At 40.2% G+C, this 288,358-nt stretch overlaps 9 protein-coding genes across 17 annotated transcripts; 5 read left to right on the top strand and 4 right to left on the bottom strand.

Annotated features, from left to right (window-relative positions):
- Positions 1-4,860: 4,860 nt before the first annotated feature.
- On the bottom strand, positions 4,861-13,487 carry LOC119489565 (dnaJ homolog subfamily C member 16-like). Of its 4 annotated transcripts, none has more exons than XM_037772190.1 (15): positions 13,236-13,487; positions 11,548-11,732; positions 11,402-11,468; positions 10,979-11,303; positions 10,693-10,877; positions 9,591-9,695; positions 9,324-9,482; positions 9,094-9,224; positions 8,761-8,944; positions 8,285-8,464; positions 8,118-8,194; positions 7,877-7,957; positions 7,601-7,690; positions 7,335-7,505; positions 4,861-7,209 (listed from the first exon to the last, which is right to left on the bottom strand). In XM_037772190.1, the coding sequence occupies exons 2-15, from the start codon at positions 11,718-11,720 to the stop codon at positions 6,762-6,764; spliced, it is 2,376 nt and encodes a 791-aa protein (XP_037628118.1). In that variant the 5' UTR covers positions 11,721-11,732; positions 13,236-13,487; the 3' UTR covers positions 4,861-6,761. The 4 variants fall into 4 exon arrangements, with proteins under 4 accessions (XP_037628118.1, XP_037628121.1, XP_037628120.1 ...); XM_037772193.1 differs by having other exon boundaries at positions 13,329-13,479; XM_037772192.1 differs by lacking the exon at positions 13,236-13,487 and adding an exon at positions 11,890-11,940.
- A 91-nt stretch (positions 13,488-13,578) lies between these two features.
- casp9 (caspase 9, apoptosis-related cysteine peptidase) lies at positions 13,579-18,010 on the top strand. Of its 2 annotated transcripts, XM_037772197.1 has the most exons (11): positions 13,579-13,731; positions 13,880-14,013; positions 15,154-15,364; positions 15,505-15,588; positions 15,673-15,734; positions 15,878-16,054; positions 16,138-16,227; positions 16,336-16,483; positions 17,096-17,287; positions 17,398-17,507; positions 17,617-18,010. In XM_037772197.1, the coding sequence occupies exons 2-11, from the start codon at positions 13,882-13,884 to the stop codon at positions 17,719-17,721; spliced, it is 1,311 nt and encodes a 436-aa protein (XP_037628125.1). In that variant the 5' UTR covers positions 13,579-13,731; positions 13,880-13,881; the 3' UTR covers positions 17,722-18,010. The 2 variants fall into 2 exon arrangements, with proteins under 2 accessions (XP_037628125.1, XP_037628124.1); XM_037772196.1 differs by lacking the exon at positions 13,579-13,731 and having other exon boundaries at positions 13,738-14,013.
- Positions 18,011-22,280: 4,270 nt separating this feature from the next.
- LOC119489194 (rhamnose-binding lectin-like) lies at positions 22,281-37,727 on the top strand. Its single transcript, XM_037771358.1, has 18 exons — positions 22,281-22,405; positions 22,515-22,547; positions 22,634-22,693; positions 24,051-24,186; positions 26,060-26,169; positions 27,048-27,092; positions 27,233-27,365; positions 27,498-27,601; positions 28,472-28,499; positions 31,280-31,398; positions 33,385-33,417; positions 33,527-33,589; positions 33,688-33,823; positions 35,002-35,111; positions 35,209-35,253; positions 35,367-35,502; positions 36,065-36,171; positions 37,101-37,727. Exons 1-18 carry the CDS (start codon positions 22,381-22,383, stop codon positions 37,112-37,114), a joined length of 1,437 nt encoding a protein of 478 aa, XP_037627286.1. The 5' UTR covers positions 22,281-22,380; the 3' UTR covers positions 37,115-37,727.
- A 204-nt stretch (positions 37,728-37,931) lies between these two features.
- Positions 37,932-44,075, bottom strand: lrrc47 (leucine rich repeat containing 47). The gene is made up of 7 exons (XM_037772194.1): positions 43,435-44,075; positions 42,092-42,547; positions 41,892-42,008; positions 41,679-41,794; positions 40,693-40,795; positions 40,396-40,485; positions 37,932-38,430 (listed from the first exon to the last, which is right to left on the bottom strand). The coding sequence occupies exons 1-7, from the start codon at positions 44,002-44,004 to the stop codon at positions 38,209-38,211; spliced, it is 1,674 nt and encodes a 557-aa protein (XP_037628122.1). The 5' UTR covers positions 44,005-44,075; the 3' UTR covers positions 37,932-38,208.
- A 3,185-nt stretch (positions 44,076-47,260) lies between these two features.
- Positions 47,261-88,255, top strand: cep104 (centrosomal protein 104). 5 transcript variants are annotated; one of them, XM_037772225.1, is made up of 23 exons: positions 47,262-47,387; positions 49,453-49,579; positions 49,713-49,886; positions 50,422-50,560; positions 52,126-52,188; positions 56,395-56,471; positions 57,703-57,871; positions 59,781-59,936; positions 60,648-60,875; positions 62,277-62,492; positions 63,205-63,372; positions 65,196-65,363; positions 70,919-71,095; positions 75,538-75,738; positions 77,704-77,799; positions 78,093-78,174; positions 78,506-78,578; positions 78,748-78,856; positions 78,958-79,096; positions 81,664-81,731; positions 84,765-84,852; positions 85,722-85,857; positions 87,114-88,255. In XM_037772225.1, the coding sequence occupies exons 2-22, from the start codon at positions 49,467-49,469 to the stop codon at positions 85,850-85,852; spliced, it is 2,835 nt and encodes a 944-aa protein (XP_037628153.1). In that variant the 5' UTR covers positions 47,262-47,387; positions 49,453-49,466; the 3' UTR covers positions 85,853-85,857; positions 87,114-88,255. The 5 variants fall into 5 exon arrangements, with proteins under 5 accessions (XP_037628155.1, XP_037628153.1, XP_037628152.1 ...); XM_037772224.1 differs by having other exon boundaries at positions 86,712-88,255; XM_037772223.1 differs by having other exon boundaries at positions 85,722-88,255.
- Positions 88,256-89,664: 1,409 nt separating this feature from the next.
- On the bottom strand, positions 89,665-91,535 carry b3gnt7l (UDP-GlcNAc:betaGal beta-1,3-N-acetylglucosaminyltransferase 7, like). The gene has a single exon (XM_037772228.1). The coding sequence runs from the start codon at positions 91,110-91,112 to the stop codon at positions 89,868-89,870; it is 1,245 nt and encodes a 414-aa protein (XP_037628156.1). The 5' UTR covers positions 91,113-91,535; the 3' UTR covers positions 89,665-89,867.
- Positions 91,536-96,459: 4,924 nt separating this feature from the next.
- On the top strand, positions 96,460-100,772 carry c6h1orf174 (chromosome 6 C1orf174 homolog). The gene is made up of 4 exons (XM_037772230.1): positions 96,460-96,714; positions 97,912-97,968; positions 98,299-98,664; positions 98,931-100,772. Exons 1-4 carry the CDS (start codon positions 96,703-96,705, stop codon positions 99,066-99,068), a joined length of 573 nt encoding a protein of 190 aa, XP_037628158.1. The 5' UTR covers positions 96,460-96,702; the 3' UTR covers positions 99,069-100,772.
- dffb (DNA fragmentation factor, beta polypeptide (caspase-activated DNase)) lies at positions 99,898-105,605 on the bottom strand. Its single transcript, XM_037772229.1, has 7 exons — positions 105,356-105,605; positions 103,592-103,718; positions 103,297-103,482; positions 102,590-102,669; positions 101,943-102,116; positions 101,677-101,777; positions 99,898-101,296 (listed from the first exon to the last, which is right to left on the bottom strand). Exons 1-7 carry the CDS (start codon positions 105,476-105,478, stop codon positions 101,047-101,049), a joined length of 1,041 nt encoding a protein of 346 aa, XP_037628157.1. The 5' UTR covers positions 105,479-105,605; the 3' UTR covers positions 99,898-101,046.
- A 2,228-nt stretch (positions 105,606-107,833) lies between these two features.
- Positions 107,834-286,195, top strand: nphp4 (nephronophthisis 4). The gene is made up of 30 exons (XM_037773417.1): positions 107,834-107,887; positions 107,981-108,160; positions 109,285-109,422; positions 131,449-131,618; positions 132,409-132,473; positions 146,125-146,274; positions 149,702-149,838; positions 168,472-168,656; positions 173,428-173,563; positions 199,000-199,218; positions 199,751-199,880; positions 204,416-204,468; positions 216,185-216,322; positions 222,523-222,680; positions 226,471-226,662; positions 231,180-231,367; positions 243,695-243,855; positions 244,753-244,936; positions 257,416-257,550; positions 260,895-261,094; positions 262,614-262,828; positions 269,783-269,972; positions 270,567-270,650; positions 275,098-275,254; positions 275,869-275,945; positions 276,202-276,287; positions 277,788-277,959; positions 280,202-280,381; positions 281,995-282,138; positions 285,890-286,195. The coding sequence occupies exons 2-30, from the start codon at positions 107,984-107,986 to the stop codon at positions 286,028-286,030; spliced, it is 4,362 nt and encodes a 1,453-aa protein (XP_037629345.1). The 5' UTR covers positions 107,834-107,887; positions 107,981-107,983; the 3' UTR covers positions 286,031-286,195.
- The last annotated feature ends 2,163 nt before the right edge of the window (positions 286,196-288,358 follow it).

Below are 288,358 nucleotides of genomic sequence, written 5' to 3'. Positions count from 1 at the left end.
ATTCCAAATCACATACTAGTTGATTGTGTACCATGCATACAATGTGCGCTTCAATTGCTGTGCGGCCTCAGACAACTCTGTTAATCGTGAAGACGTAAATCTACGAGAAAAAAGTCAGAATATTACGAGAATAAAGTTGTAATATTAAGAGAATAAAATCTTAATTTTACGAGAAAAAAAGTCTTAATTTTACCAGAAAAAAGACCTAATATTACGAGAATAAAGTCGTAATTTTACGAGAAAAAAGTCGTAATATTACAAGAATAAAGTTTTAATTTTATGGAAAAAAAGTCGGAATATTACGAGAATAAAGTCGTAATTTTACAAGAATAAAGTCGTAATTTTACGAGAAAAAAGTCGTAATATTACAAGAATAAAGTTTTAATTTTATGGAAAAAAAGTCGGAATATTACGAGAATAAAGTCGTAATTTTACGAGAAAAAAGTCGTAAATGCTTAAAAAAAATCATCTGCTGTTGCATAGTGTAAGTGCAGTTGGATTCTCTGAATACTGCGGTTGTCTTTTCCTAAATCCTTATGAATTCTCCTTTTCCTTGACCTCATGACGTTTTTCATCGAGGTCAAGAAAATGTGTTGCATGCTGCTTTCTTTGCCACTTTTCTCTTCTTCCTGGTCGATTTGCTCCCGCGCTCTCCTTCTACCTCAACATGTCCTAATTATAAGAGTACAAACAAGCTGGAGAAGGACGCCAGCAGCCCTGATGGACAGACAGGAAGTGACCTCACCATAGCAACCTTTGAAAACAAAAGAACCACTTCCTGTTTTGACTGAACTAACACATCAGAGAGAGGGAATGGTAGTGCTGGGTAGTTTGAGTATGCTGGTGACTCGTCTGTTTCTCAAGGTTAATTTGTTTTGGGGAATTGTGAAATTGTTAGGTTGATTATTTGTTTTATCCAAATTGATGAGTCTTTTGATTTGTAATGTTTTACTTTTTAAATTTCTATACTTGGACCTACATACATAAATGAGTATTATATTATTGGGTTTCATGCAGTGGGCAACCTCCGGGTATGAAAAGTGACGCCAATGCTGAAGTGCCTTAAACTTGCATTCTCTCTAACAGCCAGCAGGGGGCGACTCCTCTGGTTGCAAAAAGAAGTCTGATTGTATAGAAGTCTATGAGAAAATGACCCTACTTCTCACCTGATTTATTACCTCAGTAAACATTATAAACATGAGTTTATGGTCTCAATCACTAGTTTCAAGTCTTCTTCAATACAACATGATGTTCATTTAGTAAATTATGGTCCCATTTAGAGTCAAATAGACCTTAAAGCAGGGGATGCTTTTGGGCGTGGCTACCTTGTGATTGACAGGTCGCTACCACTGAGTTGTCTGTGTTTACGTCTTACAACTTTAACCCTTTCACAGCGTGTTTTCAGTTCACTGAAAACTTCTTATATACAGTCTATGGTTTCATGACATCCAAAATGCACAGTGCATCCTGCTTGTTTGGTTTGGTTACAGGCTCACTGGCTGATATCTATGGGTGGGCGTTTACTGCAAACTATCCAATGTATAGCTTTAAAATCAATTTGATCAATACAGCTATTGAAATGATTTTTTTTTGAGGGTTGTTAGCTGATCAAAGATCTTAAACAAATAAACCACATTTGTAGTGTCTATTAATCAAACTGAAAAAAACCCTACTTAATCAGGGCACATACATATTTCAGCGAGTATAGATTTACTTGTTTCTTGACTTACAGCTTCGGTTAATTCCATGGATTTTCTTCAGTAGGCAATTTGACTGAGCTCAAATCTCACGGCAGGAGTCAAACTAAGGTGTAGATTTAACTCCAGGGCTGTGATTCACTGTTAATTCAACCATCTCAGGGTGTGGGATTTACAGGAGGGGGAGATACTGAAGAACATTACGCCAACGCACCTCTAACTTTGTCTTAACTTTTACTTGTTTTTATCATTTCTAGACTTCTGCCTCAAAACCTAAGCTTTAAATCCCACAGTGAAATACTGAATGGATTTAACTAAAGTCTGGGAGCACAGCATGTCAGGCTAACTGCAGAGTCAGACTCAGGAGGCACTGAGGTTAAAGATATAGATCTGTGCATGTGTGTGTGTGCAGTCTAAACCTAGCTAAAATAGGTCAGTATTAGAGGAAGCTTGAGGAGGTATTATGTCAGAGCAGCCATTTAAGACCCAGCTGTATTCTTTTGCATGGTGGTGTAAGATAAGTAGAGCGAGGCAAAACACTAAGAGTAAGAAGTATCCATCATAGGAGTAAGCATGACCCTTTTTTTCTTTCATTTCGAAAAGATTTGAGTTGCTGTAATGAATATTTCCTGAATCTGTCTTACTCTCTTACCGTCAATAAATCCCATAAAAACATCAAAAACAACCAACCTAATAAGAATTGCCCGTGTCGCTAAAGCCTGATATATGTTGTTCCTATAGACTGTACATAAGAAGTGGACGTAGTCACCGTGACACCGTGGTTATAATTAACTTTCATGAACTGAAAACACACAAAGGGTTAAAGTTGTAAGAGGGACAACGCTGTGGTAGTGTCCTGTCAATCATAAGGTAGCCACGCCCTTAAAGCATACCCTGCTAACACACACACACACACACACACGCACACACACACAGGATACAGTCAATGAGGCTCCAGTAATTAAAGCTGAGTTCAAGGAGAGGAACTGAAGCTCTTCACTTGAGACTAAATGCAGAAAACACACACAGATACCGTCTCTCTCACACACTCACAGTTAAATGTGAGAGGAAGGGAGTGACTTTCCTTTCACAAAACACTCACTGCACATCGTCAAGTCGCTATTAACTTAAAATAAAAACACAAACACCCGACCTCATAACAAAAGACAGTTTAAAGTAACCATTGATTTTTGCAGCGACAAGAAAAACTATTGAAATATCAACTCATTTGCTTTTCCACTACTATTTGACCTTTCCTCACTCTGTCCCCGCTCCTTATTTCTCTATCAGATAAGTAAATTCACATGGGAGCCCTTCAAGGTTGTATTGACAGCATAGGTTCAATACAGAGGGGTCAGTGAGTGCAAAAAGCAAGAGAGAGGAAACCGACCGAGGCCAGTACAAAGCATGTCTATACAATAAGTCCCGCACCCTTAGTTACTGTCGCTACGCCGGTCAAAACTTCAATAATACAATAAATAAAGAAAATATGCAGTTAGTATGTTTCCATCCACCTGAGATGGAAACGTTAGTGTATCAATAAAAGCAAAATGCAACTTAAGAACACCAGAAACATCATATGAAGCACGGGACTTAGACATTCACTGAAGCTTCTGCTCCACTGAAGAGGCTAAAAATAACATCAAAACATCAGATATGTGTAGGACAATAAGCCAAACCTACTCCTGATGGTACGGTGCCCTCTTGTGGCGATACAACGTAGTAGAAGATATAGAAAACATTATGTGCTACAGTGGTTCCCAAACTGGGGGGGCAGAGTTATAAAAGGGAGGATGCAGCGAGACTAAATATCAATGATGCATGGTTCTGCACTGGCTTATTTTTTAGTTACAAAAGGGGGGCCTTGCAGAAAAAGGTGTGGGAACCACTGGGCTATAACACAATGATTACATTTTGGTGGTCAGAGGTCAAAGGTCAAGGTCACTGTGACCTCACAACCGTCCCATTCCCATTATATCTTCAGATTTTGCACAAATATCCTCTTGGACTCAAGGATGAACTGATTAGATTTTGGATGTCAAAGGTCAAGGTCACTGTGACCCCACAAAAACCCGTTTTTGGCCATAACTCAAGAATTCATATGCTAATTATTACAATTTCAACCAAAATGTCTAACAGGATCAAATGATGAAGTAATGACATTTTGGACAGACATGGATGTAAGCTGTGACTTGACTGGTTGGCGGAGGCATACAGTACATCCGCGAGGCGGTAATGCTAGTTGGTGGTGTATACATTATTCTTCTACGCTGAATGAAGATTGCACTTTGAGGCGTTTGGTAAAGTGGCTGGGAACAGAACTATTGCTAAAGTGGCAGTAGGCAGTATATTTTCAGCATCATTGGGCAAAAATTCCATAATAACCTTTCAGCATATTGTAATTCAAGTGTTCTGAGAGAAAACTAGACACCCGCACCTCCTCATGGCTCTGTTTTCAGGCTTTAGAAAATCTAGCCCAGCACGGGAGACTTTGATCAATCACAGGTCATTTCATTGAGAGAGCGCTCCTTTTGAATGACAACGGTGTCACAAAGTTTCGCATTTTACAGCTAAACCGTGCACTGCAAGATGATTCTGAAAACATTTGAGGCGAGAAATAGGCATTAACGTAACAGAATATTGATTCATATTTGATCAGCGCTGCCTAGTTTGACCGTTTGGTCGGAGTTCGCGAGTGATTGACAGCCGACTCTCAAAGACGGCAGCGTGAAAGCGGACCTCAGATCAGCTCTGACTGGTTGTTTCCTTCGGTCTGTGAAATCTTGCAGATGCTGTTAGGAGCACTGGAGGACACTGGAGGACACAGAGGCACCATGTTTTTTTTCAGGTTACCTTTTTCATATACTACTGTCACAATATAGCAACCATTTTATAAAAATAACTTTTTTTAATCATATTTGCTCCAATCTCGCCTACTTCAGCTTTAATGTTATTAGTAGCACTTGTGTTTTTCCTACTATGACAAGTCAAAATGTCGGATACACAGATGGTTACATGAAAATTTTGAAATGTACATATTACATTTTTTGTACTTGTCTTGATCTACTGTCTTCTCTGCTGTATAAATAGTAATATTTTTTGTTATTTTTAGTTAGCTAGGATCATGTTAATCTGGTAAGAAGAGAAAATTCTGCAAACATAATTAACAAACATAAAGCATTTTATTACAACCAACAAGAGGATAAATGCACTACAGAAGACCAACTGAAACATCTGACATTAGGAGACATCATTTTTTTTACACTAACTTGTAAAAGAAACTCTCAGTGGGAAACAAACAGAAACATAACTACAGCATTTTCATAAATCCATGTAAAACATTCACCTTATCTTTCAAGTTACATACTCTTTATAATAACATGATTATGTACAATATTTACATCACATTGTACCAACAAAGTTATATCAATGACGTTTTTACACTTAGTGTTGACAAAATAAATTAATAATAACCCAAGCAAGCGCACACTAAAGTCTGACTTTATGTCTACGTAATTCAAGATGACAAAATGATAATGTATCAGTCAATCGTGGCCATTTTGGGAAACATTCAGAAAATGAAATGGGAAGCCTGTTCATTATGTTTGCTACATGAAGCTACTGGCTAACGAGACCAAGGCTTTGTTGTTACAGCAGTGCGCTATATTGCACAAGCGAGTCGGCATTCAGGAGATCTATAAAGGAAAAGTAATTGGGCTGAGATGCATGAAAAGGCAAGACATTTAGTGTTGGAGACATGCACCTCTATTCACAGTATTCATCAACGAAGTCTAAAGTAGTCATCCTGCCTCCTTCAGTGTGTGAATATGACTGATGGTCATGGAGGCAGGAGAGTACAGGTGGCCACAGTGATATAGTTTTCTCTTCACAAGGTTGTAGCAGCAGCATTTCTCTGAATAAAATATGACTACCAGCAACAGTTGAAAACAGCATGCGATGAGTGTAAGAGGGGTGCGTTAAAGAACCGGTCCCACAGCAGTTGCACTGAAGCCAAGTTTGTAATATTGACCCAACTTTTAAAGGACCAGTGTGTAACATTTAGGGGGATCTATTGGCAGAAATGGAATATAATATTAGCAAGTATGTTTTCTTTAGTGTATAAACACCCGAGAATAAGAATCGTTGTGTTTTCGTTAGCTTAGAATGAGCCGTTTATATCTACATACGGAGCGGGTCCTCTTCACGGAGTCCACTATGTTTCTACAGTAGCCCAGAATGGACAAACAAAACTTGAGATAGGGCTATTCGCAGGTTGGCCACACACAGGAGTTTCAGTTGGTTGCAATCTGCAACCTCACCGCTATACGCCACCTAGGGGTGTAATGGACCGTAGTTGATCCGTACAGATCTATTGGTATGTTTATCACTGCAGACATGAGGCCATACTCCATTGTGGAAAACCAAGGATTTAAAAATATCTGATCTTTCTGAAAAAAGCTAGCTCAGGTCTGCTTTGCTTTCTTTTTTTTTGTTAACTTTTTTGATGATTTTGATGAATTTTCATTTATTTTTTTATTGTTCAAAGGAAGAACTATCATCATGCCTCATATTTAACTTTTATTTAACAGAATTGAGTATTATTGAGTAATTTAAGATTTGATTTAAACAATTGAGTATTCAATATTTTATTTATTTATGTTGTTGTTTTCATGCAAAACCATAGCCAAATGTTCCTTGCGTTCAGTGTAATTAATTTAGTGCAAGTAATTTTTATATTTTCCAATCCGTGACTCAAAACCGTGATACAATCCGAACCGTGAGTTTTGTGATCCGCTGCACGCCTAATGCCGCCAAAATCCTACACACTGCATCTTTAAGTAGTGTGTGTGTTTAAGTAGTAGTAGTAAGTTTTACACTCTGCTGCTCACGTTCCCACAGATTCACAAGCGTTTCAGGTGATTATACACTAATGAAAACATAGTTATGAATATTATATTCCATCTCTGCTAATACATCCCCCAAAATGTTCCGCACTGTTCCTTTAAAGACACCTGTAACTATCAAATATATCAAGTGCAAAAATAGGACAGAACGCGCCTCGATCTATTTACTGGGGGTGATTTTGTCTAGTCCTGGCCACGTGGGGATGTAGTAACGAGGCAAAGTGCCTTCCATGAGCCTTTCCATCCACAACCCCAGACGGTCCAGTTTGTGGTGGATCTGCAGGGTGGATAAGCTGCGGGACCGGTTGGATTTGCGCGGCGGGTGGTCGTCACGGGAACTGGATCTCGACCTCCCCCCTGAGGTGCCCCCTTCATCCTCAGATGACTTGCTGTCGACGTCTTCCCCAGTGTAGACGGGCTTAAACAGACAAAGGTACTTTTTGTGGCCGTTGAGTGCCAGAACGTAGCCGGTGTAGTCCATCTTGCGGTTTCCCCCGTCGTCCTCGTCCGCGTCGATATGCATGGCGTCCTGGGCATATTCCAGCAGCGTGTTCATCCACTCGCCGTGCTTGTCGATATTCAGGAAGGAGAAATGCAGTGTCAGGCTCCTAGGAGAGTGTTGAAAGAATGAATGTGATGATCTATAAACAGGATTGTTTTATACGCAACAATAACGTAACATATAATGGACTTTATTCGTTCCACACGAGGAAAAGTGAAATGTTTAATTTACCCTGTGAAGGAGTAGACCTCTTTGGCAAACTTGCTAAGGAGGATGTTCTTGGAGGCGTCAGTGAGCACTAGCACTATGTTCATGTGTCCTGGCCTCAGCTTCACCAGATTGCTTATGTAAGTGATATCCGTCAGCTCCGTCACTTCTACAAAATTCTTCTTCGGAGGCCGACTAAAATCAACGGCAAAAGTGAAAAGCTTAAAAACATGATGATAAATCCTGCACTTTATAAAGCCTTAATATGGAAATTATGAATATATTCTTGCCTTGAAGCACTACCAGTCCCTGGTGACCCATTTTCTGCTTTTGTTCCATCTTTAGCCTTCGGTTTAGTCTGCTTATCTTCACTTGAGTCACTGAAAACACACGGAAAAATGTTTTTTCCTAAAGGGGATGCGCAGGCGTAGAAGAGTAAAGATGAAAAGCATTATTACTTTCTTTTCTCTGGCTTGTCTTTAAGCTTTTAGGGATCAGGAAAGGCTGATGTTGCTATAGTTACAGTTTTGGTGGTCTAGATGTACTGAATGGTTAGAGCGACCGACCTGAAGGCCTGGATGACCACGGTTCCAAACAAGATGAACAAGGCGGAGAAGATGAGGGACAGAAGAGGCATCATCTCGCGCCTGCAAATAGTCACAGATGTCTCAGTGCAACTAGACGCACTGTATTCACATCTCAAGAGCTAACGGGTGGGAAGTAAGCTTGTTTGCAAAATTATATATTGTTACATATAAATGGAATTGCTTAAGAGTATCTAAAATGAAACTAAAGATTTCAACCTACCAGTTGTTGTGCAGAATGTCATCGATGACTTCAGCGAGGTAATCGTAAGATGCATAGATCCATCGGATTACAAACATCTACAGAGTGAGATTAGTACATTTAGTAACAGAACTGGTGGTTTGACACGCATTGTTCAAACCCACTATTTTTACTCAAAGAGAACGCACGGAGGCAAACTCGTTGTTGAGCTCGGGCAGCATGGCGTCATGGACTAGGATGGACGGGTCCTTCTGTAGTCGGTCCAGCTCCTCCAGAAGACGCTGTTTGTCTTCCTCGCTGCCGTTCCAGGCGGTCACCGGCTTGTACAAGGCCTTCCCTGCAGCATTACGCCTCTCCAGGATCACCACCTGAGTTTAAAAAAGCACTCAGTTCGTTATATGTATAGAAAAGTAACAAATTGAGATATTTGTATATACAGTATTTATGTTTGTTACATATTTCCACGCTGTTTTGGCAGTAAGCAATAACCCTTGATATTATTATTTTGTCTCAGATCCTTGCAGTAATACATTATTCACCTGATTATTAGTAGTTTCATTCATTCCATGTCCTTAAGCGATACCAATTCTCAAATCCCCATGTGCATATATTGTGGATGAACAATGGAACTGGCAGCTGCAGTGTTGGAGATATGTGAGTGTACCTGTGCTGGCGACTGTGCACTGTCCTTGTTCTGCATGAGGATGTCACAAAGAGGCTGCTGTAGCCGTTGGTACACATACGCAAACCTCACGACTTCCTTGGTATTGGTAGAGGCAAATGAGAGAAACGCCTGGTTCCCAAAAGAAAAGGTCTCTTCATCACCTGTGATCAGCAGGACGCAGTATCTGAGGGGAGGAAAGACACAACAGTAACTTTAGTAAACGCTAACTACATATCTTAAAATACCTCAAATGAAATGAGTAAATTACAACAAAAATGAATTCAGTCTCTGATTTATCATGTTTTTAAAAAAGAAAATATTAGGCTGTCTTACTTTCTGCGTCGATGGAACTGTTTGACAGGACAGAGCTCATCAAAGAGCTTCTGATTGACCAGCCGTGGCACGAGGAGGAATCTGTTGTTTGACATGAACTCATCGATAATTTGCTTTTTCATTCCTTTGGCCTGCAGAGAACAAACGAAACCATATAGAAAAAAAAGAGTGAGCTAACATTTCAGTGTATAGATAACCGTGAATAATAGCTCCCTGCTGCTGTGATTTACCTGAATAATGTCAGCGGGCTTGTCAGTGTTCTCTTTGAAGACCAACATGGTCGGAGCGTACGTGTTAATATTGAAATCTTTCTGCAGATTAGCGGTCTCTGAAAGGCCCTGGTCCACATAGCCAAACTGCAAGTAGTCCTTATAAGCAAAAGCTGTCAGCTATGGAGATGCAGAGATAAAGGATTGACATGTTTTGTGTTAGTTATGTGATTACTGTCATTGGAACCTGAGATATATGTAAAAAAAACCTGCAAGGTGAGAGCCTACTTTGTAAAGCAGAGGAACTACAGGCACTTGGTCGAACAGAAGCACATGGGGCTTGTTGAGCTCATGCCAGCTGCTCAGGAACTGCGGGTCATTCTTGTCGGTGACCTTGAGGTATAGAAAATACAAAATGTTTAATTCATTTTGAATTGTATATGTACTGTAGGGCTGTCCACGAATATTCTAAATTTTAATATGTATTTGAATAGTAAAAAAAAAGCCAGGTATTTGAATATGGAAATGAATATTCGATTGTGGAAAAAAAAAGCAGCACTACCGCGGCTGGCAGTGAATGCACCACATGACAGAGTCACACGTCACTTTCATTAACTGAAAAATTAAATGTAACATTAGGTCAAGTTGAAAGAGAAATATTTCAGCAACAACCGTAATGATGGAGAGAGAACTCGGCCGCAGAGAGAGCGACGCCGTGTCCTAACAACAAGCGTTACGTTACCTCATGTAAACAAACCACTTACCTGTCAGCTGTAGGCTCCAGATCACACTGGAGACGTAACCACTCAAAAGATGAGTGAGTAGTGCTTGCTATCCTTCGTTGTTTGTACTTGTTAAACAGAAAACTCATGTTTTATATTGTGATATTTACTGGAAATTACATACAATATAGCCAAAAGCAGGTAGGAAACTTTCAGGCGATATCCTGGTGATCTCCCTCCAGCCAGCAGTCACCTTATTTAGGTTTTTGTAGTGAAATGAGGAGGATCATTATAGATAACTCCTCATACTTCATCTTCATGAATCAGCCGTTCCTCGTCCGTTCTTTCAAACCGAGCGACAGGAATAAATAGAAACAGGGCATCCGACAAAAGTTCAGCTAAAAAAAAAAAAACACACTGCACAGTGCTGCGTCCTTCACGGCCAGTTAGGACACGGTGTCATGGACATACTCTAATGCGCAAAAATATTCTACATTCAAATAGTTTAAAGCTATGTGTTTTTTTAGATTGATTGTTCAAACATCATTTTTGGCCAAATTTGACAGCCCTAATATACAGTACTGTTTATCCTTTACAAATCTGTTCACCTACATTTTACATATAAATCCATATTTTAGTCCTCCTCCCTGTAATGCACAGATACTTACCCACTCCACTAGTCTCTGAGGAAGAAGGTCTTCTACAAACTGTCTCAGGTGCTCCTTTGCTACAGCGTAATGGAAAAACGTCACTTTGCCATTTATGACTCCAAGTATTGACGGGGTGCGATGAGCGCCGAGGTGATTGGCTAACCGTCTCTCATAGCCAACATCTACCACACCTATCCCGACACCTGCAAAGACATACACAAACACCTTCAAACTCGGCGTATACAATTTCATAGACGACAGGGCTGCTGGATAATTCTGGATGACTTAGAGGTTAATTCCAAACCTAGAGTCTCCATCTCCTGCACCACCTCTTTCCACACGGGCTCGATGTGGATGCAGCTGAAGCACCAGTCAGAGGTGATCTTTATCAGGTATGGTCTCTTGTAGCTGTCGGGCACCACGTCATTGACGTACTGGTTAAAGTGCAACGTGTACTTGCTGTCAGCAAAGTCCCTGTGGTTCTTGCTGTTGAAGGGAAAGTTGAAGAAGGACTCGTCGAAGTAAAAGCTGTCGTGGCGCTGACCGTAGCGAGCGCCGCCGTATGGCTGGGTGTCATCAGTTTGCCCGTAACGGTCATAGTTGGCTCGTTTGTCTTCACTGGACAGGATCTAGATTTGGGATAGAACAAATGTCAATATGGCAGACCTCTTCCTCTCATGCATATGTTTGTTACTGGCACAATATATTGATGGGAAAAATAACTAACCTCGTAAGATTTGGTAATCTTGATAAACATGTCCTCAGCACCTGGATTTTTGTTTTTGTCAGGATGCCTTGAGAAGAAGATGCTTATTAGTTAAGAATTGAATGAGGTTCATAAAAACAGGTCAGCGTCATGTGAAACATATTTACCATTCTTTTGCGAGACGCTTGTAGACCTTCTTGATCTCAGCCTGGCTTGCACTCCTGGTTACGCCCAAGATCTTGTATGGGTCCATCTCAGGCCCAGCAGGGGTTGCTCCTGTCAGCAGCACTGAGAGGACAACCACTACAGCCAGTGGCACGGTCATCTTTGACCCTGCCATCACCACAGTAACCTTTAATAGATCACAAGACGCATCAGCATCAAGTTAAAGAGCCAATATTGCGGTCATTTTCAGGTTCATACTTGTATTTTATGTTTCTACTAGAACATGTTTACATGCTGTAATGTAATTTTCCTCATACTGTCTGCCTGAATATACCTGTATTTACCTTCTGTCTGAAACGCTCTGTTTTAGTGCATTTCAACGGAGCTGCAACGGAATTGCGTTGCTAGGCAACAGCTTGGGTCCAGGTGTACTTCCTGTCAGCTGATGTCATTCATACACTGCAATAGGAAATAAACTGGGACACACATTTTGAATGTTTGGTTGTGTCCGAAATTCCATACTAACATACTATTTATACGCTAAAACAGTATGTGAAACCTTAGTATGGAACCAATGGTACTCTAATTGCATACTATTTCCGGTGAAATATTACAGTATGCAACGCTGGACACTACGGCGGCATAAATATCCCACATTGCAATGCGGTAGTGACGACAACGTTCATAACAGACGTTGACGGACAGCTCTGTAACATCAATAAGGCTTCAATTTAAGTGTAAGAATAAGATTTCATTTTGCTAGACGTGATATATAATTAAAATTAAATCAGTCTTTGATTCTCGCAAACCGTTGCTTTGCTCACATGAGGTTGGCATGGGTTACCATGGTTACGAGTCTCCAACCGGCAAGGACGCTCTCAGGGAGTGACGACGTTAATTACTGTTTAGTGCGTCCGAAAAGATACATACTACCGTTTAACACAAAAGTATGTTGAACGATAGTACACATATTGAGTATGTAGTGCATAGCATGTGATTTCGGAAGAAGCCGTACACTTCAACAGGAAATAAACTGGGACATTTTGAATTTCTGTGTTTAAAGGGACTGTTTTTAACTTCTTACACGTATAAATCACCCGGGTCGGTGTCCCATGCACGCTCGCGTGTGGCTACGCTGTTCAGACAAGACTCCAACACAAACTACACGGACGCACCAAAAACCGCATGTCTATGTAGAGCGAGCACAAGCGCGAGCCCGACGCTGAGTTTCTTTAACTTAACGGCCACAGGTGTCGCTGTTAACAAGCATTTCTGAATCTCACAAAACAGTCCCTTTAAACCTGCTTTTTAATCTAAAAAAGACATGGAAACCTCACTTTTTTTTTTTACAACATGGGACCTTTAAGTGGATTAATTCTGAGGATGTTCAGAGCTGAAATCATGACACAGCCTTTAGCTGACGTCAGCATATTATGATGATAAAAAACGATGAAGATAGCTAAATGAAAATGGTATTATAGCATGCAAACTACAGCTAGCATATGTCAGCTTACTAACTAATACAGCAAAGAGACATTGCAATAGAGCAATCCTGCAGACATGTCTCACTGGGCTGTCACATTAACATTAAAGATAAAAAAGAGGATAAAACGTTTTTCTCATTGGATTTAACGTTAGTTGTGTTGCTACAGAGGCTAGCAATCTCAAACAGCACCAGCTCTACATTCACCTCAAGCAGCAGCAGCAGTCAACCGGTGCAACACCACATATCTGATGAAGGTTTCTGATGCTCTTCTTCAGCTGTTGTTGGTTTCACACCTACATTGATGTGCAAAGATGCTCAGGGTGTGTTCGGCAGCATCCAGCAGCTCCTCCAGGGGCGAAGCTCACAACCTGCTGGAGGAGAAGAGGAGGAGGAGGAGGAGGAGGAGAAGAGGATGAGGAGGAGGTTCCACAGTGTCGAAATTCATTTTGGGAGATTGAGTATTTAGTGACACCCTTTTCAATGTTTGTGTGTGCTCGGTTTATTGCTCGTCGCACCGCGGGGTTTTTGGTAGTGTGAGCGTGTTGTGGTACGCTGGCCGTGTGGCGGCGCCGCGCGGTAAACAAAATCAAGCGCACCCTGTTTTTTTTTCAGTTGACCAATCACAGACGGCGAATGATGTAAACACGGAAGTGGCTAACGCAACAAACACAAGAAACGAGAAGGTGATATATTTATACAGGTACAAGGTTTACTTTCTCTTTCACAAACGAGTAGGGAACATTGCAGCACATTTTAGGACAGTTTTAACACAAAATACAGCTTTTATGACACTCCTCTGTCACTGTGGTCGTTATTATTATTGATTGATTGGATGTTATTGATTGGAGTTATGGAGAAAAGCCACAAGCAGATTCTTCAACGCAACAGGACCAATCTGGTGACAGACCTGGACCCAGAAAACCTCTATGATGGTCTGTTGGAGAAAGGAGTTTTTACCCAGGACATGATTGATGAGATAAAGGTAAGACAGCTGTGTCGATCAGGGCTTAACAGTTCAGGTTAATTCTTTGTGTGTGTTGCATTACCTTGTCAAATGGCTAGGAACAGTTAATAGAAATATGTGTAGCTAGTTAATGATGATGTAGTTTGTTGTAAATAAGGTGGGTTCCCTGCTGCATAGGGCATCAATTGTTGTATTTTGTTGTTTTAAAGCTGCAGTAGGCAGAATGTTTTTGGCATCATTGGGCAAAAAAATCCATAATAACCTTTCAGCATATTGTAATTCAAGTGTTCTGAGAGAAGACTTCTGCACCTCCTCATGGCTCTGTTTTCAGGCTTTAGAAAATATAGCCCGTGACGGGAGACTTTGGCCAATCACAGGTCATTTCAGAGAGAGAGAGAGAGAGAGCGAAGGAAAACAACCAATCAGAGCCGAGCTGGAGCCTTTCCATCTCTGAGCAGCTGTCAATCACTCGCGAACTCGGATCCATCGCTGATCAAATATGAATTAATATATAATATGATATAATGTAATATATAATATGAGAAAGTGTGCTCCGGCTGGTGGGCGGTGCTTGGTATTTCCTCAACTGATCTCAACATGGCTGCCGGGTCACACATTTTCTAATTTTACAGCTAAACAGTACACTACAAGATGTTTCTGAAAACATTTGAGGCGAGAAATAGGTATTACAGTACCAGAATATTGATTCATAGTTGATCAGCGCTGCCTAGTTTGACCGTTCGATCCGAGTTCGCGAGTGATTGACAGCTGCTCATGGACAGCAGACTCCAGCTCGGCTCTGATTGGTTGTTTTCCTCCGGTCTGTGAAATCTCGCAGATGCCATTAGGAGCACCGGAGGACACAGAGTAACATGATTTTTTTCAGATTACCTGTCTCATGCACTACTGTCAGGATATAGTGACCGTTTTATAAATATAACTTTTTTTAATCATATTTGCTCCATTTCTATTTACTGTAGCTTTAATGTTATTTTGTGTGCTGTACAATGTATTGTGGGTTTTAAGTGTTTAACTTGCATAAATGTTGTTTGTTTCTGTTTGTATCTAGTAAAGTGATATATAGAATAGCCCCCAACTGGGCTAAAAGAGATCCTAAAAAAAATCAAAAAACACTTCTGTTACTGTTTCTCCTGTCAGAGCTCTGGGACCAGACGTAACCAGGCCAGGAAGTTAGTCCAGGACTTGGAGACCCGTGGGAGTCGGGCCTTTCCATTATTTCTGGAGTGCCTTCGGGAGACAGGACAGCACAGTTTGGCAGAGCTTCTCCAGAATGGAGCTCCAGCAGTTCAGCTACAGCCTGCAACACCCACTGAGGTTGTCCCCCTTGTTGTCCAGCCTCTCCCGATTCGTAAGTGTGAGACATTAATGAGTGTACTGTCTTTAAAAAATAGTCTTTGTGGGCAAATTATTACAATAATTTGTAACCCTCTGGTCTTGTAATATCAACACTTTGGTGGCTCATATATGTGCGCTTTCTTTCTTTAATAGGCTCTCCTATGGATGTTGATAAGCAAAGAATAGACATTGTCCCTGTCTATCCAATACGGAGGCCCAGTCCTACTCCAAGTCCATGTAAGTAACGCAATTAATATACATGCTGGTAACAGTCTGGTAAGTTTCTTGATGCTTTAACACATATTGATGCTCATGTCACAGCACCTGAAAGGGAGTACATAAAACCAGTGCAACAAGGCAGAATTCGACGGGATAGTATTCAGGTAAGCATCATTTATTTATCATGCACTTAACAACCGACAGAAAGACAAAAGTTGTTGTAGAAGCAAGCTTTGCTAAATCTCAGATAATGTATTTACATCATGCCTCTTTCTCCACTTCCTTTTTCTGTGTATGTGTGTGTCAGAGCTATAAAATGGATGCCAGCCCATGTGGACATTGCCTCATCATAAACAACGTAGACTTTAAACCAGAGAGCCAGCTGAGTAATCGCAAAGGGTCCAACATAGATTCTGACAAGCTGGAGAGGAGATTCAAGGCACTCAACTTTATTGTGAACGTTAAGACAAACCTGAAACAAAAGGTAAGAGTAATTTCTTCTGCTCCCGTGTCATGTAAAACTTTAAGCTCATGGTTGTAAAGCTAACACTCATCTCTGCATTTCAGCAAATCAGACATGAACTGTCGGCTTTATCTAAGACAGACCACTCACAATATGACTGCTGTGTGGTTATCATGCTGTCCCATGGGACTGAGGTGAGCCATGTCCTGTTTTTGTGTTTCCTCAGAAAACATTTTTCTCTCCGACCTTCTCAATTTCAGATCCAGGTGACTTGTAATGTGTGCTTGTATTTATGTTTGTAGGTGAGTCACAGCCGCTTCCCTGGTTCCGTGTATGGTGTGGACGGACAGGATGTCCCAGTTCAGAACATCACAAACTACCTCAATGGCCAGCATTGTCCATCTTTACAGGGAAAACCCAAACTTTTCTTCATACAGGCCTGCGGAGGAGGTAGCTAACATTAAGCATACTATCGAACAACTTAAAGGGATAGTTTGGGTGTTTTGAAGTGGGGTTGTATGAAGTACTTATCTATAGTCAGTGTATTACCAACAGTAGATGATGGTCGGCACGCTCCCAGTTTGGAGAAGCAGACAGACGAAAGCAAAGCGATATACTGCTGTGGACGGGGCCGACAGCAAAACATTTTAGCCACCTAAAAGAAAGGCCCACCTAAAGAAATCAATATTAGTTTATGTGTACGCCATATTTTCGCTGGTTCACCTTGCCGTCAGACAGCCTTCTTCCGGAAGGGAACTGAAACCGTTGTATCCATCTATGCTCTCGCCAAAGCCACCAGACTCCATTGAAGAAACCTGCAATTGAAGAACACAGCAGTTGCTGGTCTACTGCTGCCTTGATCGGTTCGTTTTTTCATATCTATTGTGAGACTTTGTGCCGACCGTTATCTGCTGTAGGTAATACACTGACTATGGATAAGTACCTCATAGAACCCCACTTCAAAACACCCAAGCTATCCCTTTCAAGTAACAGAGCATGTAAAAAATCCATAATGATAGTAGTAATAATAATAATTGTGTCACATTTGTTTTTGTCCTTAAGGTCAAAAAGACACAGGCTTTGAGGTGTCCCCTGATGATGATGTTAAACCGTCCATCGGTGGAGCAGATGATCAGACGGACGCCATTCCGATGTCATCCAGCAGCGACTCTCTGAGCACGTCCGACGAACCGGACGCCAGAGCCACGCTGCCCACCCCGAGTGACATTCTGGTGTCCTACTCTACTTTTCCTGGTGTGTTTTTGTCTCAGTGTGTGTGTGTGTGTTGCATTCATACATCTGTTTATCTTGATGCACTTGACTTGTTATGTATGTCTTAATAATACCTGATGTGACAAACACAGGTTACGTTTCTTGGAGAGACACCCAGGCAGGCTCCTGGTACGTGGAGACGCTAGACCGTATCCTTGAGGAAAATGCCGCTACCGATGACTTGATCACAATGTTGACGATGGTGAGCTTCTCTTATTATACCAGCAAAATGAATTTACTTTTGATCCCCTTGACCATTTAGAGCTTTTTAATTTAAACATGATCTGATTATTGTTTGTGCTTATTTCCAGGTTAACAATGAAGTCTCTCAAAACTCTGCAAAAGGTCTCTACAAGCAAATGCCTGGTTCCTTTAACTTCCTCCGCAAATCGTTCCACTTTCAAACCCAAGCATAGCGGCAAAGTTCGGCTTCACACTTCTCAGTTTCACTTTCAGGGAATGTTGGTCTTTTTCAATGCCATAACGCTTGAAGGTAATTTCTTGCGATTGTATGAATTTGAATTTGCTAAATAGTGGTTGTACTTTTACAGACAAAATCATGTTATACTGTACGTTTCTACTGTTTGTCATGTCTTGTTGGGTTTTTAAATCGTTGGCTTTGGGTGTAGGTGTCATCTTGGAAAGAAAATATTTCCGTACTGTGAAAATATGGTTCTGGTTATTTTTTTTTTTAAATATTCTTGTTGTCTTATCGACAATTTTCAATCAAAAAATCGAAAATCAATCAATTTTCAAGAGCAGACAATCAACATAATGTTCCATTTGTAATATTTAAATTGATATAAAAGACTTTGCTGACTCTTATTTCAAGTCTCTTTGATATACAGATTTTTATGCTTCTGTGCCGGGCGACCGCCACGGCCGAAGGTATTATGTTTTCAGGTTGTCCGTCCGTCTGCATCATTCTCGTGAACGTGATATCTCAGGAATGCCTGGAGGGAATTTCTTCAAATCTGGCACAAGCTTCTCAAGGATGAACGGACTGATCAATGGTCAATTCATATGCTAATTATGACCCTTTATGACCCTTTAACTCACGTCTAACAGGATAAAATGATGAAGTAATAACATTTTGGACGGTCATGGATGTAAACGGCAACTTGACTTTACATCCATGCCTCCATCCATCCAACTTTACTTTGAGAAAATGAGGCTGGAGGCAAAGAAATTACTTTTTTCATTGACTAGATATGAGTCACATATGAGAGTTAAATGTGTCCTCCCATTTCTTCCAGCATAAATAAATATTAGAGCTGTCAAAGTTAATACGATAACGCGTTAACGCAAATTCGTTTTAATGCCACTGATTTCTTTAAGGCATTAACGCAACATGCGATTTTTAGGCTGTAGCGGGCTCAGTTTTAAAGCTAGAGTGAAGATACTAGCCTGACCATTTTCAAAGGGGTCCCTTGATCTCTGACCTCAAGATATGTGAATGAAAATGGGTTCTATGAGTACCCACGAGTCTCCCATTTACCGACATGCCCACTTTATGATAATCACATGCAGTTTTGGGCAAGTCCTAGTAAAGTCAGCACACTGACACACAATTAACCTGTTGGGCTTGAGTTTGCCATGTTATGATTTGAGCATATTTTGTAATGCTAAATGCAGTACCTGTGAGGGTTTCTGGGCAATATTTGTCATTGTTTTGTGTTGTTAGTTGATTTTGAATAATAAATATATACATACATTTGCATAAAGCTAGAATATTTGCCCACTTGCATGTTAATAAGAGTATTAAATACTTGACAAATCTCCCTTTAAGGTACATTTTGAACAGAAATGTGCTATTAATTTTGTGGTTAATTGAAATTAAATATTTGAATTGATTGACAACCCTACTAAATATGTATCAAATTCCAAGACTGTGCTACAGTCACTTTAATGCACAGAGTTGACCAGTGATTGAGTGAGTTCTCTGACTAGACTCCAAACACCACTAGGTGGTGTTTTTGACTCTCAGAAAGCTCGATCTGTGAGTCTTTTACTTCCCTTCCCTGCCACCAGGGGTCTCCATGAAATTAGAAATGGTCCCATTTCATTTGTATGTTCAAACATAATGTTTATCTCTCATATCCTAAACAGCCTCACAGAGCTGTTACCTTGGCTGTAGACTCTTAGCCTTGCTTTCTCTCTTAAAGTTGCTCAATGGTTTCACCAGAAATTTAATTAAAATTCATACAATAGATATTCCCCCTCCCCCCCCTATTCCTCACTACAGTATGATATATTTTGCTGTAATTAGATCATTCTTTAGCCTTAATTTGTTTTCGTAAAAATTGAGCAAAGTGACAACATAGGAAAGTTGTTGAAATAGGAAGTTGTTAGATTTACAAGCCCAATGTGGCATTATACTTGCCCCCGTGTTGAGTCCTGAGGAACCTGCTCAATAGAATCACGTTTTGCTCAAATCAAACCATGTCACTAATCTTTCTGACTTAATGTAATCAACAACGTAGAGTGTGAAGAATTCACATCAAAACCAATAAATAACACAGACAATAAGTTTGTCTTTACAGTCTCTTTTTTCCATGAGTGACAATGGGACACACCCAAACTCTGACGCTCACGTCGATTAGATCACTCACCCAGTAACGTTGTTGTTTTTCGCTCTTAACTTTGTCACCAGTAGCTGCAGTTTTGACTTCATGAATGTAATGGGGTGCCAAATGACATACTGATATGCTTTTAGTCATATTTATAGGTGATGATAATATAATATCTGAAATTACAGGCACCAGAAGCTAATAAAAAAAGTGCAGTGCATTTCTTTTACCTGTAGTCTCTACACCGCAAATGCCTACACCTCAGTCTAGGTGTAGGAATGACAATAACAACAGAAAGGTGACAATGGAGGAGGTTCAGAGGGTTCTGCACCCTGCGTTAAAAGCTATGAACACCCACACACGTGTTTTCAGTTTATCTGGTTGATTAGATCTCTGCTCACTGTAATGTATGGACATATTCCTGAGTCTCCTGTCAGCTTTCATTGCACCTGTTTGGGCATTCTTATCATTCGTGTTGGTCGATGGAGATTTGCTGAATTCCACCTTCAACCTATAATCAGCCAGAATAATGAAAACACCAGTGTGGGTACTCAGAGGACAAACAGGTTCAGCTTATTCAGAGTTTGAACAAAGTGTTCAGATGTACAACAAAAAGCAAAGGGGCGAGGGCCCGTTCGATGCTGCTTGCAGCTTTAATTTATATTCTGTCTAACAGTCAAACCTTTTAGCGCCGAAGGGCACTGCACACTCTTAAGAACATGTAATTTGTTTAAATAATGCTAGCCTTTGTCTATTTCAGTCCTTCTGAAGCACAGATCCTGCTCTAAAACCAACATTGATCCAGGGGAAGAACCCTGTATCGATGTTGATATTCACTATATGGCTGCACAATTTTGAAAAACTATCTAATTGCAATTATATTGACTGATATTGCAATTGTTATATGATTGGTGATATTAGAGCAAATGATCATTTTTACATTATTCTCATTTTCGTTGAAAAACATATTAAAATGATTATGGTGGGATTTTTTGCGGGAATCTGTACCAAACAAAGATGTTTTCTTAAGCCTGTAGAATATGATGTGTAGGCCAGGACATCTCTGGAGAACGACTATATTTAAAGGGACTATTTGTAACTTTGTACGCGCATAAATGTAGCGGGTCGTCACACATGCGCGCTTGCATATGCGCGTTCGTGTGTAGCCGCTTTACCCTCCTCCTCTGCCTGCTCGCGGTATGAGCGCCTGCTCTACCGGGTGAACTATAACACACAGTGGACGCAAAGATAGGAAGAAGGATTTATTCATTCAAGCTGAAGACCGTGGTGACGGTCAGAGTGAGGTCGAAATAGATCTTAATTTTTTAAATAAGGGCTATTAGAGTGTTCGTACTGGGGAGTGGGATCAACTGAAACACCGGGTATTGCAGGAAAAAGGCAAAATGAATGCGGTCTTTACTATAATTTGGACAATTTTGTACCAATATTCGACGGGCCGGATTAAAAAACCCAACCGGCCTTATACGGCCCGCGGGCCGTAGTTTGCCCATACCTGCTTTAGAGGAAGGCCTGAAGGGACAGAAACTAGTTTTAGGGGCTTGTGGAGCTCGTGCTGCCAGCTACTTTAATTAGAAAAGAGTTGGCAACACATGGGCTGGGTTTGCCAGTTGGATAATTTTTAATATCTGGCGTTCTCTTGCTAGTTTCTTTAGATTACCAACCCTAGCTTTAATAACATTGCCACACATTGCCTCTTCTTATCCAGGGATTTGTATCCTCACATCCCAACAATTGTAACAGACTGTATTCTTGTTTCTCTTGCAGTTGAAAGCACCTCTAGCATAGTTTGTTTTGAAGTGCAATATGAATACATTTTTATTAACATACAGTACTTACTGATGGGTCGTTTTCACCTCATTTTGACTTGTCATGGTAGGAAAATAGTCCTATATTTAACCAAAATCACAATTCTTTTCTTGAATGTAGTGTTTTTGTAGCCTAAACCCAACCACAAACTGGACACAGGATGCAAACTCTGTTCTCCGGTGTCAAAGAACTGGAAAGAATGTACCAATCACATTTCGTCCAAAACATGACCATGTAGTACAACATGTATGCCATTTTTTAGGAGACAGGCTTGTGCTCTGTGCACAAAAAGTGGCCAGATAGAATAGTTATTGTTAAACATTTAGCTTTGTCAACTCCATATAACACATACACACAAGTATAACCAGAATATGGCAATCATTACAATAAAGCATTCAATGTATTGTGTTAATGTTATTCCAAATGCCTAAGAGAAAGTAGAATAGCCAATATTTTCTCAGACTGCTGCTCCCCTCAATCTTGCTCTGAGACTGGATGTCTGCCGTCATGTTATTCTCATTTTGGAAATTGCAGCCAGTTGAATCGGAGCCACTGGAGTCAGGTTCATGTTTGTTTTGCAGGATAGACGTAGGCTGTAGCCTTGATCAACATGAATAAATACTGAGTGTGTCTGGACCCACCATCAGTCTCACTGGTACCACTGGGTCCTGCAAAACCATGCTTCGCCTCAGCACCACACTCTGTGAGTATACTGATGACCATAATGATAAATAATCAAAATGATATCTCTTAGTTATTTTAGGTAAGACACAGTATATAAATATACTGTCCATTTAATGTTTCTTTTTCAGTGCTGGCAGCGACCTGTCTGCTTGTACGTCCAGGTAAATATCTGTGTGTATGGTGTGAGGATGCTTGAATACATTTTTATGCCTTTATGTTAAACTAATACTTCCATATCTGTTTGTAGGCGTTGCCATAGAGACAACTACCACCTGTGAACCCAGAACTGTCCATCGCCTGAGCTGTGGTATGCCTCTATTTCCTAAAACTTTCTGTCCACAATAGTGCTTATATTTATTTTGGCAGCACTAAAGATCTGGTTGGATCATTTCTTTTTTCTTTTTTTTTACCTTTATCATCTGACTCAACCAGTGTTAAGGTATAAAAAAAGTTTTCGGGTGTTGAATCTTTTCTGGATTATGAAGGAAACATTTTGATATGTACGCTAGGAGGGAACATGTTGCAGTGTTGCACCCTCGAATCACACCGGACTCAGGATAGACATATTTAATTCTGCAAGAATAAATAAAAATACAAGAAATTATCAGCTGGACTTCAGTGGCTTTTCTGATGTCAACGACAAACTGAAGAACACAGCAAGATCACAGCTTACTGTATATAGCGTACTCACAGTTGCTCTCGTGCCTTTAACAAATAGGAAATCAATTAAATGGGGGTATCTATAAAGATACAAAATAAAGTGTATACTAAAAATAACAATTGTCATATACCCTATATCCCTTACCAAAAATAAGTTTATTCAAGTGTGCTATTAGTATACTTCTTTTAAACTTAAAATAATAGACTATACTTTCAGTTTACTTTTTATAAAATTATCAGATATACTTAACAAAATTATACTTGTCAGTAAACTTGGCTTATACTGACAAGTATACAAAAAAGTTAAAGTATATTTAACGTGTGTTTTGATATTAATTTACTTTAAATTTTCCAAGGATTTTCTACGTTTTTGCATTCTCCGTTCACCATGGAGGCATGTGAGAAAAACTTTTTTTTTTCTTTTATCTCATCATAAAATATCAAGTCAAAAAGCAAAAGTCTCTTTATGTAATGCATAAATCATTGGCTAAGTACTATAAGTTAAAGAAAACTTACAGCTATACTTGCAATTAAAACTAATAAAAATTGTAGTTTACTGAGAGTATACTTTAAAATGAACTTTCATAAACTAAAAAGTGGGCTACAAGTATATAACTAGTAAACTAACAGCATTAGTTCACGTGTAGTATAGTTCACTTCATAATATAGTTGCAGTACAAAATACAACCTAGATGTAAACTAGTTGTGTACTCAAAGATTAATATTCTTACAGTTAAAGTACACTTAAAAGTATACTTTTATTAACTAAAAAATGGGCCAATTTAGTCCCAAGAAATATTGAAGTAGTACACTTAAAAGTATAAACTGATATTAGTATACTTACTACATAAAGTATACTTAGTAAATATACTTGAACGTAATTTTACTTCATACAATAAACTTAAAGTATACTACTTTTTTTGTAAGGGATACCACACAAGCAGACAAAAACGGTACTGATTTTACTAATTTTCTAATTTCTTTCCGTCTTTTCTGTGTAACAGATTCCGGAGTGGTCATTGTGGAGGAAGTGCTGTACGGACGTGCAGACAGTCTGACCTGCGGCGCGGGAAGACCTCCGGGGCAGCTTGCCAACACACAGTGCTCTCTCGAGGGAGCACTGAGCGCCGTCAAGACAAGGTACACATTACATGTACAATTAAATACACTTAGTGCATCCTAAATCACATACCATGCACTACATACTCAATATGTGTACTATCGATCAACACTCTTTTGTGTAAATAAACAGTAGTATGTATCTTTTCGGAGGCACTGAGCAGTAATTTACGTCGTCACTTCCTGAAAGCCTCCTTGCCGGACAGAGACGTGTAACCATGGTAAGCAGCCGTGGCAACCTCATGTGTCCAAAATGATTTTGCAGGCAGGCAATCACAGAATTGAACTGTAAGTTTCTGTAAAATATTAACAGATTGGGACAAATCTTTCCCTTGAGCCATGTCCAGAGTGCATGTGGACAGTGGTTAGATAAATAATGTATTGTCCTCCGTTAGAGGAAATATGTTTCCACAGCCTTTACACACCTTAAAGAACATGAATCACAAAAGAAAAACACGGCCATAAGGAACACAATACAGTCACACGTCACAAGAACATGAGTTCATTGAGTGTTATTGCTACAGCGATGACAGAGGGCTTGGAGCTTTTTTTTTTTTACAGATCAGAGATCTGTGTCTGCGGCCAGAGGGGAGTACAGTGAGGCGTGAGTTCAGGGGCGTTGCTGGAGTCATATGCTATGGTGAGAGCTTTGCGTGTGATGGCAGTGTCAGTGAGGGCTTGAAGGTTGGGAGTAGATAAGGCAACTATGCTTGCAGAGTATACAAGCTAAACAAGTACATTGATTTGATCTCACTTGTTGATACGACGAGCAAATAACTGTGCAAGGTGTATTGCATAGCTTGCATAGCTTGCATAATGCAGCTGTACTCCCGCTGCACTTCCTGTAGTTAAGAACATTTGCTTTTCCCGTAATAACGTATGTATGTCACATGACTTGAACCGCGCCTCTTCGTGGAAGATACCTGCTACAGTTACATAACATAATGCTGGATTCAGCACAGCCGGGAACATTCAGCGCAAACTGTGATTGGTGATGCTGAGACAATCCCAGCCAAAGCTGCTTAAAAGTAAATAAATACATTCATCATAGATCTTGATATTTGAGCTTATTGTACTCTGTGTTTGTAGCACTGTATTTCCTCAATGCATCAATATACTCACATTCTGTTTCCTCACACATGTAGAGGAACCCCCTGCTCACTATCGCACCAAATTTGGGATCAATCAGAGCTTTATTGCATTATGAAATTACATGAGTTTGAGTGTATCATCTCCTATTCGGCCTGGCTTTATTTCCACTTCTTTTACTTATGGGGTGTGTCACAATATCTGTCAATTGAAACACTTTTGCAGTAAAATATTTTTATACAGGAATCAATTTTGTATGTAGGAGACCTAAGAGAATATGAAAAACAGTGTTGTGCTTTGTTCTAGCTCCAGTAGGGGTATCTCAAGATTTTGGGTGTCTTCCCACTAGCCTAATTGCATTGTGGGATGTAATATTTCACCAGAAATAGTTTTAAATTTGCGTACTATTGGTTTCATATTGAAACATATTGGCTTATTGAAGAATCTCTCATACTGTTTTAGCGTACTAAATAGCATGTTAGTATGGAATTTCGGACACAAGCACTGTTTTTATTGCATGTAGACTATTGTGGCAACTAAAAGACTTCTAATAAAAAACATTCAATCAGACAACAAAAACAATACAAACATTGTATTACAATTAAAAATTACAAGCCGCTACAGTGCCATTAATTGCTTTCATATCCAGTGCTTAACCTTCACAGGATCTAAAACACAATAGGTGCCATAACATTGAGTGTTTTCTTCAGCTTCCTCATAGAAACAGTGACTAATTCATCGCAGAATGAGGAAGGTGTCCTGCATGCATTGTTGTGAATCTGTTTGATTTATGTTCACTCCGTAGGTGTGATGGAAAAAGGGTGTGTGAAATAAACCGGGATGTCTTCGGAGCAACTGATCCCTGCGTCGGCACCTTTAAATATCTCCAGACCAAGTACAACTGCCTGCCAGCAAGTCAGTCACATGTCTGCATGAAACTTAACTGATTTTGCTTGGTTTTTACTTGCTTTATTTACAGGCTGATATTTTTTATGTTTTTTGTTGCCAGTATTTCTAAAGGTTTTCAAACACGCAGGAAATGTATGTACATATACTATATGCATGGCTTGTTGCATTGCTGGGACATTATGTACCTCACTGCTAACAAAACATGTATTGGGTGTTAAAGGTGCAGTCACGTTTATGATCCAATACACTTTTTGACAGGGGAAAGGCCCATTAATGTATAAAGAGAAAGGCAGTGGGAGCGAGACGGTAAATCTGGAGAGGGGTGTTGAGTTCAAACATCAACAATCTCTCTGTAGAATCGCTGACTCCAAAAAAAGAAAAGAAATTGAGTTTCCAGTGATTTTTCTTTTACTTATTTCCACTTGTCAATGTTTTAAAGGTGCCATATTGTAAAAAGTGAGATTTTCATGTTTTTTTTTTATTATTTTAAAACAGGTTTAAATGCTATATAAATACTGTGAAAGTATCGAAACGCTCAATTCACGGAGAAATAAACACTGTACACGTATTCAGAAACTGTGCCTTTGAAACAAGCTGTCAGGATTTCTGTGATTTTGTGATGTCACAAATACACAATATTTTGACCATTTCACAGTTTAAAACGCAAACAAATTTGACCCATTTTCTGTTCCAGTGTATGTGAATAGCTTCGTCCGAAATATGTGTATTATCGTTCAACATACTTTTGTGTGAATAATCAGTAGTATATACTGTATCTTTTCGGATGCACTGAGCAGTAAGTTCTGTTTTATTAGTGTGACTTTTGACACAAAATGCATCGACTTGGTGTTAATAACACATGTTTAATGTGGTTATTTTGACAGTTCACCTTGTAACATGTGAGCACTCTTTGGCCCACCTGCACTGTGGTAAGATCTCTTCTTTGTGTGCATTAAGATGAAAAAACACATGAGCTTTATTGTCACTTCAGCACTTAATGTCACTTTGTATTCTGAAAGCTACATTTTTTTCCCTCTTTGCTTCCAACTCTTCCTCCTCTTCTTGCCAGATGTCGGACAGGTTATATCTGTCTTTGGTGCTGATTATGGACGCCGCGACCAGACCACATGCATCTACAAACGGCCTGCCTCTCAATTTCTAAAGGTCGACTGCTCAAACCCCACCAGCAGCGTTTCTGACAGGTGCAGTTGCCCACTCTTTGTTCTTCAGGTTGAAGGCTATGGAAATCAAAATCATGGTGTATTTAACTTTATAACTGCAGTAGAGTGATAGCTGCAAATTTATGATCAACTCATGTCACTCTGTCTCCACAGCTGCGGTGGGAAAAACAGCTGTAGTTTCAGCGCAAGCAACTCAGTGTTTGGAGACCCCTGTCCCGGCACTTTCAAGTACCTGGAGATTGCTTACGTCTGTGAATGTAAGTAGCTCGAAGGGCAGTTGGCACTTTTGATCAAATATGAATCAATATTCCGTTACTGTAATGCCTATTTTTCTCCTCAAATGTTTCCAGAAACACATCTTGTAGTGTACTGTTTAGCTGTAAAATTATAAAGTTTGTGACCCGGAAGCCATGTTGAGATCTGTTGAGGAAATACCAAGCACCGCCCACCAGCCGGAGCAAACTTTCTCACGTTACAGCTAAACAGTACACTACAAGATACTTCTGAAAACATTTAAGGCGAGAAATAGACATTACAGTAACAGAATATTGATTCATATTTGTCAGCGCTGCCTAGTTTAGTGTTTGATCAGAGTTTGCTAGTGACTGACAACTGCCTCCGTTGAATGAACAGCCAATAGGAACGCTCTCTCTCAATGAAATTACCTGTGATCAAAGTCTCCCATCACAGGCTACATTTTTTAAAGCCTGAAAACAGAGCCATGAGGAGGTGCAGAAGTCTAGTTATCTCTCAGAACACTTGGGTTACAATAAGCTGAAAGGAATTCTTGCCCAATGAATTCTTGCCCAATGAACCAAAAACATTCAGGCTACTGCAGGATTAAGGCTCCTGTCTAGGATAAGATAGTTTTCTCTTTAGCACAATGCATCCTACTGAGTTCCATACTTACAACATCGAGATGGTGGGAAATAACTGCTTAAACAACTATCTTTGCAGCGATAAAAATCAGAAAATTCAGGCTGTATTAATCCAAAAGTATTCTGTTCTTAGTGCGATTAGATTCGTTCTTGATTTTAGGAACATTGTGCTGTGATGATGAAGTGTAAAATGCAGTTTTGCACAACCAGTCACTTAAGTATTTATCTTTTACCTGTTTTTTTTTCCAGATCCTACGACCATTCAAGAGGATACCAAGTAAACATCCTGAAACCACAATAAGATCACAATAATCATGTATTAATTAAAACATGTTAAATCAGCAGCAGATGTCTTGTCAGTTTGTGATTAGGTTTGCCAAAATCTTACAATCTTTACAAATCTAAAGAAATGTGGTAAAACCAACTCCACTACAGAGTCTGATGTTTTCTGTGTCTACCAGGAAGTCTAGAGACAAAAAATGTGCAAACAATAGGTGCTTCAGATTGTTCGAGGAAGTCCGCAGATACAATTAACAATACAAACACTCATCAGTACGTCAGTTTGCAGGAACCTGGATTCATTTATTGTAAAATAAAAGCAACTTGAAAACCTGTTTAGACTAAAAGATGAACACTCTGAGCAAAACTGTATGGCCTGTTCAACAGGAGGCCCATGGGCTAAATCTGGGCCTTTAATGACCTCAATCCAGCCCTTTGATCATTTATATATATATATATATATATATATATATATATACTGGAAAAACAAAGTTCGGAAACTTGTGTTTGGTGGATTATTTCTCTGTTGTTACAATGCTAATGGTCATTGTATTTTACATGGTTGGAAAGCCTGTTTATTTACCTTCGCAATGATGTCCAACTTGTAAGGATCATGCATTTGTGGGATGAGCAGCACAGCTGATTATGTGGGGAGTGCCCAAGAAAAATTTGGCAAAATGCTCTGCCAATGGTAAACCGTGTATTCTCATAAGGCTACCAGGAAGCCTGCAATGACTGCCCTTCACTTTCAGGCCCGTTTGCGCTGGTGTCAACAACACAGACAATGAAACCTGAACATGTGGGGGAATGTCATGTTCAGTGATGAGTCCAGGTTCTGTCTGCCAAAGTTGGATGGCAGGTCAAAGTATGGAGACGACGCGGAGAACGCTATGCTGATTGTTGCACCGATGGAGTAACAGCTTTTGGTGGGGGAAGTGTCATGGTGTGGGGCGGCATCTCCCTCACTGGAAAAACAAGGCTTGTCATCATTGAAGGCCATCTCAATGCAGTGAGATATCGGATGAGATTCTGCAGCCAGTGGCGATCCCATATCTCCACAATCTGGGACCTAACTTCATCCTCCAAGATGACAACGCTCGCCCCCACAGAGCCAGGGTTATCACAGACTACCTCCACAATGTGGGAGTAGAGAGAATGGAACGGCCTGCCAAGAGTCCAGACCTCAACCCAACTGAACACTTGTGAGATCAGCTTGGGCGTGCTGTAAGTGTTAGAGTGACCAACACAAACTCGTTGGCTGACCTGCAACGAATCCTGGTTGAGGAATGGAACGCCATCCCACAGCAACGTGTGACCAGGTTGGTGACCAGCATGAGGAGGAGGTGCCAGGCTGTTGTGGCTGCGTATGGATCTTCCACCCGCTAATGAGGCTCCTGACATATTGTATTAAATGAATAAAGTGTAAAATTGCCAATATGTCTTGTTTGTTCCTTGTTACTGATAGAGAGTTCAATCATCCAATCCACCAAACAACTCAAAACAAGAGTCAACACCAACAGGAGTATACACGGTTTACCATTGAAGGAGCATTTTGGCAAATTTTTCTTGGGCGCTCCCCACATAATCAGCTGTGCTGCTCATCCCACAAATGCATGATCCTTACAAGTTGGACATCATTGTGAAGGTAAATAAACAGGCTTTCCAACGATGTAAAATACAATGCCAATTAGCGTTGTAACAACAGAGAAATAATCCATCAAACACAAGTTTCCGAACTTTTTTTTCCCAGTTTTACTATTAAAAGCAATATCATTGTGTCTTTATTTAAATAACCTGTGAACATAAGTTTATGGGTGTTTACATTGTTTGATAGAGATAAATTCTAATTTTATTAGTAGATTAATTAGCCCATTCATTAGTTATGTCTTGTTTAGCACAAGTCTAGCCCCTTGGCACTTCACCGTAGGGCTGCAGCTAACGATTATTTTCATTGTCGATTAATCTGTTAATAATTTTCTCGATTAATCGATTAGTTGTTCGGTCTATAAAATGGTGAAAAATGAAGTAAAAAAGGCCAAGACGACGTCCTCAAATGTCAAAGATATTCAGTTTACCGTCAGAGAGGAGGAAAGAAACTAGAAAATATTCACATTTAAGAAGCTGGGATCACAGAATTTAGACTTCTTGTTTTATTTTATTTTTTTAAATAAACCCATTATCAAAATAGTTGGCATTTAATTTAATAGTTGACAACTAATTGTTGCAGCTCTACTTCACTGTTATTCAAAACTGGTCCTTCTAATATAAGTAATTGAATAGATATGTTATTATGTCATACGGTGCAGTGAGGAATGTAGAGGCATTAAAAAGACTTAATAATCACACAGGCATGTGACCTAACCTAACCGAACCTAACCATTAAACTACTCATGCTGTTTACATCTCAACAACAATGTGCTCTCCTTCAAGGAAGAACATGTGTGAAATGTCAGAGGGACGTCTGAGGATGTGACCGAGACGGGAATTAGTGTCTTTGTTGTCAGGCTGGAAAAAACATCTCTGACTTAATCACCACACAACAAGTAAAATGAGAGCTAAACAAAACAGATGGGTATTTCCATGTGACCTTCCTGTAATGGGAGTCGGCATTTTGAGAAATCTTTTGCTCATGCTTGTGGTCCTTTGTCTTCTTATATCCGTGTTACAACCTTTCTAAAGAATACATTCTTGTTTTAGTTGCGTGTTCACATTTTTTGCCAGAGCTGGATAGGAGCCAATTGCACAAGGTCATGCTATGGTTTTGTATAAAAGGTGAAGAGAACTCTTCACCTGGCAGATGAATACAGGTGTCTCAGCCATCAATCAACCCACTGCTCACCTCAGACCGCATCTATCTTCTGAAACCATGCCTTGCTTCAGACTCAGCACCACACTTTGTGAGTACACAACTGACTACAATAATTATGTGGGTTTGTGTAAAATTAGGAGCAGAGATTTCAGTTTATTTGCCATAATAACAAGTTTAAACCTGCTCAATTAGATGCTGTATTTTCTCTTTTGTGAGTACGTTTTTCATTACCAGTTGGTAACCACGTTTTGTTAAGCAGTGTCTTTTTTACCCTTCCAACATTTCTGTGATTGCATTTGTGAACATCTGATATCACAGTTTGTAAATCTTTTTAGTCAGCCCTCCTCCTCTAACCTTATTACTGTAGTAAGGGGAGTGATTCTGAGATATCTGATTAGCTTTGAGATGGAGAGGATCTTCAGCTTGTACAGTTTAAGGGTTATGCATCGCATAAAAAAGACCAGACTTAATAGCATCTTCTCATCAATTTTAGCTACTTGTATGTTAATCAGTTTAGAGGACTCTGACTCATCTTTTGTGTTTTTTCCGTTAAGTTAAGAAAATGATTTACTCAGTTTAGTCATTGAGGGAAGATTGTTCCAGACAGTGTGTAACAATTTAGTGAACACATGTCTGAACCCAAAAGCAGGACTCAAAGACCCAGCAGATACTAATTTAGGATGCATTTATCCGGCTTTACAGTCCCGATACTGATAGCAATACCTGGGCTTTGGGTATCGGCCGATACAGAGTACCGATCCGATACCAGTGTTTGATTAATAAGATGTATGCCTCACTGTTTGGAAGAGACTGGGATCATTATTTTATGTACAAGGTAACATCAAGCTTGACTTAAACATTTTTTTCCTATAACTTTATAAAACAAAATGTAACAAATAAATACATAGAAATACATTTACTGAATTATTTATCATTACAATTATTTTTGAAAAATCTTCAAAATTAACAGAAATTACAATTCAAGCGTAAACCTTTTTTAATGCAGCAACAAATTGGTCAAAACTTAAACAGGAATTAAAATTCCAGTATATAATATATATATCGTATATAAACATAGAACTGAATTTATTAGATCGGCCCCATTGTCACCAGGGTTGGAAATTGGCAGCAGCCACCAGCCGAATGCTGGTAAAATATGCAAGTAGCTGCTAGATTTGCTTCACTCACCAGCCAAAAAAGAAAATGATAATCTATTGAGCGGCAATTGGACAAAAAAGTTAATTTCCAACCCTGATTGTCACCAATGCCCGATCCAACTATTTGAGTCAGTATCGGCCCGATATCCCATCCAATCCGGTATCAGTATCGGTGCATCTCTAGTACTAATCTCTAGTAATAATCTTTACTGAAACCAGACGGGCAAACAAAGGAAGGCAAACATAACCAGGCTGCGAGTAGGCAAACTAGGCAGGAGTCCAAAGTTAAGGCAATATCCCTTACGAAAAAGTAGTATACTTCAAGTTTCTTTTATGAAGTAAAATTAAGTTCAAGTATATTTTCCAAGTATACTTTATTTAGTAAGTATACTAATATCAGTTTATACTTTTAAGTGTACTACTTCAATACTTCATGGGACTAAATTGGCCCACTTTTTAGTTTATAAAAGTATACTTTTAAGTGTAAGAATATTAATCTTTGAGTACACAACTAGTTTACATCTAAGTTGTATTTTGTACTGCAACTATATTATGAAGTGAACAATACTACATGTGAACTAATGCTGTTAGTTTACTAGTTATAAACTTGTATCCTACTTTTTAGTTTATGAAAGCTCACTTTAAAGTATATTCTCAGTAAAATACTATTTTTTTTTGTTTTTACTGGAAGTATAGTTGTAAGTTTTCTTTAACTTATTGTACTTAGCTAATGATTTATGCATTACATAAAGAGACTTTTGCTATTTGACTTTTTTAACGAGATAAAAAAAAAAGAGTTTTTCCTCACTTGCCTCCATGGTGAACGGAGAATGCAAAAATGTAGAAAATTCAAGTACAAGTGGAAATGTTTGCTTATGTTTGGCTGACACAGTTTGACAGTGATGTTTCTTTTCCAGTGCTGGCAGCAGTATGTTCGCTCATGGCAGCAGGTAAAATATCTGAGCGAATGTGATAATGATGATGCTGGCATTTATTTTCTGCATACACTATGTGGCTTGAACACACTTCAACTTATGCTGTCATATCTGTTTTTTTCAGTTGCTTCCAAAGAGAGAGTTGTCACCTGTGGCAGCCTGAGAAACGTCCATCACCTGACCTGTGGTACGACTGAGTCTTTGTGTCCACTGTGAGAGTATTTTATTCCCACACAAACAAATACAATGAACTTGTTTCTTAACTTCTCCCTTGGTGTGTAGCAGGTCACGGAGTGATCAGAGTGCAGGCGGCAGAGTATGGACGTAAAGACAATATGACCTGCAGTGTGAGAAGACCTCGGAGACAGCTGGCCAATACAAAGTGCTCTCAAGCTGGCACAGTGAACGTCCTCAAGAGCAGGTACACATTACATGTACAATAATAAAATAAAAATACAGTTTTTTAATTGCATGTATTCTAAATGGGGCTATACTGCTGGCAATGACTCTCCTAGTTTGGTTAAGGATTCAATGTCACTGACTTTTGAAAACTGTGTCACTCAAATGTAGTACGTCGATGGAGCTATAATAGAAAAAGCATGCACCCTACCAACGACAGCAGATCTCCACTATACTTAGTTACTAATGCTACTATGTGCAGCACAGATCTCAGTTGCATACAGGTAGAAATAAAAACCATAAAGTTCTTAAACCCATTTGTGCCCGCAACTGAAATTTTTAATTTCCTTTGGTGGAAGTGTTCTCTGGGCTTGTCTATAAGCACAAATGTGGAAAAATGCAATAGATTATATTTTAGGAAAAAACAGTAGTCCCATGTGCCCAAAGACTAAAAATAGTATGATAAGAAAATGTCTGTATATCAGAAACTATAAGGATCAGAACCAAGTATTTGGTATTTATGAACTCATAACAAGTTCAAAGATATCCACACATATGCAGTGTAAAAAAAAAAATTTCGTATGGAAAACATTTAATAAACACAATGTTGTCCTCATTTTACAAAATTCCTGACTTTGGCTATTAATAAAAAAATGTTTTTTTCATATGATCTATCAAAGTATTTCCGCACCAAAACCAAAGATTTTGACCGATCAGAACAAATGTGTCATTTTTCCTATCAAACTAAATAGTCTCTGGGCACAAATGGGTTAAACAACTGAATGAAGTAGATAATCTCAACTAACCTCCTTTCATTCTGTGTTAACTCTTCAACACCTGGACACATATTCTTAAAGTTTCATTGAAGGCTACACTCTGACGGCATTGTATCTGGATTCTTGAGCATTCTTTGTAAAACTGACCAAAAGACCAAAATGACCAGAGTCAAATCGATAGATGCATACAATCCCCAGCCCACAATATTTTCTAAGGGTCATCAAATACAAATGAACAATGACTTTATACTCTATATTAAAAATGAAATCTCACATACTCAAGTCTACTTCTAACACTATATATTTCACCTAAAGTATGAGGATTAAATAGTAACGTCTCTGGCAAAGCTACTACAGTATTTATTTTAGTTTCAGTGTGCTTTTACTTTGTGTTGAATACACACTGTTAATGTGTTTCCTCCAGGTGTGATGGCAAGAAGGAGTGTGATCTAAACATAAACGTTGTGCGCAACCCTGATCCCTGCCGTGGCATCTACAAGTACCTGGAAACCATCTTCGCCTGCTTCCCAGCAAGTCAGTCACATGTCTGCATGAAACTAAGAGTGAAAAAAAAACCCTGCAAGTTTTATCGTGTGATGTCTAATGTGATTTATTCATGTTACTTTGACAGTTCACTTTTCTACATGTGAGGGCTCTGTGGCAAACCTCCAGTGTGGTAATATATATATTTCTTTTTTTTTTGCATTAAACATAATTACATTACTCTCTAAATCTTAACTACATTTCTGTCTTCTCCACCTTGACAATTGTTCCTCCTCTTTTTGACAGCTGAAGGACAGATTATATCTGTGTACGGTGCTCACTATGGACGCACTGACCAGACCACCTGCACGTACAAACTGCCCAGTTCTCAGATTCAAAAAATCAACTGCGCACGCTCAGTCACTGGCCCTGTTTCTAAAAGGTACAGCTGCACACCTTTTGCTAAATATAAGGAATAAATCAAGACTTCAAGAAACTATTTCCTATTGGCACAGATAGATATGTCTAAATAAAGTGGTATTCTTGAAAGGCTTCATTTAGAAAGAAAGTGAAATTGTGAAAGAAAGAGATCAAAGAAGGGAAGCATTTCACATGCACAAAGGACATCAAAAAGGCCAAGAGCAAACCACACATTATGTAGGAAAAATCACATGGACATACAGTATGGTGTGTGTGTGTAGGGCATGCAGACTGGTGAAGCACTGTGGTAGCTTAGTTCACATTGTATGTTGTACTGCACTAAGAAGGAAATGCGATTGGTAAAAATAACAGCTACGACACACACAGACCTTGTGTGTCGTAGCTGTTATTTTTACCGATGCATTTACCGTATGCATGCATGGGTGGAGATTGTCCTTGCTGATGGAAAGGCCTTGATTTTATACCATGTATATAAAAAATTACCACCTCTATAATGCAGACCAGATTTCATATGCTCCAAGGTGTATTCAAGCCTGTTTTCATTCGTCACTCTGCATCCACAGCTGTAATGGGAAGAACAGCTGTGCCATCGAGGTGGGAAACTCAAAATTGGGAGGAGACCCCTGTGGAGGCATTTACAAGTACCTGGAGGTGGCTTACATTTGTGAATGTAAGTATCTTAAAGGCCCATTTGGTTGATATGTCGAAAATAGTCATAGTATAGTACGTTGAAAAAAGTCATAAAAGTCATAGTATAGTACGTTGAAAAAAGTCATGGTATAGTATGTTGAAAAACAAAAAACAAATCATAATATAATATTTCAAAAAAAGTCATAAAAAAGTCATAGTACGTTGAAGAAAAGTCACACTAGTATGTTGAAAAACGTAAAAAAAAATGTTGTATAGTATGTTGAAAATAGTCATACTACGTCAAAAAGTCATAGTATCGTATGTTAAAAAAGTTGAAAATCATAGATATGTTGAAAATAGTCATAGAAATCATAGTATAGTATGTCGAAAATTGTCATACTAAATGGGAAAAAGAGTCATAGTATAGTGTGTTGAAAAAAGTAAAAAAAAAGTCATAGTATAGTATGTTGAAAAGTAAAAAAATCATAGTATAGTATATCGAAAAATATAAAGAAAAAAAAGTCAAACTATAGTATGTTGAAAAACGTAAAAAAATGTTGTATAGTATGTCGAAAATAGTCATAAAAAAGTCATAGTATGTTGAAAAAAGTCATAGTATAGTATGTCAAAACTAATCATAGAAATCATAATGTAGTATGTCGAAAATTGTCATAGTAAATCGGAAGAGTCATAGTACAGTATGTCGAAAAGTCAAAAAATCATAGTATAGTATATTGAAAATTGTCACAGTACGTCGAAAGAGTCATAGTATAGTTTGTTGAAAAAAGTAAAAAAAGTCATAGTATAGTATTTTGAAAATAGTCATAAGTCATAGTTTTTTCAATATTCTATACTATGACTTTTTTATAACTTGTTTCAAAATACTTTACAATGACTGAAGCCATCCTAGTTATGCAATCAGTTGCTAAAATGATTTGTCTGAATTTAATATTTTCTATTCTTTTGCAGATCCTATTTCTTGAAAAGTTGACTCCAGAGTAACCTGTGTCACAACATACAGAAATATACCTATATATCATATACCTATAAACATGCATTTAATCAAACACATTTGTCAGTTTTTAATCAGCTAGAGAAATGACACAATAACCTTAGAATCATCTTCCAGAAACATAACTATACTATCTGTAGCTACAATGGCTGAACAAAGAAAAACAACAAACCTACAGACACAATGAAAAAAAATATTTTACAGGAAAGTTTTTTTTAATCTTTTTTTTCCCATAAAACAATGAATGTCTGTAGATTAACAGATATGTGCAGATATAAAAGTTTACCTTTAAAATTACAAGTAATTGAAATTGTTTTATAATGACAATGTATTTTTTTATTTGCATACATTGTAAGTGTAATTTTACATTAAATGTGAGGTCATATTTTACAGATTTTTCCTGTTCCTGATAATGAAGAAATGCATGTAAAATTTACAGAAATCAGTAGTCAAAGTGTTTTTTCTTTAAAATCAAGGTATGTGGTTAAAAAGTGATTTTATGTGTTAAGGGGTAATTAATAGTAATTGTACAAGCTAAATAGTAAACATTGTGTGTGGCATATGAAATAAAATGACTGAAAACAGGAGTACATTTTATTAAGTCTCATTATTTGCTGCTGCTTAAAGGGAAAATGCCAATACTTTGAGTTGATAAAGTCACACAAATCTTCCAGGACTACAACAAGTGACCAGGCCAAGTTAAAGTCAATGTAAGTTGAACAAAATTAATTTTACCGACAGACAACTTGTCTTCAGTTTGTGAATACTACAAAAATAAGGATATCGCATTGATCGTGCTTTCAGGAAGCGGCAAAAAGGATTTATTAACATATTATTACATGTGGTTCAAAAAGCTGTACATTAATCAGAAATGTAAACATTCGTCAACAGGCAACACTTCAGATCACACGGGATCAGATTCCCTGTGCTCCCTAAAGTAATAGGATATCATTTTGTTGCATGTTGTCAAACCTTAGCCTTAATGTCCCACAATGTTAATCTGTTAAATTGACTTCATGTAGCACGTGAGTGAGTGTAAACATCAGAAGTTATCCACAGCGACGACTACCAAATGACAGTCAGGTTGCTGATGTCGTTGGAGAAGTCGGTCTTCGACGGGTAGACGACCTTCAGGTTCCCGTCCTGGTCCACTGTACGGACCTGCTGCACGATCAGTTCGCTTGAGGACTCGATGCTGGCGGGCGGCTCTTGTGGGCCGTCCGCTTCTCCGTCTGACCCCGCTTCCTCCCGATGCTCCGCCGTGAACTTGTTCAACTCTGCCATTTTCTGTGATGAAACAAAGAGGGTTAAAAGAGGAGATGCCACGCGTCATCAACGCGTTATGTCATATCTTCAGGGTACAATACATGCGTAGTAAAATCTGATCTGCACTCGCCGGAATTGAGCCAATTGCGACGCGCGACCGCAGCTCCAGTTACACTGCGCATGTGTTATACTCCAAAACCTGTGTCCCAGCCTCTTTCAATAGGCCTTGTGATGAAACAGGAAATGCACTTTAAATGCCCGTATGTGATTAGTTGTTGCATGAGATGAACTTAAAGGGACTGTTGGTAAGAATCAGAAATGCTTGTTAACAGCGACACCTGTGGCCGTTAAGTCAACGAAAGTCAGCATCAGGCTCGCGCTTGTGCTCGCTCTAAATAGATATGAACGAGCATCGCTCAAAACAGTGAGGCGACACACGTCAGCTAAAACCACAATATCACTCTATATTTCAGCTGCTTGGCAGTAATGTTAGCTGACCAGACGGAGGTCTCTCCATGAATCACTGCTGATCCTAGTGTTGGCTTTTCCTGCTGGCTGAAGCAGGAAGAGAAACGTTATCGTCTTCGAGCGCAATTATTTGCTATGTAAAGATATAGAGGAGTATGGCGTCCTCTCCCTCTGTGTGTGTCGTAATCTACGCTTTTCCGTGCTTTGTTTACGTAGCCGGTCCGGTCCCAGTGTGCGCCCCACTGGCTAGCTAATCACCGCCGCTCTGCACTGCGCTCATACGGTGGTTTCCACTGATAACGCTGTCCCGGAAGCGCAACGCCTACCCTCTGGTTCCCCCCCCCAGGTTAACACTGTTATCTCTGTCAGCAGCGTTCGTTCTGTTAGCACCATTAGCTGCTAGCTGCCGGCTCACCGTCGCCATGTTGAGAACCGTGTGGAGGCAATCCCTCAATCAAAGATATGATATGAATTTTTAATTTAGCACCTTTAAGATTAGGGAAGGACTTCTGTTTTTGGGTAAATGTTAGTCATATAATACAAGTCATATAATATAAGTCATACAATATAAGTCCATGCGTTCTGTCTTGGATGTGCCAGCAACAGTTATGTGTATGTGTTAGCTCTGTCAGCACTGTTAGTACCGTTACCTGCTAGCTTGGTCGCCATGTTGAGAGCCGTGTGGAGGCAATCCCTCAATCAAAGATATGCTCAAAGTTTTTAATTTAGCACCTTTAAACAGTATTTCAAAAACAGATAAAAAACTACAGCAAAGACACTGAAAAAAAAAAATCAACCACTTAATTTCTTAGATTGTCTCCGTTTTCTTTGATGCATTTCATTCAACAATGAGATGAAAACTCAAACACTTAAGATCAAACACACCCAAAACAGGAAAACAGGAGTGGAGAAAGGGCGAGGCAGTGGATCTAAAGACACAAGATATGTCCCAAATCCATACTATTTACTAATTCTGCACAGTATTGAATACAGACTAATTGTTATGTATTGTTTTAGCAGTTTGTAAAAGAAGAAAAATGGGGACTAAACGTTGTAATATCAGTCCCTCTGTTCAAATGTTATGTCCAGATGACACATTTTCATGAAGGCACCTGTGAAACTTCATGATCAACTTTATCCAAATATTTTTAGTCACCTAAAAGTGATGTTTTTTCTCGAGCCTCCGTCAGGCCAAAATTGCCACTTGTCCGCAGGAAATATTACCCTGAACTTTCCATGAGTTTTCCTCTAGCGCTACAAATCTTCTACATAAAGTTATCTTAAAACTACTGATTAATCCAGATTATCTACAAGTGACAAGAGCATCTAACACAGGTGGTGTCTTTGAGTTTTCACATGAATAGCGATGACAAAGGTCTGAGTCTTGGACACAGACTCATTTAGAGGAAGATAATGATGTTATAACAAAAAAAAAAAAAACAATGTCCAAATCTATGAAAATAAACTTGTCTCATTCGTTAATGACAGAGAAAAGAGGGAGAGAAAAGTGAAGCTTACTACAATCAGAGCGTCCATAACATCTTTACAGGTCTGCAGGCTGGCTGCACTCGTCACCTCCAAGAACAACTCTTTGGTCGTCTTCTTGATCTGTAAAGTGCAATCAGCCGATCATGTAATTATTCTATTATATCATGAGAAGACAGGGACAAACTGTGGGCAACAATAGGCATGTCAGATGTGTTATTAGTTTTCTATGTCAAAATAATTTCCACCGTATGACGGTATTTAATGTGAAATCCTCTCTTATGGGAGAACACAATTATGATAACCAGGAAGAAAATAAGACATACACACCTTGGTTTTCTCACTGTTGGTAATAGGTGGGAATGAGATCACATGTCCCTCTGCATCCACTAGGCAGGGATACATTGCTTTTCCCTGCAGAAGCTGCAGATATCTGTGAAAAAAAACAAAAAAACAGTTGGAGGACAACATTACAAAAGGGGGATAAAGCAAACAACAGATGCACAGCAGGTTATATTCTTTCTATGATAAACTTGGTGATGCATTAACCACAGATTGAAAAAAAACATTAGTGGTTTAGATGATGTTATAAATCAGTCATGTCTATTATCATACTCAAGATCAATAGATCAACAATATCTTTAAATCCTAATTTTCATGCATTTTCTTTTAATTATTACACACTGATTACAACTACCTGCAGAAATGTGCGCTTAATAAGCTTGTGATGCCTTATAATACGTTAAACTTTGCACATTCAACATGGAAGGTTGAAATAAATCAGACTAAAGCTGTGGTTCAACATACTAACACTGCCCTCATGTGTTCAAACTAGGGCTCTCAATTGATTCAAATATTTAATCATGAGTAATCATTTTTTGTATCTGTTCAGAAATGGAGCTTAAAAAAATTTAAATGGCCATGCCAGTTTTTCCTCGCCAAGATTTAGCACAAGTTTGGAGCATAATTTAACCTCCTTCACAACAAGCTAGTATGACACGGTTGGTACCGAAGGATTCCTTAGGTTCTCTTGTTTCATATGATACCAGTTTCTTCACTGTAGCTTTTAAACTGAGCAGGCTACAACGTTGCGTTCCAACAAATTTGCTTTAACGTGTTATTATTGCGTTAACTTCGACAGCCCTAAGTTCAAACACAGCTGCAAGCGATACAGATTTTTCATATAAGTTGTCTTTTATTTTGAAAATCAGTTTGTGTGTCTTCTTAAAAACTTTCCTCCCTCGACTCCAATCCTAACGAGGATTTTTACATTTTCCCCAAACAGAGCTCATGTTGTACAGAAGAATCATACTGACTTGTGGAGGCCAGTGACGTTCTGCCTCTTCTTCTGCTTCCTCAGCTCGTCAGCCTCCAGCTGAAGGTGTCTTATCAGCTCGACGGCCGACATCTCCTTCCGACCCAGCGCCACAACCTAACAAACATTGGGAAATTCAGACGTTTTTTTTTGAGAGCTTTACACAACAATTGGATTGAAATTTTAAAATAATGTGTCAACCAATCTGCGTTACCTTCAGCTCGGTGGGTGGTTTGACACCATACGTCAGGGGGGCTTTGAGAAGCTGCACATCATGAGTTGCGATGGTTGCCGTGGTCCTTTTACCACACAAGTCATCATGAAGCTTTGTCTAGAAAAACACAATTATTTTATTAGTCATGCACTATTAAAATGGTCCAATGTATACCATCTTGAGAAGGGGTCTGACCTTACCTGAGCCACCAGGAACCGCTTGAGAGAGTTCCCAGACTTTAGGTTCATGCCTCTGACCACGCAGCACACCAAGTACGGTCGAACATCTTTCACCTCCGCACTCACTGTGACGGTGAGCGCCGTAGGATTGTCCGAAACATGGAGAACCCTCACCACCATCTTGTTCAGTTCCTCCACCTCATCCTGTCCGTCTGCCGCCACCTTCTTCTTCCTCTGCTGCCTTTTCCCCTTGTCCGCCTTGCGACCCCCGTCCGCGTCGCCTCCGTCCTCTCCCTGTCTCCCTTTTCCTTTTCCTCTGATGTATTCGAGGATGGACTTGGTCTGGCAGCCGTTGACCATCTTCTCCAAACGTTTGTCGCTCAACTTGTTGCCTTTGAAGTTGATCTCCTTTAGCTTGGCGCAGTCGCTCAGATCAGAGGGGATCTCACTCAGCTTGTTGTTGGAGAGGTCCAGCACCTGGGAAGACATGGTGTGAGGTAGGGCTGCTCAATTAATCCAATATTAATCGCGATCACGATTTTGGCATCCTGCAATTAAATGAACATGATCTCCTGCGATATTGACCTCTAAAATATGTGTTCTGCTCATAGAAATCAAATCAAGGGCTTCCTAAACTAACAGCCAGCCAACAGCCGGTGATCCAGATGTGTTGGCTTCATTTTTGGGTATAGATATCATCTTAATGTTGCTAATTTTGCTCTGGAAGTGCACCACATTGAAGCATTTAACTTCAAAATGTAGCTAACAAAATGATATTCCTGTATTTTTTCATATTGCAATATATATAGCAGAAAAATATATGTGTATATATGTATATATATTACATATAACATATTATATATATATAACATACTGTATATACACACACACACATATATATATATATATATATATATATATATATATGTGTGTGTGTGTGTGTGTGTGTGTGTGTGTGTGTGTATATATGTGTATGCACATACACACATATACATATATATATATATATATATATATATACATATAAATATATATACATATATACACACACACACATATACATATATATATATATATATATATATACACACACACAAGAGAATACTGCATTTAAACTGTGCCAGTATTCTCTTGTGTGGAGGTTACCCGCCAAACTCTGTTTAAAAATGTACCATTTTTGTACTGAATTGCATATTAGACAAATTTTAAACCTCGTTAGCTATAATTTCAGATGAACACCAGACACAGTGACATCTTCTTTTGAATTCGGCGTACATTTGATCCACACATGAGCACTTTTTCTTAAAGAAAATCATCACTTTAAAAAGATGACTTGAGGTGCTTGGTGGTCCAAACCAACCCACCTTTAGAGCAGCTAGCTTGTGCACATCTCCACTCAGCTGTTGAATGGAGTTGTCAGAGGCCTCCAGGGTGCTGAGGAGATCCAGTCTCTCGGAGTAGAAGTCAGCAGGGAAACCGGTGATGCGGTTCTTGGAGATGCTGAGGGTGGAGAGCTTGGTGCACTGACTCAGTCCCTCTGGCAGCACCTCCAGCTTGTTACAGCTCACATTGAGGGTTTTCAGCTCCTTTAGGTGAGTGATTCCCTCTGGTAGCACGCTGAGGTTGTTGACTGAGAGGTCCAGCACCTTCAGGGACTTGAGTTTACCGAGGACATCTGGGACGGAGGAGAGCTTGTTCCTGCACAGGATGAGGCTCTGGAGGTTGGTCAGATTCTGGATGTCGCCGTGGATCTCAGTCAAACTCGGGCACTGGCTAACCTCCAGATAATTGAGCAGTGTGAGGGAGTAAAGAGCAGAGCAGAGCCCTCCGTTAGAGGAGATCCTCTCGTCCGCAGATGGACCCTGGAAGACCAGCTCACGTCTCTTCTCTGTGGCTACTTTCTCTATCTCTGGCCAGGTCTCCATGTCATCCATTACTACTCTTCTTCTTTTTCTTCTTCGTTGGTGTTTATTGGGCGGTTTTTAGACACACAGTTGTCAGGAGAACCGAGGAATACATCACATCCGTTTTGATATTTCAAAATAAATTAGCATGTTTTTTTTTTTATATACAGGTTTGTGGATGAGTATTAGGGCCAAATTGAGGATAAAACATAAATCAGAGATTTAAAGAATTTTTTTTTTTTAATATTACGAGAATAAAGTCATAATTTGACGAGAAAAAAAGTTGTATTATTACGAGAATAAAGTCATAATATGACGAGGATAAAGTCATAATATTACAAGAATAAAGTCATAATATTACGAGATTAAAGTCGTAATTATTACGAGAATAAAGTCATAATATTACGAGAATAAAGTCGTAGGTTTACGAGAAAAAATAAATAATATTATGAGAATAAAGTCATAGGTTTACGAGAAAAAATAAATAATATTATGAGAATAAAGTCATAGGTTTACGAGAAAAAACAAGTAATATTATGAGAATAAATTCATAGGTTTACGAGAAAAAGGTAGTAATATTATGAGAATAAAGTCATAGGTTTATGAGAAAAAAGTAGTAATATTATGAGAATAAAGTCTGAATATTACGAGAAAAAAGTCATAATATTACGAGATTAAAGTCGTAATTATTACGAGAATAAAGTCATAATATTACGAGAATAAAGTCGTAGGTTTACAGGAAAAAAGTAGTAATATTATGAGAATAAAGTCATAATATTATGAGAATAAAGTCATAGGTTTACGAGAAAAAATAAATAATATTATGAGAATAAAGTCATAGGTTTACGAGAAAAAATAAATAATATTATGAGAATAAAGTCATAGGTTTACGAGAAAAAACAAGTAATATTATGAGAATAAATTCATAGGTTTACGAGAAAAAGGTAGTAATATTATGAGAATAAAGTCATAGGTTTATGAGAAAATAGTAGTAATATTATGAGAATAAAGTCTGAATATTACGAGAAAAAAGTCATAATATTACGAGATTAAAGTCGTAATTATTACGAGAATAAAGTCATAATATTACGAGAATAAAGTCGTAGGTTTACAGGAAAAAAGTAGTAATATTATGAGAATAAAGTCATAATATTATGAGAATAAAGTCATAGGTTTACGAGAAAAAATAAATAATATTATGAGAATAAAGTCATAGGTTTACGAGAAAAAATAAATAATATTATGAGAATAAAGTCATAGGTTTACGAGAAAAAACAAGTAATATTATGAGAATAAATTCATAGGTTTACGAGAAAAAGGTAGTAATATTATGAGAATAAAGTCATAGGTTTATGAGAAAAAAGTAGTAATATTATGAGAATAAAGTCTGAATATTACGAGAAAAAAGTCATAGGTTAACGAGAAAAAGTAGTAATATTATGAGAATAAAGTCTGAAGTTTACGAGAAAAATAAGTCGTAGTATTATGAGAATTAAGTCATGATATTATAAAGTAGTAATTTTACGTGTTATTTTATTTTTTCCCCCCGTGAAGTTATGACTTTATTCTCGTAATATTAAAAAAAAAAATCTCGTCAAATTATGACTTTATTCTCGTAATATTAAGATTTTTTTCTCGTAAAGTTATGACTTTAATCTCACAATATTACGACCTTTTTTCTTGTTAAATTATGACTTTATTCTCGTAATATTACAACTTTTTTTCTCGTCAAATTATGACTTTATTCTCGTAATATTACAAAAAAAATTCTCGTCAAATTATGACTTTTTTTCTCATAATATTACGACTTTTTTCTGTAAATCTCTGATGTTTTTCCCTCAATGTGGCCCTAATACTCCATAGTACATTTGCTCTTTGGCCCTCACTGCATTAGACTTATATACTATATACTTAGACTATAAACTGTGTTGCCTTCATCACAATGCTCAAATCTTTTGCGGCTCCAGACAGATTTCTTTTCTTTTTTTTGCCTAAAATGGCTCTTTTGATAGTAAAGGTTGCTGACCCCTGGGCTGGCTGACTATACCAATTAATTATTATAGAAACGTAACTCGGAAGGATGAGTACTACTTTGAAAACTTCAATTAATACAGAATTGTGAGCTCTCGTAATGCGTTGTTTTGTTAATTTGTGGCATATTTTATTTTTTATTTTTGTGTAATATTTATATCACAAATATTAGATTTGCTTGCCCCTGCATATTTACCGCAATTATTGTACGAGCCTTTATTTTGAAAAAGAAATGTTTGACTTCCTGTAGTGACCGGTATGGAAGAACAGAAGGGGAGCCCGCAAACTGGGTAAACTCTCGCGAGATTGTTAAGGCTAGGCATCGATCTCGAATAGTTAAGGTTACGGCATTGATTTGGAATAGTTAAGGTTAGGCATTAAACCTCGAATTGTTAAGGTTAGGCATTGATTGACCTCGAATGGTTAAGGTTAGGATAGGTGGTTCCGGTAGCGAGTCTCGCGAGAAGTTGTGCAGATCTCAGATCAGATTTCGCAGTTTGCGCTCTCCCTTCTAGAACCACGAGGTAGTGACTGGCAAAATATATCCATGGAGACTGGCACGAGGGCACGAGGACCAGGAAGAAGTTGTGAAAACGCATTATTAAATGTATTTTTAATGTGTATCGATATGACAGTTATCTCAAGCGTATAAAACTACATTTAAAAAAAAAAAAAAATGTTTTTATTGTGTTATTAAGTGATTACAAAACAAGTGAAGACATGCAGGGACATGTATAAAAAATACCAAAATATATTATACAGAGAAAGACAAATAACTAAGTACAAAAACAAAACAAAAACATCACAAGGGAATAAAAGCAGGTTGAAGAATGTGTGTGTGTGTGTGTTTGGCATTGAATGAGGCTAGATGGTCATATATGACATATCTACTCTTAAACACATACTGTACACATGCACACATATCTACACACACACACACACACACATACAGATATCCTTCCTTTTATGTGTAGAGCATAGGGGGAACAAAAATAAATTAGTAAAATATATATATAATACAGTATATACACATACACATATATATTAATAATATGAATAATAATAAAGATGATGATGATGAGGTCATGATAATAACATCAATAATAATACCAACACTTACAATAATAAGTGAGATAAATAAATAAATAAATAATAACAATAATAATAAAGAAAAAGTGTTTTAAGTTAATTCGAAGGTCATATATAATTATAACTGTGTATTTGTGTTTTGCGTTATGTGCGGTATAAAACTACATTGACCACAATCCATTGCGAACGACCAGACAATCCTACTACTGCGCATGCGCGTTCTGGTTGTTGTCAGCGGTGGTTATGGAGATGAGATGGGACTACAAGCTGTCAACATTACAGTGATGTTCGTGGTAAGATATCTGAGAAATACACGCTAGAAAACTCTAAAATGTACACCAACAAAAGGTAGGATATAACCAATTACAGTTGTCAGGACATTTATTGGATTTTAGCTTTTTAAAATGACCTTAAAGAGTACAGCTACTGTAAGTTAGCTAATGTGAGCTGATTGTGTAGTTAACAGTTGGCTAGCAAGTCAGCATGAAGGACTTCTCTGTGCTATAACGTTACTCCTATCCAAGGGGCTTGTGTATGCCAATATTCAGAATAGTTTATTTTAACCTGAGGAGAACCATACGCCAAACTTAGTGCAGTAAACTGGACATTTAATATGTATTATGTCTTCTGTAGCTCAAGTAAACCCTTCAACAAAACTTTAAGCCTCTTGTATTCAACATACAGCAACTGACATACATTCAGTACACATACATGATGAATAAAGTGCAATTTAAGTGCAAATTCAAGATTCAAGATTCAAGCCCTTTATTGTCATTGTGTATTACAACGAAATTAGATTGTGACAATCCCATAGGTGCTAATGAAAAGATAATACAATACAAAAAAGAGATAGTGCAATATAAATATAAAAAATATAAAAGATAATACAATACAAAAAAGAAATAGTGCAATATAAATATAAAAAATATAAAAGATAATACAATACAAAAAAGAAATAGTGCAATATAAATATAAAAAATATAAAAGATAATACAATACAAAAAAGAAATAGTGCAATATAAATATAAAAAATATAAAAGATAATACAATACAAAAAAGAAATAGTGCAATATAAATGTAAAAAATATAAAAGATAATACAATACAAAAAAGAAATAGTGCAATATAAATATAAAAAATATAAAAGATAATACAATACAAAAAAGAAATAGTGCAATATAAATATAAAAAATATAAAAGATAATACAATACAAAAAAGAAATAGTGCAATATAAATATAAAAAATATAAAAGATAATACAATATAAAATATAAAAATACAATATGTATATTGATGAGATGACAGTTTTGCCAGATTATTGCACAAAGTGTCCGTCAGATAATGATATAATTATTGCACAGCATCATATAATTATTGCATAGAGTGATCAGCATGTCATTGCACATATCCATAACAGTAGATTTACAGTATTTACATTGCACAAAAGTGACCAACGTGTTATTGCACATGTCCGTAAACAGGAGATTTACATTGCACGTGTTCAACTCAGACAGAGGAGATGTCAGAGTTCAGGAGGTTTATGGCAATTGGGAAAAAAATATTGTCTAATATTGTCAAAGTTATGGACTGAAATAAATATATTGTTGCCAGTCATTGCTGTTTAGTTGCTGACAACTTTGTTGAGCATCATTTGGTTAAGTCTAGTGACATTAAACAGGCTGTTAGCAGTCCTTTAGAATATTATTTAAACATGTTCCGGTAAATGTGTCAGTACTAGTGCTGATAAAATACCTGAGTTTGGTTACTGATAACTTTTTTTCAACACTTTACCTTGAGAAATATACACTTTGTACTACTACAAAACCATTATTTCATTCAGAAAAAAAGAAGCCACAGTTCTCAAATGTTGAACGCAAACACCAGTACAAGAACAGTTTGTAAATTAAATGCAGTCTAAAATTGGCTAAATTTAAATCTGGAACTATTCAGTCGAAGAATTAGTAAGCTGGACTGAATATCTGACCAGACATTAAATGCTAGTTTTCAGTACTTAACAGTACTTGGTGCTATGGACACATTTCAGTCCGTACTAAAAGAGAGGTTTGATAACCAGACATCAAGAGGATGTAGTTTCTTGGTCTAAACTAGACATTCAATATAGAATTAATTCGTCAATCATTGTCAGTAGAGCAGCTCCAGGTGTTATGTCAGTGTAATGTAAGATACACACGTTCATAAACACAAATTCCAGGCCTGTAGAATAAATAAATACATTGTGGAATTACCATTAATATCATATTTGCATCCATCATTGACACTAATTGAATTTCTTTGCTCTTTCAGATATTAAATATCAGATATAAAAAAACAACAATATTTCTTATTTGTGTTGTATCAGTGTCCATCAGAGGGATGCCCAGAAAGATAGGATTCATTGTGGTCAACTCTTCAAGTCATGAAGACAACTTCAGTGCCAAGGAACTCATGGTGCATGCACCCACAGTCAATGGCTGGAGATCTAACAGGTACATCATCAACACAGCACTTTACTTTCAAAAACACCACATTCATTTCATGGCAGCTTTATGTCTTCCTAAGTAGCAAAAGCAATAAAAACAGCAGCATTTTGTTAATTCTTGTGAATTTAATATTCGGCAGGCTGTGCTCGTACCCTCAACACGTCACCCTCCAGCTGGTGGAGAGAAGTAGGGTGAGGAAACTGCAGCTGCTGGCCCACCAGTACCTGATCCCAGCCAAGGTGGAGTTCCACATTGGAGACACCCTCCCTGAAACCGGCACCTCAGGGTTTCCCGGGCAGCTTCGCAGACTCGGGTGAGACACATTTGGACATTTGCACATTTGGTTATTACAAGGTGGTTTAAGAGATTTGGATGATGCAGCATACGCAAACATAGGTTGTTTTTATGTGCTCAAGTGAACAAATGACGTCTTGTGCGACGCGGCGCAAATACGCTGGTGCTGCGCCGTTATAAATCGCCATTATGAACCTCCTAGAGATCCTGATATGGAGAGGGCAGAAAATAGTACCAGCAGCTTGTGAGAATGCTGGTGCGCAAGAAAAAGTCACAGTACACCAAGGAGTAAAATGTAGAAGTGCTGGTACTGCGGTGAGTACCGACCCACTTCGAGCACTGAATATGTTTGCCATCACCCTTGCCCAAGGCACTGGCTCACAATTGAATTGATCTCCTACTAGATATCTAGTATGAATTACCCCACAGGGATAAACACAGTATCTGTACAGTATATCATCCGATCACAGAATTAAAATGCAGCCATGCATTTTAGTCTTGTATATCTCAGCAGAGGAGCCGAAATGAAAAGCAACACTGTACTCTCGCCACAGGTACGTGTCTTTGTCGGACAATGAGAAGACAGGCTTCAAAGCTCGGGAGCTGAAGTCGGTCCATGTAGACGCCGTCGGAACGTACCTGAGAATAACCCTCCATAGGAACCACACCAACCATTACAATCACCACAATCAGGTAGTGTTTTTATACGGTAACGATGCACCTACACCACTATTTCACTGCCTTAAACTTTTGTCTGATGCCGAAGACTGATCCAAACTGTGAGCAACGTGGTTTATGTGTTGTTCTACTGTGTTTGTGAGTTGTAAAAAAGTCTTTTGGTTGATGTTGCCTTCCAGAATTAATAAGGTTACATTAATGGAGGAATAAAATGCAAAATCTTGTTTAAAAGAAGCTCAACAATAAGAACGGAGTTTTTCAAACATTAGTATTTTAGATCCACTGTTATAAATACGATGACGTTATTTTGTCTTGATTTCTGCTGCATGAGTCTCTCAGTAGCATCACTTAGCCTGCCATCAGCCTGGTATCCCATAGCAACACAGACCATTATAGTCTCATTATAATCATGATGTGTTGTGGTGACATGAGAACATTTAAAGACTACTGTAAATGTGGCTGATAGATAGACAGTATGTTGAAAAAAATGTTCAGGAACATTTTAGCTTAATTAAGTCTGTGGTTTTGAACACAGCCAAAGACTAAGCTATTAATCAAAAGAATAGCTAATAGTTTAATCAGTAATGAATAGCAGCAGCTCTAACTTTTAAACATTTTATAGGCTGCATTTTCTAGATTTGTGTCTTGAATTTGATTTTGAAATTAGTCTTGAATTTCATAAATTCAGTTCCAGGTAGCAATGTCAAGGTTTTTGAAACCCCGTTAATACAATTTTTACTCAAATGATAAGGCTGGTGTTCTTTTGTATTCTTCTTACTGTTAACAAATCCCATGAAAAGACCAAACCCACAATGTGTTAGTCCGTCCCTCAGTACTTCCCTCCCCAGTCTGTGGGGCTCAGTCCCAAGCCCCATTTCTTCCCGCTGAAACTTCTAAAACAACTTACTCAAACAGAAGTGAATTGTGCATTTGTTGGGGACTACATTCAGCAGCAGATTAATACACATTTAGTGCTTTAATCAGTATTTACAGTAGGACCGCAACTAACGATTATTTTCATTATCGGTTAATCTGCTGATTATTTTCTAGATTAATCGATTAATAGTTTGGTCTATAAAATGTCAGACAATAGTGAAAAATGTCCATCCCAGTTTCTCAAAGTCCATGGGGATTTCTTAAAATGTCTTGTTTTAGATAAAGATATTCAATTTCATATGATAAAAAAACAGAGAAAAGTAGGAAATCTCCATATTTGAGAGGCTGAAAACAGCATTTTCTGCCATTTTTGCATGAAAAATTACTGTAACGATTAGTCGATCATCAAAATATTTACCAATTATTTTTCTGTCGAATGACTAATCAATAAGTCGACTAATCAGCAGCAGGACGGTGTATGTGAGTACAGACAGTACTTGTCAGTAGGATCGATTATTTCTTGGTATTGGGCATTTCATGTGATTTGTTGATAATAATAATAATATAGAATATCACCAGCCTTATCCTTTAAACTGTAGTATAATAGTTCCCTCACAACACAACCATTTATCACATGCATTGATTTTTGATTTTCTCTCGCAGTTCTGTTCAACCACCTCACCAACATCTGTTTATGATTTCAGGTTGCTTTGGTTGCCATTAATGTTCTGGGGGATTCTTTGGATGGCAATGCTTTTAACACTATTGTAAGTGAGCACTCTCTTCACCCGTTCACCCATCACTGAACTTACATCTGCACAGCAATAGGTGGGGCTGTTGTGCTGTGGTTTTGTGAGACAACGCTCTGTCATCAGTCACTTAATAATAGGGCTGATGGATGTTTCCTCATCCATCCACTGACATTGCAGGCACTATGACAGCTTGAACTTTTGGCTTGTGAAAATGGGAAACAGGTATGTTAAACCCCCTGAGACCCCGACTTTTCAGAGGCCGTAGCCAGTTCAGTTTTAGAGCTAGAGTGAGGGTACAGATATCATTTTGGTGAGGAAGGGGTCCCTTGACCTCTGACCTCAAGATATGTGAATGAAAATGGGTTAAATGGGTACCCACAACTCTCCCCTTTACAGACATACCCACTTTATGATAATCACATGCATTTTTCGAATGCAGTATAAATGTGTTATTTTCGCCTAATCTAAAAATTATGTGTTTGAATATTTCTGCACACAGGTCTAGGAATTGCATAAATTGTGTATCACTGTAAAGCTGAGACTCCTGTGGATCCAATGAGCTCCCGTAGATAGCTCCCTAGTTCCCATAGTAGCCATTTCATGTAGTGAGACCATTTTTTAAAACTTGACCTCACTATATAAAATGACCTGTGGTGACCTCTAGGATAATCACAGCCTCATGAAACTTTACAACCACAAACTAGAGACCTAGAGCATTCAGAGAATGGATGGCTTTCCTAGGTAGATTGACAATAAGGGGGTTTCTGAGCAGTTTCCAGAACAGAAGTGCTCGCCATCCAATCGCCGAAAAATGCAATTCTTGCAGAAATCTCCAGATGTCAAAAGTTTTTGATACCAAATCACAGCAAGGCTTTTTCTATGGTGTTCCTCAAGGTCTAGGGAGTCTTAATGTGGTATTTTGGAAGGATTATTGATAATTTTTGTCAATTCTCGAGTGGTAAAAATAGTTAAATTTAGCACCAAATCTGTGTAACAAATGGTATCAACCCAAAAATTGCTGCAACAAGTTATGAGACATAATAAAGCATTGAAATAGCCATCATATTCTTCTACTAAAAACCCCATGTAACCCCCAAAAAAGACACAAACGGGTCTATTGTGGGTCTCAGAGGGTTAAACAAAACAGGTGAATCATTCATTTATTTTTCATAAAACTTCATAAAACAAGAAACTGCATTCTGAACATCTGTTTTTTTCCTTATATGATGCTATTTGCTCTGGGCAAAGTTGTGCATTTTAAATTTTTGTTTGTTAGAATACAAAGTAGCAATACTAATGGGGATGGACAAAGAAAACCTACAGTACATAATATATTGCAAATTCAGTAAAATAGCATTGTATAGATGAAATATACAGTAGATAACATATAACAGATACAGTATATTGCATAGGTGTTTTATGTAGTATTTATTTGCATTGACTGATCCAAAGACACTGTACAGTATAAGCGCATAAGTCTGTATGCACACGTGTTTACCTGCATGGTGTGTGAGTGTATATGTGTCAGGAATGTAGTAATGAGACACAAAGGGAGGGCAGTATGTAATCACACAGGAGGCCTTTAGTTAGCCAGCGTAATCAGATAGTCCTGCAGACAGACAGGTCCTGGAGGAGAGAGAGCACCTTAAAACACACACAGAGACATGGAAAGACACCGACACACACTCGCACAGATTCCAGTGAACAAGCTGTGCATTGTTGCTTCACTAATCCACCTCCACCGCAGCAGTGATCTCGCTCGGAGGGTCGGCTGGATCTTGTTCTCTTATATCTGTTCTGTGACTGGAAGTTGTGTTTGTCCTGTGGAGGGACGCTGTGGTGTGGATGAAGGGAGAAAGCTACGTGCCTCTTTAAAAGTGTCGGTTCATCCAATTTATGGAGAAAAAAAAAACATCTTCTCCCCTACCTCTAGGGGGTATCTAGCCACGCAGATCTGTCTTTGAGGTTTCTGCCTCCACTCAAATACAATGGAGGTAAATGGAGTTATGGTCATCAGGGCTGCAACTAACGATTATTGTCATTGTTGAATAATCCGTGGATTATTTTCTCGATTAATCGATTAGTTGTTTGGTCTATAAAATGTCGGAAAATGGTGTCGATCAGTGTTTCCCAAAGCCCGAGATGACGTCCTCAAATGTCTTGTTTCGTCCACAACTCAAAGATATTCAGTTTACTGTCATAGAGGAGTAAAGAAACCAGAAAAATTCACATTTAAGAAGCTGAAATCAGAAAATATTTACTTATTTTCCTTAAAAAATTACTCAAACCGATTAGTCGATTATCAAAATAGTTGACGATTGATTTAATACTTGGCAGCTCTACTGTTCATGATGCTCAGAGCATTGAAAAGGTGTGATGGTTGATGGTAAACAGAAGCTTTTTTGCTGTCACAGAGATGCTGAAGCTGCCTTCATGGCCTCCATTAACTCTCCATCAAACTACAAATCTGCTCTGTAGAGGTCAAAGGGTTTCTTTTACTCTGTCCTTTCTGTCAATCTCCAAATCAGTAATGCCAACCTCCAGGCTTTAAGCGATGCTGATCTGAGTTTTCATTTTGATGTTACTTTTACATTACTCCAACGTGGTTTATTTATTTTCCAGGCGTTTACGTGTTACTGCCCTAAATGGCAGCGTAATAGGCCTTTGTCACAGCAGATATGTTGACTTATCATAGTTACTAATAACATTAACAATGGCTCTGTTGTGGTATGGCAGTGAGCCAGCATACACAATACCAGGAACCTGAAGCAGCTAAATGGAATTCAGCCGTCTTTCATTTCATTATTTGAACCAGGACTTTTCCTTTTCCAACATGTCAAATGTGCTCTTGGAAAAAGGCCTAGACCTGACCGTCGTTAATGGCTTTGTTAATACTCTTTATGATTTTGATCCCTTACAGTAATAACTTCTCAGAAAAGAAAGAGAAAAAGAGAAGTAATACTTTATAATAGCGACTGTATATCCCTCCCACCCCATGATCCATCCATCCAACATCTCAAAAAAACAAATTCTCTCTCTACTATTTAAAATGTTCTTCTTCAGTCTTGTTCTTAATGGATTGCGCAAATTAAGGTATTATAGGTATGGTGGTATAAGGTATTATAGGGGTCTCTTTCATAGAGATGTGTTGATCCGTGAATGTTGCCCTGCCCTGTTACGCTGGATTATTTACACAACACGCCTTCACCATTTTTCATAGAGGAGATTTCTTCGGTGCAAAGTAGTTCCAGAAAATTGTAGATTTGTGCAGAGTAACAAGGTATATTGTTTCTGGAAACACACGTTGCTGTTGAATCTTTAAATTACATTTTTGTCAATGCTTTGCGTAATGCACATTAAATTCCATTCGCCTCTGTTATATTGGAGTGGAGGCAGAAAATATTGGGACAATTGTTTGTTGTTGTTCTACTTTGGGTGAACTGACCCTTTAAGACGTAGTTCCTTAGCATGACATAAAGAATGTGCTTACGGCCAGTGCAAAAACATCAGATCTTACTTTGTCAATGACTAATGAAGATAATGTGACATTAAAATATCATCATGAAAATAGGTCAGTAACATATTAAACCATCAGTTAACCATTAAACTAGATTAATGAAGGGACTATCCATCACAGCTTTTTTATTTCCTCTTGCTAACGTTCCACTATCTGAAAAAGTGACATATTAAAGCATCGTATCATGTTTTTTGTCCTCTTGTGATATATTACAGTTTCTCATTTCAGGCACAGTATCTACATACAGCGTGATTAGATAAGTGTACAGTATTGTTCGTGTTCCTACTTATTACTGGCTAACAGGAAGTTTGTCCTTCACCATATCAAATGACGTACTTCAAGAATGATGTCATCAGTAGACACAGTTTCCTGTTCTCATAATGATTATCCAATCAACCCTTCAGGTGATAGCAGTGTAGGCAATGGATTACAGAAGTCTCCGTATATGACTGTAGCCTTTATTTGCTGATTAATGATTAGGTTTGGATTTATGTGTGACTTGTATTACTGCCATTATCTGGCTGATCCTCCCTTTTGAAAGGGCAATGTTTTGGTTAGTTTAGGTTAAGGTAAGGGTTTAAATTGAGGGTCACCTTATACTGTCGCTAATGGGATTAGACAACAATTATCAGGTCTTCCTGAGCGCAGTAATACAAGAGTATACATGCACGTGTGTGTAATTTGTCCCATCTGTTTACCCCCAGCCAAGCAGAGAGCAGCTGATCGAACACTACCTCAACAGTACCCAGCTGGAAGCCGCCTTGGACACGACCTTCATGGGGTGAGGCTAGGCCATTGAACCCTGGTTTCTTTGTCTTGTGACAATAACACTGTTCAACAAAGCCATTTAGTCTGGAAGCCAACCAATAAGGCATTAAAGGTCACACGCATTTGAAGACAATGCAGGTGGCGGCCCGTGCAAAGAGGAAAACACATTTCGAAAGATTTCTTCTTCTCTTTTTTCTCTTATATCAACCCCCAAGGGACGATTCACCTCAGGGTCTCACTCGTTGGGGGTCGGTCAGTGTTTTTCCCCTTTGGTAATACTGAGCCCATTTAACGGATAATGATGCATGTATTCTACATGGCATTATCTCAAGTGAATTTAGACACTAAATCAGCTATTCTGTTTTCTATATTCAACATGTTTCACAAGTGTAACAAGCTCAGACCTGACAGAGTGGTGTTGTAAGAAAGAAAGAAATGTATTAAAGGGTAACTTCGGTATTTTTCAAACTAGACCCTATTTTGACTAATGGGGACAACGATTTTTGCAATTGGTCCAGTATTGAGGGATAACACTGTAACCGACAGCTGCTAAATGAGCTGCGAGAGCAAGTGAGCAGACTCAATATAACGTTACGTCCACTGAGAAACAGATAAATAAAACATTTTTCTTACGTTTTGCTTAATCCAGTCTGTTTGTTATTGTGTCCAAGTCCTGCTCAAGGAGAAGTCTCGTGAAATCTGAATATCCGTATACTCTGGCTCAAATAAATACGGACGGCCATCGAATTCAAAGACCTCATCCACGTTGAGTTTTTTTAAGATAACACTAAGCTACGCTTTCTGTACTCCAACGCAACAAACTCTGTCCGACTGGCTCTCGCGTTCCCACCATGGATGTATTCCACTATTCCACCGTTGTCTCCCGGCAACACGTCACCTCACCAGATTTCAGAACGAGACTTCTTCTTGAGCAAACTCTTTCCATAATATCAGACACTTATGATAACAATCAGAGCCTGTCATGGCAGAAAAAAGCCCTTTTAGTGGACGTAAACGACGTTGCCATCTTGTCCCATAAGCCCCAAATTGCAGCCCGTGAGCAGCTTCCGTCTACAGCACTCTCCCTCAATACTGGACTAATTTCAGAAAGTATCCCTGTTAGTCAGTAAGACATAAAAACATGTGAAAATAGGGTCCAGGTTGATAAGTACCAAAGTTACCCTTTAATGTTTCAGTTTGTTCAATGTTTCAAATGTCCTTTTTGTGTCCTGTCTTGCACCCAGTAAATGTGAATCCATCTCGCCCTTGGACGACCTGGCCTTCGACATGTACCAGGACCCCGAAGTGGCCCACATCATCCGTGTCCTGGACCAAAAGAAGCAGGACATGGTCCGGCAGGAGAAATACGAGCAGGCCAAGAATCTGAAGCAGGCTGTTGCAGACCTGCAGAAGGTACTGTAGCTGCTGGGAGGCAGACTGGGTGGCTACAACACATTGATACCAAATATTTGTTCACATGGTTGAGCAGTACGCACCACAAATACCAGGATGTGTTTTCTCTTAAAGCTTCAGTAGGCAGAAAGATTCCATAATAACCTTTCATCATATTGTAATTCAAGTGTTCTGAGAGAAAACTACACTTCTGCTCCTCCTCATGGCTCTGTTTTCAGGCTTTAAAAAAATCTAGCCCGTGACGGGAGACTTTGGCCAATCACAGGTCATTTCAGAGAGAGCGTTCCTATTGGCTGTTCATTCTACAGAGGCAGCTGTCAATCACTTGTAAACAAGTTAATTTAGCTGATATTACATCTTTATTTTTACATTTTGAATGCAGAATTTTTACTTCTTGTTACTTTTACTTAACTGAATAATCTGTGTGAGGCTTGTCTTCCTTTAACAGATACCCAGTGTAATTTCACCACTGTTTGTAACAGTAGTTGTTAAACATTCTTCAGATTCCTGTTCCTGACCTCCTTTGTATACAGCGTTACCATGCTGACCATGAATTCTTAATAAGCTCAACAGCTGCAGTGATGGTCCTCGGGTAGTGTCTCTCCCAGGCCCAACCACAAACCTTCCTGTAACTAGATAACACAAAACACACACTAGCACCTTGTTAGCATGGCATATTAACATTGCAGAAAGAGCAGTTGCCAAGGTAGTCATGCTGAAAATCCCTTGTCATCGCACCCTCAGGATGTCAGAGGATTGTTTTTTTTGCGTTATATGATATCTTAAAACAGATGACAGAAAGAAGACAGGACAATAGAAGGCACAGAATTGACCTGGTGTGTTTCTTCAACTTTATTTGCCCAACTTTACTTAGACTGGAAGAAGCAGAGGTGCTTATCGAGTGGGAAGAACTGCATGCTGGAGATCCTGAATATAAATTGGGTCACTTGGTTTTGTCCAAAAGAGAGTAAAGAATCTCAAAACGTTGATGTTCAGACTGTGTCGCTTGGCACCTGGTCAGCAACTTATTACAGCTTTATGGAATTTCCTGACTTACTGGAAGTTGTTGTCTAATTTCCAGCCTGTAAATCTTAATGATTCACCATGTGGCACGCTTACTGTTATGCGGCACCAGGGCTAGATTATTGTGCAGGGCAGAACCGCCCGTGTCAAGTCCGAGTCCATTTCCAAACCAGCTGCAGTTAGGTCTAAAGGGATAGCCCGGGTGTTTTAAAGTGGGGTTGTATGATGGTACTAATCTACCTACAGTAGATGACGGTCGGCAAGATTCAGCTTGTGAGCGCACCTGAAATGTTGGTAATAATCCCTCATTGCATAGGAAACTAGAGAAAATACCGTAGGTCAAAGTTGAACCAGGAAGTTGGCGAGTAGACTGTGATGGGTGTTTACAACTCACAGTTTGGGTAATCATTTTACTATTCTCCTTTATTTCTCTTCCAAGTATGTATGACGAACCTGTTTTGTTTTTTTTACAACCTGTGTGATCGCATGACTGCTCATGTTTCTTGCCCCATTGAACTTCCTTTTAGTAATGTCAAAATAAACTTGGTGAATACAATGTTATCATTACCAACAAGCGTGAAAATAAGATCAAAGTTGTAATAAACTGGAGTAATGCTTTAAGCAAACACCACGCCCAGAACAACACCTGAGCAGGTGAAATTGTATTTATGATCAAAGCGCATGAACAGTGTACAAACTGTATCTTTCTAAATGGCTTCTACTGTCGTACGTCAAAGTGTCCTTTAGCGATACACTGAATCCCACTGCTCCTAAATGCATAGGATGGGTTAAATACAGAGGTCAAATTTCATGTTTGTACCTGTAAGTGTATGATGATTCTAATAAAGTTTAAGTCTTTACCTCTCCTTGTCCCGGGCTCTTCCAGGTGGGGGAGCGTTTGGCTCGGTATGATGTGGAGAAACGGTGCGCGATCGAAAAGGAAGACTATGACCTGGCCAAGAAGAAGAAGGAGCTGATGGAGGAGTACAGGAGGAGCGTCTACCAGCAGCTGGAAGTCCACAACCTGTTGGACATGACAGTGGTCAGTCACCAACCAATGATGGCGGGGCTGTAGTGTGTAGTAACAGCAGAGGGACTGTTTGTGTGATGGGAAAGATTTTGTCCAGCTTGCGCCATCATCCACGTGTATTTTTGTTTATATTGAGATCAGCTGTACGTAGCAGAGCATCGTAAAACACGTCATTCAAACTGGACAAAAACCAATCACCAAGTGTGCTTTGGTCGAACTCAACTGTAATTTCACAGAGTTTAATGTGAAAAAACGCAGATTCTACAGGTCTCCCCCCTCCGTCCACCCCCCGCTCTCTCTCTCTATCCCTCTCTCTGCAGGCAGAAGGGAAGAGGCAGGGTGACGCGTCATGAATGTGTCATCAGTTATACTGGGCATGTCCTAAAGCCTGTGGTGTTAATGCACAGGCTGAGTGGAGCTATTAAAAAATATCCTGAAGCCGGATCATGATCCAGATCGCCACCAAAATCTAATGGATTGTTCATTGTGCCACAACCCACCCCTCCAAAAAAATTAATTAAAATCCATTTCGGACTTTTGGAGTAATCATCCAAACAGACTAACCAACAAACTAACAAACCAACAAACAAACCAACGCCGGTGAAAACATAACCTCCTTCCTAGGCCTTCGGCCTTGGCGGAGGTAATTATGGGATATGGGACGAAATCACGACTCATTCTGCCAAAACTGAATTCTGTTCTGTCCTCCCACCATGTCACCAGATCACACGGACCGCAGATTCATCCCCAGCCCAGGATCCTCCCTCCCTTCTGCCTTCTCCAGGTCACCGTTCAGTCCCCACCAAGCCTCTTATGTCCACAGACACATTCAGGAAGGGGAAAAAAACGAACGCTCCTCAGAACCAACAGTCGGACGCAGAAGCGGTTGTGCCCAAACTAAGCAGCCAAGCTGACACACCGTGCACCCCCGCTGCTGTACCCAAGATAGACGTAAGTGACACTTGATGATGCAACACATCACAACATCTTTACACAGCGTGAAACATGTCCAACACCTGCAGACACGTAAAAACTTGTCCAACTCATTTGTTGAAGACGATATGGTCAGTGATGACAGTGTTTCCTCATTAATGATCCAGCAGTAGTCTAGACAGCTGTGCCTGACCTGTCGCTTGTTCTGCTTGCATGAATTCTTTATTGTTATAAAAATAACCTACTACGGCACCTTGGGAATACATCTCCTGTCTTAAGCCTCTATAGTGTTGGAACACGGAGCACACAGGGAGATTATAACCAGCAGGGGCTTTTATGCTTTACTCACCACCTACTAAGACCGGCCCTACTGCAGGTCGGGTTTCACTATTTAATTAAAAGCGTGCAACAGTTGGCTGACTCCAGCGGCTGCCAACCTGGCCTGAAGGCAGGGCTTTGAGCCTTGTACGAGGCAGCAGGGTGCCAGTTGGCCCTGGGGCACGGGAGACAGTGCTGTCTGGATGGAGCTACGGTTTGTATAGATGGGGTTAAACATTCATTGTCATTATGACGTTGAATGATCGACCTATTCAGTGATCAAACGCTAGTGAGAGTTAGTGAAAAGAACATGGGTGGAGATGATCAATTTTTCAAAAGGATGGACAGACTTGAAAGTGTAGGTCGGTTTTCTTTGAGCCTTTGAACAAAAGGATCGCTAGAAAATGTATTATTTTGTGTGATGAGAAATGTATACACAGTACCTATAACTAAATTGGCAAAAAACTATAGCGATCACACCAACAGCGACACCAAATTGGGCCAGGGACCTAAAGTGGGGGGCTAATGGCCCCTTCCCCAATCCCTACCTCCCTCCTTTCGGCACCCTTCCTCGGACCACACCCATCTTCAAACTCAGCCTTCATTTTGATCTCAACTACACACCTGTAAAGTTTCATGACTGAATATTGCACCGTTGTGACGCTCAGTGGTGGAATGTAACTAAGTGCATTTACTCAAGTACTGTACTTAAGTACAATTATGAGGTATTTGCTTGAAAGCAAATATTGTAATTTTTTCTCCACTACATTTATTTGACAGCTTTAGCTACTAGTTGCTTTGCATATTCAGATTATTAATAGAAATCAAAAAATAAATACATTATGATGTATCAAAATCTGTTCACAGACAGACAGACAGACAGACAGACAGACATATTAACACCTGGCAAAGTACTCAAAACTGCTTCCGTGGTCGTTCCCGCTATAGTAGGTGTCTCCAGGACCACATTTTTGCCATGATGACTCACACAGGTGAAAAGAATGCCAGCGTCGCTGTCACGGATGGCAAAAATGTGAAAGTTGTGTAAGGTAAATATCATATTCCAAGCTTTAAATATATGTTGTTGTCTTGTGCTGACAGGTTACCAGTGTGCCTTATGATGAGAAGCCGCTGCCAACCCTTCAGAGGAAAGACCGGCCTGTGGAGGCCATCCCGAGCCCTGCAGAGCAGCACTCCCCCCAACCTGACGCCCAACAGACTCCAGACAGCCCAGAGATGAGTGGAGAGCCAGAGCCCCTGACGGAAAAGGCCCAGAGAGAGGCCGGCCTTCCAATAGAGGTCTATGGAGAAAGCCTGGTAAGCCATATAGTTTATAGTGTATCGTTTTTATTTCTACGTATGTACTCCGAAAAATACTTTTTGTTAACCCTTCAGGATATTCTTATACACAAGCCAGATGTCATTGCCCTATTTTAGCCATCCCATGACTGAAATGAGAAAGTTTGCTCAGGCTGGTGGGCGGTGCTTGGTATTTCTTCAATTGGTCTCAACATGGCTGCCGGGTCACAAACTTTCTTTCGTTTTCCAGCTAAACAGTACACTACAAGATGTTTCTGAAAACATTTGAGGCGAGAAATAGGCATTACAGTAACAGAGTATTGATTCATATTTGATCAGCGCTGCCTAGTTTGACCGTTTGATCGGAGTTCGCGAAAGATTGACAGCTGCTCAGAGACGGCAAGGCTCCAGCTCGGCTCTGATTGGTTGTTTTCTTCCAGTCTGTGAAATCCTGCATGCCGTTAGAAACAGGATATAGTGACCGTTTTCATAAAAATAACTTGTTTTAATCATATTTGCTCCAATTCTACCCACTGCTGCTTTAAGGGATCCTTATCAAAAATGTTTATGTAAATAAATGTATATTGGCAGATATATGAGTTTGTAATATATGATCTCTATACCGTACACAGCAAATCTCTATCCACATCTGCTGGAATACCCACACAAAGGATATTTGTGACATTGTTCCTGCCCCTTAGCTAATCTTTTGCCCTCTCCTCTTTTCCAGGTGGCTGGTGCGTATTCCAAAACCTGGTCCTACAGAGAGGATGCTCTCCTGAACACGTACAAGAAGCTTTTGGAGCTGTCACCCACCACCCCCAAGGAGGAGCTGAGAAACATGATAAGAGCTGCAGTCTTCCTGGTCAAGAAGTCCCTGCTGGATAAAGTGTCATCTGTGAGTCCACAAAAAGACAATTATTGTGGTGTGGATGCCGTGAATGTCCACGTTAATTGAACAGAAACTGCTGCCATTAAAGCAGCTCTTAAAGCAGCGTTATGGATATGTTTACTTTGTCACTGTCAAAGCCTTCTATAAATCACGTCCTCTGGATTCCTGTTACAAACAGAACTAACGGTCATGTAGTTAAATCATAAGCACGCCCGTCCCCACTCTTAACACTGCCCCCCCTGTCCCATATGCAACCCCTAGTTCTCGCTCCCAGAGCTGGTTTCCTTAAACAAACAGCTTTGACAAGGATGGCCTTGTAACCTCTCTCTGGAAGTCTTCTACAGTCTTGTATGGTAATGAAAAGAGTAGTGCCGCAATAATTCTAGTGATTTATTTTCCTAGGCACAGTGATACACAGAATGTTCCATTAAGAAGTCAATTGCTCAATTTGCTGCTCCACAAATGTGCTTCACTTTAGTTCATGTTGAATACACCTTTCTCCGGCAACTCAGTCAGTAGTCTTAAGGCTCAGACACACCAAGCCGACATCAAAGAACTAGCGGCGATGAAGGCCGACTGTTGCGTCGTCTCACGTCGCCTTTGTTTTGGCTGACAAGTTGTATTTGAACACACTTAGCTTCATTCCAGATTGTTGTTGTGAAAATGTATTGGAATGATCAGATGAAATGAAGATGAAAAATGAGAAGAGCCTTCTGTGTTTTGCCTCTTGATTTTACTCGTTAGCTTGTTTTCCTCACTTCCGTTTCTCTTCTCGTGCACTGATTCGCTTAAGTTGAACAGCCAATCAGACTGATTTCTCTCACCGACAAGCTCTGACGAGCTCGATTCAACATGCTGAATCGGCCGAAAAGCCTCCCGACATGGGCGGACTAGAGCCGACGGTGCGGGACACACCTTAAGAACTAGACTGACAGACGCTCACCGACGGCCCCAAACTGTCCGATGGCCAACCTTCGGCTTGTGTCAGGGCCTTAAGCTGCATGTCATGTCATTACATACTACGGGTGTCACAATTTCGATTCTAAATCGAAAATCGATCGCAATGAGCTTTCGATCTCGACCTTTGAAGTCAAAAGCAGGACTCTCCCAGTATTTGTTTTTTTTCTCTCCACCCCCGCATAATGTTACTGAGCATCCGAAGAAAAAAAAAAAAGAAAGAAAAACACTTCAACGCAGTGTACAGGTATCTTACCGGTAGTCTGCAGCTCCACTTTTGGAGACACCATGGCCACTGCCGGAGTCGGAGATGACGGAGAAACAACTGAACTGTGAAATCCTCCTGCTTCCTGAAGTCACTGTTTTGGCATCATTTTTCCTTGCTCCTGATGAGATATGTAAACAACAAACGCGTCGTTGACAGCAAAACTACAGATGGTAGGCTGTAGAAGATTTAGAGACTGCAGCAACCAAAGAAAGCATCACTGATCGAACTGTTTGGCGATTCCAGCCACAGTCCATCGATTGCATGTCTAAAATCAAATCGAATTGTGACACCCCTATTATATACTGTGACTGAATGAAACCCAGCGTTTGTTATATGTTTTTCCAGTTTAAATCTACCTTGTAAACACAAAATTCCATAATATATCCAACATTGATAATGCGCTGGTAATTCAATTGACCTGTAAAAAACAGGTTAGTTGGCATCTTTGCTTTACTGATTGTCACTCTCCATCTGCATCCTCTCACCCACTCAAAGTACACATTGCCACGTCTAGCCTCTCTGCTAATTGACATCACCCTGGTGCTAACATTTCTTGGAAAGTCCACTAAGTTTGGAGCTAAACGTCCACTGGCTCTCTCCTTAGGTTTTCCACGCCTCCCTGAAGTTGCTGCGGCTCCTGCTGAGCAAGCTGATCCCAGGGCTGGGCCGGGCCGAGGTGACCCACTGCATGGATCAGACTTGGCCCAACCTGCTGGCCAGGACTGGAGACTCAGCCAGCCGCCTCCGGGGAACAGCCACTGCCTTCATACAGGTATTGTTAACACGCCGGACTGACTAGAGTGGCACCGGTTGATTTCTATTAACCTTTTACTTCTCGTCATCTGCCCTCTGGCTCCATAGCAACAATGCAATCTGCCTTTACTCCCTCCACCATCTTCCCTGAAAACTTTTGTCTGATCATGTAAAAACAATATAAAATGTACTAAAGAGGCTACTTATGCCCTTGGTGCTAATCTCATTTATGTTTATGGTTATATCTCTAGTTTGAAGCTGTAGTGATTTCTTGATATTAAATTTCCACACACACAACAATAGTGTGGAAGTTATGTCATCTTGTAACAAAAACAAAAGGACTTTATTAACCTCCCTATCCCATGAGGCAGGCCTTTACAAGACTCACAAGGGTGGAACAGCATGACAGGCAAAGCCAAAATACTTTAGAAATCAAACCAAAACAACTGTGCACCGATAAAACCCACAAACACATGAAGACATACAATAAAGTATTTACCATATTAAAGGCAAGTAGGAGGAGTGAGATTATAGTATATAGTATATGTCCTTCTCTGAGAAACTAAGAAAGATTACCTCAAAATAATAACACATCATTTTATAACATTTCATAATAAAAAGATGAATTATGAAAAGAATTTACAAATGAAATATTAACCAATCAATAAATACTTCAAATTAAAAAAGGATTTACAAAAACACCATAAAACCGTCAATAAGTACATCATTTAAAAAATACATCAATGAATTCATGAATAAATAATGGAATTTAAAATTCTATTTGAAAATGCAGTTTAAAAAGAGAAATAAATAACTGGATTCACAAAGTGAATTATGAATACTGGTTTTAATCAAGCATTTAAAAGGGCAACTTCTTTTCCCATTTGCTATTGCTATTCCTTAACATTTTTACGAAATGTATTAGCTATTGGATTTGCTGACTCATTTAGCTTCTCCTGTAATAACGCGGCAGCAATAATGCGGGTCTCTCTCTCTGTTCATCAAGTAGGCCTTGACCATCATTACCACATACAAGCAGATGGTTGAACAAGATACTGTAATCATTGAAGTAGAGTGACATGTTTTGTAAACTCCGAATCCATCAGAGAAGAGAAAATATGTCATGATTCATATAAGGGTGGACCTGTTCTGGCTAGGGATTTTGAGCAGTGTGAGAAAGTCATTAGATCACAGCTAAATGGTGAGTTAATTTCAAGCCCTAAGATCAGGTCAAAGCAGAAAATGATTCCTTTACTGAACCGTCTTTTCAAGAGGTTAGATTTCTGAAAAAAAACACTGTATAAAATTCACCTCTTGGGCCGATCTCTTTTCTCATATTGGTATTGGTGAAAATACTGTAGATTCAATCTAAAAATAAGCGAAATAAATAAAAAATTACAGCCGCAAGCGGCAGTACGCGGGTTCAAGCTTGCAACAAGCTTTCTGCAACTTTTAAAAAGCTTGGTCCAATAATGATCCACAGAAAATTTGGTAGAAATCGGATTCGTGGTTTAGGATGAGAAATCAAAAATGTGTTATTCAAAAAATTCCTACCTTGTGACTGAAATGTTTTTTCTGTCTCAGAATGGTTTGATTTCATTCATGAGGATTATATTTGACAGATTATAGCCCACTCAGTCCTTTTTACCTTCGGAAATTCCTTTAAAGGACCATTACAACCCATAAAATACAGTTTTCACCTGCAAAAAATTGATTGCAGCTCCTATCGTGTGACTGGAAGGTTTTTCCCTTCGGAGCTTGAACCCTAATAAATAGTTATAAATTAAAAAGCAATTACATAAATAATCATGGTTTTACAAGTTTGCGCAAATCTCAGTGAAACAGTACTGAAATATTGAGAGATGCTGTGACTATTGACTGAGGAAATATTCTCATAAAACTCACTGAATTCTTCGGCAACCACTGGATTTACATCCATCGGTGCCACATGTTGTTTAAAACCAGAAACACTTTGTCATTAATATAAGATCACACGTTTTTTGCAGAAAACAATGTATAGAAACAATAATCTGTGCCGTTATTTAACACTTAAGAAATAGTTTACTGCAGAATTTTTTTCTTAGAAAAGCTTAGTTGTATTATAGCGTATGAATTCTAATCCTGATATTCAGTATGCTGGAACCAGCGAGAGTTTGGCATTTTTGCTTGATAAATGACTTAAACGATCAATCAATTTGTTGTCGATCTGCTAATTGATTAATTGTCTATTCTTGAGGCTGAAGTCCTCCTGTAAGCCCTTTCATACATAATCTTTATGTCATTAAAGTAAAAGTGTCATTGGTATGATTAGTAATCACAGTAGATAAAGACGCTGGCAGTGACTTGCACCTGCAAGACAAACTGATTGTATTCATTTGTGTGCTTAACTGGAGTTTTATGTGCATGTAAACACAGATAATGGGTTTGGTTAAACGGAGCACGTTTTATTCCTTTCAGGTGAAATCAGTCTGATAGGCAGCACCCACAAGTCTGCATTCAAACAATGATCAGAAAGGTACCTTATTTACACGTCCCGCAGTAAGCAAACAGAAGGAGCAGCTCCAACATGTGTAAAATTCAATCCAACTTTCCTCCAAAGGCAAACTTTGGAAAACATTGCCCATGCGTGCGTGGTCTATCTCTGTGTTTTTGGATTGAGTAAACAGTTTTATCATAGTATACTACTTTATCTCTCTGAAACTAAATGACTCTTCCAAGAAAGATGTACCACCCAAAAAACAAAAGTGTTTTTAAATTAGAAACAGTCAAAGAGAGACTTGTGTGTTTCAGCAGGAACACTGAGCTCATTTGAGTCATTATGTGCAGAAACAGGACTGACATTTATGAAGTCAGGATTGGAGAAAATGTTCCTGACTTAATGTCATTTTTTTTATAAGATTATGAAACTAATACTGTTAAACAGAATGACATTTATTTCAGACTGAGCTAGTTTTTTTTCATATCACAGACAACCTTCCAACAGCGAAATGTATGTAAGTCATAGCCAAGGGTGCCTTTTGTTGTTTAAAAGTAGAGCGGTAACGCTCCATGTTGTTTTCATATAGTTACAGTCCTCATTAGAGCTGCAACGTTTAATCGATTAGTTGTAAACTATTAAATTAATCGCTAACTATTTTGATCGATTAATCTGTTTGAGTAATTTTTAAGTATAAATTAGTCAAAATTCTGATTGCAGCTTCTTAAATTTGAATATTTTCTGTTTTCTTTACTCCTCTATGAGAGTAAACTGAATATCTTTGAGTTTTTCATCATTTTCTGACATTTTATAGACCAAACAACTAATCGATAAATTGATAAAATAATGAACAGATTGATCAACAATGAAAATAATAGTTAGTTGCAGCCCTAGTCCTCATTGATTTTGATTTTTTGAGATCCTGTAATTATCCCTTAATGTTGGTATGCCCCCACTGTATATACTGTAGGGAGAAAGAACAACGCATGCCATTATTTTAACACCTTTCATACATGTGTTGCTTTTTCACTCTATTTATCACTCTTTTTTCAGTCTATATAACTGCCTGTATGTGTGATGAATGAGGTTGTGTGTGCAACCCGCTGATTCAGCGAGTAGCTGAACTGAGGGCGTTGCTGTTTTGGTGGTATGCGTCTTAGCCCTTACTTCTCAGATTTAGCCAGTTTTGTTGATTGGTGTTTTTATTTATTTTTATTTTATTTTGTTTAAGAGCTTAAGTATCCACCACTCACCTGGCTGAGAGGCTTTTTTATATGCTGGACGTTACATGCAAATGCAAAACAAGCTTCTGCACATTAGCATCTGTGCACTGTATTTAATTGATCCTAATGACATAGAGTGTACCGATCCTAGTGTGTTTATTATTTTTTGTTTTTTAAAAAGGAACTTGTAACATCCTAAAGGTCCAGTGTGTAGCATTTCGGGGGATCTATTAGCAGAAATGGAATATAATATTAATAAGTATGTTTTCTGTATAATCACTCTGAGTGCAACATATATTAATTGTATTAGTATTTATTTATGTTCATAAAAGCACACCGAAATAAGAAGAAAGAAAACGTGTATATGTATCTTTCAGGACCTTTGCCTCACTCGGAGGGGTAGAAACAGCGATCTTTAGGCAAAAATAAAACGGACAACAGGTCTAACATGAGCAGAGTTTTTTTACGCTTTTTTTTTTAATGGCCAATAAAGTCATTAATATTCCAGGATTCTGGACATATAAAACAACTACCGGACATATCACGGTCTAAAAAATTAAATAACAGGCTGTCTGTCAAATTCAAAATTGTGTTGTGTGGCTCGTAGGGCTGTAGCCGACCGAATAGTTTGAAGCTTCATTCATAACGTTGACATTCAAATTATTATTAATACCTTACCAAAAGTCATTATTCCAGATGATGGTGTTTTTGAACCGTTTATATCTACATACGGAGCGGGTCCTCTTCACGGAGTCGGTCGCCATGTTTCTACAGTAGCCCAGAACGGACAAATCAAACACTGGCTTTAGATAGGGCCATTCACGTTTTCACGTCGGCCACCGTAGTTCTCCTAAACGCTTGGCACACAGAAGAAGTTTCAGTTGGTTGCAATCTGCAACCTCGCCGCTCAATATCACTAAATCCTACACACTGCACCTTTAAGTTAGCTTTCCTAACATGACATTGACCTCAGGGATTGAGTCACTGCCTGCATGCTGCAGTGTGCTGTAGCTTGATATACATACAGGGTGAGTTAGGAGGTGTCTGAGTTGTTGTCATGCTCTGCTCCAGCCTTCAAACAAGCCCCATGTTGTAGTTCCTCTGACTGCCTAGACTGGCTCCTTGTAGCCTTTAACTGAAACAGAGCCACTAGTGCAGCTTCCATACTGAAGAGGTGGTGTTTGTTATTTGTGGCCTGTACTGGAGGTTGGCGCTTTCATGTTGCACTGGTAGGTGAGAACAGAAAGTGTTACTGGCTTGGATTGAGTGATGACGTACAGTAAGTGAAGTAAACTCTGTGTGAACATACGCAATGTGCATCTGCTGACTGGAATCTGTTGCAGACTCATGCAACATGCGTGTGTGTGTGTTGAGTAAGAAAGGGAGGGAGGTCTTTATGAGCCACAGTAGCTTCTCCTTCAATGAGTTCAACTTAGGACACAGGCCATTACCACGAATCTCAGCCCTCTGAAGTCATCACCCGGCCCTTCTGGGTCTGTTCAGACCTCCGCAAGAGAGATGACTGAATGCTTCTTTGTATTTTGAGGACAAGTTATATACTTTTTTTGTGTGTTTGTGTGTGTCCCAAATTTACGACATACAAGCAAACAGCTGAGAGAAGTTTTTCCAAGAGTTGTCTTCCGTCTTACTTTAATTGTACACTTGTATTCCCTGTCATGACTTGTCTCTCTTACAGATGCTTGTGTTGAATGACAAATCACCATGTGTAGCATCACACAGATGTGTTTTGTTAGCGGCTTACTGTACAGCACACGTATCACTTAATGTAAAGGTGCATAAGCCTACAACGCCATTACATGACTTTTACACTGTAAATGTCAAAGTCATTGTCTCTTTCTCATGTCCTTCTTTTAGGAAATTGCTGTTTTGAAGGATGTACGCACCCTGCAGGTAATCCCAAGTGAGCTGGTGAAGCCCTTGAAATCCAACTTCCCCTCTCGTCTGGCTCGGAGTCGGGCCGAGCTGCTCGAGAAGCTACTCGCTGATCTGGGTACAGGGAACTCTGGCTTCACCCTGGACAATGTCATGACGGTAAAAGGCCTTAAAGAGGACCTATTATACTTATTTTCAGGTGCCTACTTGTATTTGTGTTTCTACTAGAACATGTTTACATGCTTTAATGTTCAAAAAACGCTTTATTTTTCTCATATAGGCTGTGCTGCAGCACCTCTTTTCCCCCTCTGTCTGAAACGCCCCCTCCCAAAAAGCCCAGTCTGCTCTGATTGGTCAGCTGGCTAACTACTGTGATTGGTCGACCAAACCAAACTCTTTGGACACTGATACAGCTCCACTTTAACTAGCTTTGTCTGAGGGCGTGCCAAACTAGCCATTATGCAATTGTCTTACTTGGTGACATCACCACGTTATTGAATAAAAGGCGGGACTTCAAGCGAGGCGTTTCAGGCAGTTCAGGCAGTTCAGGAGCAGTGTTTCTGTGGAGGAGAGTAACTCCCTTTGGCGTGGACTTTGGGCTTTATAACTTTGCAGACCTTTTACATTCACAAAAAACTATGTAACACTAAAGGAAAGAGAAAAAGCACAAAAGCATAACAGGTCCCCTTTAATCATGCTAAATGTATCTATCCATTCTTTTTTTTTTGTGATGTTGACGTCCTTAATTAATGTGAATTATTTTCATCTTTGATACAGAAGCTGAGAGTAGCCGTGGATGCAATTATCTTTTATCTGTTAGTTCTCAAGTTAATTATCTCGTTATCTTGGGAAATCAATCTTTTGTTTGCCCCAAAAGTCTCACAGTATGGAAGTCGAGAGCAGCTTTGGTCGCCATTATTTTTTTTTTAACCTTGAGACGATGAAACAATTATTCTATTATATCGAGGTAAAAACATTTCAGTCACAGCAGCCCTCGACTTCTGTACTCTGTGACTTTTGGGACACATTTTTAGGGGATTTTATAGCTGTAGAATCTCACAAATAAATGTTCTTAATATTAGCAGCAGCAGCAGAAGCCAAAAAATGCCACTGTAGGTGTCGCCAGTTCATAACTACTGCTGTGTTTTTGGCAGTGTCAGTTTGTCTCTTTCCAATCTGGAAATAGCAATTATGGACATATCCTCTATAACATGATAGCACATGTGCTATATAGAGATACATACAGTACAATTCCTGTATTATTCCACTATAAAGTAGGCCTCCATCAAGCTGATTTTCCGTTACATTTGGCTTAGTAATTACAGGGTGACTAACTGAAAGGGGAACGGTCCCTCCCTGGCTTTCTGTGGCCATTCAGCTCCCCCAGACAGGCTGCCAGTAAGCTCCAGTCAGCTGAGTCAATGTTGTCAGCATTGGCATCCACTCTACGTCCCCTGCACTCCTCTGGTTTCCAGCAGTGACCTAATATCTACGTGCAAACTATCCAAATGTTGACCAGGACAACAAGCCGTCGCTCTCTAGTTTACGGCCGGTCCTCCGCCCATCCCCCCTTCGCTCAGCCCTCCTCTCGACCCTGCACATCTTTTATCAGCGAGAGCAAATTGTTAGGTTTGTCCGCTGAGTTTCTCCGCCTTCTGAAATCAAAGCCACACAGGTGGCACTGGGTGGCCTGTGTTTGCACGTTTGTGCATGCTTGCTCAGCGCCTGTCCCCTTTGTGTTGGCTGCCTCCCATGTTTGCCTGGGAAACATTTCCAGTCTGGATTGAGATGTGACAGGAGGGCTGTGCTTTATTCCACAGCTTGCTTTTTTCTCCTGATGGTCACATTAATCAGTTTGATGAGAAACATGTTAGAGGCACCAGGTTTAGACTGAAGCTCAGTTTAAGTAATGAATGGGTTGTGAGGAGACTGACTTGCTTTTGATGAGATACCTGGTAAGCCACAACAAGCAGCAAGGAATAATCCTTTTAATTAGAAAGTACTGAAGGTTCAGGGCAGCTATTTGGTCCCCGCAGTAAATTTTATTGTGCTAACCCGTTATAGATAGCCCTCTGAGACCCGCGATCCCGACCGACATTACTGTCTTTAAGAGGGTGTCGCAGGCTCAGTCTTAAAGCTAGACTATCATATGAAACTAGACCTCACTGTTTAAAATGACTTGTGGTGACCTCTAGGATAATCACAGCCTCATGAAACTTGACAGCCACAAACTAGAGACTTAGAGCATTCAGAGGATGGATGGCTTTCCTAGGTAGATTGTCAATACGGGGGTTTCTGAGCAGTTTCCAGGACAATAAGTGCTCGCCATTCAGTCGCCAAAAAATGCAGTTCTTGTAGAAATCTCCAAATGCCAAAATCTTTCATACCAAATCAAAGTATGGCTTTTTCTATGCTGTTCCTCAAGGTCTTGGAGTCTTAATGTGGTATTTTGGAAGGATATTGATCATTTTTATCAATTCTCGAGTGGTAAAATTTTTTGAAATTTAGCACCAAATCTCTGTAACGAATATCAACCCAAAAATTATAGTTTATGAGACATAAATGTGCATGGGAATGACCATCATATACTTCTATCATAATGTTCTAAGCCCTTATACTCTTTCACAATTCATTAATTAACATGAATTAATGAATTAATTCATGTTTATTATTATTATCTTATTAATACTAGAACAACTTGACACACCGTACTGAGCTGCATCTCAAATTAATCTTCAGGTTCCCAGCTTTCAGATGATGTACACCACTTCTATGTGACATCTACTGTTGACCTGCTATCTCCCCATAAAAAAAACCTGTACCCCCCTAAAAAAGCCCAAAACGTGTCTAAAAGGGGTCTCTAGGGGATAGCTGTCCTCCTCCTCAGAACACACAAAGCGCCTCAATCAAGCAAACAGTTTGAAGTGTATGTGTGTGTGAGTGGGGGAAGAAAAAGATTCCGCTCAGGCAGTACATAGAGATAGATACGATATGAACGAAAATGTATGCATGTCTATACAGATTAAACCCAGGAAATATGTGCATATATCTGCAAATACCATCACGGTGCCTTTGGTTTGGTGATAGTAACCCTCTTCAAGCATAAAAAACAAAGTTGCACAACAGACACAGGTCATATCTTTTTAATACACTCAAGAAACTTAGTAAATGGCTGAACCCTTAAATTCACAACTAGAACCTCTACTGGTATCTGCCTCTTTTAGATCTGGTGACTCACCCTCTTGACAGCTCTCCAGTGTTAGCCCAGCTATATTTTGAACATTTTTCCTTTTTCCCCCTGCTGTTACCTGGGTGATCTGCTCCGAGGCGGGAGCCAGAGTGAAAATAGAGGGTGATTGAATTTCCTGTAATTAAAATGAGAAGTGGCCGGCAGAGACAACAGAGAATAATGGCAGGCTGTCCATGAGCCGGTTGAACGAGGGTCGGGTGGCCTTTGTACACAGTTTACCTCTGGATGTTAATGTTCTCCGCTGTGGGATTTCCATTGTGTTGCGACTCTCTTCACACAGATTATATCAGATAATGGGCTCTTTTTACATCTTCCCTCAAAGGACGTCCTCAACAACATTGTGCTGATGCACATGAAACTAGACTGCAAATATTGCTTTACAAAACTTTTATCTGTTAAAAAAGCAAGCACTGAATATTTACCATCGCCTGCCTTGTTTCCCTAGCGTACTCGAGGTAAGGCATGCCAAGTTCAATTGTATGGCACCTTTCAAACTGAGGAAATTTAATCTGCTTTACACAAGGCTAAGAAATGCATTAGAACAACATCTGAAAAGTTTCGGTGCAGTAATAGTGGCCCAACAAGTTGCTCCAAGTTTAATAAAGGAGGAAGAAAACTTAGATATCAGGTTGTACAGAAAATCAGACAAAGGCTGTAGTTATCTGATTAAGATATGTACAGTACCAAACAGTATGTCAGTAATCAGATGTAAGATTATTTCCTTATAGCCTGCATGTGAATTTTACAAATAGGCAGATGTTCAACGCTGGAAACCAATTTATTTAGACTTATAGAGGATATTTGTGTTAGTTTCAGTTTTATTCAGATTTTAAATACAATCAGTTTTGAATATTTGTCTGCACCACAATGTGCAATGATCTCTCCTTTGGTCGCGCTGCTTTGCAGTCATACAGTCTGAAAGTCTTTGTCATCACGTGTGCATAGGTGATCATGGTTCTCATGGCCAAGAAATGTCTTTCTCCGGAAGATTTCTATCTCGGGAAATCAAATTTCCCTAATCCACTTGCGAAATGGAATGCTGCACAATAATTTTTTTATGTTGATTATCTTGTTTTCATAATTGTTCTAAGCCAAAATTGTAATTGAAATTTGACTAATTGCACATCCCTATACAATCGTTTATCATTCAAAATTAAATCTTACTTGCAGTTCCAAACAAGTTTCATGTCAACAACAATAACAACAACAGAAAAAAACATCTTTCTGTTTCCCAATAAATATGTCTCTGTTGAGTCGATCAAAAGAAAGCTGAAACTGCCTAATGGCATATGTTGGAGCAGAAATATCCAATGTTCACATGTTAATAGAAAGCCCTGTTTTCTTCTGTCAGTTCTGTACAGCAGCTTTGCAGCACAATGCATCAGCGGTTCGAGAGCTGGCGGTGCGTCTCATCTTATCCATGTACCAGCAGCACAGAGCTGCTGTTCTCCGCTACCTTCCACCCAATGATGCTGCTGCACGGAAGAACTTCCTCCTCAAAACCCTCTTTGATGGCTTTGCCAAGATTGATGGAAAGCTGGTGGACACTCAGGCAAGAAGTGTTTTTTGTTTGTTCTTCACTACAAATGAATCTCTCATTAAAGCTTGGGTGGGTAACATTGGAGAAACTCGCAAGAGTACGCTAGATTTTAAAGATGATGGTTGCCAACTCTTTTCCAATGAAAGTAGCTAGCAGCACTAGTTGCAAAGTCCCTAAAGTGAGAAAGTCACCAAGTCGACAACACAACCCGTCCCTTCCCCGTTAGTATTCACAGCTGTTAAGCTAGCAGCTTGTGGAAGACTCCGGTGACGCGCAATGAGTGCACAGGCAGAGTGCAAGCAGGCAGGCAGGTAGTTTATTACAGTACTGTGACACGCAGAGATAACGGATTTTTTTTCTATTTTTTTGTCAGAGCATTTGATTTATTGATTGCCGTTCGAGATGTAATAATATAATAAATTTCAACAAATATAAGAAAAGATGTTTCTGAGGGTGCTTTCACAAGTCATAGTCTGTCTGGCTAGCCGAATCAAATTTAAACTTTTGGTTTGTTTTCTTTTTAGTCTGGTTCGGTTTCACAGCGCACAAATGAAAGCAGACCAAATAAAAAAATAATTTGATGAGGGGCGTGTACGAAGGAGACAATTTATTTTTTTTTTCTATCTTTCTAGAGCGGCCACTTCTACGCAGGAAATCACAGACTTTGAAATATTGCTGTCAAAGTTTTTTCACTTTTTTCACACTGATCTACTGTGCACACAAATCCCTTCTCCTTTTTTTCATGGACTTTATTTAGCATATTCTGTATGTTCCGTATGCCCAAATGTCAAGCAACACTTCTGCAGAAGTCTAGATCAGTCCTCTCCCACTCTTGTTAACCTGTCGTTTACCTGTGTCCAGCTCAACAAGTGTCCACACAGGCAGCCTTCGTTTTGGTTCACTTAGAAATGGTCCGTCTCGCAACTGGTCTCGGTCCGGTTGTTTTGGTCTGTGCTAGAATACGATTACTGCGTTCACAACTGCCCAAACGAACCGCACCAGAGTTTGATTAAAACACACTTAATGTTGGCTTGTAAAAGTGCTCTAAAATACATTACCAACCCTACCATTAATACTTAACATCTTCACTTAAAGAAGGAATATAATATAGCAAAGAAAAAATAACAGAGATCTCCTTTTTCTGTTATAACAAAATGTAACATTTCAGATATTTATATGGGTGTCTATATTCACTATGTTAAAATGATCTGCATCAAACTGCCAGGCCGAGGTTTTGTTCACATTTTCAAACAGACTGTAGTCACCAAGGAGCAGCTGGTAGATGGACAGTGTCAGACATAGCAGATGGGAGCACTCTCTGTTGAGCTTGTTGCAGGGGACCGCATGACGTCATGTCTTTTTATTTATTCTGAGCTGAAGGTAACAGAGTTTCATGTTGCACAGCTACAGTAACTGCCTCTGTTGCTTCCTTTGCCAAAGCCAGTCTGTCTTTTACTCACCTAGTAAAACAAATTATATCCATGACAGATCCATGCATGTATCCATTGATGATATAATGTAGATAAAGTTTTGCATTTTCTTTCATATCCTTCGTGTCATCACCAACTGAATTGCGTGTAAGATTGCACTAGCAACAAACATGACTGACCTTTTCACAAAATCAACACAAAATGTGGTAAAGGACAGCTGTTAGCTGAAACCACAGACACAGCCAGTAAACTAGTCAGCTTGTGTTCCAAAGCATGTGACTCACACAGTGACCAAGTTTTATTTCTTACTGGCATTATTAAGACCTGGCCTTCCCATTACATAATGGCACTAAAAGTCTGCAGAGCTTTAAGCTGGTTAACTTTTAAAGAAGAAAATAATGATGTGAAAGCTGGCGTGGTGAGCAATAAAGCTTTCGGATCTTGAAATGATATAAACAGGAGAAAGAGAGAAGACAGGAAGCAAACAGAGGAAAATGAACCTATAAAACTGACTCTGACTTTGAGGCTGATGTCACTTTTCACCCAGACTTTGAAGAAGGGAGGTGGTCCGCAGGATGGGCAAAAGGAGAAGGAGGAGATCCACTCTCTTCAGGAGCAGCTGGCTGCCTTGAAAGAGATCACAGTAGGTGGAGCTGTCATCAGACTGCGATTACATCACTTCTTGTAATGGCTACTAATTTGTATTCAGGACTCCACACAGACTTAGTCGTATTTTTACTCTTTAGGTGGTCAGAAAATCAGTTACTCACATGAACAGATAACAACACTATATCTCCTTAAGTCTTATAAAGAGAAGTTCCACCATTTCTCCACAGCTGTCTGTCTGAAGTCACTGTTAATGTTGTGTAAAGCTTTGCTTTGTGTGACAGCATCTCTTCTCTTCATCTATTCATATTCCTCTTTCTGCTTGTGAAGGAGAGAGGGAATGAAAGCACCAAAGGACAAATGACCAAGAAAGAAGCTCCCAAAGTTGATTCCCAAAAATCCAGCAAAACAAGTATGTACACATGTTTACCTGGACATCAGAACAGTTCCTAATCACATTAAAGATGTTCCTTAGAGTTAAACATCATTATGTACCGTACAGCAGTGATTCTCAAAGTTCACGTAACTCATGATATATACTGTATATATATATTTTTTTTTACAAAAGGCTTCATAGTACTAATAATATATATTTTTTTTTTTTTTTAAATCTAGGTGCGGTTAAATCTAAGTTTTGTAAACTTAATTATTTCTGCTGGATCTCATTGGGTTGATACTCGAAAAGGCGGCCTCCAATTAGTGCAGCCATGAGAAGTAACAGATACTGTCTTCTTAATTTCCAGCTGTCACAAAAGTGCCGCAGAACAAGGTAACGGACAGTATTGACGTTCAACAATCTATCAACGATCTGGACAAGTAAGTGACTCATAACTCAACAGAAATCATTAAAAAAATCACTGGAATAATAGAAAGATGAAAAAAATCATTGAACTTTCGTTTAGTGAATTATTTATCAGTGTACCAGCACTTAGGCCAGTGCTTTAAAGGGATACGATCTGATCTGCAGCCTGTTCTTATCTTCCAGCCTGTGTATATTCTGCGGTAAAAAGGATGAGTCATTCACAGAGGATGGATTGGACCTTCACTACTGGAAACACTGTCCTATGCTGAGACGCTGCGATGAATGCAGACAGGTACACTGTTACATTCAAAGGTGTTGGCATGTCTTTTAGTCTTCTTGAAAGAAGCACATCTGCCTGAAGACTTTGTGTACAGCTCTGCGTTGTGTTCACAGGTAGTGGAGATAGCCAGCCTCACCGAGCACCTACTGGGTGAATGTGAAAGCAGGTCCAAGTTCAGCCAGTGCCCGCGCTGCTCGGAGGCCGTGGCCACTGAAGATCTGACTCGCCACGTCCAGGGTCCCGCCTGCAACAGTGAGTTCTCAGTCTCGCTCTTTCATGCCATTGGGAATAGTTTTATCTGATGAAAATCATGCAGTTTGTTTTAATAGGGTGTGTTTTCTTTTTCTTTTATATATTTGTTTTGTCTTTATTGGATAGTGACAATGTAGACACAAACTAAAGATAAGCTCCTTTCAGATCAGACATGCACTTCATCTACTTCTAATTTCATTTTATATTTATTTGTAATGAAACTACAAGGTTAAAGTGATGACTTACTGTAGCTGTTATGTGATGGTGTTTACATCCTTATACATAGTTCCCCAATTTTAAGGGATTGAATTTAAATAAACATTATCTAATATGAAGGCATCATATTAAAATATGAGACCAGTAAATTACTGGGTGAACTAGAAACTTGGTGTCTTCCTTGTTGATGCTCTGTCAAGCCTGTACTGCAGCCAGCTGCACATCTTGCTTGTTTTGGGGGTGGGGTGGGGGGGTTGCCTTGTGGTCTACATTAAGAGAAACTCAGTTCGACTGAGGTCAGGTCGTTGGTTAGGACATTCAAAAAGATTCCACTGTTTGACCGAAAAAACTGTTTGATTATTTTGGCTGTACGTTAGACCGTTAAGAGTTAAGATCCTTGTTCCGCTGTATTGGGGGTATTACATGCCACAAGTCCTACACTTGGTAAGCTTAGTAAAGTGACTACTTGTGAGGCTAAGTGGCGATTAGGGCTGTCAATTGATTAAAATAGTTAATCGCGATTAATCGCAAATTAATCACATTTTTTATCTGTTCAAAATTAACCTTAAAGGGAGATTCGTCAAGTATTTAATACTCTTATTAACATGGGAGTGGGCAAATTTATGCACATGTTTGTATTTATTTATTATTGAAAATCAATTAACAGCACAAAACAATGACAGATGTTGTCCAGAAACCCTCACAGGTACTGCATTTAGCGTAAAAAAATATGCTCAAATCAGAACATGGCAAACTGCAGCCCAACAGGCAACAACAGCTGTCAGTGTGTCAGTGTGCTGACTTAACTATGACTTGCCCCAAACTGCATGTGATTTTCATAAAGTGGGCATGTCTGTAAAGGGGAGACTCGTGGGTACCCATAGAACCCATTTATATTCACATATCTTGAGGTCAGAGGTCAAGGGACCCCTTTGAAAATGGCCAGCCAGTTTTTCCTCGCCAAAATTTAGTGTAAGTTTGGAGCGTTATTTAGTCTCCTTTTTGACAAGTTAGTATGACATGGTTGGTACCAACATATTCTTTAGGTTTTTGTAGTTTCATATGATACCAGTATCTTCACTCTAGCTTCATAACTGACCCTGCTACAACCTATGAAAGATTGATTGCGTTAATGTGTTAAAGAAATTAGTGGCGCTGAAACGAATTTGCGTTGTCGTGCTAACTTTGACAGCCCTAATAGAAATATAATTCAAAGCGGTAAGCAGGTTTACTTTCATATGCCAGCTGTCCTTTCTGTATGTGGCAGTTTAAACTGTGTTGCTTTTAGCCCGGATTATGACTTTAACTTCTACGTATATTATTTTACGATGTGATTGGTCAGTAGGCGGTGCTTTTATGCGAGTTGATCTCTTATCTGGAACACAATGTGCAGTGGAGCAGGTTAGGTGTTCAGCATCAGTTACCATGACGATCTACCCAATTAAAAAATGAACCACCATCATAGGACTGAAAACCCAGGATTAAACCGGAAGTAACCTCGCTAACCTCAAATCCTGCTTCGTAGTATAGGCCTCAGAGAGTAGTTTGCAGAACTGGCTATACTTGATATTATCGATATGATTATCTCATCTACATTTGGCAATGTTTGTCCTCAAATTTCACCTTCCTTCTCTCACAGAGCACACAAAAAATTTCACTTCCTCAATTAAATCATCCATTACATTTGTTCCAAAATGTCAACATTTCCTTAAACATTGATTCACTAACCTCAGGTGGATAAACATACTTCTGCTCATGTGTTTTTCTTCCTGGTTTTTAACTTGGGTCTCCACCACCTGACCTTGGTTTAGCACCCAGTGCAGCTGAGATCTCTTTTAATATATTTGGCTCAACTTATTGAACAGTCATCCCCTGACAGGTGCAGCATGAAAAACGTGCTCTGTGTTCAGTACTTTTCCATAGTGTTGGTTTCAAACTACCAGTATTTACTATCTTGAAGCTGAGGTCATCTTTTCTTATAGGACCTTCTGGTTGTTTTTTTTCCAGTTGGAAGATACAGTTTACCGTAACTGTGCCAAATAACCTGAAGAAAGAGGCGCACACTATGTTTCTATTACCAGCCATATGTCTCCGTAGATAATTGACACCAGTGAGCCTTTTGTCATCACCATAACATTCAAGTCTCTCTTACGCCTGTTGGTTATAAGAAAATTTGAATTGTGAGATATGATAGATTGTATTCATCCTTATGCTACCAGTCTTCAAGGGTGCATTGTATTGTATTTGTTGTCCTTCAGGGATGTCATTTTATTTGAATTGTCTCTGGCATCTTCAGGGGACCTTTTTCTGTAATTGTATAACAGGTAACAGGTGTCGTGTTTCTGTTTCAGCCCCCATCTCGGGTAAAGGCTCCAACCACTGTCCTCTGTGTCACAACAACTTCATACCCGGAGAAAAGGTGAGTTGCATGAGAGACAAACACTCACTGACATCTCTGTGACCCCCTTTACACCTGGTATTAAAATGCGTTTTGGGTGATCAGATTGCAATCAATACAGACAGGTGTAAATGCACCCAAAATGCGTTGAGGACGGATTGTGATCCGATCGGCCAAACCACCTCCAGAGGCGGGGCTGTAGTGAAGTCCAACTTAATCGAGTCCAAGTCAAGTCCCAGACCAGGTCCAGTTGAGTCTGCGTCAAGACCAAGTCCTAAGGCCGTGAAGACCGAGTCCAATGCAAGTCGAGTCCTGTTCAAGTCCATAATAATAGGCAATAGTGTCTTTCTAATGCTAATATAGTGATTAATGAGTTAGGATGGACAGAAATAATATATCTATAAACAATATTGATCTATCATCTAACATCAAACTAATCAATGCATAGAATTTAGGTTTGAGGACCATTACAGTCTAACGTTACGTTCATTAATAAACCTTGAATTTGATCCGATATTTGCTACTGACGTTTCTACCACTGGACTTCCTAAAACAACCATCAATTTAGACCACTGAGACCAAGACAAGTACAAGTCCAACGAGGCACGAGTCCAAGACAAGCGCAAGACTTCAAAAAAGTGGACTCGAGACCCAGACCACCGCCACCGCTCTGTCTGTGCTCAGCGTCTCCTCTCCTCATCCCTCTTTGTGTGCGAGTGTATACGTACCTCAAAGTCACGTTTGCGAGACCTCTCCCCCCAAACGGCGGCGTTTTGAGACTGATGTGTCTGCACATTTGCATCGCCTCTCCGACAGTACCTGGCTGTAAGCCCGTGCATAGTGCAGCCTCTGGAGGAACTCAATCAGATCTCAATGTGGACACTGGAGACACATATTAATACCAGGTGTAATAAGGTTAAATCATAAGCAACAAAAAGGTGTGAAGAGGAACACGTGTGTCCCTTCCATCAACTAGACCAAAAATGTGAATTTTGCAGCAGAATTGTTCAGTCATGCTATGCTATTTTATGCTAATTGTTTCAACCTAGATAATAATGGAGTAACTCTTGGTTCGATTAAGGTTTTAACAGAACTTGCTACTTTAACTTCTCTCAGTGAGCTTTTCTATTTTCCCTCTTTTATATCAACACAGAAACTCTGAAAGCGTCTAATATTAGGCTTGGGGAGCAAACAGGTGTTGAGGTAAAACCCTGCTATTGTTGGCCTTTAAAGAGTTCAAAGGAGGCGAAGCCTTTGTTCATAATGGGCTGTTTCATTTGTCTCAAGAGGAAATAGATACCTTCGCATTCTTCACATTCCTATTAGTTTCGGGAAAAGTAAAGACAGAAAAATCCTGATTTGTATGTATTCAAAATGGGTAACTCAAATGACGATACACTGAATGTAACCTCAATATAACCACGGGGGGGAAATAGTTTCTTCTTATCTTTCATTAGTAAACAGTGTTCATATTTCAGCACCCCTGGAGCTGCTCATCATTTACTATCCTTTATGTCTGTCCACCTTTTAGTGGATATAAAGTGTACAAGAGTCTGTGCCCCTCTAAAATATGTAACAACAGTGTAGCCTTTCATTTGTCTTCCGTTACGTATCTGTCATCATGGAGTCTAATGAATCATTCAACTCGTCTTTCAAGGAGCCACAAGAGCCACATGAATCAGTCTGACCAGCACCTGTCTTGACTCTACCTGTCCTCAGACTTCAGTTTGACAAGTCGGGGGTCCTTGTAGGAGAAGATTGTTCCCATCAGTGTTATTAAATACACTGATTGGGGGTGTGGTCAGGTGTTTATCATGCCAAAAGGTCTAAATCCATGCAGAGCAGTGCAGCAGTATTTTCACACATTATTTGATTTAGTGTTAAATCTGCCTCTTTCATAGCATTTTAACTTGTAGCAGTAAAAGCACAGGTGTAACTAATAATATTATTATTATGTTCCATTTCAAGTTTCCCACTGAACCGTGCCCGTTGGCACATGTAGCTGGAATGATGCCTTAATAATTGATATTAAAGCTGATGGGTAGGCAGTATATTTTTAACATCATTGTTAAAAAATCCCATAACATCCTTTCAGCATATTGTAATTCAAGTGTTCTGAGAGAAAACTAGACTTCTGCACCTCCTCATGGCTCTGTTTTCAGGCTTTAGAAATCTAGCCTGTGACGAGAGACTTTGGCCAATCACAGGTCATTTCAGAGAGAGCGTTCCTATTGGCTGTTCTAGAAATGCAGATGCGCGTGCACGTCCCTTTGGTGAAAGCCTGCGGGATAAGTTGCTATTCAAGCATTGACTGCAGCTGCCTACACTGCAAAGCAACCCAAAAAAAAGAAGACAGACTTTTTTAAAAGAGAGTCTGACAATATCGACGAAGCATTTCAGAGATGGAGAGAAAATATTGCGAATAGTTTTGCCTTCTGTTTACGGTTGCAGCTAGCTCTGCAACAGCAGGAGCTTATAATAACGCCAAAATAAACTGCCTCCCCCAGCTTTAATTCCACCTGTGTTGTTGCTGCTGTGACATCATGTTTGCTGTGAAAAATGCTTATTGTCCTTTGATACTGTGCTTAGCATGAATGTGAGTCTCTTTATCAACATTTTGGCTGGTCTTAGCAAAAAAAAAACATCATTAATGATTAAACATGGTTACAGCTTTCAGTAATTTAACATTTTTATTCCCTGCAAACCACTAAGTGTCCAAGTAGGATAAGATATGAGAGCCGAGGTATTGAAAAATTGTGCTCAAATGTACAGTGACGATGTGCGTTCTCATTCAAAATCGGATTCACACAACATGAAGTCGCCCATCTCTCACACCCTGAAAATTGAATGAAGAAAAAAAAAAAAAACTCACAGAAAGTCACACTCTCACCGCCAGAGCTGTGAGCGTAGACCAAATGAAAGAGTGCAGTGTTAGTGGGAGAGAGAGCAGCCGTTCGGGCCCTGACTGGGCCTACAGTCACCCGTGGCTGTCCCGATAGAGAAAGTACCTGAGAGAGGGAACGGACTCACTGAGCTACTTTGTCCCCGTTCCAGGCCTGGAAGGCTCACCTCATGGGCAGGGAGGGCTGTAAACAAAACTCACGCAGGACTGCGGTGTCCCAGAGAACCCAGCCAGCACAAGGTAAAGCATTCATACACCTTCTGCTTACACCCACCTCCCTATAACGCTCAGTGTGAAAGCTACACAAAGTGCCCATGCTTGTTGGTAAAAAATTTCATGTTGCAACTGTTCCACTGTGGTTTTCCTGCTTCAGAGCACAGAATAAGGAACATCAAAATAGGGACAGATTAAATTTGGAGCCCAGTGGGTGTTAGTGGATCCATTTTGAGTGATATTTCACAGCAGTGGTTTTAAGTAGCTGTTCATGACTGAAACATGCAGTTACAGTCTCTTTAAGTAGGGTTGTATTAGTCTGGATGTCCGTTATTTTGTTGAGGGACGTCTCACATTACTGTAGTAATAACCGTCTTGATGCCAAAGTGACCCACTCACACTAGAGGACCACTGCTGAATATATTATATCACACCACATTTTTGATGCTATTTATGGCATTTTTCAGCAACAAATATTCAGTGTAAAAAATTACAAGTTTTTTCAATGGAGTCTGGTGGCTTTGGCGAGAACATAGATGGATACAACGGCTTCAGTTCCCAATCGGAAAGGGCTTTCTGACGGCAAGATAAAGCGGTGAAAATATTCTAAATATAGCGTACTCTTAAACAGATATAGATTTTATTTAGATGAGCCTTACTGTCACGGCATGTGATCAAAGGAGATGATCTCTCCCAGTATGCAGCCACATCATCATGGGATGCTGATGTCATGAAGCCCATCTGTTTATATTCACATCACAGGTAATGCAGGCAGCTTTGTTTAGTGATAAATAGTACACAAGAACACAGCGGGGTCCTCTATGTTGAAGTTCTTACTGAGGTTTACCTTAATGTGTGTGTGTGTGTGGGGGGGTGTTTTTTTTTGGTGTGTCCAGGCAGGGCTGTTGGTGGATCCAAGCTGAACCAGGCCTGGTCGGTCGGGGCCAGAGCCAGAGCTATGGGCCGAGGCAGCCGGATCCCGGCCCTGGCACCCCTCGCCAGAGGACACACACCGGGGAAGCACTGAGGCTGGTTCGTAGCATCCAGGGGAGGATCCCAACAGCAACAAACACCCCTGAAGTAACCCAATATTTCCTTGTTCCTGCATATCAGCACTTTTAGAAAAGACATCTGACAGGTTTCACATCTTTCTAAGATTACCGTCTTAATCAGCGTATGTACAAACATTACAGCAGGGTGTTGTAACCCCTTATTGAGACACTATTGATTCCCCGTATTAGTTTCTAGTCACACACCTGAAGGCTAGTGAACATGTGCACACCGTGTGCTGTTGGCTGATAATCTCCTTACAGGTTGTCTCGGTTTTGAGGCTGTTATTTTTCATATCGCTCACTGCCATTTGGAGCCACCGTGGTGGGTAAATATACACCACTGATTTGGTTTTGTACTCTCATTGGTGACTCACAAGAGACAGATTTAAAAAAAGAATGGTCAAAGATATCCTGACATTTAGTCCCTAATGGCATCCTCTCGTTAGTTTGCGATGCAGGCTTTCTCTTATTAACCGAGCCCAAGCTGAGATAAACCCTGATGACATCACTATGACATCATTAGGGTTATTATATCAGACTTGACAAAGCTGGTAAACTAACACAAGCTATCCAATGATACTATAAATGTGAACATTTTATTTTAAAATTGTAAAAATGGGCAATTTTTCCATTATAAAAATAATTTTCGGCATTGCATTTAAAATATTTAAATCACAAACTCTTCAGTAAAACCCAGGATGTAAATAAAACTAAAATGAGCGACCACTTCCCATGGACAACCAGTGTAGTACCATTAAATATGCAATCAATCGCTACATCTTACCAGGCGACGGTGACAGCATTTGATACTTAGAAACATTCCTCTCCTTGTAGAAGCAGTAATGAGAGGAGAGGAGAAACGAGGTTTAGTGACAAGACTTTCCTCCCCTGGCAACACTCCAGCATCCTACAGCCACCTAAAACAACCTCAATGTAGCTTCACTGTCAGCTTCACGCTTTGCCATCTGTTTACATTTCTCTTTTCGTGCTTTAGTCGTGAATAAATGATATTGAAAGAATGAAGTAGCACTTTGCCAAAGGGATGATGATGCTGTACTTTCAGTACAGTATGGACTTTATTTATTTTCCTGCCTAAAGGAACAGTGTGTAGCATTTAGGGGGATCTATTGGCAGAAAAATGGGATATAATATTAATGAGTATGTTTTCTTTAGTGTATAATCACCTGAAAAATAATCCTGTTTTTGTTACCTTACGCTGGATTTACACCAGAGCAGCTGTGAAGTGTGGCCTCCGGTGAGCTGCGATGCAATGTCTATGAAAAGCTGTGGCCAAACAAAAGTTGTGAAAAGTTTCACTTTTAGCGGCGAAGTGCAGCCAGAAAGGACCCACAGCCAGACCCTGTGAATCCTGTGACATGTTGACCTATGTAACAAAGAATTTATTCCCGCCTGAAACACATGAACACGCCTCCCAGCTGCAGAAAAATGAAATTATTGCGGCGAGCCTCACTTTGCCGCTGTCTGGTGTGAATTTGGTGTTAGAAGGAGCCGTTTATATCTACATATGGAGCAGGTCCTCTTCAGGGGAGCCGGCCGCCGTGTTTCTACAGTAGCCCTGAACGGACAAACCGAACACTGGCTCTAAGATGGGGCCATTCACGTTTTCACGTCGGCCACCGTAGTTCTCCTACACGCTTGGCACGCGGGAGAAGTTTCAGTCGGTCGCAATCTGCGACCTCAACGCTAGATGCCGCCAAATCCTACACACTGCACCTTTAATGCCTACTGACAATCTCGAGTAGATAGCACAGTTTTATATTCTCTGCTAGTCCAGTGAGAGAGACAAAGTAGATCTTTTAACTTAACAATGGAGATGAATGTAATGTACTGTATACAGTAGAATTTGTATAGCACCGATTTTTCTTCAACTTAATTTATGCTGAATATGACTGAGGCTGACCCTGATACACACTCTTTAAGGACTCTGACAATAATTTGTAAGATTTAAAGCTATAATTTTATTACTTCTATTGTTCTGCACAGTGTTATGACGTTGTTGTTTGTAATATATTTGCGATTCAACCACAGCCAAGAAGAACTAAAACAAAAAACATCGGTAAAACAGTCTGAGATGTTTTTGATATATATTTGTTTAGCGAGTTGTAATATTAGTAAGGTAAATTCTTTATTAACTAATTGTTGTGGAGAAACAACTTCAATATAGTTTATATGCATAAGAGAATATATTTGAGCTTCCCAATCCATCACACTGGCTTTAATATGCTTCTGTACTGAGGACTATTTTTGTGTTTTTATGTGCATAGTAGTCAGTATTTTCTGAATAATAACGATAGCGTCAAATGGCTATTTTTGTCTGCAAAAATATCTGTATTTGTTTAAATAAATGCTAAACATTGCAGATGTGGTTTCTGATACTTTTACATCTTATTCCAAACCTTTCCCCATAATAACGTGCTGTTCTCCAGCCGTTCACATGTCAACATGAATCAAATGCTGCAACATTCATTCTGTGTTTACAAAGTCCACAGACGGCTCCAGTTTTATTTACATTATCAAACATAAATCTATACAACCCTTTAGGTGTTTGGCCTGCCTTTGCAAATCCCACACACACATGAATTGACACTTAAAAAAATAAAATAAAAAGGAAGGAATAAAACAATATATTAACATAAAAACAAATCATTTATTTATTTTTTTACAATTTCAGCACCCTATAAAATAATCACTAAACTATGAATGTTGTTCATTACATGATGTGTGTTTTGCGAGTCCACAAAGTCCACAAAGTGAACTTTGTGGACTCGCAAAACAAACATCATGGAATGTGTCTGATTTGACAGTCCTGAAATCAGAAATTGACAATAAATTGAACACCTGGATGTAACAAGTCCAGTCTTATTTATGCCCGCACAAACACGCACTAAAACCATTACAACCATGTCTCTACACCAACATCAAGTCTCAGATTAAGATGACATAAGAGTGATGAAAAGTACAACCTGAAATGGCACCAAGAGTCAGAAACCTTCCTGTTGAGGAGTTGTGTGGTAGTGGTTTCACAAAAATGGAAAATCAAAGTAGCAGTACTATAGTGGAGAGGTAACCCAGCTGGAGAGGAGCTTGAATTTTACATACAGAAAATGTAAAAATGCTAAATCTGGATGTGCTGTATTGTATCAAATCCATCAGCAAATTACACAATTTTCATGAAAATAAGTATTTTTTTTCCCTCCCTCAACTACATGACCCAGTATGTGTAAAAGGCTTCTGTGTATTCAGTTCAGCTTTGGTGAATGAATTAAAGGGACTGTTTGTAACTTTTTACAGGTATAAATCTACCGGGTCGGGATCCCATGCGTGCTCGCATATGCAGAAGAGTTAGTTTAGCTCTGAGAATATCTAGTGAATGTACAGCGGACGTTTGTGCAGAAATAAATGCTGCAGATCCTCCAGACCAACAGAGGTTTTCCGTGTCTTGTGAAGTGACGGGGCTCCGCAGCGAGTAATATTATCGCCTCCGACCAGGTGCCGGTGTCTTCCCTGCGGGCGCTCTCGGAGACGATAACGTTTCTCTTCCTGCTTCAGCCCCGGAGGCTGAGGCAGCGGGGCTGAAGCAGGAAAAGCCAACACTAGGATCAGCAGTGATTCATGGAGAGACTTTCGTCTGGTCAGCTAACATTACTGCCAAGCAGGTGAAATATAGAGTGATATTGTGGTTTTAGCTGACGTCTGTCGCCTCACTGTTTTGAGCGATGCTCGTTCATGTCTATTTAGAGCGAGCACAAGCGCGAGCAACAGGACGCTGACTTTCGTTGACTTAACGGCCACAGGTGTCGCTGTTAACAAGCATTTCTGAAAGTTACAAATAGTCCCTTTAAAAAAAACAATTTTGATGAAAATATGTATTTTTTTCCTCCCTCAACTACATGATCCAGTACGTGTAAAAAGTCTTCTGTGTATTCAGTTCAGTTTTTGGTGAATGAATTAAGTCCATTTATGACACAATCATATGGTGACCCTCTGAGCACAGATCAGGTCCTCGTTGTGCACCACGCTCCACATCCTGAGCAGCTCCTGCGCGCTCAGCTTGTGCACCACGATGAGGTTCTTGTAAAAGCACGGCTCTCCGTTCATGGGGCTCACTTTGCGCCTGGTGATGCCGAAGGTCCTGAAGCCCGGGTGCATCTCTGGGGCCAAGTGGAGCTTCTGCATGCACATCCCCAAAAACACATCATCAATGGGGTACAACTCCAAATCCTCCGAGACCACGAAGAGCCTCCTGGCCAGCTGGGAGGACATCAGAAACCCTCCACCTCCCACATAAGGAGGATACGGCTTATCATACAGCTCTTTGGGGATGTAGTATTTACTCTGCCGGTTCCGGATGGGGATCGCCTTGGAGATTGTGTCCCCAACAAACAAGTCTGCGTCTTTACCATCCTCCACTTTGAACCCAATGAGCTGCAGTAGATTGAGAGTATTCACAAACACATCATCATCTCCTTTGAAGATGAACTGCACACCAGAGCAGTAGATGTCAAACCATTTTAAGAAGTTGACCTCTTTCAGGGTCAAGTTGAAGAAGGTGTCCATGAAGTCCCACTGGAGGATGTCCCCGTAGATCTGGTCCTCGTACTCGATCAGCTTCTGCAGGTTCTTTGTGTCCTTCCCAGTCGTGGGGCTTCCCAAAAGAAATAAAGTTTTGATCTTCTTCCCATCCACGGTTCTCTCCTCTCCCCAGCTTTTACGCACAGCCTCTCGTCTGTCGTGCTGCTCTATGACGGACTTCACCACCATGAGGAGATGCACTCCATCTCCATCTCCATCTCCATCTCCATCCGAGCACTTCTCCGGGTGGTTGATGAGCATGGGGAAGTACCTGCAGTGTCTGTGGAGCACGAACTGGTGAAACCTCGGGTCCAGACGTCGGAACCAGTCCTGGCTCCTCACAGACGCGTCCTCGCTGCAGTTGAGGACCTGCGCGTCCCAAGAAGAAGCTGGAGGATGAGTCCCGTTGCTAGGAAACACCGGAGAGTCTGAACTAGTTTTCACGACTCCTTTCTTCAATGAGAAACACTCGGAGGAGCCGCACCAGCCATGGGCATCCTCTCTCTCGTGTTTAGCTCCCACCACGTCCTTCTCTGCAAGTTTCAGCTTGTGGATCATGAGAAAAGACGCAAAGACGAGAGACAGACTCAGCAGCGGTTTCAGCAGACCGACCCGCTTCCTCCGGGATGAAAAGTGATCCATGGCTCCTCTCACTGCCCATCAGATGCTGCCGGACCTTTTGCCTTCGTAGTGTTTCACAGCTGTGCGTCCGAGTGGTGGAGTCCATCACCTGGAGTGTTGTTGCGTCCCTGTCCTGTCCTCGTCCTCCTACGTGACACTGAAGTGGCCCCGGGGCCCCTTCTGTCCATGCTGGAGCTCAGTGGAGTCACACATCATCGCGATGGTGCAGCAGGATACACAGCATGTCCTCAGGGTGCTGGTCTCAGACTGACTGGAGACCTGCTGCAGGATAGGCTGCAGCCTCTTTCTCCCAAATATCTCCTCCCCCTAATGATCAGCAGGTTTCCTATTTCTCACACACACACCAGGTGTCCACTGCGTTTTAGTGCCGAGCCTATTGCTTTTAAATAAAATTAGACATGATCAGACATTATATTAAATCAGAATAAAAATATACCATGACCATCATCATCATCTTTATTATTATTCATATTATTAATATATATGTGTGTATGTGTATATACTGTATTATATATATATATATATAATACAGTATATACACATACAAAAATCTTTATTATTATTCATATTATTAATATATATATATGTGTATGTGTATATACTGTATTATATATACATATATATATATATATGTATATATAATACAGTATATACACATACACATATATATATTAATAATATGAATAATAATAAAGACGATGATGATGATGATGGTATACATATATATATATATATATTTACATATATATATATATATATATATATATATATATATATATCTTACTCATTTATTTTCTTTTTGTTTTGTTTTTGTTCCCCCTCTGCTCTACACATAAAAGGAAGGATATCTGTATGTGTGTGTGTAGATATGTGTGCATGTGTACAGTATATGTGTTTAAGAGTAGATATATGACATATGACCATCTAGCCTCATTCAATGCCAAACACACACCCATTATCCTCATCACACACACACACACACATTCTTCAACCTGCTTTTATCCCCTTGTGTTGTCTTAGTTTTGTTTTGTTTTGTTTTTGTACTTTGTTATTTGTCTTTCTCTGTATAATATACTTTGGTCTTTTTTATATATTTCCCTGCACATGTCTTCACTTGTTTTGTAATCACTTTATAACACAGTAAAAAAAAATAATAAACAAAAGAATAAAAATATACCACGGATTATTTAGAAATAATGGAAACAATCAAACAACAAACCTAATTAATTAAATAAAATCAATTAATTCAATTACCTTAAAAACGACAAAATAGTCAATATAATGCATCCATAGATCCCATAGAACATTTTGGAAAACTTTAATCCAAAAGTTAATTTTTAAATATAAGTTAGAGAGGGGTTGGGAAATACAAAATTTACACTTTGCCTATGCGTGAAAAAAAAAGATTTGGCTATTAAGAAATAAGAATATTTGCCTGTAAAAATGTGTGCTTTCATTGTTTCACTCTTATACTCAAGGATATCAAAGAATATATATTTAAAGAAAAAAAACATCTAAACACGTTTCAGTGTGGATACAGGATAAAAACAGATGGATTCAAACAAGTAGCAGCTGCTATCAACATCCTTTTTTTTAATTTAAAATGAAATTATTTGGTTGGGTAGTATTTATTTAGTAGGCTACTTCTTAACTCTCGCCTTATTTTTTGAACAGGTCCAAACTTGTTTCCAAGGTATGCTTTCAACTATTCCTTCTTAGTGTGATATCACAATAGAAACGATACAACATCTTGTTGAAATAGTGCTCTGATTTTCATTTTGAAACAGCAGTTTTAAAGGTTAAGTATCTAAAATACTATCTTCTGGTGTTATTGGAAGCGACAAACTGAAAGATACTTTGAATTATTATACAGATAGTCATTTAGGTGGCCAACAATGTACAATGTAGGTTTTGACAATTCTCAAATAAGATATATAGCCTATTTTTTAATTTTAATTTTAATAAAGAATAGCCTATCCCTGTTGTTCCTCGACAGCACAACAGCATAAAGCATAAATGACTGAGGGTGTGTAATTATAAAGACTCTAGTGGACCTCTTGTGGACATTTTATGGCATAACATTTTGTTCCTGTCCTCTCCTCCAATTCTGTCACCTCACACGACCCAGTTAAACAAACCACTTCAGATCACAAGTTAACTCAAACAACATTCTTCTCACACATTTTCACACAATCTTTTTATTTTTTATTTTTATTGTAGACCCGTCATTAACCTACATGTAATGTGGACAACAGAAAAAAACCTGACGACCTAAGAGCTTTTAAAAAAATATTATTCACAAGATTAATATACAAATAAATAAAAAATAAAATCCGCAAAATTGAAAAGATATCATAGCAGACATAAAACATTTACACAGACAATAAAAATAAAAATAAAAAAATGTAAGCAGAAAGAAACACAACATAAATAAATAAAGTTTTTAAAAAAAGGATTAAGTGATTGTTAGTTATAGGGTCAGATAACATTCAAGTATTTGTAAAGAGATTTTGGGTTATTTGGATTTCTTTAAATTCAGGGACTTCATATAGAGTTGAGTTTCATTATTGACGACCTGAGAGCTGCACTGAGCTGAAAAGTGTTGAGTGAGAGGGCATAAAAATGGAAATAGCTGAGTTGGGCTTCAAAATAAATTCATGGAAATTTTAAAGGATGAATACCACAGTTTTATAAATGTATGAACTAAGGACATGTGGCCTATATTTAAAGCTAAGAGTTGTATTTTAGTCATTAAGCTTAGGGCTGTCAATCGATTAAAATATTTAATCACGATTAATCGCATGATAGTCCATATTCAATCGCCATTATTCGCAAATTAATCGCACATCTGTTCAATATGCATCTTAAAGGGAAATTTGTCAAGTATTTAATACTCTTGTCAAAATGGGAGTGGACAAATATGCTTGTTCTATGCAAATGTATGTATATATGTATTATTGGAAATCAATTAACAACACAAAACAATGACAAATATTGTCTAGAAACCCTCACAGGTACTGCATTTAGCATAAAATAATACGCTCAAATCATAACATGGCAAACTGCAGCCCAACAGGCAACAACAGCTGTCAGTGTGTCAGTGTGCTGACTTGACTATGACTTGCCCAAAACTACATGTGATTATCATAAAATGGGCATGTCTGTAAAGGGGAGACTCGTGGGTACCCATAGAACCCATTTACATTCACATATCTTGAGGTCAGAGGTCAAGGGACCCCTTTGAAAATGGCCATGCCAGTTTTTCCTCGCCAAAATTAAAAAGATGATTAGGAAGACGAGCGGGGACAGGAGGGAGTGGAGTTGTCTTGTTTTGAGTAGTGGAAATGATGTTGCTATTACCAATAAGGAAAAGGCTGAGATAAATACTTTTGTTACAGTTCACAGTTCCGATAATTTGTCTGAGGGGGGAAGAAGTGGCAGAGAGAAAACCAAATCTGAAATCTTAGAGGCACTTAGGAGAAAGGAAAGCACTGAGGATGAACAAAATGTCCCAATATTAAGTAAAACACTGGTTAAAGTGGGAAGACTGCACCAGGGAAAGATGGAATTCTTATTTAATAAAGTGTGGGAAAAAGGAAAGTCTCGGAGAGCTAGAAGGAAGCGATTATTATTCCGATAAGGAAACATGGGAAGGATGCCAGTAAACCATGGTATGTCTTTGACATCGCATGTCTGTAAACTGATGAATGTATTTCCTGGAGAAGAGAGGTATGGTGGCTACATACCAGAGTAGATCTAGCGGAGGGAGGGGCACTGTGGATCCAGTGTTGTGTCTGGAGGATGAGATAAGAAAAGATCAAGTAACTAAAGAGACAGTGGTGTTTTCTGATGTGGCAAAAAAACATGTTATGGAGACAAGGGCTGATGATCAAATTATACATATTATGCGAGTCGGATGGAAAGTTTTCAACAGGACTTTTCTGAGCAACACCCAGGTTAAAATAGGGTCAGAACTGTCACAAGCAAACATGCTGTAGATAATGTAACACCTCATGGGAGTGTTGTAAGTCCTACTTTATTTCCTGTGATGATAAATGATATATTTGTAAATGTGCCAGGGATATGGGAAGATCACTGTTTGCCGGTGACGGACGGGGCTCTGTGGAAAAGAGGGAGAAATGTAGTTAAGAAACTGCAAGATGGGGATTCGTCAAGTTGAAATGAAATGGGGATTCAAATTTTCAGAGAAGACAAAAGTAATGCTCTTCACAAGAAAAGAAACTCAGGGATGGTAATAATTTTTTTTTTAGGAGTGTATATTGATCCCAGATCAACATGGAGAGAGCACATTAGAAAAAGAAAAGTGATAAATGTTATGCAAGAAGTGGAATGTGGAGCTGATGGATCTATGGTAGTGTGGTAGGCAAATATGGACTAGCAGCAAAATCTATGCTTGCGGAGCTGGACGGCTCAGGCTTTGATTTTGCACTGTGGTTATATGCTATATATTGCATTTAGTACTTATATTTCTTTACATATATTTTGTTTATATTGCATTATGTACATAATTTGCATGCTCCTTTATTTCTATTTTCTTACATTTCTTATGTTTATCCTACAAGAGCAACTGTAACACCATCATTTCCCCCTGGGGATTAATGAAGTGTTTCTGATTTTGATTCTAATTGAGGGAAATATGTATCAGAAAGAAAGGACATAATGGAAGAAATTGAAAGATTAGGGCCAACAGGAGCAGGAGTGAAGAACATATTATAACAGGAGTGTGGTGAAAGTGGACAAGGCAGAAGAAGATGCTTCTTAATGAGGAAAATATGATATTAATTATCAGTATTTCATTTATACTTCTGTATGACAGAGATAAAAGGTAATACTTATAGTTGATTAATTATAAATAATAATTATTATAGTTAGACAAATTTCGGAAAATGTAATTAGAGTATATGTATGGCTCAATAAGGAAGCTGGTTAATAATTAAGAATTGATTTATGGAGAAGGGGTGGGATTAAATAAATGTATACTTCTTACTCCTTTTCGAATATGTAAATCAAGGCATCAAGTGTTGACAATTTATTTTTCTTACCCTTTTCATTGTATGTACATACTACTTGTTTCTGACTGTCCACTTGTTGGTATGATCATTCTCTTTCTTTACTTTTTCTTAAACTTTTTTTTGCATTCTACATGTTCGAAATACATTTTGAAATGAAATGAAAATCTGACACTACTGGACACTGCAGGAGTTAACCTCCAGGAGATGGCAGTAGTGCAACAATTAAAGGATGCAAGCTGCTGTTGTATCTCAAAGAAGAAGAAGTTGTTTTTTTGGTCGTGTCTAGAAGGGAGCTCGCAAACCGCGAAATCTGATCTGAGTAAACTCTCGCGAGACTTCGAGATAACACCTTAACTATTCGAGATCAACTTCCTAATCTTAACGATCTCGCGAGAGTTCCTCTGGTTTGGGGGCTCCCTTCTAGCCACTAGAAGACGCCACATATCACATAGCATCGTTGTTCGTAGCTAGGAGGCTGTTTTTGAAGAATTTACGAAAAACAGAGTCTTTAAACTTTAATATCGGAGTCGCTGAAAAACAGAAGCAAACGCCGGCAAATGGTTCACAAGGTAGGTTGTTAAGATAAGATAAATATGAACCGGCTAGCTGACAAGAAGCTAGTAGATTAGCAACTGATAGCTATCATGCTAATGCTAATTAGCTTGTAGCTGATATGTGAAGATTAGATTATCGGACACTTTAACTAGCTCTGGTGAGGTTTTAGTATTTATCTGTTATCTTCCAAGTCTCATTATAACCACAGACAGTGTTGAAGTCATTGTTGTGCTACGTGGATTAACCTACATAACCTAACGTTAGTGATCTTTCACTGGGATTGTTTATTTACCAACAATGCCAACACATGGTTTAACTTCCTAAAGATCATTTACATCACTGGACCATTAGTGTTGTCTTAACAGCTAGTTACAGTGTGAACTGCTCTCATGAACTTTACATGAACTGCTTTGACACGCCTAACAGGTCTGATAGTGGTATGAAGTTGAGAGTTTACTGGAGGTCTTGAGTCATGGCTGATGATGATCATGTTGGGAGGAGGAGTTTAGTCCAGGGGAGGATACAGGGCTGTTGTTGGGGTTTCAAACTGCTGAGGTGAACTTTACATAACTGGGGTGGGTTTAAAAATGTAATTATACACTTTAAACAGTATTTTTTTCCCCCTCTGAACCCAATATCTGACTCCATTTGACACTCAAAATGTGTAGTTTAAAGGTCCCATATTATGCTCATTTTCAGGTTCATACTTGTAATTTGTGTTTCTACTAGAACATGTTTACATGCTGTAATGTTAAAAAAAACTTTATTTTCCTCATACTGTCGGCCTGAATATACCTGTATTTATCCTCTGTCTGAAACGCTCCGTTTTAGTGCATTTAAATGGGATTGCAACGGAATTCCGTTGCTAAGCAACAGTTTGGGTCCATGTTTACTTCCTGTCAGCTGATGTTGTTTACATACACTGCAACAGGAAATAAAATGGGACACATTTAGAATGTTTATCTTTAAAACCGTGTAATGGTCTAAATATTGTATATTTGTGACATCACAAATGGACAGAAATCCTAATGGCTTGTTTCAAACGCACAATTTCTGAATACAGGCTGTGTGTGTTTCTCCGTATATTAAGCGTTTTGATAGTTTAACAGTATTTATATAGCACTTAAACCTGCTTTATAATATAAAAGACATGAAAATCTCACTTTTTACAATATGGGACCAACAACAAACCACATTGTGCTGCTTTGCAGATGCCAGGTCAACATGGCAGCTTGAAGCCCAGAAAGAGGAAGAGCAGCTCCAGAAAGGTTTGTGTTAACCTGTATACAGGGCAGTCTGTACAAAGAGCAAGTAAAGACAGCAACAGTTATGTTCTGCTGTTTCTCACTGAGTATATGTCTTAAGTCCAATAATGTCTCTCTTTAAAACAAACTTCTTAAAGGACCATGTTTGATGTTTTTTTTTTTCCCTAAACTGGACAATTGTTACTAGCTAGACTTTCACAACTGCATCTGAGAACTGTATTTGACACACACATTAGGCTCACTATTCAATATGTCTTGCATCCTTAACAAGGGATATTGATCATGGTTAGCTGTAACGTCATCCTAACCCTGGTCTTTAACTTCCTCTCACAGGCTACAAGGAGGAGATGTACGAAAAGTCCAAAGACACAGCCAGCAGCAGAGAGCAGTTCAGTAGTCAGTGGTTACAGTAAAACAGACGGTCCTGAGGAGAGACTCTCGCGCATCAGCTGTGAATGCCACCAGTCTGCAGGCAGGAGGAGATGCTCGGCATCACCAGAGCTCGAAGGACAGGAGGGCAAAGAAAACGAACTGAGGACGAGGCTGGACTTGGACAGCTGTAGAGGGAACGGCGTCAGGGACAAACAGGAGTCCGAGGACATGGATTGTGAAGAAACCAGCAAAAACATCTTCCCAGATGACGACAGTAATCAGATTCTGCCTGTCGAGCAGTTCTTTGGAAACTTGGATGCTGTACAGGTGAGATATTTTGGTTTAGTTCTCATAACCACAGTACCTGCATCAATTGTTAAGTAACTGACCAATGAAACCCTCACTGCCAGTTGACTGAGTATATTATATTTAAACCAATAATGCTATTCATGTATGCACTCATCACAAGGTCTTTATGTGGGGTACGCGTACTGCTTTTAAATGTGTCAGCGGCAGCAGTTAGATTTGTTTAGATGAAGATTATGTCCATGTTGAATGAATTACCAAAAATCAACTTTTTAATTTTACTACAGGACTTCCCTCAGAGATCGTCAGCGACTTCTACCCGCGTTCACAGGGAGCACAGGAGACGTTACTACGCACCGGAGGACAGCGATGAAGACGAGGCGGGCCTCAGCAGTATGCAGCCAGACGACAGAGGGGACACTTAGTGAAGAGTAACTGCACTGATGACTGTGGTGGACTCAAAGTCACGCCTACAGAAGGACATAAAACGCTCAGCACTTATGAAAAAGCAGCCAAGTTGAACTACTGCTCAGATGCTGCATTCAGCCCTTAAATCATAACGCTGTCACACATAACAGCATGTGTGACGATGAAGTTGCCCGCTGCGATGTGAGTATGGGAGGCATGGACTGTTGCTGGATCTGCTGTTAGCCTACCATCACCTACAAGCCATCGTTGTATGTGTATTTGCTTTAAACCTGCTTCCAGTACCCCGCCATGTGCTGAAGAGATTCGTCACAACTCAAAAACTAGTTTACCACTGCTATTTCTGACTTTGTTAATAGTTTGAAAGCAAGCTTTTGGTGGTAAACTTAGAAAGTTATAGTTGTTGACTTGACAAGGACCGTCCAAACGCACAAAAATGCCAAATTGTTGTCAACCCGTGACACTTATCCTGGTAGCGGAGTATCTTGTTAAATTTGATATTTTTTTTAATATAGCTAGAGAGTATAAGGATTAATATAGCCACCTGTGGAGAACATATTGTGCCTGTAATAATTATTTATTGCTGAATTAATGCTCTTACTTGGAGGGTGTGTTGGCACAGCACTTTATTTAGACAAATATGTCTACATAACATACTGCTTCTTAATTTGAATTTGCAGTTTGAGATTAGCCTTGAGAGATGCCAAACAGAACTGAATTAAACTCAAAATTTATGGATTTGTGAGAAAAATAAATCTCACAAATCTAGAGATTACAAATTGTATAAATGTGGTGCGGAAGGAGGGTACACGTGTCAAAGAGCTGTTCCATAATGAGAGATATTTAATATCACAAATCCAGTGTATAAAATGATTGTCATTGTTCACCAAGTGTCATACACACATCTGTGTGCCCACTTTGGGTTCGTTTTGGCAGCTGCTTAACATACTATACAACACATCTGTAACATAACATATATATATACATATATATCAATGCAGCTAATCATTTTCCCTGATGAGATTCCTGCTAGATTCACATTAGCAAACATGACAATTCTATATGAAAAATGTATTATTGAAAAAAAACATGACTAAAAATGTTGAGGTTTGTGAAATAAGTCTTCAGCGTGGAAGTCAACTGAGGATAACTTAAACTAAATGTAATCTAGTCATCAAACTTTGATGATAAAGTGATAGTTTGGGTGTTTTGAAGTGAGGTTGGATGAGGCACTTATCCATAGTCAGTGTATTACGTACAGTAGATGATGGTCAAAGCTGTTGTATCCATCTATGCTCTTGCCAAAGCCACCAGACTCCATTGAAAAAAACATTAACTTTACCTCTTAGAACACGGTTGTTGCAGACATTTTTTGTCACTTAGACTTTAATAACTCGCAAGAGAACATCCTGAAGTGTGATTTGGTGGATTACTACTACTATTACTCCACTATCGGAGCACATTTCCGCCAATAGTTTGTAAAACGTCCTATCAAACTGATATTGATTTAATTATTTTTATAAGTACCTCATGCAATGCCACTTCAAAACACCCAGACTATCCCTTTAACAGTAATTGCACTAGTGCTATTCACTCCTATGCAACTTTCTGACTGAGTGAATGCCGCATTGTAATCATTTCATGCCTTTTACATCACCGTGCCAACGAAAAAAATATATAATAAATGTTTTTCATGATTTTAAGGTTTGTTTCAGTGTAATTACTTTTGTCTAACAAAGCACCGTCAGTCTGTATTAAAGCTCTGAAGGCTTCACTGGTTCAGAAAGCAGAATGTGGTTAAAAAAAATCTAGCGAGGTAAAAAGGCCACGTCACCTGGTTTTCAGTCTAACCTTTCTACAGCTAACTTCTGAGATGATAATTCACAGAATGCATCAGTATAATACATTGTGTCGTCACAGTTCATACAAATTAAGACAAATACTTAATTATTTTCATAAAAATAAGAGTAAAAATATTCACACCAAGCGCCTCTTCCTCCCTTTGACCTTCTGTTTTGAGTTGTCTGTGTTACTGGCTTGTCTAAAAACCCTCTTGGTGTCACACAGCAGGTTGTGAGCTCCTTTCTTGTGGCACACGATGTGAACCAGCTTCAGGTTTTCCCTGGTGAACAGTAGGCCGTAGAAGTAGTCCAGGTTAATGTCGGTGCTCTTGTGATTCTGTAGAGCGTCCAGCAGAGCGGGAATCACCGCCCTCTTCTTTTCAATCCTGTACACAAGACGAAGAAGACATGTTACAACCAGCAGGTATCTTGTTCCAATTAATACGTCATCCACTTTTAGCTGTTATATCAGATCACCGTCTACCAAAGATTACTGATTAATGATTTGATTCTTGGTGATTTCAATATTCACCTGAATAAGTCCTTCAATGCTCTTAAGTGAGATTTTCTGGCACTTCTCGATACATTTGGTTTCACTCTTGCATGAACCTACTCACTGCAGCTGTGACCCGCATGACTCGATTTTATCACAAATACTTATTCTAATATGTCAAATGAAATGTATGAATATGCCAGCATATAACTAGCCTTGTTTTGCCCTTTGTGACAGTGAAGTGCTTTTTTTTTTTTACTTAAAGAGTCCAACCTGTGGTCCAGATTCCATGTACTGAAGACAATCCTACTGTCTCGACTGCCATACGGGTTTATGGAGTGGAGAGACCGACACAATTCCTGCTCAAATGATCCCTGAGGAGGAGGAGGCAACAGAGAAAAAGAGGTGTGGAAACAGTCAAAAGGAGGTCCAGTTCTTTCAAAATATTTGGGAAGTTGGGAGGAAAGTGTCGCTGGAATTTATAGAAATTTAGCAAATGTGGAGGTGACTCTCAGTATGTGGTTTTATTCCTGTAATACCTGGCAGGTGAACCATCCATTCGGAGTACAGAGGCGATCTGGTTCCTTTTCAGTCCTGTCAAAGTAGCAGCCGTTGTACTTTGCCGTCTTCAGCATTTGTGCCAGGCTTTTTGATGTTTTCAGAAGCTCTTCCCTGACTTTAGCCTTCTCTACGGTTTTAGCGGCATCGTCCAACTGAGAACAGAGACATAACCAAAGTTTTACACATTATGCCAGATGCTTTAAAAGGTATAATATGTAACAGTTGTCTGTTGCTGTTTGTAAATACACGGCATTCAAAATTGGCCCCTCATCAACAACTCAACGAGGGAGCGAAAGGAGAGAGAGAGCAGCAATGTTCGAGCGAGATATAGAGTGAATGAAGAGAGGTGGCAGCGTTAGTGAGAAACAAAGCAGTGAATCAGAGACATGAAACGTATTAACTGACACCCAGAAACGTCCTAAACACAGCACAAGAAGAAGAAAAGAGAAAATCCAGGGAGAGGGCTGCAGGCTCTCTTTAGATACAGACACCACCACACACATCTAGTGGGTGACAAGTGATGATTAAGAGGGATTATTTTCATATCAGTCTATACATTGTTTTTGTTTTTTTAAATCCTGCATATTATTCTTCTAAGATTGATTAATAGAATAAGGTGTTTCACCTCCTTCGTGTAGCTCCGTATCCTGCTCTCACAGTTGAACTTCATGTAGGCAGACTTCGTCTTGAATCGAGCATCAACACCTGAAATGAAACCCCATTTAACAACAAACTCAAGTACAGATGAAATCGGAGTCACATCGAGTGTTTAGCGGAAACATGGAGTTGCTTTCATATTGTACTAATTAGAAAAATATTTTGAGGCCTAAAGACTTTCAGAGTCAAGTCAGTTTGTTCCTCATTTCCATAAGGATGTTATTTTTTCCATAGACAACGTAAGTTGTATTCAGTCTGACATGAGCAAATGAATAAGAAGCTGATTAGAGACCGTTCTTAGACTATAGTACCAAATGGCTCAACAGAGTCTTGCTGCAATGGGACAATTTTTTTTTTAATTTGTCTTAAAGATGGCTTAAGAAAAATTCCCTTCGGAGCATGAATGTAAAGTTTCATGACCCTCTGCCTAATAGATTATGAGATACAGTATCCTATCTTCTAAATTAATCTAAGTTCACATTTTGCACAACATAAATATTATTGTTGTCGAAGTGGAATAATTTGCCACGTAGTAATATAGAGACAAATGTCATTATAACATTCAAAATAATTTGTTTTAACGTAAAAAGGAGCTCCTTAAAACAAGAACATTTTCTTATAACGAGATACAATGTCATATTTTTTGCCATTGTGGCAGCTCAAGTGTTGTCGTACCTCTGAACCAGTCTCCATCCTCCTCTCTGCTCTCCAGCTCAGATCTGTCCTCCAGGTTGTGCAGCAGGTCAGTCAGGATCTTACGCCTTTTAGGAGACTGCTCATCAGACAGGAGTCCCTTCGCCGCTTCGATGAGGCCGTCGGCGTGCCGGTCTGTGTTCAGTAACTGACCGATGTCACACACAACTGGAATTGGAACCACAGGGGTTAGACATCATCCTACCTCTAAACGTATACTGTTTGTCTAGTCAGGAGAACACATTTGTTTAATGATGTCTGAGGATGATTCACCAACCTCCGCTCCATGTCTGATCTCTGCCGAGAAGAACAAGTTCAGTGTTGTCTGGCAGAGTTGGGAAGAATTCCTCCGTCACTTCTGTCCCATCTGCATACAAACAAACATGTGTACCAGAAGATGGCAACTGGAAACAACAATGAGAATAATAATAGTTTAAATTCAAGTGAAATTTAGGACCAAATTAGGACATTTTCTTTCTTTTTCTCCCAAAAGGGTTGTTTTTATTCTAATTGATGTGTAGAACAAAGCATCAGAAATTCTGAGCCATTTCAAAAAATGTATTTATTTAAATGTATTTTTCGAGGTTCACATTATTCAAAAGGGATGCCCACTATCTCTCGCTCGTTGTCTTACACTATGACCATTTGTGAATACTGTGATAGCCATCTGTGGACAACAAAAAGTCTGCCAAGAAGCAGGGAAAGGCTCAGCTCTATTCTCACGAAAGCTGTTTTTACAGAATGTGCAGATAATCTGAAGTTATGATGACAGAATACAGTGATCTTTTTTAGATGAAATGCTGCCTTTACATCACAGAGCTATCTGTGACGCAGTCTGTTCAGATTAAATGGATATATTTATCTTATCTTGGACTGGAGGACATTGCGGTGTCTGCTTATCTGCCCTCCTTTGAATGAAGATGATCTGTTGTGGCTACTATCTCAGAAACACTTGGTCCTGTGTAACATTTCATTTGAAAGAAACAGCATGTTTCAAATGATCTTTACAATAAAATATCTGCTGTGTGTGTCACTTGTTTTTTGCACTTACATTACATTCATACACACTGGTCTCTAGGGTAGTTCACTCTATAGCTTTTTAACCTGTTGCTACCTACCTCTGTGGTGTGTTTAGGTGCTGCTGTAATGCTAAATTTCCCTCCTGTGGATAAATTAAGTTGTATTTTTATCTTATATGCAGATAACTGAATCGGGAACATGTTAGCATCTCTCTTGTGGATCCAAGTTGTCTGAACGTAATGTGAAACTAATCTTCTCCCACAGTATTAAAGGTCCCATATTATAAAAAAAATTAGATTTTCATGTTTTTTATTATAAAGCAGGCTTAAGTCCTATATAAATACTGTGAAAGTATCGAAACACTCAATCCACAGTGAAATACACAAAGACCGTTTTCAGAAACTCTGCATTTGAAACAAGCTGTCAGGATTTCTGCCCATTCGTGATGTCACGAATATACAATATTTAGACCCTTGACACAATTTTAAACGTAAACATTCTAAATGTGTCCCAGTTTATTTCCTGGTTGCAGTGTAATGTGAATGTCATCAGCTGACAGGAAGTACACATGGACCCAAGCTGTTGCCTAGCAACGCAATTCTGTTGCAATTCCGTCAAAATGCGCTAAAACGGAGCGTTTCAGACAGAGGGTAAGTACAGGCATATTCAGGCTGGCAGTATGAGGAAAATAAAGTTGTTTTTTTAACATTACAGCATGTAAACATGTTCTAGTAGAAACACCAAATACAAGTATGAACCTGAAAATGAGCACAATATGGGACCTTTAAGGCTCTCCATATTTCTTATTGTAGGTGAAGGTGACCTTGGTTTGGACCAAACAGCTAAAGTTACACTGAAAATATTCACAGCAGTCTCAACCAGTCATTTGTGTAGCTGTTAAAGTTACCAGAAGCTCCAATATAACGTTAACAGCTGTTTGTTTTCGGTTTGTTTTACCATATGCTCGCTGCAGAGAAAGAGGAAGTGTAGTTATAAAGCAGAATAAAACACACGAGCTCACCTTTAATAACTTGCAGCCTTTTTTAAGCAACTCCTTCACATCTTTTGCTGCAACTCCGTACTTTTTGTTTTCATCACGACTCCTAATTTTAACGGGTTTAGTTTTCCTGAAGAATCCAAACATTGCACTGTTTGTTTTCACTGTTTTGTAACTACCGCTTCCTTCCTCTTCTTCTTCTTCTCTTTCTTGAGTCTGACTGCACTCAGCGGTGGTGTGCTGCTGCTGCCGCCTCGTGGTTCTCTTCTGCTATTGTCTTTGCTTGATAGATACAGTAGTTATATAAACATATTTTCACAGTATAAAAATAATATTAAAATAGAATTGATTTTATACAACAAATACAATGTAAGGAAAGGAAAAGATGAATAAAAAAAGAAAAACAAATATTTTTTGCCTATTTAGAATTTTTGAGTTTTAAGTTTTCAATCATAGTCAAATGTGTTTTAAAATCAGTATCTTTAAAAGTATAAAAGAAGGCTATTCTTTTAAGCCATATCATTTTATGGATATAATATTTTGCTAAGATATTAATCAAATTAATTATGTAAAAAAAAATCGAGTAAAAATAATAATGATACTAATAATATAATAATATACTATAAAACTATACCACGATATATACTATACTATACTATACTTTAATGCTATAATAATTGTACTTTTACTTTTTAAATGCGGGACTTATATATTATATAAAATATATATATCTGCACATATATATACACATATACACATATATATATATATATAATATATATATATTATATATATGTATATGTATATGTATATATGTGTATATATAAAATATATATATAAAAGTCCTGCATTTAAAAAGTAAAAGTACATAACTATCATCATTATCATTATTATAAAATCTTAAAGTAGGCTACTCATTATGCAGTCAACACTGGCTCCAGTCAGGGTAATATTAGACCTAGCCTATCTATTCTAATATTTATTCATTATTTGTATTATATTATTATGATGCATTCATGCGTAAGCAGCATTTTGATTTTAGGTAGAATACTAATACTAATACTACTAGTCATTACAGACCGGTAACACTATATGTTGTTACATGTCGGACAGAACACATGGGAGGCAAAGTGCTTGATGTTTACATTAAGCAAAGCGTTGGGCTTCGACTCCACCTCGCTGGTAATGGCACTGACTGTATCACTGACTTACAAATGAAAGTAAACTCATCTTGTGAGATTTGGGTGCTCTGTACTTCTGTATTCCTGTCAGCCACCATTGCCCTCCAATTCTGGCACCCTGAGGAACCCATCAACTCTAAAGGTGCCCTAACCTAAAGCAATGAAAACAAGTTGTGCCCTTTTCACTAATGCCCTCAAACTTCTGACTGTCTGAAGGGCTTCTTCTGAATCATCTGTACTGTTTATTTTGAGCGTGTACCTACAGTACATGTAAGAATTACCCTGCCTTGGCTGTATGCGACATTTTTGGAAGATTTTCTCTAACAGAGATAAACTCAGTTGCAGGCAGGCCAGCCATTTAACATGGCAATCAATTTAATTCCCCCTAGTCCCAGACACACTGAAGTCAGATAAGAGTGGACCAAATGGGCCAAATAAGATCTGAACACTCCTAAACTTTAACATGCAGTCACGGGAAGTTATCTCACACTGCCATAAAAAGCGCCATATACCCTTTTAACTGTAATGGGCCACCTTTTAAGTTGAAATGTTTAAGCTTTAATGAGCTATTTGGGTGTTTTCTGTCACCACAGACTGTTGTAATATTACTACTACGAATAATCTTAAGAATATCTTTAAAGTAATTATTAAATAATCTTTATTTCTGTATTATAATATATATATATATATATATTTATTTATATATATACTTTTGTATATATATATATTAATATTAATATATATATATATATATTAAAAAAATTATATTATATATATACAAAGATATATATGAATATTTATATATATTTATATAAATATTTATGAATATTTATATAAATATTCATATATATATATATATTTATTTATATATATACTTTTGTGTATATATATATATGAATATTTATATAAATATTTATATAAATATTCATAAATATTTATATAAATATATATAAATATTCATATATATATTTGTATATATATATAATATAATTTTTTAATGTATTTATGGTACTGAAATAACTGGATGTTTTTGTTTTGTCGCACTGATGGATGATTATAAACTGTGGACTGCACGGTGTGGCAAAGTGAACATCACCATAGCAACTGATGCTGCGCGATGGGACATACCAAATGAAAGGGTTAGCGGATTAAACGCGAATATTATGAAATTACGTTTAGTTGTAAAATTTCGGAGTTAAACCACTACTTGCATAAACACCTCCTTCGTATGTTAAATCCTTACTAATCGCATTATTTATGTTCCGTGAATACTCCTCTTGAAATCATTAATTTATTCGTATAACCCCCTCTGGACCAATTTGTAGAGTCCGATTTCAATATGGCGGCGGAGGGTTTGAAAGTCTGAACCTCACGGGTAGAGATGATGAACATTAACATTAACAACTCGTTTGTACGCTACATTTCTGAATTTTTACAATGTCATTCTCATCTTTCTTTTTAACTACAGGCTATGGTGAAAGCAGAAGACGTATTCACCATGGCAGACGGCTGGAGAGAAGTGTTTGAGAGAAGCCGGGTGGTTCCTCCGCCCAGTCAGACAGTCCGCCTGGCTGTGGAGAGCCACCTCATCCAGAACCAGGGCTTCCAGCTCAGCCTCAGCCGACTCACTGCTGCTCACCTCCCGCAGGTGATAGCTCCTTAAACGCACGTAAATTCAGTGTAGTTTTTGTGTGTAGTAGAGTCTACTGACTGTCATTATTTAGCAAAGATATGATATAGTTCCCCTATGATACGTCACAGAGCGTCTGAAGAAAACTAACCAAACTCCATCCAAAAAGTTCATAATTAAAGGCGACTTTGTATTTTATTAACTGGTCAGTTAGTTGACCACTATAAAATACCAGTGTAAGCAATGCTATGGATGTTCTTGTAAATTCGGCATAGAGATAATCCACCAAACAACACCACAGTTAATCCTAATCCATAAATGTCTCATGGAAATAAGAAACACATAAGATCATTTAGTTATAGAGTCCCACAGTGCAGATTGAACCTTTACAAACATTCATTCTTGCTGATGTCTATTAAACTTCTCAACAACTCTTAACATAAAGCTATCATAATGACAGTGCAATATGTTTAGGCAGTGCAATATGTTAAATAGTGACAGTGCAATATGTTAAATAGTGACAGTGCTATATGTTAAATAGTGACAGTGCAATATGTTAAATAGGGACAGTGCAATATGTTTAATTGGGAGAGTGCAATATGTTGCATCTGTGTAATATTGGGCTATTGTCTGTGCAATATGGGCAAGACAGTAGAAGATGCAGTGCACTTCCTGGGTGCAATACCTGCCATGGTGTGTGTGATAGTATGTGTATGTGTTGAAACATCTGTTTCTGTGGAACTGTTTCCCTGTCTTGTGTGGAATCGTTTATTATTGTTGTTGATGCTGTTTTAATTTAGTGTTTGTAACTGCAGTTGGATGGCGTCCAGGAAAAATTGCCCCACGGGGACAATAAAAGTATATCTTATCTATCTATCTTATCTTAGATGCTTGTGGAATGTGTGTTAATTGGTGCACTACCACGTATGCAGAATTTAAAGTCTTGTTTGAGTTAAACTCACTCACACCAAGGCAAATTACTTGTACGTGGAAAACCTACTTTACAATAAACCAGATTCTGATGTTTGCTGAGAAGTTGATCAAGTAAATTGGAGGATTTTAATGTTTATATCTAAATCCTTTGAGGGTGAGGATTACCTGTGACTTTTCTAATGTGGGTGTTTTCATTTTTTTACTCGCAGGAGATGTCAGAGGGGGAACAAGATGCAACCTTCCAACTGCGAGTGACTCTGTTTGATAGAAACCACCAGCACTTCTTTGGGAAAACATGGAAGAGCCCACCCCAGAGGATGAAAAACAACAAAATCCCCTTGAATGAGGTAGCTTTACCATCACACTGACATAAGGCCAGACAACTGCAGATGATGCACAGCTGTGATTCACTGTGTGTTAAGTTTGCAGACTCTATTTAAAACTCCTCTCATGTTGTTTTGATAAGCAGTGGATTGGTGATTATATAGCGAGATCAATGCCCTTTCAAGCATTAATTACATTAATTTGGCACAGCCATTATTTAATTAAAACCAACTCAAAAGCTCCACCACTCAAGACTTTCAATTAGCACTGATGATTGGACTGTGTTCTGCTGCGCTCTTGAGAACGTTGTCAGACTAAACTCAGCGAGTTACAAACTGCCTTGATTGCCAATAAGTGATTCCAGTTGCATCCAAATTCTTCTAAGTGTTCCAGTCAAGTTGAAAAACAGCATATTTTTATTTGAAACAACAACTTTTAAAAGTTATTAATGATGATTTTTCAGATGAAAATTGTGGATACAAATCCAAATTGTATCAGCCACCTTTTACATTGCTTTTTATAGCTAGGTTCTAAATCACACAGAGACTGCGGCAATATAAGAAGTTAATCTGTCTCTAAATCCCCTTAAACCTTGATTTCAAAGTATTTCTTTATTACATTCAACAGTTGTGAGTAAATAAGCAACACTGAAAAAGTATAACAAAGTTGAGGTTCAGAAATATAATATCCATAAGTATTATTTATTTCGAGTTTAATACTCCAAAACTCATCTTATCTCCCTCATCAGGACTGTGTGTGTGTGATTTGATCAGATTTAGTTGACACTGATCTGTCAAGCAAACAACTAGGAATATATCATTTTTATTTAGCAATATCAGCACATGTCATGATATACTACATTTTCTAGAAGATTGATATAGAAACTATTGATGGATAAAATAACCAGACAGGAGTTTTTGTTTTTGGCTAAGCCTGATAATGAAATACCTAAAAAAACAAATAAGTAATTCATCATATTGATGCAAAATCATAAATAAATTCAATATCGCCATAAAGCATTCTTGCTCACTGACTTGCAAAATTACTTCGGCTAATTAGACTGCTGCCCAGATTGATGTTGGGCAGGGCAATATGCAAGAATTATGTGAAGTCGCCAAACTTCACCCTAACAAGTGCAACCGTACTAATAGGAGAGGCTGTAAACGACCACAAAATTCCCCTGCACTCGGACACGGTAAAGGACGTGGTGTCACCTGTTATGAGAGTAATAAATGAATATTGATCAGAGATCACAAACTGTAAACAGTGTATGAGTGTGATGCTATAGTTTGTAGTTTGGTAGTGTGATAATATACTACATACAGTGATGAAACACACAAAAATAATAACTTTCTCCATTTCCAAATACAGTGCATGAGTGTTTTATTGGCGGAGAGAGCACATCCGCTCGGTCACAGTTGAATAAAGGTGATCTCTGAGCTGTGAATCTGGCTGGAGATTTCACCAAAACAGGAAATGCACACTTGAATTCATCTGTCTTGCGGCCTTCAATAGAAGTGAATATTCGTATTATGAAAGTGTAATGTGTGTGTACCCTTTTAGATAAGGTTTAATCAGCTAAAATGAATGAAAACACCAGGTGTGACTGGACCAAGTAGGGCAAAGAGTCAATAACATGTCCTTGTTTAAAGGCGTAGTGGTATTGAGGATCAGTGTGCTTGGAGCAGTTGAGCTTGGCATTGCATATCTGCAATTTTTTTGGAAATGACCCGGTAAAACCATGAAAGCATCTTGTTCACACCTTCAATTGTGAAATGCTGGCAGATTCACATTGTGGAGGCTTTGGTGTATTTTGCTATTTCAACTCAGCCCTCTCATTTTTCACACTCCCACTGAACAGATGTGAACAAAAAGATTTGATTGATTTGCAGTCAGCGTGTACAAGAAGTCAACATCCAGTGTTTTCCATAGCAGTACGTCTGCCTCTTTTAAGATGTTCAGATGCAACTAATTAGTTCTCTGCTCATCCACACAAGTGAACAGACACTTCTGCCAGCTTACTGTCATTATAGGTTAAACTTTCATGATCGACAGGTTGAGCAGCCCGGCGCTAAGAACCAGCGCCGGTTTGTTAGCAGCAGATACATAAAACCCTGCGAGAAGCCCAGTGAATTCAAAATGGACCATTTGACTTAACTGCATCCATCAATCACCTTTGACATCACAACTAAGTTGTTCTGCAGCACACTACAGTGTGCCTGACAGCTGAGTTTTTGCTTGGTGTGTCAGGGCATTTACTGGCGTATTTTGTCTTGGGATTGTAGTTGTAATGTACTTTTCTCTGTAAGTCATTGTGAATGAAGTTGGCCTGCAGTTTCAGTCATATGTGGCGTTCGAGGCTCACTTTGTTGCACTGCATTTCTTACATTGTTCTTTGAGTTATTTCTCCTCTGTAATCATAATTCACAAAGGGAACAAAGAAACCATTTTTTGATGTCAAACTGCGTGATGTACTCTTTGAAAGATGTGCTTTGATGATGAAATTTCGAATTGCTTCTTGAAAATGCTAAAGAGAATGTCATAGCTACAGAAGACAAAATATACGACACTGATAAAATATGCCACAAACCCGATTATCTTCACGGTATCTATTCAACTTGAAAGGATCTCTTTTGTTTAGCTAAGCACCCTCCGGTCTGTTATGTCAGGCTGCTTTGGCAGCTTGTTTCCTGTACAGTGGGTAAAGTTCAAGGTGCTCAATACGTTATCCAGAGCATTAATATAGCAGCAAACAAATATTTGCTATGTAAAGATATAGGAGGAGTAATGTCTACCTGAGCAGAGAATGAAGTCTCTCCCCCTCTGTGTGTTGTAATCCGAGCTTCTCTGTGCTTTGTTGACATGGCCGGGCCGGCCATGAGTGCCTTTTAGTGCACGGTCATGCATATGAGTGTGCCCCACTAGCTCTGCACTGCGCTCATACGGCGGTTACAGCTGATAACGCCGTCCCGACCGACTGCGCCGTTGGGAAGCATAAGCCCGACCCTCCGTTTCCCCCTCAGGTTAACACTGTTAGCTCTGTCAGCACTGTTGCCGTTGTTTTCACTGTTAGCGCTGTTATCAGTGTTAGCTACGAGCCACCGGCTCAGTCGTTGCCATGTTGAGAGCCGTGCGGAGGCAATAGAAATGCTCCCAATCTCGCATTTAGCACCTTAGACTCAACTCCTATTTACCCCTATGTGGTCTCATCCTTTGAAAATGTTTCTCCCAGCATCGTGTTTACCATCTCTTCAAAGTCATTATGTTATTTTTGAGCAGATACATGGCGAACAGCTGGATGTCTGTGTTCTCTCTCAATCAAACATCTGAAGGCCTCTGAACATCTTGGTCGGAGGCCAGTCCCCCACTGTTTAGTGATGGCGTCAGAGCTCTGCTGAGCTCCTCTGTATGGTGGAGATCTGCTTACAGTGTGAGCTGTTGTACAGGATGTTTTGAGAAAGTCTTTTTTTTAATGGAAAGAATACAGTGAGAGCTGGAGCCGGCTGATAAATGCAGAGTGTTGCATAAGTCTTTTTACAGAGACACCAATGAGTCACAGCTACGGCACATTCTGATTTCCAGTTTTATCACCATCTGTTTTCTCCCCTTTCCTCTGCTTGATGTTCTTTTGATCGAACAATCTCTCACGGTGTACGGCCATACTTTGATCCACCATAATAGTCGTAGCCTGTATAAAAACCCACTTGGTATCCCAATAAGTGTCCAAATCCCATTATCCATCCAGGGTAATAATATAAACCACATCATATCCTATCAGGATGATAGAGTGGGGCTGGCCCTCTCTGTGTCGTGCCGCAAGAGCTGCACCAGCTTTTTTTTATTGGATTTGGCCCGATGCACTCACATTCATGCTGGTGTTTATGAGTGGCAAATTGCTGTTTGATATCTAAATAATGTCAGGGGGGGGGATCCTCTGCTATGTTACAGGAGCGCCGTGAAAATTATGCCCCCACCTCCCCTCAGTCAGCCATGATGGATTGGTTTTAATATCGGGTGAAAAGCAAATATGCGCAGTGATTAAAGAGAGAAAGAGGGAGCTCTTACTAAATCTATTTTCTAGCTTTGTCTCTGCATTTCTTTCTTCCTCAGCAGAGGCAAGACGTCTGGTGACAATGACGACATCTGTTGCTTTTTGTACCGAGTTGTTTTTGAGCTGTCAAGTCTGACGTATAAAGCTTTTCTTTTGAAAGTAGAGTGCACATTTGGGGACAGTTTGATTTTTGACAAATCTTGTGAAAGCTGCTTTTTAAATATGGAAAGCAGCTTGTTTAGCCCAATAAATTGACAAATATAGACCTTAGCTTGAATTTAGGTCTGTTTTTCTTGGATGCACAAAGGGAAATTTAGGTTATTGTACATTTGCTTTGATTGGATTTTGATAGATCAATGCATTGCATCGGCTTCTGTCTGTGTGCTTTTTAAAAATATCTCTGATAAAGCAACAGTGGGTAGAAATGGAGCAAATATGATTTAAACATATTTTTATAAAACGGTCACCATATCCTGACAGTAGTGCATGAGACAGGTAGTCTGAAAAAAATCATGTGCCTTGACATTGCCAAAACATTTTTGATAAGGGTCCCTTAAAGCAGCAGTGGCTAGAATTGGAGCAAATATGATTAAAACAAGTGATTTTTATGAAAACGGTCACTATATCCTGTATATAAAAAAATCATGTGCCTCTGTGTCCTCCGTTGCTCCTAATGGCATCTGCAAGATTTCACAGACAAAAAACAGCTAATCAAAGGCTGGAGTCTGCCGTCTATGAGAGCCGGCTTTCTATCACTCGCAAACTCCAATGAAACGGTCAAACTAGGCAGCACTGATCAAAAATGAATCAATATTTCTGGATTGCTCAATAGAAACTCTTTCTGAAATTACCTGTGATTGGGCAAGGTCTCCCGTCACTCCCTAGATTTTTAAAAGCCTGAAAACAGTTGAATTACAATATGCAGAAAGGTTAATATGGAATTTTTGCCCAATGATGCCAAAAACGTTCTGCCTACTGAAGCTTTAAGCAAAATCAATTTACAGCCTGTCGACGTTTTTAGTCTTTTTGATATCTTTTTTTAGTCCAGTATGTCCTAAACACCCAGACTATTGCACTTTCTCACCAGTTGCTGTTTATCTCCCATCATGACTCAGATTATTTGACAGCTGTTGGGATATTTCCTACCAGGTATCTCTCCTTACTTTCCTCAGTCTAAGGTAGTGAAAGCTGTGGACAGCAGAGGGCAATGTTGTGCTACAGACAGCGCAGACAGAGGAGTTGAAAGACTGGAGGAGGCAGAGAGAAATGTGCATCTTTCTGCATCGTCTCTCACTGTGATCACTTCATTTGAACTCCCTGCCTTCACAGGGAGCCAGTGGTTTCTCCTCATATGTGCAACATTATCAGGCCGACAGCAGGGCTTTGGAGAAAAGGCCAAGTTTTGTTCCTGACCGTGCAACCTCTGTTTATAGGTCTCCAAATGCTGTTTGGCATGACGTAGGTAGCGCTGCACAGAATAAACTGGGAGTAACACACACACATATTTCTCTACCCTTTATTCCCTTCTCCTAACCTTAACCACATGTCTACACCTTATGCTAACCCTCTAACCCTACCTTAAACTAAAGGAGCCCCACAGCAGAGTGGACTATCACGTCTTGATCCCCACAATGTGATGAAAACAATACCCCACAACACCATATGCACCAACGCGCAACACAGCCTTATTACACGACTTCAAAGCAGTGAAGAGCAGAAGAAGACAGTACTTCACCGATGGGAAAACATTTGAACATCAGTCATGCAATTCCTCCGCTTTTGTTTCTTGAATAGTTGTTCTCTAAAGAGCAAACTGGTTTCAAAGTGAAGAATCCCATATGGTTCAAACTTGGGCTCGGAGTAATGAAAATGTGGCAGTAGTCACATTCATCCTGTAAAGCACAAGTTTCTCCTTAAAAGCGTACAATATGTTGCCAAATTTAAGCTGTCAGTGCTGTAACGAAGCTCCAGTTAAAGCCTCCACCCCTCCCACTTTTGGCTTGCTTTCTAAAAGGAGACACATACTCCAGAAAGGCTGGCTCAGCTGAAGAAAAACTTCTCTTTTGACTCTGGTATATTTGTTGTTGTGTGCTATATTCACAGTGTTTGCAGTCTATCACGTATGATTGATGCACACTTGATTGACATCTATTATCTCTCGTGTCAACTCTTAATTTAACTCCACAAGAAAAGAATAAATTATTAGAGAATAAATTATGTTCCTCCCTGTTGATAAGTTTTTAGATGTTTCGGGATGAATACAAGCAAACATTGATACAACCTCTGTTTAGCAGGTTTATGAATGATGCTTCTCTGTTTGTCCTCTAGATTATGGACAGCATAGTGGGATGTTTCTGCTGGTAACCATGTCAAGGTTTCTACGTTTTGACGTCTTGGGATAGGATTTTATTAATCCCGGTATCGATACTGGTAGTGCTTCTCGTTCATAATTCTGTAAATATCAGAGGGACCTTATCTGAAAGCAATTAAATGGTAACTGGACTCGAATTCAATGACCTCATCCACATTGTGGAAGTCATCTAAATATTCAGCAATTGCATTGAAAATCTTTGAGATAACACTAAGCTACGCTTTCTATACTCCAGCACAACAAACTCTGCCCGGCTGGCTCTCGCGTTTCCGCCATGGATGTATTCCACTATTCCACCGTTGTCTTCCGGCAACACGTCACATCGCCAGATTTCTTAACAAGACTTCTCCTTGAGCGAGACGCTTTCCATAATGTCAGACACTTATAATAACAATCGGAGCCTGTCATGGCAAAAACAAGCACTTTTAGTGGATGTAAATGATGGTGACAGCTTCCCCCAATAGCACCATATTGCATCCTGTGAGCACCTGCGGTCTACAGCACTCTCTCTCAATACTGGAGCAATTTCAGAAATTGTTGTCGCTATTAGTCAGTTAGACTAAAAAAACATGGGAAAATAGGTTGAAAAATACAGAAGTTACCCTTTAACAGTTATTCTTTGTGGAACAACTATTATGCATGCTTAGCATTTGCTGTGTTTTCATTCACTTTGTTGAAGTTATCTCACTCTTCAGGACCCATCCTTACTGCCAGCAGAAGTAATTACCGGTTTAACAATGGAAAAAAAGTGACAGTAATCCCATTAAACAATGAATAGCTGCAGAATGAAATCATGTTAGGAAAATGTAAAATATTTCTGTACCCCTACACCCATGCAGGTGTTTTCACTTTGCCTGATTAGACCTATTTTCAGCACTGATTGACATCTCTCTCCAGCTGCACCTGTTATGACAGGTCAACTTTTATCATCCTTATTGGTATGTTAAAGGGATAGTTCGGGTGTTTTGAAGTGGGGTTGTATGAGGTGCTTATCCATAGTAGGTGTATTGCTTAACAGTAGATGACGGTCGGTGTGACCCCGCATCGAGAAGCAGACAGGAGTACCGACATCTGAGCAAAGCAATACAGTGCTGTGGACAGGGATGCCAGAAAAAATATTTTTGGCCACCTAAAAGAAAAGCCCACCTAAAAAATCTATACCCGCTTCAGTGTACACTATATTTAGAATATTTTTTACAGCTTTATCTTGCTGTCAGACAGCTCTTTCCTTCTCCTTTCCGACAGGGAATTGAACTGTAAGTGAAACTTATCTATGCTCTCTCCAAAACCAGCAGGCTCAGATGGCAAAAACAGTATAGATACGTTTCACTTTCAGTTCAGTTTGCCGTCGGAAAATATTCTAAATATAGCGTACACTTAAACGGATATCAGTTTTTCAGGTGGGCCTTTCTTTTAGGTGGCTAAAATATGTTTTTCTGCCATCCCCGTCCACAGCAGTACATTGCTTTGCTCTGGTGCAGGTGCTCCTGTCTGTTTCTTGCTGCTGGTAGCACGCCAACTGTCATACACTGTAAGTAGTACACCTACTATGGATAAGTACTTCATACAGCCCTACTTCAAAACACCCGTATTATCCCTTTTAAGATCAGTGACATGACATCATTTCCAGCATATCGCCCCAATGTCAACCTGAGCAGAGGTGCAATTAGTCAAGTTAACTGAAAACAACTGTGTGGATGTGCAGAGCCTTTAAGCGTCAGTGTTCATTCTTGACCTTGGTAGTAGTTTGATAAAACAATCCAAAACTCAATCCAATCCACACAATGTCCTCTTAATGTTTGTTGTTCAGAAACTATCATGTTTTGTGGTAGTTGAGACTTGAAACTTTGACTATTGACGTCAGTTATCCGGCAGTAAAAGAGACAGTAGAGCCACTGACTAGAGATGTAACCATGCACAACATATGGTGTGTTTGCATACATACATCCTACTGTATACGGTGTGGGTGGTGCAATTATCACCTTTTATTTCAAATGCATGGCTTACACTTTGTAGCCTATATGTTCTTCAACCTGTTGCTGTATAGATTTACATAACGTCTTGGGGAGGTTTAATTAAAGAGACTGATTAGGCCTGTTCTTTCCATGTGGAAGGCTTAAGGGACTGTGAGACTGGTGACATGACCTTAACATATGTATGCACCACACCGCAGAGAGATATTATTGACAGCAATCTGCGCTGCCTCACTGTGTATGTGCTCAGTTTAATTTTGAGATTTATGCATCACACCTGGTTTGAAAATGTCGGCTTTTTTTAAAGTGCATAGCTGTAGGCTAATTATAAAACCTGTCTGTTAACCATCAGATTTAAAGCTGAATGTTTTACAAACTCTTTCATGAGCTGTGTGTTAAACAGCAGGTGACGTTAATATTAAATCTGGATATATGTTTCTGCTCAGCCTGCTCTGTGAACCAATGTGTATCATCCACAACTGTATTTCCTGTGGTGATATTGTGTTTTTCATTCTTTTATTAATGTCTATGTAGTCAATCACAAGTATTGCTTGTGTGCTATACTTTTTCTCATTCATTCCTCATTTTTCATGAATGCGAGTACATGTTTACAGGAAATTGTAAACACTGCCACCACAGAGCCAATATGCTGGTAGATGTATACCTTATATATGAAGAACAAATAGGAAAACTGGATTTGTTAGTCTTAAAAGATAAGGCAGGAGATATTGCATATTTTTCTTACTATTGACAGTGACTTTTCTCTTACTAATTTTCTCCTACTAACAAGTATCGGCTGCGTGTACAAAGCCTGATATAAGTAATTATTCATACCGTTGCACTGGGTAACATGTTCCTTCATTACCATGAACATGCAGCCCGGTCGCACTAAAAGGTGTGAATAACAAGATAATGCACAAGGCAAAAGTGTGTAAAATGAAAGACTTTCTTGCTTTAGGCCTGTCATGTGTACGCCTTGTAGTCTGTGCTGACTGAAATATAAATGCATCTGCGTTAATATGCTACGCTCAGAGCTGGTGACGTAAAATAAAAAGTGAGAAAGACTGCTTATGGCAGGTGGGAGGAGAGGTGGATGGGTCCAACTACCACAGGACTTTCAGCCAGGAGGCCGGTGTTCGAGACTGGTGTTGTTTTGTTAGTGACGTTTGTGACTTGTTTTCCGTTGTTTTTCCTAAACCTAACTAAGTGGTTTTCCTGCCCCCTGCTGGTACTGCACCTTTGTACATGCATGTAATATTCACGCCTTCGTGAGGCCAAACAACACTGACACGCTATCCTCTGGTGGATAGGCGGGTCTATTACACGCTTTGGCGTGATGTCGTGTTGGAACATGGGCACTGTCGTTTATTTTTGGAAGTCAAAGTATTCAGAGACAGACTAACACATTTTTTTGTCTTTTCACAAGATTTGTTGACAATAAGGAATATAATAATAATAATCCTTTAACATATTGCCCCTGTATGAATGCTCACTAGACCAAAATGGCCCAAAGCAGTCCTCCTGTGAACTGCCTTGAGCTCAGATAAATGGCCAGCAGTAAAACATGAGCCTATATTGAGTCTTGTTACGTTCTGCCTTCCATTCTCTTTTTACAAGGCATGGCACTTCCCCTAGTAAATGTAGCGAGCCTATGAAACCCTTCTGTGTGAAAAGCCATATGATTGATGGACGAAGGAGCTGCTACAGCAGCATAGACAGGCCTTCAGCTTACCTCGGGGCTTAATTCCTTCTCCCAACTGGCATGCTACACTAAGAGATATACACTTCAATTATACATGGGGATGGTGGGGGCGCAGACTCCAGGCTGCCTTGCCCGAGAACTGATCAATATTTCAGCAACAAGGGGACCGAACATCTAGCGGAGCAGCTGCTGTTTAACAGCTTTACACACTGGAGTGGCACACCCCGTAATACAGCTATATACTGTAGGTGTGTGTGTGGAATTCAAGGGCCACAAGAGCTACTGCCGATGTGACAGTAGGGAGAGATGAGAGCCTCGAGGAGGTGTTGGGTGTGTGTGAGACTTATTTCTACTGTGTGTGGGGCGTATTGACTTGATTCTTACTTGACTCCTCTTGTGCTGGCTCATATCTCTTTCCGTCACTCCCTCTTTTCCCTCCACCCATGCAAAGACGCACACCGTGAGCTTGTCCCTATAATTCTGCTATCAGCTCCTCCGGGGGTCTGCATTGCCTGTGTGTGGGGTAGAGAAGGGAAGAGGAGACACTGAGACAGAGAGAAAGAAAGAGATTCTGTCTGTCTCGTACTTTGTTGTTCCAGGCTTTGACATGTCAATATCAACTCTTGTTGAAATGCACCTTTTTAGAATATCTTTTTGAATCTGTAGTCTGGCAGTGTTCCTCCGATCCTTTCATCGTTGAATATTTCCTGCATTCCTCCCCTATTGTGATGCTTCTCCAGCATTCACAGTCAGTGCCCGCGGTTTGTCTGTGAGGCATTTCAGACAGGATTTACAAAATGTCAGGAGACCAAAACCTGGGTGACAAACTAAGACTTTACCCAGCAAGCGCAGAGATCTGTCGTTGGCAAAGCTGGAGATGTTGTAGAATGCAGATTCTTTGGTATTTGTTGGAGTCGGGGACAAGGCGGCGCACACCAGAGACACTGAAGCTAAAAACGAGGAGTGGGGACTCTGGGAAAAGGTTATGGGGAGTTGTGCTGATTAGGAGGTTTTCATTGTGTGCAGGCGTCTATTATGGAGTCAGTGTTGATGCTGATAATAGGTTTGGACTGTCATTGAAGCAAGCAAGGAAAATGTCAGAATAACTGCACTACTACTGTTTTTTCATCTTGCTGATTTCTCATCGGTCTCAGACCAGCCTTGGCAATGATCCAGGGCATATAACCTGTCAGGACACATGTAACTCAGACTCAACCTTCCCTCTGCCTTCAGGACCTTAGTCTGTTTTCAACTTCATCTGTAATGCCCGAGTCAGTTTGGAGCCATTATCCATCTTTGTCGGTATCTGTCTTCCCCATATTGTCTAGAGAGAAAGAGTTTGTCTGTTTCTTTCAGGTGATAACGGTGTGTTTGAGCAGTAAGGCTGCATTCATACGAGATCAGGTGGTTCGGCGAAAATGCAATTTTTTCCATTTATTTTGAATGAGGGTAGTGTGTTTGGGCTGCAGCCGCAGGGTTTGCCGAAAAAAAACCACAGCAGCCTGCATCGGAAAAGTAGAAACAGATTAAACTTTTGGAGAAACACAACCTTACGTCAGCCGCGGTGGCCAATCACGTAACTGGCCATCCAGAGCTGTACAACCCAGCCATGAGGGAACAAAAGACGTTAATCATTGCAGGTAATGGGCCATTAAAGTGACTTGCCCAGACCTCCGCACAGCCCTATGGCAAATTGCTGCAACGCCTGATCTTGTGTGAATGCAGCCTCAGTTACATGTGCAAGTCTCAAGTCTTAACCTTCAACTCTCAAGTCCCAAGTTACTGTGGTGAGAATCAAGCAAGTGAAGTCGAGTCCCTGCTATAAGTCAAGCAAGACGCGTCAAGTCATTGCTCAGGTAAAGAAAGTCACAAGTCAAGTCGTATGAAATTCTGATGATTTGACGTAAAATTACGTAATTATGTCCATAATTAAAAGTGATGCATGGCATAAATAAAACACCATGGAAATGTTTAAATTATAAATGCTCACATTTTATATAAAAAAAAAGCGTTTGTTACATATACATATTCATTGATTTGTTCATATCACATGCATTCAATTCATAAAGCAACAATTTGTTTATTCTAATATCTGTAAACTTTGTGTTACCAAGCATAAAATCCCACCACTGCTTTGGGAGGCTTTTGTAATTGCCTGACAGCCGCGGTTCATCTTCTCGCTGCTTGTGCGTGCGTGACAGTGTGTGTGACAGAGTGCTTGCACACACTTTAATTGTGTACTCTCGCAATTCTACACTGACAACTGAATCCTAATGTTATTATTATTTTATTTTTTGTTAATAATTACCCCCCTCCATGATGGCTACCTCCTCGTGTGTTGGCCTCTGCCGCATCCTAGTAGGTTGCCAGGTTATCATAATGGTTTTATTCTCTACCTTTTAATTGTGGGCGATAGCTACTTTGTTTATCATCCAAAATTTGGATTTAAATCAGGAACTATCAGATCAAACAATAAGTAAACAAGATTATGAATCTGACATTTGATGCCAGCTTTCGCTATTTGACAGTTTTCAGTTCTTGGTGTTATGGACACATTTCGTTTAGTACCAGAAATATATTGAGGTTCAGTCATATACATGCTGGCTGGGCATCCTTATCTACACTGACAGTGAAAGGTTGGTCACCTTTAAATAGCTCCACTAGCTGTTTAAATTCTCTGTAGCCTAAAATAGCCTCACATGGAGATTTTTTGAAAAATGAGGATTACTGGTCGATGAAAGTCGCATCACTGTCACCCTCATTCCTTGGAGGGATTCCACATAATTGGGCTGTTTCTCCAGTAATTGCTGCAGTCCTCTCATCTTTGGCTGATAAATCAGCTTTTCCTGTCCTCCACCTGTTCTTTTCCTTTTTTTCCCCCTCTCTGTTTTGTCCTTATGACATAAACTTCTATATCAAACCACTTTTTTTTTTTATTTTACTTCAGCCACATTGCACACCACAGGGACAAATTTACTGCCTCCATTAATGAAGTCCAAGCGTCTCTTTTTCCTCGCACCAGTCACTCAGATGATAGAATGGAGCACTTTTTGTCCCTTCAACTTCTCAATCAGCACCATTACACTTCCTGTTCTTTTTTTCACCTGTCATGCTTCAGGTTTTCACTAACTGCCTCATCCACTTCTACATCTCTGATCCTGCCGAATGGCCCTCTTTATACAGTATATAAAGGTTCAGGAGTATATTATGCTAATGGGAAGATATAGACATAATTTTGTACAAGGTTCCCAAATTTACCAGCTACTCAGCAAGAGATAAAACTGCTGCCTGGTTTGCACCATTCTTCAATATGGTATTTTTTATCAGCACAAAGTAAGATCATTTCTGTGGACATTTTAGTGAATGAGACCCAATGTGCCTTAGAAACAGTAAAATGGTAAGAATGATGACAATATGACTCTGTGGATGTATTAGAGTATTAGAGTAGTAATCAGACTCATTGCCATTTTGTTTCACTTCATTAATCGGTCAGACAATGTGTTAAAGTTTAACGTTTTCTCTTTGGGAGGTGGTGTTATTTTGCCCCGATCAATCAGTAGTGACTGACATAATGTCCCGTTGAGCTCTTTTTGAGTTGACACAGAAGTGGATAGCAGTTGCTATGGAGCATTGATATATCATTTTTTATGCTGGTCAAAGAAACTGTTGCTTTAAGAGTTGTTATTTTGACATGTAACAACCAGTTTAGCTCATAGACTGTATATATAGATTCACGACGCGTCTCCACTTCCTCCCAATGTACAAAAGTGAAGCTAAAATATCCCGGATACAGGAGCTGCCATCTTGAGATTTTGACATTATTTGGAGTCTGTGAAGTAGTGATCGGTTGGCTGGAGCCGCGATATCAACGTGGCTATCACAAACCGAGCCCGGCCGCAGCTCGTTAGCTTGAGCCACCTAGCTGCTACGTTAGCACCACGGTAGCTGTTTGGCTAGAAAGATGCAAATGATCAAATGATGATCAAATTGACTCGTGAAGGTGATGGCAAGTTAAAGTTACATCTCCTCTCTCATACAATTCTCGAGCCTCGGCTGCGTGACAACTTCACTCAAAGCAGCTGTCAGTCACATCTGTCAATCGTGACATCTCACCGCCTTTTTTCAGCATCAAATAACTAATTAAAACCAAACTTGAACACTTGAACATAAATCAGCGTGATGAGAACTACCTAAAATGACAGAAACCATCTTTGGGAAAAATGTATTTGATGTGTACTTTGACTTTTTAATCCATGTCCCTTCAGCTAACATGGAGGAGGCGGGCTTTATGACCTATACTGCAGCCAGCCACCAGGGGGCGATCAAAAAAGTTTTGACTTCACTTTTGAACTTGTCCATCTTTGTACAGTCTATGGTTTAGCTACATCGCTCCCATCCACACTTTTTGTCATCACCATATTTTGTGGCAATTTATCTGTTGCTATTTTACTGTGTCTGGCACAGGAAGATGATGTCTCCATTCTTAATCCCACCTGCAAAGCAATAATGAGAACAGCAGCAGACGTATCTGAATCGTTAAAAAGAAAATTGGAGATTGTGGCAGTGATTCAGAGGTTTGAATTTGGCCGCGTCTAAATTGTATTCTTTTGACTAATTGGGACTTTATTTTTGGAATTCCTTTCTATAACTTTACATTGATTCTTGGGACATGTGTTGCTATTCTGTTTTGTTAATTTGTGGCTCATCATGCTGCTGCCAGTGTTCCTTTTTTTTCTCTATTTGGGATTAATTATCCTCCAGCCCAATTCAGAACTTGTTTTGGGTGTTTTGGCTGTTTTAGACTACTAGAAAATTACTAGCGAAGCTATTTAGAAGTGGGTTTTTGGGAGCTTCTCCACGGGTCAGTTCCACATCCGGTCCAAAATGTCTGACCTGTGAGAACCTCTTGTTGAAAGTCTATTGGATTCAACTGTCATATGCATACTCTGCCCCAGCTGTGATCCAGTGACATAATTGGCCATAAGGAAGCCGGGAGCCTCCATCCCTGTCTTTTTCTCTGCCTCTCTATCATCCACACCGCCATCTCTCATCTCTCCTGTTGACAGTCTCAGAATTTCACACAGAGAGGATTTGTGATGCTGATACCCGCTGGTTCTGTGCCTGTCAAATGACTTACTGTATCTCTCTCTCTTTCTCTCCCCCCCACACACACTTCAAGGCATTGGCCATGCTGCCAAAACTAGTATCAAGACGTTACAGCCAAGAATCTTCCTGAGTGCATGTGCTTGCTTAGCTTCATAGGACTTCATGAGTCGAGCTATGACTTTGAGTCTTTTCTTTTAGCAACAAAGTCCCAGGATGAAGACCAAAAGTAACAACTGTAGTAGATATACAGTAGGAGCTCACAGTCACATGTACACTTATATAAAGCCTGGTTGTGTTTTTTTTCAATGCTGTATGATGGCAGCCTTTATTTATCTTCAACCCACGTGCATACACAGTCACATGCATTCAGGTTCATGCATAACATGTGAATAGTTAATACAGGCATGCAGACATGTGGAGATGGCCTGTTATCTAAGTCCCAGGTAGCTGACACTAGTGCTCCCAGCCTTCCAGCCAGCGTGTTGGCTAAATGGAAATGCCCTGTTTGCTTTTCTTTTGGGAAGCCTCCAGGGGTCAAACAACAGGGCCCTGTCAATTACACTCCAGTTGCTCTGGACCTCTATGCAAAACCTGTGCTCATTTGCAGCCTCTTTGTTTTGTGCAATGCCTGTGATTCCCCCTTCAGTGCTTGCCCAGTTGCCCACAAGTCAGGCATTTGAATGACCACCTCGAGGGGGCCGGAAGAATTAGCCTCCGCTTTTACAGTCTGATAGCACTATAAGACGTCCATAATTGCTTGTTTAGCACCAACAGCCACTAATAGGACTCTATGAAGCTATAACACAAGTTTTTATTCACATTTTCCAAAAGCAAGTTTTACAGTGTATAAACATTACAAATCACTGATTACGGATTAATGATGCAATACCATTTTTGTTATCACCTTTCAGTAGACGATAAGTCGGCTTTACGGTTTAGTGTGTACTTTTTCTCTGTCTATTAATGTTGTGCAATAAATTCATAGACTGTATATAAGAAGTGGACGTAGTCACCGTGACGTCACCCAGTGGTTTGTGGACTGACGCTTTGAGTCCTTGAGTTTTGGCATTTTGGCTATTGCTATCTTGGTTTTTTGCAACCAGAAGTAACACGAGAGGGTGGAGCTAAGTACAACCGAACGCTGAATAAGACATTTTTAAGCAACCGAAATGTTACAATTAACTTTCATGAATTCACACCAAAAAACATGACTTTTGTCTCAATTGCAGTTTCATAAAGGTTTTACCAGGATATATTTGTACCTGCTGCCATATCAAGTAAATTCAGTTTACTATGAGACAGATCTAAAATGATTCAAGGCAGAACCACCATCACAATCGTCTGCCTTTATCTCTCTCGCACTCTCTTCTCTACCGTAGCTTTACATCTCACAGCAGCTCTGTTAAATTTTCATTTGCCTCTTTCCTGTCATAGTTAAGTTCTCTGTCACCCACAAAGGGGTCTCAGCAAAACCCCCCGAAAGCTGCAGACAGGCTGGTTGTCGGTATGACAGCGACTTCAAGCTACATGCCTCTGTGCTGATGATGTTTTAATGTCACCCCATTGCCGTTCGCCCCTCTTTACTCAAGTTGTGTGGGGGGTGGGGGGTGGATATTTACCCCTGCGAGAATCGATTACTGCTTTGTTGACAGTCGCTGCGCACTATAACCTCTCATTAGGTCCGACATATGCTGCGCCTGGCATTGCTGTCGATGCAAGCTGTTTTCTCAATGACATCTCCCAGTGCTCCCGTGGCGTCGGGAAGGAGCAAGATCTCATAACATTGCCTTAACGTTAAGTTCTGGGGAAAAGTGTAGTCAATTATGTTGGTCTTGAAATGGTACAAAGTCGGAGCTTTGCTCAGGCAAGTGTCATTGTTGAGTATTTGAAAGTGAGAACAAATTTATTTCCATTGCTGGGGGGCGGAGGTAACGGTGTACCTAACAGTATATCTAAAACAAAACAAAACTCATATGACTTCTGTTAGCACACGCCTTGCTTCATTTCCTGTTAGTACAAAACATTACAGTTAGGGTTGTCAGTCGATTCAAATATTTAATTGTGATTAATCACATGATTGTCCATAGTTAATCGCGATCGATCATTAATTAATTTCACATTTTTTATCTGTTCAAAATGTACCTTAAAGGTATATTTGTCAAGTATTTAATACTCTTATCAACTTGGGAGTGGGCAAATATGCTGCTTTATGCAAATGTATGTATATATTTATTATTGGAAATCAATTAACAACACAAAACAATGACAAATATTGTCCAGAAACCCTCACAGGTACTGCATTTAGTATAAAGAAATATGCTCAAATCATAACATGGCAAACTCAAGCCCAACAGTCGACAACAGCTGTCAGTGTGTAAGTGTGCTGAATTGACTATGACTTGCCCCAAACTGCATGTGATTATCATAAAGTGGGCATGTCTGTAAAGGGGAGACTCGTAGTACCCATAGAACCCATTTTCATTCACATATCTTGAGGTCAGAGGTCAAGGGACCCCTTTTGAAAACGACCATGCCAGCTTTTCCTCTCCAAAATTTAGCTTAAATTTGGAGCCTTATTTAACCTCCTTCATGACATCTTGTATGATATGTTGGTAGTAGTACCAATGGATTCCGTAGGTTTTCTAGTTTCATATGATACCAGTATCTTCACTCTAGCTATAAAACTGAGCCTGCTACAACCTACAAATCGCAAGTTGCATTAACGTGTTAAAGGAACTAGTGCCGTTAACGTGACAGCCGTAATTACAGTGTCATTAATTTATTATTTGCAGTACTACCTCCCAATACAGTTTGTAGAAGACATATCACCATCACGCTTCGGCCCCTGTGAGTTTGTGTTGGAGAAAGATATGATAAAGGCCCTGTGAGGCTGAACAAGGTGCAGCTAAAGCATGCTGTACTACCACGGAAAAGCTGTACAAATCAGCTCATGTATCATGAATTAGCTTAAAATATTTATTCAAAACACTTGACACTATTTTATCCTCAGTTCAGCTTGTCTTTCTCAAAATATTCATAACCAGTCATGGTTGTTTTCTTGAGCATTGACTACATCCTTTGAAAATCAGAATTATTGCAAATTGAAAAAAGGAGATATGTGCTCCGTGGGGACAATGTTTATTTATTTATTTTTTTTCCCCAAGATTGGAACAGAATCATTTTGGAGGTATATCAAGGCAGCGAGGCAGATGAAAAAGAAATTCTACCTTTGAATTGGAAATCCTTCATGAACAATGTCCACGTTTGGATCGCTCTGAGACTGGGGACTACGTCTTTGACCACAATGCAAATTCCACATTATCACAGGGGGAGGGACCTTGGGTGAACATGATAGAGAATGTCTTGTTCATACAGCTTGAGATAGGTTCAAGAGAAGTTCAGTCACAGATAAGGCTTTGATTTGGGAGTTACGGTCTGAGGGAAATAAATAGATAAATAAAGTGAGTGAAAGTAAAGTTTTCAGTCCATGAATACTGAATGACATGCATCTTGGGATGGGGGATATTTTTACTTTCCCAGCTCAGCCAGTGTTTGCTGCTGCTGGAATATCTGTCAGAATTCAAAGCTCAGCAAACACACAGAAGAAATGCTTAGTGCCAGAAAATGTTACTGAGAAATTAGCCAGTTGTCAGATGTGATTATCAAAAAGTGGGCATGTCTGTAAAGGGGAGACTCGTGGGTACCCATAGAACCTATTTTCATTCATATATCTTAAGGTCAGATGTCAAGAGACTCCTTTGAAAATGGCCGTGAAAGTTTTTCCCTCCCAAAAATGTTAGCGTGTTTGGAGTATTATTTAGCTTCCTTCGCAAAACAAGCTATGACATGGTTGGTACCGATGGATTCCTTAGATTTTTTAGTTTCATATGATGCCAGTATCTTTACTCTGGCTTTAAAACTGAGCCCGTTACAACCTAAAAATCGCAAGTTGCTTTAATGCATTAAAGAAATTATTGGCATTAAAACAAATTAGCATTTTTATCGCATTAAGTTTGACAGCCCTAGTTGTTACTTATCCCATTCTGTCTTAATTGCCCGTGTTGATAAAGCCTTCACAAACATTTATTAATGTTGAATCACCTCCAGCGGGAGACTTTCATCTTAGCAGACACATCAGTTTATGATCTAATTTGTAAATCCCCAAATCCTTGTCGGCAAGGCAAAGTCCGGTGAATATATGAAAACAAGCTAACAGACATTTAACTAAATCAAACCATGGCTAGACGAGTATCTTTGCCTCCCACGTTTTCCATTCGTATTTGGAAACCTAGTAATTTAAACTTACCATGCACATAGATAAAGACCGATGTGGCCAACAGGAAGGACATTTGAATCTACTGCTCCGTTGTGGCTGTTAGCTGGGGTTGAAGATGAACAGTCTCTGCCACAGTGGGCTGGGAGAAATTGGCTCTCTATTTCAAGGTAGCTCATGTCAACTTATGCCATTTTCTTCTGTTGACACTGTCATGTTCTTCTTTTATGGCTTTGAAAAATACCAGGCTTTGTTGTGCTCGGGGACCAATGGATCACATAGAATTTGTGGGTCTCTTTATCATATTCAGGCCTTTGTGCATGTAAATCAGTGTGGCTGTGCTGTAGGTAGGCTATTATTTCCAATTTGAATGTCAGATCAGAGTCTGTAAACAATTGCACCTACCTGGCACGGACTACAAACAGGCTCCCAAAAGGCTTGACTGTCTTCCTCTGATATTGTGTAAAAATAGGGAGGTCAAACCCCCCGCATAATCCTAAAGAGTCTCCTCACTGGGGGGGACAAAACCGCCTCTTGAATGTGTGCTTTTTGATATCACACACTCACCAATCAGGTATTCTTGTCAACGCTGGATGTTTGGCTCCATCCTTTAGAGACCTGCTATATGGAGATTGACACCAATGTGCGTGGCATGACCGCAGAGGATGAAAAGCAGCACAGCAATTGTTGTGGATGAAAAGAAGACCAAACAAGGTGTACGTTTCATGATTGCATCGGGGCGAACAATCTTTTTGCCTGATAATCAGACTGAACTGCTGTTTCGTTTCAGTTCATTAGGGCTGCAACTAATGATTATTTTCATTGTCAATTAATCTGTTGATTATTTTCTTGATTAATCGACTAGTTGTTTGGTCTGTAAAATGTCAGAAAATGGGGAAAAATGTTGGATCAGCATTCCCCAAAGCACAAGATGACGTCCTCAAATGTCTTGTTTTGTCCACAACTCAAAGATATTCAGTATGCTGTCATAGAGGAGTAAAGAAACCAGAAAATGTTCACATTTAAGAAGCAATAATCAGAGAATTTTGACTTTTTTTTCCTTAAAAAATTACCCAGACCGATTAATCGATTATCTAAATAGTTGATGATTAATTGAATAGCTCTTTAGCAGCTCTGCACTTCATTCTTTCAGCCTGACATGTTAATTTTAGCCCATGTCTTGTTGGGAGGGGGTATTTTGTTTCCCCCTACCCGATCAATAGTGAGGGACGTATCCATTCTGCTGATGTCATTTTCATTTGAGCTGTGGTATTTTCATGACGATTGAAGAAATGTGTCTATTTTAAGAGTTGTTACTTCATATGATGTGGCCACCAGGAGCCAAATTCAGTTCATTCAGGATACCAGTCATCTGGAATACATACAGTATATACCATGAAATAGGTTTGTGATACTGTGGTATCATTTTTCAAGTTATTCCAGTGGCGCATGTTTTTTTTTGTTTTTTTTTTGTAGAAAAATCAGACAAACCTGATGAATTAAGAGCAGCCTTTGTGATACTTCCAGCTGTTCATTCTCAGCGTCCCCTGTGTCAAGGTCCCAATACTATATGTGTATGATGTTCTTATGTATGACGACTGTCCCCCGGACTGCAGCAACTTCAATGTCAGCAAGAGTTGATGCTGAAAGCTGAGACTCTCTCATGGGACTGTGCACCATCTGTACTAGTTTATATGTCATTTCCCTGTAGGGATTCTCAACATGCAGTTTATATACTGTAGTATGGTATATTACATTTTACAAAAAGCTTTGGAATAACATGATCTTTTAGGGTGCTTTCACACCTAACCTGTTTTAAAACGAACCCTTGTACGTTACCCTGTTTAGTGCGGTTCATTTGGCCTGATGTGACTGTCAATCAAACTCTTAAAGAGGACATATCATGCTCACTTCCAGGTTCAATCTTGTATTTTGTGTTTCTATTAGAACATGTTTACATGCTTTAATGTAAAAAAAAAACACACATTATTTTCTCATACTGAATGAACCAGTACATACACCCTCTATCTGAAACGCTCCGTTTTAACGCCTGTCTCTTTAAGCCTCCCTCCCGAAAAAGCCCAGTTTGCTCTGATTGTCTTGTGAGAAAAATATGGTGCACCTTTGCAAAGGTAGTTCTCAAGCTGTGGGCGATATATTCTAATGAGCCTGCATGTGACATAGACAGGGGAGCCAAATCTGAATGCCTTGTTGAATCACATGTTTTCTGATCTCAGCAGCCCACATAAAAACTGAGTTATTTCACAGTTTGTGGGTTGGTAGGCATTCCAGATACCCAAATGTATGAACACAAGCACTGAAAAATAGAGTTCTTCATGATATGTCCCCTTTATCAGAAGGGACTCTATTTAAAAGTGTGTTAACAGAGCTAAATATCAGTGTTTTATGGTCTAATGATATTATTTAAAGACGAACTGTGTAACTTGATGCATAATTCAATGTTTCTTTGGTCTCATTTATATTAACATTACATCACGCTTTAGATCACAGACGTTGGCTTTAGATAAAAATCCATTGATGACATCTTTCTTCACTCCATGTGGTTCCTTTAGGTCCTGTATTTCCATACGTCTCTGCGGTTGCCCAGCACGGTGGTGGTCCTGGAGCTGGTGTCGCTGTCACCCAGGCCAGACGGCTCCCAGCAGGCCCTGGGGCGAGGCTTCACTGTCCTGGAGCTTTTTACCAACAGGCCAGAGGCTCAGGCTGCTGATGGGGACAGAAGGTGATTAGCCCACTCTTAATTACACCAGCCGGGTATTAATTCGGTTTATCATGAGGAGATGAAGGACAGGTATGGTTGTGGTGAGGGGGTTGCTGCTTGAATATCATCCAGGGACTCTGAGATTGTTAAATATACTTATACCTATTAAGCCCTAGCAATAATACGGTATGTAGCAGCTGTAGTAATTTCACTTTTTCTGCATGCTTGCAGAACTAAAGTACTACTTTGCATAAGCAGTTTGGGGTTTGTTCTGTTGTCATTAGTCAGGATTTAGAGGGGGTGGTCAGGGAGCTGGTCTGGTTGAGAGTAGAGCTGCAACGATTAATCGATTAGTTTGTTAACTATTAAATTAATCGGCAACTATTTTGATAATCAAATAATTAGTTTAATTTTTTATGAAAAAAAAGTTAGAATTCTCTGATTCCAGCTTCTTAAATGTGAATATTTTCTGGTTTCTTAACTCCTCTATGACAGTAAACTGAATATCTTTGAGTTGTGGACAAAACAAGACATTTGAGGACGTCATCATGGGCTTTAAGAAACACTGTTCGACATTTTTCACCATTTTCTGACATTTTATACACCAAACAACTAAACGACTAATCGAGAAAATGATCAACAGATTAATCGACAATGAAAATAATCGTTAGTTGCAGCCCTGGTTGAGAGATGCCAGTTGTTGACACTAGAATTAAATGTAGCTAGCACAACTTGAGACACACGTTTTTGTGTGTACATTGGCAACTATAGCAGCTCCATTCATTCAGGTTGGTTTTAATTTATTTTCTAGGCTGAATCTACACCATGGATCACCAAGAAACCTCCTCCTTCCCCTCCTGAAGGACACTGTTGACTGTAAGGACCTTTTTAAATATACTACAGCTTTTAGTAATTACTGTATTTGGCTTATTCACTTTAGGTATTAAGTAATGCAGCAGGAATAATGTAAGGGCCACAGTACATGTGGGATTTAGTGGTATTTATTTAAAGACAACGACATCTTTAGCTACACACAACGACCCTGTCGACAATAAAGGGTGCAGTGCCACCCCTCAGTTCTGTTCTTTGTCTTGTTATAGCAAGCTGAGCTGTTCCAAAATGTAATATCATACCAATGATTCACTAACATTTCATATCGTCTGAAGGGATTACGTCAGGCGTAACCTTTGGAGACTGTAATCCATATTCTGCATAGATGTAACAACTACTCATAAAGTAAAATGCTAAAGTATCAGAGTGGTGGCTTATGCTATAATAAAATATAGGGAAATAAAGTAGATTGAATAGCAAAACTTTTAACTTATCTAACCCAGCTCAGCTGGCACCGCCATCCCAGAACCTCGCTGACTTGGAAAAACTCCCAGCACAAACCCTTATGAGGAAAAACAAAATAAATATTTGGTGTGAAAACTCTAAAAGAGATACCAGTGCATTAGGTGCTGTGGGAAAACAATACAATTATAATGGGCAATGAAAAGTATGAAATGACACAAAGATGGAATCTGAATACTCTGCCAGGGACCATCACTGGAGGACGGGTCAACTGCGTGTAAGGTCAGTCAAACAGAGAAGTCTAAAAGAGAGAAACGCCACACATTTGAAGCAGACAACACCTTGCCCCCTTGCGTTTGTCTTGAAATGAAAGTATTCCCATTTCCCAGGCAGCCAGGGTCAATGTATTATTGACCATCATATTTTCTTCTCAGGCCAGTTGCAGTTATTTTTGTAGTTTACTTTTTAGCTATATTTTTCTTTAAGAGCATATGTGCAAGTTGTGTCCAAAGCTCTCAGAGTGATTTTAAAGATCCTAGCAGTCTGCATGATTGCTAACAATTACATATACGATGAATAGGTAATGAAGAAAGCTAGTACTTACGTCAAAGTTAACGCAATAATAACACGTTAATGCAAATTCGTTTTAATGCCACTAATTTCTTTAACGCATTAATGCTATTTGGTCTTTCGGAGGTTATAACAGGCTTGTTTAAAATCTAGAGTGAAGATATTGACATTATATGAAACTAGAAAAACCTAAAGAATCCATTGGTACCAACCATACCATGTCATACTAGCTTGTTGTGAAGGAGGTTAAATAACGCTCAAAATGCACACAAAATTTTGTCGAGGAAAAACTGTCATGGACACTTTCAAAGGGGTCCCCTGACCTCTGACCTCAAGATATGTGAATGAAAAGTGTTCTATGGGTACCCAAGCGTCTCCCCTTTACAGACACGCCCACTTTATGATAATCACATGCAGTTTGGGGCAAGTCATAGTCAAGTCAGCACACTGACACACTGACAGCTGTTGTTGCCTGATGGGTTTGAGTTTTCCGTGTTATGGTTTGAGCATATTTTTTTTGCTAAATACAGTACCTGTGAGGGTTTCTGGACAATATTTGTCATTGTTTTGTGTTGGTAATTGATTTCCAATGATGAATATATACATACATTTACATAAAGCAGCATAATTGTCCACTCCCATGTTGACAAGAGTATTAAATACTTGACAAATCTCCCTTTAAGGGACATTTTGAACAGATACAAAAATGTGCGATTAATTTGCGATTATTCACACTTAAATATTTTAATAGATTATTTCAATCGACTTATGATTGAATGAATCAATATAACTGTGGATCTCCCTGCTGGAGGTTGACAGTTTGGTTATTCATCTGGCTTTGGGTGTGAGTTGTTTTGTGAACTATTGATTGGATTATCTTTGAATATCAGACTTGTATCCGGTTAGCATTTGAGAACAAGCATTTGAATTATTGAGTTTGCTACTGAAGCTCAGGGTTGGTCTAGATATGTCCTCGCTTGGCCTAAAAACCAAGGCTATGAATTACAAAACACTGTAGTGCCTCACAGTATGAATAACACTGCGCCCAGTGAGAGCCAGAGTTCCTGTCTTGGCTATCATGTCACATGAATATTAGAAAACCTTCTCTCAAACACGGACTCTTATACTTGCTGAATTATTAACCACATGCCTGTTGTTTAGTGGAACGTTGCTTTTTTGTTCTAAGGGCCATACTGCTGCCACTCTTGCTGCTTTTTTTAAAGTCAGATCCCTTTTTTCATTTCTTTATATCACTTTCAGTCTCATCCACTGTGACAGGAACACACAGTACTTGTATCTACTGCTTGATGTGAAGCATCTTGAGTGTGAATTTGTAGACAGAATCAAATATCTAAAACTGATCTGTGCTGGAGTGAAATAAGTACATTTCCTTACGGTGGTCATTCATGTCTGATTGTGGTAAAGAATTATAATGAGAAAACATGCCCTGGAGGCTGACATTGTTTTCATTCTTCATTCATTACAAATTCCACATTATTCAGTTTCCCCCAATTTGTTTTTGAAAACACTGTTGCTCCGGATAAGAAAAATATATTCATTACTTCTTGACGTGTTGCAAATGAAGTTGGGGTTAGAAGTTGAACTGAATATAAGTGAATGAATTGAAACTGCAAATATCTGTATTTCCACACGTCTACCATTTTAATGTCATAGCAAGCATCACCCACCATCATCATTACAACGGAGTGTGCTTCCTTATAGTCCTAAAACAAGCTGATGGCTTCGGGCGTAGACATGTCGCTCACCCGACTGTGTGGCTGGGCCGTCTTGCTCGTCTCTCTTCTCATGTCAACAATGGCGTGCTGAGCTCAGTTAGTTTCAGTTCAATTTAGGTTAACGAATAGATGCAGACAGAAACTAAATCAACATACATCAGGGAGGAGGGTAACGTATCCTCATACAACTGTTCACATGATATCTTACAAGAAGTTATTCCTCATTTTTCATGTGTTTTCCCAAGAATGTCCAGCAACACGTGTCAATATCCGCTCTTTACATGCATACAGTCTTTTAAAAAAAACAAAAACGGCTGTCTTCAGTTAGGTTTAGGCAACAATACTTAGTTAGGTTTAGGAAAAGATCGTGCTTTTGGTTAAAATATCTACGGTTAGGTAAGTGGCATTACTTAAGTATGGAAGTTACGTGTCAAATAAATCAAAGTTGACCTTCACACAGGATATGAACAGCGATCTCCTGGGCGAAAGTCTGGTGTTTTTTTACCCACCCGTCCACCCCAGCTCATATTATCTAAGACCTGCCTTCTTGAATGTTGGCAACCGATCAAAAACGACAAATGGCACCCTGTGAACTAGGGATGCACCGATCCGACTTTTTCAGTCCCGATAACGGAGTATGGATACCTGTGTTTAATTAATAAGCTGTATGCCTCACTATGTGGAAGTGACTGAGATCATTCTTTTTTATGTTTAAGGCTACATCAGGCTTGACTTAAACATTGCTTTCCTAACTTTGTAAAACAAAATGTAACAAATGGATACATAGTTATAAATTTACTGTATTGTTATTTATCGTACACCAGCAACTTGGTAAAACATCTTCAAAATTAACAGGAGTTAAAATTCAAGTGTAAACCTTTTTAATGCAGCAACAAATTGGTCAAAACTAAACCAGGAATACAAATTCCAGTATATAATGTATATAGTATATAAACATAGAATTGAATTGAATAGTCATTGTCACCGATATCCGATCCGGTATTCGTATCAGTGCATCCCTACTGTGAACATGACATGACTGAAAATACTGTGGTTTACTTGAGAGAACACAAAATCCAAACCAGGAAGTTTTTTTTTTTTTGGTGGGCTGCCCTCTGCGTTCGGCGTTGTGCCCACACACTGTGGTCTTATTGAATGAGGAGGCTGTGTATTTTTATGCAGTGCAAATGTTGGTGTAAACATGATCTAAACGGCACACAGTTTGTCTGAGATGGCCTCAGCTTGAAGCCAGACAGAGCACTCTACTGCAAGGCTCCATTTTGTGATTTGGCAGCAGGAGAAACATGAGTCCTGTATTTTTCCTCTCGCTGAATGTCACATCCAGGGCCATAACAACTTTGAAGCATTTTGTTGATTTTGTATCATTGTGAAAAAGTTGTTGAAAGAAGCTCATATTGACCGCCAGGCTATTGACTAGCATGAGCTAGTGTTTGTCCTTCTGTGTCTTTAGGGCATTAAAAGTGCTTCCAATTACATTTTTTAGCACTGTGTATACTGTGTACATACTGTATGAACTTTCCTGTTAAGAAAGTATAAGAAGAGCAAACAAACCTCGGTCCTATCATTTACAAAATGGAGCTTATTTTCCGTTCCAAGGACAGTAAGTGTACTCCGTCCTCTGGAGTAGGTCAGCATTCAGTCCGCTGTTCGCAGTGCAAAATGTGGTCTTTGTCTTCACAATCCATTGAGAATTGTTTGCTGCATCACAACATGCAGCAAAAGGTACAGATATATTCTAGCATGGTAAATGTGTTCACTGGGTTCTTCTCAAAGTAGGAATAAAGACAGATGAATGGAAAGAGAGAGTGCACCTCGTGGCCTTGTGGTAACTCAGTTTTTTGTCGTGTTTTGGCACAATTTGGATGAATTAATATAATAACTGGCTCTGCAAGATGAAAGAAAGTATTTTATGAATACTTTTTACACCATCATCTAGAGACTAACATTAGCAAAACAGAGTAGAAAATAACACGGCCTCTTTGATTTCAAAAGATCTGCATCAGTGCAGCCTTGTGGATAATGATGGGTTTCCCTGGTACTGCATTAGCGTTAGTGCTGAAGACAATACAGCACAGCGGCACACTATTTATTTCATTACTTTAAAGGCACAATGAGTAGGATTTTCCTAAAAAGCAATGTATGAACTCATACAGAAATAATCCCTTTCAATTCGGGATGTCAACGATTAACCACCGGGAACATTTTTTACTGGGTACACATGTCTGTCTATATGTTAATTTAATATTTAACATCGATTGGTTAACATGGGTGCCAAAGCTTCATGTTAAAGGTCCAGTGTGTAGGATCTGGCAGTATCTAGCGGTGTGGTGAGGTGATTGCAACCAACTGAAGACTCTCCCGTGTGCCAAGCGTGTTGGAGAGCTACGGTGGCCGACGCAAAAACGTAAATGGCCCTCTCTAGAGCAAGTTGAAGCAGAGCCAGTGCTCAGAGTGTGTGTGTGTGCACGTGGGAAGTGAGTGGTGAAGCAAGAGTAAGAGGGCGGTGGCGACGGGAGCGAGTAACCATATTGACTCCGCCCCAAGCAGGAAAAGTTAACAGAGTTTTGTTTGTCCGTTCTGGGCTCCGTGAAGAGGACCCGCTCCCTGTGTAGATATAAACGGCTCATTCTAAGGTAACAAAACAACGATTCTTATTTTCAGGTGATTATCCACTAAAGACAACATACTTATTAATTTTAAATTCAATTTCTGCCTATAGATCCCCCTAATTGTTACACACTGGTCCTTTAACCAATTGTCACTCTCAGAGTGAATTAAAGAGCAGGTGAGAAAGCAAACAATATTGTAAATGTTTCAATTCAGAATCGATGCGTCATCAGTTAAAACTGACATCCCTACTCTCAATTGAAGCGTTTTGTTGTTGTTTGTATCATTGTGAATAACTTGTTGAAAGAAGCTAATATGGACCGCCATGCTATTGACTTGCATGAGCTAGTGTTTGTCCCCTTCCAATTATGTCTCATACTTATATGCAATTGTACAGCATGTTCTAACAGAGTCCATAGTTTTGCAATGGCAATGCCAGCTTTGACAATGGGCCTTCATTGCAGAGAAGTGCCACTGCCAGGGGCATGTTGTTGTATATGTGTATGGTGTGATGTGTGTAGGGGGATGCATTTGGCAGAGTGTGAGCAGGGACAGGCAGGATATATACTGTAGGTGGCTGCCAAACACTATGTCTCTGTGTTCTACTGCCTAGCAGGGCTCTCTGCCACTGGCTGAGTAACATACACACACACACACACACACACACACACACACACACACACACACACACTCCCCCCTATGGGGTGGGATAATGAATGGATAGAACTAGAAACATGAATACATGAAGAAGAAAATGAAGGAAAGTTGAAAAGGGGTTGTCTAGTACAAGACTGTCTTGGTGGAAACAGGAATTAGGGCTGTCAAAGTTAACGCGATAATAACGCATTAACGCAAATTTGTTTTAACGCTACTAATTTCTTTAACGCATTAACGCAAATTGCAATTTTTAGGTCGTAGCAGGCTCAGTTTTAAAGCTGGAGTGAAGATGGAGGCATCATATAAACCTAAGGAATCCACTGGTACCAACCATGTCATACTAGCTTGTTGCGAAGGAGGTTAAATAACTCTCCAGACTTACGCTAAATCTTTACGAGGAAAAACAGGCATCAGCATTTTCAAAGGGGTCCCTTGACCTCTGACCTCAAGATATGTGAATGAAAATGGGTTCTATGGGTACCCACGAGTCTCCCCTTTACAGACATGCCCACTTTAGGATAATCACATGCAGTTAGTTTGCAGTCAAGTCTGCACACTGACACACTGACAGCTGTTGTTGCCTGTTGGGCTGCAGTTTGCCATGTTATGATTTGAGCATATTTTTTATGCTAAATGCAGTACCTGTGAGGGTTTCTGGACAATATCTGTCATTGTTTTGTGTTGTTAATTGATTTCCAATAATAAATATATAGATACATTTGCATAACGCAAGCATATTTGTCCACTCCCATGTTGATAAGAGTATTAAATATTTCACAAATCTCTCTTTAAGGTACATTTTGAGTGGATGAAAAATGTATGATTAATTTGCAATTAATCGTGATTAACTATTTTAATCGATTGAAAGCCCTAATAGGAATGCAAAGTGATGGGAAGTGTAAATTCTCATAACTCTAATTATAATGATTGCCTTGTTTTTAAATGAACGTCACCAGATGACATAATTAGATAAATAGATTAGATACAACCACTGGGCTGATTAAAAGATAGCAAGAAAGTGTTGGAGCCAGAAGCAAGAAAAAACAAGCTTCTCCATGGCTCTGAAAAGGTGGTATTTTGGATAAAAACACTTTTCAGCAGAAATAGAAAGTAAGTTTAGGTTAAACACAGTTTTAACCTATGAAATACAGCTTGGACCAAAGGGTATAAGATCAGTGGAGAAACCCCAAAAGCTGAAATATAAATTGGAGACAAGTCGGTCTGAACTGAAACAGAAAAAAGGAGCAGTGAAATTAGGGAAGAAAGCAATAGAGCTGTAGTGGCAGAGAAGTCAAAGCTTCTCTATTTTCCAGAGCTGGAGTCAGGGTCAAGAGGCAGGAAATGGGAAAAGGAGAGACGATAGAGGAAAGGAAGTTGCCTCGGGGCTTTTGAAAGTCTTAGAGGATGAGAGGCAAAAAAGGGAGGAGGAAACAAGCACGAAGGGAGGCAGTAAGCTCATTGGCTTCATCTAAGCTTCTGCTCTCGACCAACTGGGAGGAAAGGGGAAGGAGTGGAGAGAAGAAAAAATGGAATAAGGAGGATGGAGGGCTGCTCTGGGGCCCTCTTAGTGTGATGAGAGGACAAACAGATGGTACATTGTGTTCACATTAGCATATCTTAATTTGAATTAACACCACGATGCATCAATTTATTGTGTGTACGTCTGTGTGGGGGACAGAAAGGTAGTGCCATGACAAATTCTCTCACTGATATACCAAAAAGCCTCTCTGTGGCTAAGATAAAGAGGTTTGCTGGTGCCTTCAAAAGGGTTTTCCCTGCATATCTGACTCAAAGGCAACCCACATAAGTGTTTGTTTTCACCACCTACGCCAGGCTTTATTGCTGTTTGGGTGAACTTCACACTTCCAACAAACATAATGAAGTTAAACAACACTTTTCCCCCGTTGTGGCTCCTCCACCTCCAACATGGTCCACTTTAGGCTCATATTGAGCCACGGAAAACTCTGCTTTACAACATTTAAACAGTACTTTTATGTGTGTGTGTTCATGTAGAAGCAACGTGATATCACACTAAAAGATGTGATAGACCTCCCTGTCCACCAGAGGATAGCGTGTCAGTGTCACGTCAGGCGTGAATATTACACGTGTTGAGGTAATTTAGAAACAAATTACATCATTTATTCACCAGAGAGCACTGACAGGTTCGTTTTTGAACTGTGAAATGTTCCATCCAGTGTATACGTTGGTAACAAAAATGTATGGAATCCTTTGTGGACCAGGTACCAAATTTAAGGAATCCGCAAGTTAAAGTTGCATGTTCTTAGGTATGAAGTATTAGCTGATATATCAGTATATGTTTGTTTTATTCCCAAATGTCTGTCAGAATCAGTCTCAAAAGTTGTTCTGGAAATCAGTGTAAAATGCACATCAACATTTCCCAGAACCCAAGTTAACGTTTTTAAATTGCTTGATATATCAGACCACCAGTCCAAAAACTAACAATTCGCAATGATGTATTTAAAAAAGTAAAGCAGCACAGTCTCACGTTCAAGAGGCTATAGGCCTGTAATGTTTCGCTTTCTTTTCTTAATCGAATAATCAACTAATCATTTAAAGCAACAGTGTGTAACATTTCGGGGATCTATTAGCATAAATGGAATATAATATTCGTAACTATGTTTTCATTAGTGTACAATCACCTAAAACTAAGAATCGTTGTGTTTTCGTTAGCTTAGAATGAACCCTTCATATCTACATAGGAGAGCGGGTCCTCTTCATGGAGTCCACCGTGTTGCTCCACCTTGTTTCTACAGTAGCCCAGAACGGACAAACCAAACACTGGCTCCAGAGAAAGCCTTTTGGGTTTTTGTTACCTGAAGGCCGCCGTAGGTCTCGTGAAACTGCGGTAACGTGAGCCGCAGAGTGCGAAACCGTGGTACTGCCATACGCCTTCTGACTTCTGTTGTGTCTTTATGGTAAGGATAGCCTCTGAGCGAGGCGAAAGGCATTACCACGGTTTTGCACTTGGCGGCTCACGCTACCACAGTCTTAAGGGAGTGAGCAGAGGGACACTGAGTTGGTTGCAATCTGTACACTGTACCTTTAAGCCTAAATCACCAAATATTGAATTGTTATAGAAAGTGAGCTGTGGCAAAGCCTGAGGTTTACATTCCTACAGTTAGCTTCACTGTTTGACAAGTGATATCTGGGAAAGTGACATGCAGAAGCACCAGCGTAGTGATTGCTTAGTACAGTTACCAAACATAGAAACAAACGCAAGTCACCACTTCAGATCCCTTCACTCTTACCTAAGTTGGCAGTAAAACCTTCCCTTAAAAATCACCCCATTGGTTTTCATCTTTATTACTTTCTTCTTTCCCGTTCAACCATCTCCCAAAACCACTGCCTGTGTTTGTCTGATGCTGAGCCATTTTTTGTTATTCCCCCCCCCACTTCCTTGGTTTCACATCTCCTGCCAAGTTGCAGCTCAACTGACTCTGAGGTACCACACCACTGCTGTAAGGAAAAAAATTGGGGTAGTTTTCTAATCTATGCACAGCATCTGACTGAAACCCAGGCTTGATGCATAATGAATAACAAGAAATAAATGATGAAAAAGTTGCCGACACCTGGGCAGCATCTGTGTCAAGAAAGTTCTATGCTTGATTTTTTTCCCCCTCCCTTTTTCTCCCTTCATTCCCACCCTACTTTTTTTCTGTGTTTCACGGTGAGAAACACCTTTTCAATGAAAGCTTCTGCCGCCACTGAAAACATTTATAGAAAAGAGTTGAAGCTGTGCTGCAACCTCAGAGATTTCCCCAAACCATTTTCCTTTTCGGGCTTTATACATTAGCACTTTTTTTTTAAGTTAAGTAAGTTAACTGTAAGAGAGAGTTAAAGGGTTTGGCTGGGATGAGTCATGGACAGGTAGCGGTATACGCCATCATCTTCTTTCCTTCTCAATCCTCTCTTATTGACTTTAAAGATAAAGGCTCGGCCCTGTCTAGTGCAGAAATGGACATTCTACCCAACCTTCCCGTGAACTCACCATATTTTTTTTTGTTTTATATGATTGAAAAAGACCTCCTTCATTAACAGAAATGTCTTTCTCCCTCAAGATACCATTTATTTCAAATACATTTAACATAAAATCGACTTTCTTTTCAGTGCTGCTATTCAGCTGATCCCATTGTGATCCATTTGCTGCTTTTATTTTCTTGGTAAAAAGATTTGAAATGTTTTACTTCTGTGGTTCTGAAGAATAACGTAGTAGCATAAATATGTTAGTGATGGATTTACCGGTTTGTTTTGAAGTGTAACTTCATGTCTTCAATCATTTTAGAAATTGAATTCGTTGTGTAGCTACCATTGGGCAATATTTGAACAAGCTGGATTCTTCCTTACAATAGTCTGGACTTTATTTCAGGTATTAAAGTTGTTGTTCTTGTGAGCCAAGTTTGTAGGGCAGTTAGAAAAATGCACTGATGTTTTAAAAGCTGATTCACACAGTTTATTGAGAGAAAAACTTTGTGGATTACATTCAGCAATTCCTTAAACTGTGGGATGTTGGGTAGTTTTTAAACTGGGATGCTGTAGCAGCATATTTTGATGGCTGCTGAGGAGTTTGGTTTTCTGCAGTACATTAAAGGCCAAATATAATCAAATGGACATGGACAGTGATGGGCACGTGGTTCTGTTTATACTACACTGTACACATGAATGTGTTTGTACATCTGTCACGCGTACAGTCTGCACAGTCTATATTTGTATATATGCTCTCGACAGATGTGGAAATTTGGGTCACATGACGTGAGTATAATTTGGGTTTTATTGACATTTTCTTTTGTCAGGCAATGCTCTTTACAGTAAAAAAAGCTTAGCTGGTTATAATGACACTTCAAGACAAAACAAATCTTAAGATTTTATATTTTGACACCAATGATAAAACAAAGTAAAAAAAAGTATATTTATATTCGATGAAAGTCATAACTTCTTAATGTTTGCTCTGTCCATCTTTAGGGTTCAACGTTTTTTTTTCTTTTCTTGCCCCTATACAAATTGTTTTATGTATTAGTGGTTGTCAAATAACAGCAAAGACTAAAGTTAATTGTCATGTTTTATCCACCCTGCTCTCAAACCTGCGGTTTCTCTCACATCCTCTGACGCCATCCAACTAAACTCCTGTTTCCAGGATAACTGAAATACTCGCTGCACTTCAGCTCATAAACTTTGTCTTTACCTGCTGTCATTTACTTGCGAGGGCCCGATCAGTAAGGCACATGTGCAACTCTCAACAGAGATGAGAAGGAAGCGAGTTTCAAGTTTAGTTTCTTCATAGAGCACATTTAAAAACAACAAAAGTTGACCAAAGTGCTGTACAGTGTTAAAACAACAATATATTATATAACAAGGCTAACTCCTTGGCTGTTTCCATCATCAGCTCTGGAAAAAAATGTGTTGTGAGATTAGATTTTCTAGCCCAACATGGCATTTTACGTGCCCCAGGCAAGCCTTGTTGCTGAGCCCTGATGTTATGTTGATTGCAGCTTGAACCCTGGTATCGATTCTCCAAGTGTTTGCAGAATTGCAAAATTTGCAAAATTCACGTTATTCCAGCATTCTCTCAGAGGATCCGACAGCGTCTTGTGATGTTGAAATGTGTCTCATCTTTTCTCGTTTCATACTTTCCCTAAAATGTTTGGGGGTGGTTTAGGTATGGTGACTGGGGAGGGAAAGCCTTGCAAGTCAGCAATCCCTGCTCTACCTTGGACTTCAAAGACCTGGCATCGCTTTGATGCGTGTTTAGGGTGGTTGTCATGCTGGAAATTAATAGTTTTTCACACAACTTGAAGCCAGAAGGATGACAGGCGTCTGTGGAGGCTCTCTTCAGTTTCCACTAACATTTGTCTAGTAGTAGGCAGAAAACTTAGAAACATGATTTTGATCCTGAATAGTGAATACCTACAGTATATATTGTAAATCTATTTATTTGCTCTGCATACACCTGTGAATTCACTGAAATTGACAACAATCTTTTTAGACAAACACTGTTTACTGATAGTTATGAACCAAACACATCCCAGCACTTAAAACTGAAGTCGGTAACTTTATTATTATTATTTTTTTAAGTTATTTTTTTTTATGAAACTGTCACTATATCCTGACAGTAGTGCATGAGACAGATAATCTGTGAAAATAATCATGTTCCTCTGTGTCCTCAAGTGCTCCTAATAGAGAGCCTAAGTCCTGCCCCTTCCGGTGGACCCCATGGGACCTTATTTCGGAAAAAATATGTACAATAGTCAACGGCGAGAGACATATATTTTTTTTTATCTCGTTGCTGGTGTGAGTTCATCCCTGTACGAAACACACAGGCATCGTAGCTTCAGAGAGAGAAACGTCACTACACGACTTTTGGGTGTGTAATCTTTCTAATTACGTCTTATACTTCAACAGTTTTACAACAAACTGTGACTTTCTTGACTTGCAACATTATCTTCAAAATGTACAAACATCGTATGTGTGATTCATGGCGCAATTCAAACGGGATCAACAAAAATATTTCTCTCTCGCCGTTGTCTACCATTCATATTTTTTCCAAAATAAGGTCACATGGGGGTCCAACGGAAGAGGCGGGACTTTGCCTCTCTGTGGCATTTGCAAGATTCCACAGCGCTGAAGGAAAACAACCAATCAGAGCCGAGGAGTCTCTACAGCAGCTGTCAATCACTGCTTGCGACTGTCAAACTAGGCAGCGCTGATCAAACATGAATCAATATTCTGCTATTTCTCGCCTCAAATGAGAAATGAGAAAGGTTCTTGACTGTACTTAACATTGCGGCCGGAGCAAACGTTTTCATTTTACAGCTAAACAGTAATAGTAGGAGCACTAAGAGGACACAGATTATCTGTCTCATGCACTACTCTCAGGATTTTATCATATTTGCTCAAAGTTACCGACTGCAGCTTTAAATGCTCTCCGACGTCACCACATTTCACCATCTATAACGACTCCCCTTCAGATTGCTCACTGTCACCTTGTTGAATCAGCCTATGGGACTGAATGGAGCTTCCTGTATTGATTGTCACTGATGCTTTTGAAGGTGCGATCATTAACCCTGTCAGAGTGAAAGATTGTGAAGCTGTTCAGGCTTGAAGGAAGCCAACATACGCTGCGCATCAACCACCACTTTGCTCACCCTCCAAATGGTCTGTGCTTTGTGTCAATGGCAGGAATCGTAGGTCGTCACTTGTCATTGGATGACCTGCTTGAGCGATGACAATGTCTACCTCATTGCTCATGCCTTGTGTCTCATCTAAGCGGCATTGCTCTTCTGGAGGAGCGCCTTTTTCCAAGTTGAATGGTTGTCATTTCAGTTTAGCCCTGGAAAACGATGCTCGCAGTGTAATGGAACATTGCACCTAGGTCACCAGCACCCAAATGGAATATTGAAAAATGGTCTACGTGTTGGGTGTCGTGTTGTCTGTGACTCATTGCTTTTGGGGAAATATTAGACTCTGACGCACCCAGGAGATTGATTCTTTGGTCGGGTTGGGGATGATGGTGGGATGGAATATCATATCTAACTCATTTATATTCAGAGTGGCTGTTTGCTTGTTTGTCATGAATGTGAAATAGTAAAACAGTTCTACATAAATGTGTTATATGTCTTTTTCTGCAGACGGCAGTCTCCTGAAGACGATAGGTGGAGCACATTTGGACTGTGCGATAAAAAAGCACCCTGCGTTGGCTTCTGTGATGCACCTCCTTCCGGAGAATGTCCTTATATCTGGAAATGAGAACATTCCCGGGCTTGCAGCTTCTCCAACAGGTAAACTTCACATCGCTGGGAAGGTGTAAGGTCAAATAATGAGTAATGCGCTCCTGGCCTGGGTGTCGGACTAAAAAAGTGTTCTGTAACGTTACGCAGTACTCAACGCGACGCATGCCTTGAAATCATGCCCTCCTCCCGTTGTTCAGATGCGTCCCATGGTTCATGTCGCCCGTGTGTTTTTAAAATGTTTCTTTCATTTCTTATCCTCTTTGGCACAAATTGCAGCTTTACAAGGTAAACACTTTTTACGTCCGTCAGTCTCTATTTTGAGGTAATTGCACCAATTTTGTGTTTTTCAGGATTTCTGTTTTTTTTTCTATTTTCTATGCTACCTGTTGTGTTGTTCAGCGTGTTGTCCTTTACACTCCCTCAGTCGTTCAATATGTGCTCCCTTCAGACGAGAGCAAAACAAATCTATGTTGGTGGAAACAGTCACATGTAGGGTCTGTTTTTACTGTGCAGCTCATTAAATGATTGTATTAGAGATTCAGTAATCAATAGTGGAGCTGCTTTGATTCCTTCACTACAGATACTCTTGGTGCACATTTAGTCCCTATTCAACTGTCAAAACAAAAGTTGAAGTCAACAAAGAGGTCATCTAAACTCAAGCTAGATAAATCAAAATACGACATGGCTCAACCAACACCTTCGGCACTATAGGGCTGTCCCGAATACCATTTTTTGGGCTCTGCACGATACCACTGTCACACACTCAGAGGCTTCCCCCACACATTGTGTCAGTGATGAGTCCACAGGTGCTTTACGCCTGACGGTGTACAGACGCCTCTGTCCGCGCTTAGCGTCCCCTCTCTTCATCCCTCTGTGCGAGTGTAGATGTACCTCAAAGGCACGTTTGTGGGCCCTCTCCCCCTAAACGGTGGCATTTAAGGCTGCTGTCTCCGTGCATTATGCAACCCGGCTGTGCAAAATGCAGCCTGCGGAGGTTTCCTCTCGGCCCTTTCGGCCCGAGCCCCGCATGGGTTGCACTCCGACATAAGAAACGGCGACAAGGGCTCTGGTGTGGCTCGTCTCCATGACATGACTTGGGACTCAGCCAGACTTTTCTCCGTTCTCGGCCGAGATGGACGGCATAGCACTGCAACAAGTGTCTTTGTTGTGTGGTTTAATTAAACACATTTTATTTTGAAGGATTCTGTTATGCTACATTATTGTTTTTTTGTATTTTTATTTATTTATTGAATAATTTTCCAAAAGGTTTGCAGTGTTTTATGCATGTTCGTAATCCCGAGGGGTTAAAAAACGCAAAAACAAAACTACCAAAATTTAAAACAGAACGAACAAATAGTTGAATATTCGGGTCCAGCCCTACTCGGCACATATCGGGTGTAACCCTCCATAACATACTTGAGCAACTACTCACTTGTCTTTCTCCAACTGCCAAAATATCAAACAGGACATCCATCATCATGGTACTTAATAGTGGCGTTTTTTTGGAAACTTAGTTCCATCAGAAGTTGAAATGTCTGCAGTACTTAGAAAGTAAGTTTCTAAGGGGGAATGTAATGAAGTCTGACAGTGCAGAGCTCTAATCATTGGGAGTCAGTGGGAGGTATGGTAGCCGGCTAATCCTCTTCATGTTCTGGGGCTGTGAGCAGCAGAGACCTAAGCTGCCTTTTAAGACCACAGCCACCGGTTTGATATTCACGCCGCATTCAGAACAGTCCAACTTGGCGCTCCAGAGACAGGGGCTGCAATGAAACGCTTGATGGCTACATTAGTCTTGAAGAGATTACAATCACACTGGCTATTTTCCTCTTTGTGGTGTCTGAAAGGGGTGATTGTGGACTTCACAGGCTTTTCCCGCTTCATCCAATGGCTGAGATGCTTTCTTCAATCGATTCCCATTCATTTAGGCCAAGTATCCAGAATGGAAACAGTTTTTGTCGTATTGTTAGACGCCAGCACTGGTATCCTTCTCTGTCGTGTAAATATTCCAGGGATTGGCATTAGGCACAAATCACTGGAGCAGTCATTTAGATGGAGCTGCTGTGTCTCAGAAAAGTTCTAATCAAGTATGTTCAAAATCGAAGAGCAAAGGCCGACTGTGTAAACATTTGCTGCCAGAAAAGGCGGCACATTTCCTCATCCAGCTCATGGATATCTCCACGAGGGAGTGTGAAATATGACAATAAGCAGAGCATACAAACAACAAAATGTTAAGCACACATTCAAGGAGGATATAACATTTAAAGTGGAGCGTCTCTGGAGTCCAGGGTGAGGCAGACTACTGTTAAAGTGACATGGAGAAGTTCAGCTCACTTTATAAGACAATGCATAAGCAGAATCAGTATGGCTATAACACCGTATCCACATGACCTCTCTCTTTTAGGTTATTAGCTTATTTCCCAACTTGTTTCACACATTTATTACACTACATGGTGGTTTTCCTCCACAGCAACCCCAGGAGAACAGACGTTTTCTGAGCTGAAAACAAAATTAACAAACCACAGGAAGAGGAATCCTGTTTCAGACCCAGAGGTGCTCTAAATATGCAGCCCCGTCTCCGAAAAATGATATTCCCATACAGCTAAACTGTATTCATTACGTTTTTGAGGGAAAATTATTTTCTTGTGTATTACGTTTGTCTTTGACGTATTACAAATACGTTTGTAATGATAGTCTGCGGAAGGCTGCAGCAAGTGAAGTAGTACAACGAGCGACGTGCAGAGCAGGTGACGTAGTATATCGAGTGACCGATTATTTTTTTTTTACCAAACCTACCTAACCAAGTCTTTTTGTTGCCTACTAACAAAGTAGTGTTGGTGTTTTTTTTTGTTTTTGTTTAAATTTACAATGTTAACCACGTGTTTAAAACTGTGACCGTAAGCCGGGAGAAAATATGTTTCCCCTGAAACATAATTGAGAATGCAGTTTAGATGTATGTAAAGTTAACACAAGTCTCCCCTTCACAGACATGCCCACTTTATGATCATCACATGCAGTTTGGGGCAAGTCATAGTCAAGTCTGCACACTGACACACTGACAGCTGTTGTTGCCTGTTGGGCTTCAGTTTTCCTTGTTATGATTTGAGCATATTTTTTATGCTAAATGCAGTACCTGTGAGGGTTTCTGGACAATATTTGTCATTGTTTTGTGTTGTTAATTGATTTATAATGATGAATATATACATACATTTGCAAAAAGCAGCATATTTGCCCACTCCCATGCTGATAAGAGTATTAGATACTTGACAAATCTCCCTTTAAGATACATTTTGAACAGATAAAAAAAGTGTGATTAATTTCTGAATAAACATGATAAACTATGGACAGTCATGCTATTAAATTTGACTGCCCAAATGGGAACGTAATTTTGTAGGAGACAGGGTTGAAATATGATATAATCACATAATAAATGTCATGGCATGTTGATATGTTGATGCTATGTTCACACTGTCACCAGGGGATGCTCTGCTGAGGCCTCAGCTGCTCAAGATGCTGCCCTTCACCCTGAACAGACTGACCATCTCCCTCCAGCCGTCCCTGGAGAAGTTTGAGAGCCAGCTGCTGCAGCTGATCAATGCTGACTGCCACTACACAGTAAGGCCAGGCTTCCACAGCACACACAGCCTTGATAGTCCATGCACATGACACATTAGGGACCGAAACATGAGTTGTGTGCAGCCACATCTAGTTATCATCTGATCCATGCTCTCATATAGCGGGTCTACAGTCTGGGCCTTTGAATTGTGCACTTCTATTGAGAAAAATCAACTACAGATGCAGAGTGAAGGGAGATTTTGAAGTTATCACTCTTGTAAAGCAAATATGTCTCTTTTTCATTTTACATCCTACGTACATATACGGTGTGCTTACAAGGGAAAAACAAATCACGTTATAGTTGTGTGATATAAATGCAAATACACAATCCCGATAACATTTCATCCCTCTGAGGTAACAGTTCACTACGCTCCTCAAATTAAAGATGGCCACGATGGCCTTGACACACCTCTGCCAAGATTATTCCCTCCAGCCTGATGCTTTCCTTTATCTCACTTTCCGTTTCTTTAGTGTGCGAGCACAAGCCCTTTTACAGCTGCCACTGCAATTTGAGGCACATCACCTCCCCAAACTAAATGGAGCTTATCTATTCTCTTCCTTTCCTATCCTCTTTGCTTGTCTACGGAAACCCAGATGGTTAACCATATTTGACAGGTGCAACTATGGACTTGCAATTATTTGTACAGTGGATTTGCACAGGCCCCTATCTGCTCACTTCAGCCTAAGTGAGATGTGTCTTTGTTAGGGATGAGAATTGATATGACAACGCTGTCACTCCTTATCACTTTCCCGCTGCTCTTTGATACTGCTGGGCTAGATCCTCAAACACAGGGGATCGAGGGAGTGTTTAGAGTTTATTAAGTGGAGCAAATGTTAGGCACTTGTGCCTCTACCTTGTAAATTTATACTACGTGTACCGAGATGGAATAACTGCATAAACATTTGTTTAGGGAACTGCAGGTGGCTCTGGGCTTACATGCTTATTTTGATGGATGAGTAAGGAATCTCTATGGAAAAGTCTATGCTGTAAAGTGGTTTAAAGTTTCCATGGTGCTGTACAGTTAAAGGTTCTCTGTACGATATTCAGAGCATTAATATAACACCAAACAACTATTGTCTATGTAAAGATATAGAGGAGTAATGTCTACCTGAGCAGAGAAGGAAGTCACTCTCCATCTGTGTGTGTTGTAATCTGAGCTTCTCCGCACTTTGTTGACATGTGCATGTAAGCATGCCCCACTGGCTAGCTCATATGGCGGTTACAGCTGATGACACCATCTCGACCAACGGCGCCGTTGCGGAAGCGCAGCGCCCACCCACTGGTTCCCTCCTCCGGTTCCCCCCCAGGTTAACACTGTGAGCTCTGTCAGTATGTTGTCGTTGTTTTCACTGTTAGCGCTGTTAACTGCGCGCCGCCGGCTCAGCTGTCGCCATGTTGAGAGCCGTGCGGAGGCAATAGAAATGCTCCCAATCTTGTATTTAGTACCTTTAACAATGTGGAAAAACTATATATATATAAATATACTGCAGCAATTTATTTTGAGTGTCTGTGTGTGGGCTCGGTAGGAAGATCAAAAGAATAAGTTATAATGATTTTGTAATTTTCAGTCTTGCAAAATATGATTGCTATATTGAAAACTGAAAAGTAGATTTCTGCCATTTACCTGCTTTTAAAAACAGAATAACATAGCAGTTGTGATCTGAGAGCATTGAAAAACATATTAAATAAGCTTTTACTCCAACACATTTAAAAAATATTCATTTAATACGGGTGGGAAAGAGCCCAAAGCAAAATGTAACTGATACAAAGTGACCTGTGAAGAGTCACACAAAAAGCTCTTCACCATTTGAAAGGCAAATCAATGAAAAAAAAAAAGCCATAATTTGTACTACCTTACAGCATATGACAAGGTGTTCAAAATACAAAATAATTGATGGTTTAAGGACAGTGAATGTTTTTTATGCTGCTCTTCGTCAATGACAAACCTCCATAAAATGCTGTTGGTAAATGGTTCCTGGTCTGTCCGATTACCATTTCTAATCAGCTAGAGGTTATGCTTTTAGCTGCATTTGTGTGCACTGATTCAAATAAAGTTAATCAATTGGAGGGGCTCTGTAGAGTGTTCTTGTTAACAAACAAAAGTTGCATCCTTGGGATGAACAAAACGAGGATCGTTCATAGAAAAACAGATCTACAGGGAACCTTTGAACAAAAAATGTAAAAAGAAAAGGAAAAGGAGTAGCAGAATGAAAGTGCTTCCATAACTGCATAAAAGATTATAATTAAAAAAAGAGGACAAAATGAGGGTGCTGATAGCTGGTTCAGGTGTTTTTCCTTTGTCTTCTATTCCGTTTAGTATATTATTGAGCGTGTAATATTGGCCCCCTCTGACCCTAATAGGAGGGCCTTGTCCTTTCATGGGTTAAACTTAGCATCCCTTCTAGGGATGGAGCCAGTTCTTTAGGGGCCAGCAAGCCCCTAAAGAACAGGCAGTATTTAAATTTAGTTATATTCGGGGGAGGCTTTCTGGAGTATCAGCCCTCCTTAACTCTCCATGCTGCCCTGCACCAGTGCAGTGAGTCCCAAATGCAGATTATGTGACCAAAAAAAGGAGAGGAGAGACGGGAATGAATGCATTAATTCATGAACGGACACAAAAGAAAAATCCTAATTTAATAGGCAGATTGCCATTAAATTTTCTGAAGCACATTTTGTTCCCCCAAAGGTACAAACCTCACTGCCAGCGCCACCCTCAGGACAATGACCATTAAAACCTCTAGGAGATGCGAGTGGGACTAAGGAGCTGTTAAAAGAGGGCCCGGAGTCTCCAAGTGGATCATAAGGGTTTGACCATCATAAATAAACAACCCGATATTACGCCAAAGCGTGTAATAGACCCGTCTGTCCACATAGTATGTCGGTGTCACCTTTTGCTTGCAGAGGCGTGAATATTACATGTGTGGATGAAGGTGCAGTAGGCAACCAGCTGGGGGCAACAAAAACACTTAGTTAGGTTTAGGAAAAAGGTCATGGTTGGCCTTAAAATGGCCTTTAAAACTCTGTGTATTAAAACCCAGATATTAGACAAAGCAAGCCCATTTCTGCTGAAGCGTTTCTACATTTTATTGCCAGATTAATTTTCGAATAACTTTTGGAAACATTTTGCTTGTTGTAGAGCTCAGTTTTCCGAGCATGCAGCTTTGTGGACTGGCATCAGACACACACAAAGCACACATAACACACATACACTGTGTGCGTACCCTCTATATTGTACGTCTGTGTCTTTTGAGATTTTGTGCACTCACACACTCCAACTTTTCCTGGCTTTCCCAGTCAAATTGATATGTAATCTTTCCTGTGTTTTTTGGGGTTTGCCCCCAGTTTTGTCTCCCAGTTGGATGTTCCTAGAATACCTCCACAGGAAGACATCTCAGGAGACATCCTCATAAACATGAGCAGTATATATAACCACCTCAACTGGCTCCTTTCACTATTAATTAGCAGTGGTTCTACTCGGATTTCCTCACCTTGTCTCTAAGGATGCTGTTTGTTTTGGTCACCACACAGAGATCAAGACGAAAGGTGAGGGTGTGAATGTAGATGTAAATGTGAGGGTGAAATGTTCACCATAACATTTATATTGACATCCACATGTATGATATTCGGATTATCTTGACATTTACTTGGGTGAATAAGTCGTGACAGCACCTGTGCTCATTATATACAGTATATTACATGACTCAGTATCTAATTAAATACAAACAATGGAAAGTAAGCTACAACTTTAACTTCTTTTTTCCACTGTGAGGTAAGTGACATGTTAGCACGAATAATTATCTCATTCTGGCAGTCGTTTTTCACAGTTTTTTTTTTACCTCATTTGTGCGATGTGCTTCACAAACCACACAAAGTCGTGTAGATTAGTTAAATGTTCCAGACTTTTATAACTTCGGTGGTATGACGACATTCTCATATCTGGGAGAGGTGTTAATACATGCAGAAGTCGGCTTGATTGCAGCTTTTAATTAAAGGGTGCTTGTATAAGTGTGTGTGTGTGTGAGAGTGAGAGAGAGACAGACAGAGAAAGAAAGTGTGTGATCTGTGTGTGACCTTTAAAAGTGTGACTCCAGCTGGATTGTCATCAAGCTGTCTCCGAAGTGATGCTAACACCTCACCTGCCAACTCAGTTTTACCGTTGTGTGTGGCAACGCCTATATATGTGTGTGTGTGTGTGTGTGTGTGTGTGTGTGTGTGACTCCATGCCAGCGTGTCTGTGCTTAAATTCTTATCGAGGCAGAAATGGAGTGACGAAAATGAAGAGGAATGGGGTGGCGGATGAATGTACAGTGCAGCATGAGACGAATCCTGTATGCTGGCTGCTCGTCTGACATACAGTCTTCACATAATCTCCCCATAAGTGTTGCTATTTTTAGCCCGACAAACTATCACAGTGTGGCTTCTTTTTACAGTCCACTTTCCCATATATTATACAGCCTGTGCCCTAGTTGATGTGCTTTTCATTTGAACTACTTTACATAGCTTCACAGCACACTTTAATGAGCACTAGGCTAATTTGAACTGGGGTCTTGAACCTCTCCAAACACATTCTGACCTCCACTTAAAAAGACGTAATACTATTCATCTCCAGGGTTTCTTGAACATGTCTACCTTCCCCGAGTTTGAGTGAAGCCAGAGGTTGCGTCACCTCAAATGACCTGTAGCAACCGTTCACCTGAAATCTTCAATAAAATATATTGCTCTGGATGAAAGGGCCTGAGATCTTGTCAGAAATTGTGTAACTTCTTGGCGTGTGATCAAAAGACCTAGGAGCACAGAAGACGATGAAGTGGAGGAGAGAAGCAGGCGGGGACCGATGCCACGCCGCAGGCAGAACAAAACGCCTTAGGCTGATTTAATGAATGGAGAAAGGCTGTGGCAACAAAGCTCCAGGAAGTTTTCATTTGTCCTAAAAGAAGAAAACTCACTCAAAGTGGGACTGCCCCTGTGGACGTGGTACTATAAAAAATAGACAAAGGAGGTTGTGCATTTCTGAAATAGCAGGCGTCTCGCACATTGTTCTCTAAGGACACCCGAGTTTGGCTGCACCTCCGAATGTGCCAGCTGAGTGCCTTCTCCTTATCATTATTAAGCCTGTAACCACTGTAACTGATGCAGTGCAAAGGAATGTGGTTTAATGCACTTGGCTCACATCAATTATTCATGAAATGCAGGTCTTCTCAGTGATTGACGATCCAATGATTAGATGAAATAGACTGCGACTGGTTATAGACCCCATAAGTCAGACAAGACAGAGAGTGCACAGAGGTTGAAGGAGGAAAGATAGATTCCTAAACTTTCAAAGCCTTAAGGCCTTCGCACACTAAATACGTATTTTTAGTCCAAAATTGTCACATATTTAAAAAACCATACAACCTCACGTTATGTCAATCCGGTTTAAACACAGACTCCGAGACCTTCTTCCGTCATTGAAGTTTTTGGAACAGGTTTGATTTTCTGCGTTTTTACGCATCCGTCAAAAAACAAAAAAAGGGTTGTTTAACCACTCAGAACCACCGTCCTTGCAAACGTCATCATCCAAAATGGCATCTGATAAACTGATTCACCAAAGAGTATTGAAGCAAAGAGACAAAATTTGTACAGCACTTTTTATTTTTCGCGTTTTACTGACGTCCGGGTGCTGATGTTGCAATGGAACGAACAATTGACTTTCACTTCTTGGCAATATACGTTCTTTGGATTCACTTCATCTCCCAGCACAAAGCACTTTACAAGAAGAAGAATTTAAGGATAGATTGTGGCAGGTGATTGCAGAACAGACAAAGGATGAAGGAAAGATTAGACAGTAGTGATTGTGCTCTAGGCAGCTAAACGGTAGCTTCTTGCTAGTGTCATTCATTCATCAGCCCCGTTTTGGACTAGTGCTATCCATTGTACCCACGTAATTAATTCCGTTTTGTGTTACATTGAGAATTTTGGCCATGAAGGGAATAATAAAACGCATCAGACTCAGTGTGCAAGGTTTCTGTGCGCAACGATTTTTATCAGATGAAAAAACGCATTCGAAAAATACGGACTTGGTGTGCAAAGGCCTTAAGAGGCACTGCTTTTTCCTCAGTTTTTCCTCTGTTGAAGTGATGTATTTGGAGAATCTGACCAAAATGAACAAAGTGACCTCCAGGAGACACTTCAAGCTGATACTCTATCAGAAGGATCAACAATCACTAGTGGTATCTCAACTATTGCAAGTTTTGCATTATTGGGAGTCCTTTGGGAGTCACTGCACCTTTTGTCTGGGCAAATGCAATGTATGAAATGTTTCTGACTCAGATTTAAGCAAAACTTCAGTTTGGATGATCTGATAAAGGAAGGCTGGTATTTCTCTTCATGTGACAAGGGTCTTTAAACGTCTAGTGCAAGGGAAATCACACATCCTGTGACATGGCATTGTTTAACAAAGGGCAGGTTATTCTCATCTCATCCTAAATAAAACTATTGCTTGTTTGGGAATACAACTGGTTCCAAAAGGCATGGCCCTTTGGATTATCAACAGAATAAGATTAGATCAACTTTATTGATTCCACACAGGGAAATTGAAGTGCCAGAATCAAACGTCTATTATGGATTACATGCCATCATGCCTGCGTTCTGCGCTGTCAATGCTGGCGCTGTAATTCCAGCACTGTAATTCCAGATACAAGTGTTGCTGATGACAATCAACAGTGTTTATTTAGCACAATAACATCTGACAATGATGCTCTTACTCACCTAACACTGGCTATTTAGTTAAGAAAATTAGTGAAATGAATGTCTTTTCTGTATTAAAGCAATACTTGTATGGGACTAATATATTTAAATTGTGTAAATTCCAGTAATTAACCTTCTATTTTAGTGAGTACAGAAGTAACTTGATCCTTATAATCCAGTGTGAATCAAATAGATGTCACAACCGCAGTTGTAAGTGACATTCTAACTACAGTGGTTAATTTACCGAGTTACTCATAAAACTACAGACAGCTGAACAAAAGCAACTAAAGAATTTCTAATAAATTGGATTTACCATCAAAGGCTGGTAATATACAGGCATTTTGTGACCGAACAAAAATGTTTCCACTGGATCTTTAATCATCTTTAGTACTCTATTACCTCCTTTTGCAAATCTCCATCACTCACTATTTTTATGTCTTGCAACTATTTTTCTAAGAAAGGATACTGCTGGTGATAATCTTTTTTTTTTTTTATTCTATTGACATGTATTGCCTTTGGAGTCAAAGCTTAATTTAACTTTCTCCTCTGTGCCACAGAGCTCCATTGTTTTCCAAAAACTATTAAAAACTCATCAATGGGCCACACTGTTATACTGAATAATAGGGCTGGGTGATATGGCCAAAATCTTCCATCCAGATATACTGTAGGTCATGTCATATCTCTGGAACGATGTACATCACGATATAGCATGTTTTCTAGTAATTCAATAAATGAATGAATAGTCTATATGAAATTGCCACATGGTAAAGCCTATTTTTGTATACTCCTTTGTGAATTAAATACTTGACAAATGAAAAGTACTGAGCATTTTCTCATTTTAAGAACTTGAGTGTAAAAGGAACATAACAGTTTTATGTGAAATTATAGAGAAAAAAGTTTATATCGTGATAGAAACAATATAGAAAAATATGTACGATAGACATTTTTATGTCATTTTGATGATATATATCGTCATACTACCCAGCTCTACTGGGTGACATGTTCCTTCATTACCATGAACACACACACACACACTATAATCCAATATATACCATCACAGACTGTTCATATACACTGTTCTTAACTATACCTACGGAAGGTAATGCACTGTAATTTGTTTATATCCTACAAAATCAATTCATATGTAATCCACGTAATCGTAAACCAGGAAGTATAAAGAGCGTGGTGTTCATATCCCGTGTAAAACCAGAAGTCAATGTTGACTTATTTGTCACGTAACTTCTGTACTTAAGTAACGCCACTTTGATAGTTATTTTAACCCAAATCACGATCTTTTCCTAAACCTTACTAAGTAGTTTTGTTGCCTAAACCTAACCAAGTATTTCAAGCATTTTAACCCAAACCATGATCTTTTCCTAAACCTAACCAAATTGTTTCCTGTGAAGACAGAAGTTTATTTTGAAAAGACTGTATGCATGTAACGAGCGGAAATCGACACGTGTTGCTGGACATTAGTAGGAAAACGCACAAAAAATGAGGAATAACTTTTCATAAGATATCATACGAACCGTTGTATGAGGATACGTCGCACTGTTACACTGGGTAACATGTTCCTTCATTACCATGAACACTCACACACACACATTGTAATCCCATATACCACCATGTGGCTATAAATCCTCAATAGAGCACCAAATGTGTATTACTCCGCAGCTGAAAATAGTCCCTCAATAAATGCACTACTTACAGTAACTTTTCCTTAAAACTACAATGCCTGTTTATGGAAATTACAAAGCCTTTTTTAAAAAAATAATTACCAATATATTTGTGACCTGTTATTAAAGATTCATGTCTTCAGTAGGAATAAATGGACTTGGAGCTGAGAGCCACAGGGTAGGGAAGTTGTAAAATATTCATGGACGGACTAACATATTATTGGCTTTGGTCTTTTAATAGAATTTATTGGCAATAAGAAAAGAAAAATATACAATAATACCAGCCTTATCCTTTAAGGTTATGATATTTCATGTGTGTGTCCTGTTGGTGTTGGACTGTGCCAGCATGAGGGGGTTTCTTTCCAAGTGGAACCAATAATGTGCTCATGGTGGTGTAATATGTGCAGTGGATGAAAGTGGCGTGAGTTATATTATGCTTGGGGACAAGTGATATGAGGAGGGAAATAGGAAGGCAGCAGTGAGAGTGTGTGTTTGACTTAATATTTTTGGTTGTGAATTATGGGAGTGTTTCAGCAGTAGGGCAACAGTGATTTATCAGTGGAAGGGCTGTGCCAGTTAAAATCTGTTAAGGAGCAGGGGAGTGGGAGGATGAGAGCGGCATGCTAATGATGTTGCCACTGTTTCTTGCCATGGATGACTCACCCTCAATATGGGGGAGCTAACATCCACTGTGTGGGTAGCAACACAAACACAAAAACACACACACACACACACACACACACACACACACACACACACACACACACACACACACACATGCACGTATTGACACAGATGTGCAGGTCAGCGTCCTGACTGCTGCTGTGTTATCAGTTGGTTAAAACACGGAAAATGACAAGTTAACAGCCAACAAGCATCTTCTCCATCACTATGTGAGAGATGTGTGATAGTCACAAAAAGACAGAGACAAGCATTTTTCTTTTTGTTTGCTGGTTTTCAAAGGTAAGAGAAACAGAGTTGTGTAACTCACTTGGTAATTGGCTTATACAAAAGTCATGTGGGACATAATTTCATCTGCTTTCTCTCTCTCTCACACTCTCTTGCTCTTTTTCTCTCTCTCTCTCACACACACACACACACACACACACACCCCTTGAGATGACAGTTGCCATCTGTAGAGTTATTATTACCTTTTACAACAGCCTACACATTGATTTCACAAAGTACTGACACAAAAACTTATTGACGAATAGCTGACGGCTTTTGTGGTGCCATACAGAAAAAGACTGGAATCACCGCCTCGTGGTTGTATGCCTCCGCCAACCAGTCATGTTGCAGTTTACATCCATGTCTGTCCAACATGTCTTCACTTCATCTTTTTATCCTGTTAGACATTTGTGTGAAATTGTCATCATTAGTAGGGCTGTGTTTTTGTAAGAATCCAGAGATGCAATACGTATCATACTTGGAGTAGCAATTCAATATTTTGCGATATATTGCGATAAGCAAGGTGATATATTGTGATTTTTTAAAATTGAATTTTAGGAAAACTGTTATAGTATAAAGACCACATCATAAATACACCATTTTAGAATAGGCAAAAAATAACACATTTATACTGTGTGCAAAAAAACTGCATTGTTTGTGCCCCAAACTGCATGTGATTATCATAAAGTGGGCATGTCTGTAACAGAGAGACTCGTGGGTTCCCATAGAACCCATTTTCAGTTGCATATCTTGAGGTCAGAGGTCAAGGGACCCCTTGTGAAAATAGCCATGCCAGTTTTTCCTCCCCAAAAATTGAGTGTAACTTTGGAGCGTTATTTGGCCTCCTTCTCGACAAACTAGTATGACATGGAAAGATACAATTAGTGGCCAGGCCCGATGGCGGGTGGTCGGATTTTTAAGAGGTTAATTAAAATTCAATATAGCGTTTTGGAAGCCCATTGAGTTGGGCTCAAACAGGTAATTGGTAGTCGGCACCTTGCAGTTTCATGTGTCTGTTCCCTGCAGAAATCTGTTTATTAAAACCCAGATATTAGACAAAGCAAGCCCATCTCTGCTGAAGCGTTTCTACATTTTAATGCGTGATTGATTTTCTAATAACTTTAGTAAACATTTTGGTTGTTATAGATCTCAGTTTCCCGAGAATGCAACTTTGTAGTCTGGCATCAGACACACACAAAGCACCCCCTTTGTGCATACCCTCTATATACTGTACTGTCTGTGTTGTTTGAGTTAGTGTACACACAAATAGGCAGCAATAGGGGCAAACAGATAATCTGATATAATGTGGGTAATTAGAAATGAAAGGGAACATTATTAATTATATTGTCAAGATAAGTATGACAAGATGTAATTATCCTATGAGTCATAGTATCATTTTAATTATTTTGCTTATTATATATTTCAGCTGAACTCTTCTTTGGCAGCTTGGTCACCACGGCTCTTTCACATGAACATGAAGAGACATTTTCCTCTCAGTGAGATGACGATGACACATAATAGCTGTGCAATTAATTTGTATAGACTCTATACTTCTATGAGTTCATTTTCTTTCCTTTTAAAGGAGCTAAATGAGCTGACAGCTAGCAGCTAATGGTGATAACAGCACTAGCAGTGCAAACAACAGCAACAGTTCTGACAAAGCTAACAGTGTTAACCTGGGGGGGGGGGGGGACCGGAGGGTCGGCGCTACGCTTCTGCGTACCTTTATAGAAAGTGGTAAATTGAGGCTTTGATTCTCCAAAATCAAAGTCATCTTTCTCCATCACTGGCAAGTATAGTGCTGCATGATGCATTGCATTGTGTGATTTTTTTTTTTTCTAAAAATATTGTCTATTTTATTGTATCGTTATCGCTGTATTTAAACTATTATCTTGCCTTCGAGTAAGGCCATTCTCACCAGCTTAAAGGAACAGTGAGCGCAAAGTCATGATACTCTTGCTCCTAAAGTAGTGTTATTATGGTAACAATGGCCTCTGAGTGAGGCGAACAGAGTTGCCACGGTTTTGCACTCAGCGGCTCTCGTTACCGCAGTCTTGGAAAGGAAAGAGTGAGCGGAGGAGTACTCAGTTGGTTGCAATCTGCAACCACACCACTAGATGATGCCAAATCCTACACACTGTACCTTTAACGTGGTACAAACTAGTTCTTCGCAAGTGTACCTGCACCTTTAGTGTCTTCTGGCAGTCTAAATGCTAATTTGGAGGTTTCTCAACTTTGAATATGATTCTGGGCAAATCAAAAATAAATTCATGGCATGAAAATGGTCAACGGTCAACAGTTGTGCTGCAGCTGAAAATTATTTACAATATGGACGAATCTTTTTTAAATGTCTTTATTTATCAATTCAAATTTAGTTTATAAAATGTTAGAAAATACAAAAAAATGCTCATCTCAATTTCCCCATTTTCCAAGGTGACGTCTTCAACTGTTCATGTTCACCTTCAAAAAAAACCAAAGTATTGTAACCCCTGTCTCTGTTCGATGATGCACTCTGGTGTCAGATGTGAGTGGCATCCGAAATCACAGTATTGGTAGCAGGTAACAGGTTTCAGGAGCCCATATTTGGACTTGTGAGTCTGTTATTGATCAGTGCCTGTAAGCCCTGTCACAGCCATTTATGAAGTCCCTTCTCGGTGATTACAGGGTCAAGACCCATTTTCTGCCTTGAGCTTCTTATGTCCCTGTTGGAGCTATTAAAGAGAGCTTGCTCTCTCACTTCATCTCCTGCCCTTTGAGCACAAAAGAAATAACCTTCAGAAACTAATTTATCCTCCTCTGGAAATCTACACCCTCAAACTCGCACAATGAGGCAGCCTCCGCCTGCTCTCCGTTTCTCTTCCAACTGCTATTATTTTCTAAATTCGCTCTAAATGACTTTCTTTCTTTTTCAGCAGTTCCATTTTATTCAAATGACAGTGTCCCCAACTAAATCAATTTTGCTTACTAATATGTAATCCTCACCCCTCTGTCTCCCCCTGCCTCCCCCAGCAGTCGGACCGGTAAATTGAATCCAAGAGAATCTTTGTTGTTAATATTCGACGATGATAATGCAATTTTCAGGTGTGAATACTCAAGTGAGGAAATAATCTTCTACTTCTGTACTTCAGAGGTTGTTTTGTCATTTTATTTTGGATTGAAATTCAGATGAGGGAAGGAAGAAAAAAAACACACCCTCCAATACCATTCATGTGGACCGGAATCAAATACAAAGCAAACATTATGCACTACAGACCTTCACAGAAATGTGTTTCCTGTATTTTCTGTAGAGTTTTTCTTTCCCAGATAAGATATGTTTTTCTACCAGAGTTATCTTTGACTTGCTGGCGAGCACTTTATCCCCAACACAGATTTCAAAAGAACATAGTCATCTTTTCCTGGAGATTGCAGACACATTAGAAATGTGAGTTTTGCAGTTTAAGAAACATTTCTGTTGAGCCCTCAAGGCTATATTGGTATAAAGTCGGCTTTGGATTGCTCTTGATGCACTGCAGACTAACAGCCATGAAAGAAACAAGCAACACAGATAATAGTGATGCCCGGGCTTCAATACATTTGCTCTCAGTTTATTGTTTTCCAACAGGAAATGGATGGCTAAGCAGAATGTTTAGTTTCCCGTTTACAACGCCCACACTAGGGTGACTCGTGTAATTGTGAAACAAAAACCCCACCACCAACTCTTCCCTTACAATGTACTGCTTTTGTTTACTCTGTTAACAAAGCTCTAAAACAAACTGCCTCCAAAAGCATACAAATTAGTCTCATTCTGCCTCCCCCTTCCTTTTTCTTTTAATGGTACAAACAGCATCTAGGCATGTTAGCACTGAGGAACTTGCACTTTGTGTAACCCAGGTGTCAAGTGTACATTACGATCGCTGAAGGGACCGCGTTGATCGGTTACAGTGCCGCTGCCTGGTTTAGCAATTTCAGAAGCAAGATCTGGGGGAATATCACAAATACGACATAAAAGCAGGAGACAACAAGCTTATGTGTGTGTGGAAAAAGAGAAAGACACACCCACGTGGCACCAGTGCACTCATCACTCAGAAAAGTCCCTCTTCTGTGACTCTGGAAATGGAGTATAATTTAACTTGGGGGGCCATTTCATTGTTCCCTTTAAGCTTCTTAGCTCTAAAATATTCATATTTCAGGCGAGGGAGGAAGAAATCTGTGACGGCAGCAGACAGAGGCGAGCGGGAGAAGAAAGAGGATAGCGAGCGAGAGAGGTAGAGAGAGTGAGAGAAACTGACGGAGTGAGAAAAAAGAGCAATGAAATAAATGAAAGATACTCGGGAGGAGGGGAGTGAGGAGAGGGATGCGGAGAACAGAAAGCAGCACTTTAACTGATGTTCTCTTATAAACAACTTTCTCTCTGTCTTTCTTTTATTTTCACCGTGAAACACTTCACAGCAGACCTGTCCAACGAGAGATAAAGCCATTTCTCTGGCTGCAGTGGAGGAAGAAGCGCGAGAGTAGACAGACACAATCATAATTATAATCTGGACGTCACTGAAAGCAATTATTTACATATATCTTGTCTTACTTGTGCTGCTTGCTGCCACTCGCCAAAAAAGTGATTTTTGTTGGATAGCTCAATTGAAATACGATGTAATGCTTTGCTAAGAAAACTATAAATAGCTAATTTACACCTGCTGTATGAAAGCTAATAAGGTAAGATTTCTGTCCAAGATGCTTGGTATACATAGTAAAATAAAGACATAAATTGTGTTTATACTAATAAACTAGAAACTACAAAATTCCTTCAAGGTATTCCTGAGATATCACGTTCACAAGAATGGGACGGAGATATGGACGGATGGATAACCTGAAAACATAATGCAGAGGCATAAAAAATTGCCACATCAACTGTATAACATACAAAACAAGAAATAACAAAATGCTACATAATTTGAACATCTTCATGGAGTATTAGTTAGTTAAGATTTATCTATTCAGGAAGATTCATTTAATTCAATATCTCATTAACAAGAGAGACCTGAGAACAGATAACATGTATATATACTGTATATAGAATTCAGTCACACGAAGCGTCTTAATATGTAAATGTGAATATGTAAATGGTTTATTATGTTCCGAAATTAAAACCATGTTTGTGTCTTTTTTCAACACAATAACTTGCCAACAAGATAGATATAGTTTCATTTTTCACTTTCAACACCTCACCTTAACGGTGTAGTGCACACACGGGGATTTGTGGTATCATTTTCTCTGGTAATTAGCAATCATCCCGCTTATTATGGTGCATGCACGGTGCATGCGGTTGGGTCTGGGATTGAAACGTGTGATGTACGGTCCTCTGTGAGGGTACATCTTCGTCTTGGCGCTCTGACGGTAAGCGTTAATTGAACGGAGCCTTAACCGTGCATGTGATCCATCTGGAAGACAGTTATGTAACAGTCCCAAAGCAAAATGAAAGCTGACACGGTTCAAAACAAACTATATGCAGAGCATTGCATTAGTGAGTCACCACGTCCTCTTATAGATAAATAAAAAGTAAACTTTCACAAAACACACCACGGTGGGACCTATAGAGAACGCCTTGTGAATATCCATTATGAAAAGGTACTGTAGCATATCAACTCTGATTTCCTTTTACCTGTCTTGCTTCTGTTCTCGAGTTGCTAGAATTGTACTAATGTGAAAACCAACATGGATCTTTAGTTGTCACAAAATACATCACTTGAGATGAGAGGAGAGCTTTTAGATATTATGTTTTTCAGTTGTCCTTCCATCCACCTGTCCGTACGTACGTACCCATTCTCATGAATGTGATATCCCAGGAATGCCTCGAGGGAATTTCTTCAAATTTGGCACAAGCGTCCACTTGGACTCAAGGATGAACTGATTCGATTTTGGTGGTCAAAGATCACTGTGACCTTATGTCCGTCCCATTCTTGTAAAAGCGATATCTCTGGAAGTAATTTCATTACATCTGGCACAAACATCCATTTGTACTCATGGATGAACTGATTAGTATTTGGTAGCCAAAGGTCACTTTGTCCTCACAAAACACGTTTTTCGGCCATAACTGAAGAATTCACATCAAGGGGTGAGAACCAGAGGGGCGTAAGTGACATTTTGGACAAAACTTAGTTATAAATATCGAATAAAAGCTCTTGATGCGTCTTTCTACTGCTAAAATTCTAAACCAATCCAGAGTTATTAATCAAAAACCAAAGGACCTACCACCAAATGCATTGAAATATTTGGGGCCAAGGGGCGCAAGTGCACTTAAGAAAAAAGAAAAATGTCAAAATATTGTTCACTAAGTATATACAGTATAGTCATCCACATGTTTATGAACGGTATATGTATGGTCATTTTTTTCTTTCGGCTCTCCTGTAAAGATGATCAAAGGTCACTTATGCCCCTCTGGTTCTCACCCCTCGATATGCAAATTATGATCATTTCACACACATGATAAAAGGTGATGTAATGATGACATTTTGGACGGACATGGATGTAAACTGCAACTTGACTTATTGGCAGACGCATACTGTACAAACGCGAGGCGGTAATTCTAGTTTTTAAGATGAAACAGAGAAGTGAAGGAAAGGACAAGAACCCTAATCTTTCATCCCCATCACCAAAAGAAAAATATGGTACACTGCTGAGCATATATTGGCCATTGCTTGTAAGTGAAAGAATGAGCGATGATAACGAGAGGAGGGTAGATAGTAAAGAGGCAGACAGAGAGAGGGATGGAGTCAGTGCAGAGATGTAATATGAGCGGTGCAGCGAGCAGCGCTGTATGTGGGTTGTACAGTAGCCTGGCAGGCTCGGCTGCTGCTCCTGCTGTTGCTGCTTTAAAAGAAAAACCCAAAGCTGAATTGATATGCTAATTTGATTGAGAAGGCGTGGGTGGATATGGAGAAGGTTTTAAGCAGCGAGAGGGACCGACAGAGAGTGACAAGAAAAGAGAGCGAAAGAAAGGGAGAGTGGGAGTGAGAGATGTGATGGAGAGAGGGAAAAAATTGAAATGAAACAAATGGGAAGGAGTGGGACGAGAGGCGAGCTCAGCGTGGCTCTGCACTTTGGGGTTAGAGAGTTTACAGTCAATCACTGAGCAGTTGTCAGTCAGCTGTGTTTTATTAGTGGCAGCAGCTACAGGGTGGCAGCACAGCCTCCACCAGTGCCTGTTGACACATTGACTTGTTTTTTAAACATTTGTTAATTAAAACACAATTAAAAAAACAAAATAACCATGGTGTCCGTTAAATATGACATACAATTATTTCATTAAAGTATAATTCCAGTTTATTACAACTTGGGTCTTATTTTCATAGTTTTACTTTACATCACTTACAATAACATCGTAGTTACCGAAGTAATTGTGAAGATCGGGGAACGCAGAAACACTTCAGCCAGATAGATATTAGATCTTAGATATCTAAACCAGAACCAGATTATCTAAACCAGGGGTTTGTTATTTAAGGCCCATTTCTGATTGTTAAAAATTTTCCGTGGACCACCTTCCCAAATAAATGAGATAAAATATAACATTACATGACAAAAAAGGAGAAAAACTTAACTGGGCTGTAAATATGAGTTATGCCGCTGTCAGATGTAATGCGCAAAATAAATATTCTGCCTGCCATCACACATCACTGCCTGCCATTGTGAATCTAAATCTAATGTACCAGTGCAGTGCCCATTTGTGGCGTGTCGCGGGTCTAAATTGCACCAAATATGACAAAGCACTCCAGCAATACATCCGCCAAGTAGATCGAATGAGCCGTTCTCAAGATATGCGAAGGACATACGGAAAGACAGAGATTCCTCGCTTTATTGTTAGATTCAGGGTCATATTTCCTCACCACATGCTTTAGGGCTTTTACTGGCACAGGGTGATTTCCCACATCACTTTCTCTTCCAAATAACAATCCATTTTGTGTCACTGCATCCGAGGGAACGTTGGTTAGCTAACTGTGGCAAAACATGTTTGTCGTGATTGGCGTGGTGATATGCAAATGTAACTGGTCATTGAAATTGTGCTTTGTTTGAATTCCTATGTTTTTTATTTATGTGCATTTTTTAGCATGTTTAGAAATAAAAATAACTAGCTTTGGAAATTACCCAAAAAATCTTAATTTAATGTAATCATTTGGAAGTACCTCCGCAACCCAACAGATGACACTCTGAGGCCCACCAGTGGGCCCTGGCCCAGTGGTTGAGAATAGCTAGTCTAAACTTCTTTATTAGTAAGTAAAACCAAAAGTGAAACTGAAAACATTTGTAATAATCCAACATCCAACAACAAGGCAATTCTGAACAGACAGTTGACGCTAACTATATTCAGTTTTAAATATTTATATTGGTAAAATTGTCAATGACATTGTAAAGTCTTTCTGTTTCTTGTCTTGTCAGGCGGCTAAACGTCTCCAAAATCCAGCTCATCAATAGTGTAGTAAGAAGTGCAAAAGTACAGTAGTGCAAAGAGGAGTACAGCACAGACAGCCTGTCCATCAGGGTGCAAAATGATCTGAGGATGGTGTGAAGAGATAATTGGGACAAGCTGTCATTGAGTCTTTATAATTGCCTCAGAAGAGATCCATATATATACCATCATCCTTACTGCTTGTAACACAATATTTATTTTTAGATTTTCATTTGATATACAATGGATTGTTTTCTTCATGGAGATATCCTAACATACAAACAGACTAGCACACTAATACATGGGATAGAAATTCATTAAATGTTCAGTTTTTCTTCATATTTGGTCCACATGATCTAAAGTCAAATTTACAATCTTTTTTTCCATTCTTGCGTAGTTTCATGACATTTTAAAACATGATCTAATGAGCTTCAAGACATTTGAGAATCTTAAAATGTCTGCCTCGTGCTTCAGAAAATAAACTACATGGCTGTGGAGGCTGTCAAGTTCCTCCACACCAATTATCTTGTTAAAACCATAGACTGTATATAAGAAGTGGACATAGTCACTGTGACGTCTACAACCAGACTTCTTTTTGCAACCACAGGAGTCGCCCCCTGCTGGCTATTAGAAAGAATGCAAGTTTAAGGCACTTCTGCATGGGCTTCACTTTTCAGAACCGGAGGTTGCCGCCTGGTTAAAACAGAAAAGAACGTAACCACATAGTGGTTGGAAGCACCCTATTGTGTAGTAGGAGGCCCAGCCCAAAACTACGAAAACCATACTCCAATCAAAAGTATATAAATGTCTGATGATGCATGTGGTGTATTATCTGTTACTCCAATCTTTTTCTCACTGATTCTCAGAAACATCCAGGACCAGAGGGCACACTGAGGACGGTCGTCATCCAGGAGAGGAGGCTCCATGTTGGGGTACACAATGGCTGGTGTTTCCTCGATAAGCCCCAAGTGGTGGTGCTGGAGCACCTTGCCTCAGGGGCCAGAGGCCGATCAGACAGCCCCTCCAAACAGAGCAGCCCAGTCAAGGACAGGTGAGCTGAGGAAACACATCTGCAGTTGAGCTGTTGCTGTCGGCTACAGGAGATGGTGGAGCATAATTCTGTTCTCAGAATAATTTCAGGAGTGCTTATTTTTATAGTATTTCATCAGCCTCTCCCGGCGCCGGTCCTTTTGCTGGTAGGCAAGTGATTGAAAGTTTATCCTGTAAAGTCAGCAAAAATTGTATTTTTGAAAGAGCTAGGTTGGAATGAATTTCATTTGTGTATAATATTCGTCGGGAGATGTCTGGAAAGAGTGAAACATTGCAGACTTGTATCTTATTCTTCCCTAGTGTCCATTTGCTTCATACTCTCCTACTTTCCGATAGTATATATATATAGTTTGTTTCACAATCTGCCTTTTCGTATCACATGCAGCAGGTCGATATCAGATATTTCATATTCTGGTGTCTTTTTTTTTTTTGTCATATAAGGAAACAGAAAACGCACCTCAGTTTTGCTGGATGTGCTGGTGGCTGGTTGTTTGATTGGATACAGTTGTCCTTTGATATGGACTAAACCATAAGTCTGAAAATGTCTTAACACAACCCTTACTTTATTAGCTAATTCCATTATGCCACATTTACAGGTAGACTTAACCACACATGCACACCTACAGGCCGGTGACAAATGAAAGGAAAAAACCTGAGGAAATGAGTAAAAGGAACATTTACTCATGTAAAGACTGCAGCTGCTTCCGCACGGGGAACGAGGGGGCACTAAAGGGTTTAATGAGTATGATGAGTCATATGTGATGGCCTTTACATACACCACATCATGTCAACCAACCTAGTCAAACACGTGTTAGACAGCGCTCTCCAGCAAAACACCAAATGAGGGAATATCTTGTAGGAGACTGGTGTTGTCATCCCTTCAGTAAAGTTCAGACTTGTATAATTTATGCAAAGGAGCACTGAAGCTGTTCTTGAGGTGGCCCAACACCTTACTAAGACACGTTTTACCTTAGTTACCCGTTTGTATCTATGCAGCAACTTTGTTCGGCTCATTTTCTGTTACCCGTGTAGCATTAAAGGATGGTGGAATTAGCAAGATAGCTAACTAACTAGTGGACAGCTGGCTAGTTATCTAGCTTGCTAATTCCGCCGTGCTTTAATGCTACACTGGTTACAGAAAATGAGCCGAACAGCGGGCTGGTGGCCAACTTCAGCGCCCTTCGCCTCACTCCCCGCCACTCTGGAGAAGGACAAGCTACCGGCGAGCTGCGCCGGTACTGGAGCTGCGATGATACTAAGTGCCAATCCGATACGCCTCTTTATTTATAAATCTGTAAATCTCTCTGTGTGGATCTGATTAAGAGCATTCTTCTATATGTAAGGTAACATGAGGCTGTACGTACTCATCAATTCTTAGTTATATTGTGTATCGGTCATGTCTGGCTGATACCTGACCCGCTTAATAAGATCAGTGTCTCAACAGTCATCTATCAAAAAAGGTCAAAAAGCTACATAACAATAATGTTTTTACACAATTTATCGGTTGCCGCATGGATCAAAGGTTATGTGTCTATTAAATTCCATCCAATTCAACTGCAGACAGTCGAACAGACAGTATATTCTCTTAAAAAATGTCCTCGTTCCACCTTTAATGATGCAGGTCAACACACACACACACACACACACGTAGGAACAAATATATTATGTTTATGCTTTGCATGTGACTTTGTAAATAGTCAATTGACCTCGCTCAAACAGCAAATACTGTATTCTTGATAATGCCTTACATGTCGTAATCCAACCCCAGCCTCATAATTTACACACTACTCCATGGCACACAGGCCTCCACCCTCATAAAACCGCCCTGCAAAACATCCCAATACGTGCTAGTACTTCATAACCAATCGAGGAGATATGGCTGCTGCTGCCTCTGCCCCTGGCTTTTATTGAGACACCATGACACTCAATGCTAACCTTGTCAAAGTGGATGTGCTGATGTAAGGTCGCCAGCGTCTGCCTTAGATCAGCAGTAAAATACTTGGATTGAATGGTTTTAGCATGTCAGACACAGAGCAATAGATAGATAGATAGATAGATAGATAGATAGTAACTTTATTGATCCCGAGGGAAATTCAATGCCTGAAACTGAACCCCAGCACCACACATCACGTAGAGAGGCTAAATCTAATTTTAATTCCCGGGATGAGAAACACTCAATAAAATGAGTGTACTTTCAGAAACTTCCATGTAGAGTTACAGTGTTAAGACACACTCGTTTATTTTGTATCCACAAATTCAGGTCCTCAGAGTCCGAGCTGGTCACCGCACTTTGCTAATGGATCGGTGGAGGCTGTAAAATACCGTGATACCCTCTTGTAACTCATTGTGCTTTGGGTACACCAGCTGTCACAAATATCTCATTGCTCCATGTTAAATCACTGGAAGTATTTCCAAACATAAATGTTTAGAGCAAGTGAACCTTTGACCAAGCACAAGTAAACAACAGCCAGCAGTTTCAATTAATGAGCTGTCAGGGCGCATCAGTGAGCCATTGAGCAGAACTGCTTTGGGTTAAAAAAAAAAAGTTTTGTGTCTATTTCAGTGACATTGTGCCAAGTGTGTCCTGCTTGTAACTTGAGCATTTTGCTCCAGAAAATATGCAAAATACTACAAAATTACAATACAAAATGTTACAAGAAACCATTTAAGAATAGCTGTGATGTATAGCTATATTTAAAATGCTGGTATTTTCCATTTTCATATTGTAAAGTCATCATTTTGATACTTTTCATTGCACTGTAGGTTGACTCGTTGACCTGCGGGTTCGGGTGAGCTTACTTTAAAATATCGTATAGTATCTTAAGTTATTAATTACTTACAGAAATTACTTAGACCACCTTCTCTTCCACCTCTCTGTCTCTCTCAAACACACACACACACATCAGCCGTGGTGACGGCACGTAATTTTAACACATTCCGTGTCACCCTCACATAATGCGCTGTCAAGAGGTCGTGTTCATTTCACGTATGTCTTTGAGATCATGTTGCACACACACACTGTGAGCCGTGGCGCTCAAGTCTGCTTGTCTCTTTCCTTCTCGTCTCAGACCTCAGTCCTGAAAATTGTGCTACTATAATGCATAAAGTTGGCGGTTTGCAGATTGGGTTCGGGTGGTTGATTAACACATATTTTTGCGGGTCGGGCGGTGCGGATTGTCTCCGGTTGAGTGCAGGTTATAAAAAACCCTGACCCGCGCATCACTAACCATGATGAAGGGTGCGAACAAATGTGTCTGTGACAGTTAGAGCTGCAACTATTAATCAATTAGTTGTCAACTATTAAATTAATCGGCAACTATATTCATAATCAGTTAATGAGAAAAATGTGTAATTTTTTAAGTCAAATGTGAATATTTTCTGGTTTCCTTACTCTATGACAGTAAACTGAATATTGTGGACAGAACAAGACATTTGAGGACATCATCTTGTTGCTTTGGGAAACACTGATCAACATTTTTCACCATTTTCTGACATTTTATTAACCAAACAACTAATCGATTAATTGAGAAAATAATCAACAGATTAATGGACAATGAAAATAATCGTTAGTTGCAGCCCTAGTGACTAGTACTGTTTGCAAAATACCTAATCCATCGAAAGCATAATGGTGTGCACACATGCTGTCAGTAGCCATCAATAGCAGGCACCACTGCGTATACTGGATGTGTTTTATTTTATTCTTCAGCACCTATATGTCAGGTTGTTTATTTAAGCTGTGGCCCTCCGTGTGATTGGGTGGGATATATTGTACAGTTTCATGAAATAATAACACACATGGACTTTTAATTAAAAGGAATAGTCCGACACTTAAATAAAGTCAAAAATACCAGAGTGTATGTTGTGAAACTCCGCAGATGACACACAGACAGTGAGAGATGATTGCCTTTTTTCAGTGCGTGTCTGAATCAAAATGTATTGTGTGTGCTACTTCAAATGAGACACTCGCTGATTACGGTATGTAGATGATTATACGGGTGTCTTACCAGCATGGCAACGTGTGCACATAAGCATAATCAACACAATCACATGCTAACCAACAATCTGGGTTCAATTACTGTATTATACGGATAATAATAATCGTCATCATCAAACTAACGACAAACATTATATGTTGGGCACTTTTCTGTTTTTCCAAAAGAAGAAAGTGTTTGTGTAAAAGCGGTTTACTGTGATAACAACAGAGTAGGCAATAATTATGATGTTTGCCTTTGTTTTGGGTGCTGCCTTTGAAAGCTGACAGTCTGTCTCGCTTGTGTTATGCCTGGTGCTTCCAGACAGCACAGAAAGAGAGCGAGAGAGAGGAAAAAAAAAAATCTGAAGTGCTCGCTTGTTCCATTCTCCAGAGAGTCCATGAAGCGAAAAAAGAAAAGGCGCTCGGCCCCACCTCGTGACACGCCGGCGCTCCACAGTATGCTCCCGCCTATGGTGTATGCAAACTGTGAATGACGAATACCAAGAGTGATGTTCCACTGCTCACACAGGAGGCCGGTAGCTTGCCCGGGAACATTCAGCAAGCCAGTGTAAATCCTCCAACACTTTGATTTACTTTCTTTTTTAATAAAAAGTAAAACTGTGTTAAAAGAAATAAGGTGACTCTTCATTTTAGTGAGGCATTATCATTTTCGTCTGTGATGGCTTTAATGCACATAGGTCACAAATAAGCATTATATGTGTCCTATAATAGCTTATTTTCTTGCGTTAACATATACACTTCACGCCTTCACTATATATATGTGTGTGTCTCTCCTCAGCTCTGCAACAGCATCCCTCCGTCAGACGCTAGGCGTTCGCAGCAGCTTAGAGCTCCGGCTGACCAATCATCGAGCTTTGGCAATCGTCTTCCAGCTGGAGTACGTCTTCTCTGCTCCAATTGGCCGAGAGACGATGGTAAGAGAAATGCACAAACACGCTAACTTCATGTTAATCCTAAACCCAGGTCCTAGCCTGAAATCAACATCTTGATGAAATGACGACAAACCAGAATGACCTCTTCATCAGAAACACCTCTTCAACTCAAACAGGTCTTCACAATAATAGATGTGCTAAACACACACACACACACACACCCTGCTGCTGTCCTCTCTTCACCCTGCCTTTGTTCTCTCTCTTGTCCTTGGAGCATCACTCCATCCATCTCTTGCCAGTGTCTCCCAGAGGAAATTACCCAAGGCCTCCTTGGCCACAAGTCCTCTGTAAACAAACAAGACTGAAAGAAGTGTAGATAGAAGGATGGAAGTGTGACACTGCAGTAAGGAACCAGAGGAGAACAAATCCATTCATGAGGGTTTGACCAGGGCTGGCAGCTTGCTTCTTATCTTCACTGTCACATATTTGGTCATGGAGAGGTTAATTATTTGGGTATTTCATTGACACACCTTCCCAACCTCTCTCTTGAATGTTTGCTTATGAAGATACCAAGTCTTAAAGAGAAGTTTGTCTTTGTCTAACTAAACCCATTGTGTGTATCCTTGACCTCAAAGAAATACACTGAATGCATGTCTTTCCTCATAAAACATTTGCAAAGCTGAGTTTTTAAAGGAAGGATTGGTAAAGATCTTAGAAACTTTGTTTGTTATATTAGATGAATTTTTTCTTACATCCCAACAGCAATCAATAAATGAAACGATCTGACAAAAAAAGAAGAAAAAATCCTGTATCTGTGGCTGTCAAAGGAGTGTAATAAACCCGTCATTTCATTCGGGCCCAGATGTAATGATTGGAAGGTCTACATGCCTGCTAGCTTGACAGCTGTGAGTACTAACATTAGCCATGTTTGCCGTTAACGTTCATTATGATATGTTTATGTTCATAATGATCATTTTGGGAGAGTGGCTTTGGAGGGAGACCTGAAGCAATGGACTGTAAATGTTGCTGACTTGGCAGCTTGCTTGTTAGATTTAGGGACTTTTGGAATTAGTGCTACTAGCTACTTTCATTGGAAAAGAGTTGGCAACACTGGGCTCGGTTTTTCGATGGGATCATTTTCAAAAAATCTAGTGTACTCTTGCTAGTTTCTCAAGGTTGCCCACCCTGCCTTTAAATATGTTAACTCCTCCATTGTTTACATTCATGTTTACTGGCTTGCAGCATTATTCTTCCTTACCTTTGCTGGCACATTGCAGCATATCTTGGTGTGTTGTTAATAATAATAATAATAATAATAATAATAATACAACATTTTATTTATGTAACGCTTTTCATGACACTAAAAGACACTTTACAAAGTTAAAATGATCATAAAAAAAGAACATCATAATATAAAAACATAACATTAATCACACAATAAAAGCAGTTCTAAAAAAAGGTGAGTTTTGATTAGTGATTTGAACATGGACAGGTTGGTGCAGTCTCTGATGTGTTTGGGGAGTGAGTTCCATAGGGAGAGGGCAGCTATGGCGAATGCTCTGTCGCCCTAGGTCCGGTGCTTGGTTCTGTCTGAGTGGTGGGGACAGGAGGTTGGCATCAGAGCAGCGGAGGGAGTGGGAAGGAGTGTAGTGGTGGAGCAGGTCTATGAGGTAGGAGTGGGCCAGGTTATGGAGGGCTTTGTGAGTGAGGAGAAGGACTTTGAACTGGATACGTTGTGGGATAGGGAGCCAGTGGATGTTTTTAAGGTGGAAAAAGGCAGTCCTGGTGTTACCGCCACCTGTAGATCAGTAGAATAGTATGAAACCATTGGCAGGATTGTGTGCACACATGTGCATCCTTTTGTACGTGAGGTCAAAAACTCCACAGGGAACCTTTAACTGTCAGGAGTCTGACAGCCTTTCACTCTCAGCTGTGGTGGTAGTCGCCGCATGTCTCACCCCACTTATAAGTTAGGATGTTCTGGCTCCAGCAAAGTGGCAATGACCACTGAACTCAAACTCCTGGCTTCCAAATGTTGCCTGGGTGATTGTTGAAATCATTGACTCTACACCTATGGGCATGACTCACTTTATTCCCTAAATAAACTTACTGCGTAGGTACTGTACCATCACTTCCACTGCTGCTGAAATGCAGCTTAGTAGGGACAATTTTTTCAGGGTTGTTAAAAGGCTTTCTGGGAAATGTGGGAATTTAAATATGCAGACAGAGGTTTCGGAGAATTGTGAGTGTGATACTGCTATTAGTGTTTTTTTACTTACTGTTAGAGTGAGTCCAATAGGACTTTAATTAGTATTATAATGTTTTCTTAGTCCCCTTTGTCCCCATGATTTACAGACAAGAGCCGAACTGATGAAGTGATAACAGCAGATATATAGCGGCTGATACGTAACAAGAATTTGCAGTTATCTGTGCTATAGCTCTTTTCACTTGGCAGCTGTTTGCGATAGTTGACAGTGAACAGCATGTAATGTAATGTCATTTAAAGCTGAACGACCCATTATGTTGGTTTGTTGATGTAATGGGCAGATATTAGGCTTCAATCAAACACGGAATAATGGACAATCATGGTTGTTCAGTACTAATTTGGTCATCATTGGTAGGATGAAGATTGAGTTTAAGTTATATTTTTTTGTAGAGCATATTAAGAATGCCCATTGCCTAAACTCTCTGTTATATTTAATAAGTATAATTTTCGTTTGATGATGTAAATGGTCTTTTAAAAGCAAGTCATACTGGTGTGATTGTTAAAACATCAAATTTAAAAAATCAAATTTCAACACAAAAAGTTATTTTGTCCATAATACATTGTGATTTAGTTGAATCCTTATCTGAAGTACTGTCATGTCTCCTCTCTGTCCATATGAATTAATCCAAATTCAAGCCGCACCACTTAACAAGCGCTCATGGCGTGGAAACCCTCAGAAAGACTGTGTTAATTATGTGCGTGGGTGAGCCTTCAACACTTAACGCATGCCAAGGCTGTGCTCTCATTGTGTTACTGCGTGTCATACTTTATACAATCAGAGGTCATCAGATCACCAATTAAAAGTAGCAGAAAAACAACCAGCCACTCGGTCATGGGAGCTCCATGGTACATTTATGCATTAATCTGCAACCACTTGACAGCCAATCGGTCTGTTGTAAATGGACAATGTTCCCCCTTTTGTTGTTGCCATGGATGAGAGTCATTATTCCATGGACTTGTTGACGTATAACGGATATTGTTAAGGGAAAAAAAGGCGATATTTTCCAAAGCATGAAACATATCACAGTTTAAGTGAGGAGTAGCTCACCATATTCACCAGCTTTGTTGCAGTCTCTGTTGTAGTTTGTCCATGTAACTCTGCTTTACTGTTCAATCCTCTATGAAGGAAAATAAAATCTGGATGTTTTTTTTCCCAACTTTGAAACAAAAACTAAATTGCAATAAACACTGCTTATTTCTTGACAGAAGCCCTCATTGGTGCTAGTTTGTGACTTTGAGATAAACCGGTATTGGCGATAACCATGATATTTAAAAAAAAAAGGAATATTTATATCATGTTAATAATAGACATATGATAGTATCATGTAAATAATCCAGTGCCTCTTAAATTATACTTTTTTACAGTTATGGTTACAGACTCTCTCTCCTCTTCCCTACACTTATATTTTTAGGGTCATTTATTTGCCAAAAAGAGACAAAATGCAGAATAAACAAAGTTAAATTTTCTATAGATGTTTGGATAATATCGTTATCATGAATTTTTTTGGCCACAATAATCGTGTAGTGAAAATTTGATATTGTTACAGCCTTACTTTGAGAATATAAAAGGGTCACGGAAAAACAAAACAAGAGTAAGAGTCTACAGGTATGCTAGCGACTCAGTGAGCAGCTGAGGTTGATGAGATTATCATTAGTTTTACTTTTATTTAGTTACAAAGTATTGGACAGTTTATATTTTGACCTGATGTCGGCGCTTGATGAAAAGTCAGTGGATCACCAATTCGTCTTGAGGAGGACACTGATTTTATGGCAATCCATCAAACAGTTGTCAAAACATTTCACTCAAAATCCCAAATGTCAACCTGCTGTTGGCACAAGATTAAATATCAGGAGATCACCAAAGTCTGACTGACTAACTGACATCGGCATCCCCACAGCTACCTTGCCGGCATGGCTAGAAATCATGTGACCGTGTTGAAGCTGAGGTAGTACATGTAAATGAGACTAGTAAACTGGCTACAGAAAGTAAAACATTGCATTTACAGTCAGCACACATACAGTATGCGGTTTGTTATGATTCTATCAGCTCCATGAAACTGAGCAAATGCGTCTCAGAACATTGTTCAGAACTTGATCCAGGTTTTAGTTGCACTCTGCCAGTCTCAAACTGCCACTCTATCGCTGCCAACATGGAGGCAATTGGTGAAGGGAAGGAAGAAAGAAGGAATAGGAGGCATGTGGAGAGAATCTTTAGCACGCTCGGGGCTCTGCCCATCGCCACCTCTGTGCACATCGTGGCCAGCCTCTGTGGAAAGCTGGCTGTGTTCTTGTTGGTTTTGCAAGTTAGAGAGACTTGGCAATGCAGACTAACCCTTATTCCACCAAATGAACAATCAACCAAGACCACATTGGTCTTGGCTGCTGGTCCATCCTAACCTCATCCACCAGATGGTTTGTTACACAGAACCATCTGAGAAGCCGTCATTGGAAACTGTTTGGAAAAGGGCAGGTGATTGGATGAACCATCTGTCAATCAAATTGGAAGCCAGTAGGAAAAAGTAGGAATACACTCCAGTTCTGATATAACTGAACTCTTCAGGAGCCGCCATGGTTGTTTAGAACGAACAGTCGCCTCTCTGTGTTGCATCACACACACCTAAACCACGCCCGAACCTACCAGTAGCTCCTCACACAACGCTGATTGGTCCGTACACAAACACATTACTTGAAGCTTGACATGATGTATTTTTGGGATTGTCACTCGATCTTGTGATATCACAAGAATCCAGCTGCCATGCAAGGTAAAGCCTATCCTTCAAACTCCTTGTTTCAGACCATACTGTATATCATCAACTCATGGCCAGGTTTTCAATCAAATTTGCTGAAGAGTTTCATGTTCCCCAGAGGATGGAGCCTAATGTTTTGATGAAGACCTCCTGATCTTTTCTCTTGTGCCATCATTGGGCCACTTGTGCACTGAAAATATCAACATCTTATGGGCAGATTGTCATTAAATCTGCCTTCACATGATAAGAGATTTGCTCTTCACTCACCGCAAGGTAGGGCTCTGAGACTTGCAGAGGCAGCAGGTGAAATATCTCCCCAAAAAGAGTGCAAAGAACGCCATTCACTGTTTCTAGGCAACAACAACTGTTGCAGCTGTTTTACAACAACTGTTGCAGCTGTTCTCATTGATTGCGCTTTGAAAGGCCAGCGGCAACCAATGTCAAAGTTGAAATAATTTGAACACAGCGCTTGGTGGAGAATTTGAGCGGTGTGCCACGCCAAGGGTAGAGCTTGCGCCTATTAGGGGCGGCACCGCTCTCCCCATAGGAAAACAATGGCACTGCCAGCACAGAGCGATTTTACATTTTTAGACGGCTTGCAGGTGCTCTATACGATTATATAGCAGCAAATAACTATTTGCTATATAAAGATATAGAGGAGTAATATCTAGAATGATGTCGCTCTCCCTCTGTGTGTGTTGTAATCTGAGTGTGTCCGTGTTTTGTTGACATCGCCAGGCCGGCCACGCGTGTTTTTAGTGCATGTGAGCGTGCCACACTGGCTAGCTCACGGCCACTGCTCTGCATTGCGCTCATACGGCGGTTACAGCTGTTACAGATGATGACGTTGCAGAAGCGTAGCTCTCCCTCCGGTTGCCCCCAGGTTAACACTGTTAGCTCTGTCAGCAGTGTTGCTGTTGTTTTCACTGTTAGCGCTGCTAGCACCAATAGCTACAAGCCGCCGGCTCAGCTGTCGCCATGTTGAGAGCTGTGCATAGGCAATAGAAATGCTCCCAATCTCAAATTTAGCACCTCTAAATTTTGAGCAAATTCGTGCTCAACAAAGTTTGAACCTTTTCCATTTTGACATTTAACAAGCTCTCCTATTGCGCCTACTGGCTCTAGACCAAAATATCAACTTTGCACACAAGATATCTCTCAATCCAGACAGATTGCCATGAAATTTATTGAGAGCATGTTCCCAATGGGATACACTGAGAACAAACCTGGTACAACCATCACACTGATACCTGTCTACATCATCCAAGAATAGCCAGGCAAAAACGGTTGTGTGGGTGACCAAAAAAAGATCTCCTACCACACTCTACTTCACCACCTTCGCCTTCCCGGCATGCATGTTTGATGGGGTGAGAGAGATATTTAGCAGGTGGAAAGTAATTTCTGTCTGTGCGTAGGAGTGGAGTGTGTGCGTTTGTGTGCTGATGTGCGCATATGTTATTCATGAGTGTCAATCCAGAGCCTGATCTGTCTTGGGTGTAAACTGATAACGGTTTGATTCATAATATCTCCTGATGACGGCAGCAGCGATGACACCCTAAGTCTCACCCAACCACCCACTCCATGCTGCAAAAGGCTCCCGTATTATCAGCAGACTGCTAAAACTTCAGTCTCTGCATCTTCGGCTACCAAGACGAGCGTGATGGGACAGCGTACGCACATCCCAGCACTGTGTCACAGCTGTCAGAGATGTGATGCTTCTGAGGTGTTATAGCTGTGTTGAGCTGAGGTGTGCCTTCAGGGCAGGCAGCTGCACACTGTCAACAGCACTTCACAGCACTTGACACCACTTGTGAACCACAAATGTGAAGGTTCATGTCTGATTGCCCACCACCTCTTCTGAGACTTTTCAGGCCCCTGTGGAACTGTACTGGTATTTAAACCTGCAAAAATCAATCACGTTGCCATGGCCTTTGACCTTTGAGGCCATTCAGTCACAAAGAAAACATGTCAATACTTTGAATGTGTCAGAGTAGAGTGTGTACAAACAGCGATGTCTGTGTACTCTCGCCTTGTCTTATACGGCTGGATTCTAATGTGTAAAAGGGCGAGTCCATTTTTTTTTTTAAAGGTTTTTATATCATTCTATAGCTTCCCAGTGGTGTTCCTTATGTATTCAAATCCAAACATTCAAATTTTGGTCTAAGTATGTATGTTTTAGCCTCAAAATGATGATGCTTCTATATATACAGTATATATACATCCTTATGCATGTACAGTATGTATGTATGTACAGTAACTTAGATGGTGGTCGGCACGCACCGTTTGTAGAAATAGACAGGAGTACCGGCACGGAAGCTAAGCAATGTACCGCTGCGTGAACGACACGTTAGTTCGGATCCGAAAGTCAAACAATAACACAAACAAACTAACCGATCGATGCAGCGGTAGACCAGCAACTCCTGTGTTCTACGAGGTAAAATGACTGTTTTTGTGAATGGAGACAGGTGGCTGGTGGAGTCACTGAAATAAGTTGAAGTGGCAGCTGAAACAGAATTACTGAAACATGTAAAAATGGCATTTAAAAAATGGTTGAAAAGGCGTTGAAGTTTGAGTTTAAATACTTACACAGTGAAGTTCAAGCGCTGAAAGGATTTGAAGTGCAAGCAATGAACGGTAATAAAATACATATACACATATATTCAAGATTCAAGATTTAAGCCCTTTATTGTCATTGTGTAGTACATCGAAATTAGATTGTAACAATCCCATAGGTGCTAATGAAGGATAATACAATATATGAAGTAAAATGAAATATGATATATTATAGGATAATAGAATAGAATACAGTAGTATAGGAACAATATATTATGTAATAATAATAAAACAAAAGGCTTTGTTGTGCAGTCTGTTGGCAGTGGGAACAGATGCCTGAAACACAATATTATTATGATTGTGTGTGTGTGTGGATTCACCCCTGAGTGACACCTTGATGCTCTCATTGAGAGTCCCTGACAATGTAAACCTGTTTTCTATCATGTTGCATGTGCCCCCTGACTGTCTACATCGCCACTAGATGGTGCTGTGTAGTGCAACTTGAGGGAGCATCCTCTGCTCCAGGTCTGAGCTCGGCTGGGCGGAGGGCAGGAACATGCGGTCTGCCGTGCTGTTGTTCCTTCCTCTGTTTAAATATAATTATGTGGTTTGATGTATTTTGAGGGGGCTAAGGTGGGTGAAAAGAGTAAACCAATTTTGTTGAAATACCTTCTCTTCTAAAACATAACCGCTGCACTCCATAGACAATCACTCGGTGCTCTGAGACTGCCTACATGTCTCATCCTCGCTGTGTTTGAAAGCCAGTCTGCATCTCACTGTAAGACAACGAAAGTGGATGGCCTCCTTTTACAAAATTGCCCTCATTGCCTTTAGTTATGAAGAAATAAAACCATGCTCTGTCGTCATTTGTCCTCTTTGGTATTTTTTTGATTTTAGTTATTATCGGGTTGCTCTTTCTGTCTTGTCTCTCCGTGCCGCGTACTGTCTCCCTCTCGGAGCCTTTGAGCGGACTTCTTTCATGCTCCTTAGGAGCAGTCAGAGGGACGGAGATAACAATTTAAATTAAGGAGGCTGGGGAGAGCGGAGGAACTGGGAATTTGACTGATAGGCTGTTCTCAGAGAGTGTCTGGGGTCAACCAACTTCAAATAATCAACTTTTCTTTCAGTCAAATGTCCACTTCCTGTCGTCTTGATTTTTTTTTTTTTTGCTATTCTCTGTCTCTATTCCCGCCCTCATCAAAGGCTCCATTGTATTACCCAGCATCCCTCTCAGTGCTTATGTCTTGATGGGTTGCACACACGAGTACTGTGTCCTCCCGTGTCCACTCCAGACACACTTTTCCACATCAATCTGCCACCTGTTGAAAAGAAACCTGGAGAAGGGAAAGAAAGGCGGGGTGAAAGTATGTTCGAGAGTTGCAATTAGTTGCTCTGCTCACTGCTATGATCAGTGATTATGACGCCCCAAAATATTAAGATCTCCTACCGTATTATTACAGTAATTGCTCATTTATGTGCTGTATTGATTGGTGGGATGAAACATGGTATTAACTTGGTATGATAATATAATATTACAGTTTGACTTATACACGTACATAGTTCATAATTCAGTCTATCCATTAAGGGATTTAACGAACACTGCAAGGTAAAGTACGGTGCAGTTGACACAATTTTGATTTTGCAAAAAAACAAAAAAACAGAAGGAAACAGCACAGATTTGTGAATGTACACCCAGTTCCACAATAACTGAGATATAGAGAACTATTTTTAGACTCCAACCTTGATGGAGTGTTATGCATCAGGCCCAACTAGTTAGTGAACAGCTGGAGAAAAGAGCCTCCACCACAGGAGACCAGCCTTGAATAGAGACGGGGGTTACAATATAACCCCCACACAACCACCTGTTATCATGTCAAGGGCAAGAACGGACTTCCATGTTCAAAACCAACCATGGCTAAATACCATAGACTGTATGTAAGAAGTGGACGTAGTCAGTGACGTCACCTATTGAAGCCTCGAGTTTGGCATTTTGGCCTCCGCCATCTTGTTTTTTTGCAGAAGTGACACGAGAGGGTGGAGCTAAGCACAACCGAACGTTGAATAAGACATTTTTAGGTGACCAAAATGTTACAATTAACTTTCATGAACTGAAAACACACAGGACAAATACACTGACAACTCCTAGACTGGACAACACCGTGGTAGTGACCTGTCAATCCCAAGGTAGCCACGCCCTAAAGCATCCCCTGCTTTATAGTCTATTTGACTCTAAATGGGACCATAATTTACTAAATGAACATCATGCTGTATTGAAGAAGACTTGAAACTAGCGATTGAGACCATAAACTTACAATGTTTATTGAGGTAATAAATCAAGTGAGAAGTAGGCTCATTTTCTCATAGACTTCTATACAATCAGACTTCTTTTTGCAACCAGATGAGTCGCCCCCTGCTGGCCATTAGAAAGGATGTAAGTTTAAGGCACCTCTGCATTAGACCTGGAGGTTGCCCATTGGTGAATACCACCACAGATTAGTGAGGAAGCATGTTTTGTTGTTGTTGTTTTATTTTGTATTTTGGATAAACTGACCCTATAATTAGTTGATTTTCGGAGTTAAACTCCAATATGTTCCCGTCCTTTTTACCAACAGTACAGAAAAGATCCCTCTTTCATACAAGTCACAAGAGCTTTGACAAGAGCAAGTACTTGTAAAATATTGTGACCCTTGTAATCGCTTTCCTCTCAGTTCTTTGAAACACACATCTATTTGAAAAATGAAAAAAAAAATGGTGTCCATCACCATCATAGTCCGTCATGCATTCAGTTATCCACTCAAAAGTGTAAGTGGAGGTCTTCAACAGTACATGATTTACTCACTGTGAGAATACTTGGGTCACTGACAACTGACGCGAGGCGACGACAGCTCTCCTAATTGTGGTCTGTCAGCACCAATTTAGCCCAGCCGTAACTTCATCTGAGACATCTCTGGCCTGCTCCTGTCTGCCGATTACAGCCCCTCCCCAACCACCGTTAGCACTGCTCATCAACTAAGCAATGTAATACAGTTGCATACTGCTTAATGCAAGACGATGGGGGCTTATTGTTGTCTGCCTTCTTCTACTGACAAGCACTAGCTCATCGCTAATGGAGGGGCCGGTCCAGGGGAAGTGGAAGCACGAGGCGTTGTTGGCCCGCTCGGCATTGTCCTTTTGCCAGGAAACAATTTGTCAGGGAGGCGTGAGAGCTGCAGTCATCCAAAACACTGACACGGAGAATGAGTGACTGCTCGTAGGTCACAGAAGGATGGACGCAAAGCAGATAGATGGAGAGACAGAGGGGAAGGGCGGGACGGACATGTAGAGAGGAGATACTTGGTTTCATCCTCTCACTAACCACCGTTATGCTTCTTAGAGACTGTCAAACGCGAATCACATCCTCGGAACAGTAATTGGCGACTCTCCCGAGCTGTTACACCACAGCAAATTTGTGTTGCAGAGAAAAGATGTTGACAGTTGTGATACGTTTCATGTACTAAAAATGGGTTCTCCGTTTGAGTAACTGGGCCAGCGCCTCCACCAGTGACGAATGTGTCACCAGCATCATGTTTTCATGTGGTGTCACCTGTGACCCCGACTGGGCGCGGTGAGTGCCACAGTCGATTACTGAGCGTCTGAAGAAGTGTAAGCATAAATGCATGACCTTTAGACATACTCACTGTGTTGTCCTTTACTGAGCTCTCATCTGGATATATGCAGACGCTGGGCTGAATTTGGCAGCATGCCTATTTCTCATTATGCTATATAAAGCAACGTTCCAGCTCAAAGAAAACACGGTCATCAGTAAGCCAAAGATGTTTGTTGTGGTGGTCGCCCACAGAACACGTTGGGCAGCACTCATGAATGCTGTCTTATTTTCTGTCTGTGGTTTGATTTAGAACTACAAACCAAAAACATCTGTCAGCTGTCAGGGGGGCGACAGAGAATAATTTCCAAATAACTGAGACTGATGAGGGCAGTGGATACAGAACTCATGGAGACATTTTCGTCCATTTTCACATATTCTCAAGTGTGACTGGACAGAGAACTGGAGAACATCCTGCTACAGATATCACGCATCAAGGTCAGGCATGTGGCAATATACTGTATCAGTGCTAGAGAGCAATTTAGCCAACAGTGATTTCATGCATGCAATGCACCATCTGAAATCAAGCAGATCACTGGGCTCCACACTGACTACACTGAAAATGATAAAAATACAATCTCAAATTGAATATTTTTGTAATTCCTAGTGTAGACTTCTCTACAAACCTAAATGAGGATTTACCCCTTGTAGATTTTGTTCTTAGCTATGGATATTTTGGAAATAAAGGCTTGCAGGATCCTACCAGTGTCACTAATTGGTACATGCTCGCGTCATAACATTTCTTGGGTGAAGCTTATTTCTCATATTCCGTACATTTTCAAATAATAGCTCAAACTATTATTTAACTCAACTTCAGAGTGGTAGGCCTTATTTGAACAGACAGATTGTGATTGTTATTAATTAGTCAGTGAAAACAGCATATTCAAAATGAAAAGATTTCAAAGTTTTCTAGCTTCCGGGTGTTTCTCCTGCTGGCCCCGCCCACGAGTTCCTGCTTTGCCCATGGACTTTACATTGTGATGACGTCACAGATGTTTAAATCACTTTTCTTGGCTTGAGGAAAGTTTTACAAATATAAAACCTCCATGGATCAAAAATTCAGAATAGAAAGAGTCATAATTAACCATGTTTGAGGTGTCTTGTCGTGTTTTATAGTCGTTTCTTTTACGATGGTGGTCTATGGGGAAAATGCTTTTTAGGCCGCAGGGGGATTTTCATCTGCAATACCGCAAGTGATCACTGGAAAAAATTGGAAGCAAGGCTGAGCGGTGGCACCGTATCCAGTTCTTATTATACATCCATGGGATTTATTCATCTCGTATCGTGCCTAACTTTAGTGCATCATAGCATATCGGGTATAGAATTAGCCTGCAAATGCTCCGGTTCAAGATGAGACCAAACTTTTCTATGGATGTCAGTTTTTGGGCCACGACAAAAGGCCAAAATTTGGCCTGCAACAGACTAGGTAAGGCTTTTCTTGCAAAAAAATGTTTTTTGCTACTGAAGTAGTTGCTGATTACATGCGGGCCCTACTGGCCGGTTAGGAGGTGTGAGGTATAAAACCGTCAATAAAATATGTTTTTTCAAAATTTGTGAATCACCACAACAACGAGAGGTCCTCGAGTATGCAGTCATAAATGTGCACAAAAAATAATAGGCTGATGGATCCTGTGCTGTGGAGAGACAGACAGATACACACACGACCGAACGCATGATCTCCCCCCAGAGATAATTGGAAAAAAATACTGAGTTACTCATTCAGTTGTATATTGAACATTCTATCCACTACATCCATATTGTTGATTCTTGACCAATGGCTTAATGATTGTGATTTTGAATCTTACGCGAGCATGCACTTTGTTTGGTGTTAGACAATATTTCCATTAGTTGAGTTATACAACAAATATCACTCTCTTAATTATGTATTTCTTCCCTGCTGTGTCTCAGATGTCACTGCCAGGGGATGGAAGATAAACAGTATGTGGAGCAGAAAACAGTGACATGGCTAGCGGCTGGGTTTATTAAAGGTGTTGGTGTACAGCTTCTTCCCTGTGCCACAGAGACTCTTGTTGGGATTTTAATTGGCTCACCGACAGGTACATGCTGTATAGATTGCTGTGTGTTTTTCCTGTGACTTCCCTCAAGTGGCTGTTTGTGGGTTGTTGTGTGCAATTTTGTGTGTGCATTTGCACGGTTATTGTGAGCCCCTGCAGGCTTTAATGATGTTTGCTGAATGAAAAGCTTTCCCCAATCACATGCTCATTAAAATGCCCTATTTACAACGACACTGTCCCCTGACCTTACGAACCCTTCCCTTGGTCTTAGTTTCCTTGGCTACTTCTATTACATGACATGTGAAAAGTCAGTCCTCCCACTGGAAACCAGAAGAAACCAGTTATGATTTGGTTTGCTTCTGATCTGAAATGTCATACAAATGTTAATTAAATGTTAATCAAACATCTTAAGCCCAGTAATATCATCAGGATTTGGAAGTGATATATTTAGCTGATTTGCGGCCTATTCTGGAGGTCGTTCCTCCCTGGAGGCCGCTTTTCCTTTTTCGCAACGAGAAGAGAAGTCGAGGTTAAGGCAACGGAGGCTACATGCCGCAGAGACAATATTTCGCCCGCCTAATTAAAATGAATGTCAGCTCTCCCCCCACTGAGAAGTGCATCAATCTCCCCCCTGCGATAGGCCCAGAGTGAGTCTTACCCTGTCAGTGCATGCCAACAGTGCTATCCCTCTCCAGACGGATGCATCGCCCTGGCAGCCAGAGAGACAGTGGCGATGATGTTTGCACATCTAATGGTTGCCATGTCGATCGCCACCTCAGACTGAGGCCCCGCTTTAAGTACAGAGGAGTTTCAGCCCCGAATTGAATGGATGTTATTTCAAACAGCAGTTGTATAAAGTGGTCAGGGGCATTTTTTGGAACCATCTGTGGCCCGAGCAGCTGTAGAAAATTCAGTTTTAGCCGTCCAATGTTCCACATAGCAAATTAAATAGCATAGCAAAAAAAATATCCAGTTTTGGGATGGTAAACAGTGAGACAAATGTTGAATTTCAGTCAGGCCTGGTGGTAGGTAATGCTTTCCTACTGTTCAAAGGCACTTGACTAAAACATTTGTGTATTTGTTGCCCTGCCGGTGCCCAAAGTCATTAGAGTTCTATCATTTGCCTGTTGGTAACACAGCAGTCCTTTCTGCCCTCCGGCATCCACTTTATCCCAGAAAAATGGTGTGATTTAACAGGTTTCATTTCAAATCTGAAGGCAATATACCTGAACATTAAGTGTTGGCCTTTAATATCACAGTTATGTATTCCTATATTTATGTAGAGGGAATGTGTATTACCTCCCACAGTAACGTGTCTTTCTTATCATATTTCTTTGACTATATATATATGTGGTTGAGCCAAACATGCTAGGGAACACAGATGGTGCTTACTGTCATTGCAAAATGTCAAGTCAGATTGCATGTGCAGACCAGATAAATACTGCAGGCTTCAAGTCTGACAGATCTGTTATATTTTATAAAATGTACTCATGCAGCACAGATGAAAATATCATCACAAGATTAATTTGAGCCTGCACAGATAAGATATTATGTTGACAGATTTTTATGGAAAAGGCAGTCGTCGCTGTACAACGTGCACCTAATCTTGCATGTGCACATATCATTTACTTTCAGCAAGTGATTTGTCATCTTTCGCATTATCATTATCTTCAGGTGATTTAAATCTTCATCTGAGGGGGGTACGCATGATCTGCTGCTCTGATGAGGGATTGATAACGATCTCAGGTACTTTATATTACTGCTCTCAGTTAAATGTATCCCTGTTGCTTTAAATGAGGAAGCTACTGATGCCGATGCTGGAGCCAGGCTTCAATAATGTGTGTGTGTGTGTGTGTGTGTGTGTGTGTGTGTGTGTGTGTGTGTGAAAGTGAAAGTGAATCTGTCTTTTAGTTTGTGGTACCTTTCTCTGCACTATAAAAAGCAAACAAGACTACAATGGTCTAGCCATGCTAGTGACTCTGTGAGGCTGTAATGCTCATTAAAAGGAAAGCAAATTATATGGCGGATAAATGTTGAAGTCCAATTTGTTATTAGCAGGTAGTGCTTACCATATTTAAGATCTTAATTTAGTGTATTAGTATGCTAAGTACAGATCAGGCTGATGGGAATGTCATAAGTTTTGCAGGTATTTGGCAGAATGAAATTTGGACTTGATGATGGTTCAAGAGAAAACGTTGAAGGGATAGTTTGGGTGTTTTGAAGTGGGGTTGTATGAGGTACTTATCCACAGTCAGTGACAGTAGATGACGGTTGGTACGCCCCCAGCTTGGAGAAGCAGACAGAAGTACCGGTATGGGAGCAAAGCAGTATAGCGCTGTGGATGATGCCAGCAGCCTAGAAAAATCAATATCCATTTAAGTGTACGCTATATTTAGAATAGTGTCTGACGGGGAAGTGAAAGGGAAACTTATCTATACGGTTATTGTCAACGGAGTCTTCTGGCTTTGAAGAGAGAAGAGATAAGTTTCACTTTCAGTTCAGTTCCCTGTCGAAAAGGGCTGTCTGACGGCAAGATGAAGCGGTGAATATATTTTAAATATAGCGTACACTTCAACAGATATTGATTTTTTTTAGGTGGGCCTTTCTTTTAGGAGGCTACATTATGTTTTGCTGCGCGCCCCGTCCACAGAAGTACATTGCTTTGCTCCCGTGCCGGTACTCTTGCCTGTTTCTCCAAACTGGGGACGCGCCGACCATCATCTACTGTAGATAATACACTGACTGTGAATAAGTACCTCATACAACCCTACTTCAAAACACCAGAACAATCCCTTTAGGAGATCCCCGAAGTTATTACAATTCATCTTGTGTTGAACAAATGTCTGTATGACATTTCATGACATTTTACTCAGTTCGTGAAATGTCAGCCTCCTGGTGGCGCTAGAGGAAAAGTCAGGAGATCCCCAAAGTCATGAGGATCGTTTGAGGTCCATGAACCTTTGTACAAGATTTCGTGACCAAGCGACATTAACATCCATAAAACCATGCTGCTAGCGTGGCTAAAATCCTCTATCCTGAACATAGACTGTATATAAGAAGTGGATGTAGTCACCGTGATGTCACCTATTGGTTTGTGGACTGCCGTTTTGAAGTTTTTGCAGACCAGATTTCTCAGATCAGATTTCGCAATTTGCGGACTCCCTTCTAAACATGACCGTATTTTCGCCGTCACCATCTTGGTTCTTTGCAACCAGAAGCGACAGTAGAGGGTGGAGCTAAGGGACGGGTTAAAGTTCTAAGAAGAAAACACGGACAACGCCGTGGTAACGACCTGTCAATCACAAGGTAGCCGCGCCCTAAAGCCTACCCTGCTTTATGGTCTATTTGACTCTAAATGGGACCATAATTTACTAAATGAACATCATGCTGTATTGAAGAAGACTTGAAACTAGCAATTGAGACCATAAACTCATGTTTACAATGTTTACTGAGGTAATAAATCAAGTGAGAAGTAGGCTCATTTTCTCATAGACTTCTATACAATCAGACTTCTTTTTGCAACCAGAGGAGTCGCCCCCTGCTGGCTGTTAGAAAGAATGCAAGTTTAAGGCACTTCAGCATTGGCTTCACTTTTCAGACCCGGAGATAGCCACCTGATCCTTAGCAATTCTTTTTTGGTCCTTGTCTAAACTGTTATTTTCTTAAAAGCACGTTAAGAAAAGATGGATTAAAACATTCTTCTACAGTATATTCCAGTACAATTTGTCTCACCATCATTATGTACAACCTTTTTCTAATAGACGAGCATCCAACTACAGATAAAAGTGTTCGCATTCACAGTAAATTGGCCTTTCATGAACATCACCTTGAAGTTCTACCATCAATAAAGACAGGAACTGAGACAGAGCGCCATTCTTCCCGAGTCCTATTTGGCCTTGGTGAGCTGAATAGAGCACAGTAGCCTGCTGGGTTCATTTGGACGACTTGCGCAGATGGATGAAAATGTGAGTGGTTTAGTGCTCTTAAGTTAATGATCTCGGTGCATGTTCCCTCACTTCCTCCAGGGCATCTCATTGTGGAGAATAAGTAGCGGGAGCCGTGGGCTGGTGCCTGTCACAGGGTCTTGGCTGAAATAATGACTTGAACAGCCCAACAGACTGAGGTAATAGTAATAACTGTCAGACTCCGTCTCCCATCAATGCTCACATCCCCCTAATTTAGGATTAATTCCTGCTCTACTCTAGAAAGCCCTGAGTCGCTGAATGTCCCGCCGTTTTCTTTGAGCTTCCCCAAAACTATGTTCCTGCAAATTGCTTTATCACAGCTTATCACAAACTTTTTTATATTTGAATATAACAGCAACGGCAGCTCTGAATTGGAAGCTGTTTCTAGAATTAGTGGTGCTTTTACTTTTATATATAAGAAGAGGCCTTTCATACCTTTTCCAGTTCGTAAGTGGTGCTGAATTGGACGGGTTGTGTCTTTGCTTCCAGTCTTTCTCATCTGCTGGGAAAAGGGCAGCTGCCTTTGATGTGCAAAACTGGCCGTCTGTCACCTTTTGATAATTTCACCTTCTTTTTACCCTCGCCACGGTGTCCCCTCCCGACCCCACCAAAAGTTTGAAGATTACTTTTTTTTGCTCCAGGTTACAGACATAAGATCTTTGCTTCCACCCCGTCGTATGTTTCAAACAGAGGAGCTTCTAAACGAGGTTGATGGATTCTTCCCTTAGAAAACGCTTTGCCAGTTGGAGCAATTATGTGTGCAGTGACATCGCCTGATATTGTTTTCAGTACAACTTTATGAAAAAGTTCGCTGCCTCCTTGTTTTTGCCGTAGGCTACTGTTTCTATTTTTTTCTCCCCAGTGCGCTATTGAAACAAGTGCTTGGTTGCTCCCTGAGTGAAAGTTAATGACTCTTATTTTAAATATAGCTTTTAACACTCACATCAACAGTGTAATCACACTTTGGGGAAATTGGCTATTGATCATCCTGCCTTGTCCGACATAATGACCAATGCCGCAGCAAGCAGTTCTAAAGGCAACTTCTAATTCAAATGGCAAATTCCCTGATTAATTCAAATGTTCCCTGCCCAAAACAGTGCGGGTGCAAAAAGTCATACTTTATATCCACTGAAATATAATGTCATTGATTTGATGTCTCTTTGCTGTCACAAGCAGGCTTTGCAATTGATTAGGACTCGCTGAGTTACTGTGGTGCTCAGAATGAGTCGATGTGTCTGACCCCCTAGGCAACTTTCTTCCCACCGGAGGCACATGCATACATCAGCTAACTACCTCCTACAGCACCGTGTCCTTGCCACGATTCCATTAAACCACCTACACTTTCATGTGCATGTAACGCTGATCCGCGCTGTCATATAATCAAGAAACTGCATATTGTTGTTCTTAAGCTCATGCGTGCCTCCGAACGCAGTGGACTTGTTTGTGCACAAGGATTACATGCATAATGTGAATACTCTGCCAGGCCTTGAATGAAACTATTATCCCTGTTTGTTTACTCAAACCACAACTTAAGATTCTCTTTGAGATTCCCTTCAATGCTATTGTGTGCCAGCTCGAGCTGTCAACGCTTTACCGCAGTTCATATGTAGATCACACCGTTCTGAAACACTTTAAAACCACTGCATTGAAATCATGGTAGTGATTCATGTTTGCTAGCGTCTAAAAGGGAATTCTTAGTTTGTGCTGTGCATGTTTTAGCGCCATTGTTGTGATCACACAAAGTTTTTTTTTTAATCATCCTCCATTCTGACCATTAATATATTATTACTTGTTTGATCCGACTTCACACGGGAAGACATGGGGTGAAACATGTTAAGTTTCGATGGGCTCACAGTCCTTTTTATCCTCACTCGCAGTGCAATTTTGAACATAGAATCATTCTCAGTGTCCTATGATTGGAAGACTGAAAGTGTGTGATAAGCGTTGAAGTGTCGGACAGATAAAAGCTCTTTCCTAGGCTGTAGGCGTCCCTGTAGAAGAGGCCCTTGATTGCTCCTTTGTCTCTCTCATTCTCTCAGAGCTCAGCTGGCATTTCTGCTCCCGAATCATCCCCGCAACCGAATATATATTCATTGAATAATACAAGAAGTGAGTGTTCGGTCATGTGCTAGACACCTATTTTGCTCTTTCCCTCGTGTTCTGTGGGAGCACAGACATGATAGAGACAGAGAGTGCTTTAAAAAAAAAAAAGAAGAAGAGACACATTAGATAAATTGGCTCACGATCTTTACAGGCTACTTCCTGTCCCGTAAAATGATCTTTCTCTAGTTGGCTAATTTTTACAAAATCATCACTTTGAAAATAGACTTGTTTGATTGAACGTTTCATATAAAGCATCTTATTAATTCAACCCCATGAGATGGAAAAACAGGCAGTGCCTCAAGGGGGAATATGCTGCTATCTGTTTTATGGCTGCCATATATTTCTAGAGTTACGATTCAAATAAATAGCTGTTAATGTCTGTGCTACTCGGGGGTAAAATTATAGTCTGAAACCAACTCTCTCTCTCAAGAGAGAGGAATGGAGTATTGATCTGCATCCAGGGCCGCTTGAAATGTGTGAAGCTTTAAAGAGGTCTCCTTAGATGTACATACCAGATATTTAATGATAGGACTCGGTTGCACAACAATACAACTGACCAAACTGTATGTATATCGTCTTTATAGCAGTCGCACAAACCGAACAGACGAGGCCAACTCCAAAGAAATTGTTCATTTAATCAAAACAGGGGGCGGCCACGTCTTTAACCTTTACACCTTTAGCGCTCTTAGTCCTCGCTGAAGTGCACTATTAGTTGTGTTGTGTGAAATGTCAGCTCCATTAACCTCTGAACACTCGACTTTGGGCTTTGTAAGCAAGCTAACTGGACAAAGAGGTCACTTTGCATAATAATCTGACATTTTGAAACTGCCCTCGCCAGAAAAACAAAGACAGCATTGGTTGTTGTTGTTTTTATTTACCTGACAAGGCCTTATTGTGGCCGTGTGAATAATGACTGTTGTCCATCAGAAGTAGCCTGACGTTGCAAAACCGCTGTTCATTTCAGGTTTTTGTACCAACAGTCAACATTGGTTTCTTTTAACCATGATCACTATCTTTCCCTGACCTCAACCAATGACTTTTAGTTTATTCAAACTTTATTTATTCCTTAACTAACCAAGTATGTTTGTGCGTAAACCTAAACAAACCTTACTAGTGGCAGATTTGACATATTTTGTCATTTAGTTTGGAGGACTTGTGGGACATTTTTTTCCACCAAAAGTTGTTTGGTTTCACCAAATTGCTGCCAGACAGATGACAGATGTTCAGTTAGATTTGGCGGAAAAGGCTCTGCTGTTTGAGGTAGCTCTCTGCTGAGAGAGCAACATTAAATCTTTTAAATCAACACCCCCCCGAATACAACATATGCTGTTCGTTAGAGTAACGGCGAATTCACTCCAAAGCAGCGGTGACATGCAACGTCTATGGAAAGCTGCGGCGACCACTCCAGGGGGGCCCAGCGAGCTGCGGCCCTTTTGATTTTGCTGTGAAGTACGGCCAAACTAAAAGTTGGGACAAGTTTAACTTTTAGCGGCGAAGTATGGCCAGACAGTACCAGCAGCCAATCAGTAAACAGACTCCTGTGACTTTGTGACATGTTGACCTAAGTTACAAAGAATTTCTTCCCGGCTGAAACACATGAACACACCTCTTCCCAGTGGATGGTCTTACTGGTTTTGGTCTTGTGTTCAGAGACAGAAGATGTTGTCTGTTTGCAGTGTTCATTCTGTCTCTTGTCCGAGGTCCTTGCTGTTTCACCAGTGTAGTCTTCCCTATAGTTGTTGCATGTGATGTCATACACTTTTTCCTCTCCGGGGAACTTCTACTACAGCCGGTGAACTACTGTATATCACTATGAGCTGTCCGGTTTCTGTGGGCATATAGTGGCAGGGAGAAATATAAAAACATATTTTTTTCATCTTGTGTACTCCTTGTGGAGCTTACTGGAAATCCTTTTTTGTCCATTGAATTTTTGATATTATTTTGCCTGGGGAAGACATTTTTTTCTGGCCACTGTCCTTTCAGCTGCTCAACAATGCAGCTGAAAGGACAGGTGGTTCTGAGGACAATGACAGCTGTAACAGAGTTTGAAGTTTCAAATTCGGTGTGAATTTGCGGGAAATAGGCTCCTCTTGGCTGAAGAATTCTTAATATCAACTGGCCAGACAAGATCAACAATAACAATCTGTGGGCGAGGACACAACAACGATCAGCAGCAGACGAAACTGGAAGGAGAAAATGGAGATGAGTCGGGTACACACTACAAAAACCAGAGTCAAACACCACCAGACATGCTTTGACATGGAACCCTCAAGGGAAGAGGAAAAGAGGCCGGTCAAAGAACACCTGGCGACGGGATCTCAAGAGACTGGAATAAATGACCGAGAACTCTGGAGGTTCCTTGTTGACGGCCTATACTCCAGGAGGGGTGTCTTAAATTCCACTTTAACTACTATTATAAATCATCGGGTAATGTTTTCAGTTAATTTAATGGCGTAAAACTAAAGCCTAACTTCTTACCTTTCTAATTGTTTTAATCATTTATTTTAGCTTTGTCTTCACCAGAGTCGACAAAAGGACTCTAACGCCTGTGCTGCTGGTTTTTGGGGGGGTATTAAGTTGTTCCTTGGTCGCCCAAATTAACATCAATGCTGTCAACACTTCCGGGAACATACTTTGGTCCTTCACAATAAGATTTCATGCTTCAATAACTCAAAATAATGCAAGCAGTATACACTGAAAATACAGACACACTTTTCAGGGGGAAAGATTGTCACCTGAGCGTCTAAATCGTTTTTTACGGCTTTCTCACATCAAAGTCACTTTCCTATAGTAATTTCACATGTAAATGTCCATATATATAGTATATACAGTATATTTGAAATTTGACACATATATTCTTGTATATGTATTAATAGATTGTACTTATACTTAGTGGCGATCTCTGAATAAGACTGGAAAATGAGTCAGACCGGATATATCAGAACCAGGACCTCTTTCTCCCCCCATTGCCAGTCTGCCGTAACACTGTCATCTATCAAATAAAGGCGAACATCCCCCCCAAAAATCTTTAGAATGTGATCAAATGGTGCTGTTTCATTATTTAAAGAAGTTGAATTACTGACATCGTGCTTTATTTGCACTTAGAAAACATCGCTGTTGGCACAATTTCTGCTTCAAGACTACTGCAAGTAGTTCCTGTTTTGCATAACACCACCCTATGGACACTGCATGCCATTTAGAATAATGGCAATACTTATATGAAGGATGACCTATAGTATTTGATTATGGTATTGCATGTAAAAACTGTGCTCAGGGGAATTGTAAGCATCGAGTGAACCATTATATGCTCCACTTTGTCTTGATAGGATGAGGGCTAGCAGGCTCGTTGTGTATTCTATATACTGTCCCACCTATGATTGATTACTATTGTCTGAGGCTGACCAGCTCATTAATCGATTTAGCAAAACCTCTGCGTCCCCTGTGGACGATTTAAAACAAGATGCTTTTTTTTTTTACTGTCCCTGGGATGGCTGGAGTAGAGTTGCAATGGAACTGATTGTAACTCATGGTCGAACACAACAAACTGCTCCTAAACTGTACGTGCGACCTAGTATTTAAGCCCCTAATGTATTGACCATAAAGCATTGTCAGCGTTGGTAATATGCAAACCCACTGCAGTACATTAGTGCCATAGCTTTGTAGTGAATTTGACCTGTTTTCATATTGCTTTCTAAATTATCCACATGATTTATTGAGTACTTAGTGATTTATTAACAGTAATATGATAAATGCTGAATAAGCACACCAGTGATATATAGATTTGTTGCACTTTAACCTTAAAATGTCTGACTAAACCCTAGAAATACAATAACTATGGCACCACCAATGTTTCCATGTGAAAGGGATGGTATAGGAAAAAATACTAAAAGGAAAACTAAATCTACTTTATCTTTTGAATATCAAATACTCACTCTTTGTAGGCTGGAAAGGTGGAAATGAGAAGTAAGTAGTTTGCTTTGACATCACTTACAATGAACTCCACTAAAGACTCAGTCACTGGAGAAAAAAAAAAACGTCAATCATCCATAGAAACCTCTCAAACCCATCATGCAGCATAATCCAACGGTGGTCCATATGTTCAGTATGTTCCAAACTAGATTCACAAATTACCATTTTTAGGGTTTCAAGTATGAAACCTGGAGAGTGCCACTGACCCAACACATAACTCCTGCCAACGCAGCTGTACAATCACAGCTTTTGCTGCTGCTCTGTGGGTTGGACGTGTATTATTATGCGGCACACTGCATGCAAGAATGACAGCGGTTTTTAAATTAAAGCCATCATGAAATGGAAACTTAGATATATACACAGTGGTGTATGTGTGCACCATAGACTGTATATAAGAAGTCACTGTGGCGTCACCATATTGGTTTGTGGACTGCCGTTTTGAAGCCACGAGTTCAGTATTTTGGCTGTAGCCATTTATTGCAACCAGAAGTATCACGAGAGGGTGGAGCTAAGTACAACCGATGATGAATAAGACATTTCAGGCGACCAAAAAGGTTATAATTAACTTTCATGAACTGAAAACACACTGTGAAAGGGTTAAAGTTCTAGGACAAAAGCATGGACAACTCCCAGACCGGACCACGCCGTGGCAACGTCCTGTCAATCACAAGGTATCCACGCCTTAAAGCATACCCTGCTTTATGGTCTATTTGAGTTTAAATGGGACCATAATTTACTAAATGAACAACACTCTGTTTTGAAGAAGACTTGAAACTAGTGATTGAGACCATAAACTCATGTCAACAATGTCTACTGAGGTAATAAATCAAGTGAGAAGTAGGCTCATTTTCTCATAGGCTTCTATACAATCAGACTTCTTTTTGCAACCAGAGGAGTCGCCCCCTGCTGGCTGTTAGAAAGAATGCAAGTTTAAGGCACTTCAGCATTGGCTTCACTTCTCAGACCTGGAGGTTGCCCACTGGTGTGCACGCAGCCAATGCGTCAATCCTGAAAGGGGATTTCTCTAACATAATAATGAAGTTACAGTAGCTAACAATGAAGTTGGAAGTAAAGCTATGTTAATACTGTAGGTAACTAGTTAACCAGGCATGCTAATAGTGGCTTATGTCACACTGTTAAATCGCATTCACTACAGCCTCATGCGCACTACTTCAGCATTTGGAGGAATCCAAAGCTTGCCTAGTTACAGTGATTGAACAAGAGCAAGGAATGGATTAAACAGTCTTTTCCTACTCGGCCCTCTCAACCTGGAACACGCTACAGCAGGAACTGAAGCTGTCCAGTATGATTCCCCTACAGGATTTTAAACTACTTATAAGAACTCTGGGAAGAACTTCTGTCAGGGTCTGCTCTTGTTATTCTTCATAGTTTGAAACGACCACTTTGGCACTTTTGCTCATATGCACGCTTTTAGAAGAAGAAGAAGAAGAAGAAGAAGAAGAAGAAGAAGAAAGGCACTTTATTAATCCCCGATGGGAAATTAAATTTTTTTTATATGAAGGTCTTGTCTGTCTGTAACTTTGTGTCATATAGCTGGTCGCTCTTGAGAATGAGACACCGTGTCTCAATGAGATTACCTGTATAAATAAAGGTTAACTAACTTGTGGGGGTAATACAGTGAGCAATCAATTATGAAATAGAACATGATAGGGTAGTAGAATAACAAAAAATGTAAAGCTTTTTACAATTCATTTTGTGCTTAAAGAAATATAATCATGAATTGGAAAATTTAGTGGGTTTTTTTTCTTTTACTTTTTTCACTAGTTTATTAACGCATAAACATTTCTAATGCTCTGCTATAGTAAATTCATCAATGTATGAATTACCTATAATTAACCATGGTGACATAAAATACAGACACAATTCTTGTTTCACTGTATTTTTATTCGCACATGCTTATAGCGGCAGTATGATTGTCATATTCATACTCATATCTTTACTTGTTACTTTGTAAATGTATTTTGATAAAAAAAATGCACATACTTACTCATGAAAACTAATAAAAAATGTAAATATTTGACCATCATAGGCATATGTGAAAAGAACTGTAGTACTACTTTTATGTTACTTTCAATATTATATTTCTCTATGGAGCAATGAAAAAGTTAATCAAGATTGTTTCCATATATGGAAACGATAATGATCATGTCAGTGTCTGAATGTCCTCTAATCTTGGTGTCTTTTTCCGTCACACAGCTGTCTACCACCTCCACATCCCGAGCGGCCTTCTTGCAGTGCCTTCGTTGGGGGATTTGGTGCCCCTTCCAGGAGCCGGCTGACTGGAAGGGGGAAGAAATACAGCTTGTTCTGCAAGGAGGTGCAAAGCCAAACCCTTACGGAGTCATGGTCTACAGCACAGAGATGTCTGCCAAAACTCCGAGCCCTGCGCCACTCTCAGCTTCAGGCACAGCTCAGGTAACACAATAGCACAGAGGCTTGTCTTTGTTGAAGGAACAAAATGTAAAGAATGCGTTGAAAGCTGTTAAGACATTCAGCACTCACGCAGCTGTTTCCCTGAAGACAAAAAACTCTCACATGATTGTTTTTGACATTAACAGGTGCATTAAGATAAGTTGTCTTTATTGGTAGGCCCTCATGCCGTACAGATTACATCATCCTTTAAGGCTCTGCATTATAAATCATTATCACACTTTACAGCACACTTATAGACAATTAATTGTCTGCAAGTCACCTCTTTTTAATGACAGTATCAAACATTTCAAAGGGTGCAAAAGTCGTCATCTTGTGATGACTTAAATTTTCGCACCTTAGCTGTGAATTTTCACACAGCTCCGATATTTGAAAATAACTACACGTCACCGTCACATATCACCTTCTCTCGCTGCTCTCTCATTCATTCCAGTTGTGACTTTAATCTGAACTGTTAATTCTCCAACAGTGTTTTTTTGTGTTACTGAAATGTGTGAAACTTTCTCCTCTCGCGGAGGCGAAGGATACCATAACGTTTCGGCTGTCGTCCAGTCTGGAAAGGAAGGCATCCAGCCCAAAAGCGTCTCTGAGGACAAAGCAGGAGGATGTGTCACGTCAGAGAAGAACACCTTCATCACCTTCACAGGGTAAATATCATCAAGCAATCCATTATGGCTTTTTAAGCACATCAATTAATTACTTGGAAAGGAATAGGAGCAAGCTAAGAGTTTCCTCCGAGAAGGAAGTGAGAGGCTCTTTACTGCTCACAGCTTCAAAAGGAGCTACATTTATTGTTCCTCTCTCTTGTTTATTGGACCAGAAAGTGTGTGGTCTGTTTCTGCAAATTGTTTTGAGGGTGCGCCTCAAGCGTGCGGCAACACCCAGGTGTAATCAGCCGGAGTTCTAAGCACCGAACTAGCCTGTCCTCTGCATACGATGCAGCCCCCACCTCTGCAGCGTTATCTCAATTGCACCACCTGCTCTCTGCGTGATTAGCACGGTTCATGATTGGGGACCGAGGGGAATGAACTCAAAGTGCGCGGAGAAAACTTTGGCAGTCCATAAGGGCCTCTTGATCTTGAACAAGCATTGCTTTGTGTCTTCGGTGCTCTAAGAGGGGAACTTTGGCCTGAACATAGACAATGATGTCAATGATGTTGACAATCTGAATAATTTGTAGTTGGAAAAAGGTAATAAATCACACTATATACATTATGTTTTATCGCAATACGCAGCATTTCGCAAAATGTTTAAAATGGTTTTAAGATCATATCTTGAGTGATTCATTTTTGGCCCTCACATAGAAAGGCCACCGTTCACTCAAGCTTACACAAGTCTTTTTTTTGTATTTGGGATAAAAAGAAACCTTGGAAATCCAGATTCAAGAGGGTTTTGTCTTTTACTCATTCAGCTAACGTCATAATCCTGCTTTGTGAGACAAACCCAGTTCCCCTAAGTGTAAGTTATTCTGCTATTTGGAGTAGAGATTGTATAGTAAAGTATGACTTCCCACAGTTTCTTTCTTTGGTTCTCAAAATTCCTCAAACCTCCATTAACTTTGTTTATTGTTGTGCTGGAAAAACAGCAAATTTCTAAAAATACCTTCTCTGACTCAACTACATGTGACAATGACATACTGTTTATCCATATAAGCTTCAGTGTGCATTTAAAAAAACATTTTTGTAGCACCACACACACCAGCCACTTGTCTCACCACGCATACTGGCTGGTCTGTGCTTTCTATAAGTGCAGTGATTAAGAATGTGAAAATAAAGCTGAACCACTTCCTCAGATTTTTAAGGGGGTTATCAGTGTGTGCTGCTGAATTTCTCTAACGGAAGCATTTTTATTCCGTCGCTCCCAATTAAGCATGACCGTTCCACGATATCCTTCCGAAAATAACTCCTGAACCCCGAGCTTTAAAGAGGCCTCCTGCTGAAACAAAGTTCTGATTAAATATTCCACATCCCGCTCACAGCCAAAGATAAATGATGTGCCACTGTCTGCGACTCTTACTGAAACCCAAACTGCTGATTTGCTCTGTGTCTGTCAGTGAATTGATTAAAAGTGTAGTAAACACTACACACAGCCACTCAATCCCAGTGACAGCAGAAAGAACTTGAGTGGACCCCGGTCGTATACTCGATGATTTCCCCACTAATGATGCTGTTAACTTATCTTGGGAGAGAAGAATAGCGTTGATCAGGGCCTACTTCATGGGTGTGTAGAGAAGGCTTTTGGCAAAGTCTATTAATGACATTTTAATCAGTGTTCAAGTGTCCTCAGAGGATCGCCCAAGAAGCCCGAATGATTTGGGCTAGTGTTCAGAGGAGAATGATATCATGAATCTCTGTCAGTCTTTGATTTCAGCGCCTTAATCATCCTTGACTTTGTTTGTGTGTGTGAGTGTGTGTGGGCGTATGGACATGCCAGTAAGTGCGCTGCTTTCCATTGCAGATAGCTTATTTAGACGATTATGAAATTCATGGCCTGTCTGAAATATGCAACTCGTGTGTTTGATGCATGTATATTTATTAATGTGGAAAGCTCACTGCGCTTCACAACCTTTGATTAAGTCATTTGAGAGAAAGAAAAAAGCTACTTGTAACCACTTGTAAAGGCTCAGTAAAAACAGGTTTGAGCTAGGGCTGTCAAAGTTAACGCGATAATAACACGTTAACACAAATTTGTTTTAACGACACTAATTTATTTAACGCAACTTGCGATTTTTAGGTTGTAGCGGGCTCTGTTTTAAAGCTAGAGTGAAGATACTGGTATCATATGAAACTAGGAAACACAAGGAATCCATTGGTTTATCGCAAAGGAGGATAAATCATGTTCCAAACTTAGGCACACATTTTGGCGAGGAAAAACTGGCATGGCCATTTTCAAAGGGGTCCCTTGACCTCAGACCTCGAGATATGTGAATGGAAATGGGTTCTTTGGGTACCCACAAGTCTGGATAATATTTGTCATTGTTTTGTGTTGTTAATTGATAATAAATATATACATACGTTTGCATAAGCAAGCATTTTTGCCCACTCCCATGTTGATAAGTGTTTTAAATACTTGAGAAATCTCCCTTTAAGGTACATTTTGAACAGATAAAAAAATGTGAGATTAATCGCTATTAACTATGGACAATAATGCAATAATCGCACTTAAATATTTTAATAGATTGACAGTTTGAACACAAAAGCATGTCTCCGAGACTAGGCTGGTAGAATAAAACATTTACTTGAGGTTGAAAACGGGCAAAAGTCAAAGCTAGGTAGGCAGGGGAGATGAGGCAAACTTCTCCAACAGGGATCAGGCTAGAGAGCAGCAGGCTGAGGGTCATAACAAACTCACGTGAAAGAAGAACACCGTTCTTGCTTTTGGCATGTCATTTCTACTCCATGTAGTCTGTATCCGTGTAAATATGCTATGCTCAGAGCTAGTGACGTAGAATAAAAAGTGAGAAAGACTGATTATGGCGGATGGTAGGAGAGGTGTACAGTATGGGTCCAACAAACACAGGACTTTCAACCAGGAGACCGGTGTTCCAAAGTGTTGAGTTATTTTAATGTTACGTTAGTGACGTTTGTGACGTGTTTTCCTTACTTCTGTTATGTTGTTTATGTGCGCATTTTACTTAGTTTAATTACTTATTTTAAGCCCAACCATGATGCTTTTCCTAACCTAACTAAGTGGTTTTGTTGCCTAAACCTAACTGTGGTGCTGAAATTTTGTAGCGTGGCATTTTTATGCCATGCAAAAGAGGCGCAAAAAATCACCAAAAGGCTAAAATGCGTTCTCATAACACTGGGAATGTCATTTTAATGTCGTGCTATTTTTATACGCCTTCCCAAGAGATCAGGTTGGGCAGGCAGTGAAAAAATGGATGAATGGCGGGAACACAGGATCTGAAACGACAGGAGAGTTAGTACATGGCGGGGGGAAAAGCAGACAAGGAAAGTATGAAACCTCTGAGTTATTCATGACAGACATCGACATGAGGGTGGAAATTCTCATCGAGTCCATACATCTTCATTAATCTATAATTTAGCTACAGAATAACTGGTTGTTTACAAGACCATCACACATCACTCAATGCTTCTAATTAGCTGAGAGGGGTAGAATATGGAGGCAACCTTGCTGTTTTGACACAGATGCTCATTAATACATTTTAATGATGCATTATCTTTACATATATAAATGTGCTCTTCCTGAATCCCCCGGTGTCTTGTGCATGTATAGGTGCTTGTATCCGCCTCTCGTACATCTGCCAGTTTGCTCAGCTGTCAAGACGTCCTCTCATTGATCACAAATAAACGGCCAATTGCACGTCAGTCCAGCAGCTAACGAGGTGAAACGCAGTTTTCCACCGGCTCCGGGCGTAAAACTGTGAGGAAACGGAATGCCCTAAAAACAAAATGGCTGCCGGGGGGATGCCAAAGCACATTTGTGACGGAGAGCCAGCCAGTTCTGCTCCGTGTCCACTCTGTGTGCATGTAGTCTGAGCAGATGGGAGCTACAGTAAGACACCCCAGGCAACTGAAGCAATTTCCAAAAGGCCAGTCAAGCCCGGCACAGAGAGCGAGAAGGAGTGGGAGAGGAGGACAAAGAGATGCTGGAAAGCCTTTCATTTCAGCATTACCATGGCTACCAACCAAAAACCTCAGGAAGCATTGTTAGACTTTAAACTCAGTGTGACATCGAAATCCAAACTCTGCCTCCTGATCTGTGTGAAATTGGATAGATTTGCACACTGATTGTAAGTAGTTTTGGGTATCCCAGTGTTCAGTGGAGTTATTTACAGTACAGCTGAGGTTTTGCACTCCACATTGTCACTGCGTATTCTTCATAGCTCAGGATGCCACCTGACTGCAAATCCAATCAACAAGAAAGTGACATTTTACTGTCAACGTCCGTTTCCATCTCGCAAGCTGATATTCCATTAAATGTTTAACCGCACGACACAATTAGTAGTGCTGCCAGGTACGCAGAGCACGGGGAAGACATTACACTGTTGTTAATTAAGCTTGTTAAACAACTGGAGTTGTTTGCACAAGTGATATACAGATGAAGACATCAACAGCATAAGGGATACACATTACGTCCTGTTTTACACTTTACACAGTGGATATACAGTTTTTTTTTTTTGTCTTAATCTTCTTTTGTTTTGCTTTATGTTTTTCAGGTCATAAATATATTCCACCAGCTTCTCCTCCGGATTCGCCTCAAGGCCCCGGGGTAAGACGCCTTGTCACCTTCTCAACTGAAAGTAGTGACTAAACCCTAAGTGCTAGTGCCATGACAAAAAGGCTTTGTCTGATGTTCCTTTTTCTTCCGGAAGCGTTTTAGCTGCTTTTGTACTATTTTCTCTCAAAAGAAACACTCTTGACGAAGGTCCAGAGGGACCGAAAAGTTAGTACGATCAATAGATTGTGATGCTGAGCGAGAGCAGTGCAGGATCGGCTTGTGTCAACTCTCAAAATAAATAAATAAAATCCTGCTATTAGTGGGTCCATGCAGGATCACTAGTGCCTAATTTGTTTAAAGCTGCTTTAAGGGATTTTTTAATTTGCTTTTTGTCCGCTTAGAGCAGCGGAACAAGCTGAAAATACAACATCTGACATAGTAGGATCTTATAAGGTTCTTATGGCTGACAAACAGTCGTCTATTGACAGCAAACACAAGATTAACATTCATTTGGAGTTGTGTTTCTGTCCACTCAATAAATCCCTCTCCTTTCCTGTGTTTTGGTCAATCTGACCAGCTGCTAACTTTCTTCTCCAGCTAGTCACTAACTTTGTCTGTCTGTCGTTTTAAGTTGGGCAGGTAGTGTAGTGGGTTTGTCAAAGCTGTTTTTGCTTAAAACCCTAGTCCCTCTAGCAGGTCCCTCTTTATTGAAACAACCCCTCCCCTTCTGTGCTCTTTAGACAAAGATCATAAATCTCCACTAGCCCACAGTCGCGCTGCTGTGTTGTCGACAGAAAATTGCAGGTCAAGCTTCTGTAACTTTGTTTTAAATGTCAGGAAAAAATGCATTATCTGTCCCAGATCTCTCATCAGCAACGTGATTAGGAAGCATAATCAGCATATTTTAATCTTTTGACTCACCTGAATGAGATTCCAGACTGATTGGGTCTATAAAAAAATATCCTGCAGCCAGTTTAAACCAGAGTTTTTACTGAATATGTACACAGCTGGATTGGCAAAGGGAAAGAAAGGAAGTGTGTGGGTGTGTGTTTGTTGTTCTTGGTGAAAGACAACGAGATATCAGTGTGTGTCAATCATGGAAAATCACCACAGAAACCTGGGAACTAGAAGTAATACTGGTAATGATTATTGCGCCCGGTTGCATTAATTCAGATTAAATGTTATATTAGCATCAGTGTATGTTAGAGGCTTCCAACGGACAACTGATATAGTACTGATCAATTCTAAAATAACTACGTAATAGACTTAAATCATCCAACCATCATATCTGTGGTGGGTGATGATGACTGACTCATATCCCATTTTTAGTAAAATACCAACTTCGACTATACGTAACATACACCAACAGTGTGTGTTGCTGTGTGTGTTTTGTGTTCGTTCTGACTGAGCTAAGCTACCATTACCATCCATCCCTCAGCCTGAGTGGAGGTGCCAGTGGAGACTGGGAGTTGTGATGGATGCTGCTCTCTCTCAGGATGAGGCCAGGGACACACACACACACACTAACACACACACACACTAACATTATGCCACAGAGTGGAGGAGGAGGAGAGAGATCAGGTCTGTTTCAGTGTTAGCTCTCTGGGCCAAAATGAGCCACAGTCTGTATTGTCGACTCATTTTAAATTGAACCAACGGGGGCCGGGAGCTGTGGGAGCGCTGCACCCATGAACTTTACAAATCGGCCCTCATTTTGATTAAGCAGCGAGGGCGGTGGAAGCCTACTAGTGGGCAGCTCCCAGTGGCTAACAAGAGATGACTGTGGTCATACTGGGCAGCTCTTAGGGGGATGACATTAGAAGGTGCTGGTGCTTAGCCGGATATACCATGTACAGACTTTTTCATTGTTTAATTCCCAAAACTTCTAGTCTACCAAACAGGCAGAATTAATTCTAAAAGAATGACGATGTATGAAAATGATCAGCCAACTCTGCAGTTCCCCTCTTTTATCCTCTTTTAGCTCATTGTTTTGATCATCTGGTCAGCAAAACTCTGCTCCCATCAACTTTGTTTCCAGATGTACCATGCAGCTGTTTTCAGGATGAACCCACTGTACGCTGATTCGACAGCTACAAGGCCATTAACTGTGCATTATCGCTCGCTATAACCATCACAGATGTGGGTCAGTAGGGGCCTGCTATGTTTACGGTGTTGTAAAAGTGAAAGTAAAACTTAAAACCAACACATTTTAACACGTAAAACTGAATGAAACGTTACGTTTTGAACACAAACAAAACAACTTCTTTAGGTTTAGGCAACAAAACCACTTAGTTAATTTTAGGGAAAAGGATTGTGTTTTGGCATAAAATAAATATGTTTCAGAAGTGAAAGTGAAACAACAGATACACGTTGTTGGTGCGAACCTGGCCTCCTGTTTGGAAGCCCTGTGTTTTGTGTCCTTTCCATCTCTAATCAACTGTCTATCTGCCCAGCATCAAACAACAGACAGACAGAGTTAGTGACTCGCTGGTGAAGTGTGTCAAATATCCATGAGCTAAAGAGCCAAAAAGCAAAAAGGAGAGCGAATAAGTGATTTACATTTGTTGCTAATCTAGAAACACAACTACAAATGAATGCTAATGTTGCTTTGTGTCTGCTGAATGTGTAAATAGACAAAGATTTGCTAACACGTAGTGAGGTGTTATTAGATGTTTTCAGCTTGTTCCACCGCTCCCAAGTGGCTAAACAAATCATTGAAAGCAACTTTAAGTCAACAGTAAATGTATCCAATAAGACAATAATCTATAAATTGAGTAAATACGCAGCAGTCATCATTAGTGCTCTGGCTGCTCAGTGTGCACACAGCATAGATATCTATCTGATGGCTATCCAGGATTCTACATAAAGAGCCGAAACAGAAAACACTGTGTGAAGCCAAGCCACTGCTGTTGGCAGTCACCCGACAATTCATCACGACTCTCGTGTTGCTGCAAAATCCACAAATACAGTCTCTGTGTCTCTCCCTATCTCTCTGTCTCCTACCCTTTCAAAGATACTGTTATAAAAATACACCCGTTTCAATCCTAAAATGATTTTGCCTGTTCAACAAAAAAAAAAAAAAAATTCAACATGACTGTCAAGCGCTGATTAATCAATGGCATCCTTCTCCGAGATGGCTCTGTAAACAAGCCGTGCGCTCCGGCTCTGTCTGTAGGCATTGTTGGATCTGACAACTTTCTCTTGCTCGCATAAATTATTGATCCTTGACACTCGGTGCGCCGCGGTGCAGAATGCTAAGGATCTTGTGGTATTTATAGCCAGCATTTGGGAGAGCGGCTGAGTTTGTTTGCCAGTGTTGATGATAATTTCTCGCACCGGGCTGCGGTCATGTTTCAGGGTCGTGCTCGTGCTTTGTCGACCCAGGTGTTCTTGTCGTCCGCGGGCCGGAGGTGAGGCCGTGTTTCAGTTTGTTGCTGGCAGAGGGCTACTTGGCAGCTGGCGCCGGCTCAGTCAGGCCTCCTTTCTGCAGCTACGCAGAGGTACTTAGTGCCTTGTATTAAATGTCTTTTCAAAAGAATAGGATTCAAGATTTCTGTGCATTGTTTATTGTATCACTCCAGCATTTAATTGTTGTGTTCTGAATCCTTCTGTCTTAACACTAGAACATGAAGTAAATATAATTAGCCTAACGTCGTGGAAACTAAATGGTAAGTGATATATAGTATTGATTAGAGGTATGTAAAAATTGATTTTTGTGTTAAACAAAGCATAAACAGTTTTCTCTGAAATTACAATGGATTTCTGTTAATGCTGGTATTTGTCTTGTGATAATCACACCTTAGAGGTTACAGCTCAGCACCTCACTGCTACCTCAGTGAGCATTCATTTGGTAGAGATGGATTTTTATAGTTGATCATCTTGAACTCTCTCTTCTTTGATATTTGCAATGTTGAGGCATGTTAGCTGTAAATGAGATCAAACATTTTATGCATAGTTATACCAGTGCGGGGGGGCTTTATAATCCAATTTGAAAAATCTGAATGGAAACTACTATTGCGTTTGAAGGCTGCAAGATCCTTTGGAACACAACATAACGAACAGTTTCTACAAGACAAAGAGGTGTAATTGCACCATGAGCAAAAATTTCCAGTTCCTTTTGATAACCCGTGTCAAACTTAATATCGAAATTGCAATTTGAAAAAGTGTCATTTTCATAACTCGCATAATTAGCAGTGAGCTGTATAGTAAGTGACAGTTGGTTTCATCTGCTATAATGGCGACTGTCAGCGGCAAATTTAGTGAGCTGTAGTTAATTAATGTTAAATCTGTGAGTTGGCAAGACCTAAAAACACTGGTTTCATCTGATTAATATGCATGCCAGTGTCACTGAGGAAAAAACTTTGATGTGTAAAGACAATTTAGGTGTGGGCTGTGTCTTTCTGTTCAAAAAAGACCAACAGATGATTTATGATTTGCTTGGTAGAAAACATATTTTCTTGCATTTAATACTATCTTGGCCACAAATAAAGAATAAATTTGCAATTGCAATATTTTTCAGAAATATCTGATATTATACTCAAATTGTTAAGCCCAAACATATTACTGATATAAACAGGTGCCAGCATATTTTCATATAACATTTATTTTTCTCTGTTGTCAAGCATATTTTTATGGAGGTCTAAAGCTGCCATTATAATAAAGAAATAATTACATTTTATTTATTTATTTTTATATTTGTGCACATATTTATTTATTTTCAAATTAAACTGCACATTTATTTGATAATTGAGGCTTTTATTTATTTATTTATTGTAATGGCAGCTTTAGTCCTCCTTATATTTTAGGAATAGGCTCATTTAATCAGGTTTTAGTTACCTTGTTAAACACAATTACAGGTACAGTAATCTTCATCTTCCTAAAACCTGCAGATACTTACACTGAAAATGTTTAAATCATTGGTTGACATGTTCATATTATCCCTGTTTGCTCCATTTGTATTTATTTTCAGCTATTTTCTCTGCTATTTCTTATTATTCATTAGAGATACATCTCACTATTCTTCATGTCGTTCTTGTAGCGTTTCACTCTGTCCTGCACATCCTCACCTTTCCATTTTTCTCTCGTCACGCTCACACACAATTATCGCTCATCCTTACTCGCATCCAACCCGCATTGTTCACACTTTGACTTGGTACTCCCCCTTCCTCATGCATCTCTAATATTTTCCTCTTTTGTGTGCTCGACTCTTCCACCTTTTGTTCTCAATATTTAATTCCGCTAATCTTTCCATCTTTTCCACTGGATCTCCTTCTTGATCCTCCTCCCTTTCACTCCACACACCTGCCTCTCACTTTGTTTCTTTGAGACACATGATGAAGCTTGACTCCATGTCACGTTCTCTCCCCCTCACATACACACATACTGACCATCAAGCCAAATGAGCTTCCACAAAGGTCTTTGTCTCACACACAAACTAAAACACACCTCACACACAGAAAAGACAGAAGTGATGGTAGCATACACTGGACTGTATATATAGATGGATGACAGATTTCCACTTCCTCCCACTGCACAAAAGTGAAGCCAAAATATCCCGGATACGGGAGCTGTCATCTTGAGATTTTGACGTCATTTGGAGCCAGATTCTGCACAGTAGCGATTGGGGAGCTGGAGCTGTGGTATCAAGGTCCCGCCCACACATCTGCCCGAGCCAATCACAGCCACAGCTTGTTAGCGTGAGCCACCTAGCTGCTGCGTTAGCGCCAGGGTAGCTGTGTGGCTAGAAAGACACAACAACTAACCATAATATTTCTATAACTACATTTATGATCAAATTGACACATGTTCTATTACACAGACTCGTGACGGTTATGGAAAGTTAAATCTCCTCCGGCTGTGTGACTACTTCACTCGGAGCAGCTGTCAATCATGATATTTCACCTCCTTTTTATAGCAATAAATAACTAATTAAATTCAAACTTATCAGAACACTTGAACATACAGCAGCATGATAAGAACTATATAAAAATGACAGATATCATCTTTGGGAAAAATGTATTTGACGTGTAGTTTGACTTTTTGATTGGCCCATGCCATCCGCTAACATGGAGGGGGCAGGATTTATGACCTATACTGCATCTAGCCACCAGGGGGCGATCAAGAAGTTTTGGCTTCACTTTTGGGGAGCTGTCATGTCATCTGTCTTTATATATACAGTCTATATGGAACATGTAAATACATATAATGCCTCGGACACATTCACACACACATAGACACATGCAAGTCCCATGAAGCCAGCATGTGAACAGATGATCTGCTTGGCTGTCAGGGCAAACAGTCTGAGTTCAGAACATTGGCAGCCACAGCATTGCCACTACTAATTGCCTCTGCGTATTCTCTTGGTGAGTGAGTGAATGTGTGTGTGTGTGTGTGTGTGTGTGTGTGTGTGTGTGTGAAAGTGTATGTGCGTGTGCGTGCGTGTGTGTGTGTGTGTGTGTGTGTGTGTGTGTGTGAGATCCTCATATACAGAGTGAGTGTCTTTCACACCCTCTGTGTGCAGGACGTGATGACTCAATGTGAGATCACATGCATGCGTGTGTATGTGTGTGTGTGTGTGTGTAAAATGTGCTATGGCTTTGCGGTACTTGTGAGGACTGATCTGTGACAGCCCACTAGTCTTGACATTTGAGGACATTTTGAATTGTGAGGACATTTTGACCAATTCTAACAGCCAGAACAGCTCATTTTATGGTCACGCCTACACCTAACATAGCATTTGTGAGCGAGCAAACTGTGGAGTGGCCAGCAGTTTCCAATCAAGATATCCACTCTGAAACTACGTGTAAGTGAGTCAAACTGCTTTAAAATCTCTATTTCAGTGATATTTAGTGTGGCACCATTCCTTTTAAAATGAAACAAAAAACTATCTTGTCAGTATTTAAACACTCATAAGAGACAATGAAAAGGTGGCTGTAAAACGTTGAAGGTCAACAGCACCTGTGTTCAGCGTGAATTCAGTTAGTTAAAGGGTATCTTCAGTATTTTTCAACCTGGACCCATATTTTCCCTTGTTTTTGTGTCTAAGCGACTAATGGGGACAGCAATTTCTGAAATTGGTCCAGTATAGAGGGAGAACGCTGTAACCGGCAGCCATGAAGCAACCTGCGAGGACAAGTTGATTGTCAGATTGTTATTATAAGTGTGTGAACAACATTATGGAAAGGACCCTACAGAGAAATAAAAAGTTTTTCTTACCTTTCTCTTGATCCGGTCTGTTGGTTATTGTGTCCAAGTCCCGGTCAAGGAGAAGTCTCGTTGTGAAATCTGAATATCTGTATACTCTGACTCGAATAAATATGGCGGCCATCGAATTCAAAGACTCCTTCCATATTGTCGAAATCATCTAAATATTCAATCATGACATTGAAAACCTTTAAGATAACACTAAGCAACGCTTTCTGTACTCCGACAAAACAAACTCTGCCGGCTGTCACCTGCGTTTCCACCATGGATGTATTCCACTATTCCACCGTTATCTTCCGGTAACACGTCACCTCGCCAGATTTCAGAGCAAGACTTCTCCTTGAGCGAGACTCTTTCCATAATGTCAGACCCTTATAATAACAATCAGAGCCTGTCATGGCAAAAACAAGCACTTTTAGTGGACGTAAATGACGGTGCGAGCTTGCCCCAATAACACCATATTGCATCCTGTGAGTAGCTGCTATCTACAGCGCTTTCTCTCAATATTGGACTAATTTCAGAAATTGTTGTCACTATTAGTCAGTTAAACACAAAAATACGGGAAAATAGATTCCAGGTTGAATTTACCCTTTAAGAAGGACACAAAAACGCATTTTGATATTTGCAGATATTGATATTTGAGTTTAAATATTCAACAGATATTTTCTTTTTAACATAAATACATAGCATCAACAAACATTTTTGATAAGTTGACGACCTTCCGGAGGGTCAGCCATTACAAGCTCAAGCTGTGCAGCCAGACATTGATCAAACCCACAGAGCTTTATCAATTTTTTCCTAGTGAAGAGACCCATGTTTCTCAAGCAGACCAAATTATCAGGGTGATTTTTTGGGGGAAATGTGCATAAAATGACTAACAGGATATCTATAATATTTCCATTTGATGGAACGGTGCAGTCATCACAAATATGCAGTCTGCTGTTTAAATATTTCACTCAGTGTAAACATCATGTATCTTCAATGGAGATTTGGAAGGAGCTGATACAGAATATATATGATGCTGTCAGCTGTCAGTGTGGAGTTAAATGTTTAAAGGGGGAAATTTAAGGGGAAAATTGAGTATGTAGATATAAAATAGTATAAATTGGTGATAAGTTGTCCATTTTCACAGCTATCTACGTTGCTAGGAACAGGTTTACACTTGTTGCTATGGCTACCACTGTAACCAACATATTCAAGTTTCCTCAGCTCGAAGCAGGTCATATATCTCTCTGGTGTTTCTTCAGCTCGCAGCTACAGTGTAGTCGCACACTAAATGTTTACTTATGCTCTGCACATTTAGTGTTTCATCATGCCATGTGTCACAGTGGCACATCGAGTCTGCACACGGTGTGATCACCTCCTTTTTTTGTTTGGTATGAAAGAAAAGGATTGAAGTAAATGGGACTGTCTGTTTGATCTATTTCAAGGCCTGAGGGAATTCATGTAAATCAATGTAATGTCCTTACAAGCATAGCAGATTCAGTGATTATATGTGTGTCCAACAGATCACTGGGTGAGTGAACATCTCCTCTTTTACTGCTCAATATGGTTCAATGCAATATCTTTATTGCCTCCTAGAGAGCCATTTGTTTTGACCATACCAGATTCAATAACGCTCACAAACTGTTAGATGAACTGAAAGACACATTTGGATTATTGAGGAATATTAGCCACATTGTAGCTTTGTTTCACTGTTACCTAACGGGATAGTTTGGTTGTTTTGAAGTGGGGTTGTATGAAGTACTTATCTACAGTCAGTGTATTACCTAGAGTAGATGATGGTTGGCACGTCCCCAGTTTGGAGAAGCAGACAGGAGTTACCGTACGATATACGCTATATTTGGAATATATATATATATTCGCCGGTTTACTTTGCCGTGAGACAGTTATACAGTCTATGTTTCCGACGGAGAACTGAAGCAGTTATCTATGCTGTAGCGAAAGTAACCAGACTCCATTGAAAAAAAACTGTAATTTGCTGGTCTACCGCTGCCTCGATCGGTTAGTTTGTTTGTGTTATTGTGTGACTTTGGTTGGTTCGGATTCACCCCAGGTAGAAGTCACTGGTAAAATCACAGTTTTTTTCAGTGAAGTCTGGTGGCTTTGGCAAGAGCATAGATGAATACAACGGCTTCAGTTCTCCATCAGAAAGGGCTGTCTGACGGCAAGGTAAACCGGCGAAAATATTCTAAATATAACGTACACTTAAACTGATATTGATTTTTTTAGGTGAGTCTTCCTTTTAGGTGTCTAAAATACGTTTTGCAGTCAGCCCCGTCCTCAGCAGTACATTGCTTTGCTCCTTTGCAGTAACTCCTGTCTGCTTCTCTAAACTGGGGGTGTGCCGACTGTCATCTACTGTAGGTAATACACTGACTATTGATAAGTACCTCATACAACCCCACTTCAAAACACCCAAACTATCTCTTGAACAAGATAAAGTCTGCTAACCCTGAATTTGGCATAATCAAATTAATGTTATATGCTTATTGATCCAACATTTGTTTTATGTCTTTACTTTGATGCCTTAGATTAGGATTAATTGGCAAAATACATTTCTGGTTTCACTGGTGGATCATTTTCCAATGGGAAGGGTCAAATATTGGGAATTTGATCAAATTATTACATAACCAATTTATTCCAGCCCTTACAGTTCACAATTAACCTGTTACTCCCATTTCGGTAAAATAGTGCAGCTATGAATATGAAGTAGGGATGTCTAGGGACCATTTGGTTGGCCATGTCCATCAGTTCAGATTATACATTCCCATGATCAAAAGGCCAAAGTAAGTTTCTTTCAAAGGATGTCTGGGCTCAAACCATAGGGACAAAGTGAAGAGCTCAGATTTCCCTAAGGAACCATCGTAGAGAGCCGATAGATGTGGTTAGGGCATCTGATCAGGATTCCTCCCTGTGGACGTCCATTTGGGAGGAAACCTCAAGGCAGACTCACGCCAGAGGTGTAATATCTCCTGTTGAGCCAGGGAAAGCCACAGGATCCCCCAGGAGGATCAAGAGGTGGTCAGGGAAAGGACGTCAAAGCTGCTCGACTTACTTTGCAGCCTGTGCTAATCGAGACCAGATAAATAGCAGAAAACTGTGAAGATGAGAGGAATTCATGTGTTAAATTTACTTGTGATTCTGGTCATTAGGCAGACACATTTCAAATCTGCAGCTAGCACTGAATCACAAGCTCACATCTTGATATCTGAAGCCATAACTTTCAATTATGATACTTCTGGCTTGAAATAACATTTACATCATTATAACAAACATTCAATCATTGGGGGGAGGGGGCATTACATACACACAACTATGAGACACATGGTAAATTCAACATAAAGTACATTACCACACAGTTTTCTTTCACTCATCCATTCTAATTCATTACTTTCCAATCCAATTGTCATTCTTTTAATCTGTGTGAAGCTACCATCAATGAAACTCACTTCCTGCACAGATGTTTCACTGTAAAAGCCTTACAGCAGCTCAAAGGCTACAATCAATCTCTTTCTACTGTAGGTATGCTTTTAATGTGAAAGGCCTACAGTCAAAAGAAAGGCAAAAGTAGAATTAGTGAATGAGAACAGTGTTTCATGTAAAACGTGACATTTCATTCAGTTTTACGTGTTAGAACGTGTTGCTTTTAAGTTTTGCTTTCACTTTTAAAACGTAGTAGGTGTAGCAGGCCCCGACTGACCCACATCTATGAGGATAACGACTGGTAACGCATATTTAATGAGCTGATAACAGTCAAATCGGGTGCACCATTACAAATCACTGTTGGAAAAATAAATGTGTTTAATAATTTTACAAAGCTATAATTATGACTACTTTGTTAATGCTACGGGACCGTGGTTGTCATGGTTACAGTAATAAATACGTGGTTAACGATCATGGTCATAGTTTAAAAAACAACAACAATGTTGAATAACGACGGTTTGAAAGAGGAAACGAACAGAGGTTTCCCGTGTTTAAGTCTGATGTATTGTTGATCCAACCATCCACCCCGACCTCCCCACTGTACATGGACTTCTTCGCTCTATAATAACATCACCTTACTTCCTCCTTTGCGCCTGTCATAAGCGTCCTGTACTGTACATCCTGTGGCTGTATACATTTCAAGCCAAACTGGAACAACCATAACGTTTTTGTCGAGTGCAATTGGAGTGGCCATGCTGCTCAGCTCCTTTTGGATCATATTTTACTATTTATAAAAGTCCACTATTGGTAGTGATTGATATATCTGTTTGCCCTCCTTATATAACCCTTACGACAAGTGTAAGGACCACTAGCAAATCTCAAAATATTAGCAACAGTGTCTTTTGTTTCCAGTCTAAAGCGAGCAGACAAACAGTTTAGAATCCGACCTGCTGGGGGATGACAGTGTTGAAGGATCGTGGGTGGAGTGAGAAGGGCTTATAAGTGCCGAAGCAGTATAATGGTCTGTTGTAGTCATCTGAGACGGCACATGTGTCTCTCTGGCGTAAAGTATATTCCTGAGCCCTGTTGTTCATAATCATAATAATAACAGCGAATCATTTGCATTGTTTCTCTGCAGCTCTCACTGTCTCAGCTGGCAGCTACTTCACGCTACCCAACCATCAGCCACTCCAGCTCGGCGTTGCCGTGGCAACAGTCGTTTCCTCCTCTGCTCCATCCTTCCCCGTTGGCATCGGCCCACCAGCTGTCACATGTCGTAAGATTTCCACCCCCGTACGCTCACACACACTCACATAGCCTTGTACTCACACACGTTCATACTGAGGAAAATACACAAGCAAAGGGGAGTCGTAGGTGCATTCAAACACACCAACACTTAAACAAACAACACAATACCTACATCCCAAAGGATATGCAGGCAGTCACTCACTAGAGTTCAAAGACCCACTTACCTTTACAGCACACAAGGATACACACAATGTGTTTTGGTGAATAACACTGAATGTAAACAGAGCTTTTGTCTGTTTACTAGAGATCTCCTTAGGGCACCTTCAATATGGTACATTTGTGCTATAGATCTAAATTATGTCTAACTTATTTTGTGCTTTCCATGCTGTATATTACTATTATGCGTCCGCCCCAGACATGTCGTTACCACGGCGTTAGCTTTGGGTGTTGTCTGTGTTTTCGTTTTCCAACTTTAACCCTTTCACAGTGTGTTTTTAGTTCATGAAAAGTTAATTATAACCTTTTTGGTTGCCTGAAAATGTCTTATTCAGCGTTCAGTTGTACTTAGCTCCACCCTCTCGTGTCACCTCTGGTTGCAAAAAAACAAGATGGTGACGGCTAAAAACCCAAACACGAGGCTTCAAAACCGTAGTCCACAAACCAATGGGTGACATCACGGTGACTACATGCACTTCTTACTGTTTATATAGTCTATGGATGGATGGACAGAGGGTCCATCCATCCATTTGCTGCTGCTTATCCAGGTCTGTGTCCTGGTGGTAGCAGGTTTAGCAAAGTTTAGCCCAGGCGTCCTTCTCCCAAGCTACTTCCACCAACTCCTCCAGTGGTATCTCAAGGTGTTTCCAGACCACATGGGGTATATAATCCACAGGCTCCACACCTAAAATACCTTCATCCTTATGCATCTTTATCAGATGCCCAAACCACCTCAACTGGCACCTTCCAATGTGAAGGAGCAGTGGTTCTACTGCACACTCCTTCTGAATGTCTGCCCATGTCTCTAAGGGTGAGCCCAGACACCTTGCGAAGGAAACTCATTTCAGTTGCTTGTAACCACCATCTAATTTTTTTGGTCATTACCCAAATTTCATGACCATACCATGCCATTCTCACTCTGTACCTCTGACAAGCCTGGTCCACAACTGGAGTAGAGTCTCAGGAACTCAGCAGTAAGTGAGCTTGAGACCCCCGTGGACATGATGAATTGTGCATTAGGACAGCCCTCGGCACTCTGGACTGTGTGTGCAGGTGCAGGGATGTCTGGACATTTGGATTCGGCCTTGAACTACATTTTATAGGAATCTAGTCGTAGGTACAGTAACAGGAATTCAGCTACTGTAGTTTGTCCAGAAGTTAAACAGATAATGCGGAACATTCCATGCATATACAGTAAATCATTGTCTCTTTTCTTCATCCGCCTTCCTGTATTAAGTTTTCTTCATTCCCATGTGTTATTGCAGTGGATTGTGAGGCTTTTTCAGAGCTGTCCTGGCCAGTCCACCTGCTTTTACGCCTCAGCACAGCTAAGAAGGACTTTGCACATATTCTAACTAGACAGCAGTAGCTTTAATGGGTTTCCTCCCGTATTTCATGCTCGAAATCCATATAGCTTAAGCTATGAATCATATTGCAGGAATAATCCAGGAACTGTGGATAAGGCTTACAATATAATCAGACGCACAAATGGCTAAAAAAAGACACAATTCAATTTGGTTTTGAAAGACTGAATAGGTCGTGCTGCGGAAAAACTGTCAGAAGAACTTATCTATTTCATATATGTATCTATATAACTAGACTGGAAGTCAAAAGTTTAGAATACTGTAGCATTTGTGGTTAAATTTCAAGCAGTGCGCTTTCGTTATACCATGAAATATGACACAGGTATGAGTGAAATAACCATATCTGGCAACACCATGGATGTATAACTGGATACAGTGTTGGAGGTGGGAACCCAGTTGCTCGGTGGCACATGAAGCCAAAATGGCTCGACTGCCGCTTATGCTTCTGAGGTACATCCTAATTTTTTGATATAGAGACGCCTCTATTCCATTCTAGCCATACTGTATAGAAAGTATGACAGCCATAGGCTTGATGTTATTCTTATGAGCTGAGAGGTACTTGCCTATATTATGAATTTGTAAATGTAAGTATATGATTTTTTGTATATATTGTTGTTTACTATGTATATATGAGTTTTGCGTACTATACATGTAACATTACGTTTGATTATATGTGGGACACTTGGGTCACTGGCGGTATCGTGTGACTATCATGTGACCAGATCGCTTAGCCTTTAAGATGGCGTCTCTGTGCAGATTTATTAAGTCTGAAGAAGAGCTTGTGCTCGAAACATCACTTACTAAGATGTGCCAATAAATTGCACTTAAAGGGAGCTGCAGTGTGCGGACCTTCCTCTACGTTGTTCATTGCTGTCTTCTACTGGTCCCGCTCCGGTCTACTACGTTTTTTAGATGTGCGCGACCACCTTAAATTGTTTGTTGACTGCCGCTTATAAAATCATGGGCACATAGAGCAAGCGCACTAGCATTTCCTTTAACCCCGCCTCCAAGCCCTTGGCCCAGCCTCGGTCTCAATCTCATTCACATGAACGGAAGAACGAGAATAACTTGAATGAATGCGGCGATCCTTCGTTCAGCTGTTACATAAACTCACTTCAAGTGTCACATCCTGACACTCCAGCTGATACTGTACAACGCTTTGTTGGAAATTGAAGAACAATGTCAATTTTAAAGCCGTGGCGTGGATAAGTATGATGCATTATATCCCCCGTCCCCTGGCTGCCATTAGTTTTCAGTTATGATACTCTAAGGGAGTTTCTGTGACATTCTCTATGCATATATTGAGTCATTAAATCAGCCTGCAGAATTTATTGTTTAAACCTCCATTTGTCCTTGTCCATAATCTGAACACACCTGCCTATAAAAAGCAGTTGCTCATATGTCATCACACACAGCGTATAGGCTTGATGGCAGCAGGTTCAGATACAGTATAAAGCCATTACTTTGAGATGTTTAAACATCTACACCATGTCTTTACATCCTCTAATGTTATTATCCCGCAGGCTGCTGGATCACAGGGGGAACATGGATGCGTTTGTCGCGGCATGACTTTGGTAGAGGTTATTATGAGCATGTTTGATGGAAAGCCCAATAATGCACAGCCATGCATGTCCTCTGATAGGCCAACTGAACCATGCACATGTATCAAAGACCAGAAAAAAAACACTTGACTGGAAAATGACACCATTAGCACTCCTTAGCTAATTATCTGTGCTAATACCCCTCCAGCTGCGTGTCTGTCACTGACAAGAAGAGGGGATTAATGTTTGCCACAAAACATTTAGAAATAATTATTGAATTGATTCACGGGCATTAACAGTTCTTTTTCTTTTCCTAAATAGCTGATATTGTGAAGGAGAAAGAAGCAAAAATGACAAGCTAAACAAAAGCATGTCAGTAACTGAATTGCAGATTAAATGCAAGACTGCCTCAAAGTCAAAACATAAACAATATGTTGTGACATTTTACTCATCACTGTGGTGTTTATTAATTCAGTCTTTTTTGCTTTTACCTAAATTAAAATGAGAAATGTACTGCCAATGGCACTTTAGTTAAATTAAAAGTTACCACATTTGAGCTCATTCTCATAGCAGGAAGGGACATATAGTTCCACAGAAAATACGTCATCTTCACACAACAAAAAAGGGAGAAAACACTTTGCTTTATGTGTCCTTGGAAGTTTCCTGGAAATAGTTATGTAATTTGGAAAAAAAAATTTGAAAACAGGAATGTCCTTGAAAGAAACGCTCGTTTCAAACCCAAACAAATATTCATTAGTGCTACCAAAAGATGTTTGTTAAAGGATGTGGCTGATATTTTTCTTATTTTCAACAAATCACATGACCAAAACTAACAAATGAATTGACCCCACAAACGAGCATTGCCTATGTATCCAAAGCCTGATATATATTATTCCTCTGTGGCATAATGCCCTGTTGTGCAAAAACTATTAAAACACATCAATGAACCACACCGTTGCACTTGGTGACATTTCTTTCATTGTCATGAACATGGGCACTGTAGTTTATTGTGAGTCAATCCCACGTACACCGTCCTGCTGCCATAAATACTAACTAGAGCAGGAAATGTGTGTTAGTCACAGGCGGCAACCTCTGGGTCTGAAAAGTGAAGCCAATGCTGAAGTGCCTTGAACTTGCATTCTTCCTAATATCCAGCAGGGGGCGACTCCTCTGGTTGCAAAAAGAAGTCTGATTGTATAGAAGTCTATGAGAAAATGACCCTACTTCTCACTTGATTTATTACCTCAGTAAACATTGTAAACATGAGTCTATGGTTTCAATCGCTAGTTTCAAGTCTTTTTCGATACAGCATGAAGTTCGTTTAGTAAATTATGGTCCCATTTAGAGTCAAATAGACCATAACGCAGGGTATGCTTTAGGGCGTGTCTACCTTGTGATTGACATGTAGCTACCAGAGCGTTGTCCAGTCTAGGAGTTGTCCACGTTTTTGTCTTACAACTTTAACTCTTTCACAATGTGTTTTCAGTTCATGAAAGTTAATTGTAACATTTTGGTCGCCTACAAATGTCTTATTCAGCATTCAGTTGTACTTAGCTCCACCCTCTCGTGTCACATCTGGTTGCAAAAAAACAAAATGGTGACAGCCAAAATGCCGAACTCGTGGCTTAAAAACGGCAGTCCACAAACCAATGGGTAACATCACGTTGACTACATCCACTTCTTATACACAGTGTATAGTTAATCCACAGCTGAAAATAGTCCCCAACAAATTTACTATTTACTCTTGAGTAATGATTTCTAAAAACTGGGACCTGAAGGTCCCAGCTGCAAAATTACTTTATTATAAATTAAACTAGTTATTTCTGACTCACTGTTAAAGATTTGCATCTTAACTATAGGAACTAATGGGCTTAAGGCCACAGGCAGAGAAGGGAAATGGAAAAGTACTGAGAGATGAACTGATAAACTAACACATTGTTGGTTTTGGTCTTTTCATGTGATTTGCTAACAGACAATATATATATATATATATATATAAATATATATATATATATATATATTTGTTGTTCCTAAGGACTAATGCTATCTGTGCTGATGTATGGCTTTACAATCTATCCCAGATATTCTCTCCTTCGATAGCTTGAGAAATTGCATTGGCACACCTTGCCACTTTCTCTTGGCGATGTATTGTTTTCATGTCAAGTTTATTTATGTGTGTGTCATAAAGGTCTTTGTGGAAAACAAGGGACACAAAAGAAGATAAAAACCCAGTGTTATAAAGCAGTTCCACACAAAAGAAACATGCAGAGTTGCATCCAGGAGGAAATCTCAAAATTCAAACGAACATACTGTAATTAATGCTTTTATAATCGGTAAAGCAGCTTGTGGGGAGTGACTGATAAGACGAAGTCACACCTTCTGCCTCAGACGTCTCCTGGTTTTCTACACACGTCACTCTGAAATGAGAATAGCAGAACACATTTCCTGAGATTCACACGTCATCCTGTTCCTCTTTGGCTACCGAACATTTACAGTTGTTTGTTCCAAGTATATTATAATCAAGAAAAGTTCCCCTGCAGCTTTAAACACTGACTCACATCCTGATAAATGCTTTGATGATGCAACTGGACTGCCGAGAGGAAACAGGTTTCTACTTTAACGGAGAAGGCTATTTAATGCCTTGTAACTTACAGATGGGCACTCAGAAGCAATGCAGGCATTCACAAGGACTGAGACAACGTTGGACATATGGCTACTGTGTATTGAAGAAGTGTAATGCTACTGTAAGCGTGGGGTTGGAGCAGCCAGAGTATTAGGCCATTTCCAGGATCAATACTGACAACTCCAGCACTAGCTTTCTGTCTTACTGCCGTGTTACTTTGTTCTAATCCTCCATGACACTATTTTACTGTCCATATGATTTCCATGCATCCAGCTGCCAATTAGTGAAGTCCTTTCTTGGATTCCTTTCTGCCCATAACTGTACAGTGCAGTCGGAAACATCAGCCTGAACTGCAGACACCTTCTCTTCAGCTCTTTATAGATTTTAACTATAAACCGTCCACCCTAACTGTTGTTCAAATTTGTTTTTTGCTGTTTTTGAATCACCTCCTGTACTGTATCTCTTTCGTCCCACTTTGGTACAGGCCTTCTCAGGTGTCAGCAACATCGCCCACCTGGAGATGGACCTTCAGCGGGAAGGGGATGTGTCACCTTCAGCTCAGGACGAAGGAGACCAACTTCAGGAGCTGCCCTTCACCCCCGTCCATGCCCCTGTCATCACGCTGGGGATGATTGTGCCCAGGTGAGCCCCCTCTGTTGTCTTCCTCAGACATGAGCAATGATCTGTTACAGAAAGTCACAGGGTTTCTATTCAATAAAAAGCCTCCATGACAGTTTTTGTTGAAGCTGACGTGAATAAATTAGGTTAAAAAGCCGGATAAGTATCTCTAAGTGTCTGAAACAAAAAAAATCTCATGTCGTTTTAAAATTCAGCAATCGTTGCATGGTAAACAAATAGAAAGCCAAAGGAATAGGCAAGGGATTTTTTAAAATCTTGTTATGCTGTAATGCCTCACTTGTAAATATAATAATAAAATATAATTTTTTATCTCTAGAGCACTTTTCAAGCCACATGTACAAAGTGCTTTCCAAGGGAATTCAAAGCATAAGCAATAGAATAGTTAGATAATGAATCATAGGCATATACATATGCATATATATGCATATGCATATGTACATACTTGGGCTGTCAAAGTTAACGCGATAATAACACGTTGACGCAGATTACTTTTTCTTTAATGCAGGCTAAAAAACGGTCCACGCCTACGCTACATTTTGGCGAAGAAAAACTAGCATGACCATTTTCAAAGGGGTCCCTTAACCTCTGACCTCAAGATATGCGAATGAAAATGGGTTCTATGGGTACCCACGAGTCTCCCCTTTACAGACATGCCCACTTTATGATAATCACATGCAGTTTTGGGCAGTCATTTTGAACAGATAAAAAATGTGCGATTAATCGCCATTAACTATTTTAATGGATTGACAGCCCTAATACATATACATATGCACATACATATACACATATACATCCACACACAAGCATAAAAATAACTCTCAATGTCAGCTCAATCATTTCTCATGTTAAGGTTAGTTATATGCATAAACTGAACTAACTCCAGTAGGGCTGCACCCTCTTGGTCTTACTCGACTAAGATTTTTTTTCTTTAGTCGATTAGTCATTTTTTATGCTTTTTTTGTACTGAATGACTTATATCTAAGAAACTTATGAGATCACATTTCTTGTAAACACAAGTTTTAAAGTGGTGCTTTTGTATGATTAAATTTTACAGATCTGTCAATTAAAAAAACTAATAGATTAGTCGACAAAATCACATGAGTGTTAGTCGAATTGATAATTTCTTTGGTCGAGGAAAGCCCTAAAATCCAGTATCTGGGACCATTCTGCTCTCTGAAACCCGAAGACATCCCCGATCCTGTATGAGAAATGAGCGAAGTACCACTTCACGTATGTTGGTGTGTTGGCATCAGCTGTGTAATATGAACTGCAATAAAGAGGCCAGCTGTTATTTGTGAAACGGTAAGCCCTGGCCAGTATATTGATAGATGCTTATGATGCGTAGCCTTGAAAATCCATTGGATTGCAATTGAGTGGAATTTGATTGGTTATTAGCACTTTGGTGTAAAAAGGATGTTCTAGTGTTTTCCAGACATACAACAGATTTTTTCTATTGTATTTTCTAATTTCTGGTGTGGCTAACCTCTCCATTGCAGCACGTGAGGGTGACATCAGAGTGAAGTCATGTTTGATAGGAGACATTATTGAATGAAGCTACAGTTTTATCTGCCCTGTATCTCTGTGTGAACACTCGTACAGTCCTTCATTACCACAATGGTTCACTGTCTTGCTATCTACAGAGGGATATCGATCGGCTCGCTAATTGGCAGCTTGTGTTCGCTGGCTAGTATAGCGGCGTTGTCAGTAAGCAGGAGAATGCAGCTCAGAGCCAATTTAAAGAAATCGTTTTGTCAGCCTTTACATCCCACTTTGGGTAATGGTCTCAGCATTGTTTGTTTGTGTGAAAATACATTATTAAGTCCAGCTATAAGGAAGAGGCTTTGACTGTGAGTTAGTGCTGCAGAATGCAATGCAATGAGTTTACATCGCAGCTCATTTGGAGAGGATATCCTAATGGCAGCGGTAAAGCAGCCAGGTCTGTTGAAGTGGGATGCCGAATGAGAGAGTACAACCTGCAAATAATGGGCACAGTAACTCAGAAACAAGGCCTCGCATTAGCGCAGAGAGTCTGTAAATAAGCAGCTGGCATCGAAACAGTTTCCCAATCCTAGAGTTTGGATCCAGACACGATGCTGTTCAGTTCAGTGGGCTGAAACATCTCTGCCTCTTCACTCGGAGCCAAAACATCTTTTTGACTGTGCTCTGTGTGGAGTGACCCACTTCTTTGAGAAGAACAATGAAGTCTAAAGAAGTTTAATTGAAGTTGCCGTGCATATCTGATTGAGTCCCCTTTGAAATAAAAATGATGGCTAGAATATTAATCCACTTGGGCTAAATTAAGATATAACTTTGAAAGCATGAAATTGACACAGCCGCTAGAGGAAAACCAAGTAGACTGTCTTCTTCACTGTTGTTGCCTTAATTAGTTTGATCAAGGCGTCATTCTTTCACAAATGTGAAGCTGTGGGCTCGCCTGTTTACCAACTGGACGCGGGCGGCGTTACTGTTGTGATAAGCCCAAACATTATCGTTCATTTTCCCCCGTGCTTGCACTTCAGCCAGCCATCTGTGCACTGTGTTTATCATACCCAGAGTGTTTGGTGTCAGCGGTGAAAGTATAAGTTATGAATGTTACCATAGTTGCGGAAAAACAGGTGGCCACTATGATTAGAGATAACTGCCAATTATGTTTGAAAATCCTGAGGGAGCGCTTTGGCACCCGTCCCTCTCTCCCCAGTAAGCGTTCTCGTGGTGCTGCCGCTTGACGGATATTGCTGACATCCTCATGCTGTCAGATCATTGTTTCACTGCATTTTTATTTAGTCCAGCGGGATATTGGAAATTCAGGTTCAAGTTATCTCCCAAAAGGTAAACATCTGGAGTCACAATGGAACCGATTCAAGATAAACTGAGGTCTGAAATGATTAAAACAGCACATCAGATCCAAACATGTTTTCTGCCTCATTTACAACCACAAATCACCCAAGTGAGGCCGGTGCACCACGGGTATAAACACACCACCTTCTGCTGCATTACGGCATTTGCTGAAATCTTTTCAGCTTAGCGAATGATCGATGTGCAGCCCATGATGATTGTGGAACCTTCCTCTAATTCACTGGTTCTCAGCCTGGGGGTCTGGGACCCCACTAGGGGTCGCCATAGCGTCACGGGGGGTCGTGAGGCCTTTTAAGGGGTGTAAGACAACTTTTTAAAAGAATATACAGTTGGCCTATATCTCAGCATTTTATTCATTTCCTCGAAGAAAACTGAATGAAATTGGATTATTAGATAAGATATAAAGAGGATAAGAGCACGGTGAAGCCCTGAACACAAGCTATATTCACAGAGCCTTCCCTCTCTGCTAAACAGCCTCGTCCTGCATTAGAAAACGCAGTTGAAACAACCAAAGAGCTAATAGAACAATGTCGAGGTGCCAGAGAAAAAAAAACACTGAATTTGTCAAAAAGAGAAGTCTATTAAGTATGTATGATCGTTACAAAAAAACAACTACACAATACAGAGAATTGTATTAAAAGTCCCTAAAAATAACAGGAAAACTCATCTCTGATATAATATTCACAGGAAATAATCTGCTCAAAATTCATCCAAATCGCTCGTTTTACACAAACGTCCTTCAGTTATTGTGTTCAGTATTTGGGTTAATTGTACAGTTTATCAGTTGTTCTGTACTGTTATTGTCATGCATTGAATATAATATGAAAAATTCATAAAATATGTCACTTAGAGGTAGTCAGTTTACTCAATCATAGAAAAGGGGTCCCTTAAGAAAAAAGGTTGGAACCACTGCTCTAATTGAACCCTTCTCCTCTAGTTCCAGCTCAGTCAGCTCCAGGAGCTCACTGGCTCATCTCTACGCCGCTGGCTTCCCCGACATCGTGGACTCTAGTGGGCAGGGAGCGGAAGTCCTGGACCCCACAGAGCCCGTGCCCTTTGACCCTCAGCGTGAAGAGATTGACCCTCTACAAGGCAACCTGCTGGTGTTCCAGTTTCTGGCGTTTACCAGGTGAGGCCTGCAGCGCCTGCTGGGTCACATGTTATTGACTGATAGCAGCAGCTCATGTGCTGCACAATGTATTTGCTGTTGTCATAGAGATCAGTATAGATTTGGCCCATTGGCCAAAATAGATTGTGTGTGATTATAAGCTCCTTAAAGATTACTGTAAATTAGGGGTGTCACGATATTGATGATAACCGTGATATTTTAAAAATTAATAATTTATATCATGTTAATAATACACATATGATGATATTGTGTAAATAATCCAGCACCTCTTAAATTAATTTTATATAGCCTATACAGTTATGGTTACAGACTCTCTCTCCACCTCCCTACACTTGTATTTTTACTGTAATTAACCAAAAAAGAGACAAAACGCACAATAAAAAAAGTTAAAGATGAATTTGATTGATAGCAATATTACTATATATTTTTTATTATCTCAATAATATCGTTATCATGACTTATTTTGGCCACGATAAGCGTGTAGTGAAAATCTGATATTGTGACAGCCCTACTGTAAATATAATGATTTAGTTCCCAGAAACTCCTGTTGTTGCAGTGATTGATATAATAGCATTTAACTTGCATCTTACTGTCCACTGAGCCACTGGCCAGTATACCGGAATATATACATACGTTATGAATGACAGCGCCCCGCCTGCCTTCAGATTTCTTTTTTTTTTTTGTATTGAACTGCAGCCAAAACTTCAATTCACTTAAAACATGCCGGCACAAAGTCCTGCCAGTCATCCTCGACACACATGTCAAGTACATAGAAGAGAAACACATTAACACATTTCCCATCAGCATGGGCTGAATTGCTCCTCTGTCAGCGGCCCATCACTAAAACCCTGGAGCCAGCGTCCCCTCTGTCAGGGGCTGACAGTGGAGGGGGAGGGGGGCTGCTGAGGGATGGGTTCTAAACAGTGTCCTTCTATCTTGTCATCAGCACCGTCAGCAGTTTGATAAACCCAACTCACATCCGTCTTGTTCATCATAGACTCACCATCATGCTGCCATGACTTCATGTGTACCAACCTCAACGCTGGCTGTTAAGTGACACGTGGTGCATGATGTTGTTCTCAGTACAGTGTTGAACAGACAGATCTGCTTTGTTTTCACACAGGATTAATATATGTAGATAAAAATGTTTGGCTCTTCCTGTGTGGTAATAGATGCCATTAACTTCACCTCAGGGTGCTCCAAACTTTAGAGACGAGGAAATGATGGAACACTCATAACAGTGATTTGAATTTATATTTGATATTCCACATGATTGCATGTAATCATATAAGTCTTTGCAGTTTTCAATGAAAAATATTAATCTTGCAGATCTGAAGAGTTTGTGGTTGCCAAAATCAACACGTCGGCTACTCTGTGACTAGTTTCTCTGTCTGTATGGTGTGTAGGATGTGTGCTTCGGATGTTGTTACATAACATGATGCTATGTGATGATGTCAGTGGAATTTGACTACCAGCCATCCATAAAGGGTAACTTTGGTATTTTTCAACCTGAACCCTATTTTCCCGTGTTTTTGTGTCTAACTGACTAACGGGGACAACAATTTGTGAAATTGCTCCAGTATTGCTAATGGGCCGCAGTGTAATCCTAGTGGGGCAAGCTGGCACCATCATTTACATCCACTAAAAGTGCTTGTTTTCACCATGACAGGCTCTGATTGTTATTTTTATACATTATGGAAAGAGTCTAGCTCAAGAAGAAGTCTCGTTGTGAAATCTGGCGAGGTGACGTGTTGCTGGAACACAGCGGTGGAATAGTGGAATACATCCATGGTGGAAACGCGAGTGCCAGCCGGGCAGAGTTTGTTGTGTTGGAGTACAGAAAGCGTAGCTTAGTGTAAAATACTTTCAGTATCATGGCTGAATATTTAGATGATTTCCACAATGTGGATGAGGTCTTTGAATTCAATGATGGCCCGTATTTATTTGAGCCAGAGTAAACAGATATTCAGATTTCACAACGAGACTTTTCCTTGAGCGGGACTTGGACACAATTACAAACAGACCGGATCAAGTGAAAGGTAAGAAAAAGGTTTTATTTCTCTGTAGGGTTCTTTCCATAATGTTATCAGACACCTATAATAACAATCTGAGTCTGTCAGAGGCAAAAACAAGCAATTTTAGTGAACGTAATGTTACATTGATGCTCACTTGCCCTCGCAGCTCGTTTAGCGGCTGCCGGTTATAGCGCTCTGCCTCAATATTGGACCAATTTCAAAAATTGTTGTCCCCATTAGTCCCTGAAAAATAAGAAAGTTTCACTTTAAGTGCAGCAAAAAGGAGGAATGAAGTGATTGGGGAAGAAAAAGTGGCAGGAAAGAGGCACATCATGGCTAAGCAGCAACAACAAGCATTTTGTTTGTCTTTTTTTAAAGTTTTATTGTCTATTAATGTGTTGATTTTTAGTGTTTTTTTTGTCTTTGAAATGTTAGATATTAGTGATAAATGCCCTTCCAACAATTCCCCAAAATCAAAGTTGACTTTGTTTATATTACTTGTTTAATCAGTCAGTTTTTTCAGCTGCTGTAATTGTAACATTTAAGAGTTGTTTTCCAGTTAATGGCGATGTATGTTGCCGTACATAAATCACATGCACAAATAAGTTGCTGCCTTTATTACTACCACTTAAGACTTAGGCAAAATATTGAATTAATCCGATAAAGAAAAGTAAAAAAAGAACTTGAACAAGTGGCCAGTAAAAGGTTAATTGTAGTTTGGAGGACAAGTTGACATCGCTAAAAAGAAGTCAGACGGACTTCCTGGTTCCACTTTAACCTGCAGTAGTTGTTTCTGCACACACCATACACCAAACATAAATGTTTCCCCCACCGAGGTTGAGCAGAGAGGTCAGTAATGACATGTTTCCTACCTCCAGTTTCCCCCAGCACAGCACAGCATCACTATCCCGTTTGCTCCATACAGGCTGGCAATTAAATCACTTCCTTTCTGCTGGCGAGTTGGAAGGAAGTTTGGTGGTAAAAACCTAGTTATATTGTAAGATTACAACAGCAAATATTTAAAGCTACAGGGCAACACTATCATGTTATCGATCTGAGACAGCAAAACAAAGCAGATGTTTTAATATCGTGAAGTATGGATTCTTACTTTAATTTGTGTGTTGTGAAGGTACGAAAGCTTATTTGATTCTTCTGTTTTGTTTATTCAAAGCCACCTGAAGGCGAGTAGTTATACCACATACTTGAACATACATTACGTATCTCTGTGGGTTGAAGGTTACCTCATAATTATGACAAACAGGTATGGCATGCAGGGATTTAGGCAGCAGCAGCAGTAGCACTTAGGCAAGCGGGGAGCCTGTGGATAGACAGTGTAATTTCTAGCTCTCACCCGGGCGCCATAATTATCAATATTGTCTGTTTACAGAATTAATATTAATGCCGGCTCCTCTGTGAAGACGGAGCACGGCTGCATCTTTAACAGCGGAATATGAGAGCGAGTGATTGACTGGGAGGTCACACACACCGCTCTTATTAGTTTCCTCTTTGAAACCTCTGACGGCCTGTCCGTGGTGGCGGGGGGCCTCCCAGCACTCCCTGCTTGTTTTCAGATGCCTTTTTTCTTTTCTCCTCATTATTGAATACGCGATGACTGATTGCTAATCTGTTCATCAGACGGAAGCAGAAAGAAGCTCATCCTGAAACTCGCTCATTATTTAATATGCTCGGTGCTAAATCGAGAGCTTGCAGGCTCACCGGGACTTTTTTGTGGGCCATCAGCAGTTTGAAGTGTGTGTTTAGATCTGTGTACGTGTGTGAAATCACACTCAGAGGGTGGTGTCTGTGTGAAAAGGAATACACAACACCAGGAGGTTCTCTTTTTTTTTCTCCATAGGAGTCGTAGCAAACACAAACTACATGCAATTATTCCCTTTGTGTTAACAGAATACAGCCACGTGTACTCAGCTTTTTGGACACAAACAGACTTGATTTCCTGTCCTCCACACATCTAATAGTTTCATGCTGCCTTTACTTTTAAGAAGGTGCCAAGCTATCCACTTATAATGGATCAAAAGTGTAGAAATGAGTTTGTACCCACTCAATCAGCAGTCCAATTTATAGCCACTTTTAAGGCGTGATTTACCACCTTAAGTTTTAATCCTCATTTTTATTATTGGGTTTTTACTTTTAAGTAGCTGTAAAGCTGAGTTACCGGCTCCGGTGGGACGTGCAAGACATGCATATTTGACTTTTTTCTTTCCTGGAATTGTCTGATGTAAATCATTAGCTGAAATGTGATTTACTCATCCAGGTTTTTAATGACATTTCCGACCATCAATTTTCAAATATGCATACCACTCTACTCCCCACATAGATTTTGTAATAAATATATCACAGTTTGTGTTAAATTGATCATATTCAGGGTGGTAAATCAATCACTTGTACATTTATTTTCATATAGCATTGCTGTATTACCTTTATATATTGCACTATGAGCGACCATTATTTTCTGAATAATCATCAACCTCTGTTTTTTGCCAGAGTCCCTGCGGCGGGTGTTGGTCCTGATTGGCCCGACAACATCCACTTCACCTTCCAGTTCTATCGCTTTCCACCAGTCACATCGCAGCAGCTCAAACTACTGACCAGTGACAAGGTTCAGCAGAAAGCTGGTGTTCCACTTCCCTGTGTCCTGGCCTCCATCAACAAAGACGGCTCTGTCAACTCTGGTAAGGATCCTCCGCTGCAAAAAATAAATAAATAATACTGCTCATTTCCTCCACTGAAATGGAGACTCATGCCTTCAGTTGGCCCCTGTGCATCTCCCCAGTAAACATTTATAATGAATGACGCTGTCCTGGTTCTCTAGTCCCAACAGTTTGAGCATCTTAAAGAAAACTTGTGCAATATAAGTTTTTGAATTCTTTTTCTTACCCTGCCTACAGCCATTGGCTTCTATTTGTATTAGCATGGTATGAAACTACAGGGAGTTGAAACTTGCTTGAGATAACTAATCTATCACAATGAACATGTTGAGTTATGATATCAATGCATGGTAATATGTTTGAGAGCGTGAACTGACAAATTCATGCTGTTTGGTGCGTTCATGTCCATTGGCGTTTTCTGACCAAACAGTTCTAGGGACTTCCTGAGAGGAACTGCCCACTGGGGAGCTCCCTGAGAACTACATACCTTCAGTTGCTTTTTTCTGTTTGCATTCGCACCACAAATAGAAACGCTGAAGGACATTAGCCGGCCAGCAAAACTCACACACATCTCCAGCTGGGAGATTGGCGAGTACCTAGTTTGCTGAGTTTCATAAGCTCTCTTTGCATTTTTAGTAATATAAGAACTCTGTGCCAGAAGTATATAAACAAAAAGCAAAATAGCCGTGACAAATGTACCTTTTGCGATTTCAGTTTGAATCGTCTATCGTTTCTTTGGCTCAGTGGGTGTGCTTTGTGCTACTGGGTTAGCCTTTGTGCTACTGGGTTAGCCTTTGTGGTACTGCATTAGTTTTTGTGCTACTGGGTTAGCCTTTGTGGTACTGCGTTAGCCTTTGTGCTCACTCACGGTTCCTGTTGTGCTGGGAGAGTACATACTCTGAAATAGGAGCTAAAAAAGTCTCACATAACAGTGTTTCAAAGAACAACGATCGTTCCTAGTTCTTGCGGTGCGGACATAATATATAGGGGAGTTGTTAGAACTATGAAATATTTCCTCCGGTCTGAAAATGCCTCATGTTTTAGGGTGGGAAAATGCATTCATCTATAGTATAAAATGCTCTGGAAAACACTTGTCAATACTTGCCATTGATTACAAAAAGTGTTAGTCGTACATCTGTTATATATTCTAGATATAAGCTGGGCTGTGGTTTATTTTCCTTCTTTTCAGATAAACATTGTACCTACAAAACGGTGAGCTCGTTCCATGGCGCTCCGTGATGTTCTCTGATGCTGAGGCACTTCTCTTTCAATCAGCCATTCGGCCGCTGATTGCTGTCAAGTCTATTCATGTAGCAACTAATGAAATGGAAGAGATATTACAGCTTTTGACGGAGCGTGATATTGAGCACACAAACAATCCCCCTCCCCTCGTCCCTACGCCTACCCATATTCTCCGTTCCTCAGACACACGCTCCAGTCTAACTCAGTCAATATTTCTCTGTCTGTCACTGCGTCTCTCTCAGTCTATGTCATCCAGAGTGCACTTCACAAATCTGTCTTACATTCAGGCAGATGCTTCTATATATTCCGAGGCTGGGAGCCTTTCCACCTATTTACTCATAACTGCTGAACTACCAAAGCTTCCCTCTCTCATTTGAAGGATTAAGCACTACGATTATCATTTAACAGTTTGTTCATTCACAGCTTCTCTTAGTGTTTAACCAGGTAATTGTTTCCTTAGGAATTAAAATTAGACTCATCAGTCTCTTGCAACTTTACTTGCTGAACCACAACAAAAGTCTGTTCATGTACAAATACCCTTTCTGGAAAGATATTATTATAGTTTGTCATGAAATTCTGACTCAAACAATTTGACTAAACTAAATGGATTCAGTGGGAATTTTGCTGTGACATTACATCTGCTTTATTTGTTTGGTAATGTCATTACAAGCTGGCATGAGAAAGGTTTGTGAACATTTAGAAATGATTAAAAGTGTTTGTTCAAATTGCTCCCAAAATGGCAAGTTTTATCAATTAAATATATCAAATTCCAAACACAGGCTGAACAAACAATTACAATGAGAGATTATCTGTATCTGATTATATTGGAGAGATGGTAATGTTGTTTAATGTTATCAATGTTTAAACACAACACACACAGATTTCAGGTCATGATTTTGACTTTGCCATGACACAAATTGTCAATACTTTTAAGATCCCCTGTTGCAGATTTTAAGTCTTTTTGTTGCTTTGCTCTGAGTCATGGTGAAGGTGTGTGACCCAAAAACAGGCAAAATGATTCTTCTGTCAAATGTATAGTATTGAGTTGACTGAGTTTTGTGTTTTTTCAGTGGTTTGAGAGTGTTCGTACCCTGAGGCAGAACTATCTGCTGCTCCTCCATGCTTCATTGTTGAGACAAGCTGTTAGTATTCAGTGTGGCCTTGAAAAAAAATATAAAATAAGCATGTTTTGTTCATTTGTTCTTTCCTTTTTCAGTGTTTTCCTCTGCAGTGTAGTAGTCATGTCTCAATCTGTGAAAATGATTGGCGAGCCCTGTCCAACACAAGAGCTTAAACCACATACTGTAGGATCTCTGACATTTACTTTAATGGGTGCATGTTTCACGTCAACGCTTGTGACGATCAGCCCCTATTAGACAGGACAGGACACCTTTTAAACCATATCTGGATATCATCATGTTGGTTGGCTCCGATGACCAGATGTCATTATACACACCTTGAATGCTTAAACAGTCCTTGAAAGTTAGGGCTGGCTTCAGATTGACGGTTACTTTTTGGGCTACGGTTCAATTTTTGGCCTATTCAAACAAGACAATTTCATTTAAAAGTAGCTATATTATAAGCAGGTTAAGAGGCATATGTCAATCCTGTATGCACAAAAATGACAGTGAGAACCTACCGGCAGGGCGCGCTTTGCAAATGCACAAAAATCAATTCAAATCCCCTCGGGGATGAATTGTAATCACTTTTTTGATCCTGTGACTTTACATCTAGCGCCATCATCAGGTCAAAGAATTTGATTTATGATCAAATACCTGCTAAACTAATGACATTCCCATCGGCCGCAGCTGTACTTTGTGTTTAGTTCATTATACCTGCTGAACATCATGTTAGCAATTTGTCCCCGTGAGCATGATGGGATGCTGGCATTAGCATTTAGCTCCAAATGTAGCTTTGCCAAAGTACACGCTCACAGAGCCGCTAGCATGGCTGTAGGCTCTTTGTCGAAAGAAGGAGCATTTTGTGACACCGCTCCACGATCCTTGTATGTTTTTCTCCAATTCAATAAAACCAACAGAGTGGTGAATTCATAACTTCTTATACTTCATTTATAGCCCCATTGTAAAGAAATTGCCATTGCAGTTATAATACAGTGACAAATCTACGACATTTTGCAGATACTGATAAAGGGAGGGAGTTTAATTCCTTTTTTCCAATAACGTTTTTGTAGTCTTTTGTCATCCTGTACTCCCTAATTGGACAAATGAATGTTAATGTAAAACATTGACATTCATTCTTTACTGGCTGCAGTCTAAGTGATCTATAAAGATATGAATGATCCAAGTATTGTACAAGATCAATGATCCGCTGACTGCTCCCTCGTCATTCAGTGTGAGCGTTTCAAAGTAGCATGTGTGTGTGTGCGTGTGTGTGAGGGTGAGAGACAGAGGTTGAGAGAGAATATGGAATATGTCTGAGCTTCAAAGCCACTGCAGTTATTCAGCCTTGTGATTCTGCGTCCTGCTGCGTGGAAGTTCCCCTGAAACCCATTGAGTTCTTTAACCCTGTTTAAGCAGTGGGCCGACAACCCTTTCATGTCTTGTTTCATTCAGCCACTAGGTCTCAGAAAAATGTCTTTCAATCCAAGTTAGTCATTTATCAACCTGAATCACAATGTGGCGTCAAAAGAGGAATATCTCAGGTAGGAAATCATCAATCTACACAGGAAGTGATATATGAAAACTTGAGAGCAAAATCCCAAAATTTCTTTGTGCACTGGTGTGGTAAATGAGCTGTAACTCATTCTTTTTCAAGTTGGGGCTCCCAACATGTGAATCTGCCAACTTTAGCTTTGTGGGGGGGGAAAGGTGCAAAATATTACATGCTTCTCCAACTTCCATTTTTTCCCCCATCTCATACAAACCAGTACGTCTCTCGCAGTCATTTTATGATACATCGACCGGAAGACAATCAGCTCCTTCGCTCCCAAACTCTCTCTTTCCCACTGTGGCACTAAACGGACTGAGAAAGGAAGTGAGACACAGTTTGGCATCCTGCTGTTTACCTCATATAAGTTAGCTCACACAGCGATTTAAGTGTTCTGCCTCCACGACTGATTTCGCTAAGCCAATAGGTGTACAATTTTTATAATTATGTGCAAGCAATTACAATGGTTAAGCTGTAGGTAGTAACAATTAAAAGAATTCACCGGAGAGAAAAACAAATATGCAATTTGCTCCCTTTGAAATCATTTGCTTTTTGAGGCCAAAACAAGATATAAATTTACTTTAAAGGGAGCAGTGGGACACACTGGACGTTTTGAGTAGCCAATAGTAACAGCAGGTCAATATGTGACCTGCTACTATTGTTATTGTTATTATTATAGCTGTTGTACTATTATTGTTGTTGCTGTGCATCTCTCTCTCTCTTTTTCTCTTTCTCTCGGTTCAGGCAAATGGCCGACCACCCAGAGTCTGGTTCTGCTCTGGATTTCTAGCTGTTAAAGGGAAGTTTTTTCTTACCACTGTCGCCCCAGTGGCTTGCTCATGGGGGAATGTTGGGTCTCTGTAAATCATAGAGTACGGTCTAGACCAGTGAGCAACCTCCGGGTCTGAAAAGTGAAGCCAATGTCTTAAATTTGCATTCTTTCTAATAACCAGCAGAGGGCGACTCCTCTGGTTGCAAAAAGAAGTCTGATTGTATAGAAGTCTATGAGAAAATGAGCCTACTTCTCACTTGATTTATTACCTCAGTAAACATTGTAAACATGAGTTTATGTTCTCAATCGCTAGTTTCAAGTCTTCTTCAATACAGTATGATGCTCATTTCGTAAATTATGGTCCCATTTAGAGTCAAATAGACCATAAAGCAGGGGATGCTTTAGGGCGTGGCTACCTGGTGATTGACAGGTCGCTATCACGGCATTGTCCGGTCTGGGAGTTGTCCGTGTTTCAGTCTTACAACTTTAACCCTTTCACAGTGTGTTTTCAGTTCATGAAAGTTAATTGTACCATTTTGGTCGCCTAAAAATGTCTTATTTGGCGTTCGGTTGCACTTAGCTCCACCCTCTCGTGTCACTTGTGGTTGCACAAAACCAAGGTGGCGACGGACAAAATGCCAAACTCGAGGCTTCCAAATGGCAGTCCACAAACCAATGGGTGACGTCACGGTGACGACGTCCACTTCTTATTTACAGTCTAGACTTGCTCGATATGAAAAGTGTCCCGAGATAACTTCTGGTATGATTTGACGTTATATAAATTGAATTAAATTGAATTCTTTTACACACAGTGACGTCACGCTCTACCCACGCCGCTGCCCGCTACAATGCACACCATGCACCTCCGCCTCCAGTGTTTGCACCTCTAACAACAATGGTGCCGACCCCAAATGCCCATATGTGTGTGTGTGAAAGAATTGTTTTTTTTTTAGCAATTATTTACCATGGATGGGAATCATCCTGCATATGCCCTCCACAGCCACGGTCCACCCACACAGCTGTTTTCATTTGCCTCCTGATTAGAACTCTTCTCAGGACTGTGTGGCCGTGTTCAGACTGTGTTCGACTGGCATCTCTGTGACTGTCCAGTTGGTTTCAGTCCATCTGTTGAGGTGAATTCAGATTGAACACGAGCCCAGTTTTTGCCTGGTGCCACAAAACAATCTACTACCAGCTAGCCAGTAATGTATTCACCAAATGTGCATGTTTCTGTTGGGTTTGGCTCAGTTCAAATCTTACCAGGACCTCCAGTTGTTATTTTCCTCCTTTTCTTAGCACTGTACCTTTTTATAATTGGAGTCATAAAGCCTCGGAATAAGCATGAATTTTGCTCTCAAATTCAAGCAAAATTAAATTATTCCATTCGCAAGGATGCAATGACTTCTCCTCAATTTGCACTGCCTCTAAAATTCACAACTACTAGGATAACTTTCACCTTTTTGATTCTTTTGAATAGATGAAGTTTAGTAACCTCAGCAAACTCCCAGCATGCTGTAGCTTCACTCAACCTCAACACCTTTGGAAAAAAGATGTAACGTTTGCCAGCTTGAAACTTTAAATAGTGAAGTGTGTCGCTGTTTTGTTTATGTCACCAATGGTGTCACACTCACTGATCTACAGGTGGTGGGAATGTGCCATGATATGCTGCAATGTGCCAGCAAAGGCAGGGAGGAGTCAACAGCTGGCAAGGAAATATGGATGTAAACAATGCTGAATTTAAAGGATCACTTCACCCACAAAATGACCATTTGTATATACTCACCCCGTGTTACCTTGAATTCTTGAAGAAAACGTTGTTTTTCTCACATGCCTCCACGGTGAACGGAGTAGCCGAAAACAGAGTAAATCCTTGATGAATTGAAGTAAATGGAGGCCGCATTTATCTCAAAACATCTATTACCAAACTCTCATTCAACTGGTGCCGTATAATCCAAGTCTCATTTATCCAGTCGTATGCTCAGTGCCTCCCAAACACATGCATCTTTGCTAAAACTTTACTATTTAAAATACTTCCTCCACTATCGTCTCATGCACGGACACGCAGCGCGCAAACATGAGATTGAAGTGTTTTAAATAGTAAGGTTTTAGCGAAGATGCATTGGTGTGTTTGGGAAGTAGTGAGCTTACGACTGGATAATTGAGACTTTGATTATGCTGCATGAGTTTTGATAGTTTGTAAATGTTGTGTTTGTATATATTTTTGCTTTTGTTAAACCTGAACTCCATTTACTTCAATTCATCAATGATTTACTCCGTTTTCTGACGGTTTTTGGATTCACCGTTCACCGTGGAGGCATGCGAGAAAAACAAAGATTCCTTCATGAATTCAAGGTAACACGTGGTGAGTAATTGATATACAAATTGTCATTTTAAGGGTGAAGTATTCCCTTAAAATAATATTTCCGCCACTACATCATTCCTTGAGGCATTTGTAAATCCCATCTGCGCTTTGTTTACACCTCCCTTTCAGAGGCGGAGTATTTTCCCAGCAAAAGTGACAAATAACGTAACCTCAGTAAATCCAGCAGAATACATAATCATCCTCTGTTAACAATCTCCTATCAGTTGCATGATCCTCCCTTAAATGCATATGCAATTGACCAATCATAGCTTAGCAACCGTAATTTAACAGGGTTCAAGTTTTATGAAACATTAATTAGTTGATATAATCCGCCACTAGTTAACATTCCATTCCATAAACATGTGGAACCATCCAAATGATTTTTACATTGCTCTTTAGTATTAACAAGGCAAGAGACATATACTGTACATGAGATACATGCAGTACACAGTCTGAGTGTACTCAGTGCAAAATATAATGTAAATCCAAAAGTGCGGGCAGCTTGTTTAAGGTAATGCAAAATGTAAATGTATTCATTTAAAATTGTTGAGGATTATTACTTTTGGGTAGTCCTGTAGAAAACAATCAGAGCGTTGACGAATTTCAAAATAAATCTCACAAAGTGCATTACATCCCTGATATTGCAGTGACTTTAAGTAGCCAACGTGTGTTTTTTTCCCACAAAAAGACAGTTTCCCACAGAAAAATTGGCAAATGTAGCCGTGATGTTCTGGTTTGCGTCAGTCTCGCTGTACGCTCTGTGCATCCTCACTGTTTTCTCTGCCTGCAGCCTTCACTGCGTTGTTGAGAGTTGTTGATCCCCGGCAGGATTTTCAGCCCGCCTGGCCTGCTGTGTACACACCAGGCAGGCCATCCAGGTTTGAAGGGTGGTGGGGAGGGGGACGGCGGCTGGGAGTGCTGCTCCTCGTCTGCAGACCTAGCTGCACACACGCACGCTCACACAATCCTGTACAACCCTTGGGCCAGATCTGTCAGCTCTTCCCCGCTTGTGAGCACAAACACACATAACACATTCTCTCTCTCTCTCTCTCTCTCTCTCCTGCTCTTCCTCTGTGCTCTCATTGCCACCCGTCCACTGCACACAAGCCAACAGCATGCTGGGAGAATTAATGGTCCAAGTGGAGAGAGTTGGCGGGTGGTTGGGGAGAGGAGAGGGGAGGAAGAGGGGGAGGTGAAGGAGTCTGTGTAGGTTTGGTTAAAAGAAAATGAGTTCATAAGCAGCACAGAAATATCAAGTCAACTACTTTGGTCTTTGTCTGTCTTAACCCCTCTTCCCTCTTTTCTGCAATGGCCTTTTGGTACAAATCTGTTGTCTGCTATTGGAGATAACCTTAGTCAGTATGTTTTTGTTTTTTTTGTTGTTATTGTCAGATGTCTGATCAGAAAAACCCTTCCAGCGTGGGTGGATTTTACTGTGAAATGTTCACTGTAACCTACCTCATGTCACTTTAATGAGCTGCAGCCCACCCAGATGAATGTATTTTGCCTTTCACTGCAGAGTTTTAGTGTCTCATGATGGTCTAAATACTGTTTCAGCGGCTTTTCTACCTTGATAAGAAGAAGACACGCTGCAGTCGGGGTGGATGGTGGGGTCAAAAAACACTTTCACCCAGGAGACAGACGTCAGTATCCCATGTGAAACCAGAAGTCAACTTTGATTTATTTGTCATGTAACTTTTGCGCTTAAGTAACGCTACTTCTGAAGTACCCAAAACACGATCTTTTCCTAAAAAAAAACTTGTTTTCTGGGAACACAGAAGTTTAATTTGAAAAGATTGTATGTATTTAACGAGCGGAAATTGACACGTGTTGCTGGACACATAGGAAAATGCAAGAAAAATAAGGAATAACTTTTTGTGAGAAATCATACGAACCATTGTACTGTATGAGGATACATTGCTACAGCATATAACCTGATAAAACAAAACATTAAAACCAAAACCAGTCACACACACACACACACACACACACACACACACACACACACACACACACACTCATAGGACCACTTGCGTCACGTAACTGAAGTTCTACACTACTAAGGGACCTTTGAGCTTCGGTTATTTTCTTAAATATAAGATAAGGTAAAGTTACAGTTACGAGATGAGAAGTCCTTAAAATGGTAGGGAAAAAAAATGAAAATGTGAAAATCAACAATATGAGGCAAAGTGGGCAAACTCCATCTGCCGATGAAGTTCATTTGATATGATCGAAAAATCCATAACAGCTACTGAATGGGCTAAATTTAGGGAGAGTGTTTTCTCAAATTCAGGTACTCATTTAGACTAATAGAAAATTCATTAATCTATCCGTCAGTGTCAAAGTGTAAAAAGCGAAACCTAAAAAGATCTGATGATCTGGTGATTTAAAAGGATCCTGTTTGTAAAAGTCTGGGGATTGTAGGTGAGATTCAATACAATCCTATGGAGCTCCCATCCTGACCTGTTTACACAGAACCATCTGAGAAGCCGTCATTGGAATCTGTTTGGGAATGGGCGGGCACTTCTGGAGGAACCATCTGCCAATCAAACTCTTACCGAAGCCAGAAAACGGGAGAAGAGCGAAAACATCTTTTACAGAGAGAAAAGCCTTCAGTGCCGTTCTTCGCTCTTCTTTAAATGAAGAAATACCCAGTTCTAATATAACTGATACTATTGCAGCATCAACGCTAACCTCCTTAGGAGCTGCCATTGTTGTTTTGTATGAACAGTCGCCTCTCCGTGTCGTCACATCACACACACATAAACCACACTCGTAGCTCCTCACAGGACGCTGATTGGTCCAATCACTGGCTGGCTAGACACAATATGGATTACTTGAAGACTGACAAGATGAATTTTCATCTGACAGTAGGTATTAGCATTTGCCTTCAACAAAACTTTGTATTTGAACCCTCCGAAATAGCCAGTAGTAGCAGTGCTGACCTCAGAACAAGCTTTATTTCTGCATGGGTGCTTGATTCTGTGAGAGAGTTTGTGTGTGTGTGTGTGTGTGTGTGTGTGTGTGTGTCTAAAAAAAGGAAAGTTGTCTACCCGTTCATGTGTGGAGAGAGTTAGAGGGGCTTGCTGGTCTCTTTAACACAGCAGGGCTGTCACCAAAGGTCCTCATTACTCCACTTCTATCCAGCCAGCTGCTTCTCCGCACGTTCAACTTCTGGGAATAAAGAAAGCGTGGGGGCTTTGATTCGGAGTTGGACGGATGCTGTGGGGGAGAGTTGTGGGAGTGGTGTTGGCACACCGACCCACACACACACCTCCAATACACACGCGCGGTAACATTAACGCGCCGCTGCAGTTTGGGTTTGGGCTGCAGCCGACTGATTGTACCCACTCACCAGCTGAGTTGGATCACTGATGGGGTCAGTTTCATTTGAACTGCTCCGAGTTACAGGATGAGTCAGATTTCAAGTCGGTGCATCGCTGGGCCGTCATCAGAGATTCACAGGGCACTCGTTTTACATTCCCAAAATCAGTCTGGGCTTTTACTCTGATCTGATTGAATCAAAATGAAACGGCTGGTGTGTGTGTGTCCCTGCATGTGACCTTGAAAGAGTGGATAAAATAATAAATTGCTAACGATAGATATCTAAAGAGATTTATGGCTGTCCATTGTCCTCAGAACAGCTTCAGTCCTCAAACTGTGTGCGTCTAGTATTTTCTTCAAAAATAATAATCAAAACATTCTTGTGAGTGATGAAGAGGGGAATCCACTCCTCTTAAGTGTCCATTGTGGATGTGCTGATTAATGCCATGACTTTATCCCGCTGTTCATAAAATCACTCTTGAGGTTTTCTGGCCGTGTTAGACACCATTATCATCTTGAATTATGGGAACCCTAGGGTGCTTCTGATTTAGTGAAATGGCCTCCTACTCCCTGGTTATTGTACTCCCATGCAGCACAATCATCAGACCTAATGACTCCCAGTAGATGGCTGCCGCAGCAGTTCAGATCCGTCCACAAGGTTGACAGCTGGTTACAGATATTATGGCTCTTCCTCCAAATTCGAAGCCATCTGGATGGAAGCAAAAGGCTAAATAATGATCAAGAGCGGTGACTTTTTTTCTGGTGGTTGTGTTGAGTATTAACTTGCCATTGCATCAGTGTAGCGTATCATGCAAATGGGAGACAAATTAAAGGGTAATGTAGTGTTGCACTTCCATAAAAATGGGAACATTGTGAGGGATAAAAAAAATCCTACCATTCCCATGTCTTCCGAATTCCACTCCTCCAGTTTGTCTATGCCCAGATAACCTCGATGACATCCAAGTAGGGCTGCAACAATTTTCATTATCAATTAATCTGCTGATTATTGTCTTGATTATTCATTTGGTCATTAAAGCAAAAGTTGCTAGGAGCTGTTAACTAAATGTTTTTTTTAAAAGGTTTTAATGACAGTCTAAGAAATGTGTATGGAAGCCCTAAAAGGCAAGTGAAAAAAAACATTCTGGTGATCCGAAATCTGATCTAAATTGTTCTCTCCTGTGTTTATCACTTAGGAACAGGTGAAAAAAAGATTTTGCCAAGATAATTTTTCTAAGTTCCAGGTAAAAAAAAAATCTCAACTGTGAAGTTTTAGCAGGTGAAAAAATAAAAGTTTTCCGAGGAGTTTTGTCAGGTGATTTTTTTTTGTTGCACCACTACCCCATGTTCTAAATTGGGCTAAAAGCATTCATGTCTTCTTCCAGGTGAGTTTTTTGCATGTGGAAATTAAAACTCACCTGGAAGAAAACATGAATGCTTTTAGCCCCTAAAAAGACTTTTAGATCCAAAATGAGTCTGAAAAAATAATGATAAAAAAAATTCACCTTGCAAAAAAATCACAGATGAAAAATATCGAATTTAGAAAAATTATCCTGGCAAAACCTTTTTTCTCCTGCTCTTAACTCATAAATACAGGAGAGAAAACTATTTACATCAGACTTAGAAAATGGATCACCAGAATTTTTTTTTCCTCACTTGCCGCTCAGGGCTTCCGTAAATATGCCAATGTAAGAAATGTTATTTCTGTAAGTCGACTTTGAACAACCAATACGGCTGCGCCTAATTCATCCATTTATCTGTCACTATTTTTAGTGGATGTAGCTAGGTAGCTAGCTATGTATGAAAGGATGTTCTCATTCTTAATCCTGTCTTCAAAGCTCTGAGTGGTTGATTGTTTCTCCAGCTGAAGGAAACCTTCAAAGAGCCATCAGCTGCCATAACACCACATATTTGAATGACATCATCATTTTTGAACAGTGTATGTGTTTTTCCCTCCATGCTGACGTCTCCCTCTCTCCTTGTCCAGGCTCTCCAGGCCTGCAGGTGCAGTTCAGAGTAGATGAGGGTTTCTTGAAGCCAGGAGAGAAGCGCTGGTTCCTTCGCTACCTGGCCCTCCACACCATGCACATCGACATCTGGGACAGCGACTCGTTGCTCCTCATAGGTTCTACTGCCATCGAGCTCAAGGTAAAACACTGACGATTCAAATGTAGCGAGATGAAAGTGATCATTTGTGATTATTTGTTGTAGTATTACACGCAAACTCTAACTCTCACTGATGCGGTGTTCATTACAAGAACTTCTCAGAGTTAAGCATCAAACAAAGAAAAAACCCATCCTGTTTACACATGCATTATCAACTCGTGACACACCTTCCTCGTAACGCAGTGCATCTGTCATGGATTCATGCAGCGTTTGCAGATTGTTTTAACACATTTAATAGAGTGAACCAGGCGTTGCAGAGAAAACTGCGTCTGATAATAGAATGTCAAAAACACTTCACTATACTGTATTTTACCCAGGTTTCCTCAAATACACAAAACAGACATTTCATAATAGTTCTTAAATGGTTTTACTCTATGACTACCGGGACCAGAACAAATACATATGATCTTATTTTATGAGCTGTGCAGCCGTTGTCGGTTCAACAAACCCAGTACTGTTAAGTGTTGCTCCCTGTGTGCACTACTCTGTGTTCAATGCCAGTTTCCCTCCTATTTTAACCTCTAAAGAAAAAACAAACTACACATTAAGGGTTTTTTAATTTTGCTGTTTTCAACTCTGCTATTCATTGATTGGACAGAAACTCTCTTGCCAACCTTGATGTGGAATTGATTTGTTTTGCAACTTGGTGAAATTTGTAAAGCATTTAATGAGAAGAAATTAAGGGAGTAGATTACGACTGGGCAGGGCTGTTTTGACCTTATTCATTTAGCGATCATTCAGACTCCCATCCCTAGCGTATATGTGCTTTAATTTGTCTATTTTCATTTAATCATTTCCCCCCATTTCTTTGTGTTTAATGCAAACTTGTGAATAAATGTCTCTCATTTCCTTTTCTCACACCCTATTTTGCATCCCCAGTACATGTTGCGTCAGGGTAAATCAGCAGTGCAGGCCCTTCACGAGGTGGAGGTGCTGACCACCGATTACGTGGGAGAGGACACCCTGCTGACGAGCGCAGATTCGGGCCGACGGTCAGCACTAAGCCCCATGACGGTCCACACCATTATCAGGGGCCGGCTGCACATACGCACAGGCAACATAGGCAAGTACTGCAAGACTTATTTTGACACTTGATTTGTTGAAGTCCAAATAGGTATCACACCAAAGCGTGTAATAGACCCGCCTGTCCACCAGAGGATAGGGTGTCTGTGTCACGTTTTGCCTTGCCAAGGCGTGAATATTTCATGAGTGTATGAAGGTGCAATACCAGCAGGGGGCAGCAAAACCGATCACTCACCTTGTCAGAGCTTTCAACTGCATCTCATGGTATTCACTAGTAAATAGAACTGGCTCATGTATGTCATCATGTGACCCAAGTATGGAATATCAATTCATATTGATCTTATGCCAAGAATAAGCTTCCATGTTCAACGTCCTTATGCTGTTCATAAATAATCAATGATCTGTATTCCCTGATTGTTAAATGGATAGCAAAGTAAGCAAAGTAAGGTACTGCTGTGGACGGGGTCGACAGTAAAACATATTTTAGCCACCTAAAAGAAAGGCCTACCTAAAAACAAACAATATCAGTTTAAGTGCACGCTATATTTAGAATATTTTCAACGCTTTACTTTGCTGTCAGATGACCCTTTCTGACGGGGAACTGAAGCTGTTGTAACCATCTATGCTCTCGCCAAAGCCACCAGACTGTAAACGGTAATTTGACTTTGCAGAACACAATCTAGGCAGCGGTAGACCAACAATTCCCGTGTTCTGTGAGGTAAAATTACTGTTTTTTTCAATGGAGAGAGGTGGCTAAAATACATTTTGCTGCCGGCCCTTCCACAGCAGTACATTGCTTTGGTCTTGTGCTGGTACTCCTGTCTGTTTCTCCAAACTGGGGGCGTGCTGACCGTCATCTACTGTAGGTAATACGCTGACTATGTATAAGTACCTCATACAACCCAACTTCAAAACACCTGAACTATCCCTTCAGAAATGTGTGAGAGCCTTTTGATATTGTGTACCTTGATGCGATACTAGGGACTGGTGAATGAGCATGAGATGCTGTATGGTTGATGCACTTGCATGGAATATTGAATGAAATATTTGGTAAGAATTCATCTGACCAGCCAGATAGTCGTCTCACTTTGTGTTGCTGTGAGCACAGACTCCTATGGAGAAACTTGTAAATCAAATAGACTACATCTAGTACTGGCCCCCAGTGGGACACAGAAGAGGGTTGAGAGTGAATGCATGGGATGGGGGCGGTTGCTTTATATTTACCTTTACAAAAAAGTGAAGGTAAATGTAAGGAAAGCCAGGAAATTGTATTTGTTCTAGCTTTCAAAAGAAAATCCAGTTTCAATATCACCCAAATCTCCTTCTACCTCTGAAATATGTACGAGTGTTTCATTTTCAGGTCATATTCCATTCGGAGCCTCAGATTATGAAGTAATGTTGCCTGTTTACTTGTATTGATGTGTAGAGCTGGGAAATGACAGTGAATCCCCAGGGCTGCTGCTGCTGCTGTTGAAACTTCCCATTTTCTGGAGGTGTGCAGGCTTGCAAAGCAAACACTGTGCCAAAGCCAAATATCTTGATGTGATAGTTCCACTCCGTCTAGCAACTGAGAGCACCTTTCCTCTTCCCTCGCACTCATCCAATTTGGGCCTGGCGCGCCCCCCGCGGTGCGATGGCAGCTGACGATAGCTTCCTCGCCATTAATCAACTGTTGAAACGATACTCCCTCTCATAAACAATGCATCATTCTCGGGGCCTCAGAAACTCTGCGGAGTGCCATTGTTGGGGCTAAATATGCCAGCACTTATCACTCAAAGCAGGTTGAGAGCACAGTGGGTTATTGGGTGTGCTGCATGGGGATGGAAGGGGGAGGGTTGTGTCTGGCATGCAAATTCCAATCAAGGCTCAGATATCCATCAGGCGCCCCGGCCGACAGTCAGAATCAATTTGGGGAGGGAGGACTCGCAAGCACTTTTCTTTGTTTCTGCTTCCATCTGTCGCTGCCTTTCTCACATTCTCACTCCTCTCTTCGCTCTTTATCACTGTCTTCCTCTTCTCTCCTATTCATCCATTTACCTCTTAGCCTTCTATCACTCGCTCTCTCTCCTCCTGCTTCTATGTGGCTGTTCGTTTTCCCTCTCTCACCTCCCCTATATCCTCTGTCTTTCTCTGCGCCTGTCATCAAGCTGTAATAAATAAGTGCTCTTATTTGGTGGGTGGAAAAAGATGTGAAGCTCGGTCATTAATGAGGGCTTGAGAGTCAGAAGTTACTCACGGTGCGACAGATGGATTTGCTGTATGAAGACTTTGAGAGAGATTTAATATGATGGACACACACACACACACGCAAGCATGTGTGCATATCAAATCACTCACACATGCCAGGAAGGCATGCACTCATGCATACACGCAGACATATAGACAGACAGGTGTAGCAGAGCATGGACAGGTTGTGTGTGATGAGGCAGGGTGGCGGAAATGAGAGGCGGACAGGTAGAGTATATCACTGACATCATGTGAGAACCCTGTAACTCCCATTTTCGTGATTTTCAAGTTCAATAGAAGGATTACATGGCTTCTCTATGCATTGGAAAAAGTCTACTACTCCTAAATCTCTAATGGATAGACTCAAAAATGCATGCTGGCCAGGCTGAATGGCAGGCTATATTTCTGTGTTGACAGTGTGCAGATACAGCTTCTGGATTTCAGCTCGAGAGGTGAAGGAAGGTTGCTTGAAAATGGTTGATGACAAGAGAGAAAAGAAGAGATGTGTGGCAGCGTGACAGGAAGGGTAGCTAAAAGCTCTCTTCAATGAGGCTGAAATGTCTTTTTGTTGGGAGGATCTTGATTTAGAATAATGTGCAGATTAAATTTTAGTCATGCATGTGATAATGTTGACAAGTTTAATGTGTTCTTGAATATTGGGGCCTTTTATGAGCTCGGCTGTGGGCTTTATTTGAAACAGTCTTAAAGGAACAGTGTGTAGCATTTAGGCAGAAATGGAATATAATATTAATAGTATGTTTTCTTTAGTGTATAATCATCTGAAAATAAGAATTATTGTGTTTTCGTTTGCTTAGAATGAGCTGTTTATATCTACATACGGAGCGGGTCCTCTTCACGGGGTAGTGTCTATGGTTAAGGTTAGGCATTGACCTTGAATGGTTATAGTTAGGAAAGGTTGTCGGGAAGCAGGTCTCGTGAGAAATTTTGCAAGTCTTTGCAAGTTTTTGCAATTTGTGGGTTACCTTCTAGACGTGACCTCTTCACAGAGCCGGCCACCATGTTTCTACAGTAGCCCAGAACAGACAAACCAAACACTGGCTCTAGATAGTTTCACGTTTTCACGTCGGCCACTATGATTCTCCTACACGCTTGGTACATGGGGGAAGAATTTCAGTTGGTTACAATCTGCAACCTCACCGCTAGACGCCGCCAGATCCTACACAATGCACCTTAAAGACGCCTTTTCTAATTTCCTATATTACTATTATATTTTAGTAACAATCCTCTGTTTTCTGATCTGCTCCTTTTTCCTTTAGTTCCTGATGCTGTTTACTTTTAATGCAAACTTAAAACATCATAAATATAGCATACTCTACATTTCCCCTGCACTAATTCCATCAGGACAACAACAGAGTCATGTACATGTACTCAGTACTCTACTGTTCTGAGTTTCTCTTTCCTAACAGAAATGTTGTTTGCATTTTTTTTTTTAATTTTGCATCAGTTGGCAAAAATTCCATAATAACCTTTCAGCATATTGTAATTCAAGTGTTCTGAGAGATAACTAGACTTCTGCACCTGGCTCTGTTTTCAGGCTTTAGAAAATCTAGCCCGTGATGAGAGACTTTGGCCAATCAAAGGTCACTTCAGAGAGAGAGCGTTCCTATTGGCTGTGCTCCGGCTGGTGGGCGGTGCTTGGTATATCCTCAACTGATCTCAACATGGCTGCTGGGTCACAAACTTTCTTATTTTACAGCTAAACCGTGCACTACAACATGTTTCTGAAAACATTCAAGGCGAGAAATAGGCATTACAGTAGCAGAATATTGATTCATATTTAATCAGCGCTGCCTAGTTTGACCGTTTGATCGGAGTTCGCGAGTGATTGACAGCTGCTCAGAGAAGGCAGGCTCCAGCTCGGCTCTGATTGGTTGTTTTCCTCCGGTCTGTGAAATCTTGCAGATCCGAAGGATACAGAAGAACATGATATTTTTCAGGTTACCTGTCACATGCACTATTGTCAGGATATATAACAACCATTTTATAAAAATAACTTTTTTTAATCATATTTGCTCCATGTCCACCCACTGCAGCATTAAGCCACTGTCAATGAAACTCAACACTTTGCGCACAGATTTTTTCATATTAAAAGCCTTCCAGTGACTCACGAGGCATTTTTTAATATGAAACATTTGCAGGAAGTGTTGAGTTTCAGTGACAGTAAGTTAATAGCACTCAGAAAAACTGGCACAATGGAAGTGATTGAAATTGATTAGGAAATGAAAAAGTCAGAGTGGCGAGTACAGCATGTACTTGCACTGATGGAATTTGTGCTGTGGAAATTTCCATTATTCTGCATTTACCATATGAGCCATGGTGTTACATAGACGCCCTAAAAAGAATATATGTATTAATTTTTATATTACCATGCAGATCTCTGTCCTCCATCTATGCCCATATAATTCGCAATCAATGCGGTCCTGACTACATACTGCTCTCTCCCTTTTCTAATTTTATGTGTTTCAGTCATGCATGCTATTAATCATGTCTTTACTTCGCCCCGTTGGGAATTCATCAGAATTAGGCTTCACTGGAAAAACTGAGTGGCAGACTGTCGTTTCCAAATGAAAAAGAGTGAAACACCCAATGATATCCTTTTTAATCATCACAAGGTGGGATTGACAAGTAATTAATTAAATGGTAATGATATACGCTGTCAGGCCCATTCAATTATTTTGTAAAGCAGCTTTTATTAATAGCGTTGAAACGGACTAAAGGAAGTGGCTTAATCAGAATAATAGGGAGTTGTGAAATCGTGGCCCGAACATGAGGGGTTTTGGGTTTTTGCTGTGCTGTGAGGTCTAGAGGAAAGAAAACAGCGCTCCCACACAGAGAACTGTAGGAGCAGATGAGGAGCGTGTAAAGCATGACGACCGCCTGCTCGTCCCATGAAACTGATCGACTGGTGAATCCAGAGGAAAGCTACAATGCTTTATTGATTTCATCTGCTAAATCCACATGAACTCTGCGAGGAAAATTACGATAGAGGCAGCGGAATAGATACATTAAAGATCAGATCACAATTTGAAAACTGTGCAAGAGCTCTGTCGACATTATGACTCGGGCCGAAGCCTGCCGAGTCGAAGCAGAATCATCGGTATGTTCGAGCAACTTTGTCCCAAAGATGGTAAATAAAAAAAACATTGTATAATCTTTGTAATCCATGGTGTCATTATGATGTAAAGCCCACAGCTTTTCCACAGACAGATACTGTGGATTAATTGATGGCCTGTTGTATTATGTTATCTCTCTCAAACAAACAGGCAAGCAAACACAACGTAGATACTGTAGATGACAGATGGATAAAAAGTAAAATATGGGTGAAATAAAAAGTAAAGAATGAAAGAAGCAGGGAAAGAGGAGCCATTTCCATAGATCTGAGGCTGTAGAACAAGTTAAGAAACCATGACAGAGGGGTATACTGTATACTGAACTCAAAAGCATTGATGCTTTCATTGGTATTCAGGTGTGTGTATTAAGTTGTGTCGGCATGTCTACATTATCATTTTCCTGCCAGCAGTGGGACCTGAGGATGGCAATGTTGTTCAGTCTTTTTGTCCATTCCTTTTATCCAAAATGAGCTTCTGTATATTGACATAGAATTTGACACAGATCTTCATGGTCCCTGGAGGATAATTCCTAATCATTTAGGTGACAACTATTCACCTCGTGCCACCATTAGGTCAAATCAGACGAGATTTTCATGGTCAGGTGTGTTCAGACTGATCACAAAGCAAATATTCGATGTGTTGTGATTGCAACGTTAATGCGAAGTAAATGCAAGCAAATGTATTTGCTCTGGATAGCGCAAATTGAGGCAAAGGCAAGTTGAAAACTTTCAGATAATCCATGAACTTTCCTCTAACGCCACGCTCTGGACAATATGTCAGGTTTGCACACAGAATATCTCGTAAATTTAAAGGTGGGGTTGGTAAAGATTTTAGAAACAGTTGTTGTTGCCAGTAATTGTGGGCGAGTGGCTTTGGAGGGAGGCCTGAAACGACAGACTGTCAGTGTGGCCGACTTGGCAACTTTCTTGCTAGATTTAGGGACTTTTGGAGCTAGTGCTGCTAGCTACTTTCATTGGAAAAGAATTGGCAACACTGGATTGGGGGTTTTTCAGTTTGATCAGATTTAAAAATCTAGTGTACTCTTGCTAGTTTCTCAATATCACCAACCCTGCCTTTAATGCTCCCAAGGGAACAAGTCACAAACAAACATAGTTGTACATTCAACATATTTTAGTAGGCACGAAGAAAAAGCCATTTCCATGTGACACAGATTCATCAATTGATTAAATCTTAAAGCTGCATTAATAGTATCATCATAGTATCATCAAACTTGTCGCGATGAAAAAAGTTGCTCAGCTTTGATTTGTAGCACGCCACGCCCGTCACGCAGCAAAGTCTCAGGCGTCAGTTTGTAGCTTCATGTCACGGGCTTCCATTGAATATGACTTGTGGCCTGTTTCTTTGTTGTGAACTTGAAAACTAAAACATTGAGCTAGAAGACGGTAAAATGCTGCATAGAGCTGAGGGGAACTGGAAAGTTGGGTGATAAATCTCTGTAGGTTCATCACTATGAGTGACCCCTTTGATCCATTGTTATAAAAGTATTGATTAGGGAAGCTTTAATGAAACAAATGTGCTTATTTTGGCTGATAACAACTTAAAATTACATATATTTTCGTGACTGGACCCAAATTAGTATGTCTGAGCCAAGGCTACAGCAGTTTACTGTATATAATAGCTTTTGATGGTCCAACTCCATCTTACAAACATATTGTTTGAGTTTAGCATCATAAAAAAGTAACATTAGCCAAAAATGAAGACAGTGAGCACTTTTAATATCCAATTTGGAAACATGTTGGTAATCTTTGCCAGCAGTGAAAAGGCCCATATGTGACAGAAGGGAAAGCCTATTGATATGAAATCGTTTTGCTGACTGAGCTGTATCGTTTCTCTCTAACTCTCTATGTCTCTTGCCGTCCCTTTTGCTGTTCTCACACATGCACACACTCACACAAACAGAAAGCATGTATCTGCTTCAGTGCAGTAGAGAAGACAGATTAGCACCTTCTCCAAACCTCACAGTGTTCCTCATCTGCTTCGGCCTGATAAGCCCTGGAGAGACTGACTGTTGCAGCGGGAGAGAGTAAGAGAGAATCCTGCCTAAAGCTGCCACCAGTGGAACAAAATATCAGTGAAATTTACCTAACAATTAGTTTAGCTATGTGGCTTCCTTAAGGGTGCACATACAGTATGTCTCACTCATTAAAAGCTCTTGCTGTTGGCGCATTAAGGCCCAACTTTATCAACCTTGCTTTTTAGCCCTGAGGTGAGAGGGAATCTGCTTATTCTGAAAGGTCAGTGGCCTGGAACGGAGAGGCAGAATAAATCGAATATTGCAGACTACTTTGAAACCCCCTTGGTGCTTGCTCCCATTTGTTCTGGCTGCCAGTAAATCAGTGGTTTGTTGTGGCCTTAACCTCAAGAACTGCCAGCAGAGCAAAGAGGGCGGGCAGGTGGGGTAGTGCCGAGTGGGGTTATTGTCATGCAACAGAGAGAGGTAGTCAATAAATTTGATAGAGTTCAGCCCCCTGGCACTTTGTTCACAATTACTCTCCACCGCACAGACAACTCAGAGCAGCAAACGCCGTGCTCGGCTTTCTCTCTGCAACACCAAACCAGGAGTATTAGCTTACATTTCAGCAATGAGGATCATCAGCTGTGTCTTAACAATATGCCAGCGTGATTCAGCAGTTAGGGACGGATAATGTGACCGAGAGCAAGACATCCACGTCAACCTGGATTAGCGCTAAAGTAGGTATTATCTGATGAGCCTAATGATGGTTCTAGTGATAGCCGATTAATTAAAATGATTGACTGATTAAATCAGAGGGTCATAATTGGGTTCATCATCAGGCCATTTGTTTTATTGTGGGCAAGGAGCACCGGGTGTTCGTCTTATCGCGTCCTTGCAGGCTTATTGTACAATTCTATCCATCATCAGAGCATTTCTCAACACAAAAGAAAGCAGGCTAACAGGCCCATAATGAGGCGTTGGGAATGAGCTCTCTATGGCTTTGTTATTGATTGGAGATGTTTATGCGACAGCAGAAGTAATGTCTTCACAGTAATATTTGGGAAATATGACTCAAACAAATACATTGGGCTGAGTCGTGTGGCCAGGGAAGGCTGATGGATGATGAGGGGAATGCATTGGGACGGCGGACACCTCACACATTAATCTGCAGAACTGTGCTGTCGGTGTCTGTTTGCATGGCAACACCAGCTCCCCATTACTCATTTAGCTGCCGCCCATTATCAGTTTGTTGATGAAGGAGTTTGCCTCTGAAAGATTTTGAGGGTACTTTTGGCTCCCAATCTAAAACTCCTACAGGCTCACTGAGGTGTGAGTTCTGGGCGGTAAAACCACTTAATTGCTGCACTCGCCATATTTCATACGAAAGGTATCCCAGAGCTGAAACTCCTTACTCCACAATTAAGCACCTCAATCGGCTATACTGTGGTGTTCCAGAGACTAGAAACTGATGGGAGCAAAGGGAGCATTGTGTCAAAGTGCACTGTAATTTAAAGAGCCACAAACGTTAGTTTTAACTACTTCTTCAGTCAACCGTTGCATCAAATTGATTGCATGTGTCGGCCTCATTATGCCTGTAAATTACACAAATTAAGTCTTTTGACCTGTGGTATTTGAAAAATGCTCCTGTGAAGATGGTGCAGGGCTGCAGGAGGGTGTTGTGGTTGTGACTCTGTGAGCAATTGCCCCTTGCTACGTCCCACCCTTTGAACACAGACTGGCCAATCCTAGTGTAGGATCGGCCAGCTCCAACCAGGGTCCGACAACTATATGGCTCTGCTCCGTAGACTCTCATGCAATCGTTTCAGATGTTCTTCATTTTCAAGCTGGTTTTGTGGATTTCGAGCAAGTCATGTTGAAATGTTGTGCTTGGGGCACGTTTAATAGTGATATTTGTTACCCGGAGAGGTTGAAACAAGATATATACGTTTCTAAAAGGTTATGTTTCTACGTAAAAACCTTTGGGCAACTCCGGGGTCTGAAAAGTGACGCAAATGCGGAAGTGCCTTAAATTTTCATTCTTTCTAATAGCCAGCAGGGGGCGACTCCTCTAGTTGCAAAAAGAAGTCTGATTGTATAGAAGTCTATGAGAAAATGATCCTACTTCCCACTTGACTTATTACCTCAATAAACATTGTAAACATGAGTTGATGGTCTCAATCACTAGTTTCAAGTCTTCTTCAATACAGCATGATGTTCATTTAGTAAATTATGGTCCCATTTAATGTCAAATAGACCATAAAGCAGGGAATGCTTTAGGGCGTGGTTACCTAGTGATTGACAGGTCGCTACCACGGCATTGTCCGGTCTGGGATTTGTCCATGTTGTCTTAGAACTTAAACCCTTTCACAGTGTGTTTTCAGTTCATGAAAGTTAATTGCAACATTTTGGTCGCCCAAAAATGTGTTATTCAGCGTTCGATTGTACTTAGCTCCACCCTCTCGTGTCACCTCATGGTTGCCAATATCCAAGATAGCGACAGCCAAAATTTCGAACTCAAGGCTTCAAAACCAAAGGGTGAAGTCACGGTGACTACATCCACTTCTTATCTACAGTCTATGATAAAAACTTGTGGCACTAACATTAGAGTACATTAGCTCATAATTAACTAGTGTTAGCACTTTTATGCTACGCTAGCTACTAAAGGTATCCTGAATGTAAACACATGCTGCTTTTGCTTTGTAATGATTGTAATAGTGAATATAGACCTACTCGGCTTTACAGAAACAGTGTTGCTCCTTAATTTCATTGTCTTCTGTATCGCTCACCAGGTGATGGAGGTTCACGTTTACACTGTAATCTCTAGGCTTTAACTTCTATCTTTATCTTTTTAACCTGTCTGTCTGCTTCTCTCTGAAATCGCCTTTTCCATAAATTAGATAATATTTATGCAGGGAGTGCAGTTAGTGACAGTGTGGGCTCCATGCAGCTCTGACAGCTCGACTGAGTAGCAGCAGGAGGTGCCGGCTTAACGAAGGGTCAGTTATCTGTCACACTTCCATTAACGGACATTTTGTGCATAAAGCGCTATTCAAAAACATAAGCAAGCCTTTCCCTCAGCTACTGTACTGTAGGGGCTCTGCAAAGGATGAATTAATGTGAGCAGAAAACCTAATATTGACCATGATTTACAGTCTTTGTACAAGCGCACCCTGGAGTGCTTGCTTATCCACTTGCCTTTTAAAAAGAGCGAGGAAATGATGATTTTGCCATTTAGGAGCAGAAAGGGAGACATAATGTTGAAAGCTGAATGTAGTCTGGTTGTCAAGAGGCCATTGTTGCAGGATTACCACAAACTGTCAGCTTGGCCATTCAAACAATGGCAAATATATCTAAAGGATAATTTTAAAAAATCACATTATTCATTAAAAGAAAGATGTGTTATGATGTGGTCAGCAGAAATACTAATAGCTGGTTGCCAGATATATTTAATGTCTCTATGGTGAATTGTCCTACTGCATCTCTAACACCCAGCACTCAGCCAAACCGGACAGAGGCCAACACTCACCATCAATCAGCATGACACTCATTGCGTTGCAAGCTTTCGGTGTCCAGACCTCTCTGGCAATTTCAGGCCACTAATTAATCGCTGTAGGCTTGTCTTCATGTATTGATCCTGCCTCGAGTGTTCTAAGCCAGGGTTTAACCTGGAATGTGTTCACTTTGGCGCTGTCTACAATGAAAATGTATTGTGTCACATGTCACTTCAAAGAGATCTTTGGCCTAAAACTGATTTTTCTTTTTGTTTTTTTTGGCAAACTGGCCGGATCTGGCTTCAGATCTCCGTTTGGCTCGTTACTTCAAGAAGTGGCAAACATCTGAATCTCAAGTCACTGCTGGAGTTACACACATCTTGTCTTTAAATAGAATGAATCAAATCAAGCGTTGCAGAGATAACTTTGCTTCTATCAGTTATGATCCTGATACTGATTGTGTATCAGTATTACTTCAGGCATAATGTGTGATCAGACAACAGGCGAGGCTCGTATTCTTCATTGAAACCTCTGTAGGGGAGCTTTCTCGCTGGTTTAGTTCTTTTGCTCATTAGTAACCACTGCTGTTTGAAGCTTGAGTTTCAGTCAGGTGAGGTGCCTCTCTAGATTTTAGTTCTTCATTGAAAGAAAAAGGGACAAGCAGTGTCATCAAACCAAAGCGCCTGAAACGACACCCAGGTTCAGAGTCTCAATCCCAGCAGTTGTAGACCTGCAGTAACAGACCAACCTGCCCCACATATAACCACGCTGGAGCAGTTTAGACCTGCAGATGTACATACTGTATGCTGATGTGTCATTGCATGTCCTCTGGCCTCTGGGACTGTATATCGAAATCATTTCCGAATCTGTAGTTAGACCCATTGTAGGTCTGAGATTAACCTCACAAATCTATGAGAAATTTTGCTTAGGAACCAAATCGCTTCACTTTGCAAGGTGGGATCAACCTCAACACACCACAGGTGCCACCGCTAAATACTGCAGTAACGTGAGCCGCCAAGTGCAAAATATATTATATCGTATAGCGGACTCTCCATTCAACCATTCATCCATTCTCATCTGTTTATCCGGGGCCATGTCTCAGGGGGCAGCAGGCTAAGCAGGTATTCCAGACATCCCTCTCCCCAGCAAACTCTAAGGACATAATTCACCATAATCTGTGGTTCCACACGAGCAGTTATGCTCTGTGCCTTTTCTGTGTTATTTTCCCTAAACACTGACACAGTGACAGTTGGGCACGGTCCCTTTAAATTTATGTTTTTTTACTTGGAATATTACACCCTTCCCCCGGCTCCGTAATTAATTTGTTTTACCTACAATGACCCTAATACGCCGTCGTAGTGAACTAGTGTGATGAAATAATTTCCCATTTATTTTTATTATTTATTTTATTTTATTTTCCAACGCACACAAAAAACATTGCCTGCAGGTGGTGCAAGTGTTAAACTCACAACAGCTTTTTCTTTTCTTGCCTGTAGGTGGCAATGGTTGGCATGTGTACAGCCGGTCTGACAATGACCAAACGTCTCCTACTTATGGAGAATCTGCTGCCTGTTGAGTTGGTGTTTATGAGTTTGAATTTATGAATGACTTAAAAAGCAAGTTCTATGAGGTGCTTCACATGGAGATATATTCCAATACTAGATGTCAAACTAAAAGCTGTATTTCTGTTCTACAGGGTGCCCAGTAGATCCTAGCAGGAGGAGGGCAGCAGACGTGAAGCCGTCTCGTGCTCACATCATCACACCTCGCGAAGTCACCGGCGGCTTCAGAGGAGGAAGCCTGTCCTCCAGAAACATCCTCCAACTCAATGGCAAGCACTTTAAATCCACAACCCACTGAATCCTGTCGGTGTTAATGTACCAACATATCAATTAACTTCACTTTCATTAACTGTGCAGCTGATGTTTTTCTCCACTTAGTGTACGTCTCAGCACATACGTGTGTGTGTGTGTATTCCACGCCACGGAGCAATTAGTGCCTTTCATTTGGGCGGTGACCATGCTCCTGCTTTTATCAACTCGACCAGATCCATTTCACATCCTGTCTCCTGGCTGCACCACTGAACCACTCAATTTTCAGCCTAATTGAGCTTGCAGAAGCATCTCTGGTGGCTAGCCACAGTCCTGTTTGTGTTTTGTGTGTGTGTGTGCGCAGTCCAAGTAGAGGAACACACACTGGGGAAACCAATTTTTTCCTCAATTAGACAAGCTGTCGCCAGTCAACTGGTGTGTATTTCCTAAATTTGTCCTTAAAATGTGGACTATGACTCAACACACACACACACACACACACACACGCACGCACACACACACACACACACACACACACACACGGTAAGAGGCATCAGAAAGAGTTGAAAACAAGTAGATAATTGCTTCTAATTATGTAAAATAAGTCTGGCAGGAGTGGAATTACATCACACTCTGAGGAGCAGAGACCTTTGAAATGCTGTGTATTGCATTACATGTTATACACATTTGCTCATAGCACACTACTTACTAATACGCTGTTAAAAAAATATGCATATGGAATCACAAACAAACATGTATTCTATAACACACGTTTATAAACGAATGCATGCTCACTCCAAATATATTCCCTAAACTGTTGCAATCATTTATTCACAGCTCTTGTTACTGTGCAAACACGGTCTGTTCACTGTTTGCTTTGCCTCTTACCTATCTCCCCCTCCTCCTCCTCCTCCTCCTCCTCCTCCTCCTCTTCTTCCTCCCCAATGCCACCACCTCTCCACTGCTCCTGTCTCTCTTACGCACTGAACTCTTTCCTCTCTCCGCTCCACCTTCCCGTGGCATTTAAACATACAGTGCGCTTAATTGCTTTCACTGGAGTCCAGTCGCAACAGTTAGCCACGCTGAAGCTGTGTCGTGTGTAAGTGTGTAAGTGTGTAAGTGTGTAAGTGTGTGTGTGCTCAGACACACTCCTGTCCCACTCCTGCCTGCCTGTGGCTCTGAAGGAAGCAGTGCTGCCAGACACTATCTGGTTGGGTGACTGGCAGTCGACCCAATGCCTCTCCGATAAGCAGACTTGGGAAAAATGTCCGGGGATAAAGAGTGGTACTGAATAGAATAGAATTCTTTTATTGTCATTGCTCATATATAACGAAATTAAGTAGCAAACCTGACGGTGTATACACATAATATCAAACAGTAATAAAAATAAAGAGTAAAAATATATATTATAAATATAAATTATGTGTTTGCTTAAGCTATAAAGACAGTAGGATATTGCACTTAAGATAGTGAATGTTTGCTGAGTTTAATTGACTCTATATACAAGTAATAAATAAATAAATACGAGAATAAATATTTTAAAAAGGAATAAACTAAGGTGCAGCTGGAATGTAAACATCTGTAGTTCTATATATACATATAAAATGTGTAGTTGAAATGTAAAAATGTAGAGGGAGAGCATATACCTGAATTTATGTGTCAGCAAAAAAAGGGCTACGAAAATCTTTTTTTTTTTTCAATACATCAGTGAATGTAAAGGATAAACAGGAAGGCAATCCAGGCATTCCAAAATATCAAAAAAGTAGCAACGAGGCAGCAACTGCAGCTAAAGAAAACTCATGCATTGATGAATCAATTAACGAAACACAAGCAAATGAAGAAAACCCCACTTTGACCACACATTAGTGTTGTAGTACTCAGGATCAGTCTTTGTCTCAAGACCACTTTTTGAAGGTCTCGTCTCAGAATTGACCGCATTTTCACTCTATCTCGTCTCGGTCTCAGAAAAAGAGGACTCTGGATTTAATTTCAAGCACGGTCAAGACCATAACTGCAGGGAAATCACTAAATTGCCCGTGTATTATCTGATTTATTTGTTGACATCATTACTGTGATTGGATGTAGAACGTTCTGCTTCAAATGCAACCAATAACTTGACTCATTTCTAATTTGTAATTTGTGTTACTGGTAACGACTGTCACCCCTCCCCGCCCCCCTTTATATGCATGCCAATGTAAAGGGAAAGGTAAGATAAGTGTAAGTGACACTACTGTTAGTAATCTGCATCTGTACCAAAACTCTTTTCAGACACTGGTCTGGTCTTGACTTGATATCAACCCCTCAAATTCTTGGTTTTTGTCTCAGTCTCGATACACTCTTGGTCGTGACTTGGTCTCGATTTAGGTGGTTGTGACTACAACACTGCCACACATACATCTGCTAAAACACTGCAAAAAAAGAAAACATATTCAAGATATATAAAGAAATGCAAAAAATAGAGAAACATTGCAAGTAGCACAGAACAAGGCAGAACTGAGTAACAATGCAAAATCTGTATCCAGGGGACACTAAAGAACTGATGAACGCACAAGGAAGTTGTGTGTTTTCCTGAGTTCCCTCGGCCAATGACATTTATTGAAGGATGTGATATGAGTAGGGCCGGGAAAGTTTACTAGTGACAATAAGATACCACAGTTACTGTGCAGATACCAAAAATAATACTTAAACCTTTTCTTTCATTCATCAAAAGAAGCTTAAGATCTCAAATGATAAATGTCTAAACACAAGCAGCCATTGCAGAACTTTTGTATAATCCAATAATATCCGATATCAGCATTTGGTACTTGATAGTTTTCGATATGGTGCTACAGACACATTTATCTTCCTACATGCTGTAAAACAGACTCCATCGCATGGCTGCAAATAAATCTGCTTTTAGATGACATAAATATGGGCAGCTCTGAGTTTCAAGTTTGTCTGAGTGTTGTTCAAGTGCAGGATTAGGCAAATTCTCTAGTCAAAGCTTTTAAAGTACATGGGTAATTTGCATGATCCAGTTGAAATGAGGGTGGATTATTTGGTGACTACTGTAGATGAATCAGGTATTTTAATTAGATATTTTGGATAGCCATAGAGGTGGAAGATAATTTGGGAGGAGAGAGGCAGCCTGTTTACCCAGCAGTAGGGCTTCGGCCCAGTTGTAGTGGTGCCAGTTGTTTAACTGGACTGTTGTCTGTGTACAAGCTGTTGTTTCTTGTGCTCCAACAATACTTTAATCTGTCAGCGCCTCTCTCCCTTGGACATTTGGAGGGTTTTTAGAACATATGGTCAAAATGGCAAAGACATTAGATTCCACTCTGTTCAGTAAATATATTCATGATTGCGGTCTGTTCCTCCTTCACAGCGAGAAACGCTGCACAAGCACACAGGCTGGAGATAGATGAGGATCGCGTGCCATTGTTCAGACGCGGGATCAGAGCAGACGCCATCCTGCCCGGAGAGCACAACCTAAACGAGGCCGACGGCGGCCGCCGCAAGCTCAGCTGCATGGCTGCCGTGCATCATCGGGAGGGCAAGGAGGATGCCAAAGAGGCTAAGGTCACGGTGAGGGCAAACTTTGCACTTGAGCCAGACAAGAATAGCTGCTTTACTGTGTCTGTAAAGCAGAGCCACAATAGTCTGTCCTTGTGTCTTCTTCACTTAAATCTCAAACGCACAACAAAGCCAGAGCACCAGCTTTCAGTCTGGCTCTGAAACACGTCACGAGGGAGCTTTCACAGAGGCGTGGAGCGTCTCCCAGACAGCATGCCCGTGTTACAATCCTCGTGGCGATGTGCCCTTCAACCCTCTGTGTTTTAGTGACTGTATGAGAAGGTGTTAATTGTTCTTCTACCCGAAGGCACATCTTGTACTTTCACCCATGGGTGCACATGCTAAATGTGATTTTGGCTGTGGTGCATGTCTGTCTCAGACATTTTACACATTACATTTCCTGTTGTAAGCACCCCCAAACACAGCCAATACTATGTGGAATATTACTGAGTCCTGCTCGCACAGGAACAAGTTGCTTTGCAATTCAATTTGGATTTGACTTTTCTGGGCTGATAGCCACAGCCTAATTTGGTCCAGGTTTATCCCCTGCATAATTCCAGAGCACTAGACCTGTGGAAAACCTCAGTATTATTTTTCGCACACACTTAGCTTTACCAGCCAGGTTCTGAAACTCAATTTGAGGTGTTTAATTTATTTCTAAGACAAGTGTATCTACTGGCCAGATCCCTGGCATCCCACAGCTTATTGCTCCCTTTATAATATTTAAAAGGTTTGAGTGCAGTAGACGAAACGGTTCAAATTTAGTTGAAGTGCATAGTTAAATTTCTGAAGGAATACAGATTTAAAGATTGATGGGTTCGTCTTGTTTGTCACAAACTGTCCTAAAAGAAAAACTAAGTAGAGAAAGTGGGTCTGTTTACTCTCTAATTTGGAACAAGGCTGCACAAACTCAATGAACCCAAAATGTGAGAAAACACTGTATATAATATTGATTTAGTTCCAAATACCTGTTCTCAGTGGCCGATGGAACTCGTGGATGTTGTGGATTTCTTTTTTTTGACAAACTATTGAAAAATATAATTGTGTTAAAGGTTGTGAAAAGGTCATTTCAACACTTGGCCATAAAGAAAAGGAAATAACATTAAGCTGGCCTGCTTGCAGAGCTTTCATCCCAACTACACCGTTTTCCAACTACAGCATGTAATCAGAATGTAGCCTTGGATGTATTGATCGTGAAGAATGTGTTATTGTATGCCTTGAAATACCACCACAAGTAATAGCTGAGATTTCGGAACACAGCAACATCGCTAGAAAGATGTCAGACGGTAAAATGGAGAGCGAGCGCACCCAAAATGTTGGTACTAAACTCTCATTGCACAAGAAATCTGTGCGCAAACTACGGCAAGTACAGTAGGTCAATATCAAACCAGGAAGTCTCTCTGTTAACTGCACTCGCTGCAACAATGGAAAGTTTGGGTAATTGTTTAAAACATTTTACAGAATGTCATGATATTGTGTTGCCTGGTGTTACACTGGAACGTGTTTTAAAGTTATTGTTCTTGGGTGTTAGGATCGGACTACGGAAGCCAGAGAACTCAATCAGATCAAACCCAGAGAACAGCACAGCAAGGCGGAGGGCATCACCAACATGCTGAGCCAGGCCATCACCACCCAGCACCTGCTCTACGCCAGCCTGGGTTCTGCTGAGTACTTGGAGTTTGTCCTTAAAAATCCCTTTAATGTGCCTCAGACTGTCAGCATTCACAGCGAAGACCCTGAGCTCAGGTAAGACAACCATTAACCGTTTGTTTTGTGTGATTATATTTCCAACTGACAAAGAGAAAACCTGAGAAAGCTATTAAATGTTTGTTAGTCGATAGGTGTTTCCCCAGTTTAACATACCGACTGTGGGTATGTGTTTCTGTACTGTACGTGTTTTCCATCATCCCCCCATTAGCCCCACCATGAAACTGTGTCCACACATTTTGAACGTGTTTCTAAAGTTGACGGTACACCTCTGGAGATATAACCTGCTTTAGGAAAGGATGCTGCGTCCTCACACTTGACCCCTCACAATGTGGGACATATCCAATCCAGGACTTTATTCTCTGAAGTGATGGTCTAGCCTTTCCTGCTGTTCCTCAGAATGTTTCACCACCAGTCTTGGCCCCAAGGGTTGCCTATAACAACTCGTGAATACAAATGACTGAACAGTAGAGGGCATTAAAGCAACATTATACTGGATATTATCTGTCACTAACAGAAGAAGAAGAAGAAGAAAAGATTGGTCTCTACCAGTGGGCAGACTCCAGGTCTGAAAAGTGAAGCCAATGAGGAAGTGCCTTAAACTTGCATTCTCTCTAACAGCCAGCAGGGGGCGACTCCTCTGGTTGCAAAAAGAAGTCTGATTGTATAGAAGTCTATGAGAAAATGAGCCTACTTCTCACTTGATTTATTACCTCAGTAAACATTGTAAACATGAGTTTATGGTCTCAATCGCTAGTTTCAAGTCTTCTTCAATACAGCATTATGTTCATTTAGTAAATTATGGTCCCATTCAGAGTCAAATAGACCATAAAGCAGGGGATGCTTTAGGGCGTGGCTACCTTGTGATTAACAGGTCGCTACCACGGCGTTGTCCGGTCTGGGAGTTGTCTGTGTTTTCGTCTTAGAACTTTAACCGTTTCACAGTGTGTTTTTTAGTTCATGAAAGTTAAGTTTGGTCGCCTAAAAATGTCTTATTCAGCGTTCGGTTGCACTTAGCTCCACCCTCTCTTGTCACTTCTGGTTGCAAACAACCAAGATGGTGATGGCCAAAATGCAGAACTCGAGGCTTCAAAATGGCAGTCCACAAACCAATGGGTGACGTGACGGTGACTACGTCCACTACTTATGTACAGTCTATCCTCTTTACATCTGCCATCTATTGTTGGTTTTGTGTATAACAAGTCACAAGTAGCATCCCATTCTATAGTTAATTAACTACTAACCGACTCATAGCTCTCCTTTTGGGAGACGTCTCCAACCCAAGGCTGTCACTGAAACAAAAGGTAAATTGCAGCTTCATAAAACTTCAGGTGGTGCACACAGTCATGACTGCTTATTCATGGTGCTGATTAATTTCTTCATGTTACCATAGATATAAAACTGAATGTTACTATCATTAGGTCATAATATTCATACCAGTTGGCTTTGTCACCTCCACACTCCTTTTCTACAATTGTGATGCTACACTGGGACTGCCTTTTTCTTTAGATGTGGGTCATAGATTGGGCCTTTACTTGTTGTTGGGAAATAGGCAAGCATCATCATAAAATTGACATTAATTTTGGTTGTGAAGCATGTTATAGCCTTTATGGTTCTTGCAGCGCAGACAGTGGAAACAGAAACAATAGATATGAGAACATAAACAGGTTCTAAAAGGAATGGTGCATCTCCCGTATAGTGATGCAAGTAACAAAAATGATTAAGAAATCCCATCATCCAAAGAAGAAACACTGAAGTTTGTGTGACTGTGTGTTTTACTCAGGTTGTGGGAGTCTGATTCACAGCTTGCTCCCTGTTTTGATATGATGCACGTGTGTGTGTAGGTGTGTTAAATGTGTGTAGGTTCGCATGTGCGCCTGTTTTAGCATTTATTTACTCTTGTGTGGTGGGTGCATTATTTAGTCAGAATTTTCTAAATTGAGGCAGCAGGGTTTGTGTGCACGCCTCACACATTTAAATTTTGTTCACAGAGTGTTTTTATTTATGAATAAACAAGATAGATTATTAGTTTCTCAGCACAAATAGCGGCCACATTTCCAAACACGTTTTGCACGTGTGTGTCTGCATGAGTAAATAAAATAAATTCTGCCATCTCCTCGTCGCTACATTTCACTCTATTGTTCAAGCACATACTGCCGGCCTATAAAAAAAGAAGGTTCTAGCTCCTTCAGCAGCACAATCGCTTGTCCTTGATGCAGATGAAGACATAAAGCTGGTGAGATGCTAAATAACCCCTTTAATCCACACATAGAAGCCATTATGGGTGATATTTCCTGGATCACCCGTTCTTGGTATCCATGGCGTGTTTGTTTCCTTCAGTTAGCGTCGTCGTTAATCCCTCAGCGCTGAATCTTTTGTTATGGATTCTGCTCATGCCTGAGTTTTGGATTAACATATATCACGTTGATCAACAAAGGCTGGAGTGCGCCATGGATGAATCATTATGGCATTAGCCTGGCCACCGGGCCTACCAGGTCTAATTGAGAGTCATCAATCCCTGCATCTGTCCTCTCTCCGGCTTAGCGCCCGGTTAGTTTATTTATTTATTTCCTGATGAGGCAGCGTGACACTTTACACCAAACCGTCTGCCACCTCTACCGTGAGCCAGAAATGTGTAAATTAGCAAAGGAAGCTTCTGCATTTGATGTGTTTCTAACGCAGCACTGTGGGTTTCACCAGTCAAATTCAGGTCATGCAGTCAGGTTGAGACAGTTCACCGAGTTCAGCCCAGCCCAGAACACGTGGACATTTTGTGGCACTATGCAGCTGTGATTGCCATAGAAGAGATGAGGAAAATTCAATAATGTCATTGTTAACTAGGTCTATATCAGAGTTGAATGATTTTATCACTTTTTTACCAGGAAGTTTTGGATTTAGTTGTAACGTTGGAGCGATCTTCTGCACTCAATACTCCACCTGTAGAATGCTGCTGTGCACTCCATGTCTGATTAATCTACTTGTTGAACCGCCTGCAAAGTTTTCTAATACAAATTTTGTACTCGTACACAATAAATAACATTTTGCCATAAAGCTGAACAAGTAGTTTTTAAAGGGCGGTCCATCTTTGTTCTTTTCCATTTTTAAAAAAAAATGTTAACGCCCACTCAGCAGTTAGCAAAAAGCAGTGACATAGGTTCCCAAAGTATGCTAATCGAAGCTTATCAATAAGGTTATGAATAATGTGAGGGCTAGCACTAGCTGAGTCAAAGCTAGCTGTACTAAGTTTGGAAATAACTGAAAGGGTTCGTTTGGATTTTGGACGGGGAACTGAAGCCGCTATATCGCTGTCTTCAAAGCCACCAGACTCCATTCACAAAAACATTAATTTTACTTCTCAGAACACGGGAGTTGCTGGTCTACCGCTGCTCCGATTGGTTAGTTTGTTTGTGTTATTGTGTGACTTTCTGATTCGAACTAACATGTCCACAGCAGTACACTGCTTAGCTTCCGTGTTGGTATTCCTGTCTGCTTCTCCAAACTGGGGGCATGCCGAGCGCTATCTAAGTAACTGTATGAGACGTTAATATACTGACTATAAGGATGTATATTATATTGTATATGAAGCATCATGCAGAAACTGATGTCGGGTCACGTGGGAAAAGTTTTTAGAAGGGCTTGGGAAAATAGCATTTTGACACTTAAACATACACTAAGACCAGTAATTTGAATGTTTGTATTTGAAGGAACACCACTGGGAAGCTACAGAATGATATAAAAACCTTAAAAATCATAAATGACCCACCCTTTAAACAACTGCAGCACCGTAATAATACATTTTCAAGGTTGGACTTTGGACTGTTTCCTGGAAAAAGGAAGTTGGTTTTGCTGAGAATTCCCAAGAAATCCTTGGATGTGAATCCCCAGTATTCAACCCTCCTCTACTGTCAAGTCAAACTGGAGTTCTCTCGAAAATATTGGCACCTAGAGTCAAAATGTACTGTATATGTCATTGCCACATGCATATCTGTTTTTGAGATGTACAACATTTATTAGCTGTACTTGAGGCGACATAAAGTATTTTTTAGACTTCTCTGCCAAGCCATTGAAGGGTTAGAGAATATGTACACAAACAACAAAACTGCATGGCCCCTGTACTTTCTGTTATCCTGAACTGCATGAACCGTAGCTTGGTCAGTGCACCGAGGCTACTCTGCTGCTACTTCCTTGTCAATATTTCAGCCAATATTTGACAAGGAGCTTTCTTTACAACACAAGCGAGGCCTTGGGTAGCGCTTTGTTCTGCAGAAACAAACGGAAAAGAAGTCTGACCCTCAACCTGAAATCCAGCATCGGGCTTTGAAGGGAGAGTACTTAGAGAGAGGCTAGGCTAGCTGTAGCTTTGATGTCGGTAGCGGTTCAGAGCCCAGAGGCTCCTCTTGAAGTGGAGGACGCGTTTGCTACCTGTTGCCATCCATTTTGCATGGCTACCTTTTTACACTTGGCCTCTCAGAGCCTAGTGTGAGCTATGACTGCTGGCTAGCGGAGTGACAGGAGCTCCTCTGCTGCTGTCCATGCTGCTGCTTTCACTCTCATTATTTCTCCATCTCATTACCGGTGTTCTCCGTGCTCTCTCTCTCTCTCTCTCTGCTTTCATTCAAGTCTCTCTTGATATCCTTTTAATCATCTTTATTTGGTTCCTTCTTCCCTCCATTTGCCTCAGTCTGTTTGTCCTCTTCACCTCCTACCTTGTTCTTTTTTTGCTTTCTTTAAAAATGAATCAATTTCTTTTTCTTTTACGGAGGCTCAGGTGAAGCACACATTCAGACTCTTTGTTACTGTGATAAGCCACAGGCAAAAATGTTTTATTCCAAGTGCACAGGTGGGAATCTCCAAATAAGTTGCGTGGAATTGACTGTTGCATCTCGCCCTAATGTTAGCGAGGTGGGGCCCTGAAAAATTCATAAACTCTCGCTCTCCTATTGAGAGAAATCCCCCTCTCCCTGCCCATGGGTTGGACCCTTTGAAGTTTCAAGCAGCACTTCCCTTTATGCATTTGTGCGTGAAATTTTTGCATTCAAAGGAAGAGGAAGGAGCGGAGACAAGACCTCCCCCTGTTGGAACGTCTTATCTGTTCCTGTTGCTTTCTCCCTGGAAATCCATTTGTTGGGGAGTGGAGGGGGGGCTTTCACTGACCTCTATACACTTTTATGAAGACTGCCGCCGGTAATTAAAAGGAAAGCATTGTGTTCTGTGTGTTGACTGCTCGACCGTGGAATTGGCTCACTTCGATTGTTGGCACTCTACAGTGAACTTTACATTGCTAGAATTAGTTTGTAAGAATGGGAAATCAATCCGTACTAAAGGGAATTGTATTGTTTTAGATGCATTGCTGGATCACTTGGAGGAGTTAGATCTGGTATGTAAGGAATATTTCCCATGGTTTCCCATGGTCATGCATCAAATCAAAGCCCCAACGAAGAGCGCCGGGCTTTGAAGCAAATTTGACATAGTGGCCAAACCGTGGAATTACAACTTCCGTGTCTGTCACATGATGCCATTGGGCCCCAAAAGACTTTTTCCCATAAACTTACATTGGGAAAGAGACATCTGTAAATCAGCAACACTTGAATAGTCCTTGTTTAAATCATAAGGTCCTAAAAGTTGTAAAATGCATTAATCGCCGAATCCGAAAATGTTCCTGCTGCTGTTCATGTGAATAAGCAAAGATCAAGCGTCTGGGAAGCGAGGTTAAAGGAAACGCTAGTCCGCTTTGCTCTATGGGCTCCAGGGATGCGGAAGATCTCCGGCAGATCCGGGTAATTTTGTACTCGAACATATTAACATAAAGGATATTCCCACACTCAAACATCTTGTTTCCATGAAAATAGTAAACACTTTAAAACAGCTATAATCAATACTTTTATAGTAACAATGCATAGAATAATGTGAAAACAATTATGACAAGGTGAAAGGGATCACTCGTAGTGAGGAACCTACGGAGAATAGTCACCCAAATCTGCAGCTCCCTTTCTTACTAAGCTTTATAGTGAATTTCAGCCGATTGTTAAGCTATCTGGTCCACAAGTTTACTGTTTTGTTTCACTCTCACTGCTCTCATAGCGTCGTTATCAGCCATAGCAGGCAGAAGTTTTCAGCGAAAAAAGCTCTAAAAACCCACTGTACACCTGCTGAGCACCAAACAGCAGACAGACCCAGTTAGCGAGTATGTAGCAGCTAAAGAGACAGATAATTCCCCCAGGAGTCGGTAGAGTCCAAAAACAGAGCTAAAAGAGAGTGAATGTTGGACTCCAAATAAATGATAATGTTGCTCTGTATCTGCTGAATGTTTGCCATATCAACTTAAAAGGAAATGATATGCGCTCACAACTTGTTTCCACTGCTCCCAAGTGGCCAAAAATATCAGTTATTGCAGATTTCAGGTTATGATTAGACGGAGACTGCTCTGCTAACTGACACCACTTCAGTACGTCTTTGTAAATGTCAAAGATAAATGGCACAACATCATTGTTGCTCTCATGTTTGTGTCATGTGTCTCTGACATTTCTCATCGCCCCCCCTTGGCTACTGGAGAAATCAAGTTTCTGTATGTTACATTTATGTATGTTTTAAAGTCTTTCACTAATGCACATCACATGGGGGCATTTGTTATGAAAGTGATTTAATACAGTTTACTTCCTGACAGGATTTCTAGGAAAAAACTTTAAAAAACAACTGGGAATTTTGATTTTAAAGGGGCATTTCACTGATTGTGCCCATGAAGATCAATTTACTAGTCATAGGGAGTACTCAGCCTTTGAAAACATAAAAATAACCCAGATGATGTCATCAAGGTTATTATTTCAGTTTGGGCTTGGAGACCATCGTATCATACTGTAGGATGTAATGAACAGTGTGCAGTAGTCTTTTATTCCTCATAGTGTAACAAGTCCAACTCTGATCCTGGGTGGATCCGTTAAAGATGTACAGGAGCATGCTTTCATCGCACTCATGTCCTTTAATCTTTCCCACCAGTGTCATCACTAATACAGAGGAGTGGGGTTACTTCAAAGCGCTAACCAAAACCCCAACGCCGCTGGAGGAGAACATGTTCCACTTGGAGGAAGGTGCCCCGGGTCCCAGGGTTTACCTCAGGCCAAAGGAGAGCATCCACATCCCCCTGAAATACCAGAGCTTCCTCTGCGACCACACCATGGCCCTTCAGGTACAGTTGAGGTTGATGCTGATGGAACGGCTGGGTCAACTTATTGCAGGGTGCAGTATTCTCGACAAATAGGATTGTATTTCAGCAGTCAGATGTTATGCTTGGATTTGTCCAGTCACTACGTATTTCCATCACCACCAAGTGAAAGATCAAAGTTACTCTCTCCTTCGAGCTTCTGGTGTCGTAACACTTCACAAGTCTGCTTATTGATTCCAAAATCTGAGTGGTCCAGAGATGTGTGAGAACAGTGTGGGATGGAGCAGTGATAAAAGTTGAAATTTCATTGATTTAAATGTCACTACACCTCAAGGATTATTAAACATAACTGATCCATCCCAAGGGCAAGTTATACACATGTAATGGCAACTCAGGCTCCACAGTTAATTTGATGCTAGAAGGAGCATTTACACACAGTAGGCTCTTATCTCCTGTAGATGGCTGTTTTTTTTTTTTACACCCTTTGGTTCTTTCTGCTTCGTGTGATCTCTTACAGTTTTCTTGCCTGATGTGCACATGTGATTTTATTTCTGCGGTCATTTGCTGGTTTTTGATAGATGATCAATTTTGATTCTGTTTCTTATCTAATCCTCACAGGGACCAAGCTTCCCGCCGACAGGCAAAGGTTCGCAGGTGGCCAAGAAGAACCTGTCCAATATTGTTGCTGCCAAGATTATCAAGGTACGGAGGGTGCTACTTGTGCTTTGTGTGATATTTTCTGTGTATTATTTGGACCTTTCTTATCTCCTTCTGTAGTCATCTGCTTCTCAATCCCTTAGTTGTTTGTCTCCAGGCTGGAATTATACTAAGATATGGATTTGAGATGCAATGTGGACATACTGTATGTTTCTGCCATGATAAAAGCTTTAAAGAGGACCTACTATGCTTATTTTTAGGTGCAAACATGTATTTTGTGTTTCTACTAGAACATGTGGTAACACTTCATTTTACAGGTCAGCAAATTTCATGGTAATTAGATGATAATTAGGAAGTAACTTATTTGAAATTTCTTTGGAATTAATGACAAATTACACCAATATTTACCTCAAAATTTATCGAAAATTACTTTATTATAAACATTATTTAATAATTATATGCTAGAATAGCATATAATCGTTAAAATAGCTACTTGAGAAGTGGCTGTGCGCTGCTCTTCATCGGATGTGGAAAACCAAAACTAATAGAAGACACATCTGATCAGGCACAAATCTCACCGTTGTGTGACTTATTGTCTACACTAATGTAACCTGGTAGCTAATGTCATGATTCAGGGAGCTTTTTAAGAAATTTCAAAGAAGTTATTTGCTTATTATTAGACATGGAAATAAAGCATATCAATTAACTTTGTATTCTTTTCCTGGAAATGTATTAAATAAATTGCCAGCTATTTGGAAATAGTGGAATATAATTATTAAATAATGTTTATATTAAAGTCATTTTCGTTAAATTTTGAGGTCAGTGTTGGGGTAATTTGGCAGTAATTCCAAAGAAATTTCAAATAGGTTTCTTGCTAATTATCACCTAATTACCATTAAATTTGCGGACCTGTAAAATGAAGTGTTACCAAACATGTTAACATGCTTTAATGTTAAAAAAAACGCTTTATTTTTCTCATACCGGCTGTGCTGCAGCATCTCCTTTCACCCTCTGTCTGAAAGAGTGACTCCCTTTGGCGTGGATTTTGTAACTTGGCAGACCTTTTACATGCACCAAAATAAATATAACACTAAAGGAAAGGGTTAAAAAACATTAAATACAGTCTATTTGAAACATGTTTAGCATCTAAGGGTATATAAATTGATTGTTATTTTCAGTATTTTCAGAGTATGGGGAGGTAAAACCACCTAAACTAGTGGGAAGCGTTTGATCTGGAATTAAGTCAGGTTAACTTTCTGTCTAACAACATGTAGTGTACACACACACACACACACACTCCCAGACAAGTCTCGGCGGAGTGGCAGTGCACCGCCTCCTTCCTCCTCTCCTCTCCCACACAATCACAGCTCAGACACAAAGAACACTTTGAAGTGTCAACTATTTAAAAAGTTACACTAGCCAGACAAGATTGTCAAGCAAAATGATATGCTGGAAATCACTTTAATCTTACTGAACATTGTTTATCTTCTACGACTAATAAATGTCAGGCTGGAGGGTTAAACTATCTGCGATCGGAGGACAGCTTGATATGTCTGGCTAATCTACTTTAAATGGGCCATGCATGTGTGTAGTATTACTCTGAAGTCATTTCCCCCGTTTTATGCATTTATTCAACCGTTTATAATTATATAAGAAGTGTAGAGGAGGGAGAAACAATGTGAATGTGCTTGTTCGGATGTACTTCAGATAAGACGATGTGCTCTACATCTCTATGTGCTCTGTAGCCCCTGTATGCTACAGCTGTCACCAAAATTAACTTCTGTTCGTCATGAAACTCATGAGATTTCGGCCCCAACGTGAGTTTCAAATGGCCACATTTATACTACTAAATAAGAGATATCCATCACTGTTCGCTGACCTGCAGTACCTCGTAATAATCCTGTTGTTCACGGTGAGTAGAGTACCCTGAAGCTCCCCCATTGCACGGGGTGATGAAATATTTGCCAGTCTGCCAAGTGTGTGTGTGTGTGTGTGTCTGCCTAGGGTGTGTGTGTATGTATTCGTGTGCCAGTGTCAGCACTGCTGCTCTGAGCAAAAATCCTGTCAAGAGGTCAAATAGGTCGGGTCTGGATCAAATCTGTGTCCCGCTAAAACTGACAAGCCCCAACAGCAGAGCTGTCAGGACGCCAGCTTTGGCACCGCTGTCAGTCAGCACACATCACCAGAGCCAGATATGGGCCACTATTGCAGGTCAGCATGGGCAGCGCAAATCTGACGCATCGACGATTTGGACAGCTGCTGTTTGGCAGGGATCAATTTCTGAATCGGTGACCAGAATGTGGAAAGTTAACTTCTATCTGTAGTCCATTACTCATGCCTAGATATTTAAATCTGTTACGCGGTTGCGGTGGTCGGCAACTCTTTTTGTATTCTGGCACTGCATAGATTTACTTGCACAATGTCTATTTGTATGAATGATTGTAAGAAGTAATTGCACAAACTGCTTCCGTCTTTATGAGTAATGATACTCTACAGTTCATAGTATGTGGAGACACACACATTACGCCCATACATACTCATTAATCAGCACGACTCTGCTGCTATAACAGCATCCACTCCTCTGGGAAGGCTTTCCACAAGATTTTGGAACCTGACTGCAGGGATTTGCTCCCATTAAGCCAGAAGTGCATTAGTGAGGTCAGCCACTGATGTTGGACGATAAGTTCCTGGCTCACATCGTGTCTCTGCCTCAATCTACATCTGTCCACTATGCATATCCTCAACTCTGGATAAGTAATTAGTATAAATTAGGGATCGTGATTATCCACGATAAATATCTGAACCAAATTTGACCCATAATGTCCGACCGACTGACATTGCCACATCGCTAACTTGTCTCTGTCTCTGAACAGTTTTTTTTACCAAACTATTGCTTGAAATAGTCAATAAAATAGTAGTCAGTACTATAGTATATAAGCTTCTTTATAATTCATATCCTGCAATTCAGTTACATGTAATCTGTAATCCCTAAACGCAGATCTAGTTTATGTATAACATCATATCATTTAGCAAACACTAGTTTAAGATGGTGTAAAGTATGACGGTACGTGAGAAGGTTAGCAATTCCAGTGTGCACAGTATGTGTATATAGCAGGTCTCAGACCGTATGTAATCATATGTAATCATTTGTGTTGATTTGCGTGAATCAGATCCTGAGGGCTATTTTAATGCAGCAAACTTCAAAGCACATCCAGCAGGTCTGTAGGGGTTTCAGCAGTCGGAGTGAAGCCAACTGTTATATTCTAGTGTACAGCGTGCTCCATCATCATCATCGTCTTACTCTCTGGTGAATTTTTAAATAAAAACTTCTCAAAGGCTGCTTTTTAAATAGCTCTATATGTTGTTTAGAGCGCAACTGCCTTGGGGAGAAAACATGGCAATTCCAGTTCTGTTGAGTAATGAAAGTAGAATGTATAATGTAGGTATTTTCTAAATCTCTAATGACACAGGACCAGTGTTGTTTGAGCATACAGGTGAACTAATGAAATTACAAGCACTCATACAGTTTTAAACAAACCCCCAAGTCAAATTTATTTGGAGGAGAAAATGACAATGGTGGAGTTATTCATAATAAACATCCATCACAGTTTACAGACCGACATCCTGGTTTAACTTTGACGTTTCTATACTTAACGTAGTTGTGCACAGTTTTCCTGTGCAATGTTTTCTACCAACATTTCAGCAGCGCTCATTCTTATATTTATTGTACCTCCAAATAAAGTGGTTTGGATCAATGGTTCCTTCGCACTGGCGATTTTAGACTCTTTTTAGACTCTTTCTAAATAATAATTATCAAACCCTCTGAGACAGCGATCCCATATATTTAAGAGGCTGTAGAAGGCTCAGTCTTATTAGGGGCTGAGCCCCCATAAAGGTCTGACCCTAGAATCACCCCCGGTCCTTCGGACCTCACAAAGGGTCCAAATATAAATTTGTTACAAGAATCTAAGAAAGAAAAATATATATTTCTGTTGCACAAAATGTTTTTAGCTTTTCTCTAAACTTCCTACTCTTCTGGCCTTTAAACTTTCTTTAAATGAAACAGTCGGAGAAAGAGAAAACACTCTTTGGTCAAACTGCTCACAGTTTATGAACAGAGTAGGTGCGCAGCAAGACCATAACATTTGACATGGGGGTCGAAAGTACACAGAGTGGTTTTTTAAGGGGTCACAAGATGGTTTAGATAATCTGGCAAAACTGTTGGCTTGTTTACAACCAAGTCTTATCGTGTGGCCACTCTTGATTTTGCCCTTTCAGACTTTGTTGTTACAAACAGCTAAAAATGACAAAACTACAAAGACCCAAATGGTGTTAAACTGTTACTCTCCTTTATGGAGTTTCTAACCGAGCTGTGACTGTTTTATTATTTTGGCTTGAGGAGTTTTCCTCCCCTGTGATGATGTAAATGCTGTTTCATCACAGAGACGCTGCATGCTGCGGATACTGCTGACATTTCACCTTCCCTCATCAGGTTACGTTCAAAGCAGAAGACGGCAAGCCGATGGCCATCTGCCAGGTGAACGTGGAGCCAGCGCCGCACGTTGTCGACCAGACTTTCCGGCTTTACCATCCCGAGCTCTGCTTCCTCAAGAAAGCCATCCGCCTGCCGCCCTGGGACGACCCCACAGGTAGCGCAGGTTACTCCAAATATCCCACAGCTTCCACCCTTCCTCCCTGCGTCTAGATTGGATAGTTTCGTATAAGATTTATTGCATTTTATTCATTTGCATATTATTGAATTTTTAGTATTGTGTATACATCTTCTGTAGGTATAAAGGTATAAACTCTCCAGGAGGAGCATGAACACGTAAATGTACGCATACTCTTGCACAGATACCAAAAAACGTATTTACAGTGTACAAGATGGATGGCAATGAATAATGTATTCCACCTTCATTTTTTTTATTGTGTTTTTACTGAAATAGCAACAAAAACAATCTTCTATCACAAATAAAGGGTATAACAACACAGAGGCATCTGGAAATAGAGCAGGAAATGAAAAGCAAGAACATGTGAAATGGATAATATGAAGAAAATAGCACAGTGTGTACAGCACATATGCATATTTATGTGTATATATGCATGTATGTATGCATTAATATATCACATTAGACTTGTACTTACCAACGGCTAGAGCTGATACCATTCTTAACTATGTCAAACTGCTTAAATACACGTCTAGCTCAGATCTTTACTGTCTGTATATTAATCATTTTCTCTCTCTTTTTATGGGGTTAACCAGTTGCCGACCAAGATGTCTCGCCTCGCATTTCCGTACGCTGCAGTGACCCTAACATCATCTGCCAGACAAGGATGCTGGTGAGAGAATTACATCATTTTCTTTTGCTTGAATTATAGCTTCACCACCGTTTCCTGTTCAGGGGGGGGAAAGCACTTTATTCTAGCTCACCTGTCATGATTTTCAAGCTGTTTTGATACACAAAAGCCTTGCCCATGCACCATGCCATGCACATTTAAAGTTCTAATGTGAGGTTTCCTTTTGTTTCTGCCTCCTTTTGTCCTTTACCCCTTCCATTTTTTAAATCTTTCTGCCTTTTATTCTGTTTCTGTCTAGGTGCCAGGGGAGCCTCAGGATGTGTACTTGAAAGTGCCAGGGAGTCCCAGTCCACACATAAAAATGTTCTTTGTGATGGTTTTTACGTATGTATTATTTACTGAGCAAGCATACCGTACACAGTGAACACAAACACACACACACACACATACACACAGCTTAGCCTGAAGAAGAATTCTATTTTGGACTAATTAAATTGTTCACGCAGGCTTGAATTAATGAACTAATCAGATGGAGGTTTGGTGGTCTGACTGCCTGAAGTTACAGAACCCGTCCTCTAGTCTTCCAAATCCCTGTCACAGATTAGACCAATAATATGTGTGGGTTTGTTAATAGGTAGGGCCAATGTTAGCTGCTTATTAAAAGTTACTGATTTATCATTCAGCTCTCATATGATGGGTGTGATAAAGTTTTGATTGGTTACATATTTGCTGCAGAACTCATCTGCATTAGATCCCCTGTGGAGCTCTCTGGTAAACGCATTTATGTTAACATTCAGTGTCTCTCAGCAAAAGCACATTCTCTTCCTCACAAAGCATTTTGCAAAAAAAATCTGCCAATTAGTTAGCAGAAGTGTGGATTGCATCACCGGCACGCTTGTGCACATACAGTACAAAGTGCCAGAACACAGGTAACACTTTATTTTAAACACAGTAGCAGACTGTGACATGACAATGAGATCATACAGTCCTCCTATATGCTGGAATTATACGAACCTGCCCTACATTTATCTGTGTGTCAATTAGTGTGTGGTAAGTAGACAAAACACAAAGTTATTCAGGAATGTGCATCATGTGAGTTTAATGTGAATTGAAATAATAGAGGAGGAGTTGAAGGTAGCTTTTGACACATAGCCCCCTCTACAAGACACGGCCATAAGATTAGCTAATAATGGAGGAGCCTTTGTAGTTGATATTTTATATCAAATTACCCAAACCGACGTGCGGTGAACCTGGGAGATTGAGGGCAGTTGTGAGTCATGTTTTGTTGATAATCAAGCCTTGTTTTGAGGAAATGTTTTAGGAAAGAGGACCTATTATGCTTATTTTCAGGTGCATACTTGTATTTTTTGGGTTTCTACTAGAACATAAAAACTTTAATGTTCAAAAAAAGCTTTACTTTTCTCATACCGGCTGTGCTGCAGCACTTCTTTTCACCTTCTGTCTGAAATGCTCTGCAATCCAGTGTGAAAATGTGTGGTGTGGCAGTAACAACATGTAAAAAATGCTGAATATCTCCTGAAAATATCCCCTATTAGCAGCTTCGATCCAACACTACCCTGTCTGCCTTTCAAAACCAACATCACTTGAATTTCTATTCCAAATATCCCCAAATGCTCCTTGAGTGCTGTTGTCAGGGAGCAGGGGCTGAGTAGGTGACTACATCACCTCCCACTCACAGCTCTCTCATTCAGCTATAGGGCCACTGACACTGAACTCCCTTCTTCTCAGCAGTCAGAGGATGATGATGATGATGCTGCCGCACAGCCGTAGATCAGCCCTCCTCATCTCCGACCTCACGCTGATCCCGCTGCGTCTCCAGGGGGCGTCAGCTTAATTGTTCCTGATGATGTTTTTTCTCTGTAGTGATAAGTGGATGGCGGCGCCCTCCCAGATCTGGCAGATTTACGTGCATTTCCTGGAGCGTGTGGATGTCAGCTGTGTGACTGGACAGCGGAGCTGTCAATCACTGGTGCTGAGGGGGAAGCAGGCTGTTCGCAAGGTCAAATGTTTCTCATCACACCCCCAGGAGATCGAGGTACACGTCTTCAAGAGTAACTTCACACTGAACACACTTTTGTCGTGCCGGGTCCACATTCAGAGTCAGAAAAGGGTCTTGTTGTGTTGTATTGTAAGTGTAACAATATGTCTAATATCCAAACAGACCCTCAACCAGCTCTAATCTTGTGTGCCTCGTAACCATTGCAGTAGAAAATGTGTTTTGAGGCAGATGGAGAGTGTGAAGTGGCATCGCTGCTCTTTTGGACGCTAGCTGCTCATTAATTGGTGGAGCATCATGCTGCTGCCAGTGTTCTCTCTATTTGGGTCATTTTGGATGAGGTCTAATTATTTTTGGGTCTATTTGGATCTAGTCTGATTGTCCCTCAGGTTCCTCTTGGATTGGGTCTTTTTTATTGCATTACGTCAGGGTCAGTCGGCAACCTTCGGATCTGAAAAGTGAAGCCAATGCTGAAGTGCCTTAAACCTGCATTATTTCTAATAGCCAGCAGGGGGCGACTCCTCTGGTTGACCACGGCGTTGTCCGATCTGGGAGTTGTTCGTGTTTTTGTCAACTCTAACCCTTTCACTGTGTTTTTGGTTAATTAAATTGTAACATTTTTGTCGCCTAGAAATGTCTTATTCAGCGTTCTGTTGTACTTAGCTCCACTCTCTCGTGTCACTTGTGGTTGCAAAAAACCAAGATGACCACGGCCAAAATGCCGAACTCAAGGCTTCAAAACCCCAATCCACAAACCAATGGGTGACATCACGTTGACTACATCCACATCTTATATACAGTCTATTGTAAGGGTCCGTTTTGGATTCTCTAGCGGAGAGTTTTTAGTGCCAGAAACACTGAAAACTACCCAGAATTCATAGCACTGTAGTTACACACATAACTGCCATTTTTACAAGGAGATCAAGAGCGTGTAACCAACAGTAGTAGTTGTTCAAAGTGTTGAGCTAAGTGTTTGGGGCAAATCTACATCCTCCCTACCGCTCATAGGTATTCCCATGTTTAATCTAAAATGAGGCGTTGGCGCGATTCACTTTTGCCTTCCCTTTGTTAATGATTTATGATTTTTTTAATTGGGACAAAACACGGCTGACACAAATGGGAAGCAACATTAAAAATAAAAAGAGAGAAAGTGGAATCAAAACAGCTCAAATAATACTTTGAATCTGTCTTATCTAATGAGACGTCGAGAGCTTTATTCTTGACATATTTCTTTCTGTCTCGGCAATATTCAAACCGCATATCCAAAAAGGATTTTATGCAAATTGTTCTCTTAGCAGCAGGAAGAAATTGAACAGCAATACTCTCTTTTGTAATAACCCCAGGTTAAGATTCGAGTCATTATCAAGAATGTACAAATGCAGATTGACAGCATAATGGGTCTCTTTCATGTCATTTCATTTCATTTTATTAGGTTTCCACCATTACTTTCTGCAATCATATCATATGTTGGGACACAATTCGACACAATCTGAATAATTAGCCCTGGTTGTATGCTCCCTGAACTTATGAAAAACTGTTCCAGGGGTGTCAGATTGTCAGATCGTTTCTTATTCCTAACCGGGTGCAAAAGGGGAGAGAGTTTGACGATGTTTCTCAGTCAGAGCTGCAGTAAAAGGGCATTTCATATTACTCAAAAAGAAAAACAAAAGTGATGGACTGTCACAGTCACCGCGGATGCATACAGTAAGACCCAAACGTGTTCTCCCTGAAGAAGTAGGGTACTGGCTGAAAGAGCGACAGATGTTTTTTTTAAAAAGATTTCACTGTATGCATCAGCGCCCGCTTTGATCTGACTCTCGGCAGGTTAGCTCACTGTGGAATGCATCGGAGGAGTCTTATAAAACCGGATAAAGCTCACCGCCAGAGAATAGCTTTGCTTTTCTCAACAGATTGAAAAGGAGCCGCACAGTGAATCTCATTCTCACATCCCTCTGTCTCTCTGTCACTTTTCTGCTTCGACTTTCTCTCATTTCATTGTCTGCCCCCTCTCTTTACCTTTTTCCCCGGAACCTCATTCGCCCTTTCTCTCACCCACTCTTCTCCTGTAATCTGAACACCTCCTTTATTTTCCTCTGACGCTGTTAACCACCTTTTCCCATCAATTCTGTCCTTATAAAACGTCTCTCTGTCACACTCTTTCTGTCACTTGGTCAATGCCTCTATTTCTCTTCATTAATCATCTCTTTCTCACTCTCACAACCCACCCATCAACATCTTCACACCGTACCGCCAAACTCAATCACCCTTACCTTCTCTGTAGGTGGACCCAGACGGTGTGTTTGTTCTGCCTCCCGCGGCGGTGCAGGAGCTCCAGATGAAGGTGCAACCATGGCGAGCGGGAAGCCGCTTCCTGTATGTGAACGCGGTGGATGTGGAGAACCGGCGGCTGGTCACCGCCTGGCTGCTCTGTCTCAACGTCCACCGGCCTGTACTGTCCAAGGTATGAGTTTTCTTTATGACTTCACTACTTAAAATGTTAATATGTATGTTTTCATTATGTCTCCATTTTCAGTGTGAGCACCCTTCTCACACATCAAACAGTGTGCCCATCTTTCTCCAACTGGTGAGGCTTTTGGTAACTGTTGGTGGCTCTCATGTCTTTACTGTTCCAGCAACAGGTGTCTGCTTGAAGAGCAAAGGCTTTGAGCACTGCAGCGTCAAAGTCACAGACCTTCTTATCACAGCCTCACTCATCTGTTCCAAATTATGTGGTTGACACTATTTCCTTTAAAGATAGCCTACAGTGTGAAACATCTGCCGGCATCTATCTCCCGTGTGCCAAACTGAATTATAACCTTCACACCTTATAATTTTACTTCCCTCCGTAGCCAAAGTTACCCAGCGATGCTAAAAAAAAATACTTTAACTATTGTACCATTAACACCAATTGATGGTGTTTAACTTGTGCAGCAGCTGGTTAATCTCCACAACATGTTGGTGCACCTAAAGTAACTAAAGATAGCGTTGAATTAAAAAAGTAAAGCTAAATATTGCTGAGAGTTACTGTTCCAAAACCTGAGACATGACATTAGCTTTATTGTTTGCGATATTAGACAAATATCGGTCTCTACCGCGGCTTTGTCCATTCAGGGTGTTGTCTGTGTTTTTGTCTTACAACTTTAACCCTTTCACAGTGTGTTTTTAGTTCATAAAAGTTAATTTTAACATTTTGGTCTTCTAAAAATGTTGTGTTCGATTGTATTTAGCTCCCCCCTCTCGTGTCACTTCTGGTTCCAAAATTACAAACTCAAGGTTTCAAAACGGCAGTCAATAAACCAATGGATGGATCACGGTGACTACGTCCACTTCTTATATACAGTGTATGGTGTGGAGTCAGAAAGAAGTGGGCATTGTGGGTAATGTTTGCACCAGGTTTTGGCAATAAAGAAGAATGTGTGGAGTAAAAAAAATATATATATATCTCTGGTTCTGCTGTATCAATTTTGATCCGTCTTTTATAAGCGTCCATCGTGAGTCCAACAATGTTACAGTAGTGCAAAGCTTAATCGCTGGAGTACTCTTATGGTGTAATTGCCAACACGATTTGAGATTAAATTCGTACTCCGGCTTTCATTTTTGCACTTCTCAAGAACAGTGTTGTGATGAACAGCTCCCTTTGAGGTCTATAACTCAAAGCCACTGGTGACTCAGAGTTCATTCAGAGCTTATTGAACCATTCTGATGGGTTCCTGGGTCAGCTGGACATTGCCAACTCCTTTATGGCTAGTGTCAAGAAAAGGCTAAGGACAGCTGATCCCAGGCCAGCAATCAAAGCCAATCCCCTCTATAACTGCTGTCTGCCTCTATAAACCAACTGACCGACTATTGAAGGTTATATTCACATGATAGCCAAGTGTCTAAATGATTTCCTCTCATATGTAATGCATGCTGGTGGTGCTGCTATCAGTCTAAACCACAGAAACAAGTCCCATGTCTTACAAAAGTGTGTCTCAAGGCACGAATCCAACGAGCAAATTGAGCACTCATGATTTATTGGTGTAAACAATTATCTAAAAAAATTGAATAATGTGTAATGTGTGTGTGTGTGTGCAGGCATTTGAAGTGTGTGTCCCAGTCGGCGGAGGGCGTGGCAGCTCCAGGAAAATCACCTACACCAACCCGTACACCAGCAGCCGCAAGTTTCTGCTCCGCTCCGACCATCCAGACCTGCTCCAGTTCAAAGAGGATAAATTCCAGGTGAGATAAGACATGAAGTCATGCAGTTCTCTTACTCTCATTAAGGCTGAAATCAATACTTTAATTAACACCCAGACCTGAGGGGAACATTCCTCCTCGGCAAGCAAAAGCTTGTCTTTGTTGTTGAGGGAAATCAAGGCCCGCTTCAGTACAGGTAGTTACATGGTATTAATGGTACCTTGTGATGTTACCGCCCTGTAAATAATGAGCATTAGCCGTGATGGAAAGTTCTACTGACCAATGGTAGGAACTCTTTTTGATCAGCTTGTTTAAATACTGTTTAGAATAAAATAATGAAAATAACGATGAATACTTAAGCAAAACAAAAAGTTTTCTTTTCTACTCTAAATTGGGGTTTAGTATTTTCCAATCATCTATCACTAATGTCAGTAAAGCTCATACCAGTGGTGATCATTTCAAATGTCTGAAGTGTAGAAGAAGTATTCTGGCACAGTTTCTTCCACTGACATGCAAGTATTTTGTCTACTTTCACGTCATTATCTCACATCAATATGTAAAAAAAGTTACAATTCAAATCAGTTTGTCATAATAAGTTGCAATTCCTTTTGAGTACTTATCCAGTATTTAATGCTGTTAGGAGTATTTCACATAATATATTCCAATCGTGCAACAGAACAAACAGCATTGTCATCAATGACGAGTCATTTTGATGCTTCCCAGGGCTTTTTGTGAGTATGATTAGGTTGCTTCTGTTAAATAGTTTCACATTCTCCTTTCCTCTCTTCACACTCTGTTACCAGCTTTGTCTCCAAAAAATGATGTTCCCATACAGCAAAAGTGCATTGTGAATTATGTTTAGAGGGAAATTTGTCGTGGATTACGTTTGCTTTTGACGTATCACAAATACCTTTATAATGATAATCCATGTATGGAGGAGGTCGTGGTGATGGATGGGTCCAACAAACGCAGGACTTTCACCCAGGAGACCGCTGTTCGTGTCCTGTCTAAAACTAAAAGTCAATGTTCACTTCTATTAATTTACGTCGGTAGCTAAATAACGTAACAAACGTAGTAATTTTAAGCCAAACAATGACGTGTTTTTTTTTACTAAACCTAACCAAGTAGTTTGGTTGTGTTCTTTATTTGATTTTGTTTCAATTTACAACGTTAACCACGTGTTTAAAACTGTTAAAAACTGCCACCGTAATCCGAGAGGAAATACGTTTCCCTCCAAATATAAGTGAGAATTCAGTTCAGTTGTATGACAACGTCATTTTGTTGTCGTCAGAGTTGCTGTTGCACGGGAAAAACCCTCCCAAATCAGGCTCCAGGCTATAGCTTACACGTTAATAGTTTTTGACAATGAAATCAATATTAACACTACGACCGCCATAGCCCACACCATTTAACGTTGTGGATCCAAAATTTGAATTATTCCGTCATTGTGTATGACCTAAATACTCATTCTGCACATGCCTGTATTGTCAAATTGATCGAATACCATTCAGAAAACCAAATAGATGGGTTTTTGGTGTTTTTTTCATGACAAAAACTCTCTTTAGTCGCCAGGAGTAGCGCCTACCAACTCTACTCTGGCAGCCAAATTGATGCATTTGCATAATGGCCGTTTAAGCGCATTAAGACAATGAATGGGAGATAGAAACTAATTTGCAATATTCACTCACATGCACTTATAATCACTTATAATCGCACTAAGGTAGGTAGACCCACAGTACTCATCATATCATGTGTGTAAAATATCAGAAATGACAGCGAGATTTTTTGTCTAACTGTGCACTAAAATTAGGAAAGTACAGCCGCAAACTATCACATTGATCACAAATGAGCCGCACACGTTTTCACATAACTCCCATAAAACAATCAGGAATACAACTTTACACCGTACTGGAAATGTAGCTGCTGAAGAATAGGTTGACTCTTGTACAATATCTACACTGTCTTATAGTGTGAGCAGCAGCAGAAGCTGCTCCGTCTGTGTCTAGACAAGTTGAGTTCAGACACAGTATCGAGTGTAGGTCACCTGTATTTTGGCTGCGCAACACACACAATCACTGTAGTTACTCAGGTAAAATTGAGGAAAATAGACCTGAAAAACGTTTCTGTGTAGATTTGCCTGTACTGTAGGTCTTGGTACCGGTGGACATTTAAACTCTGATAGAGTTGTGATGGAACTGTAGTGCAGCCAGAACACAATACAGCCACATCACCCGCATTTTACTATTACTACAACGATGTCACGCACTGATATTTCCTCATGGTATCAGCCTCAAAATCAGTTTTGTTGCTCAGCTAAAATCATAAATTGGCTCCGCTGCAACATTACTGACTGTGCATCACACCCATGCACTACTGCGCAGACTGACACTGGAAAAAGTTTGGACCGACATGTCGTTTCTTCACTCAAGCTTTAAAACTGAGCTTGCTACAACCTAAAAATTGCAATTGCGTTTACATCACTGACTATGCATCACTAATGTGCAGACTGATGCTGAAAAACGTTTTGACCGACATGCCGATTGTACAGAAATAAAGAACTTTTGTGTGGAAAAGAAACCTTTAACTGTAACCGATGTGATTTTCTTGTCATCTTGACAGGTGAGTGAATGCATTGATGATGATTTCCGCCCTCTCATCATGTTGACTGTTCATTCCTCAGCTGTTAGATAACTGAATGGTTTCCTAGTTTGGCTCCAGACCCGAAACAGGAGGAATATAACAAAGTCATTACTGCTGGTGCTTTATTGTAATGTTGTCTACCTCAGTGAGTGTCTCTAATAGCTCATTCACTCACACGCAGACATGAAGTATCGGAGTCGCTGCCATCATTAGCTGAGGTGTGATGAAACGGCAAAAACAAATGGAAAAACCAGCATTTTAAATTAACAAATAAATGAATGAGACGCAAAGGGAGCCTGTTTCCACATAAACTATTTAAGAGTCTCGCTGCTGCTGCTGTCCAGAAGACACTGCATCAATTAGACAGAAGAAGGAGGGAGAAAGTGAAAAACAGCCCATTGTTTTTTCCATCTTGTCAGCGAGGCGCCAGGTGTCTTATAAAGAATTTACTGTGCCCGCAGCATTAAGCAAATGCGGAGACACTTTTCTCTTTTGTGATACAACTACCTCACCACGATAAAACCAGCTGTCAGGAGGGAAAGCAAAGCAGAGATCAATACTGTTCTGCTTTTGGGGAAGATTACGGCATAAATCCCACAAATTGACCTATACATCTATGGCTGGCTATTACAGAAAATACTAGAAGACAGTTCTGGTCTGATTGAAATACACCGAAAAACACAAAAAAGAGACAAAATAAAATCCTTTTGCCCACTTTGATCCCTGACTAGAAAAGCATTCAAACATTAAGTATTGCGTTGCCTTTTATTTAGAGAAAAGAATAATCGAAATTGCAGTCTGGATGAAGCCATACGGTGTTATTCCCAACAGCAGTGGTGGCAGGCTGTGTAACATTTAGGGGGATCTATTGGCAGAAATAGAATATAATATTAATAGGTATGTTTTCTGTAGTGTATAATCACCTGAAAATAAGAAATGTTGTGTTTTTGTTACCTTAGAATGAGCCGTTTATCTTCTAAAATTCTCAAATTTATAATAAATGATTACATGCAAAGAAGACCTTTATCACTGTGAGGTAAAAGGGACTTTGTGTTTGTGGACATGGTTGCATCTCTTAATGTTCCTAGCTGAAGAGAAATAAAGTATTCAGATGATGATATGAAGCATGTTTTGTTGTGTTCGCTGTGTTCAGATCAACGGGGGAGAGAGTTACACCATCGGACTCCGATTCGCCCCCAGCCAGAGTCCCGGCTCAGTGGAGATACTGGTCTACGTGAACAACCTGGAGGAGAAGACGGAGGAGACGTTCTGTGTGAAAGTCAACTACTCATGATGTTTGTTTCAAACGGCGAGTACAAACTCGCTTTGTGGAAATGTGTTTTGAATCTATTTTCTGAGTGTTAAAATGAACTCAGATGAGCTGTAATTTTCTACAAAGTGTATGGTATTTTGTAATAGATCAGATTTAATACGGAAATAAATAATTTTGTACAAGGTGGAGTGTTCTGGTTCTGTACTGTGTGAATGAATGTGAATGTTTGTGCTGGAAAATCAAACGCATCATTTGCAAAACAAGCCGGCGAAGCTACTTCCTCTAAAAAGCTTTAAACACACACCCGAAATCAACAGTTTACTAAACTAAACACCAAAGCAACGAAGAAACTAAACTTGAAAGTACTTTTATATATGAAAGCAAAAAATTAGGGCGCAAGAAAGAAACACAAATCTGCAAAACTAACTGAAGAAAAACTGTTTTTTTTTGTTTTGTAATCAGCAAAGTGACACAGAAACAGCAATATCAATGTCGAGGCTAAATCCCAATTGTGATCTGTCCTCTTTCGAAATGTCCGGCAAAATGTCTGTCAGTTCTTCCCCAACCATTCAGGTGGGCCGAGGGTGAAAGCAATAACATTTTATCGACTTTAATTACCCAGCAATCCCACTCCAATGCCACTCGATGGTTGAGTTTTAATCTAAGACAAGCCAGGGGTCCTCTCTCTTCGTCCCCTCGCCTCCCAAACAACTTATCTTCATCACCGGCGTTATTAGAAACGGTGCCGTAATGAGGTATGACTTTCTAACGCGGCACACATCTCTTCAGATCGCCCTCATTAACTCCAGCACCCTTTTAAAAGCCTCCATCTTCTCCTTCCTGCTCGCTACTGTGTGTGTCTCTGTCTGAGCTACAGAGAGAGAGAGAGAGAGAGAGAGAGAGAAGGCCATGCATATTGTGTTATGTAACACAGAGTTACACAATCCCCCCCTCCACCTCCTCCGTCCTCTCTGTCTCTCTCTCTCTCTCTCTCTGTCTCTCTCTCTCTCTCTCTCTCTCTCTCTCTCTCTCTCTCTCATTAGAATGCAGGCTGCAAAATAAGCCTCAGCACAGCAGCAGCAAAGGCTAATAAAAAGACGATAGCAACCGAGCCGGGTGCACTTCATCTTTACCTTCTCTAACATCTTGTCTGAAGCGGAAGCCTTATTGTCTTCCATGTTTTATGTTAATATGTTAACAGCTTACAGAAATACATATTAAAGCTGCATTCACTTAATAATTTGTTTCCCTGGAGCCTTCTGGTTTTTATGCTCAAAGATGCTCCGAGCAAAAATTGAACATTCGGTTTAAGGGATGGCTTAGGATCTTTTTAAGTTTATCATGAAGGGATAGTTTGGGTGTTTTTGAAGTGGGGTTGTATGAGGTACTCATCCATATTTAGTGTATTACCTGCAGTAGATGACGGATGGCACGCCCCCAGTTTGGAGACAGGAGTTACTGCATGGAAGCAAAGCAATGTACTGCTGTGAACGAGCGTATTTTAAGCACCTAAAAGAAAAGCCAACATAAAAAAATCCATATCAGTTTAAGTGTACGCTATATTTAGAATATTATGACCGGTTTACCTTGCAGTCAGACAGCTATACAGTCTATGTTTCTGAAGGGGAATTGAAGCTGTTATCTATGCTTTTGCCATAGCAACCAGACTCCATTGAAAAAAACTGTAATTTTACCTCACAGAACACAGGAGTTGCTGGTCTACTGCTGCCTTGATTGGTTAGTTTGATTAAAGTCACTCAATAACACAAACAAACTAACAAATCGAGGCAGCAGTAGACCAGCAACTCCTGTGTTCTGTGAGGTAAAATTACTGTTTTTTTCAATGGAGTCTGGTGGCTTTGGTGAGAGCATAGACGGATACAACGGCTTCAGTTCCCCGTCGGAAAGAGCTGTGTACCGGCAAGGTAAACCGGCGAAAATATTCTAAATATCGCATACACTTAAACTGATAATGATTTTTTTAAGTGAGCCTTTCTTTTAGGTGTCTTAAATACGTTTTGCTGCCGGCCCCGTCCACAGCAGTACATTGCTTTGGTTCTGTGCGGTAACTCCTGTCTGCTCTCCAAACTGGAGGCGTGCCATCATCTACTGTAGGTAATAAACTGTGTATGGATAAGTACGTCATACAACCCAACTTCAAAACACCCAAACTATCCCTTTAATATTACGCATATGTACGTCGAAAGAATTATTGGTTGCTGTAATCACTCCTCCTAGTGATCTTTTTCTAGTGTGAAACTAAGAAATAGGGACAAAATCCACAGCACCCATTCTGTGTGGCCATTTTTCTGATGCCATTTTTCATGGATGCACCTAGGTAGTTACCTG

The sequence above is a fragment of the Sebastes umbrosus genome, chromosome 6 (genome assembly GCF_015220745.1).
Source record: "Sebastes umbrosus isolate fSebUmb1 chromosome 6, fSebUmb1.pri, whole genome shotgun sequence".
Classification (NCBI taxonomy): Eukaryota; Metazoa; Chordata; class Actinopteri; order Perciformes; family Sebastidae; genus Sebastes; species Sebastes umbrosus.
Note: the sequence above shows the minus strand (reverse complement) of the source record. Positions and strands in the feature narration are given on the sequence as shown.

Excerpts from the sequence above, each read along its gene's own strand:
- LOC119489194 (XM_037771358.1), top strand. The coding sequence starts at position 22,381 with ATGCTTCGCCTCAGCACCACACTCT. Across the intron at positions 27,366-27,497 it reads ACCAGCAGCGTTTCTGACAG|CTGCGGTGGGAAAAACAGCT; the intron begins GTGCAGTTGCCC and ends CTGTCTCCACAG. Across the intron at positions 28,500-31,279 it reads ACCATTCAAGAGGATACCAA|AGAACTCTTCACCTGGCAGA; the intron begins GTAAACATCCTG and ends TAAAAGGTGAAG.
- c6h1orf174 (XM_037772230.1), top strand. Across the intron at positions 97,969-98,298 it reads GGAAGAGCAGCTCCAGAAAG|GCTACAAGGAGGAGATGTAC; the intron begins GTTTGTGTTAAC and ends TTCCTCTCACAG. Across the intron at positions 98,665-98,930 it reads GAAACTTGGATGCTGTACAG|GACTTCCCTCAGAGATCGTC; the intron begins GTGAGATATTTT and ends ATTTTACTACAG.
- b3gnt7l (XM_037772228.1), bottom strand. The coding sequence starts at position 91,112 with ATGGATCACTTTTCATCCCGGAGGAAGCGGGTCGGTCTGCTGAAACCG.
- casp9 (XM_037772196.1), top strand. The coding sequence starts at position 13,864 with ATGTTATTGATTGGAGTTATGGAGAAAAGCCACAAGCAGATTCTTCAA. Across the intron at positions 15,735-15,877 it reads TTCGACGGGATAGTATTCAG|AGCTATAAAATGGATGCCAG; the intron begins GTAAGCATCATT and ends TGTGTGTGTCAG. Across the intron at positions 17,508-17,616 it reads TGATCACAATGTTGACGATG|GTTAACAATGAAGTCTCTCA; the intron begins GTGAGCTTCTCT and ends GCTTATTTCCAG.
- lrrc47 (XM_037772194.1), bottom strand. The coding sequence starts at position 44,004 with ATGGATGACATGGAGACCTGGCCAGAGATAGAGAAAGTAGCCACAGAG. Across the intron at positions 41,795-41,891 it reads AACCACCCACCGAGCTGAAG|GTTGTGGCGCTGGGTCGGAA; the intron begins GTAACGCAGATT and ends AATGTTTGTTAG. Across the intron at positions 38,431-40,395 it reads TTATGGACGCTCTGATTGTA|AAAATGGCAGAGTTGAACAA; the intron begins GTAAGCTTCACT and ends GTTTCATCACAG.
- cep104 (XM_037772225.1), top strand. The coding sequence starts at position 49,467 with ATGCCCAGAAAGATAGGATTCATTGTGGTCAACTCTTCAAGTCATGAA. Across the intron at positions 56,472-57,702 it reads TTGGACACGACCTTCATGGG|TAAATGTGAATCCATCTCGC; the intron begins GTGAGGCTAGGC and ends TCTTGCACCCAG. Across the intron at positions 65,364-70,918 it reads CAGCCACTGCCTTCATACAG|GAAATTGCTGTTTTGAAGGA; the intron begins GTATTGTTAACA and ends TCCTTCTTTTAG.
- dffb (XM_037772229.1), bottom strand. The coding sequence starts at position 105,478 with ATGTTTGGATTCTTCAGGAAAACTAAACCCGTTAAAATTAGGAGTCGT. Across the intron at positions 103,483-103,591 it reads AGATCAGACATGGAGCGGAG|TTGTGTGTGACATCGGTCAG; the intron begins GTTGGTGAATCA and ends TTCCAATTCCAG. Across the intron at positions 101,297-101,676 it reads ACATGGAATCTGGACCACAG|GATTGAAAAGAAGAGGGCGG; the intron begins GTTGGACTCTTT and ends TCTTGTGTACAG.
- LOC119489565 (XM_037772190.1), bottom strand. The coding sequence starts at position 11,720 with ATGGCAGGGTCAAAGATGACCGTGCCACTGGCTGTAGTGGTTGTCCTC. Across the intron at positions 9,696-10,692 it reads CTCAGAGACTAGTGGAGTGG|GTCACCGACAAGAATGACCC; the intron begins GTAAGTATCTGT and ends CTATACCTCAAG. Across the intron at positions 8,195-8,284 it reads TCAACAACGAGTTTGCCTCC|ATGTTTGTAATCCGATGGAT; the intron begins GTGCGTTCTCTT and ends CTCACTCTGTAG.
- nphp4 (XM_037773417.1), top strand. The coding sequence starts at position 107,984 with ATGGTGAAAGCAGAAGACGTATTCACCATGGCAGACGGCTGGAGAGAA. Across the intron at positions 199,219-199,750 it reads CAGCTTCAGGCACAGCTCAG|GCGAAGGATACCATAACGTT; the intron begins GTAACACAATAG and ends CCTCTCGCGGAG. Across the intron at positions 244,937-257,415 it reads CATACGCACAGGCAACATAG|GGTGCCCAGTAGATCCTAGC; the intron begins GCAAGTACTGCA and ends TCTGTTCTACAG.